Here is a 213,309-nt window from a genome sequence, read left to right as displayed (position 1 = left end):
TGTGGTTGTAAATACACTGTGCAGTCTGCAGCTGTATCGTTAGTCGATTAAAAATCACAAAATAGTGATAGATTGTTTCGTTTGTGCTATGTTAATAATATGAAGGCCTAACCACATCTAAATTAATTATGTAGGCCTATTTGCGAAAATGGAGGGACTGACCAACCAACTGACCGAGTTCCAAGTCAGTGCCACTAGTTTCAGACTTCCCTTTTGAAAGAAGCCCAGGCCTGGCCTTTCCCCGCACCCCGGGAGGAGAATAAGAACAAGAAAAACTTTTATCTACTTCCCCCGGCTTCTCATGCCAATACGTGGAAGGTTTCGACCCATTGAAGTCAAAGTTACCCTATTATTACAATCAAACGCGTGTTTCGATCAAACAACAGACTTTCTCAAGTCTATTAGGCTGGCACTGTTGTTTTCAAGTCTTATACCTAGACTCTAACAGCAAAATGTGTTATCTCGATCTCATGCATGCAGCGGTACGGTTTGAGTTAAGCGCGCGTTATGTCCGCGATGAAGTTGTGTTCATTTCTGACTTGGAAGAGTTTCTCAAGATTACTTCGCTACGCAGGGAGGAAAGTAGGCCTACATGGACAATAGTTGCCGTCTTGATGAATATCAGGAGCATTGTTGAAACTACTTTTTGGAGTGCTAAAAGGATCAAAACTGCAGCACATTAGGCTACTTTGCGACTCCTCTAGGCGCGTACATCGTGTGCGTTTATATGAAGTGGACGCATTATGAGAAATACAAATAGAGGTAAGCCATTCGCTCAGCATTTTAACTTTCAGCTTGTGTCAAAATAATTACTTTTACCTTATTAATGCTTGCTATTTAACCACTGTGAACAATTTCGGTGTCATGAAATTTAATCCGATATTCAAAAACGATGGCATCCGGAAATTGGGCAAAAAATGGCTGAGTGTTCCCTAACGTGGCGCACTTAAATAAATCTCAGAAAATTCCAAATTAACATGTGAGAATTTATGTAAAGTTGATAAATTCTGATAAACCATTACTATCTCTACTTACATACCCAACGAGAAGTTTGTCAAGAATTTTTTCTTATTTTTGGGGGGCATTTTCAAAGGGTTCACTTTGCACTTCAAAATAAAATCGGAAAATCACGCCAAACTAATGTTTTCTTCTAACTTTGTAATGAGCGGATAAACTCGCGATTTATGAACGGGAGTGTTTAGTACTTGATGAAATTTCACTTTCTGTGAAATTTCAGTTTAAACTTTTGCTCTAACTAGGTGCTACAGACGAAAAATCATAGTGCGCCTCGTTAGGGGCCGCGCCACGTTAGGGTACATCAACAATTATGTATACTCGCGCTACATCAAAATGGCGCATTTTAAAAACTTTCGTACTTTGCTTCTCCAATTTTCAGTGTTATTGAATACATTTCGGTTGTTGGGATGTTCGAAAAAATACCTGTTGCATGTATTTTGAAATCAGTGTCTTTGCACATATTTTGCTATCAAGGTCATTTTGTGTAAAGACTGTAAATGCAAACGATAATGCTGAGAAGCTGCAGTATAAGGGATAGAAACCTTTGTGAATATGACTCAAAACATCAAGTTATAATGGAAGATGTTTTGTAGCTGCTTTACATGCATTGCATTGCAAATTCAATACCAACATTCATCATATGTTTTTATGCAACACTTTAGGAGCCAGGGCATAACCAGTAACAATCAGGTATTCTAAACTTTAAAAATGTTATCTTTATGAGTACTTTGTTAATACATCGGAATGTAAACACATTGAAAAAGTATTATGGTTTGAATTATTGTGATATATGATTTTTATTGTATATTACAATATGCATCAAGCTTATACCTTTTTCACAAGATAACTTGAATTTCTTACCCATCGTGAACGAAGTTTCCCAAGGATGTCATGACTTCAAGGCTCAACAACTGTAGTACACAATGTTTTTATTAACAAGCCTGGCTAGGCAAACAATATGATTTATAAAATCTACTTTTTTCAAAGGACGAGCCTTCAAAGGGATTCTGTTAAATATTTTTAACGTTTAAACTGAGATTTTATCGCTGCTTGATGTTTTAAGACAATTGCGATGACGATTCTTGAAATCGCATTTTTTTGGACGAGACAGGTTTTAGGGTCATTGTGTTTAGTGATATTTTCTGTACGGATTGACCAATTTCAGTCATTTTTTATCTATAAGTAGCTTATGAAATTGGCTTTTCATTCATTATTATTTTTGGTGCTACGTATTTGTTTAAATATAAATATAATTTTTGGGGTTTGGGTTCCGCTTTTTTGACTCGCCCTGTAGTATACAATATTTGTTAAAATTCTTGTAATAGATGAAATAGTGAAACAAAATCGTCACGGCAGAGGGCAGCATGTGCACTTCATGTTTGCGCAAGGTTATTCAAACTTAGTATCTAAAGCAGTTGTCATGTACGACCATGCAAGTGCTGTCAGAGCAGACTGAAGAAAATGTTCCCGGTTTCATAAATTCTCTCACTCTCACCCAAGTGCATTTGGGTTCTCACCAAAAACAGTGCTCGAGAAAATTAGCCATCTGTATTCGGGTGATTTAATCTCCTATTTGCAAGCAGATTCTTAATGGCATACAGCAGTTGGGTATTAAAGAAATGTTTATATTACTATACTAACATTCAGATTAGAAAACTAATACAATTGTATGTTTTTAAACAAAACAAAAATACAAATAAAATTCACATATATTTATACAAAGACTATTACATCCGTTAATAACGATGCACAAAATACTCCAGTTGTTTGATGTAAGGATCACAGAAATGATGTCGTTCTGTATTTGTTATTCCTTCGCATTAATGCTTGGATGTTAGAGTTTCCACAGCGTTTAAAAATGAAACTATACTAGTATTATGTACAAAGAGGACGATCACATTTTATGACTTTTGCTTCAACTGAAAGGATTATGAGTCACATAACAGCTTTTTTTGTAAAAAAAAAAACGATATAGGCCTAAATCGTTAATTTCATACTGTCGCAACCTGCCTCGCGAAATAAATGATCGTTTGGAGGACTATATAATTTTATTCCATATGTTTTTTCGAAATGTATTAATTGTACTAATTACTTGCAATAAGCTTTATTGATATATGCTTTGGCTCTGAATAATTTCAGATTGGAACTTCTACTTCCTCGTACTTCTCTTTGGTCTTAAGAGTCTAGGTTCACGGACTCGGACTCGTTAGCTTCTATCCTCACAATATTATCTATACCATTTATTGAACGGTAGGGATTCTCTCCAATTTTATATGTGCCATCGGTCATCTGATAATCCCCCATCTTACTAGACTCGGAGTTAATAGCTCGAGCCCTGTACGCCACACATCCACCCAAGAAAAAGACAGCCAGAATGAGGAGGCCTATACTCACTCCAATCATTGCTTCGATTAGAGTGGTAGCCTCCCTTACGGAGAGATGGAGACCAATATTCTCCCCAACAATGCAGGGTTTCGAGATAGTGGGATTAGAGGAGGTGTGGGCGTTTGGGGCGCTATCAAAGACGGTATCAAGTCGGACCAGAAGCGTAGCGTGTGGTCCCAACCGATCTCAAGACCTGAGCGAGCGTCAGGACAGGAGTCGAGAGTCATGAACTTGAAGTTGTCAGAGTCGAAGATGGGCCACTCAGCTCCAGAGAGGGACTTCCCAGGGTGCCTAGAAAAAAAAATGTGTTTTGAGCTATCACAGTTTCGATTGGTATCAGCAAGATAAGTCCACAGAGGGCGCTATTCTCGTGTGCTGTGTACTTCCCAGGGTACCTAGAAAATAAGAAATTAAGCCCTCGATCGGTATTTAGTAAATCGCTTCAAATGTTTTGCTTACCCTTGTCCGAAAGATTAGAATTTACCGAGGGCGTAATTATTTGGGCGCTGGAGACTTTTATGTAGGCTTTTATGATGTAAATATTATTTAACCAATAAGCAGAGTTGGCACTTTCGTGTACTCAAGTGATATTTCTTACCCATCGTGAACGAAGTTTCCCAAGGATGTCATGACTTCAAGGCTCATCTTTTTGTCTCGAAGCCGGTAGGAAAGCTTGAGTTCATCCACGAGGTGGCTATAAGGATCACCAAACAGGAACTGCAGATCATCGGCGTACGATGGTCCGGCAAGTGGAGGTAAGAAGCTGGTGTAGTGCTTTAGAGGCTCGTGGTCGAAGGAGTAGACATAGACAGCGTTCCCATTGTCAGAGTGAAGTCGTGCTGTTTCCAAGGTGCTCCACACTGTCAGGTAATCCTGCATGAATTGTCTGAAACTCCCCCGCGTCTGACAGCTGTCATCAAGTCCTCCTTTACCCAGATACTCAGTAGCGAGAGCAACAGTTGCCAAGTCGGGATTATGGAACGAAAGCAGGCTGATCTCTCCTATGATTTGCTTGATTTCGTCAGCTGTTACGCAGTAGCTTAAATTGCTGGGGAGGAATTGGAACGACTGTCCGGCATTTTCATCCCAAGTCATACCTACGATGAGGTCAACGTTGTTGATTTTACCTGCTTTCATGAGATTGATTGGCGAATCTGTCAGAATGTCCTGGTCCACTACTACTGGAAACGCACGGCCGAATTTGGGGTTTTGAGTCTGGAGTACCAAATCGGAGGCTGGTTTGTCGCGGAGACATTTGATCATGAGTTCACTATTTATTATGGGACAGTCCATGGCCTTAGCCAGAGCTTGAGCCTTTTCTGAAGCGTTTGGTTGGATCTGGTTGTCAAGTGGAGGGGAGATGGCGGTAGAACTCATCAGCACCGCTCGCTGGAATAGATCCTTTGCCTTGTCAGATAGAACCAGAAAGTGAGTAAGCTCTGCTCCAGCTCCGTAGCCGAAGACTGCAATACGCCCAGCATCCCCACCAAAACTCCCAATGTACTTTTTGACCCAATTGAGAGCGGCCAGAACGTCATGCAGTCCGTAATTACCGGGAGCTTTTTCATCTCCTGTGGTTAGAAATCCAAGAGCTCCTAGACGATAGTTGACGATCACCACAACTGCTTTCAGTTTGGAGGCGAGCAGAACCGCGTCATAGATTGACGACGTGCCTGAAATTCCAAACCCAGGATGAATGTAAACTACGACTGGTAGTGGGCCACCTGATGTTGGCGTGTGGATGTTTAGAGTTAGACAGTCTTCACTAGTTTGATTAAACCCAAGTCGAACCATCCAAGGATCTTGTGTGACATCTTGTGGGCAGGCAGGTGGTAACATCTCTGGGATACCAATTGGTTCATCGCCCCACTGTCCTGTGTCTTGAGGTGGTCTAAATCGCAAATCACCTAGGGGTGGTTTTGCGTAAGGAATTCCCAAGAACTCGGCAATCTCCTCCCCTCCCATCGCCTCGTCAACAACTCTCAAGGAACCAATCACAGACCCTAATTTGTAACCTTCTCCACTTGTGATCTCCACCGTCGTGGTGTCAGGTTTGTCCACAGTACCATTTCTAACCGGGATATCGATAGAGCACTGAGCGTTTGGGTCAGAGGGCACGGCATTTGTGGGGATGTAGTCGTTCCAGAGGGCTATCTTATCTGCTTTGAGGTGCTGTCCCGTGGTGATGTTCGGCTCCAAGATGACATAAGTCTCGTTCTCAGCATCAAACTCTGGCCACTCAGGAAGACCCTCTCCGTTGGGATCACTGAAAAAACAGGAAAAGAGCAATTAAAAAGGCATTAGGATTACTGGGGGAAAAAAAGAGTATATTAAGTTTGAGTAAGAGCATGAGTAAAGATATACATGAAGTTTACTTATTTGTCCTGCTTTTAAAAACTAAGACAAGCTGCTTGTTGTAGGGAATCAATTTGTGGATCAGCATTGAACAAAATATATTTTCTATTACTGTGTAGTTTTTCGCTTCCTTGTTTGTTGCGTTGTAGAGGAGACTTTGTATAATTATGATCCTGACTCACCCAGTCTTGGCAAAGTTTGTCCAGAAGGCTATCATGGATTCACTGAGTGAAGCAGACACACTACCCGGATGGGATATCAAATACTTCCCGAATACATAATTGATCTCCCCAGTATGTCCAGCACCGTCTATAAGGTCAGATGGGTAAGGGCTCTCTTCAGCCTCTGAAAGGTATGTGAAATAATACATGTAGGTGGTGGTGGAGTAGTTGTATTTGTGAGATGAACGGAAGTGATCGCGCGCTGCCACGGCAGCTGGAGCCAAAAAGACCGAGTCACCGGCGACTTCCAGCACAGTAGCCACGTTTCGTCTCTTATCTGCCAGGCCTGTACCGGCGGTGTACATGAACTTGGCAGTCTCTGTCAGTTCCAAATGATTGTCACACTCGCAGATTGGTCCCATGATCTTGCCTATCAGCAATGACACTTCAGCAGAGTCCAGTTGTGTAGGAAAGCCAAACAGGAACAGTGATCCTTCATCACTGTTCGCCCCAACTATGTAGTCATACTGTGCAGAGTTTCCCAGTGCTAAGAGATTATGTATTATATCTGGTAGGAAGTCTCCATCGGTCGTAGGATAAAACGGCGTGAACTCATAAATTTCAAAATCATTAAAGGTAACGGCCAAGATATCGTTTACCGATGCAGCTCTTAGACACTCCATCAAAAGCCAAGACTCTTCCGGATCTGTGCACTGCAGTGCCTCTCCAAGATGTCTCGCCCGTGACATGGCAACATCAAGGGAAAGGGTGAACAAATTGTTGGCTGTCCCACTCTCTAGAATTGCTCTTTGAAATAAATTCCTGTCATTTCGTGGAGTTGCTGCCTGCATTGCCACACTTATGGCACCGGCAGACTCACCGAAGATTGTTATTTTATCTGCATCACCGTGGAAATTACCAATGTGTTCTTTGACCCATTGAATGGCAAGGCGTTGATCCCAGAGACCATAGTTTCCCTTTGCCGAGTCGTCACCTGTGCTTAGAAATCCCAAAACGCCGAGACGGTAGTTTAAAGTCACCACGATAACACGCCCAAAAACGGCCAGGATGGACCCATCATAGAATGACCCAGCCCCGGCAATGAAGCCACCACCGTGAATCCAGACCATAACTGGGAATAAAACGTCCGAGGAGACATTGACCTTGGGAATAAAGAGATTCAGAGTCAGACAGTCTTCACTCTTCGTCAGATTTTGTCCCCTTGTCTGTGGGCAAATGGGCCCGTAATCCGTTGCATTCAGCACATCTTGCCATGGTTCCTTTGGCACCGGCTTTGCAAATCGCAAAGGCCCCACAGGCGGTTCAGCGTACGGTATCCCCTTGTATGTTGTCAATGCTGCAGTGTCATTGGACATACTGCCTACAAGGCTTCCAACTCTTGTGTTCACAATAGGACTAACAGTCTGGCCATCGACTAGTTGGCAAGCCAGTAATAGAGTTACTTGCAGTAGAGTAATTACAACCGCTGCCATCTTTGAGGAACTTTTTATACACACTGAAGCAACTTGCCCCAGTTGTCAGTATTATGGGTTTCCGAGTCTCGTCAATAATTGTCAATAGCGTGCAAAAAAAAAAATCCATTGTCAATCTAATATGGAGGCCAAAAAGATAATAGTCGGTCACGGGTGTCATGATATTTTTGTTGCTGAATCTGAACTATGGCCTTGTTTGTGTGAAGAATGTGTTTATACAAGCGACCTCCACCCGCTCTGTAAATATAGCCAACAGTTGGTTTTCTGCAGTACCACAAAGCATAAACCAACCTAGACTGTGGATTCCTTTCAATGTAGAGGAATTTGGTTTTTTTTTCAAGCAAACGAATGACTCATAGTTGTATGTTTTTACAGTACCGTGAACGAAGATTGTTTGGACAAAGTGAGACTTCAGTACAATTTCATTCCAGATTTCGTTTGTTTTGAGTCACCAACTCAAGTGGCTATCACTTTAGTAAATCGATTACTATCAAATTTGACTGTAAAAATGATTATAAGCAATGTTGGTACTTACCCAGTCTGGGCAAAGTTTGTGCAGAAGGCCATCATGGATTTACTGAGGTTAGCAAAAGCTCTACTCGGATGGGTTATCAAATAATTGCCGAATACAAATTTAACTTCGGTTGCGTGTGCAGCACTGTCCACTACGTCAGGTAGTTGAGGCAAAGCCGGCCCTGGCCTCCATGACGACCGACGGTTCATCAGTCGTTTAGAGCGTTATAACCGGCCTAAACACCCAACACAGATAAACAGTTGAACTTGGACAAATATCGACTCCATTTGAATGTTTTCAAAACGTGAGTTTCATTGAAAAAGATCCTGTTTATAACACCAATGGATTTCAGTGTTTACATACCAAATGTGTGCAATCATATCTAAAATCATTATATTTGTGCCTAACGGCAAGTTAATAATTAGCGCGACTGCGAAGCGAATTTCATAATTTGATAATTTTAATGGTTGAAAAGTTTGAGTAATAGATCCCAAAATGATCAAACTTGATGCTTTACAGTTCTAGCTACCTATGACAAAATTAAATCATTTCCCTTTATCAACAGAAACCTCAGCGGAGTTCTAATTTCGATTGGTTTCGGTGTTCATGAAATCCATTCTCGGTATTTTCCCGACTCTTTTTAATTTGACTAGCCGGCGGCGCCCTGTATGCCAAACGTCCCTCGAGAAACGAAAAAGACAACACCAGACCGCCTATAATTGTACGTAATGCCCATCAAAGTTTCATTAAGAGTATTAGCCTCCTCTTGGGTAATTTTCATGGCTTTTGTTTACCTCTGAATGATTGTAACATCAAAAGAAGGCACTAAAACCAAATCCTTTTTTTGGTATTTCGAAGCCTGCATCATGGTTAATTTTACTTTTTAATATTTATATATGAAACCAACCTTCGCACACATATATGAAGCTATATACTTTGCTTTATTTTCCCTTTTTGTTTTAATTTCGCTCTTGATACCAAAGTTATATTCTTTTTTTAAAGATAATAATACAATAATAATTAACTGAGAACTTGTTTATAATTATAAAAGGAGTACATTTGAGTAGTGTGAGAAGCGATATAGTGCACGCGAATATTCCCTAATTCTTGTCAACCTTTAAAAGTTTACACAATCTCTGTTTATATAGATTACGCTTTAATCGAACATTATTATTTGTACCCCTTTCGGTTTGAACTGATCTGCAATAAGCTCGATAAATGTAAACTGTGACCATTTGAGATGTGTCGACTTATGTAATTAATTACATCAATTGAAAAGAAATCAAAATTTACTTGATTCACTTTTCATTCATTGAAATGACGTACATACGAGGTTTAAACTTAATATGTTTTTGCGCGTGGTAAATATATATTTATCGATGCGATTCCATATTTCATTGGAACAATAAGTTCACTTCCTTTTTCAATCAAAGTTGAGACTTTGCTTCTTCCTGGATCGTTACCTCATAGCTGCCTGGAATATATATGCATTGCATGTAGCTTAACGTCCATTGGCTGAAATGTCACAATCTTTCTTAATTAGGAATAATTACAACATTCAGTTCAGATGTAATAGAACGTGCCCCTCTTGCCCAGGTGACTCACATTGAAATATTTTTTAATAAAGAAACATAATCTATGCTAACTTCTTAGTTTTAAAAGCTTAGTTGTTGGTTCCTATAACTCAACCTTTTCGTTTTCAAATTATAGTCTTAATAGCGAAAAACCAGTTATATATTTGCTCACACTAGCCTATTTATACGCGCTAGTCGACATGCTTACGATAACGATAATCATATTTCACATGACATGTTATTTTCATGGTGAAAAATGAGAAAAACAAGCTATGTACAGAGTATTTGAAAGTGGAGAATTATAAAGCTGGTCATCGCACCATCCGGACCCGCTCAGCAATGCCCTACATGTATGTGTGGGAGATGTCTATAACGCATCGGACTTCATAGCCATCTTAGAACCCATGACAGAAAGTGACTTGGCGTGCATAGAAGCTGTTGCTGCTGCTGCTGCTGCTGCTACTACTAAAGGTATATATAAGAACCACAGTACCGCGAATATATTTTTTCAACAAAGTTTGTTGTGTGGTACCACGCCAACAAGTATTAATGCAATTATTACTATACACTTCAGCAAAAAATACACGTTATAGATTCAACAAGAACACTTGCTGCCCTAAATCAGTTTTAAAGGAAGTTGCAAAACGGATTTATGACAGTCCATATCCGTTTTAGCGACTAACCAATATGTTCGAAATCCTAGGAATTGATTTTTTTATTCTTTTTTTGGGGGGAGGGGGTAATCAATTAATGATTTTCCTTTGAAGTACCCCGATTAATTGTTTCTAAGTTAAACATTCAAAGCTTTGAACTAAAGTCTTCCCTCTCAGCAATATCCAAATAATTCGGCCTGCTCTTTCCCATCTCTCCCTGGCTCCGAGTCTCAATCCGACGTGCTCGAGCCCTGTATGCCAGGCAACCCCCTAAGAAGAAGACAGCCAACACCAATGCGCCTATCACTGCTCCTATCAGAGCTTCAATGAGGGTACTAGCCTCCTGTGGGGTAAGCTTCAAGCCAATACCCTCACCGACGAGACAAGGTTCAGGGTCCGGTGGGCAGGGAGTAACCTCAGCAAGTGGAGTGACAGGTGCAGTGATGGACGGTAGGTAGCTTGCCCAGAACTGATGGAGATGTTGCCAGTTGTTGTCGTTGCCTGAGTAGGCTTGGGGACAGTCGGTGAGTGACATGTACATCAGGTTGATAGAATCGAATGCTGGCCACTCCACTCCAGACAGCGAAGTACCCGGAGCCCTAAATGGGAATAATAAGACAAACAAGAAGGTTCATGATAGCTTTACTTATCATTTACTCTTTCTATAGGCGGATCTGATATTTAAGGTGGTGTTTCATGATTTTGATAAGTGGAGTTTCATGGCCTAGCGGGGAAGAGCACCTCACCGGACTCATGATCTGGGTGTTTCGGAGGCAGCAGAGTGTGGGTTCGAGCCAGGGTCTAGACACTAGCGCCCTTTAGCACGGCACTTAAGCATTATTGCTTCGTCCTTCGGGTGGGACGTAAAAGCCGTATATATAGGTCCAGTGTGTTGTGTAATGCAAGAACCCAGTAACACTTTATCGCTAAGAAAAGGAGTTTGCCCCGGTGTTTCTGGCCTTCTGTTCAAACTCCTCTTGGAGTCATCAGGAGAAGAACCAACCAAGTACAAAGAATCTACGTAGTTTTGCAGGGGTGTAAACGTGCTGGGGCCATATTCATGAAACCTTACTAAGCCTAGTTGGTTACTTAAAAGGCATATGTAGTTGCTTACTAAGCCTAATTGGTATTCATGAAACATTACTAGCGTTACTTATATGCCAAGTTTCTTACTAAAGTTAGTGTTGATCCAGGGCAACTCTAAGTCAGTAGTTAACAACTATATTATTATTTTGTCGTGCCGGACTTGGCTCCTTAGGTGGTTTTCCCCCTCCGGTTGCCTTTTTTGACTTTCTCATAGTTACTTGACAGGCATTCTTTTGACTCGTACTAGTTTAATTTGGATAATCTAATTTTTAAATCATCCAATGATCTTCCCCGTGGAAAATGGATATCTTGCAAGGTGTTGGCTGCTCATGCATCTTTATTTTTCTTGTTAGTGTTTACATCCTTATGCTTAGCATGAATAATATTTTTTTTTAATTCCTCATACTTGTTGTCTTCCATAAAGAGATTCTCTTCTTGAGAATAATTTGCCTTCCTTTCCCTTTTTGTAGCCATGTCTGATAGCTTTATATGCAATTGCTGGAGAATTTGATGTTGATTCACTTACATGCAGTACACTATACCACATATGTACATGTATATATTTTGCTAATCCACGCAAGTGCTGGAAATGGATTAGCCTAAAACACCTGTCACACTATTGTGTCTGTTGTCATCATATTCCATATATGCCTACTCCACCCAGAAGAACCCAATTCCAGTTAGTCACGTGTGCAACTAAATTCCCCTTGTATGTAACTACTTAGCAAGGTTCTTAGTAAGGTTTCATGAATTACAATTTAGTTGTCAACTCCATAGTAGACTACTAGGCATTAGTATCCTACTAAGGCCTAGTTGGCTGCTAAGTTAGTAAGATTTCATGAATATGGCCCCTGGTTTTTATAGTTTCAAGAGTACATCGTGTGCGGGTGTATTTTATCAGCATTTTGGCGACTAACGAAGCATTTCTTTACAACTGAAGTCGCCGAAGCGCCCGACTAGTGACGAAAAACTGAACCCGTTCTTGGATACGATCGCTAAATCTGTTCATGCTGAGAATCTATCAAGATGTCATCAATTCATATGATAATTTCTCCATGATTTGTGTCGTGTCAGAGATATTTGGTTTGGAACAGTACTGCAAACTAAGGTTCATCATCATCTTACCCAGTGTACACGAAGTTCTTCAAGAATGCCATCAGCTCCAAGGTAACCTGCTTGTCTTCTAGCCTGTAGGATAGCTGGAGTTTATCCACGAGAGGACTGTATGGATCTCCAAACAGGAACTGCATTTCATCTGCCAGGGCGGGTCCTGCTTGGGGTGGAAGTGGGCCTATGTAATGAGCAGGTGGTTCGTGATCAAACGAGTAGTAGTAGACAGAGTGGCCGGCATCAGCGTGCAGTCTAGCAGCTTCCAATGTGCTCCAGAATGAGAGATAATCATTCATGAATTGTCTGAAGCTTCCCCGTGTCTCGCAAGTGTCACCTAGTCCACCCTTCCCGATATATTCCGTTATCAGAGCGAGAGCTGCTTTATTAGGATTAGTAAAAGAAAACCCGCTAACAACCTGTATGTACTTCTGAACTTCTTCAACACTTGGACATGTTAGGCCAGTGAACAGAAATGCAGGTGCGGCATTTTCGTCCTGCGCAACCCCCCAAATGACTCCACGTCGTTGATTCTTCCGGCTTTCATCAACTCGAGGGGTTTGTCAGTGATTAAATCACCGTCAACAACGGTCGGAAAAGCAAGGCCAAACGGAGAAGTGACAGTGTTGGACACAAAGTCTGCCACGGGCTTTTCACGGAGACAGTCGATCATGATCTCACTGCTTGTAGTTGGGCATCCTACTTGGATGGCTAAAGCTTCTGCTTTCTCGGATGCACTTGGAAGGACTGGGTTATCGACGGCTGGCGATATGGCAGATGCACTCATCAGAACAGCTCTGTTAAATAGACCATTTGCTTTCTCAGAGAGAATGAGAAAGTGGGTAAGAACTGCGCCTGATCCGTGGCCTTGGACTGTGACTTGTTCTGGGTCACCCCCAAAGCTCCCGATGTACTTATTGACCCATTGAAGAGCAGTTAGGATATCGTGCAGTCCGTAGTTACCAGGAGCTACTTCGTCTTCTGTGGACAGGAATCCAAGAACTCCTATACGATGGCTGATCACCACAACTACAGTTTCAACCTGAGATGCAAGAAGAGTTGCGTCTTGGGTTGAGGAAGTACCTATTACTCCATACTTTGCGGGGTGAATGAAAACCAGTACTGGCAAAGCAGGGTCGTTAGGTTCTTGAGATGGAGAATAGATGTTAAGAGTCAGACAGTCTTCACTAGTTTGATTAAACCCAAGTCGAACCATCCAAGGATCTTGGGTGACATCTTGGGGCAGGCGGGTGGTAGCTTCTCTGGGATACCGAGCGGTTCATCGCCCCACGGTCCTATTTCTTGAGTTGGTTTAAATCGCAAATCACCGAGGGGTGGTTTTGCGTAAGGAATTCCTAAGAACTCAGCAATCTCTCGCCCACCCATTGCCTCGTCAGCGACTCGCACAGCACCAACGACAGATCCTAACACTTCTCCGTCTTGGCTTGAAATCTGTACCGTCTTGGTGTCTGGCTTTTGTTTGGTGCCACTTCTTACAGGAACTTCATAGGAGCAGGTCTTTATATCAGTGAGATCAGTGATGGTTGGGATGAAGTCATTCCAGAAGGTTACTCTATCAGCTTTAAGACGCTGTCCTGTACTAATGTTAGCGTCCAGAATGATGTACGTTTCGTTCTCTGCCTCGAATTCAGGCCACTCAGGTAAACCGGCTCCGTTCGGATTCCTAGACAAAAACAAACAAACAAACAAGCCATTGAGCTAGAGTAATATATATGAGTAAGCCGTTACTTAATGAACCCATTCACCTCCTGGCATACTGTGTACAAACCAATGGGGGTCTTGACCAATATTGAACAAGACTGACAATGCATGTTTCCGTAGGAGGGTTAAGTGTGTTGTTTAGTAACACTGTGATTCGCAGCATTCGAATAGAAAATAGCCAGCTACAAACTAGGAAGGATTAAATCAAACATTAAGTTAAATCAAAAACACTAGTATCACTCATTTTTAATGCCTCTTATAGTTATAGTTAAGAAAAAACTCTTGGAAAGACAGTGTGCAACGAATCAAGACATATACATTTAGAAATTAAAGTAAAAAGTCTCCTGTGCTGAGTATGAAACGCCACTGTATTCTATTACACTGATTTCGAGTTTGAACCGCATATACTGATGTTGAATATGAGATGTATTGAGCCTGACTCGATATGTTAGAATTGGCCATAACTCAATAAATGTTTACCCCATTGGAATTATACGCTATATGTCTCATATTTACCCCATTGGAAATATTTTGTTCGACGATGAAAAGCTATAAATGAACTATATACTTTCCAAACATGTATCGATATTTGCAATATGTATTTTCTTTAACGCTGGAAGCTTAGCGGGTTCGTTTTTTTAGACACCCTGTGGTCCATATCCGTAATTGTATAAAAGACAATAAATATTAATTACCCTTAACCAAAAAAGAAAGTCTCCCCTTCCGATACTTTATTGCCCAACTCAAAAACTACTGAGCACCTCTCGCTCAAATAACGACTAATCAGTACCGAAATTTCTTAGCAATCCAGCCATGCTCTCTGTTTGGCCCAAAACAGTGATAATGTGTACGAATTTATGCAATTTATGACAAAATCATACCGAAAACAGTTGCAATTTTGTATACGTGCAAGTTGTAGTTTACACTCACCTTGCACGCATACAAAAATGCAACTTTTTGGGGGCACCATTTGTCATCAATTGCATAATTGCGTACAGATTATCACTGTTTTGGGCCAAATAAAGAGTATGGCTGGATTTACGATTTAAGGCTTTGCATGGTGGGGTATCGGTATCGTTTCGGTTTGCGGTAACACAATGTGGTAATAACTACTGCTTAGAAGATATTAGTTCTGAAAAGAATTTGTCCTGCTTATTATCAACTTTGCTAAGTAGTTTTTTGTTCTGTTAAGAACAGTCCTGCTGTAAGTTCTAAACGAACTTGTCTTTGATCTCAACGTTTCGACTAGCCTGCTCTAGTCATCGTCAGGAGACTCTGGATTGCTAAGGAATTTCTGTACTGAACAGTGTCGTAGTTTGAGCAAGATGTGCCCAGTAGTTTTTGAATTAGACAAAAAAGTATTGAGGGGGACTTTCTTTTTTGATCGAGTGTATTTATTTACCCATTCTTTGCAAACTGCGACCAGTACTCTATGATGGTGTCGGATAATGACTTCGCTTCCGAGTTTCCTGGAAAGAGGAAGTTAACGAGTCCGAAGACATAGAAGACATCCAAAGCGTGAGGTGCCCCGGGAACACGGTCAGCCAAATCAGGAAGAAGCAAAAACTCCTTACCAGCTTCGTAGTCGAAATAGTAGTAATATGTCTTAGTGTTACCGGCAGATATCATTGCATGTTCATTACGGAAATTGGCGCCAGGAATGTCAAAGTATATGTCGCCGATCACATCGAAGTATTTGAGAAGATTGTTATCGGCGTCATCCAACTTGTCTGCACCAAAATAGAAGGCAATAATTGCATTGGTGATTTCCTGCGGGTTATCACATTGGCATGTGATTGCAATCTGGCTTTGTATGGCATCACGGAGGCCCTGTGCGGTGAAATTATCTGCACTCTGAAAAACAGACCCATCTTGGCTATTAACTCCTAGAAGGAGGTCGTATTGTCCAACACGTGGATGGGATAAGAGGGAGATGATGTCGGTAGGAAGAAACTCTCCATCAACAGTGGCTGCTGTTGTTATAATGCTCGATTGACTCATCAGCTCCTCCCTGGTTAATCCCCGGAGGCAGCTAATCAGATCACGTGTGGTGCTGATACCATAGATAAGGTTGCATCCCAATGATGAGGCAAGATTCCACGCCTGGTACTTGGCTAAATTACCTGGGATTACCAGACCACGGAAAGCCACTCCACTCTGAGAAATCACCTTCTGGAAAAGATTCTTGTCATTTAGTGGTGATGCCATCTGGTAGGTCACGCTCCATGCTCCTGCCGACTCACCAAAGATGGTGATTTGGTCTGGATCACCACCAAAGCTTGCGATGTTGTCTTTAACCCAATTGATGGCCAGGCGTTGGTCCCAAAGTCCATAGTTCCCAGGTGCTGAGTCGTCACCGGTGCTAAGGAAGCCGAAGAGTCCAAGACGATAGTTGATGTTGACTACGATGACTTGTCCTTGAACTGCCATTAGAGTTCCATCATAGAGTGCACCTTCACCGGAAACTAAACCTCCACCATGTATGTAAACCATGACAGGCAAGGGTCCCAATGCTTCAACTACATCGTGAGGGACATACACATTCAAAAACAAACAGTCCTCATCAACATCTGTATTCGGTATAAACACATCAGTGGCAACGTCGGTAATTTGGGGACATTTGGAGCCGAAGGTTGTCGCGTTGAGAACATCGTCCCACGGTGTTTTTGGTGCGGGTTTGGCGAAGCGTCGTTGCCCGATTGGTGGTTCAGCGTACGGTATGCCAGCATAGCGTGTGATGACAGGTGTCGGTACACCTAGTATGCCCAACTTCACGCCCATAACCGGACCCAAGGTGGTGTTGGTTATGACCGTCTGCCCGACTACAAGATGGACAGTCATCAGGCCGATCCAAGTCAAAACAAAACTCGTAAATCGCATCATTGTTGATGATTGGTCTTCATGAGTCGAGAGGGATGGATTTTAGTGCGGCAGTCGCAACGACAGAATGTACGGTTTGAATTCAGTAAACACTCCCTCTGTTTAGCTTGATCGCCTCTCAAATCCAAATATATATTTTTTTCGCAATTGAAGCCTAGTTTGCCCCGTCCTCCTTTTTCATGACTAAATCACACAATAAAGCTTAGCCATAGCGGGTCATGGCCGTTCAATGTGCCAGGCAAATCTACACCATTTTCCCCACTGCATATGATGCATTTGCAATCCATTTCCTTGATGCTTGTGCTGTCAGGGCCACTTTTTGACCTAACCCACTGAGGCATTTCGTGAAGAGTTATTTCTTTGGAAAGTACGTATACCAATGGCGGATTCACAACATAAGAATATAATGCCTAATAATGCATGGGCCTTCACGTGGTACGGTAGGAATTTAGAATGAGATAACATAACTTATATAAGGAAATAGATAGGGGTATGGGTGTGGTTCAGTCACTGCAATGATTTGGGCCCATTCTATTTGAAATCATGACAATTTTTGTATATATAATTTTTTATTCTATCCAAGTCGGATCTACTGCAAACCATTAAAGATACAGACATCAGAAGCCAAATGCTGGATTCCTACGCAGTAATAAACTGATATCGGAGTATAATGTATGAACTTATTTACAATCTTTTGATATTCCTTTGGTCAAACACATTAATCTGTTACCCTTTTATTTAGAATTTCACTAGTGACTAGCAATTTCACTGGAACTCTACCTTTTGCGCATGCTCAATGAAGTATTGTTGTCACCGGCACCTTGTCCAGAAAGTTATTTGGGATTAAGCGACGGCCCATTGAATTTATATGACCTTGCTGGCTTTTTATACAAACACAGTGAAACTGCTGTATTCTTTCCCTGATCTACCCTGCGTCTTTGAATAAGTGGCGATTCTTCTCTCTCAAAACTTTGTTTAGCAAACAGTGAACACATATCATGCTTTTATTTGTTATTTATTTATTTATCGTTTTATTTTACCAGGGTAGTGAGTCCCATCATTTATCAAAGAACTTTTCTCCCTGGGGGCCTGGTATCAATTTGTAATCAATCAATAACATTTAACAGATTCAGATGTTAAACAGCATGTGTCCAATTCCTAAACATCAATGTTCAATAGCTAAACACTATCCATCCTTACTCTAAACATTCTCGAATTCCTATCAATTGAATGCACAATCTGTGGTTATATAATGTACGCTTTAATCGAACATTTTTAAAGCTATAGAAATCGAGATATATTTGATTCAATTTAAATTCATTTAAAATGACATGCAAACGAGGTTTGAAATTTAATGTGTTTATGCGGGTGAAAAATATTTATTAATGCGATTACATATTTAATTTAATGTGACAGTTAAGTTCACTGTTTTTTCATTCAAAGGATCCGTTGCCTGATTGTTGAGATACTTACGATATCAAAGTTAAGACATTAATTATGCCAGATCGTAACCCCTCAGCTGCCTGGAATATGCCATTGCAGGTAGCTCAACGTCCACTGACCGAATTGTCACAAACTATCGTATTTAGGAATAAGTAACATTCGGTTCAGATTAAATACAACATGCCCCTCTTGCTGCAGATGATACACAATTGGAATATTTAATAAAAAACACAGTTTATGCAAGATTTCAATGCTCAGTTCCTACCTCATATCTCTCTAGAATTACGCACTGTGTAGCGAAAAGCTAGTCCTACATTTTGTACACAGTGTATATACGCCTAGTCTATACATGCTTACAATAATCATTATTTCGCATACCGGAAAATAGTATCATAATGATGTAAAATGAGAATAAAAAAACTATACTGAGTAAATGAAAGTGGAGCGTTTCGATGTAAAGGTATAAGAATTGCATACCTGCGAATAAAATACTCCAGATTTTAATAAGGTCAGTTATGTGGTAACAAGCATTGATATCATATAATACTAAACTATACTATAATACTTTTGTTCCAGTTTGGAACAAAATAGGTTCAAAATATATGTAATAAGATTCAACAAGGACGGTTGCTGCCCTAAATCCGTTTTAAAGGAAGTTGTAAAGCGGATTTATGACAGTCCAGATCCGTTTTAGCGGCTAAACGATATGCTCGAAATCCTAGGAATTGGCAATATTATTCCTTTTTTGTGTGTAAATCATTAAGATATCCTCATTTAACGTACCCCGATTGTGTCGATGTCAAACACTCAAAGCTTTGAATTAAACTCTTCTCTCTCAGCAATATCCAAATAATTCGGCCTGCTCTTTCCCATCTCTCCCTGGCTCCGAGTCTCAATCCCACGTGCTCGAGCCCTGTATGCCAAGCAACCCCCTAAGAAGAAGACAGCCAACACCAATGCGCCTATCACTGCTCCTATCAGAGCTTCAATGAGGGTACTAGCCTCCTGTGAGGTAAGCTTCAAGCCAATACCCTCACCGACGAGACAAGGTTCAGGGTCCGGTGGGCAGGGAGTAACCTCAGCAGGTGGAGTGACAGGTGCAGTGATGGACGGTAGGTAGCTTGCCCAGAACTGAAGGAGATGTTGCCAGTTGTTGTCGTTGCCTGAGTAGGCTTGGGGACAGTCGGTGAGTGACATGTACATCAGGTTGATAGAATCGAATGCTGGCCACTCCACTCCAGACAGCGAAGTACCCGGAGTCCTATAGAAATCATAACACAAACAAGAAGGTGCATGATAGCTTTATTCATCATTGATAACTTTTTTTATGTATGCCTGTCTGCATTATTTGCATGGGTGTACACGTGATGGCAGTCAAGAGGCGTAGATGGGGCGCGTTCTGTAACCAAATATTATTTAGGTGTGTGTCATCATTAGTGTTTCTGTGATTCATTAATGGGCCAGTTTTCTAAATTCTCCCCAGTCCCAAGAACCTGTGAAAAAAAACAGTCTTGGTTCTTGATCTTAATGATAGAGGATGATATTTGAACAAAATTGAACAAGTTGTTATGGCTTTAAAAAGGTGTCATCAATTAATGTTGTTCTCTGACTTGTCTAGGTCTTAGAGGTGCTTGGTATGGAACGATTACTACAAACTATAGGGTATATCTTACCCAGTGTGGATGAAATTCTTCAAGAATGCCATCAGCTCCAAGGTAAACTGCTTATCTTGTAGCGTGTAGGATAGCTGGAGTTTATCCACGAGAGGACTGTATGGATCTCCAAACAGGAACTGCAGATCATCTGCCAAGGCGGGTCCTGCTTGGGGTGGAAGTGGGCCTATGTAATGAGCAGGTGGTTTGTGATCAAACGAGTAGAAGAAGACAGAGTGGCCGGCGTCAGCGTGCAGTCTAGCAGCTTCCAATGTGCTCCAGAATGAGAGATAATCGTTCATAAATTGTCTGAAGCTTCCCCGTGTCTCGCAAGTGTCACCTAGTCCACCCTTCCCGATATATTCCGTTATCAGAGCGAGAGCTGCTTTATTAGGATTAGTAAAAGAAAGCCCGCTGACAACCTGTATGTACTGCTGAACTTCTTCAACACTTGGACATGTTAGGCCGGTGAACGAAAATGCAGGTCCGGCATTTTCGTCGTGTGCAAGCCCGAACATAACAGCAACGTCGTTGATTCTTCCGGATTTCATCAACTCGAGGGGTTTGTCAATGATTAAATCACCGTCAACAACGGTCGGAAAAGCAAGGCCAAACGGAGGAGTAACAGTGTTGGACACAATGTCTGCCACGGGCTTTTCACGGAGACAGTTGATCATGATCTCACTGCTTGTAGTAGGGCATTCCAGTTTGATGGCTAAAGCTTCTGCTTTCTCGGATGCACTTGGAATGACTGGGTTATCAACAGGTGGCGATATGGCAGATGCACTCATGAGAACAGCTCTGTTAAATAGACCATTTGTCTTCTCAGAGAGTATGAGAAAGTGGGTAAGAACTGCGCCTGAATCGTGGCCTTGGACTGTGACTTGTTCTGGGTCACCCCCAAAGCTCCCAATGTACTTATTGACCCATTGAAGAGCAGCCAGGATGTCGTACAGTCCGTAGTTGCCCGAAGCTACTTCGTCTTCTGTGGACAGGAATCCAAGAGCTCCCAGACGATAGTTGATCACCACAACTACAGCTTCAACCTGAGATGCAAGAAGAGTTGCGTCTTGGATTGAGGAAGTACCTATTACTCCATACCCAGGATGAATAAAAACCAGTACTGGCAAAGCAGGGTCGTTAGGTTCTTGAGATGGAGCATAGATGTTAAGAGTCAGACAGTCCTCATTGGTTTGATTAAACCCAAGTCGAACCATCCAAGGATCCTTTGTGACATCTTGCGGGCAGGCGGGTGGTAGCATCCCTGGGATTCCGAGTGGTTGGTCGCCCCACGGTCCTGTGTCTTGAGGTGGTCTAAATCGCAAATCGCCGAGGGGTGGTTTTGCGTAAGGAATTCCTAAGAACTCAGCAATCTCTCGCCCACCCATTGCCTCGTCAGCGAGTCGCAAAGCACCAACGACAGATCCTAACACTTCTCCGTCTGGGCTTGAAATCTGTACCGTCTTAATGTCTGGCTTTTGTTCGGTGCCACTTCTTACAGGGACTTCATAGGAGCAGGTCTTTATATCAAAGAGTTCAGTGATGGTTGGGATGTAGTCATTCCAGAAGGTTACTTTGTCAGCTTTAAGACGCTGTCCTGTCCTAATGTTAGCGTCCAGAATGATGTACGTTTCATTCTCTGCTTCAAATTCAGGCCACTCAGGTGAACCGGCTCCATTTGGATTCCTAGACAAAAATAAAATAAAAATTAAACCATTGACCGTATATGTACATAACTCTTGAAAGACATAACATAACAATGCATAACATCAGAAATTATAATATAATGTCACTTGTGCTGTGAATGAAACGCCAATGTTTACCGACACACTAATTTCGAGTACTGACGTTCCAGTGTGATACCTCGTGGAACGAGTAATACGAAAGACGACGAACAGTTACGGTCGATCGCCGTGTTTTTAAAGCAATGCAATACCATATAATTATTTACCCATATTTTGCAAACTGCGACCAGTACTCTATGATGGTGTCGGATAATGACTTCACTTCTGAGTTTCCTGGAAAGAGAAAGTTAACGAGTCCGAATACATAGAAGACATCCAGAGCGTGAGGTGCCCCGGGAACACGGTCAGCCAAATCAGGACGAAGCAAAAACTCCTTACCAGCTTCGTAGTCGAAATAGTAGTAATATGTCTTAGTGTTACCAGCAGATATCATTGCATGTTCATTACGGAAATTGGCGCCAGGAATGTCAAAGTATATATCGCCGATCACATCTAAGTATTTAAGAAGATTGTTATCGGCGTCATCCAACTTGTCTGCACCAAAATAGAAGGCAACAATTGCATTGGTGATTTCCTGCGGGTTATCACATTGGCATGTGATTGCAATCTGGCTTTGTATGGCATCACGGAGGCCCTGTGCGGTGAAACTATCTGCACTCTGAAAAACAGACCCATCTTGGCTATTGACTCCTAGAAGGAGGTCGTATTGTCCAACACGTGGATGGGATAAGAGGGAGATGATGTCGGTAGGAAGAAGCTCTCCATCAACCGTGGCTGCTGTTGTTATAATGCTCGATTGACTCATCAGCTCCTCCCTGGTTAATCCCCGGAGGCAGCTAATCAGATCACGTGTGGTGCTGATGCCATAGATAAGGTTGCATCCCAATGATGAGGCAAGATTCCAAGCCTGATACTTGGCTAAATTACCTGGGATTACCAGGCCACGGAAAGCCACTCCACTCTGAGAAATCACCTTCTGGAAAAGATTCTTGTCATTTAGTGGTGATGCCATCTGGTAGGTCACGCTCCATGCTCCTGCCGACTCACCAAAGATGGTGATTTGGTCTGGATCACCACCAAAGCTTGCGATGTTGTCTTTAACCCATTGGATGGCAAGGCGTTGGTCCCAGAGTCCGTAGTTCCCGGGTGCTGAGTCGTCACCGGTGCTGAGGAAGCCAAAGAGTCCGAGACGATAGTTGATGTTGACGATGATGACTTGACCTTGAACCGCTATGAGAGTTCCATCATAGAGGGCACCTTCACCGGAAACTAAACCTCCACCATGTATATAAACCATGACAGGCAAGGGTCCAAATGCTTCAACTACATCGTGAGGGACATACACATTCAAAAACAAACAGTCCTCATCAACATCTGTATTCGGTAGAAATTGATCAAACTGTGAAGAGATAAACACATCAAAGGAAACGTTGGCTTGGGGACATTTGGAGCCGAACGTTGTCGCGTTGAGAACATCGTCCCACGGTGTTTTTGGTGCGGGTTTGGCGAAGCGTCGTTGCCCAATAGGTGGTTCAGCGTACGGTATGCCAGCATAGCGAGTGATGACAGGTGTCGGTACACCTGGTATGCCCAACTTCACGCCCATAACTGGACCCAAGGTGGTGTTGGTTATGACCGTCTGCCCGACTACATGATGGACAGTCATCAAGCCGATCCAAGTCAACACGAAACTCCTAAATCGCATCATTGTTGAGGAATGATGTTAATTCAAGAAAAGCATGGATTTTCTGCGGCAATCGCAACTTCAGGACTAAATCACACAAAACAATAGCCTTACTGGGCCAAGGACTTTGATGGCAATCCATTTCCTTTATGCGGATGTTATCATGGCCACTTCACTGACGTCATAAAAAACGCGACATTTCTTCGACATTGAGTCAAGTGCACAAAGAATTGGGCTCAAATTGAAAGTACGTACCGGTAGTGGGTCACAACGTAAGAATAATAATAGGCTTTGCATGGTGCGACTTTCACATAATTAGAATAATAAGATATAGGAACGCAAGGGAATAAATAGGGTTAAGGTATGGGACTGTCACTGCATGATTTGGGCTCATCCATTTGAAATCATCTACATATTTATATATGTTTTTTTCATTTGAAATCGTGTATAAATATACGTTTGAACATTCTTACGATTGCAGTGACAAGTAGGATCTACCCTAAAGCAACTAGATACATCAAGAGCAATTTGCTGGATTCAAAATTGTACCGAGGCAACAATAAACTAATTATGCGTATCATGGCATGAACTTATCTACAATTTCATATTCCTTCGACCCGGCCCGCAGGTGATTATGAATGCGTGTTTTATTTAAGTGTTTTAACAAGAGAGCAGAAAAAGATCTGTGATCGTTATATAAAGGTATGCTTCATTTTGTCAAACACAAGACACTGCATGCAAATGCGTATTATATTATATAAGTGCTAGAACAAAACAGAAAATTGTAGACAGATCTGTAGTTGAAATCGTCTCATTTTTGTCAGTCGATTAATTTTTTTTTTTTGTAAATCCGTTTTATACTAGCAAAGTTATTGCATGTTTCCTCAATATGAAAGAAAACGAAGCGAGGCTAAGCGAAGTTTACCAACCCGAACCAGGATGTTTACCGTTGACTCACCTTTTTCCCCGGTTCATAAAGGCTCAAGTTTATTGGCTTGCGGTATTCAAGCTTTGGACAATGACAATCTTTCCCGCGGTGGTTGTATTTCCTGAATAAAAAAAATGGCTTCCAAGGCCTGCAAGGCACTGAAAGTTTACAATGTATAGGTACACATGTAACAACCTTGGGGGGGGGAATTTTTTTTTTTTTTTTGTCATTTTATCCGGGCCATGTGCGAATCATAGTAAAGATACATTTTGTCATCCATTCATATACAGTAGTGGCACCTTGTGACAAACTCCAGCGGGTTGCAATTGGATCCCATGCGAACTGTATTTATAATAAGGCACAAAATGAAGAAATATTTCCAATTATGACTCCTTGGGAAAACAAAGAGAAACTGTAAATGCTAAGTGATCAAATAACCAACCCGAGACCCAGACCGACTATCCAGCAATCATGTCAAATGAATGATTTTCATTTCTATCCGTTACTCTGTTATTGAGAATTTCACTGGACACTAGCTTAGTGAACTCTTGCCTTTGCACCTTTGCCTTTGAGAAGATGGAGTCCAGTGAAATGATTTGACCTTGTTGGCTTTTTGTAAACACTGTGAAACTGCATTATTCTCGTAGCGACATCAGCCTGTCGTAGAGGGCGCTATCATTGCAGTCCGAAGCCAGCTTGCTTTAACCGATGTCCTGAATAGCACTTTAAAGTGAGATGCATATCTTTCTGTAGATACCGTGTATTAAGCTCATTTTGAGCAGTTGGAAATACAGTTTGGAAACAAGTAAATGTTAGAAAGTACAATCAATAAAACAACTTAATTACTAATACTTTAATAATTAAAATCGCTTTTTGTACGCTTCCCTGTATCGATTTCTTATACGTGTTAGAAGACATTAAACGCGCCACGTGTTAATAAGGAAGTCCAAAACCTATGCAGGCGTATATTGTAATGTCAGTTATTGTCCTTTAAAGGGAATGCACATCATTGGGTTTTGCTATAATTTTCAGAAATAAACTATTTGAGGGGTTAGTATAATAGATCAAATATTGTTACACTGACATGTTTGAAGTTTTGTGTTCGAAAATGATGGGGAAAAAAACAAGAAAAACAAAAACGTTCAAGTAGTCTGGTTTCCTGACTCCACTAAAGTTGAAATGGATCAATTTATAGATGCCAGAAACCCGTTCATGTACATGTAACCAATAGCAAACAAAATTGGACTGCAAAAAAAATTGGTAAATTTGGAGCAGTAGTTGAACTTAATTAGTTTTTTCCAGCGGTGGTCGGCCGACCACCGTTGGAAATGTACACACAAATACCACTTTTCTTGAAAATGACTTCACACCAGGTGCCATTATTTTACACTATCATTTACCAACATCCTAGTAAGGTATTTCGATGTTTGCAAATGTTGTATATTCCCTTTAATAGGCCTAATAAACTTTGCAAATATACAAAGGTCAGTAATATACTGCTTCTTTATCAATACCACGAGGATATACTAGCCGTTGAGTTTCTTTTATTACTTTAATCAAACTAGTTTTCAGCCGATAAGCTCAAGGGCTTCGGGAAAGCTCAAAATAGGTTAGGTTTACAGACGCAAAGGTTAATTTGCTAGACTTCGTGCCAAAATCACGAGATAACCAACAAGTTGTTTTGCAGCCCTTTGCCATTTCTAATGAATCATTGACTAATTCGTTATAAAGACTAAAAAAGGCAGATATGCTCGGTGGGCAATTTTAATATTAAGGAATGCAAACACTTCTTCACGCATTCAGTGGAGTCCAAGGATAGACTGCCAAAATGCCGATAGTTTTTCCAACGCAGATTGTTCTAGCTCTGCTTGTCGTTTTCAGTCTCAAAGCTGTTCCTGCTGTCGAGACTGAGTCCAGTGGTCCAATTGCTAACACAACATGTGGCTTGGTGATGGGAACAAGACCAGTGCTACCATTCCTCGATGGCAATATCACCACCTACCTTGGAATCCCCTATGCTGAGCCACCAACTGAAGATCGTAGATTTACAAAACCGGTTCCCAAGAAACCATGGCAGGGCGTTCTTAATGCGGTCGCCTACGGGCCAATGTGTCCACAGGTAACCTCAGACCCAACGGATATCATGGATGAGGCTTGCTTGTATCTGAATATCTTCATTCCGGATGATGCAGTACGAATCCACGGACCGTTACCCGTCATGGTTTGGATTCACGGTGGGAGCTTCACCAGTGGTAAGGGAGATACCTACCTTGGGTTTATGCTGGCAATACAAGGTGGAGTTGTCGTAGTCAATCTCAACTATCGTCTCGGTTTACTGGGGTTCCTCTCCACTGGCGATGATGCAGCTCCTGGTAACTACGGACTCTGGGACCAGAAACTGGCCATAGAGTGGGTGAAAGACAACATCGGGAATTTCGGTGGAGATCCTCAGCAGATCACGATCTTTGGTGAGTCTGCTGGTGGGATTAGCGTCTCGTTTCAGGCCATCTCGCCAGCTAATAATCGTAACTTGTTTCAGCGGGTTATTGCACAGAGCGGTGCGGCTGATGACACGGTGGTCTTACGTAGTGACGCATGCCGAGCTAACGCTGCCAAAGCCGGTTCACTTCTCGGGTGTGATGATATCCAGGCAGGCTATGAGTTTGTGGACTGTCTACGTGAAGTTCCAGCCCAGAGCTTTGTTGATATCCAGGCCGAACTGGGTCTGTTTGGGCCGTGTCTGGACGGTGAATTTCTTCCCGATTATGCTGACAATCTTCTCAATTCCCCACATTTTGGACAATATGATCTTCTCCTTGGGGTTAATAGTGACGATGGGTCATATTTTGCTATCAACCCAGATGGCATCAACAGCGCCACCTTACGGGCTCAAGTTACTAATTTCTTCAGTACCTCCTGTCGCTGTGGCAACATCGAAACACTGTCAGACGCAGCACTGTTTTTCTACACTAAGGGCGCCCTCGATGATACAAAAGCCAATCAGAAATCCTTAATGGTGTTTGGCGGGGACGCGTTATTCTACGTGCCGACCGTGAATTATCTGCATAGCCACTACAAAGCATCCGAGTCATCCCAGTATGGAACCAAGACGTACTTCTACTACTTTCCTATGGCGCATTTCCGGGATGACTTCATCCCACCAGGTTTCGAGGAGTACATCGACGGAGCCCCACACGCTGCTGATCTACCCTACGTCTTCGGTTTAGTGACGATTCTACCCTTCCAACCAGATGCTGCAAAGAACTTGAGCTTACAGATGATGACATATTGGACTAATTTTGCTAAAACTGGGTAAATATCAATTTATCGACTAAGAAGATCAACGATAAACACCCTATATTCTAATGTATCCCATGCGCACTTCCATTCTCAGTAAATCCTTGGTCAATTTTGCCAGGTTTTCGGCATTAAGTTAAAGATGTACATTTAATTTGAAAATGTTTTGCACATGCACTATTTTTGGCAAGAAACCGACTTCCTACAATTGCTCGTAACTATCTTTTTCTCAACAGAGATCCCAACTCAAATGGCCTCCCAGTCTGGCCAAAGTGGGACCCTAATAACGAGGAGTACATTATTCTTGATGCCACCATCTCCACCGACCAGCACCTGGTGCAGGATCGAATGTCCTTCTTTCGTGACTACATCCCAGAATTGACTGAGGTGACTGACCCCAACACCTGTTCCCTGAATGCTCCAAAGAGGAGCATAGTACCGCAGACGGATGGAGCAGTGCAGGTAGATATCAAAGCTGAAGATGGACATATCTTTGGTACAGTGATCGGTTCCTTAAAGAAGGCAGACGGTGCGATGGGAGGACATGACGTGGGCGAGTTCCTCGGGATCCCGTACGCCAAGCCACCTGTGGGAGCCCTTCGATTCCAGCCTTCACAAGAAATGTCAGCACTTCCTGATGATCCCCTGGAGCTTACGGTCAAACCACCAGCTTGCCCTCAGGTCCTTGGCAATGATCCCTGGATGATGGGAACTGGACTGAATGAAACAAATGAAGACTGCTTAACTGTCAATGTCTATGCTCCAAGCACGCCCTCTAGTGATCCGAATATGCCTGTTATGGTTTACATACACCATGGGTATGGTCTTTACGGCACAGCCTCAGCATACGATGCCACCACTCTTTCCTCCATGCTCGAAGCAGTTGTTGTTGTCGTCAACTACAGACTTGGAGCTCTTGGTTTCCTGAGTACAGAGAACAAGGATGCTCCTGGCAATGCTGGGTTGCATGACATTATCACAGCTCTTCAGTGGATCAACAAGTATATCGGAAGTTTCCAAGGTGACCCAAGACGTGTTACCGTCACCGGCTACGGTATAGGGGCGTCCTTTGTTCATCTTCTCTCTGTCTCTGAGAAAACCAAGGGTCTGTTTGATCGAGTTGTTTTGATGAGCGGATCAGCATTCACACCCATGGTGAATAATCCACAGATGGATCCGCTTGCACAGGCAGCTACCGTAGCTGAAAAGGTCAGTTGCCCAACTGATGGTAGAGCTATGTTAGACTGTCTGCAGGAGATACCAGTAGAAAAGGTGGTTGCCAACACTCCTCGGGATGACTTGTCTTTCTCCATGGCATTTCCACCCGTGGTTGATGGGGACATTCTCACAGACACTCCAACCAATTTGATAAAAGCTGGTAAGGTCAATGATGTCGACTTCATCATCGGAATTACTCAGAGTCAAACAGATGGCATAGTCGCTAGTCTTTTAGGAGATGACTGGGAAAGGTGTCCGAATAAAACTGAGGTCCAAGGGTTGATAGAATTCGTTATTGGGAAGCTATTCCAGAACAAACAGGACTTAATCTCGCTTGCCGCTATGAGCGAGTACCTAGAGGGTCATGAACACAATCCAAGCCCGTGTCTGGACCGGCAACGTCTCAACCGATTTATGCTAGACGTACTCGCAGCCGTGCCTTGCACCCAAGCAGCTAGATACCACTCTAACACCAACAACGATGTGTACATGTACACGTTTGATCAAGAGCCAAAGTATCACTACAATCCTCTACCATCCTGGACTGGCCCTGCCTTGGGTGATGATCTGCAGTATCTCTTTGGGTTCCCCTACTGGCCCATGGCGTCATACCCACTGACAGAAAACCCTGCCTACAGAATGAGCGACAGGAAGACGAGTCTAGAGTGGACAACAATGCTTTCAAACTTCATCAACGATGGGTGAGTGTATATCATTTAGGAACCTAACACCATAAATGGCAGAAGTGACATGATGAGGGAACTATTCCTCATATTCCCGAATATATTTTAACTTGTTATATCTTCTCAAATTAGTGTTAAAATCTTCCACCGTATTGGGAACTTAAACCAGTTTTCCCCTCTTATTTTATAGCTACCCCGGAGAGTCTCTTTCCGGTGTCGAGTGGCCTCGCTATAGCGCCCTCAACGCCAACCACCTGGCATTGGACTCGTGTCCAGAGGTTCAATCCAACCTTGTGGAGCACACATATCGCTTTTGGAACGAGGTGATTCCTTCTTTGGACGTCTCTCCAGACGCACCATCGATGAAGCCAACCCAGCACCCTACACCAGAGCCTTATATTGATGGAGGTTTAGGGTTGAAGTTGTCTCCTGATGAGGCTAACATGCTGATCAAAGCACTCTTTGGGACTAGCATTTGTCTAGTGGTCTTGTGTCTAGCCTCAGCTGTAGTGATCATAATGCAACGATTGAAAACAAAGAAAGCACCAGATCATGCTTATCCTGAATCAGGAGATAACGTGTACGATAATCCAAGCAAGATAGAAATTAAATCTCTTTGAAAGAAAAAAATGACATATTTGCAGTTTTAACAGTTTGCATCATAGATGTAAATAATTATCAATAACCAATAATATTACGTCTTAGCTTTTTGTAAAACATTTTTTTTTAAAATAATTATTTAGGAGTTTTAGAAGTTTATTTTAGCTTTTAGAATACAAAATACAATGTAAAAGGATTGATAATCAACATCTACGCTGCAAAGCACATTATAATAATGTTTTAGTGATTTAAGTAAGCATATGGGCGTCGCCAGGATTTTTTTCCCCCCAAACCCCTATATTTTCCAGCATTTTCCCGATTGATAATTTGTTCGAGGGTGGGCAGGGACATTATTCCCCCCACCCCATTAAATTAACAATTATGGCTTCGGGTCTCTCTTTCTCCCCCCCCCCCCCCCCCCCCCCCTTTTGGGGCTGCTCCGGGGGCAGCGCCCCCCCCCCCCCCCCGCGACGCCCATGCAAGTAAGCCTCGATATTACAGTCACGTCTTTATCTGTATGTTATGTTCACCTACATGTATTTAATTTGCATATCATTTTCAATGGTGGCATGTTTGTGTATTCTTTCATAATATTACTGCGATTCTCTTTTTGCACTACAAAGTATATAATGTTACCTTTTTCATACATATTTCATCTTATAATCGGTAGGATTATTCAAATACATCAGAAATACTGTAAAATTCATCAGTATTGAAGAGTCATGAAGAATAACTTGAATGCATTTCATTTATTTTCCAGTGACACATTGTCGGTTGCTATCAAAGTCTGTTGAGAGACATTAACGTTTTAAAGTATCAATTTCGAGCAGATTTTGAAAAAATTATTTCCCAGTCCTAAATTGTCTATCGATCTTTGAGTTTATAACCAATAACATACAATAATCGTTAGTTGAACACTACGGTTGAACATGTTGTGTGTGTGATAGTTCGCGATCTTGTACCTCTAATGGCTCATTCTTCCAGTGGAAACGTCACAATAGACTGCATAACGTGCGAAGGAGTGCACGTGGTACACAGTATGTTCGTCATCGTGACGCGCGCGTTTTGCACGCGTAACCAAAGTATCATGTCATTGAATCGTCTGCAACACAACATAGACTTGAATTCCTGTCCAGTCATCCATCTTACAGTGATAGATAATCCAGGGGGGTTTGCTATGGTAGAAACTGTATGCTGGAATACCCGACAAAGGATTCATGAGTTTCTAACTACTGTCATTTCAATCATGAACTTGTTGCTACAGTTGTTGTCCTAAATTTCCGGACTTTTTAACCGTGCTTTCGCATATGAATGATGTCTTCTACTGGTGATAATCTGAATTTACACGATGACCAAGATTTCATAGAGAGTTTGCAATCAGCCTCAGGCTGGACTGATAACCCGCCAAAACTCACCAAGTCCCAAGCTCCTAGTTTGTCTACTATCATGGAACATGAAGACAAGGCTACAGCGTGGCGGACAAGAAATATGGATTTGGGTGAATGTGATGATGAAGATTCCGGTAAGAATTCCCTTTTTAAAATTAAAATGGAAACTTTATTTTAACGCAAGATTATTAAATGTATGTAACCATACCATTATAATGCCAACACGTCAGCACTCACAGTAATTAGCAAAAGGGGGGAAATCAGCAGCAACGATAAATCACTATCAAAGCTCGGAATAGTACAATAATTAAATTATATTTGCCCCTTGACGTACTCCAATATTTCTAAATTCAAAGGAACTGAAAACCGCCCGGCATTGAAGTTAAATTTTGCATGTGAAAATGTAATTACGATAAACGTCCATTCAAACGTGATGGGCCTGCGTTCTCACCCAAAATTAACAAAGTTGAATACGTTTAATAAATATTAAACAAAATCCATTTCATAAGAGCTTTATTTGCATTATTGTTTCCCTGTTATGAATTATTACAGAGCCGGAGCTTACTCTTGATATTGAGCTTGAGGAGGGATGGGAGAAGGAACCACGTCCTACCGCAGCTGAGTTGGCCAGTGACTTCGAAGGAGGAGCCGGGGATAACATTGAAGATGACATATCAACCTATTGCCGCAACTGGGTGCTACCTCCATCAACCCGTACCGGTAGTTTGTATCGTCGATCACCAACTACACCCATCATGATGATATCTCAGTCAGTTGGTCCAGGCAAACTAACAATCAACACGTACGGAAATGATTTACCTTTGGTTGAAGACCAGCTTGGTGTCACCTCTCCAGAGTTTATGATGTACACCCCAGCGGCTACCCCTCCCAAGAAGCGGTCCGTCTTGCTTCAGACATCAGCGAATCCCATCCTGGCTGCTAGAGGGAGGAAGCTTTCAGCCCGCCCTAGGGACATCAGCTCCGGACGAGGTCAAGACTCGCGCAGCGATGCTGGAGATGCGAGCATCAGAATGATTCCACGACCGGAAGGTTTCATCATCTCAACTTGGATGGAGAGGAAGGTAGTTTCTTGTCGTGCAAAAAGCATCAATGTCGGCAGCTCTAGGTCCAGTGCTTTTCCTTGGCCGTCTTTTTCCATTCTTGACGAGGCACTCTACTTTGATGATAAAGATGAAATCATCAAATATCCCAGAGACATCAATGTCAGGAAGTCCAGGTCTCATCCATGCCTTCCGAACAGGACTTTTTCTGGATATCAGTCTCGCAATGCGTCGTCAGCAACATATCTGGTAGATAAAAGGAACGTTTTTGAGGTTGAGGCTGAAACATCATCCAAACTTGAATGTCAGTCGGATTCAGAAATCAACGGCATATCACCAGAGTCGCAGGAAATTGAAAGGCAGTCCTTGCATTCTCCTGCAGCAGTCATCGCTAAAAGTGGAACCGCTGTGTACAATGAAATAAGCAACCTATCGGCTTTATGTCTGCAACAACAGGACAGCAACTGTCGGGCAGCGGTGGGTCCTATACTCAAGGAAACTTACACTGGAGCCGATTCATATTCTAACTTCAGCAGGTTTGTGGCTTCAGAGCATACTTCAGAAACAAATCACCTTCTAGTGCATAGCGGTCAAACGGACAGAATCTTCCAAACCAAGACAACTGCAAAAAGTAGTTCTATGCCGAGAGGGAGTGACAGTAACGTTGTGCCATCAGGTTCCATCGGTCTCAGAACTCGGGGACCTTCCGATGCCAAGACGGAGAATCAAACTACATACCATGGGAACTTTTCTAATTCATCATCGTCAGCAGCACCTGAGCAGAGCAGACGGGTGAAAGCACCCACGAAGACTAAGACAAGGGAGTCTCAAATCACGTGCATTACTCGGTCGAAGCGGGCCTCAGCACATTTCAACAACTCCTCCGTCTCTGCCTCATCTGAATCTACTGTAGATGAGACCAGAGTCACCACGAGTCAGCAGCAAGCAGACCAGACTCGTATTCTTATTACGGGACCATTTCGTATCCCTCCTCCTCCGCCCCTGCCTCGCCCACCAGCAGCGATACCATGCTCGAAATTACGCAAAGAAAACAGAGACAATTTAACACGCTTAAAGACTGAAAAGGTGAATATTCTTTTATTTATAGGCATAGAATAATATTCTTGTGGTTATTTGACCATTCCATTTTCATTCTACAAATTATGCATATCATTTTTATCTGCGTTGACTGATATAAATATGCATGTATATCGCAAAATTATGTTCAAACTGTTGTGGTACAAAAAGTCTTTGATTTGTCTCATTGTGTATCTCATGTTATTTCATCTACGAACAGAAAGAAGATGACAATACTGCTAGTTCTAGCTGGCCGATTACTCGGACATCATTCATCCAGCTTGTAGACCAGCCCATCAAGAAGCAACCTTCAATCCGTCAGGCCAGCATTCCTTTATCACCCAACGAGGCTGAACAAGAGCTCATGATTAGTGCCATCCGTCCCATTCCCCTGCCGGCTTCTCGCATCAACAACAACCATCGGGTCGTGCCTCCGATTAACATGACAAACACAGATGACTCGGCGAGTAGGAATGCTCCCGTAGCCGAGACAGAGATATATGTGGGATCAGGAACAAGTAAGGTCCACAGAGTGGAGGTACCTCGATCTCAGAAGCCTGCATCGGAAGTGGATGAACTACCTGGTTGGCAAGAGACGCCCGTACCTAAGGGAGAACCAGGACTGCAACAAGCTCAGACACATACTCAATCCACAGAGCCAAAACCTGAAGAAGGTTCAAGTATATTATCACCTGGACCCAAAACCACACTTCATCCTATTCCTAAGTCACAATGGAGGTGTAGATTTATAGCAAGTACATCCAGTCAATATGGTCCAGCCCCTGACAATGCCCCTAGACTGGTGCTGCCGGTTGAGACATCCCAGCATCGATCCCAACTGACTATGCTGTCATCCAGATCAGTGATGACTGAGAGGTTGGAAACCAGACCACCAGTGCAGTTTGATTTCACAGCAAGCCTTCGTGAGCCACCATCAGTAACTAGGCAGCCGGTGGGACATGTTAACAGACGTCTTAATATTCATCTTGTACCATCATATGAACTAGGAGCCCGTTGGAGGCCAGAGCAGACTGGTGCAATTCCTGAAAATCGATGTGTTTCCAACCCCTTATTAGAAGACAAACTAGGCCTCTCATTGACAACATCTCGCGGTCGAGAGGCCAAAAAATCACGAAGCTACATAAAACCACTGGCCAAATCATATCCAACCCAGGCAAATGCTTACACAAAATCAATGACGTATGCCTCTCATATCCGTGGAAAATTGACAGGAGGGTTCACATCTCACCCAGTGACCTGCAAAACTCAGTGTACTTCCCAACGCCAGACGTTCATGACTGAGGCATCGCTAGCTAGTGAAGAACCTCAAAGAACCTCAAAGAATCGTCAATACAAAACTGGTGGCAGTATTCACAGGAACATGTAATGTGATGTTTGTTAAAAAAAAGTGTAACCGAGAACAGATTTGCTCTGGCGGAATGAATACATTCCAATTTTGAAGTAAAATAACAATTTTAATAAGCGAGGCCAACATCGACGTTAAGACTTCAAATGTTATCTAATGTGTAGAAATGAATAGAAAGATATCTATTGGTCTGTCCTTAATTGTATTTAAACAATTTACCTGTTAAAATTTCGTTCAAGGAATGGATGTTACAATCAAAATTTAAATTCAAACTTACAAAAGAAATTTTGAGGGGTATCAGTAATCAGAAATTAATCCTTGGGTGTATTCTTTGAAAACATGCAATAGCCGTTGAACTGATGCATGTTCTGCCTGACTCGAGAATGGGTCCTTAACAATAAACAATGTTCACAATCAACATAAAACAATGTGATTATTAATACATTTTCTGACGTAACCGAAAAAAGGACCAGTGCAGTGCTAGTGGTACAACAGAAAATCACATGATAATGTGGAAAATGAGGAGACTATACACAATTATTTTTAAGGCTAATAATTATTAAAGGATTCTTTACGTCCGGTATCGGTAATGAAAAGAATCAATATATATTAGGATAGAAAAAAATTTTTTTTAAATAAATGCTTTTAATCATAACACGTATTATAACTGGATGTATTTTATTGGCTGAATGTTTGACTAAGTGGGAGGAGTTAAATAAGGCATCGCCGAACAAACATAGAGGGCGCTAAACATAAACAATGGTGTATATCCTGTCTGATCCCCGCCGTTTTGCAATGTGCCATTATGTACATTGTGAGTATATAGTCTGGTACTCAAAACTCGCGCCCTTCTTACCCACGTGCACTGTTGTACTATACTGCATGCCGTAGTGCATATTGCATGTATTGCATAACAAGTGTATGACATGCATGATGAGTGGAAGTTTTCGTGTCGACAATTCAACTAAGATTATAAAGAATATACTCGACTCGTAAGTGTAGGTCCTAATCCCAGGCATTCGAGGCTGCATACTGAGAATAAAGAAATAAAATCGGTGAGAATTTAGCTGTGTAACTTGTTTTCAAGTATTTGATTGTAACGTACTGGCGTGGTATGCCTATCGGGCATGGTTTCTCCGGCACGGTACATGGGTCTGGTTTTGGAGCACTGACTCAGTCTGTACTCACTGTGGCGCTGTCACGCCCCAACTATCGCATCGGTCCCAACTATAGTTGGGCCTGTCCCAACTACAGTTGGGCCTGTCCCAACTGTAGTTCCACAGTTGGGCTGGCCCAACTATAGTTGGGCCTGTCCCAACTATAGTTGGGACGGTCCCAACTGTAAATTCCACTGTTGGGCTGGCCTATCTATAGTTGGGCCACTCCGATCTTTTTATTTTGCGGTGTCCCAACTATAGTTTACATTGATGTACAACTGTAAAACGTTCCCTACAGCTCTGATACGCGTCTGACTTTACTGGGGACCACTGAAATTAGTTATTGATGGGGCGAATCTATAGTTGGGCCACTCCAATCTTTTTATTTTGCGGTCCCAACTATAGTGTACATTGTTGTACGATTATAAAACATTCCCTACAACTCTAATACACATCTGACTTTACTTGGGACCAATGAAATTATCTATGGGTGGGGACCATCTGTAGTTGGGCCACCGCAATATTTTTATTTGGCGGTCCCAACTATAGTTTACATTGATGTACGACGACTATAAAACATTCCCTACAGCTCTGTTACATACTGTCCGACTTTACTTGGGACCTTTGACATTAGCTATGGGTGGGGCCCATCTATAGTTGGCCGGCCATGGCAATCTTTGAATTTGCAAAATGTTGCTGGACAATCAACCCAGCAGCTGGACAACTCATCCAACTAGGCAGTACCACGTGACCGGCCAGCCTTGCGGCATGCATGCACGACGAATACACGGTGCCAGCGCCGCGGAACATTTAATCCAACAAGATCTATCAAGCATGAAGCATCCGGCGCAACTCCAGTCCTAACTATAGTTGGGCCGACCCAACTGCCGCACTATAGTTGGGACAGTCCCAACTATAGTTGGGACCGATGCGATAGTTGGGGCGTGACAGCGCTGTCAGTGTCACTTGTGTCAGTCCCCCCATGGAGCTATACTCCATGGTCCTCTGGCCCGGCCGGCTGGGCCTGGGGCTTGATTTGTTTTTGCATGGGCAATCATGGGGGAATAACTAAACTAAACTAGGCCCAAATTTAGTTGAAGACCGTTGATTTGATTTTCTCATTTTGGAAAGAATGATGGGAAAAGATATTGCAACCTGACGCCACTTTTTTCTTCATATAATCATTCATAGGCATAGGCCTATATACATGTATGATCATCTCAATGAAATGATGATAAGACATGAATCTGGGAATGAAAAACATTTCCAATTTTGTTAGGAAATACTTTAAAAAAATTCTTGACTCTCCATAGACTTTGTACACAATCGTAGAAGTGGCGACAGGTTGCAACATTTTTTCCGAATGATGTAGTCATGGTAGTAATCCAGATGCCATGCACTTCTTAGGCGTTTGCTATTCAGCCCTATGTTGGCGGTTCCCATTTTTTCAATGTCTTTGTTCAAGGAGCGCTAGTCAGGATCCATAAACACGTATAAAAACAGCAACTCTTAACCTGAAATAGATTCATAATGTTATCCGTTGAAAAAAAAAGAGGCATAAGGCCCCCCAAAAAAGTCTCCGGTTTCTGGTATGGAGCTTGCCCCAAAAGTGGTGCGGCGACGCGGCTTTTTTTTTTTTTTTACCTGGTTTTTATTTTTTTTTGGCTTCAAATGTCGGCTGATGACTGCAAATGGTGCCCGACTAAACTTAGTGCAAATATATGGGAGTCCAGAGAGGCCACATAAATCTTATTCTCGATCATAACCCCATCTAAAAACACGTTAAAATTGTGCAGCAGCAGAATTCCAGTCAAACCAGTGAGTTTGGCGGTTTTGAAACATCATCTTGTATTGAAAAAAAAACTTTTTCACTTTGCCGACGCGCATGGCTACGGCGACGCGCGCGCATACCAGAAACCGGAGACTTTTTTTTTTTGGCCTAACATGTATGGCTTCTGTAAAAAAATAGCCACTGTGTTATTTTATATTTGTCAAAGTTTTCTGTGAAAATATAAAAATGTCAAATATTTGTCTTAAAGAGCTGTGATGTACATCAGTACTCGGTAAACTGCACACCGTTTTATGAAATATGTAAGCTGTTGATCAAACTACAAAATTTATATAACTTTAATTTTATTCTAAATCTAGGGCTGTCCCAAATATACCAAATATTTGAATAGTCGATCATCAACTGAACATGCATGCATCTTGTCCTCGGCTCTGCAGATTTCCTCGTTTTTTACTTCTCATGAATGCCATGACAAATATAAAAACACTGTACAAAGCCTTGTGTGATTTGGAATTGGAGTTTTGAATATTCAAATATTCGGTCAAACACAGTTTTGAGTAATCAAATACTTAATTTTCAAAAACAGACAGCCATATCTAAATCATTGTTTTTTCCCAGCCAATTCACTGCCGCTGGAACAAACTTTTTCCAGGGGGTGTTGGAATTTCTAAAGGACGGACAAAATTAATGCCAAATCGAAGCACAAAGCCCTTACACCGTGGCTTAATTTGGAATATGGATGCTCTGTGGTGCAATCTGAGGCGATTCATTTGACTTTTTTTAGCAAAAGTTTTTTGAGATTATAAAGGCAGTTTATTTCATTATTTTGTTTAGAATATACTGTTGCTCTTACAACATTTAACTGTACTGAAAAGTGGAGAACCCTGTATTTTTATCTCCATTTTTGGTTCTATTTAATTCTGGAAAAAGAATTGTATCATTATGCATGACATCGCATGTAAATATTACTGTTGCAAGGCTGCTTTCTTACATTGAGTAACATCCTTCGTGTATGTTTTGTTTTATTTTCCGAGCCCTTGCGGCGTGGGGCCACAGGGTCAGGGGCCCGCTTTAAGGCCTTGGAAAATGTTGGATTCTGGATGCACTGTGATGAAATATACTGAAGTATGCTGAAACTTATAAAACCCGAAAGGATGTTTTTTTGGTTCAAGTTAAAACAAATGGTTCCACTGGAAGCGGATGAATTCTGTTCATAAAAATATTCACATAGTTCTAACTCACCAAATGATGTAGCTCTCGTTATATTTGCAGTGTTATTTGTTTGTTACAGGGAATGGCAAATATGAAAGACTAAAAGACCAAATGCATCTTTATGCTAGGCAATGATTTATCGGTCTACTGAGTTTTTTATGAGGAAAACCTTGCAGAGGGTAAAACATGAATAGCTTTTTTATTAAAACAAAACAACACTGGAATTGGCGAAAAGCATGACTAGTTTAGCCCGTCCCACTCCTATTAGGTTGGGGATGTGTGTTCACCTTGCTATGTGTTAATGTTAGCAACGTCAATGAAACTTCCAAATGAAAAGAAAAACCTCCAGAGGAAAGGTATGAACATTTGCCCCTATTGAAAGATCGAATGAAAAAAATCCTGGCAAGCATAAACAACTTTGCCACCATTGTCATGGCCGAGGTTATTGCTTTCGGGTCAAAGCTTCCATCATGGGCTTTCATGGCGGAAATATCATAGACATATGTCATGATTTTAGATACCTTGAGAGAAATATTGATTCTGCACTGTCTGAAGATTAAGAAAATACCTCCTCTTGATATTTTACAGTGTTTGTGCTAGACTTTCAAAGCGCCGCGCTTAGCCACGACAAAACTAGAAATGAACAAAACGAAGGAGAAAGTTGTAGAGCAAGCATAATGTTTAGCGTAGCGGTGCAGTTTCATTGGCGTAGAACACTGCTGGCTGGAACACATTTTTGCCCGGGAGTAGGGGGTGCTGAAACATATTCCAGCACCCCAATCCAAAAAGTTGGGGGTGCTGCAGCGCCCACAGCACCCCCCGTTCCCGCGGGCTTGACCCAATTTGGGAGCTTAAAAAGCAAAAGAGGTGTTCATATGGTCCATACACTAGGGTTGGCTAGGCCAAAAAAAATGTAGTTCTGCTTCCGGTTACCTACCTACCATATTTATTTTGACAGCCCATACCCTATTTTTTTTTGGATAAAATGAGGAAAAAAACTGAAAATCATCAATTACTACCTCTTACCCGTGAAAACGTGCAGACACCTCCATATGATCATACACAAACAAAATTGTCAGAAAAAAAATTCCTTACCTACCTACCCTATTTTCAAATGCCATGTAATCGGAAGCAGAAGTATTGTTTTTTTTTTGGGGGGGGGCATATTATAGCAGAATTCTGTGAAAAGGGATGTGCACATGAATAGGGCGAAATAAAAAGATCTTCCAATCGACCGACCCTTCTTTCGAAAGGCATGTAATCGGCAGCAGAGTCAATTTGTTTGGCGTTAATATTTTTATCCCATGCCTGCACGCGCAGATAAGAGTACCCTGTTTGCTGGAAATCAAAGGTTGCATAATAAAAATGAGCAGAAAGTAAATACTGAACCGTTGGCTGAACTTTGGAGTTAATACTAGCGGCCTAGCAGGTACTAATTGTGCATTACAACTTGCCTGTATTTGATATACTTTGCCCAATGTTTCTGTAATTGTACCATCACAAATGAGCGAGTAGTATCTTCTCCAAACAGTGCTGCCAATGTTTATAATTTAATAGCAATGTTTATTGATAAAATTGAAAACTTGATCCATCCAGTTACAGCTGGTTCCTTTAGCATGAATGCGAATTGACCACATGTCTTTGTAATCTTGATAAAACTTACTACATGCAGTGTGCCATATGTTTGTATTGCTATTTGTATGTTTTTATCATTAACTAACATGCACATGTATGTATTTGCCATACTGTATTTTAGATTTTTATGCTGTATGCCGTATTGAAACAACTGGTTTTTTATTTTGAAAATTTTAAGGAGGAAATGCTGAATGGAAATGTAGTTGTGCATGCTGAAGGTAGATTGTGTACTTGTACAGTAGTTTGCACTGTGTACTTGACCTACATGTAGTAGTCTTGTGTAACCCTTGTTAATGTAACCTACAATCCATGAATACAAATACAGATTGAACAATTTTGTTCACATTTTTCAAGGTCTCTGAAGTTCTAGCAAGCTTTATGTTTTAGGAGTACTAGAACTGTACAGTCATGGTCCGTTGATCTACCTAGCTGTGTTTTTTAATATCATACTTGTTTCCTTCTTTACAGCTTTTTCCTTGAATGTTATCTTTCCAGGGTTTCTTTGTGCCGGTGTCTTCCGTTCCTCATCCCAAGATGGTTGTTTACATGCAGATTCTCCTAGCAGCGTGTGTGTTATTGCTTGCTCAAGCAGAGAGGACAACCTTAGAGGATTACATCAATACCTGCATGGATGGCAAATATCAAAAGAGCAAACCAGGACCGGAGGCGTCACTTTTTAACCAGGTCAGTAAACGGGAGTATCCCGGACCCTCACCCTCCTAAATCCTACAAAATCTACCAGGAGGTTTTAAAAGATTTGACAGAAAACAGAGAAAAAGAAAGACTGATTACCGTCACTATCCAACCTGTGTTTATCTTTTTTTACATATCGCTATTTCATATCTAGTGTGCTCCTTGGAAGAACAGGTCGTGCTGTACGCCTGAAGTAACTGAAGACATGCATGTATCACCAACATGGCACAGCTTTGATTGGAATCATTGCCCTACTGCACTATCTGAACCATGTCAGAGATACTTGATGCAGGATCTATGCTTCTATGAGTGTTCACCCAATGTGGGTCCGTGGTTGGTACCTGTAAGTACAGTGCTGATTGAAACTAAGATGTTCATTATATAAATTTGGGGTCCACTTTTTTCCTTTCGCTGTTACATCTGACATCTATGATTTTATAATTCTGATGCACTCCTTAATGCAGTCGGTTTGAAGTCATTCTTAGTGATACTTGAATGGAAAATTATGAAGTACCAAGGTAACAGGGACAGAAAAATGTCACATTTTGGACCCTAAATTTAAAGAATGATCCATGCACATGTGATTTACTCATGAATTATCTATGGAACTAAATCATACATTGCATTTCATAGCAGTGCTAACACCAGAGAATCGCATGGTCTTGCACAATAGAACGTGACCGTTGCCCACCTCATGTCAAGCTCATTGTTGACCTGTTTGCATGTATATTTAAGACTTTAAGGCCAGCTTTAGCCTACTTTTCAAAGTTTACAGTAAATAATAACCATGACTCAAGTGACATGTCTTCCTGTGCTGACTTTTTGTTTTCAGCACAACATCAGCATTAGGAATGAGAGATTCCTGGGTGTACCCCTCTGTAAGACAGAATGCCATGCGTGGTTCAACGCTTGCAGAAGTGACTTCACATGCAAAGATAACTGGGCTAAGGGCTGGGATTGGTCAAGTGGTAAGTCTGTACAGTCTACAAAAAGAAACTTGGTCATATCGTTCTCAAGATGTAGACTATTGTACGTGTCCTTGTCAAAGTTCTAGTTCTTATCTAATCAAAATTCAACAAGGTTGTTTGAAAGTTGCAATAAGAATTCAAAGCAGTTGGACTGTCATCCTTCATATCAATGACGTCCCAAGCACCTGCTACTAATTCAAAGCACATCAAAGAGTCCACTATTTTTTTAGATGCAATTTGGCGTAATATTTTAAAAAATCCTTTCAACTTGAATTGATCAAATAATTAATTTGAAATGATATGATGACTTTAGTGATATCCATTAACTGTTAATACTTGTCTGCACTTGTCGTGTATTATTCAGGAGGCAATGAGTGTCCAGCTGATACCACCTGTCGTACCTTCAGTGAAACCTTCAAGACACCAGAGAACATGTGTGAGAATATTTGGGGAGGTTCCTTCAAAGTAGTTCCTGACAACGAGCCTTGTATGCTTCTGTTTTTTAATGGTGATAACAATCCAAATGACAAGGTAGGTTTGCTGAGAATGGTTCCCGTAACACTTGCTGCCCAACTTCTCCAAAATCAAACACCTTTCCCATTTTTGAGAATTCAAATTGTTGATGCCCCAAATTGTGCACTACAAAGTATGTGCCTATAGTGGCCTGCTAAGTGTTCAATTAAAAAGAAGTCGAAGGTTGAAGATGAAAATGTTCAGGATTTTGTTGTTTACCTTGTTCATATTTTTGAAACAATTGTTTGAAAGACAACACTGTGTTTTGAAAACAACAACGACCTTTGGAGTTATGCCTTGCTGCTTATCTTTGGATTCAATATGAATGACACAGCGCTGTTGACAATGATGCCGATTTACATGATCATTTGTCAATTGATGATGAAAGATATCTTTGGAGTCAGTATTGGGAGAGACTGTTTGTTATGCAACGTATAAAATGATTGTCTGACTGTGCAGGAAAAATTGAAGCAGCCAAACACATTTTCTTGGCACTTGTTTTATTCAGGTTCCAAACGACATTCTTTTGTGCATGGAATGTACATATAGGTTTTTCCACAGTAGTGGGGCACTTTGAGAAATAAAATTATCAAAATTTAGTACAAATTTAATAAGAAGTTCATGAATAGATAGCAACAACCAATAGATCAAGAAAAAGAGTGCGGGAAATCAAGGTTGTCAGATCTGCCTGTACAAATCTCCCATAGTGAAAAGTAACAGGGATGGACACAAGTGTGACAAATGTGAGTCCCCATTACGCTTCTCTATGGGAAATATGTGCAGGCAATATTGGATATGATGCTCTCTTAAAATGTACAGCTGGTCATCTCTATTCTTTGCACATTTCTAAGGTCAGGTAAATGAGTTGAAGTGATCCAAAGGACATAGAAAGTGGATCTGGTCATAAAATACATGTCTGTCTTCCATGTCACGCTTGTGTACCGCTAATAACCATGGAAAGGTTTAGATGTGATGTACACTGTATTATACTTATAGAATTTTACACAGCTATATGCCCAGTAAGGCAGTAACACAAAGCTCGGTGGATTGGTTTGCTTGCGCCAGTGATGTAGTGCCTTGATGCTGGGCCTTGGCCTTAAGGCTGCCTTAAGGCTGGATTTTAGGGCCTTGGCCTTGGCCTCGAGGCTTGAGGGCAAAAGCCTTGGCCTTGGCCTTGAGGGTTCAGGGCCTTGCAATTTTGAGTCAAGGCTCTTCAAGGCCCATAGATTTTTGCATTTTCCAGATAAATCTGTTCGAAATTTTGCTGTTACCATTTTAATCGTATTACCATGGAAGAGGGAAGCACCCTATAGATTTGTGTGTTGGGCACACTTCCACTTTTGTAGCATCACATTTTGTTACCATTGTAGTAGATTTGCTGCAAAAATATTCCGTACACTTGTGGGGCTAATGAGATGATCACTTTAATTGCATATAACTATGGAATAGATTTGATTGGTTGTATATGTCTCCCTGATAAGTGCTAAAGATTTGCATGTATCTGCTTTAGATAATGCTGATATTTCTGACCATGTTGGGCCAGCAAATAAAAATTTCCCAAATCAGTTTCTTTGATCCCCCTTTTGTTACACTTGGGAGAATTGTGTGTCAATATAGAAGTAAATCATTATTTTGTTTAGTTAAACCATATTGAAGACCTGAACTTATACTTTAATAGATACAGTGCAGTCATAAAACGGTGTAGGCCTATGCGAGCATGTTGATTGCATTTAAAGAAATGTTGTTCTTCGTAACGAGCAATTCGTGATGATAAGGGCGGATCCAGGGGGGCCAAAAGGGGCCATGCCCCCCCCCCCCCAAATAAAACGAAACCATTTTTTTTATGTGACGTCGTAATAAAGGCAGGCAATGAGTACACCACCATCTTTTCCTCAAAAAACATCGGTTAATATGGTCAGAAATTGCCTCAAATCGCACCACAGAGCATCTCGAATCCAAAAATTTTTCGGGGCCCTTAAGCGGGCCCCGAAGCCCAAGCAGTAATTTTTTGACCCACTTTTTTGGGGGGGACCAAAATTTCTTTGCCCCCCCCACCCCAAATTGTGTTCTGGATCCGCCCTTGCGTGATGATGTGTCACTCATGTGACTATAATTAGTTCTATATCAGTGGTCATTTCATAAAACAGGGCCTTGGCCTTGGCCTTGGCCTTGAGGGTTAAGCCTTGGCCTTGGCCTCGAGGCTTGAGGGTCAAAGCCTTGGCCTTGGCCTTGGCCTTGAGGGTCAAAGCCTTGGCCTTGGCCTTGGCCTTGAGGGTCAAAGCCTTTGCTCCAACACTGGCTTGCGCCGAGAGGAAGTTAGCAGTACATATTATGTAATCACAACACACAGTTTTGTTAACAAAAGGCACATCATCTATGCACATGTGGATATACCAGGACAAAGCTAAGTCATTTCTGTACATTAATTGCTTATAAAAAAAACCCTTCTTTCTGTCTTTAGATTGCGCGTTTGAAAGCAGAGGAGTTGCTGAATGCTGGATCGATGGCCACGCTGCATGTATGGGCCCTGCTGGGTGTTATTCTTGCTACTATTTGCTTGACAACTCCTTAAGTTAAAAAAAAAGTCTTCGGTTTCTGGTATAGAGCTTGCCCCAAAAGTGGTGAGGCGACGCAGACTTTTATTTTTGGTCCCCCTACTGTTTTTTTTCCCTTCAAATGTCGGCTGATGTTGCAGATGACGCTTCGATCCCCTTAAAGTCTCAAAAATATCCTTCAGGGTGAAGCTTGAGGTGACCTCAGTGAGGCCATAAGGCTTGAGAATTCTGCACCCATTTACGATCTCGACGAACACGAGCATTCTTTGGGAAATTGGATAGTCAAGACAGAAATCAGAGAAAATGGTAACAGGAGACCATACAGCGACATCGACATCGTGCATGTGCTGCCAGGCTGGTCGTTAGTCTGCTCCCTTACATATTGCGCTAATTAAAAGATAACACGACCTTCGCTCCCTCAGTCTGGCTTCCAGACGCACAATTACGTAACTACAACAAACTGTCTGCAAATGGTGCTCGATCGTAATACGTTAAAATTGTGCAGCAGCAAGATTCCAGTCAAACCAGTGAGTTTGGCGGTTTTTGCCGACACGCATGGCTACGACGACGCGTGCGCAGACCAGAAACCGGAGACATTTTTTTGGCTTAAAAAACCTGAATGAACAAAACTATTAGCACCGCTGTAGCCTATTTTTTTCATATTGGCTCAACGGATTTCCCAAGCAGGATCGAGGAACTCAAAGTGATATTCTCAAATTTAATTTAATAATTAAAAGGCTAAGAACAGCATTGGAAACTGTTCAAATCCTCAAACAAAGGTTTCTTGGTGAAAACGTGTTCCTTGTTGCAAAATGTATCATTATATCAAACACACACGGAAGGTACTCTTTGAAACATACTGGTTTTTTTTTTAGATAAATGATGAGAATGATGATGAACAATTTGTTTCGTACATTTTGTTTACTATGTCTGTGAAGCTCCATGCTTTATTTGAAGCAGATTTTTGACCATTTTTTCAGACTTTCAAATTGTATGTGCTTGACAAGAAACGGTTTTTATGACAATGTTTCAATCTCAGATGAAACACTGTGTGAAGCTCTTCTTCTGTAAAGTACATCCCTCTCAACAACTAAATAGCTGCCAATGATTATCATACAGGATATGGTTGCATCTGATACGTTTAAGTTGGTTCATTAAAGTGATGGAAAGACAAACTGCATGAAAAGATAAAATATATAGGAAACCCTAGAGTATTAGTCAAGTTTACAAGATAAACCTTATATAAAGCACAGGCTTAATTTTTGTACAATTGTAAGATGTTTTAAACCACTGATTTGGTTTTTAATTTGCACCATGTAGTGGTGCTTTGTTTACTTATCCCTTCTAGATTATATTTGATTTCTTTAATTTCTTATCGAGTGTTTGTGCAACATTATGGGGATTGTTGTATTCAGTTCGTGCATGGAAATTTTGAAAATTCTGTCACTTGAGATTTGTAAAAATGTAGAAATTATATATGAACCAACTTAGTTTATGTATTTGTGATTTATATATAAAAGTGCCTATTAATGTGAATCATTCACTTGCCTTGTAAATTATTTTCAATTGAACAAAAACAAATATAAAATTTTACATGTCTCGCACATTTCTCATGTCTGCAGGACACTTTTTAAAAATTGTTTTTTTTCGTTTTCAATGCTGCAAGATTTCCAGAAAGTATGCTGGAATCGTCAATGAAAATTACAAAAAAGCTGTGATTACATTTGTGTCTATTTACCTTCAAGAAAATGTGTTAATGTATAATTGAAAAGATTTGTGCATGTCTGCACTTATTCCAATCAGTTTTTGTTCTTTTTGTTGTTTTTTGGTGGTCATTTTATGTTTAAATCACAACCCAAGATCATTTTACGCTAAGGATCATGATTTCTTTTCCTGAAATCAATATCTAAGTAGAGAAAAGTTACTGATCATGAAAACTGTATTGTGTTGCAGAATGACTTGTCATGACTTGTAATAAAATTTGGAATAATAATTTTCATTCAGTGTCTTTCTTATTTCCTCATGCCATGGTTAGTCTTTGTTTACAAATTTGTATTCTTAAACATGTTTGTCATAAGCATAGGACCAGTGACCACCAGGTGGTGAATTATTTAAATTGTTCAAACTTGAGAAGAAACAATTTCAGCAATCCATCTGCTTTTTTTTTTCGAGATAAAACTTCAATCATGAGAGGGCGCTAATTATACAGGTTCAAACTTTTTTATTTGGTTAAAGAGGTAAAGAGAGGGCGCTTTTTATGCACGCGCACGATGTTAATGTTAAGATAAATGTGATTTTCCGTCCCGATAATAAGATTTCATGTCATAATTATTACACATACGAAAGTAACAAAATAGGTTTTTCATAGATTATATACAGTAGTTCTCAAATCAGCAGGACCAACAAGTTGGAAATGAGTAAATTAAGGTTTGCAAAATGGGCGCCAGGGAGAGAACGTGGATAATGAGGATTTTTTTGTAATGTAAGTCAGATTTGGAATAACATGTGCAACTCGACTGAGACTGAACCTCAGATATTAATGAATTTTAACAGTGGATTGCCACGCTTAAATACGTGGTAGAAAAACGTTTGGGAGAACATCGCTTTAGACAATTTTGTAGTGGTGCTACTGGAGTATATCCCACAGTAAAAAAACGTAACTTTTACCGTATGAGGAAACTTCATTATGATAGATTTTATAGTGAGACCATACGGGATAATATTATCCCTGTAATGACATTTCGTGCAGTTCACAGACGCAATCGTAACGCCAGGAAACGCAGAAATGAATACATTTTGAAAATCATCCTTAGTCAATTGAACACTGTAAAAACCTGTTGCACTGAAAACGCTTAAACGGAACATATTTTGGAGTGGGAGGTTGGCAAAAAATTATCCGTATAAGGGAATGTTGCGTAGAAACAACGTGCGCAACTCACTAAGCTTGAAACGCAGATATGAGCATATTTGTACATATTATGTGAGCACAAAGCAAGGCGTCGATGCCAGTCTGCTGGTAACAGCTACATGGACGATTTTGTGACTGGAAGAAATTGGGATTGAAGTATCCCGTATTGATACGATTTGTACAGCAATAACGTCGTAACGTGGACACCAAAAAACCGCAGTTATGAGCACATTTCTGCATTTCAATGATGATTGCCCGTGTAATGAAAAATCAGGTGTGGGAAACAGCTATTCACAAGATTTTCAATACTTGGGCGGACTCACTATGATGGGTTTTTTGTACAGCAATAACGTTCGTATCTTAGGACACGAAAAACCGCAGTTATGAGTAGATTTGTGCATTCGGTATGATTCGATTTGTACAGCAATAACGTCGTAACGTGGATACCAAAAAACCGCAGTTATGAGCACATTTCTGCATTTCAATGATGATTGCCCGTGTAATGAAAAATCAGGTGTGGGAAACAGCTATTCACAAGATTTTCAATACTGGGCGGATTGGGATATTTTTACCGCTCACTATGGGTTTTGTACAGCAATAACGTTCGTATCTTAGGACACGAAAAACCGCAGTTATGAGTAGATTTGTGCATTCAACTTAAGATCGAAACATGTAATGTGCAGTTAGTGAGGGAAACAGCTAAATGCAAGATTTCTCATACTGCGCGGACTGCGATACAGCGTTATCGCGATGACTATGATTTTGTTCACTACCTGCGTATTCCTTCTGATGCAAGAAACGCAGATATCAATAGTTTTGTGCCGTAGGTGATGGTATCCGACTGTGCACATACGATGCAGTGAAAAATATACTCATACGCTCGGTACACTGAGCCGCGTACAAAGTATGGAGCGCTGTGAGAAAGTGGAAACGCAGATATGAGTGATTTTGTACTTTGACACTGAGGGCGCTCAAAATATTTTGCTGCAACAATTTTAGTTGTACAGTTCCAAATTCGTGTTATTGTACCTGCAATTTACCGGTGTTATTGGTACAGGCATGGTAAATAAGTGTATTTATTTTAGACCCTTCTAAAAAAAACTGGGCAGATATCAATTAATAACATCACAATACATTTCCACTTTGAGCATTCTTCCATTATTAGTATTAACCCCGTTTTAGTGCAGTTTGCAGGCCCTTTCTAACTATTGCGACCCCATTTTCTTTAGTATGTTTTCCCAACTTTCAACTTATACAATGTCCACATTGAAAAGCTAATTCACAAGACAACAGCAACATCATGAACACGTGACAATTGTTTTATGTAAACAAACAACAGATACCTTTTATTAAACTCTAAATTCAAGAAATAAGTAAAATTGTTGTTGAAACACTGTCTCCTTTTTTATATTAAAATGCCAATCACTGTAGAGGGCTATTTCTTTTTTTTTCTTTTTTGCTAGAAATGTGACATTTGAACACATTTGCCTAGAACTTATCAAACCTTATTAAATCCCTTCAAGATGACCAAAATATGAAATATTTTTAAAAGAAGAAACTTTCCATCAATCCAAAGCCCCATTTTCTAACCTAAATCATTAAATGCCAATTATTTCATATTTAATACATGCACTTTGTTTGCCTTCAGAGGTCATGAAATATTAGATTTGAATTTGTCTTGATTTTATGTGTAGAGCTTTTTGTTATCACTACTTCTGTAACACATCGAATACGTGTATACATCAGATGACTCTATATATTATGCACTCTGAGAGACAATACGTTGTAAATAAACATGTAATTAATATTTGTTGGCTTTCGCAACCATGTGGTGTTCTGAATTACTTCCGATTCCTCTCCAAGACACAACACTCTCGTCCTGCACTCACAGCCTTGTCCAAGAAGTTATTGGCAAAAAGTAAATAAGTCCACTGGTGGTACATGAACATGCAACATTTCTGCTTTATACACACATCTTTAATTAAAACAAAAGTTCATTGCCATTGCTAAAATCTGGTCTGCTACTGTGGTGGAGTATCTGCCATCGTGTTGAGTGTATCCATAACCTGCCCACTGCTGAAGTTGGCAACTGGTGTGCTGACTTCTCTTCCATACTCTGTGGAAACAAATTAAAGTGAAACACTAAATTTAAAATATGAAATAAATTATTTATTTATTTTCGTTTCTAGTTTGATTCGAAAAATATAAAACCAAAGCTCTGTATCACCGTCTTTCTCTTACCATATCTTGCATAGACCTTGGGTTGTATTCCGCTACATTCTCTGATCAGAAACGGGAATTTCGGATTTGCCTTCTTCATATCCACATAGTGTGTCTCAACCCATTCCCTGCAGAAACAAGTTAAAATGTGAAAATTAACACCAACAATGCTACCACCAGTCATTTTTACAAATGCAGCTTGAATCAATCAATTTTATTAAGCATGTCAAAACATACAAAACCAATCATGATAAAAAAAAAAATGAATTTCACAAATTCACAACAAAACATATGCCCTAGCATCTTACTTTTTACGAGAAATAAAATGGAATAGATCATGATACCTGATGATACTTTTTAAGATAGGTTACTTTGAATTTTGAATACTGAATCATGTTCAGATGTTTGGGGCTTCATCATCAGGCTGTGTTTTTCATTCCATCTTCACCTCGAATACCGCGGAAAATAACCAATTTTCACCACAGGAAAGATGACTTTATCTCACCTCACACCTTGGCTTGAGGGAGAACGTTGACATAAATGAATTCTTAATTCTTTTAAATGTTGGGGCAATCTTCTCGCTGCAGCAGACGCCATTTTTCCAGTGTGCCAGTAGCTCTAAAAATAGTTTACCTTCCCATCATGCACTTCACTTAGCCGCTATTTTCAAGATGGCGGACAACCGTCATCGTGAATGAAGTTAGGGGAATAACTTCCGGGATTTTTCTACGTTTAGTCTGTTGAAATCCTGACAGAATTCAATGTAAGTATTTAGATAGATTGAGGAAGAAAATTTCAATAGACTGTTAGAAAATGAGTAATTTATAACATAAGAAATGAGTGTTGTTTTGATCACGACGATTTGTCCTTCGTTCGTCGACTTCGTTGTCAGTTGCGTTATAAATCACCGCTGTCATTGTCAACATAATTTCCTACTCCCCGTTTATAAAATAAATCATCTGACTTGAAATTTGATAAACTATTGAATTCTTCAATTATCCATTTATATAATAGTGTGAAGAAAACGCACGAAAGATTCAGCATTAAATAACTTAAAGTTGTGTAATTTTCAAACCCATTTTAATGATTTTGCATTGCCATGGTTACCAATGTAAATTATTGTGCTTTTTTTCTATTTTACCTAGAGTTCTGTTCTCAAATTGATTCATCCATGTGACATAAGGCATCAGTTTTTAAATATGTGTATGCTGTGTTTGATTTGACATTTTATTTTTAACTCTATTCATTTGTATAATTATTAATATTCTACAAAACAAAGTGTACATTAAAAAACTACAATTACAATACAAATTGATTGTAATTTTTTAATGTACACTTTGGGAAAGATTTCCATATACGAAGTTCACTAATTTTCCTCTGTATTGACTAACAAGCCCCCAGATAGCAATTTCATGTCATCAAAGTCAATTTGAGCAGTGAGAAAATACAAGCATTTTCTCATAGGGTTTGTACACAGGGTGTTGAGTGAACTTTGAATATGGAAATCTTTCCACACTTTGTTTTGTAGAATATTTCCAAACTTTTTGCATTGGAAAGGGATATGAAGGAATGTCAGACAACTCGACCATTGAGACAACTCGACTTGAGACAGCTCGACCGTTGAGACAACTCGACCGTGGAGACAAGTCGACCGTGGAGACAAGTCAACTTGGGACAACTCGACCTTTGAGTCAACGCAATCATTTTCCAGTACCTACCCGATCTCTTTGTTCGCCAATCCCATGTGCCAATGAATGGGATAGCACGATCATTTGCCTAAACTAAAATAAGCCAACCACGTCCAGCAACCCCAGCCCATCAACCCGGGCCGATCCGTTCGAGCCAAGCAGACTTCCCCAACTAGTACCCCACCACCCGCAGCTGGACATGGCAACAAAAAAACCTCGGCAAAAGGGAAAAAAAAGGTCTCAGCATCTCCCCATCCTGACTTGACGCGCCAAATGCTTTTTCTCTCTCAGCTTGGAAAAGCCCAGCATAAATGGGAGTCCCGGCCGAGCCAAACCCAATTGTATCACATCAAGCAACCCCAACCCAATGATCAAACCCGAACACGACGAAAAATCACCGGTAAGGCCTACTATGAATATTTCCCCCCAAAAATTGCGAATGCGAGTATACTTGTCGCAAAGAACGACTTGTCTTTCCATTTAACGCACATACGATCAAGCTGTACCAACGGTCGAGTTGTCTCAACGGTCAAGCTGTCCCGAGTTGAGTTGTCTCAACGGTCAAGTTGTCTGACTATGAAGGACTGAGTGGACTTCAACACTGTTTTGGGGAAACAATTTTGATTTACATTTTTTACTTTTACGAAGTTTATCTTTGTGTGCATTCCAAATGTTTTAGGTGCAGTCATTTTTTTGGATAGTACTCAAGTGAATCTCATAAGTGATCATCATGAATAAGTACTCTAAGAAGAAGAAGATTGGAGAGGGATCGTTTGGGAAGGCCCTGCTGGTTGTGCACAAGGAGACGGGGAAGGAATATGTCATCAAGGAGATAAATGTCTCAAAGGTAGAAACCCCCTTAAAATGGCAGTCAAAGTTGAAAATGCAAGGTCTTACTACAGGTATTAGTGAAATCAGAATGCATGTCATGTTCAACTCATAAACACTTGAAATTCCAACTACAGACTTTGGGAATAAGTTGCTGAAATGAGTCAGAGTGAAAAACAATGGTTCTTTCTATTTCACTTAGATATGTCAGAATTTCTACATACCTAGATGATGCCCATCACCCTGAAAGCATAAAGTTGGACATTGATATATGCTTCAAACTATATGTTTCTTTCTTTTTCTTTTTATGTAGATGAAGAGGAAAGAAAAAGAGGAATCTAAGAAAGAGGTGAGTTTGCAACAATTGAAATTATATTCATTCGAAGAAATATAATTACTTAATTTGTTTTGTGTACTTATCGGAATGCATACAGACTAAATATTTGTTATACTTTTTTCCTGTCAGGTTGCTGTTTTGAGGAAAATGAAGCATCCCAATATTGTCTCGTATCAGGATTCATTTGAAGGTAAGCAGGCCTTGATGTGCTTGTATATTTGTATATGATACTCAGTCAGTAGTTGTGTATGACTTATTCCACAAATCATCCACTCTCCTCAACTTTCTGAGCATACAATGTATAATCTTTGTATTTTGGTTTATTCCACAGAGCTTGGGAACCTATACATTGTGATGGACTTCTGTGATGGAGGTAAAGAGTTATTGCATGATCAACGTTTTCATCCATTCCCTCTACATCCTTCACCATAGTTACCCTGGACTTATTGAGAAGTCAAGCACAAAATAACCCTAGTTAATTCTTCCATAAGTTCTCTTGTTTATAATCTCAAATGGATATATTGCCATTTTACAGTATGACTTGAAAATTTTCTTGGTGTGTAGTGGAACTTAGCAGTAAGACAAATACATGTATGTCCTGGAAACAAAGTAGCAAGATGTCTTTGTACAATGTATATTATGATCTGCCAATTAAGAGACAGTTGTCACATGTAACTGTTACTTCTTACTCTTGTACAGGAGACTTGTACAAAGCCATCAATGGCAGGAGAGGTGTTCTGTTTCCTGAGGATCAAGTCCTTGATTGGTTTGTGCAGATCTGTCTGGCTATCAAACATGTTCATGATAGGAAGATATTACACCGAGATATCAAGTCACAGGTAGGAGCTGGCTGCATTATATTTATAATTCCACGTGTTACAAACGTTTAGATTCTGTTTTTTGTTGTTGATCATTAATAATTATTGAGATCCTCAATTATAGTGTTATATCATAAGCATACATAATGTGGAGTTAGTTATTTTCAGATAGCCCGGAACCATTTTTGGTTTTTGTTTAAATTGTGGGTAATGTCTCAAATTGTAGTAATGTCATTTTCAATACAGCAGTGTTTGTGTCTAAGACAAAAATATTTTTCTTGTTAATTTGCAGAATATATTTCTCACGAAGAAAGGAATTGTCAAGTTGGGAGATTTTGGCATCGCAAGAGTCTTAAACAGGTGAGTGTCCCTTAGATATGGAGCACATGGTGACCGTCAAACGTGTCAAAGTCAATGTGTGCACGCAATGTTTTATATTCCATCTTGAACAACAATTACGTAGCTTCCAACCTCGTCATTTGGAGAGTTGTGCATGAGTTGTCTATTCAGTTCATCTTGACGAAATACGTCAATTTGTGTTTTCACAGCACGGTCGAGTTGGCCAGAACATGCATTGGAACACCGTATTACCTGTCACCAGAGATCTGTGAAAACAAACCTTACAACAACAAGAGGTACGTTGTTTATAAATTATACAGTCAAGCCCGGCTCATGGCAAGTATTCGCCCTACAAATTCGTAAAAGTTGAACATATTTCAACTCGGGCGAATTTAGTATGAACCGGGCTTCACACTGAAATACAAAATACATTGTTCTCAAATTCTAGACGGACTCTTAATTATTACCAGTAGTTTGGATTTGTTGTCTTTCCTAAGCTTAACAAAGTGAAGTATGCCGTTTGCAAAGTTTTCATAGCACATAATTTTATCTATGTGATGATGTTAATGATGTTATTGTTGTATTATCTTTGCAGTGATATATGGGCGCTGGGTTGCGTACTGTATGAGATTTGTACACTAAAACACGCAGTAAGTATTGTGAAGCTTTGTATTAAAGTTAAATTATTATTAAAGTTAAATCCCAACAATCAGTGTAAAGTTTTCACTGTTTGATATTCATCAATCATTAAGTTATTAATGCATATTAATGAGCCTATTTGGTGGTTGTTCGTTTAGTTTGAAGCTGGTAACATGAAGAACCTAGTTCTTAAGATCATCCGTGGTTCCTACCCTCCTGTATCACCAAGATACAGCTATGACCTGAGAAATCTGATTGCTTTACTCTTCAAGAGAAATGCAAGGTAAGCCACTGCTCTCACTGCTTCAACAAACTTCATTTTAGAAATATTCAATCAAATAACTTGAAATACTATCAAATACTTGTTCCCAAAATCTATAAAACTCAAATGTGTTAATTATCTAGCAAGTATTTCTTCAACATATTATAAAAAGCCTACATTTTTCTTATTTCAGAGATCGACCTTCTGTTAACACAGTTCTGAAGAAGCCTTTCGTACAGAGAAGAATAGAGAAGTTTCTTTCAGATACCGTAAGAACTCTTAAAATGTGAAACATATGTATTGTTTGATTTGCTTATCATGTGATCAGCATTGGTAGATCCGTATAAAAATGCCCAGTTCAATATTACAGCATTTGGCACAAGTACAGGTCATTACATGAATTGGTTGCATGTTGTTAAACCGTTGAAATTTTAAAGCTGAATGTCTAACCTTAGTTTGTTTTTTCTTCCAAAACGATTGACTTTGGTCTGGACCTGATGGCTTTCAGCTTACTTGTACACTGTTTTACATTCAAGTGATTTCTGAAACTCAGTTCCATTTTTAAGAGACGTTGTACAGTTCATGTAAACTATTTAACTATGATTTGTGTGTTGATTGTAGGAGATGGTAGATGAGTTTAGTCATACTGTGCTTCATCGTAATCAGGCAGCAGGACCCTATGGAGCTGCAGGTAGACCAGCATTGGCCGCAGGTCAGTCAGTCCTGAAATTCCTGTTAGATTATAGACTGCTGGAGATATAACAATTATCTTTAAAGGTTTGCATATATGTAAGATTTGCACCTCACCAACATGCATTGTATACTTGGTGTCGTTTTAAATCCTGTCTTTCAACTGTTGTGACTTTGGTGAATTGACGTAAGATTTTTGCTATGAATTCTGTGACTTACTGTGTGATGTTTCAGAGCGACGTCCCCAGCAGCCAGTTCGATTGAGTGATCCTGCTGCTAAGTACGGTCCATCTGTCGGTATGCGTAAACCTCCAGCAGCTGGCAGGTCAGTTCTAACATCTGCTTTAGGGTTTTTTTTGGTGTGTTTTAGTGATTTGTGAACTTGTTCCTATTCCTATTGATACTGGGGTTGTCATTCTTGCTATTTAGCAATTCCTATTGTAAGAAGAGGAACAAATTACAGTTTACTGAAATTGTTGAAATTAAAGATGGACTGATTAATGTTTGCTTTCAGAAAACCTGCTGAGAAAAGAAAAGAGCCATCTCAACCACAAAGGGTAAGTAACACAGATTTTCAGTGTTTTTTATCAAATGCATTTGTTTTGTAAGTATTCAAATAAGACAAAACAAACACAGTTGAGTGTAATATTTAGCTTCTGAGGAGTAGGTAGATGTACTTGAAGAGCCTTTAGTCTTGTTTGATGTAATCAAATTATGCTTCTGTTTCTTTCAGCCTGCTGTGGATCTGGAGAAACTGCGAAGGGAACGAATTGAAAAGGAGAGGGCAAGACAGGCAAGGGTGCGTTGAAACACAAACCAACCTAACTTATTGCAGTAACTTTTGTTAAAAGACAAGAATCTTTTGGTATTGGATTTTAGTGTGGCTTTCCAGTGTGGGCTTTAAACCGAATGCCACATTCACTGCTGAATGTTCGTTTCATTGCAGGAAAAGCAGTCACCCATGAATCAACAGAAACTTGTGGACAAACAGAGGGTATGTCAATCTCTTGTTCCAGGAATAAAAATCACTCCCCAAAGTGCTTAGTTGCTGTGATTATAACATTTGTTTATGGTAAGTCTTAGCAATGTTTGTGTTTGTTAACAGATGCATCACATCAATAAAGCCAGAGAGGCTGGTTGGCGTCATACATTAAGCTCAGGATCTGGTGGATCCAATGGTATTGAGGTAAAAAAAATGCTCCTAAATTCAGGATTTGAATACATTTCTGTTCTGTAAATTTTCTGTTATGAGGGTACTAAATGGCATTTTGCTAGTTTTCAGTTTTGTAATTTTTTTTTTTTTTGATTTTTTTTTACCGAATCTTTGTGCCTGTTCTTGCTTCAGTTTTATTTCATTTTAAGTTTCATTTTTTGTCGTTATTTTCTTTAATTTTGTATTTTGTGTGTGTCTGAATATTTGTTTTTGAATTATTCGTTTGTCACTCAACTCCTTCCTTTTCCTAATACTACTAGAAAATAAATTTGGTCAGAAAAATAAAAGGAGCTGAGGTCTTTTTTCAAACTGTATTCCTGGGAATTTGTAGTCCTGGAAACATTTGGCATTGCATAAAAGAATCATACAATTCTCAGTTTCTTGTGACATCAACATCAACCTTACAAATCATAACAACAAAGTGTTAAAGAGGTTGTGGAATGCTCGAAGACATTTCCGTCATTTTTCGGGTATATGTAGCCTAAGGTGTGATGAAATAAAAACGACTATTGTGTCTGTCATGAAATGAGTACAAAAGGTACTTTTGAGAGCTGTTTTTCAGGTCCTGTTTCGACCCGAACGTGCAATTTGTGTAAAAGTCGTCATTGGGGGCAGCAAACAAAACATAGTAAATCGTGACGTAATAAACAGGACTCCCGATGCAGCGTAGAATAAACGAGTCCTGTTTATTACGTCACGATTTACTGTGTTTTGTTTGCTGCCCCCAACGACGACTTTATTATCTGCCACAAAGAGCATGTACTTGACCTTTTGGAAAACAGAATTATATTAATTAACACTCCTAATGTAGTTTCCTTTCATTTAATTGCATAGCCATCATTGACACCATAGATATTGTGCAGGTGTTTTATGTTGAATGCTTTGATTATGTGCATGCTTTCATTTAGAATGACGGCCAATCAAATGATGAGCCGCCAATCAAAGAACCCAGGATTGATCCTGAGAAGGCCAAACCTGAAATCAAGGTTGGTTCTCCAAACTGGTTATCCAGTTCTATCTGGTTCAAACTAGTTTCAAGCAGTGATGTGCAATCCAGTTAGTTATCAACACTATTTATTATTATGTAAAGCATTTTCAATCTCATTCCATCAATCAGTTTTCTAAAAGTGTTTCATTTATTAGAACAACTAACAATAGTTATCAAATATCAAGTGTTGTTAGATTGACAAAACTTAAAATATTAAAATCAATTCTTTTTATCTTATTTTCTAGCCCTTCAAACCTCTTCAGGAGAGAGGTAACTATGACAACTACCACAAGTACCTTGACAACCTACGTGGCAAAGCTCAGGGTGCTGGTGTGGGGCAGGGCGGGGCAGCAATGTTTAGGAGGGATGAGGGACGGAGGGCGTGGCCTGATGAAGCAGCAATCAGACAGAATATCAGGGATCGGCCGGTATCAGCAAGTGCCGCTGAGGCAGCTAGACGAGGAGAAATGGCAAGGTTAGAAGACAAGAAATCACACATTTATTTTGTATCAAGTATTTTTCTTGTTTGATGTCTCATGCAGCACATTTTCTGGACTAACTTGACATATATAAATCATTCAAGTGTGAGGGAAATGGTATTTTAATCTTGCAGATCATTTTTAACCAGTTCGCACTGGATGACGTGTATACACGCAAAGGTTTTGCGGTATTCGGAACAGATCACGGATAAACACGCAGGGAGTGAGGCCTGTTATGTCTTTCAGCGACCCGCTCGCAGCGAGCGAGGCCAGAAATATGAGTGTGCTGCCCGAGGGTGATGGTAATCCAGCATCTCGTTCCGTTCCTGTCAAAACATTCCCGGCGTGAACTGGTTAAGGGCAGAAAGATTCTTCTAAAATTACATCAACGGACCCTCAAACTTTTACCAAATCAAAAAGTGGTAAAATGAAAATGTCTAACTTTTGATGCTTGCAGAAAAACTCTCGTGTCAAAATAACATTTCTCTATAATTTTGTTTCTCTGTTTTTGGCCATTGAATGTTTAGGAATGCTGGAGCTGAAGCGGCAGGTAGAGCTAAGTTAGTGGAGGAATTCTTGTCTAACAAACGAGCAGCAGCAGCTAATAAAGCAAGAGTTTCCCACCCTCTGGGTGCCCCTGGACCGGTGAGTCAACGGCACAGTTGCTTTCCAATCAGTTGCAAGTCAAATAGTTATTAAAGTCATAAGTAGCAGAGAGTAACATTGACAAAGAACTACAATTGTCACAGTTCATTTGTTTATTTTACTTGGGACTGGATAATTATCATGATGAAAGTGGGCAGACGCATGTTTCAGTTGATGGTCTCAATAATGTTGGTGTTTTTTTGGAATATCTCACAAACTGTGAGGAAGACAACTGAAAATGTTAAGTTAGAATTTGAAGAGGATGATTTGTTTGTGTTTCAGAGACCTGCCTACAACCAGCCAGCCCCGTCTGTTGCTCCGTTTGCCGGTAATGTCAATGGAAGAAACCAACAAGAAGGGGTAAAGCTAAATCTCGTTTCACAAAAAAAATACATTTTCTGTCATAAAAGCCTACAGATACTTTACCCACTTATAAGCAGTTCATCAAACATGTTAGACATGGCTGATAGGCTGCATTCCATGAGGCATGTTTAGGTAATTTTAAAGTTCCAACACATTTTAGAAGCAACGAGTGTAACCACTCACTATGGCAGTATGTCTGTGACGTCTGAGTGGCATCATAACAAATCAATCCGAATGGACAGTAATACCCTGCATTCACATTGAGCATGCGGCTGCAGTGAACACATCTTAAACAGACATATTTGACTTTGATGATAGGAGTATTTGGATCGTCTGAAGGCAATACGAATGCAGAACTTTCAGGAGAGACGGAACATTCAGCAGAAAGTTGCAGGTGGCGAGGGAAAGGCAGTCAAGGTATTTCAATCTTTATCAGTTACTCTTCACATAGCACCCTCTGGTGACAAAGTGTGTACAGTCACTGTGTATAGTACTCTCTGGTGAGTGAGTGTGATACAGTTTTGTCAGTGGGGAGGTGTTTTTGTTAAATCAATGTTTTAATGGACTGTTAAGTAACGATTTTTATTTGTCATTTTTGTGGAATATTTGTAGGCTTCTCTGGAGTCTGAGATTCGCAGGAAAAAGATTGAAGCTCTCAAGGTAATGAAATCATAAACGAGAGAAATCTTGATGCAAATTTTTTTTTTTTTACATTTTGATTGAGGAAAGGAGAGCTCTCTTTTCAATCAGCAGCGCTTTTAAAATGAAAAAGTTTACAATTTATTTGTAAAAATATGTTGTAATGTTTCAATTCAAATATATTTTTGGAGAATTTGGTCATCATGGGTATTACAAGTATGAATATATTAGGTTTGCTCTTCATCAGTTTCGAAGTAATTAAACTTGATTTTGTTTATCGGAAATCACATGTGTATTTCCCTGTCATGTTTGTGATAATAGGCCCAAGCTGATGAGAAGGCAGCTAAACTAAAGGAACAGCTGGAAAGACAACGGCGGGAGGCGTATGAGAAGGAGAAGAAATCATGGGAAGAACATGTGAGTCAGACTACGGAACGCCGAGACAAACACTAACCCTGTCAAGGCAGTCTTGGTCATTGGACAGTGAATACTACATCTGAAAAGTTTGGCTTGAAATGACTTGCATTGTATTACACAGATGATTGCATTCAAACTTCAAACTTTTAAACCTAAAAATCTATATATTTATGTTGTTGTTATTTTATGAACAGATAGCCAAGAAGAAAGCTCAGGAGATGAAAAGGTGAGCAGTCAAGACATTTTTTAAACCTACATTTTGGTCGTGCAGCATGTACATAGAAAAGGCATTATCTCTCATCCAAACAATGCATCCCTTCGAATACAATGAGTTTTTTTTATAGAAATGTGAATGAATAATGTTTGGTCTGGTAGAGAAAGAGACAGTTTAATCCACAGTTGATTAAAACGATAAGGATTCATGTAGCAAATCAGTTTTAAAGTTTGAGGTCGTCATCTTTAACTCATCTTGTATGTCTTTGGTTACCAGGCCAGCAGCAGTACCAGTCAAAGGCCCAGCAGCAGCAGGTAAACAGCCAACCATCTCACTAGTCAGACAAATAGCATGCCACCATTTCCTCTCATTTTTCATTTCTTTGTATCTATCTTTTTCCACACCAGTTTCTCCTTTTTGGTCAGTAATTGCTTTTCACAGAAAGTTGAGTCATCATTTTTAGGCCAACTATTTCTTTATTTTCCTAACTGAACTTTGAGAAGTGTTAAACTTCCATGTTCTCTTCTGTCCACAGTGGTTCCCTTGACAGCAGTGCTTAAGGATGTCGGATATGATCTTATGCCAACGGTAAGACCGACAAATTTTAAAAATTTAAGTAGCTGATAATTTCATGACACATTGCTTCTCAGCAAACTCATTCTCAAAAAACTCGTTGAAACTATATTGATTTCAAATTGTAATTTAGTTAACAGTGTTTGTTCTTTGGCAATACAAATCTTGATTTTCATCTTCTTTGGTTTAGGAGTCACCTGAATTGAAGGATGAGGCTGTATCCAAGTAAGTGTAGACTCGATCATTCTTCATGGATATCTTCATAAACACTGTACAGAAGTTTCCTAAGTTGAGTCAGCTATTGAACACGTAGGCATTGACTGATGACAGAAGGAAGTTAAGGAGCATCTTGCATTGATGTGTTTTAGTTTTGTTTTAGTTTAAAAACAAAATGTAGAATTCTGAATCCAATAGTAACAATTGAGAAATTGGTACACAATACAATAAAAGTACAAAGCAAGGATTTGACAGTTCTGAGAGGTATCCTTGTATTGAAATTGATATGTTATGAGAAGAGAAGCTTGACAATTGAAATGGAGATATTTCAGAGTACTTTCTGGACCTGTATTTGTGACAGGCCTGCTGTACCAGAGAAGGAACAAGGAGGAGATCGTAAGAAATGGGGAGATGGAGGAGTTATTAATCTAGGTAATCTACCGCTACAAGAAACGGCATCAGCCATGGAAGGTAAGTACATGTAGTAGATAGCCAACATATAGGCTGACAGAATGTGATATAAGGCATAGCAAGTGTTCATATCATATGAAACAGCACAAGTGATTCTGACCTGTAAGATACAACCTTTTCACTGATTTAGACTTCAGTACAGAATTTTACTGAGCAAATGATTTTTAGTTATTGAGGAAAATATGTATTGTTCCGGTTTGCGCGTAGGAAAATATGGTAAACAAATTGTTAAATTGTCATAAAATGTCTGATTTGTGATAATAATTTCACCCTCTGCAAGCATCAGAACCACACTGCATTCTGTTGAAGTGACATTTGTGAAACTGTTTCATTTGCAGCCACTGGTGCAGGTGATGTTGTCATGGTCAATACCGCAGCCCCACCCCGTGGGGGAGGAGGGGGTGGGGGCTTAGGTGGAGGAGGCAAGGGAGCATTTGGTCCACCCCCACCCCTACCTCAAGGAAGGAAGAAGTGGGGTGGACCAGCACAGACAGCCTTAAATGTCTTACAACAAGCTGAGATTGTGCAAGGAACCACAACGCTATCAGGAGCTGAACAGACAGGTATGGATAGTCTCCAATTATATTCCATTACAGAGTGAGCTTGAAATTGTCAGTGCTTCCAATGAGAGAAATGGAACAGATTGATTGAGCATTGAGTGGTTCTTATATACCTGTGTCAACACACGTAGATGATTTTTTCTTATGCAAACTTTTATCCACCAAATGTGAACAACAGATTTGCCAGGCTGAATATTCCATTGTATTTATTTTTTGTTCACATTTATTTTTTCTGTAGGCGGCGTTCGGATGGGAGTGACAATAGTCAAAGATGAGGTCAGTCCTCGTAAGCTCCCCATCGCTAAGGGAACCATTACTATAGCAGACGGAGGCAAGAAGGGGAATGATGACATAGATGCAGGTCAGCTTACTCGACATGATACGACAGGTTTAGGGAAACAATCCCAGAACACTGATGACTTCATTTTGATGCCTCTATTGTATATTAAGTTGTATATATTTCAATACAACGAATATATATATTTTTGTTGTGATATCTGTATATCCTAATCATGAAAATTATTGAGATGATTGTTTATTTTACATTCATTTTTTGTTGACCTTACATTTTTCTTCTGACATAACATCATGTTAGACATCTTACATTTCCTGTGATTTAAATCTCCTTTGATTTGTGTGGGTTTTTTTAGTAAAGAAAACTAGTAACTTAAATACAAGCTTGACTACAGGTAGCCTTGAGCTCCTACTTCCAAGATAATCAGCCGTTTCTGTTTTCCTGTGATAGGTTCAATTGAGACTATAGAGACGAAGGACACACAATCTAAGCTGGGCCCAGACCAAGCTGTATCTGATGTGCCTAGTAAACCACGTACTGCATGGGATAAATCACCAAGCTCTGTGCCGAAATCACCAGCTACCACACCAACCACGCCTACTACGCCAAAACAAGGTCAGGCATTTCAAATTTCAATCAGCATTATTGTCAATCATGATGTCATTGGCTTGATATAAAACCTCCAGTTTTTTTGCAATAACTAGTTGACCTGTATTCCAACTGCAATTAGAATAAAATGAAGACGTGGCTGTTAATCGTTCCACGTGGAGCTTGAGATCATTAGCCATCACAGCAGCCTGACAATATTCCATTGTTTTTAATTCACAGATTCTGAACAGACCCTCAAGGCGCCTTCTTCCCCTCTGAAGCCAGCAAGCCCAGGCAGTTCCACAAGTCTAGACAAATTGCCAAGTCCAGACAAAACATCCAGTCCAGAGAAAGGCTCAAGCCCAGAGAAAACATCCAGCCCAACCAATAGTGCCAGTCCAGCCAAGACATCTACTCCAGAGAAAGCTGGCCCTGAGAAGACCCCCAGCCCAGTCAAGATGGCCAGTCCAAGCAAGTTGCCTAGTCCAATCAAAGTATCATCCTCCACGGACAAGATGAAAGATGAGACTGACGCCAAGACGGAAAAGATGACTCCCAAACAGGAGAAATGTAAGTGTCAAATTGCAGCGCTCAGTTGTCACACTACTGCTTACAGCAACATGCTTAATACATTTGAGGGGCTTTTTAAAATCTGCTCTTGCATCTGGAACTCAAAAGAATGAGTCTTGTAAAATATTTTTTTGTTTAAAAAACACAAGCATTCTTTACCGTTGATGATAATGTGAGTATGCTGCTTGGAATGCCTTGTATTAACCCTTCCATTCTCAAAACTTGACTATTTCGGAGTGACTCCAAAAAACAAAAGCATCATCTATTTCCAATCGTCATTTTTGTTTGTAAAATCCCAGTTTTGAAATCGTATCACGCACATCAAACAAGACACTTCGGGGCTTATAAGGGAAAATTTACTTATTATTTTCATACTTTTTCCTCCTCCCTTTCACCCAAAAGATGATGACATGTCACAGGTTACACCAAGTAGCCAAGACACCCCTGAAAGCAAAAATACTACCCCTATGGAGGATTCCTTCACCCCTATCAAACAATCCGTACCCCCTAGTACTGAATTCTGTACCCCTACCACCCAGTCTGTAGGCACAGCTATCAGTTCCCAAACCCAAATTCCCAAAATAAAAGAGTCAGATGGCCAACCTGAAACCCAGATACTTAACCCAAACCAGACACAACAAACACAGTATGTGCAGACAGACATATTTGGTGAACAAACCCCCAAACCTAACCAGTCTGAAAGAAACATTTCAGAAACAAAGCATTCCCCGACTAAACTTAACATTCCTGATTCCAAAGACCTAGATATGACCTCCCTTGTTGAGGATATTGATAGCCCAGATGATATCATTACCCTAGATGAACCCACTAGGGACCCATTACAACCCAAAGATATCCCCAGTAAACCAAAGCTTAGCCCAGAGGCACCCAGTTTCCCTGGTTATGATGCATGGGGCACCTCACAGCCTAAGCAAGATCTCTTTCCTGAAGGTACTTGTTTGAGAAGTTTGCAGTTCCTGACTAGCATTATTTTCCTCCAATATTTTTCCATTCACCCATCCATTTACTCATGTTTTTTTTTCCATATTAGCCATTGCCGTGTTCTTTTTTGGCTGAACAAGTTACATTTTAAATTTTATGTAGAGAGATTTCAACAGTCCCTTTTGCAGTGAATGTGACTCTTCATCGCATGTGTTTGAACGATTAACATGTTTTTATTCTGAAAATAAAACCTACGATTGGTTGGTTTTTTTTCTATTTTTCGATGAAAGATTTTTTAATACATTTATTAGTTTACCTTGTTTGTGAATATTTTCTGTCGAAGAGTTTTTTTGAATTCTGTATTTCTTTTGATTTTTTTTTAACAGTTTGTGTGTTCGTAATTCTAACCTAAAGCACAACAAATTAATTCATGTATCAGTTATAAACTTGCCACACTGGTGAAATACAGTGTATCAACGTCAATGTTGAATTTCTTTGTTTGTTTTTCAGCTCTTGTGAGTCGGGTTGAGTTGGAGAGTGATGATGATGATGAAGATGGGGAACAGGACCAATCCTTGTAAGTCAGTTAACGATGACACCATGCTGAATATTATCTTTGCGTTGCAACAATTCTTAACAAATCTCGAGAGACTTCTATTTACAATGTACTTCGTATTTTTATACCATTTAATAACTTCCCTCAATCATCCATGCTGTTAAAGTCAGGGTGGAGGAAATTTGGCTCGATTCTTGATGAGAGGCATTGGTCAATTTTTATGATGATAACATTAGAGAAATTCTGAATAATTTTTCAGGTACCAGACAGCGAACAGATCAGATGTTCTTGAAGGATTGGAAACGGGCAACTTTGACACTGATGCTAAGGTAAAGGAAGTAATACTTGCACTTATTCACAATTAGGACTTCCTGTGTTCTTCTAGTGGCTTCTTGTGTGTGCAACCACTTCCTTTTCTTTTTTTCCTAAGTTAATTTATTCTGGTCATTCTACTTAGAACAATTTTCTTATTGAGAAACGTTTGACAATTTAAGTGACAACGTTTCTGTGTCCTTGTTTATACATAAACAAACAGTTCCCAACCTGTGTGATAATTGTTTTTAACGCTAGAAGTAACAATTTGATGTTTGTGAACAATGATTCATTTGAATCGTACCTTCCACACACCAGATTCTGAGGACATGTTCTATGCCAGACCTTAGCAAGCTATTTCGCACCACGCTGGCCCTGAATCCTTTCTTTGAGATAGAGAAGCAGACGATGGAGATAGCTGCCAGGACGTTAGAGTTGGAGTATCTACAGGTCCGAGATGTAGAAGATGATGAGGATGATGATGAGGACACGACGGAGGATAGTGAGGATGTCAATGCTGATGATGCAGGGTGAGACTTGCAAGAACGTGTCCAGATTTGAACCAAGTGCCTACTCTGGGGATGCCTAGTATTGGGTTTTCATCCATTGTTGATGTAATTTGTATTTCCTGATAGGCTGACACAAAGTTGGATCATACAAGACTTTAGAGATACATAGAATGATTTGTATTCTTGGAAAACATGTCAACCCACCTGTGCTACATTGTATTGGATTGTATTGACTTCCTGGTGAATTATACAACCATACAGTGCTGCGGTGCTGTGGGCAGTACAGGAGTAACTGACAGGACGGTTTGGGGCAGCACAGTGGGCTACATTTGTACATCAGACATTTGTGCTGAGAATAAAATGATCTCATTTTGGATATCATCAGTGTCTGTTCTTCCTTTGCTTCTTGTAGAGATGAGGCTGACGGTGATGATGACGATGACGAGGAATACAGGAGTCTTGTTGAATCCATGAAAAGCATCTTAGAAGCTAAAGGTAAAGAGAACGAAAACAGCATCTAAAATATAAGAACATGCAGATGTAGATCCTGTTTGTCCCTCATGAAATGTTTTCATTTTGTATCTTGCTATAAATCATGTCACCTTCCATGCTTACAGCTCAACTATTTCCCACAGCAGGACAGTTCTTATCAGAACTAGATGATAAGTTCTTATCAAAAACTAAATCGACAATAGATATTAATTATGCAGGTTTTGTAAGTTCAATAACAGAAACAAATGTATTTTTGGTTGCCTTGTTTTAGTCTTGTGCACCTTTTTGTGAAACATTCCACTATTGCACATCATAGATGCTGAGGATTCAGCTAGGACAGTTGATGAGGAAGGTCAAGGGTCACCAGGAGGGTCAGATGAAAGGTCATCGCAGTCTGCATCACCAATAGGAGCTGAGGGTGGTGAGGATGAGGATGATATGGCTGATGGGAATGAATCAGGAGAGAGTAAACCAATCAATGAAGATTGGGACTCAGGTAGGCATGACATGACTGATGATTGGTGCAGAGAATATTATATGCTTTGCTTTACCCATCAAGTAAGCATTGGTCTTTCTCCAACATCCTGCAGGTGATGGGACAGATGGTGAGGAGGATAGAGACGGTGAGAGTCTCTTCAGCCGTCTTGAAGAATCTAGACTACAACTTGAGAAGGAACTAGGATGTGAGACATTCATCAAGGCTTACAAGTCTATTCAGGTATATTGACATCTTTCTATTCATGAAAACAATAATAGGAACTGTTGCTCGAAGATAATGAAGGAAATTTATATTTAAAGGAGGAAAAACTTCAGATGATAATTCAGGAAAACCCAGGGAATCAGAAAGGGACTAAAACCCAACCCACAAGTCAGCCTGATTTTGATTAAATCACGGAAACTTTTCTAGATGCAATGATATTATTTACGCATTTAGAGACCACTCACATAGTGCTGGATGCCTCAGTTGGAGAGTGCTGGCACTGTATTCCAAAGGTCCTAGGTTCAACTCCTGCTAAGTAGCTCCTTGTAATTAACCTCTGATACTTGTTTGTTCTTCTCTGATGTCTTAACTATGTCTTGACTCTATCTTAGGCCATTCATGAAGATGAGGATGAAGACATTGAACAAGGCACTAAGGTGATCGGTAGCATCCTGGGGAAAGAGCAAGAACATCTCTATACTAAGATACTACAACTAGTCATGGCTGATGGGGCATATACTGAAGGTTAGTCATTTATTGTCATCGTCATTGTTGCACTTTCGTTGAGATTGTCCAACGCTTGCATGGAGATTTACATTGGTCAATCATATCTTAAGCAAAATCTGTCCCTTAATTTAAATTGGTTTGATATACAGAATACCTTGCGCCAAGAAGCTGAGAATTCAGTCATAATTCTCATGTTACTGTTTACTTTTAGTTATTTGAGGTGAAGACATTTAGTTGGTGTCTCTTGGTAAATACAAGTTTGACATTTTCACTTCTTTCTCTCTCTAATTATAAAAATCAATCAATTTCATGGTAAGTTAAACAATTACACAACTATTTTTTTGGTTATTTTCATATTTAAGTGGGCACATAGAATATTAGTAAACTTTAGATTGTAGCACTGTTTGGAAGTATTTCATTTTTACATTTCAAAATCACATCTATTGGCTTAATCTGGTTGAAGTTATGTTATTTTTAATGAAATCTTTCATCTTGAGATTTATAGAGAATGAATAGCACTTCAGATGCACATCTTGTCACATCTTGTGTTCTCTGCATACTTTGCATGACATGAATTAAACACACACTCATAAGTCTGCTAGACTACGCAGCACACTGCCCTCAATTGTTGATGCACAGACCGATTAAGTTCGTTGCTCTTTTCATGCAGGAACGTTTTTTGTTCCTTCTATTTACAACTGTATCTGAATGCTTAGCGCTGAGACTTAGTGCTTTCTGATTAGACAAGTTACCTTTCTGCTGTTAGCTTTTGAAGTCTTAGTTTATCAATCCTATGTTCTCTTCTATCAGTATCTCTGATGGTATGTGTCATGAACAGGATTTTTATTATCTCAAAGTATGATTTGTAGTTAACTATGAAAAGAAACAATTCCTGTGGTTATTTTTAGTCGGCCATTGTTGATTAAATCCAAGTATGAATGATTTGGTGCAATCTTTTGAACCAGATCACTTCATCCAATAATGTATTTGTTCTGTTTATCGTTTTTTTTTCAGACAATGATTGATGATTGGACAGAGAAGTAACATTCCACGGATCATGCAGTCCACGCATTGCCATGGTGACGACATAAAGGTCATATCAGTCAGAAATTTTGGAACTTTCCCGCGTAAGTTTATAAACAGTGACCGTATCTGTGTTTCCAAATGTTGCACTTGTCAAAAATCTATGTCTTTGACAAGAAACAACCTCTCCACTTACATAGTATAAAATTGGAAATCATTTCATAAATTGTTACATGTAGAAAAGTATGCTTTCCTTGAAATAAGAAATCTGTTAGCAAGTAGTCAGACGCACCTTATTTGCAATGTTTGGCCTTTGTTTGAAAACACACTGTTGAATTACAGCATCATGTTTAAGAGATTTTCTTTTAGCTGCTGCAGCTTAAATTCTGGCTCTGAAAGTTGGGAAAGTGAGTTTGCAACAGGCACACTCAAACTTTTTGCCAAGACCAGTTACAGCCCAGTTTGGGTAGTGAGTCAGAATGTGTTGTTCATGGTTAAATCATGTGCATTCCAAGCCCAGTAAACATGTCTGGGCTTTTGTACAACTTGGCCTAGTTTTTGAACGGTAGTGCTGTTAATCAGAGTGTTAGCAAATGTTATGTGGTTCCTTGCCTGCACATTAATGTGCAAATGGTTTCACACAGTGCCGGCAAATCCTATTGTTGTTCTACAATTTGAAAAGTGCTTAGTGCATCAATACTGCGCCATATCGCCTGCAAATATTCCAAGGTGCCTATCTCTGATTGATGTTGCCATAGGTATTATATGCGATTGGGTGTTTATACTTGTCTCAAAAATCTATAGCCTGTATGAGATGGTCTGGTTACCAGACCAGATGAATCTCTGCGTATACTCATAATCCAGTGAACTGCCTGCAGAACACTACAATGTGTCCATGATGAGTCACTTAGTTCTTGCTTTGATTTTTATTTCTATTTTGTTCAAAATAAGGTTTATTTCTTGTTTTGTAGACAAACCTCTCGGCCCAATTCAATGCAGCTGTTTTAGTGTTTGTCCATTTCAAATTTGTCCAATCAGCAACCAGTTTTCTATTTCATTCCCTGCACACAGCCCCTTGACAAAGAGCGAGTAGGCAATTTAAATGTCTGGGTATGCCTTAATTTACTGCTTTCAGTTTGGTGAAATTTGAGACACATCTTTCTAAAAAATTACTCAAAGAATAATAATTGGTTTTAAGTAATTTATGATATGTGTAGGCAGATTCACCTGTTTGACTTTGAAAAACGTAACGTGACAGTGGAACAAAAACCTTCATACATTGAAAAACATTGGAAACTCGATGTCCAACTTGTTCTATGCATGCATCTTTATATGCATAACTTACAGGGTGTCCATTTGTAATGACCAAACCTAAGACAAAGTCATCTGGACCAGTTGAACAATTTCATAGAAATGATGAAATTCTACCTAACTTGTCTCGTGCCCAGTGAAGACATATTCCTGTGCGACATAATTCCAAACCGAATAACGAGTTATTCCAAGTCATGTGCAAGCTTTGCCAAATTCGTGGTCACATATACTGTATCTATGTTTAATACCCATTTTTTCTTTTGTCAGAAATCTACAGTTTATCATTCACATGATTTCCTATATTCCGTACAGTCAATTTTAAGCCTTCAGCATATTTGTATCTGTACATATATACCATTATGCCTTTCTATGTGTGTGAGTGTATTTAAAGCAATGTGTAATAAGTCAAATATGCATGCAAGCGAGTGAGCTATGTTCAGTAGATGCACAGTTTGTACATGAGTTTCATGTACTCTAATGCATACTATCCGAGTGATCCTTACAAACTAAGCCAGTCGGATATTAAGATATTCCAGAAATTAACTTAAGTATTCTGCAGTGATTGATTCAGTGATTAATATTCAAGCATTCCCTAATAAGTTTACAACTATTCAAACATTACACCAAATATATTCCAAACTATTGTAGTTTGTTGCACATGTATGTACATGCACATGTACATGTATTTTGCCAAAATGCTTCATCAATATACACAATCAATGTGATTTAGCGCAGCAGGTAATTAATGCAGCTTGTATTGTAGTCTGTGTAAAGTCTTATTAATTTGTGGATATCATTTTCCTGCGTGATTTTAATTTAATTGTTTCAGTCATGTGATGTATGTGCATATTTTGTGAAAATAAATTAATTTGTCAGTCATTAGTTTATTTTCTTTGGGAATTTTATCCTTTATTGATTTTGGCTATCCTTACACTTTGAAAGGGATCTTTTATTTTATAATGAAAGTGCTGAATGATAAGGGGTTGTTGGTGCCCTGGAATAGATGAGAAATCGGAGAATTAAGAAGGGACCAATGAATCCAGTTTACTGTTTGCCAAAAATATTCTAGTATGATTCGACAACTGGCTGTAGTGACGTCATACACACGTTGATCTGACTGTCCAGAGCGCACGCCGTGAAATAATTTACCAGAGCATGCGCAGTCCGGGTCGTACCCAAATACTAAATATTTCAAATTGTCAAGATACATGTCCTTCAAATATAACTGTAGTTGAGTTGTCCTTCGATCATATTGACTCGTAGTTCTTTGAGCTTCGGCAGTGTTTGTAGAAATTGCTGACATGTATCGCATATCTTTGAATGATTTTGATCATGAGGATCATGAGGTATTTCTTGACATAGTACAGGGGTGTGACGTAATCATAATGTGTCCATCAGTGATGTAGCATCTAGCATCTAGCGGTGGCCCATTGGCATCACTTTGTAGACATGTTAGCGACCGATAATGACGATGTAAGAGGGGGTTAGAAAGGCCAGTGTACGTGCGCATGTTTCAAGGATTGTTTGGACGTTTCTGAGCTGAATTGAAGTATATCTATTTTCACAGTGTTTTATGGCCGCTGGAACAATCGACGTTTACTGGTTTTCATCGTTTTACCGAGTAATATCTATGAACCAGGTAACAGTTCGTCAAAAGTGCAGTATATCATTAGTCCTGTTTGTTGACGGCAAAATTAACCAATGGTTAAAGATTAACCATTGAAACGTACGAGTTTGCGTTGCTGTACTATCAGGAAACGAGCAATTTGTTGGGTGTACTTCAGGTGCGCGAAAGCTCTGCTTGTATTTCTCATCACACAAAATGAGAGTAGAACAACTTGCTAAGAAAATTGGCCGAGTACGGCCTGAGGATTGTCATGCGGATGTGATACCGCTTCCCGGTGAGGTTCTAAATCAAACCTCAGGCACTGAGGCACCGCGTGAGGTTTTCAGTGAGGTAACAAACGGCGAGGCCACCAAGACAAGACAACAGACTTGGGAGGTTGGCTACAAGATGAGCACAGATGAGAAGAGACGAGGTTCTCAAGGAGCTAGCTTGAGGTTGAAGACAGCCTTGAAGGATGAAACAAGTGTGGTTGGGATCAAGAATGTGGTGGATGATAAGGTCCAAACAGGAAGAAAGTAAGTTCGCTTTTTGTATCTAATTATTTTGTCAAACATTTTTTTTTTTAATGAATTTGATAACAGGAGCTGAAGGATTGATTTTCGTAGAACAAATTCCAATGCCAAAAGATTAAAAGATTTTATATGGATGCGAGATTATTTGTTCCTATGTGCGAGTGACTTATTCTTTTCTCTCGGAAAAGATCTGATAGTAAAAAGGCACGTTCACAGATCAATCAAAGTGTCAATTCGGAAACCACTCATCGATATTAATTTAGCTTTGCACTGGCCGCCGGATTGCCCAAATTAACACACTCAGAGTCAACGCTTTTCACAAAGCTAAGTACATGTGTATTTGTTTTTATTGCATTGTTTAATCTTAATTCAAGAGGTTTCATGCGCGCACGAATTTATTAGAGGAAAACCGGTATGATTTACTTGCGTTGATATAAGATATCAATCTTATTTGCTGGCAGTCATGTGGCAATACCCTCATAATGGCTTGGAGAATGACGAAAAGTGCAAAACCCTGCAATGTTTCTTTTGTGGAGGTAGTACAGCTGTCCTACCTGGAACAGGACCATCATGCTCTGATTGTACTTTTCTTGCGGTTCGATAGCCTGAAAACTGTCAAATAAAATTTAATGACACCTGTGCTGTAGCTTCAGAAATTTGTGTGTTTGCGCTCTATAAAGTGTAGCGGGTACTGACCCTGGGTAAAGGACAGTGCATGATGTAGAAGATTATTCCTCAGACCTAATTTGCATAAAATCTTAGCTCTTTGAAAAAGTACCATGAACTGCATAACTGCATGGTTGAATAACCAGCTGTATCTGAATAACAGTTCCACAATTTTTAGGATTTTGCAACCCCGATGTCACTTGATCACACTAGCTTCTTTCGTTAAAAATTGCATGAATGAAACAGATAATTAAATTTTATATACCTTTTGTTGTTTTTGTAAGTTTCTTTGTAATCAATCATGGTAATTTGCTTCTTCGAACAATTATAAAGAAATATAGAAGAAAATAAACTCGATCATTAACAGCAGTTGTTCATCGTTCGGTTTAGGAATATTCCACGTCTTACGTGAATCATATTTATTCTGTGTGATCTTTGCAGAATGTATTGACTCGTTGGTCTGTTTGTTTTAGTTTGAAGAGTCAATTCGCTCGGTTCCTATTGATTCTGATGATCGATTACCCTGAGAAACGAGCTTGCCTCAGCAGTCGTCTCGTTGCCAAGGGTCGCATGTTTCTTTTACCCGTGCTGAGCAAAAACCCTTTTATTGGACAACCTGTAGGATCTCATCTACGCATGCGTATGTTATTAGAGGGTAATCTCATCTCAGGGTAGTCCTGTCACACGGAAGTCTGTTTTCCCTTGCAAAAACAAGTAAATGTTTAATAGCATGTCGATACTTAAGGAACTTAACGAAATTATACAAAAGAAAACCTAATGAATAAATCTATGAATTCAAAGAAAAAAGACGGATGCATTGTTCTTAGTTTGATTTGACTTTTTTATCCTAGATTTTAATCGATAAAGCAGGACTGTGGTTGCAAAGTGTTGGTGCAGTATCACCATAAAACAAACGAGGAGAATGCAGCAATTACAATGCCATTCCGTTTTGAGAATTTGGGGATATTTTGTTTCCGGCCAGATTTGTATTATAAATTACAACCCGGTATGGAATGGAAAAGAATTGTTGTTGGACTCCTATAATACGATTCCTTTGAATTCCCCCTTCCCTCCAAACATTCCCAGGGTGATGTGGTTATGCCTTTTGCTAGCTGGCTTGGGTATGGTGACATATCAAATTGCAAAGAGCATCACTTATTTCCAATCCTGGCCCGTCATGGTGAATGTCGAGGTGGTCTACCCAGACGATCTAATCGAATTCCCATCCGTAACCATCTGCAATTTCAATATGTTCAAGTAAGTAGATTTATATTAACAGGTATATCTGGATGTTATAGGTCGCCCATGCGAGCTTTCTTTTTGAAGCGGTATCTGAAATTAATTTATCATAGCCAATATACTTTATACCTGAATACAAATTCCGGTTAGAATTTGTTGTTATTCAGACAAAAAGGTCTTAATAAAACGTTTTTGAAACACTAAATTGGCATGTTGGTCATGTATGGTGTTTGATTTTTGAGGATTTAAATTTCCTTTTTTGTTGGACTGTTCAGGAAGAGTGCGGTAGAGATGTACGGTCCAGAGTTCGTGGAGTTCATCAACTTGGCATATCCAGTAGGAATGATGAACTCTAACCAGACACAGCCTGATTTCATGAAATTCAACGACTTTGATTTGAATCAGTTCTATATGGATACTGGACACCTCAAGGAAGATATGATACTGGAGTAAGTTGTTCTATATGGCAGATTTTGAAATAATTGATTAATAATCTTTTTTGCTCAGCGGGAAGTGATGAGCAGAATCAGTTATGAAATTGAGGATAACATTGAGACAAATATCATGTACCACTTTGTTGATGTTTTTTAAAATTTATTTTGTTTTATTTTGTTATAATGTACTTTATTTCTGTTTTATTTTTGGTGTAAAGATGTAGCTGGCAAGGACAGCCGTGTGGTCACGATGATTTCATTTCAATACTGACTGACTTTGGTATGTGCCACACTTTTAATTCTCGTACCAAAGGTATGGCGGTCAGACGCATTAAACATAGAGGTAAGTCCATAAAGTCCACCAAAATGATCCATTGCAGAACAAAGTAGCATCAAATGCCAACTAAGTTGTTTTGTTTCCTATTTTTTGATCACCAATCATCAGTTAATAATGAATCTTAATCTTATCACATCTACAAAACTAAGCAAGCCTATCACTAAGTACAACTGCACTTGCGTTTGACAGGTTCACGGTTCGGACTCCGCCTGCGACTGAACGTAGAGACGGACCAGTATATGCCGGGACCACGTGATTCAGTTGGAGTGAAGGTATCGCTCCATCATCAGGATGATATACCTAAAGGAATGGCGAAGGATTTGGGATTCGCCCTGTCACCAGGCACATACAACCTCGCTGAAGTATCTATGAGTAAGGTATTGCTCATCATAACCGATTCTATAAGTGTCTGATTGATGCAAGATGCATGATTATGAACGTGACGAAACTGATAACATCGTTTACTGTTGTTATAATAATGACTGTAGCCATCCATCTTTGTAACATTTGTGTTCTCTTCAGATTAAGAACCAGCCGCATCCTTACGGTAAGTGTGGCAGTAAGCAACTCAAACACGTTGAGATGTACTCCGTCATGGCGTGTATATTGGATTGCCAAGCTGATTACGTCATCAAGATGTGTCGCTGCAAAGACGCCTTCATGCCGGGTATGTTACACCTAACCCTAAATCTCGTATAGAGTCGCTGCCATCTCGTGCAATCTCGTGGAATGCGCTGGCATCTCGTGGAATCCGCTGACATCCCGCGCAATTTCGCGGAATCCGCTGGTATCTCGTGCAAATCACACTGCAACACGGTAAAATGCCACTTGTTGCTTCCCTGGTCTCTGACACAATTTAACACACAATAGTTACAGCTTTACCTTTTGGGTTTAAGGAGTTCCTTTTTTCCTTTGTCTTTTTTTTCTAACAAACTAAAACTTATTTTTGATATTACTTACTTGACTAAATTAATTAAACATATTATATTTTGACTTTACATCTTTTAGCATCTGACATATATTGACTTTGATGTTTATACGTTTTCCTCGTTTCTTTAATTACTACTTTGTTTTTTAATTAATTCTTTGTTAAATAACAGGGTTTTTTTCTCTTCAACTAGCTATGAACTTTGTTAACATTATGTGTTGGTCCATGTACTAAATAACATAGTTCAATATTAATGTCCTTATTTTACTTCAATTAAATCCTAATATGTTAACTTGTTTCACTTAGTATTTTCAGCTAGATTGTCTAGTCATTTCCTTCTTCTCTACTTGTTACCTTTGTTTCTCCGTAAGGATATCGCAACCCCAACGGCATGATGCCTTTTTTGACAAGTGTGCATGGAAGGAGGGGTGGAGGCCTCGAGGAGGTGACGCAGTTTTTGTTCTGGCAAAATGGCTGCTCTCTTACTACTACTGTCTAATTTGTTCATGCTGTATCTCTCCACTCCATGCATAACTGTATTTTGAGCGTTAAGTCTGGTCATTAATGGTTTAATTGCTGTGGTCTGTCACGTTGCACAGCAAACCCTTCTTGACAGGCTGCGCTGTGCTAAGTAGTGTGACCCAGTCATGGATCCATTCAATAACTGTTACTTAATTTTTCTATCATTTGCGATGTTAATTACACTTAAGCATCACCACCACATAGAAACAGTTTATTATTCGGCATCGCTGAACTGTGTTTATTTAGCAGTTAGTTGATTTTTCCATCCGATGCTGATAATTGTTTCAGAGAGGATCTGGTATTTTTTTCTCCGCCTCTAATCGTTGGAACTTCCGTCTTCATTCATATAGTTGCTTGGCAACATGTAATGTACTATTTCGGCCAAACTTAAACCATCACTAACACCATGGTCGGCCTTCAGATTAATGAATCATTTGCATTAACACAAACCCTTATATATTTTTTTCACATGCAAATTAATTGTACCCCACAAACTCGACATTACTCAAAACCGATAATAATATCTGCCTTAAATCATTAATGTATTTAATGAAAACAATTAATTTCTGAAAAATACCTATTTCATGACTTTCAGGAGATGTTCTGGTTTGTTCGCCACATCAATTACAAACCTGCCTGAATCCACAGATGGGTAAGTTTCTCACATCATAGAGACAGACAGACTGTACAGTGACATAAATGACAAGGATTTTCTTGCCGAACATTTTAAAGCGCCCTCAAGCACCAAGCTCGGAACTCACAGTGAACTTTTATTATTCTATTTCTTATGCAAGAAATGTTCATCAGCTCGTTTGAGAGTAACTGCGCATGCCCAGTGCCATGCGAGCGAACCATGTACTCCACGATGCTGTCATCCGGGATCTTTCCTGCTAGACACGTTGCCATGGCAATGGATAAAGAGTTTAACATGTCTATGGACTACTCGAGGTTAGGGCTCAAACACCGAAATCCATCCATTAACATCCGTTATGTGCTTAAATTAAGATTGCAAAGATTTTGATTATTTTGGTTAAATAAATTGGTTTCTTTGCATTTGCGTGCAATATATAATGAATTTAAGAAACCCATTTGATTCCAGAAATATCTCAGTATTAAGTTGAAACAGAATAAAACACTAAAAACTTAACATACCGACAAAACTAAATCTATAAACATTAACGATTGCAGTGAAATAATAAGTTCTTACACAGATCTTCTCATTAACGTTTAACAAACATTTCAACTTTTTCGCCTGGAGATGATTAATGTATGAAAAATATAAGTTGATATACATGATTACAGTCACGTTGTTATTTGTTCGTCTTTCAGAAATAACTTACTAGAGTTGATGGTATATTTTGAGGAACTGAAGTACACACAGATTACTCAACAGCCCGCTTACACCTTGGAAGGTCTACTCAGTAAGTAATTATATATCTGTTTATAATTTTTTTTTTTTTGGAAACATAAATTGCTTGGTTTTGGTGTTCTTCTCTTTTGTTTCTTTTTAATCGATGAAACTTAAGTTGGTTGTTCTTTCGTTAGGTGACATCGGGGGTTCCATGGGTTTGTTCATGGGGGTCAGTATCCTCACAATCTTTGAGCTCATGGATGTGTTTCGCAAGGCATTCTACTAGCTACAGAGGGCGCTTTCCGTAATTGCATAATCCTACTCTAGCGGGCGCTTTCCTAGTTACCACATGCGGAGCCGAAAGGAAATTTTTGACCGCCAAGCCGAGTAATTTAGTGATAAGTAAAGCGACTAAGAAATACTTATCAAGCCAAATGGTTACATATCCCATCTCGTAAAAGGATAGCATAAAAAAGGTACGTTTTCCTTTGTAATGTTTTAACTATGAAATAATGCGGAAATTTGGACCTGTTTTGTTAAATTAAACTAATTGGGCTTGCATAACATTGGCTATAGGGGATAGGCCTATACTACAAAGTTCGTCCGGCAACACAACTGCCTTCACACCGCTTAAAATGTTAACATATCATTCACTAACCGTTAGTTCAATCATTAGGCATATCTGATCAAATTACATTTGTTGTTGGAGTCGACACAAAGACGTTCATCGCTGTAGAGCGACTATAGTTTGTTGTGCTGAATCAAATGTCTATGGTTATCCATTGTAAAATAAATGTACCTTTCGTTACAACAGGTGTTGGTTCATAAAAGTAAAAGTTAAATATGTAAGTATTCAAATTTCATTATTTGAGTAACCCAAATGTTATATTTTAATATTGTTTTCATCTAACTGTGATTGTATTCAAGCATTTAGTAAAAATACACGTACTAGTATAACTTTTGTATGATTTAAAAAAAAAAATTTTAGAACTAAGTTTGTACGACCTCCTTGCATAACATAGGGTATATTATTTTATGTCTTGATAGATTAATAACAACAATAGTACCTTTAATTATATAAAATGAAGAAAAATTAACGATACAAATACCTGTTTAACTTATTTTACCAAGAGAAAATGATAATTTATTTGAAAAGCGAAGCTACAATCTCATGCACTCTATAGAAATCAATGGTACATCAGCCTGCATAAACTGACAAGAAGGCATGTTTTTGCCCTTCCTATTATTTTGTTTTTGTTTAGTTTCTTAATTACTTTCTTCATTTCTTTCCTTTTGTCTGATTTCTGGCCTCTTGAATCACTTTGCCAAGTCCCTTGATTGCCTGTGAAAATATTCATAAACCAGGTTACTGTTATTTTCACTGATAACGACAAAGAAAGTACAGGAAACAAACTTCAGTATAATATTATTCTTTTTACCTTTTCCATGGACTCCTCATCTGCCATGGTTATGGAAACACGTAGGGTAGCCACGCCCTCTGACTGGGATTCTCTTGAGTAGAATCCTGATGCAGGGGCCATGGTGACTTTGTGTAACTTGATCAGTCTGTCGTTGAGTTCATATGACGTTAGCCCTGTGTCGTAGACTCTAAACAAGATGTACATGCCACCAGGAGGGACGTTCCACTTAGCCAAGCCTGAGGATATTGACGTAATGGTGGACCGGAGAATTAGAGGGAGATAAGGAATACTAAAATTCATCCCAATTTTGAGCATGCGTTTAACAGTTGTCTCATGGTGACCATGCACTCGAATTCAGTATTTGATACTTCTAAAAACTTGCATTAATTGGTGATTAAAATTCTGCAGGGAGTTGAAAGCCACAAATATAAATCGCAAGAAAAAAAATTGCAAGGCTTTAATCATTATAGAAGTACCTATCAACCACTTGTCGGCCATCGCCAACGCATGCAGTCTTTTCCGGCGGTTAAATTCGACGGTTTTCTGCACGTGGTCTTCAAAACCAGCCGCACCCCAGTGTTTCAGCAGCTTGTATATGATCATCTAGCATGGGGCGATACAATGGAGATGAAAAGACGACTGGCGGTAACGATTAGGAAGTGGAAAACGACAAAGTAATTAGTGGCAATGACGATTTTGGCGGTGACGATGACAATGGTGCATGTGTGACCAATGAGGATGGTGATATCGAAATTTGAAATTGTCATACAGATGACAGGAAATGACAGGAAAAGAGCACCTCACCTGGGACATGACGCAAGTGTGGAAGGTGCCCTGCATGTAAACATACTCAATCTTCTTTACAATAGCATCGGGTCCAGTGATATATCCACATCGCAAACTACAACAGCAAAAAGGGCATGTCAATTCATAGCGAAAACATTAACAGGTTTGTGTCGTAGTAATAATGAGCATTTAATTCAAATGAAGAACAATGCTGACTTCTAAGCAGATTATGTTTGGGTAATGTAACAGTGCCACATTTTTATAACATTTTGTTAGAATTAGAAGTGATCAATTAACAATGAGGTGAACAAGGAATGCTAACCAAATAAATGTCATTTCAGTGATTGGTATTGTCATTCGTTGTCAATAACGTGTGTGGTTGTGTGCAGGTATGTTCTCAGCAACTGGCCTGGCACGGCCGTGGGGAGTGACAGCGTATCGGAGCGGGGCTCGGCCGGATTTGACGGTGAGGATAATGCGAAAATGTATGCACTTCTCGACTTGGGTGGGTGGCTGGTAAAGTGAGTACTAGTTGCTTCCTATATATGTTTTCCAGGAAATTACGTTGTCTTTACCCCGGTGAGACGATTTTAGAGAAGGAATCAAATCGCAGGACTCTTCCGTCTACGTCTAGAGACAGGTAGCTTGGCACCCTGGGCTACAGAAATCGAAATAATAATGGTTACGTAGGTGCTGAATTTGGGGGGGGGGAATGGTAAATTTTGGTAGATAAAAAGAGAAAGAATACCAAAACAAATCCCAAAATTTATATTCGACTTTGAAACCTCAATGTGCATTTCACTAAAGTAGATGAACAGAAAATATTGATAGCGCAATAAATTTCATTTCCGAATGCACACATTGAAGACAAGTCCAATTCTCACCATGACTTCTTGGAGATAATAGTACGGATCATCTTCCACGATAAGAAGATCGTACTCATGGGCAATAGCATAGATTTCTTTGCGTCTCTCTGCTGAGGTGGTGACACCGGCTGGATTGTTACATGTTGGGTTGAGCCATAGGATACGCGGGATACCTGACCTGATAGAATAACATCAAAATCAATGATCGTGAAAAGTTTAACAATTTAATAAAAAATGTAGGCCTACAGTTTACCTTTTAATTTTTTTTTAATTTTTGTAAAGTTCTAGATCCTGACTGTATATACTTACTCAGGATTCTTGGCATCTTGCGGTGTCCATCTTGAAAGATTCTCTCTCAACGATTTAGGATTTGTTCCATCCGCATCGATATCCACGCATAACACCTCGCTGACTGCACTGATCTATGCCAATAAAATACCTTTCCTTAAAATTCCCGATCCTCAAGGATTAACCATAAAACGTTCACAGCGGTTTACTGGCTCGTATTGACAATAATGACAACAATAATAGTTGAAATTATTACTAAGTAGACAATGAAGCCGATTTGCGTACCAGTGGTGCTGAAACAATGGCGAAAGATGGTACGTTGACAAGAATCGGGGCCTTGCCGTTGGAACACATCAGACCAAACTGAAAGGAATAAGACAGTAAACCTGGAGATCAAAGTTGTAAGTCATCCTTTGGCCTCATTTGGGCCATAAGATCACAAAGTCTCTTTTGTCACATTTTGGCAATTTCCCCATAAATACCGTAAGCAGAGCCATCTGTACTCCAGGAGTCATAAGTAAACGCATCTTGCTTGGGCCCTCCCCCAGAGCTGCCGTGGGAGGGCGGTGTTCCTCACACTGCATCTTGCACAGCAGATCAAGAAGTTTGCTGAACCTGCATTCACAATCAAAGAATGACACTTTACTGCAAGCTTACAGCATAATTGAACCGACGGGGTGGGCCATCCTCAGTATTTCTTTCCATAAAGTAGTCGTGCATTTTCTGTACATGTATTTCTTTACATAATAAGCAACAAAAGTACTCAAAATCTAAAGATGGGTGCTTAACAACTAATCTGATGACATTTTAGCTCCGTGAATGCTGTAAATTTTGAGAACACAATATGTTATCTCCATGATGGTTCATGCATAATGAGAGACTCATCATTTCAGTCGTTTTCACCTCTCCCCTGATCACCGTGATATATTTTGACATACCCTTTTGTTTTACCCATTGTTTTACCCATGACATACCCTTTTGTTTTACCATACTGCAATGCTTTAGCCATCTCTTCTTCTGTAATCTGCATCCGAGTTCCATCCCTACAATGCACAATCATCAGACATATTGCAGACATAATTATTATGCCTTTCGTACGTGGAATTAATATTCAACCAAATTAGTTAATTCCCATTGAATGTACATGTAATTGTATACAACGCCTGAAAAACTCAAGCCGTCCTTGAATTATTCGCCTAACAATCCCACGACCCAGCCGCATCGCAAAAACAAAAGTTCCATTCCGCATGCAGTACATGCAAATAGAAGTTTCATGTGGTGACAGATGGCATGCTCAATTCCACGTGTGACTTCATAAATTATACTTATACCAGTGCACTCATAAAAAATGTATTAGGCCTAGTTGTATAATATTCTTTATATAAGCGCATATAATTATTACAATCTTATTAAATTTCACCTCTATCACCGCTATACTATAAAGCCTCGTAATTACAACACCGTGTACTGCATGTGTATTCATGTAAACGAAATGCCTTTAATACAAAATTAATGACTGCAGGTGAATGTAATGCATTATTCCCAACAAATATTTAACCCCCCGCCCGAACAAAATTAGAATAACTAGTCAAACATAAGCTAAGCGAAATCGATAAAACCGTCCTATACTAGTAAAAAAAGACGTTCTATTGTGTCCATTATGCGAAGAGCGCGAGCCATATTATTGTTGATTTGGTTCAGAAACGCTCAGAAACAAATTGAGTCAAAGAATTAAGACTTCTTTAGTCGCACATGAACATGATAGTGATGCTTTAATCCTTTTTGTTTAATTAAAAAATCCTTTATTGAAAATATTTCCACACAGATGACATATTCAATGTAAAAGGACGTTCGTAATCAAACGGAAGTTTTAGCCTTGCAAATTTAAATCCATGATGAGCTAATATTCGGAAACATCGGCCCAGATGGAAAAGCCAGGTCAATTGGTTATCCATGCTGTTCATAAGTACAAGTACTCATGTGGCTTTTTGACATTTTCTACATAGCTCCTTAATTCGACCTGATCTTGTATGTCTACTCACTTGAGAGTGAACGTAGCATTACTAAATGGAAATATGGCAGGGTTGGGCATTCCTAATGAAGAACTTCGGTCCACATCGAGAGGTGTCGAACCGACTGTATGAAAAAGGGATTTACAATATTCTGGGTCATTTTTATTGCCGATATTTTACTATTGTGGAATACGTCCAAACAAAGTGTACCTAAAAGATTTGCCTATACATGTATATATGACGCGGCGGCTATGTTGGAATTAATGCAAATATTAGGCACCCGCCCATGTGGTGTCATCCCGTCTTTTCCATCTGCCAAGTTTAAGATGCTTTGAACCAGCCAGTCACTGAACTTGGATCCAAGCAACCTGCGCGTTACTAGGCATATGGTGCATTTTTATAAAAGGATCCAGGCAGAAAATAAACATTTCAGTTTTTGGACGAAATGGCCCTAATTTTGAAAAGTTTTCAATATTAATTAAAAGAAATCGCACTATATACTCACATATTTGTTGAATGACAGGCGGCTCCATCTCCTGCACTAATGCATTTAAAAAACGCGAGTAATCCATGGTGCATAAATACAAATATTCAATTTAAATTGAAAATATTTCACAACATATGAAGACGCTTGAAGAAGCCTAGGGAATAGGCCAGTAGTCAGTTCTATTATAAGACCTGGAGCAAGCATAAACAGCAACGTACATGCAGTACAATTAACAGTGAACAGGAAAGACGTGACTAGTTCATACTGTATTACATGAACGTGGGCTGTGCAGCCAAAAAAACGTGAACAAAAATTAGGTTATTGATAATAATATGGGTCACCAGCTGCCTTATTTATGCATGATTGCCATCCACGCCTGCATGCATTAATGATGAACGATTTGCAGGGCAGTATTCCCCGGATCAGTGACTATGCTCATAAAACTGGCCCCTTGGATGAAAATTCCGCGGCTGCAAATGCTTCTCCAATACTATTAGCTCATCGATCAATTTGTTTCTATTGTCCAATAATTTCAACTTTTTTTCTCGGGTGATTTTTGACGAATTAGGCGAGCGGCTTACTTCAATTCTGCGCAGTTGACGTCTGTGTAATATTTCTCCCTTGTTGAATATAATTATGTTTGCAAACTAAAATTATAGACGTTTGTCAACATTTGTTGAGAAGTTATAAAAAAAAATCAACTATTAGGGGAGGAACATGGCAACAGGAAAAGTCAACAACAGTTTTGTGAAATTCAACCATTCCACTGTGAAGAGAAATCGGTTTATAAAATACGTAAGCTATACCACCATTTATTGTATCTCAACAAGTGACAGTAATTAACACATTAACAGAGTAATGAAAATGAGAAAATCCACCGACGTTATAGTGATTGAATTACTTCTTCACAAAAATCAAATTATTGGCTGCCAGACAATAATTCGGCTCTCGCGGGGCGGGTTCAAAAACTGTGCGCAAAATGATTTTTTTTTAGAGGGTTTCAGACGCCCAATATCGGAATAATTTGATTTTTTTTTTATTAAAACAAACCATACACAATAAAATTCGTTTTTAAAAATCCATTTTTGAAGAGCACGGGTATAATCTTTAAAGTATGATTTTTTAGTATTTGAACTACAAAAAGTAAACAAAAAATTATCATTTATTGAACCTCAACAAAGGACTCGGCAAATTATCATACCACAGCCAATGAGCAATTTATTCATTAAAAGTATAGAAGCAAAAGTAAATAAATTGTCAAAATCATCAACAAGGCTATGAACTTGTAGACATGATTACCTAATCCAAGTACAAATCACACCAAGTCAAAACAACAAATACAAATTATTTCAATATCTTTTTATCCCAAAGCTCATTCATAATCAAAATAAAACATAAGCAAATGAAGCTTGAATGGTAAACTTGGCAAAGCCATTAATTAGTGTTAATTTATAATTCCCAAACACTACCTAGAACTAAAGATAAAGCTGGAAATTCTAATATCAAATACATTCAGACAGCTGTCGTTCTTGTCAAAGCACAGAGCGATTAAAAAAGACAAAAATAGTTGGGTTTTTTTCATTAGTAAAATATATATCTGCAAACCCTAACGGTTTTATAATCCATTGTTTGAAGAAGTTGTCATAACAACCAAGTCCATGACTTCGTTTATATGGATTATTTTAAAAACAGTTGTCTAAAACAGAAACGTGTTGGTTACAAATTGATAACCATTGGAAAAACAAAGAAAGAAAGGGATCTTTCTGCAATCTAATTAAATGTAATTGAAAATATATGATATATATGACATAAACAGACGAAATTAATGAAATGCTTAAAAAAAATCCTTTTTTATACTTTTTTGGCAGGAATTTAATTGGTTTCATTTTGAGACCACAAATCTGTGGAGACTCTAAATCTATCTATTCATCTATACTTTATAAACATTATTTATATGATAGAATGTATTTGGAGAATGATATATAGAATGTAATAAGTTTGAAAATGACATACTGCGCAGGTCTCTGCTTGGTAAAAACGTTAGACTGTATTCATAACTCATTATATTGCAAACAATGTGATTATTAGGACAATACCCAATATTGGGTTCTGTAATTCATCGTTGTGACCAAAACAAAGATGTAGTACGCTGGTCTCCAAAAAGAAAATACACAAAGCCAACAATAGTAATCAAAATTAAGAAAACAAAGGGACTTGTGTATGTATTGACTTGATGAATTCAAGATTTAATGACGGCTGTCTGTATTTTAACTTGGTCATTCTTCTTGACATATGCAGTCTGTGCTTCTTTAATCACCTGGGCCAGCCCCTTCATTACCTGAAACAAATATATCAGCAAATTAGCAAAATCTTAGTTTCATTCTGCAGTCGCTAAGAGTCTTTAGAAAACAAAATTCAATCTCAAGCCTGACCATGTGAGACATCAAGAATGTTTGATCAAAATAATTTTTCCAAATCTTTTTTTTACCATCGCCATCTCATCAGCCTCTGCCATTACTATGGAGACACGTAAGACAGCCACATCATTCATCTTGGCATCTTTGGGGTAGAATCCGGTGGCAGGAATCACAGTGACTTTGTGTGTCTCCATCAGCTTCTTATTGAGTTCTACTGAAGTGAGTCCAGTATCGTAGACTTTAAGAAAGATGTACATGCCACCTGGGGGTATATTCCACTCGGCAAAGCCTGAAAAACAGGGATGAAATCTACTTCAGTGCTCTGTGATGTCCAAACACAACCATGCAGTCTTAAAACTGAAGGGTTTTATTAGGTCAGAAATCAAGTGTGACGAAAGCGTTCAAAATACGGTAGAAATGAATGCTCAAATATCAATTTCCAATTCCATACGTTATTATTGAGTTCCCAGTACACTCGGCATTTCTAATCACAATCCACACTGGTGAAGTAATCGATGATACATTACAACAAATGATGAATTACCCTTCAACCAGTGATCAGCCATGGCCAAGGCATGAAGTCTTTTCTCGCGATTAAATGCAACGATTCTTTGCACATGATCTTCAAATCCAGCTGGTCCCCACTTCTTCAGGAGTTTATGAATGATCATCTAGGAGCAATAGAAGAAAATTACTCAAAATGTCACTGATGATTTCTTTCACGCAGTTGACGTTGATGAAATTGTTCAGGATGTCTCAGTGACACTTTGCCTCCAACCCTAGAGAGCCAGGTTCACATCCCAACTGGTTTGCAGTTGATCCACTCACCTGTGACAGCACAGAAACATGTTGACTGCTCTGCATGAACACATACTCCATCCCCTTCACAATTTCTGCAGGTCCAGTAACATATGCACATCTTAAACTGTCAACAAAGCAAGAGAATATCAAGTAAAAAAACAAGCCTTCATATAGCTTACAAGAAATTACAAGAAACTTGGTCTTATAGGCATTAACAAACATTTTGTTAATAAAAATATTATTAATCCTTGCCAAACACACTGTCTGAACTAGACTGTAGCCAAGAACAAGATTTGGCACACTTAAAATTCCAAATGCTCAAATATAATTTGGGGACAAAAAAGAAAAGTCGGGCATGACAAATATTCAGTTGTCATTGTTCATCTCTCGTTACTTGTGACTGCATTTAAAACTGATGTTGGATGGGATTGCGATTTGACTTGTGATTTGACTTGTGATTTGACTTGTGATTTGACTTGTGATGGACTTGTGATGGACTTGTGATTTGACTTGTGATTTGACTTGAGATGGACTTGTGATTTGACTTGTGATGGACTTGTGATTTGACTTGTGATTTGACTTGAGATGGACTTGTGATTTGACTTGAGATGGACTTGTGATTTGACTTGTGATGGACTTGTGATTTGACTTGTGATGGACTTGTGATTTGACTTGTGATTTGACTTGACTTGAACTCTGCAACATTCCCAATCTTACCCAGGAGAAATGACCTTTGAAAAGGAGTCAAATCTCAAAACTCTGCCATCCACATCAATGGAGAGGTAACTTGGGATCCGAGGCTGTCAATCAAATCAATCAGTTCAAGTCATCATGTTAATATTCTGTCCTTGATATGATTATCAGATTTCTTAATTTAACTGCAGTCTATATTAAAACAACGCAGGAATTCTAAGTTGAAGCTCTTAGTAATCATGCAGTAAATTTCCTAAATTAGAAGCATACCAGAGATAAAGCACTCAGCAGGATATTTTCCACATGCCCCAGACATCAGAAGAAGAAACAGTTATTACAATAATCACCCGGTTTTCTTGTAGGTAATAGTAAGGATCATCCTCCACAATGAAAAGGTTGTACTCCTGAGCAATAGCATAGATTTCTTTGCGTCTCTCTGCTGAGGTGGTGACACCGGCTGGATTGTTACATGTTGGGTTGAGCCATAGGATACGCGGGATACCTGACCTATATTGGAGAACATATTTGCCAAAACAATATAAAAATTTACAACAGTAATACAGTAAGTTTGATCTAAATAATATATCTGATTCCTCTTCTAATAAACTTTTCTGGAGTGGCATGGATGAAATTTTCTGACAATTCTTATCCAATTTTCCACCTAACATGCTAATTAATTTAAAAGTTGAGTGAGTTTGTTTGTGCTTACTGGGGATTATTGGCATCTTGAGGCGTCCATTTTGAGAGGACACTACGGAGTGATGATGGTACAGTCCCATCAGCATCAACTTCCACACATAATGCATTGTGGATAAAGTCAACCTGTGTACAAAATCAGGGTGAAAGGAGCCTCTGATTAAACTGCATTTCTTCAAAAGCACAATGTGCATTTACTAAAAAATCACATCAAACTGAGCATAATAATTTTGGCTTACATACCAGAGGTGCAGACATGACAGCAAAGCAAGGTGTACTGAAGATAATAGGAATTCCATCACTGACACACACCATGGCAAACTGTAAGACATGTCAGAAAAAGAAAGTAGGGAAAGTTGGACCATTTGGGAATACGGTGGGGAAAGCCTTATTCTCTTAGTATGAAGATGCACTGTTCTTACAGGAAATCATCATGTGTGTTCTGTGGGAACATGTGCCTGCTACTTGAATCTACCTATTCCATCGGGGAACATTTTGGCAATGCTGCATGTTCTCAACTCGAAACGTGCCATGTTTGAAAGTTCAAAGTTTGTAGATACTTATTCAACTACCACAAACAAGTAAATTGACAGGATAATTGCATTTTTTTTTAAATCAGTGGCGAGGTTGACGTCAACAACTGACTACTGAGAGTATTGCATAAGTTAGTGGGCAAGGTACTAGGAATGAATGCTATCATGTGACCTATCGTACTGACTGTAAATAATGCCATCTGTGCTCCTGGAGACATTAAGATGCTCATCTTGCTTGGCCCCGCCTCCACAGAGGCAGTGGGAGGATGGTGTTCTTCACACTGCATCTTGTAGAGTAGATCAAGAAAATCATCTTGCCTGACAATAATAAAAAATGGAGTAAGAATGATTTTCAAGATTTTGTTCCGTTAGAAAATGGTCAATCCATTGAGTAAATTAACTAAAATTCAATCACTGTAAATGAGGACAGTACATAGTGGTTTGCCTTGGAGCTTTGAAATTTAGCATGTTAGCAGTAATACTGCTAAATCTGGAGATTGCTAGATTGAATATAATTAATTGACAAAGATTCTAGGATTGAACCAATCAGGCCATCTAGCTATTTTGATTTGCATATTTCACGTCAATCCAATTCAGTCAGTAAGCAATCTGTAGCAGTTTTAGTCAGTTTCATAAAGCTTTCTGACACAATTAATTATTTGGTAAAGAAATGGGCGAGGGAAGGTTTTTGCTTACTGAGCAGCTCAGTGATATTGAGAAAAAATTAAAACAATGAAGCAAATGACTCACCCTTTGCTTTTTCCATACTGAAGCGCTACATTCATTTCTTCTTCTGTAAACCTAATCTGTGTGCCATCCCTGAAATGTGGAATTTTATTGTTTGAAAATCACTGCGACTCTACTTTAATGAAATTTAGCACAGTACTCAGGCAGCTAAGTACTTGACTCGACATGCCGCAATTGTACTCGATCATCAAGGTACTCGTACTCGAATAGCAATACTCAAAAAAACAAATTAGTAAGTTACAAGTGATTCAAAAATGACCCAATGCTGCTCGCCACCGTAAGTATTTACACTGACACAGTGTGGGGACTTTTCATCAACTAAAGTCAAAGCCATGTATGGGATCTAGCATTTTGCAGAACTAGCCAAAAAAAGCTTTTTGCAGATTACATAAATACAATATAGTCTATGAAGTAGATTCAGAAACTTGGGGTTGATTTTCCTCTGAAGATTTTTTACATACAATGTATAGGGCCTACAAAATACAACGTACATACTCACTTGAGGTCAAAGGTCGCTGACCCAATTGGGAATGCAGTGGGATTGGGAAATCCTGCAGATGCACTTTTGTTTACGCCAGAGGGAGTTGCTGAAACTAATTAAAATATAAACAAAAATACAAAATAACAGGTTTGAAAAAGAAAGGCTTGATCCTTCTTGAACAATGAAGTACATGTATTGAATGAAGCAATAGGATTACAATGGATTAGGAATCATAGGATTAGGAATCATGCAAGATAAAATTAGAGTCTGAACAATAAATTAGTCCTACTAGGCCTAAGGCCGGCTAAGCAGGAAGAAAATCAATCAGTTTCGAAAGGACAGCTCACTTTGATTACATATCACTCCACTCAGAGTGGATGCAACTAACAGTAACATTACAAAAATAATAATACATATATAAACGTTTTGACTAACCTATCTGTCGGATGACAGGAGGTTGCAGATGTAGCCCATAGTAATTCAGGAATCGTTTGTAGTCCATTTTCTGATGATCCTGGAGGTAGCAAGTTTTGAAGGCCTAGGCCCTAGTTCTTTTATCGGACAAGCAAAAAGTAGGCCTAAGTGAGTCTACAATTAATTGCAGGGAAATAGGCTTACAGTTACAAATGTACAAAGCTCACTGACTTCAGTCGCTTGATAAAATACGCAGGTACCGGTCATACACATATGTAACTAACTAGTACAGGTACGGTATTCGAGGTTAGTTTTCATTGTATTCATTGAGTGAAGGTCAACTCCCGGCCCGGCCCGGCCCCTCCAACTTAACATTGTCCAAACAAAGTATTTTGCATTGGCAGCACTCCGTCTAATGAGGGCGCACTCACTAAGTTGGCTCACATGATAAGGGGAACCTTCGCAACATGGACCAGGAAAAAAGAACTCGAACACAGGGAGAAGATGACAAAGAAAGCGAAGAAAAGGCAAAGATGCCGTCTATGAATATATTCCAAGCTGTTAAGGCCAAGTAAGCTATATTTAGAGTCATTCTATCAATGAAAGAATCTGTTAAAATATGCGGTAGCCTAAAATTGTTTAAAATGTTTAATCTATTTCGTGATAAATTTGTTAACCGTGTGGGCGATCGTGTATCTACGGGCCCGGTTCCTTAAAGAGAACAAAATTCACTTTTAAATGATTTGACCTACCTACTGACATGACTGATGCATAATTCATCCCGTGTGGTGTAGTGGTAAAAAAAAGTCTTGTCTCCTACTCAACTTCCTCAAGCAAGTGTCCGCGGTTCGAATCTTGATGAAGTAGCCTAAGACAGTGACTGATTAATAAATAGGAATGAAGGAAAGGAGAGGGATGGAGGGTGAGAGTGGAGGAGGGAAAGTGGAGGGAATAACCATAAAGGATGCAACTTTTGGCGACTGAAAATTAATTGCAAAAAGTGGTGGCAGTACGGAATGTTTTCCACATTGGTTAAAAAGTTTACCTTGAGTGATGGAGATACTACAAAACAATTTTCCAAATTTAAGCTCTTTTTACTTTGACTTTACGACGTCAAAAGTACCAATGCCACTTTTCTTAGTTTCAGATCGGTTCAATCAGTTCTGAATCAATCAACTTCGCGCGAGAAAAAAAAAAATCACGCGAGAAAATAAATTTTTCAGCCAGAACCACCCTGAATCAAGCACATTTTCTGACAAAGTATTATTTAATTTTCCAAAAATAGTTCATTCAAGAGAATTCAAGCAAATTGTACAAAGAGAATTAATGTAAATGATTTTGAAACTTTTGTCTGCAGCGCAACGACACGAACTCACGCACGACCGAAAACCTTTGACCCATCACAGAACACGTCACACAAAATCGATTAACGCGCGTGTACTTGGGTGGCAAGTACACACGCTATCCGGAACTAGGCAAAAGCATACGGTCATTCATTGTAAGTCTACAACTTACTTTGATTCAACAAACATTCGATGGAGGAGTTTATACAACTGTTGTGTATGAACAAACTATTCAAAATCACACAGTACGAGTGATGTACCGAGGAGAAAATTTATCGTCGATTTGCAGCTCCAGTGATTTTCTACAAACAGTCCAAACATGTCAAAGTGTGAGTCAGAAATCTAGCCAAAATTCATTTTCTGAAGATTTTATCCAAAAGATTTTTGTGTATCAAGAACTTACGTTTTTCTTTTCAAAGTGCACTTCGTCAGAAAAAAATTATTGGAGACCAATCCAAAAGAGGTAGGTTTTTATTTGAAGTTATCCGGAATTAGGAAAAATCAGGAACTAGGAAAACGACTGTACTATCAGAAAGTGATAATATGTCCTAAAAAGTCACATTTTGCAGGGAAAATATTAGGGTTTTTTTCTGAGAAAACACTTAGAGAAACTGCTCAAATTACAAAAAAGCTCTTGAGAGAAGTCTGCTTTAGGTTGAAAAGTTCAATTTTTAGTAATAGAAAACAACCTTGACTCTAATTTGATTGAAACTAAACAGGGGCCCTATACTACACGATCGCCACTGTGTCTATATCGCCCATGGTATCGGCAGTCCAAGAAACTTGGACCCTACTTACTTCTAGAATTAGTTAGTAAGTAGAACCAGACTAGGTGGATTGGTTGGCCATGTTCTACACAGCGTACGCAAATGTTCTCGACCATTTGGTATGATGGGGGGATTGTATGCTTTTCATCGCACAAAAACACACATGAAGAAGTGTGATGGAAAAAAGGAGCTCAACACAACAAATGCGAGCAATGTTTGATTTTCTGAAAGGTCACGCACGGAACGCTTGTATTCTGAGTCCTGTATGCGAGAAATGTTAGGATTACACGGGTACCTGGAGTGCTACTACTATTTGAACAGCACATGAGATTTCATGAGTAGAGAAACATGCATAAATTTGTTGTTGTTCATTTTGTTTTCCAGCTACCTGATTCGAGTGCAGGAACTTGTAGAGAGTGAAGGGCCGGGCATTCTGGTGGAGTTTGATGATAAGGGACATTCCCCTGTGCATTGGGCAGCCTTAGGTGGCAGCACTAATATCATACGTCTCATGGTGCAGTGTAAGGTCCCATTAGGTAAGATGAACATTTCAAGCTCTTTCTTCAAATACAGAGCATTTCAAAACTTGTCTCAACAGCTCTGTTCAATTTTGACGTTCCTTTATGACTTTAATTTTTAGTCATACCACATGAATGATATTCATAAGATGAAGTTGCGTCGGGGTGGTATGCCCTTGTTTTCCTTTTCAACCCAATATTGTTGACTTGGCCAATTTTATGTGATTTTTTTTCAGATTGACTCATAAATGTTTAATATGTGTTCATATAGATCAACAGAGCAAGACAGAGCTAGGTCCCAGGCCGATCCATTGGGCGTGTGTGAACGGTCACGTTGCAGTGGTTGATATACTCCTGCAAGCTAGCGTCTCTATTGACACAGTTGACAATAAGGTACAGACAGATTCACTCTGTTGAATGCACCGTAATCAATATTTTCTTCGTGTGACTCAAGGGGGCAGGCATTTTTATCCTACAATGATCTTTTCATGGGATCAAAATGTTTCATTGTTGATTCCAGTCACTTAAGCAAAACCCTTACAGAGTTTTCTTTTTTTATTTCATTTTAATAGAAGTATTTCTGTTATAAAAAGAGGAATAGTGGGTATATTTTATTACTAATTTGAAGTGAAATCTTTTTATACATATATCCATTAAAAAAAATTCTGTACATATTCACACAATTACAATGTAGAGGTTAAACATTGTGTTGTAAAAATTAGAGGGCTAAGATGCTGATCATTCTCAAAGTTAAAATAGGGTATAAAAGCTGAACATGTTTACTTGTTGTTTGAATTGTTTCTAGGGTTGTACACCACTCATCATAGCCTGTCAGTACGGTCAGACAGTGCTAGCTGGATACCTGATGGGTAAGGGTGCCAGGCTACAGCTGACAGACAGAGAAGGAGACAATGCATTACACTGGGCAGCATTCAAAGGTAAATGGCTTGCAGAAAACTCAAGTAGAGTCTTTTGAGATGCTACAGGGTGAGTCAAAAAAAGCGCAACCCAAACCCCCAAAATTATATTTCATATTTAAACAAATATGTAGCACCAAACATAATAATGAATGGAAAACCAAATTCATAAGCTACTTTTAGATGAAAAAATACTGAAATTGCTCAATCCGTTCAAAGAATATTTTGCCATTTAAACACAATTACCCTAAAACCTCTTTTGTCCAAAAATGCGATTTCAAGAATCGTCGTCACAACTGTCTTCAAACATCACCAGCTATAAAACCTCAGTTTAAAGTTAAAAATATTCAACAAAGTCCTTTTGAAGGCCTGTCTTTTAAAAAAACGTGGATTTTATAAATCATGTTGTTTGCCTAAACAGGGTTGATAATAAAGATTATGTGTACTACAGCTGTTGACAGTTGTTGAAACAAGTATTCTGTGTCATTTTCTTTGTTGTTCCAAACAATCAGAATGCACACTAAACTGCTTTTTTTTGACGAAATAGGTTTTAGGGTCATTGCATTCAAATGGTGATATTGTTTGAACGGATTGAACAATTTCAGTAATTTTTTCATCTAAAAGTAGCTTATGAAATTGGCTTTCCAGTCATTATTCTGTTTGTTGCTACACATTTTTTTAAATGTGAAATTTATTATGGGGGGTTTGGGTTCGGCTTTTTTTGACTCGCCCTGTATTGTTAGCGTCATTTTGAGTATGCGCACATAGGCTTAAACATGAAGCAAAATATTCAAAAGAACCAGTGTGTTTGCCACCAATCATCTCAAAAGTCTCCCATTGCAACAATAACAGCAAAAAGTGACAAAGTCACAACATTACAATATTTCTTTATCAGAAAAAAGCAACAAGTACATCTTGTTTTCTGCAGGGAAATGTGACCTGACGAGACTGCTGATCTACTCCGGTTTCAACCCACGACAGAAGGATAACTTTGGACAGGTATGACTAGGACAGACCTGAGAATATTACCCTAGTTGTGGCTGTGTAAACCAACCACACAAGGAAGACAGGTTTACATTTGGTCTGCCTGCAAGAGCATGATCATTTCTGAACAAGAAAACATCCATCCAGTATTTTACTTGATCTTGATCTTAACTAATAATAATTTTGCATGTGACATTTTGGAAAATGCACAATAATCCAGGGTTCTTATGATGCGCTAAAGCACATGATTTTTTTTTTTCGCAAGCAGACTTGTTCTTTACAGAATCCACAACTTGACTAATTCACAAGCATTTCAACTTGATCACATTTGACAATCATTGCATATCAGAAAAAATGCCCAAATGTCCAATGACGTTACAGATACATCAGCAAGGGTATGTTTACACAGACCCCACACTGATATTATTTCTTTGCCCATCTGAATCACTGATTTCTTGTGACTTTGTTCTTATCCCAGACGCCACTTCATCTAGCCTGCATCAATGGTGATCTGAATACAGTCAAGATGCTATGTGAACAAGATGGAGTTGAGATGGAATTAGAGGATAATAACCACAAGACACCTTTGATGCTAGCGACGGGACGTAACCACAGCCCAATCATCACCTACCTGAATAAAAAGCTGAATAAGAGGAGAAGCTTCCTGCCTCAGATTGACTTAAAGTGAGTCATCAGTTCTTGGTTTCTGTGGTGTTCCACACTCTAGATCTTTGTAGTAATAGTACATATTGTAGTATAAATGTGTACACTGGAATATGACATATGCAAAGAAAAACCTTTTCTATTATGGCAGTTTGTTGGGGGGGGGGGAAGTTGTTATTTTCTTTTCCATTTCCATGATGGGCAATCAAACTTACAAAGAACTTGGATGCATGTAACTAACTGTTCTACATTGTTCACAGGGTTCTATTTTAAAGTAATTGGCGATGTTGAAGAATGCTGAGATGTAGTTTCCTTTTTTAAATCCTGACTATAAGCACCACACATAATTTACAACCTTGATAAAAGACGCTACATTGTCCATCATCATACTTCTTGCAGGGTCCTGTTCAAAACCATCTTTTTGCTTTATTTCTGTGCAGTTTCATCGTGTTTGGTCCTCCAGGGAATACTCGCGTCCCATTCATCTTCCTTGTTTGTCAGTTCATCTTCTTTGCATATCCCATGTATGTCTTCAAGGTGAGCATTGAACCTCAGTCAGTTGTTAACGGTAACAATCAATCTGTATACTTCAATGTATAAGCGTCAGAGAGGGAGATGGCTGTACTGACGCAGGAGCATGGTTCTGTCAGTGAGAGGATGTCTGTGACAGTTTAAATAGCGATCATACTTTAATGATTGTTGTGTGTGAAATATGAGACCAAAACAAATGAGTTTGAATTTCCTAACTACTTTTTATAGATAAAGCTTTCTGTAAATATCCTCCAAGTATGATTTCTGTTTATTTTTATTTTGCAGTTGTTGCCTTTGTACAGTTTATTTGATTTACCGGAGATACACACCCCATTTCTTGCATTGAATGCTTTCATGTGGTTCATGCTGTATCGAGCCTATAACACTGATCCTGGGTACATACCTAAGAACTCACCGGACTATGACCGTGCAATCAGACAGGTAAGGAGACACTCAGTGCATTACAGTTGCAATCAAGTAGAAAACTAGAATTATCACATGAGTATTTGAAGGCACAGCTTACACTGATATGCAAGAAATGTTCATATATTTGCCCTCTTTCATTCAACATATCAAATCTCTTGAGTAATTTGAGAAAAGCATCCAAATCATTTTTCAAAATGTAATCAGCTCACATTTCCGTTGTCTTTATATGTTTTGATTGATTATTATTTTAATTGATTTACTTTACCTCATCACTAGTTCATATAGGATTAGTCAGCATAGTGATTTATTAATAAGAACCTGTTTAAGTGCCAATTGTTATTACAAAGAATCGGCATCTAGTCTGAGTCTATTCAATTAATATTGAGTCTGTTCCTGATTGATATTGCTAATTTCTTGCAGGTTGCCCACTTTGATGAATGGAAGCAAGGAAAGAACCCACTCAGCCGACTGTGCCATACTTGCCGTATCGTCAAACCATTTCGCACCAAACACTGTAGAACCTGTAATAAATGTGTGCGACACTTTGACCATCACTGTCCATACATTTACAACTGTGTAGGCTTCAGGAACAGGTGTGTGTTAACAAGAAACTGATTTTGTTTGAAAATTTTAAAATTGAATTATGTAAACATTACATTGTAACTGTTTTCTGGAGAAAGCAGAATTTTGAAACATCTAATAAAATGGTTGTATTCTTTAACATACGAATGCATTTTTTTTTAGACATTTACTTGTAAAGTTGACTGCATTAACCTCCTGCTGACAAATCTGTGGAAATCCACAAGGAATTGGGAAGATTTTGCAGGATTTAGAATGGTGCAGCTAAGACGCTATTGCATGTGGCCCGATACCCCTTTGAAACTTCAGTAGGAATTCTTGCAAAAGTCCTGGGGAGTTTGAGTAAAAGGAACTTCAGTCTTTCATAAAACATTATTTATGGTTTGATGTTTTATTCTGGCCATTGCAGGGTATACTTCACTGGGTTCACTACGTCTTTGATGCTGATGGCACTCTTCACTTTCTATTACTGCTACCTGGTGATTCGGCTTGAGGGTTGGAGAGTCTTGTATATCTTTGGTCTGCTTGATGTCCTGTTTTTCGACTTTGTGGCTACTGGGCTTTCCTTAACAGCGGTGAGTTCCCAACCTCTGATCAAATCAAGTCAGTTGATCTAATCCTTGTGGAACTTTGATGCATTTGAATAACCTTGCCCGCCCTGAATCCTTCAAAATCTTTGCCAAAGTGGAGGAATTTGGAGGATTGAGGTTACATGGCAAAAGTGCATTTCGGATTTCGTAGGATGCACTTTGTCAAGGTTTTGGGCCAGACTTTGTGTTGTTTTTGCTCAGCCATGCATAAATATAGGCCTGGATTATGCTTGAAATCCTCCGTACTGCTCCAGGATGTCACTGGCCAAGCTTCAACATATTGACAGTCAGTGCGTCAGGATTTTGCAGGAATCAGGCAGTGGTCACCCCTCCACAGACCATATTCAAAAAATAATTGAGGAATTTGCAGGATTGAGGCAAAATGCTATTTTTTCCATGAGGCCACTTGGAGGATTTTGCAGGATTGAGGCTACATCCTAGCAAAAGGGTTGATTAAGGTGATAGCAAAATATTCCCAGAGGTTAAATCTTTTAGTTTATTTTCGGCTAAATAGTTCTTGTGTGTTACGCTTTGGGAGTGCTCTACACTGAGGATTGTAGCTTTGTCTGGGTGTAACTGTTTTTAAATCTGTGCCCAAATCTTGAGCACTAGGCGATAGTTTGTGAGCAGTGAAACAGATTGTCACAATTTGTAGCTATTGTTTAATCATTTTGCCTACACACGCATAAAGCTTGTTGGAATAATCTTCAGTACTGTCATGTAAAGTGAATTAACCCAGTATGTCTTCGTAAAGTAAGCCTGTTAATGTCTCGTTCTCAGTACATGTACCTTGGGTTTCCCAGTCTTCATGTGTGTAATTCATGGCGTGGAAATACATGTCTTAATTATCGTATTATGCATAGTTGGTATGCATACACAGGTATTCTAGTATCTAGCATGTTTAAGTTGATGTTCCACTTCTATCAGTATGGACACATGTTGAATGTGTGTCCATGTAAATGTTGGATATGATTTCAATCAATTATTACTGTAACTATTCCACTCATCTACAGTAGTAGTGGGACAAGAGATACAAGATCTGCATAATTGTTTGTTTACCTCATGTAGTACTTCGTAAGGAACTATTTTGAAAACCCTATTGCATCATTTCCAACATTGTAATTTTAATATATGAACATTTTATTCCTCTTAAGACCCATGGTAGCATCATGAAACATACCTTTAATGTCACAAAGTTCCTAGCTAATAGAAAACAGAGACTTACATTGCATTTCATGGCTGTGCTTAAACGCACTATTTCAAGAACTTCAAGAACACAAGTTTGCAAGTGAAAATCACTCAGCCGTAGCGCATGAGGTTTTGTTATCAAAAGCAAACTGAACGTCAGAAACAACAGGTAAATTGGTTATCAAATTTCATGTGTTGAGTTTGCCCCAGATTTGCATATTCAATTTGTTGGTTCGGTTTGAATTGATTTTATTTGTGCTGTTTCAGGCAAGTACAATTGAGCACTAGTTCTTTTGCATGGTTTAATAAAAATGAAAATGTTGTGTGTACATTTCTTCATTGAAGTTGTTTTTTGCACTTGGAAGTTGGTTTTATTGCACTTAATTAGATTGCACTGTTCTTTTGAAGTTTCCAAAATAATTTGGGAGAGTCATGGATATTATAAACATGAATGAATGATAGATTCCTTCTTCTTTCTTTCAGTGGTACATGGCAGTTAAAAATCTCAACACCAATGAACGAGTGAATCACAAACGCTATGAATACTTGAAAGATGCCAATGGCCACTTCTTCAACCCTTACAACCGGGGCATCCTACACAACGTCAAAGAGTTCTTCCATTTAAGAGCGCCCCCTAGTGACGAGGAGATTGAGCAAGCGTCAGTGTATACTGTATAGCAGCTGTAATGACATGTAAGCTAGGAGTGCATATTTGAATCCCACCCCACAGTACATAATGAATTGTTGTCAGTCATTGTGGACTGGATCTACTCAGTTTGATTCGCAAAACTCATCAGTGAGAACTCTGTTTCCACAAACTAACAGGTGTAAGAACCATTGTTGCTACCAATGTGACCAGTGCAAGTATCCAAACTACGCAGCTATTGGAGACTTGGTGTTGTGGTTGGCAGCAAGGATGGTTCAAGTAAATCAAGATCTCAAAGTTAAGTAGCAACAGGGGCGGATCTAGCTTTCAAGAAACTGGGGGGGGGGGGGTTGAGTCTAAGGCTTGCTAAAGGCAGACCCTGCCAGGGGGGAATGCCCCCCAAAATTTTTGAAATCTAAGATGCTTTCTCCATGCGTTGTAGAGTATTAGAGTACAATTAGAGTATAAATTTAGGAACTTTAGCATTCCGTTTATGTTTTGGCCCATTTGGCTAGTGTAATATTAGTCAGCGGGTGGGGTGGGGGGGGGGGGTTGCAACCCATCTAGATCCGCTAAAGAGCAAGATATTGACAGCTGATAGTAAACCAATAGCCTCTTATATATTTCAATAATAAGGCCCAAAAAAAAAAGTCTCCAGTTTCTGGTATGGAGCTTGTCCAAAAAGTGGTGCGGCGAAGCGGCTTTTTTTTTTTTTTTGCCTGACTTTTTTGCTTCAAATGTCGGCTGATGACTGCAAATGGTGCCCGACTAAACTTAGTGCAAATATATGGGAGTCCAGAGAGGCCACATAAAGCTTATTCTCGATCATAACCCCATCTAAAAACACGTTAAAATTGTGCAGCAGCAGGATTCTAGTCAAACCAGTGAGTTTGGTGGTTTTGAGACATCATCTTTCAATGAAAAAAAACTTTTTCATTTTGCCGACGCGCATGGCTACGGCGAAGCGCGCGCATACCAGAAACCGGAGACTTTTTGGGGGGGCCTAAGCTCTGCCCTTCACAAATGTAATGATATAAACACTTCATATGCTCGGTGCTTCCAAAAGCTTGTAAGGAAAAATGCTCACAAAGTTGTTGAAGGACTCAACCATTGAGCTAATGGGAACTCAACCTCACTTCCATTTGAGTCAATTATTGCCATACTTACTGTTTATTTGAATGAAGAAGCTCAGTGATGGACAACTTTCAACGGCCTCTTCATTTGAATGCACAGATGATCAAATCATTACAGCAATCAAGCTGTCTCATCAGTCACATTGGCGTTAGTCAAGTTGGCCAACATTTGAGTTGTCTTAGCTATCAACACATCATCCTCTCAATCAATTTCCCTTTATTTTCATTTCTAGTCATTTTTTTTTCAAATCTTTTGGTGAATTGATCCATGGTGACAGTGATGCACCACATTTGTAAATAGGTCAATCATATTTGCAGAGCACTGGGGGCTGTATTGGTATGTTAAAAAAAATTGTCAATTTTAAGAGTTCTCAATCTAAATGAAAATATCCATTTTTCAGGCTACATCATGTCCTTGCTGTTTCAATTACTTTTCTTTCATCTTATTTATTTCATTTCATTCATTCCTGTTTCTGGTTATTACAGTGATTTCCAAAAGTGCTCTCCTAATAACAAAGTACTGCCCATGTGACTCTATTATTACCCCTGGTCATCGGGCACATAAATCAGAAAAACTGATTTGCTTACTTGATGAAATTGTCATTCAACTCTAGGCTGTCACTGGAAGTTAGTGTATGGGGTTTACCCAGTGATCGGCTTGGTCTCAGGTTTTAGGCTTGAAGACCTGTTTACATCACTGAATTTCTGCTTTTATGAACATGAAATTATATAAGATTAGATCAAAGCTTGGCATGTTTCCTGTGATCATAGCATCAGTTGTCCATTTGAATCAGGAAACACACTGAAGAGGCTTCTCTCTACCCACCCACCACTTACATTAGTCAATTATATTATGTTTATGACCCAATCTGACAAAATGAGGCTCATATATTCAGGTGCTCAAGCAGGTTTTGGGGTTTATTTTGCCACAATGTGTGACTTGTATTACCATAACGTCCTTTGTCATAAGAATGTAAAAGCTAAGTCTTTAGGCAAATTTGTTACTGGTAATTTTTTCTCAGAGATAAATGAATTGGCGAAACATAATAAGTAGTTGAGTATACGTCTTTAAAGGTAGAGTAAACAAAATGTCATTTGTGCATTTTTTCATTTTTGAAGCAACAAAAGTACTCAAGATCTTAAGACTTGTGCTTTACAACAAACCTGATCAAATTTTAGCTCTGTGAATGCTGTGTATTTGGAGAAAACAGACCAAACATAAACACAATATTCTGGATCACGGTTTGAATTCCAAAGTTGCCAAGTCATATTTCGAATTGCGCCCTCTCAAGACACAAATTTGAAATCATCATGTTGGACATTATTCTCAATTTGGCTTGCTTGCACTCATTCACCGATTTTCCCAGTTAGACACCAACTACAAATTAGAACGCAAGGGGCAATATTCATGGAAATTTCCAAAAATGTGTCACTTGACACATCTTTGGAAATGACCTTTATTGTTTTCTTCAAAATTACAGCATGCTACAAGGAATAATTTCACAGGGAGTTTAGTGCCATTAATATCTTTAAACCAAGTCAGGTTTTTTTCACAATATTTTGGTCAGCTACTTTTGTACTGCTGAGAATGGTCTACTCTACCTTTAAAATGGTATTTGGTCATTTGATACTTTTTAAGACCAACTATTGTACGAAGTTATTACAAGCTGCTGGCATATAGATATATCAGTATTTAAGTGGTTTGGATATAGATTTCTATTCCCCTCCATGTCTAAACATTTTCACTCTTTCCTAGAGATGTGCTTTACCAAATGTCAGAATATTCCATCATCCACTGAATATCCAAAAAGAATGTTACCAAATAGAATATTCGAAAACTGTATGTAGGCCTAGACTGTCTCGAGAAGGTGACACAAAATGTCTGTTCTCCAACTTTATATTGAAAGTTGAGTGGTTCTATTCATTGTCAAATGTCACATTTTTGCAAACAACCACTTGACACGCATGATTTGAGAGCTTCCGCAAGAAAACTTTCATCTATTAAATCTGTCAAATATCAGTAAATCATCTACCCTGAACAATTATATCAAAACATACATGATATTCATAATGCTGTTTACCTCAAAGTCCAAGTTTCAGTAATCGAATACTACATTAATTGAAAATGCATAGCACTGTACTTTCCCTTATCTAAGCTCGACATGTGCACATAAGTACGTGTTTTTAATCAGCTCTATGTGGCAGTTAAATTCGCCTTGCCTTTCATCTCTGGTAAACCAGGGGTTCGAATCCCAATAGGTGCAAGAGATTGGTTGTCGGCCTATCTGGGTTTCGTCCCCTCCCCGGCGTTTCTCCAAAAAAATACTTTTCATCCGTCAAAGGTTTTCTTTCAAATTGTAAACTGACATATACCTTGCAGTGCCAATGTCTCATTGCTAATAATAATCTGTTGTTATTGCATAATGTTTATTTATTTAGTTTACAACATGCAAGTCTTTTTTTAGTAAGGCTTAATATATTATACAATTGCCGTTGCTTGTACAGTTAATTTAATTCATAGTTTCCGATGAGTTTGTTTGGGTTATCTATGTTACCCAAATAGTTGATTGATGTGAATTTCGACTATGAATACAGCAGAATTATGGAGGCTGTTTGTATACCATGGATATAATTTGTGAAATAAACCATTGCACATATAATTTGCCCTGAATTCAGGAAGATTTTCATACTGTTGTTTTCTGTTCAACTTCAAATAGATAAGTTTATTATGGAGATATTATTTATTTGTTAGGACAACGAACGTTTGTTTAAAAAACAAAATGTCCATAAAGATCCACACACACAAATCTGAACAGTAATATGTTCATCAAAAAAATTGAAGGCCCCCTTTTTGATCCTGGTATGCCCTCTTTCAAAGGCAAAAATTTATATTTGGCAGTAGCCGTGGTGAAGATTTCGCCTAAGAAATGACTTTCTTGAATTCAAAACCTCATTCAAAGCTAATTGTCGTGACTCATAGCACCAAATAACAAAACAATTAGACTTTCACTTACTGCTTGATTGGCTTACCAAGAAACGCGGGTAATGGATAATCGTGTGTACTTTATATTAAATGGAACGTGTCATGACGCGTTGCCATAGCGCTTGACCTGCATTATAGCCAGTGTGTATTTATTGGTTTCGTCTACTTTTGCTAGTCACTCAGCCGTCGCATGATTGAAAAGGTGTTGTGTATCTTTTGTGATATGAGTGACCTTAGTTTTCAACAAGCAATGTGAACTCGGATTGTTGTTTCATAAAACTGTCCTGAGTAGCAGTAGATATTAGTAGTGCCAATAGTTTGCAACTGAGCGACCATGGGGAAATCCTCGGTCCGTGTTCAGGCGCTTTCGAACGGCGGCGCAGACGACCCAACGCGCTCATTTGGGGAGTCAGTCTTCGCAATAACAGACAATTCATCATCGACGAGTGGACTAAACGATGGGACTGAACGAAGGGAGATTGCTGATGACCCCGTCTGTCAGGAAGTAAAGGAAAAGAGAAAATTGTTGTTTCGAGAGTTTGCTTCAGATACATCTTTGCATGGAATAAAATACGTCACGAATCCCAAACATCACAAATTCAGGAGGTGAGTACTTGACGATGCGTCTTCATCGATTACATGTGGCGCCCTCTAATGTTTGGGTTCATATAGTGGCAGTCGGAAACTGGAAATCAAGCAACTATAATACTTTAATATTATGTGCTCTGTGAAGTGTTAGGCCTAATGGATTTTTGATTGCAACTGTCATACGTTTAACCTTCGTTAGTTTCATATATGTGTTACTGTTTTGGAGCAGGAGATTATGTCAATCATTCTGACGAAAATAAAGCTTAGATTTTCCCCTTTGATGTCGCAGATTGACGTTTTAAGCCTTTTATTGGTCCGGATTACTATGTTCTTGTTGCTGTGTAATACTATGAAGGATTAATATAATATTCACTTACTTATAATTTGCTTGTTTGCCTGCCAGTCCCTGAGAATCGAAAGGTCATTTTCCCCCTTTTCTCAATTTCGTATACTTGAGGATTAAGTCCATCATTTCGCGCGCTTGACATATCACTTCTTACATGTACCTCTGTTTGGTCGTAATATTTTTTGATAAGCTCAAAGTAGACCGCTGAAAAACAGAAATAACACGAAGCATGACCTTCAGCTTTAATTGCAAATAACTCATTACTGAAAATGTCTATTTTCATTGCATTGTATGATAAGTTGGGTATATTTGCAGGCAGCTATAAGTTGTTTTTTAATTATTGCCCCTTTCTTTTGACTCAAATAATTTGATCTGAAATCAAGTGATCAATAAAATGTGGCACAATCAACTTGAAGCTTTGTGGTACGTTAATAGTAATTTGTTAAGAAATATTAAAAAATGATAATTCCGTGTCTTCCTAAAACAAATTCCCAGAGGTTATAGAGGAGTAATTAACAATAATAAAACAGAAAAGAAACAGTAGACTTCAAAATTTTACCATGAGTTCCAGCGGAAGGCTCGTGGAAAATGATTATTTCTAAATTCGATATTTCTTTTCAGCTGAGAAAACCGGTTTTCACTCGTTCTAACTGATTGTCTTGTGGTGAGCATGTAAGAACTACTATTATTATGCCTGTGTCATTATTGCTGGTTTTTGGAGTTGAATCCCCAATAGAGTTTAATATTATGGAATATGGATATTTTTAATTTGCATGCTTTCAAATATTGATCCATCCATAGATTTGTATGGCTGATTCTCGTCCTAGTCGCTTTTATTGGATTCATTGTCACCACCGTTGACCACCTACAGAAATTCCTGAAGTATGACACTTCTACCTCCTTAACCTACATAACTCAGCCCAACCAGACACTACCAGCTATTACGATCTGTAACTACAACGCCTTCAAGAAATCAGCAGTTATCAATTCTGGCTGGGAATCTATTATACCTGTCCTTCTGCCTTACGTCACCAAGGCTTCCATACCCCAGTCACAAGTCGATGTGGACGTCTATGAGAATATAACCTTACCTGATTGGGATGTGAATGAGACTAATGAAAGATGGGGACATCGAATCGAAGATATGCTGCTTGAATGTCAATGGAAGCAAGGATACAACTGTGGTCCTCAAGATTTCAAGGTGACGTGACGATTGAGCAAATATGATTCTATTTTACTGATCGTTTTTTGTAATCACTTTTATAGTTCTGAAATAATTTTGGCCTAACTTGGACCAACTGCGTCGCTGAAATTTCATTTCTAAAGACAACAGGCCACGTAATTAAAAAAAAATATTGATTGTTTGCACGCTTTAAAATTTCCCCGAAGTTAATGTTTGAAGTGGAACAGCTCATCCGTCAATTCTTAGCACGAATCCGCAGTTCCTCGTCCCTTCTCCTAATCTGAACGGATGATGGGGCAAAAAAAAAAAAAAAGTAGCTGCATTTATTCATGAAAAGTGTGCACCACGTTATCGACAAATCTCGTCGGAGGTTAATTTTTCTTGAAATGATATGATAATCGGACCCGAATTTTTGTTTGTCTAAAACAAACTGAAACTGTTTTGATGCTTTCTACCCATTTTGTTGGCCGTTTAGATGGTTTGGACAGACCTGGGGCCGTGCTACACTTTCAACGGTGGAAACGTGAGTCAAGCAGGCGCAGATGCGTCGCCTTATGTGGTCAATGGAACCACCTCCGAGGAAGGACTGCGGATAAGATTGAATCTAGAACAATATGACTATTTGGCAACACCGTACGATACAGCGGGATTCAAGGTAAACATATCACTTGAAACAGTTTGAATTTCAAAACTTGTCATGATGTTACAACATGTATTCACAACGAGCATGACTTGGCCTCTGTACATCATAATACACGGTAGGCCCCCCCCCCCAAAAAAAATTCTTGGTCTCTGGTCAGACCAAAGCTCCGGAATTGATGCGGCTTGGATTGTAGAGACAAGGTGGGGTACTAGTTTGCTTTTTTTGGTCTCCTCATGTACATTGGTGTCCTCCATAATTTGCCAGGGTGCCCTCGATCATTTGCCTTGGTGCAATTTCCCATTCCTTGGTGCTCTTTGGTAAAAAAAGAAAATTGAGGAGGTACGGCAATAGAGGCGCTGTTAATTGGAGCTACCGCGGAACATTTTGGGGGGGAAAAGGTTGACGCGCATGATTAAAATCGACGCGCGCGCTGACCGTACCAGAGACCAACTATTATTTTTTTTTGGCCTTACCTCACTCTGTGTGGTAAGATGTACAACGTTATGCTGTCAGTGAGCAGAGCACTTATGAACCATTACCTTTTTGCGCCCACGCAAATAATACACTGCGTAAATCCTCTTACGCAAAGACACCTTGATGGGTTTATACACATTCAAATTATAAACTCATAATTTGGCGCGTGTATTTAGCGTACATACGCGGGCTGATCTTATCCCGCAGCATAAACGTCAACATTTCTGTCTAAGAATGCCTGGTGTGCAAAGTGAAAACCTTGTGTTTAGATATTTTGGGGATTAAAAAAACCTGAAAACTTTCAAATTGACACATTGTTTCAATTAAAATAACAGCGCAAATTGTATTTGTTTAGGTAATATTTGACAACTTTGCCAATTATCTTTGTAAAATTTGCACAACGCACATAACTGATTCCATACACAAAATGTACATTCCATAATCTGATTTCAATGTTAAAATCAGTTTCCTTTTAAACAGTCTACACTTTTTTCCCCCAGATATTGATCCATAATCGATATGACGTCGCTACATTTGTCAACCCCGGTATTATACAAGCGGCTCCTGGCTTCAATACTTTTATTCCGCTCACTAAAACAATAGTAGGTACTCGTTTTATCCTTCTGATCGTTAATATGCTTTTATGCAGTCATGAGAACCAAAGCAAATCACAATTTCAATACTCGTGGCAGAAAAATCGTCTGTGTTAGGTGTACAATGTATATGTGTGGGTTTGGCAGTGCAGTCACTAGTGTGGACCTGTCATCACAAGATGTCCATATAGTGCATTAGTGAAGACGTTGTGTGGACTTGCCCACGTCCACAAAGGTTTCCCCCACTCTGAAAAGAAGAGTTTTAGAAGCATTTTTGGATTAGGTTTATACGTCGCAAAATGGGGAAAGAGGACCAATCAAGTTAATCATCAAAAATTGTGTTGAAAGAGTGCTCACAGGCTAGTGCGAGTAATACTTATTTGCAACATGTTCAACGTTGATAATATTTTGCTGATGATCGCGGAAATTACTCACAATCTTACATATGAAAGTCAGCTTTGAAGGCACTCAGGAGAGATAGAGTAATCGTATTAGTCAAGATGCTTTCTATTTCAGATTAAAGGCAAGAAATCTCCATACGTGACCAACTGTACAGACGGGGGTCTGAAATACTTCGCTACCTACACGCCTAATACGTGCTTGATCGAATGTCTGACGGACGCTGCCTTTGAGGAATGTGGATGCTTCTTACCTTGGACGTCTGGTAAGTCTTCTGGTTGCGCCCTCAGCGGCGACAGTGCGAAATATCGCTATCTGTGAAGGACACTTCTGTGGTTTGTGCACATATTTGTTGCATTATAACGCACACGACCAGGAAAAGAAGCGTCTTGCCTGGTTCCCCCCAAAACAAAGATTATAATGAGTGACCGGGAACCAGACTCCCATTCTTCCAAACATTTTCAATGTCCCTAACTCTTAAACTGATTTCATGTTGCTTGATCCTGAAGGGCTACAGATCTTGCAGCCGAAGTACGGAGATGATCAAGAAACGCCCCTTGTTTTGTATAATTCATTATGACCTTTGCCCTCTTATAGGTGGTGATGGAGAAGTTTGTGATTTTGAGACGGCTGCATCATGTTCGTTCAATGCTTTAGGTGAGATAAAACATGTTTCAACACCCAAATAATAATTGTCCAAACCGCACCTAAAGAATATACATCACACAAGTCAACTTTGCTTAAATCTCACATCATACATCACTGCTAAGACATTGTAATCGATGATTGGAGCCTTATTTTGATTGGATGATTGGATTGGTTAATTGTTTCTGTTTCAGTGGGTGTGGACTGTCCGTGTAATATGCCTTGCCTTGAGGAACAATATAAAACTCGCGTGAGCATGACGGCTACACCTGCACAGTATGCTATACCAACATTATGTGACAAATACAACATGACACAAGAAGAAATCAGGTCAGTTTGTTGCAGTCCAGTTTCTTTCATTTTAAATCTTTCATTCACTTTCCTCGCCAAACAGAATGTTGAGTTGACTGGAAAAATGGAAATTTGGTAAGCATCTGAGCTGTATCGGTCTTGTCTAGACCGTGCCAAACTAGTAACTGTATAAAACGTTTGAAAAAAATAGAACAAAAGAGTCCGTTAATATTTTTTCTTTAGATTCACTGATAAAAAGAAACATTACAGCGCCCTCTTGCAGTTGAGAAACCAACAATTCCCGTTTCATTTCAGAAACAACATCGTGGATTTGTACATTTACTTTGAGGACATGAGAGTCACTGTCATCGAACATAAAGGAGCCTATGAATTCTACGATTTAACAAGTAAGAATCGAAACTAATGAGTCAATTTTAAAATTCATTTTTATGTCGGGGGCATAGGCCTACATAATTAATTTATCTTCGCCCCACGTGAATAAATAAACCTTTAAAACAGGAATTAACAATTCGATACTAGACAATACTTGCATAATGCTCAATGCTGTGTTCTTTTTCTCTCTAGGTGATGTTGGAGGCGAGATTGGTCTGTTACTTGGAGCAAGTGTCCTAACACTCTTCGAATTCTTGGATTATCTTGCTGTGTACCACATGATGGGCCTAGCTCTCCTCAAAAAGTGTTACCACAGACACTTTGGCAAGCGGAGATAGTGTTCTCATTTGAAGTGGACTTAATGATATTGTATTTGTGGCAATTAAAACCCTGTATTGTTACTGGTAATAGTAGTTCATTTTACTTTTGCGGTCCCTGACCCACATAACTGTAATTTGTCTTGTCATGTATTCGGATTTTCGTCCCAGGTCCCCGCTAGCGTCTTACTGTACTTGTTGTTTGTTGTTTTATGCTCGTTTTACTCAATTTTGTTTTGTTTTTGTGATGGTCGAATAAATAATAATAATAATAATTTGACGTTTTTGTTTTGAAATGAAATCTTTTGATGTCAAACATCGTGACAAATTCGTGACGAAAATTCATTTTAATATAACGTGTATTCAGTGGTGTAGCCAGGAATTTTTCAGTGGGGGGCGCTGTGGGTCCTGGAACATTTCATGGGGGGGGGGGGGCGTCATGTCGATCAATGATAATTTTTTAGAAGCTCAAAATCTCAGTGGGGGGGGGGGGGGGGGGCGACTGGGGGGCGACACTGCGTGTATTTCTTGAGTTGTTGGCCCCAAATCGAGTTTGGTGGTGGAGATCAACCACTATAATAGAGGGCGCGCCACATATAAATAGTGGTCTTAACAACGCATCAACACGGATGCTGCACAAGTGAAGAAAAAGAACAACCTCGTTTCCGATGAACTACTCAAGAAATACAAAATGGATTAAATTGAAATTTCGTGCAATTAGTTTTCACGATGTGTAGCATGAGTCGTTTGAATGGCGTGAGAAACCGTGGAGCTATAAATAATAATATGATCGTAACAATCTAGTGTTTTAAACTTTAAAAATCCATGTTGACTTCCATTAGGATTGTATTTGTTGCAAATAAAATCCTGTATTGTTACAGTCATAATAGCTTGATTAATTGACGTTTTTTATGAAATGAAATCTTTTGATGCCAAACATCATGACAAATGAGTGTACAAAAATTCATTTTAATGTAACGTGTATTTCTTGAGTTGTTGGCCCGAAATCGGGTTTGGTGGTGGAGATCGAGACCACTATAATAGAGGGCGCGCCACATATAAATAGTGGTCTTAACAACGCATCAACACGGATGCTGCACAAGTGAAGAAAAAGAACAACCTCGTTTCCGATGAACTACTCAAGAAATACAAAATGGATTAAATTGAAATTTCGTGCAATTGGTTTTCACGATGTGTAGCATAAGTAGTTTGAATGGCATGAGAAACCGTGGAGCTATAAATACAATATGATCGTAACAATCTAGTGTTTTAAACGTTACAAATCCATGTTGACTTACATTAGGATCGATATGCCATATACTTTGATGTGACACAATAACCTATCAATTTTACTTTTGTGCGAATGCTTTAGATTCCTTTTATTTTCTTCAGGGTTAAGTCTGAGAGTGATATGTTCAGTAAAAAGCCAATGCTTGTTGAAAAATTACATGATTATGCGAGTTGCCCGTTTAATAAAACAAATGCCTTTTATTTTCCCCACAAAAACTCAGAAAACGTTATAATTGCGACCCGTTTTGAAAAGCGTTTTTCTTGAAAGTTGCAATTAATCAAGCATGTATGTGGTTGACTGAATGATGTACTAGAAATTAAACTTTACTTTGGGCGTCGAGAAAATCATGCGCCCGTTAGAGTTTCTGAAACACGGTATTCGTACGAGTTTATCACAAGCTGGATAAAAGAAATTATTAATCCACAAAAAAAGTGTGTAATATGGTTATGAACCAAATTGATCAGGTTATAACTTAAACAGAGATCGGCGTATACAGCTTGCAAATAATATGCGTTTGTCTGTGGATGATCGTGGACCGCACTTGGCAATAAAAGAAAATGCAAATTACAATCAACCATTACTTTACAACTATTGGTACTTTACAAGACGCTTTTTTTGTGGTTCGGGCGGTGGGTGTGATCGACGAGAATTATGTTATTTACAGTGTGACAGTGGTCGATAGTCGATGGGAGTATTTCTACAACGGGTCGTACTATACCCCTCACCTGAAGCTCCCCGCCTTGCTGGGAGGAGCGGCTAGGCCCGGGAGGATCCAGCTTATGGATCAAGGGGATCAAGGGGGGGGGGGATAGCAGGCATGTGCTACTTTTTTCTGTATTATTATTATTATTTTTGGGGTGGGGGGGGTGGGGTGGGGTGGTTCGTTTGTTTAATGTGTCTTAGTTTATTATATTGTATTTATGGTGGGTCACATTTGTTTTAATCCACTGGTAGATTGATCCGCCAATCTAAAGTTTCCGAGTCCGCAGAGAAAGACCAATAAAACCCTGGCACTGGTAACCTGTTTTAATAGCAATTTCGCGCGTGGCACGTGGCACCAGCGAACACAGGCTGCGGCCTGCGCGCGCATATTCAAAATGGCTGTCGATTGGAAAATTCACGTGTTCACAATCACATAATTTTGGTTTCTGTTTTGGGGTAATTTGTGATGCATTTGACGATTCCTGGGCATGGAAATATATGGAACGTACGAGCAAGATCACCCCAACGAGGTAAGTAGACACAGGAGTTTAGTATTATTATGTTGTAATATTTTAAAAACCTAATGCATGGACCGGCATGGTGAAAACCAGCATGTTGCCCAGTTTCCGGACGACATTCCCAAGCGTTTGCCTGGTCATGCTGGCATGGCTGGTGTGGGCCGTGGGCATGGTTCCCTCACCTAGGCTGACGGGCCGTATATAATATGGTATTGGTGTACCGGTCACGAATTTTTTTCTCCCAAATGACATTTGCATATGGGTGTACGCTATGGCGTTTTGGAGTGGACTGTAGGCCCTACTTTTCTTAAACCATGAGGAAGAAAATATAAACGCAGTGGCTATTGTTACGGCAGCCGTAACGCATTTCCCATTTTCTATCGTTACGGTAGACTGCAACCTGGCAACTTTTATAAAAAAACATGACAAGAAAATATAAAATTAGAAGGAAAAAAGTGAATTTGAACTTTATGAAATTCGGACTTTATTTCCCTTTTAAAAAAAATCCTCCAAAGCCTCAGGTTAGAAAAGGAAAAAAATTCGAGTGCAAAACTGAGATTCGAACCCGCAACCTCGCGGTGCAAAATCCTTACCTCTATCAGCTGAGCTGGCGCACTGCTCGATAAAACGTGTGGAAACAAATAATTATATACCTGCGTGCGTATCAAAAAAATATCGTAGAGGGCGCTAAACAACGAGTGCCGTAACGATAGCCACTTCGAAATATAAAATTAGAAATAAACCCATGCATGACATGCATGACATGATAAGGAAATGAATTCGAAATTAATGAAATTCGAATTTTGGTTTTAAAACAAATATTCTGAAGCCTCAGGTAAGAAAAGAACACAATAGCCTACGCACGATTTGCAGAGTAACTGCATGGGTTACTGACTTGACATTCTCTCAGATATGTTGCATATGCATCGGGTCACATCACTTGAAATTTTCTTCCAAAAGTCAATGGATTACCCCAAAAATATTGAACAGAAAATGAAGATGATGAAATCAGCTTTACTTTGATGGGTGTTTTGAACACCGGGGAAAGTTGTGAATGTTTTGTTCCTGATTTTGAAAAGTGGGGGTGTTTTATCACTGAGGTATCAAAACACAAAAGGAGGCCTAGCCCAACTAGTGTGGCCGTCGGTATGCTGCGCTGAACCTAAGGCCACACACCGTGGTCCGCGCACTACTGAGGACGTTTTCATAAAATTTGCAGGGAATTTCTTGCATATGGTTGTATTCTACGATGTCCCATCTATCACTTCTGGGATGCTTAGGTGTAATGATGTTCAATTTTCCGAGATATTCTTGAATCTTTCTGGAGCCCACATGCACTCGTGAAACGTCCGGTGATGGCAGCCATTTTGAATGTGACAAGAGATGACCTCAAGCTGTGACGTCGCGTTTATGCAAATTGCTTGTCGAGCGAGGGCGCGAGTTGCAAATGCGACGGCTGTTTCCTGTACCATGCATTTATCGTCTGGGGGCCACGTGCACTGATCTCTATTCAGGATCTACGGCACAGGAAACAGCTGTCGCATTTGCAACTCGCGCCCTCGCTCGACAAGCAATTTGCATAAACGCGACATCACAGCTTGAGGTCATTTCTTGTCACATTCAAAATGGCTGCCATCACCGGACGTTTCACGAGTGCATATGGGCTCCAGAAAGATTCAAGAATATCTCGGAAAATTGAACATCATTACACCTAAGCATCCCAGAAGTGATAGATGGGACATCGTAGAATACAACTATATGTAAGAAATTCCCTGCAAATTTTATGAAAACGTCCTCAGTAGTGCGCGGACCACGGTGTGTGGCCTTAGATTCAGCGCAGCATACCGACGGCCACACTAGTGGGGCTAAAGGAGGCCTAACTACCAAATTTGTTGCATGTATAAAATATATCTTATAATTGTCAACTTATAATTCAGCCCTATTTTAAAGAGTACAGCGCCCTCTGTTGATATGGATTGCCGCCGGCAAACCTTTAGTAATCGTTAGTTTGCCGTCATTACCTCCGGCAAAATATCCACTATCTAATTTAAATGTGATGCTGTGGTCAGTGGACACAATTTTAAAACTGTGTTCAAAATTCAGTTGCTGAAAAAGAACATGACTGATTGTTTTACTCTTAATTTAAAGAAAGCTCATTAAATTAACTGGGCTTTCAAATCCTAGATCTGGAAAGGGCAGAACAGAACGTCTTTAAAATGATCTGTTTGATCTGTTTCATGCTTTTTGGGTCGGGCTGGGGGGGGGGGGTGTTTGCATATGCCTGTTTTGTATAGACTTTTTAGCACATGTACTTGTAGCCCCATAAATGTGGCCTGTTTACTGGACTGCCTCCGTAAACATAGGCCACACATCCACATGTACAAAAACGTGTCGCACTTTGCCAAATTTTGATTTTCGCATTTAGGCTTAGTTTGTAGGTTTTTTTGCTTTAGAAGCATACTCACCCTCTTTATAGGCTAATCAGAAAGTGCTGCCTTTTTCAGATGTATATTTTTTTTGAAATTTCCAGATTCATTTTTACACGTTTGCATATCAAAATTTCAACATGAAATTTCACAAAAATTAGACATCTGAAAAAGGCAGCACTTTCTGACTAGCCTATAAAGAGGGTGAGTATGCTTCTAAAGCAAAAAAATCCTACAAACTAAGCCTAAATGTGAAAATTAAAATTTGGCAACGTTTTTGTACATGTGGATGTGTGGCCTATGTTTACGGAGGCAGTCCAGTAAATAGGCCACATTTATGGGGCTAATGTACTTGTTGATATTCCCAGAAATATGTACATGTATTAAAACGGAATGTGTAATGGCCAAAGATTAATTCATTTTTTTTATCCTTGGTTACTTTTACTCCACATTAATTTGCTGCTGTTGTTGTTGCTGTAGAGAAATGGCACCTACCTGTATGTCACATTAGGCTGTGCCCTTTGCGCCATTAGCTAGTGCGTGGATATACATCTGCTAGAAAATTAATCGATACTGGTAGGCCTATAGCTTAGGAGTGGTGCTGGGCGGAATCGACGGAATTGGCAAAAAGAATCGATACTAGCAAAGGAAAGCTGCAAATGACCAAAATTGAATCACATAAATTAATATTTAGTATGTGGTGTCGTAGGCTAGTGCAGTGTTCAATTATATTGAACTGCTGAATTTATTACGCATGGCTCATCAATTAAACTATAGGTTTACGACAAAAAACAAAGATCACACTCCCTAAGTTTGAGATTCTTCTAATTCGCAACATAAAAATGCATTATTCAATACTGTACATACAAAAGTTTTATCTAGCCCACATGTCGGGAATGTTTGCGTGAGTTACCTGTACATGTACATGCTGGATGATCATACTACATGTAGCACCTGTAGGCTAAACTCTACCAGATTAGAATTAGGCACCACTAAAGCACAATATTTTTGAATGTGCTACATGTACCTTACATGTACATGTACATGTACATTGTAGTAACACAGTTTACATAAAACATTGTACATCTTCCATTGCAGCATACACTGTAACACTCAGTTCTTGCTTCTCTATGAAACCTTACATTTCTATATCCTTTAAGTTTGGTTTTCACATGTTAAAAATAGCATGACTTTGGTTAATAGATTATCAACAGCTTAGTTTATGATGCAGTGGCAGGTACATACCGTAGTATGCACAACTGTAACCAGACTACATGATTTTATGGTACCGTACTCTATTCATGTATAAGTTTGATATCGGTATTATTTCAAAAATGACACATTTTCTAGTTTGATAGCAACTCTTAATAATTAAAAATAATTATAATAAATTTTTAACAAAATGCGCCTTTTGTATACTAGTGGTCAATAGTCCATAACAGTGACTACGATTAACTACGGTTTAAAAAGACTCAAAGGATTAATATGTCATGTCACCGTGCCAGTACCCAAACCACAGTATAGGAATAGGTCTGTGTCGCCAGCAGGGAGAATATAATACTTAAGCCTAACCCTGCTGACATCGGTGATGTCTCGATCTTTCCCAGAGACAGACGCCTCTAACCCTACCTAATTATTAGTAATTAAGCATCTAACTACCTTACACAGTTAAGAACTAAGAACGCATTAAAAACATTAAAACCCTCCTATGAAAATGTACATTCTGAGCCTTGTTATGACTTGGGTCAATATTGGTGGAGTGACCCATTGGTTTGTTCAGAGTATGCCAGGGGGAGAGGAAGGAAGTTGTGACCATTTGTGACATTTTCAGCAGCAGGAGGGTTAAATTAACAACAAAAATGAATCACATGTTAGTTTACAAATGGTACATTCATTAACACGTAGCAGAAAATTAATGATGAATTTCGACAATTCAAAGATTTTAAGAACATTAATATGTCTCTATACATGTACATGTAATGTATGAAACAACCTGTGACACCAATCCGATAGTAAGGCACGTAATGTCTGACGAAGATCCCTGTTCCTTAAGTAATAAATAATGACATTAAGCCAAGTATTTGACAAGACACAGGTGTTAACAAAGTAGGTTAGTAAATAGATGGTGTAGGTGGAAGAAGTTGCTGCAAGTGAGATGACATACAGGATTACAGATGGAATCCAGGTGATGATTAAAGTCCCTGTTATGATGATGATGGTGGTGGTTGATCTGGTGTTTATTCTCTGTCCACCTTGACCATTGCCTGCTTGGTTTTCAGCAGCAATGCGTCTGGCTTGATTGCGAGCTATGAGGGAAATACGTACATACAGAATACATATTGTAATTAGTGCAAGAAAGATTGAAGTAAGAGCAATGTATGCTCTCCAGTTGTTTAATCTCCATGAGCAAAGATGATGAGACCCATCTTGTTGGATCCTTCTTTGATCATAACTCCCATAAATCAGAATACCGAGTATCACAGTTATTGTCCATGTAGCAGAGACGAGAATCTTTGATCTGAGAACTGTCATAAGTGTAGGGTAGCGTAGAGGACGACAAATTGCAATATAACGATCCACAGTTAGAAGTACAAGTGAAAGAAAACTCATGACTTGAAATGTATATCCAATGACACCTGACGCTGAACAGAGAAATTCCCCCAACAGCCAATTACCAGCAAACAATCCTGGCACTCTAATAAACCAGAGTATTCCTGAACATATGTCAGACACTGTCAGAGAAGCCATGAAAATCTTGGTGGTTGTCTGAATAGTAGTGACTCGATACAAGACGCACAACATCAGTGGATTCAGCAAAAAATTCAGCAGTACTACTATGGTCAAAAAAATACCAACAAAAATCTCCAAAGATTTTTCTGAGTTTGACGTAATATCTCCCTCCATTGCAGTATTTGCAGTGGTGTCTGCACTTACGCTGCTTACCATTGTTGATTTGAGTTGTCAACAAAACTAAAAGTCAGTTTCAAGTCAGTTGTTTTCCTGTTTTTCTTGTGTAGGAGGATTTACACGTATGAAACAGTAAATGTAATCGACAAGAGACAGATGAAGAAACTCAGATGGAATAACTTGTATTCAACTGTAGCAGTAACGGTTTTGAGGACAGTACTGAAGAACTGTAAATAGCACTTCTTTTCAGCTCCTAGTCAATCTTGTAACCCATGGCATGAGATCCAAATTGCATTTTCGAAGTTGATAAAATATGTACAGCCTGAATTAGTCACTCAAACCACTGCAAATCAAAGGTAATGTGAGCTGTGGAAATACGGTGCCTCATTATATTCTTGTTCTACACATTGTATAAGGCCTATATGACAGTGTGGCTGTTGGTATAATTAAAATCTCATCACATACAGGAAGAGGCTGTCAAATTGTCATTCATTCTTCTTTGGTAAACAGCTAACAATTAAGCGAGTACTTGATAAAGCCCAAAAAAAGGTTCTGCTTCTGGTTTTGTTTTTTTGTTTTTTTGAGGACTTACATGTAGCTTTTACTGACATTGTTCCCATCATCTTCAGGAAGTACCTGTCACTCAGTTGTGATTTCACAGACGTTTAGTGAGTCTTTATTACTGTTCAGATAATCTACTGATTTCTTTTGTAGCAGTGTGGCTGATACATTGCACATATGTCAGGATACAATGTCCATAGACTACTTAAACTTTCGATGTGTACCTTCATGTAGCGTTTTTCTAGTTAACACCATCAAACAGGCAATCAGTGTCACTGTCAATTAAGATATTTGTAACGTCTCTCTAGTAGAAGTTAATTGCACCTGCTGGAGAAAACAAAGTCTGAGGATGTGCATATGGGGATGGGAGTGTCCTGGACTCCACATGAGGGATAAATGTGTCCTCCCCAAACGCTGCAACTGACTAATTAATCACCCATGAACATTTCAACTGTTAAAATATTTCTTACATTTTCTAATAATCTTGTCAATTTCCATTTGTGTTGTCATTTGCAGGTTGTATGATTGCCTTCACCGTTCGTCTTCCTACGCTCAAGATGTCCATCATTCCTGCTTTCTTCACCAGCTCAGTGCTCAGTCATCTCATCTCATACCTGTCACTCCAACAAACAAAATGTAAGCAGACTTGTATTATGTCTCTCTACCATACAGGTGGGACATGTCTCATGTTAGAATCAACCTACCGTACAGGCATGACAGCCTTTTGACAGGAAGATTTTGCTTTTTTCCTCCATTGGCAAAAATGTTCTTAGTAAACCCAAGGGACAATTATTTGTCCACACGGCATTACCAGATACATGTACAGACGCGCTGGTAATGTACATTTGTACATGTATGCAGGGATGGTATCATGGTGTGCTCACAGACTCTGAGGCAGTTTTGTCTTAAAGAGTTTTGACCTGATGGTTATTGCTACGCGTACGCAATGTACACTGATCAGGCTTGTCATTTTGACAAATGTTGCAAATTGCTGCGTTTAGCAGAGAATGGTGTCCTTTAATTTAAGGATTAAACATTTTTGACAAGGTGTTTTATAGTGGTAGGCAGTGTTCTAGCTAGGCATCAAATAGTGCAAGCACCCACTACGCTTTCTGAAATAAGCCCTACGCTTAAATCGCACCGCTACGCTACCGCTACGCTACCGCTACGCTACCGCTACGCTATACATTTTTGTTGCGATAAAAAAAATCTGCTCCCAATTTTGTTTGTTGTATACAAGCGCAGCGACTTTGAGCATTGCGCACTGGCCGTACGACACAGCGATACATGTATAAACAAAGATCCAACCGCATGTACCCCGTACGATATCCTACCGTGGTGCTAGCTGCTATGCGCCATTCATTATGAACATAATACGTACACGTATTCGCTATGAAAGCTATAAGCATGTGCTGTTTTGTGCTGCGTAGATACAGCGCTCTGTACGGACGTACCTGTCACCAACATTTTGCGGTATCTGGTGTGCTTTCCTAAGGTCAATATTTACAAGCAGTGCAACTGTTTCAAAATTACAAATAATACTTTTTGTCAAGTCTGAAACATTTCACTATTTGAAAATAAGTTCTTCAACGTCGGAACATAATTTTCGAAAAAGATTTATTCGAGAAACAATGTCCAAAGAAAGGTTAAAGCACCCCTACGATATCGACGGATCCGTCCATGAAGATGGCTGCACGTGAAGAATTTTTCTCGAAGAATGTCGCTGTCCAAAATTTTGGATTTTCAGACCACTACTCGTTGCTGATACATGTAACAGTTTGATAAGTTTTGTAGTAAAAAGGGATCTGTTTGTTCTTTGAACAAAACCAATCAGCAAGTATTGCAAAAAAGCAAGTTTTTTAGCGATCCACGAATGCGTTGCTTTCTCAAATGCTGAGGGGAAATTTGGTCGCGTAGTTAACCGGCGTGGGCCGGCCCCCAAGCCGGGCCGGGGCCGCGGCCGGGATAGGAAGCAATTCCTGGTGATTATTTCTCATCGTCATTATCTACAATTATGTTTTTTAACATAACAAAAATGAGATTTCTCCTTCACATTGTTGAAATTGCAATCGCCGATGACTTTTTCTGTCTGAGACCTCCATGGTTGTACAATTTCTCTTCCTGCAGCTGGTTGTATTTACAAATTTAAAATTGAACTAGGCCTACTGCTACGGCAACGCTACAAGGCTTCTTGAAATTGAAACTGGGCTGTCAGCAGTGTTGTAGGTCTCGAGACCGGTCTCGGTCTCGAGACTGGTCTCGAGACCACTTTTTGCTGGTCTCGGTCTCGGAAGCTGTGGTCTCGGTCTTGGTCTCGGTCTCGGTCCCCTTTGGTCTTGATATTTTGGCTGGTCTCGGGTCGAGACCAGCAATATGTGGCTTTTACAGCTCGATCGATTACTTTGTGTTCACTTCGTTCAGTACCGTTGTTAGTTAAAACATTTGCTAGCCCGTAGATCAAGCTTGTTATATATCGTGGTCGGTTTGCCGGACTCGAATGCACGTTGGAAAGTCCCCAAAGTACATGTAAAGCTGCAGCAGTACCAGTCACTGAACGATTTGGAGCAAGTTCGGCATTTATCTGTTGAGTCGGGCACATAAAGCAAAGTATGAACTTGTAACAATTTATGCAAGGGTCAACCATTGTCGGGGATTGTGTAGTTTAGCCCACCCCTGTGGGCGTAATCACTTGCATTTTGTATTCTGATAATAAATGAGGTGCTTCAAATTAGTTATATTTTCGACCCCACACAATGTTCTCTTTAATTTGGGACAGTATTTTGAAGAAAAAGTAAATTTTTCTACCTGATTTTCCAGCATTGAACTCACACACTCTTACCAGTTACCATTCACTGTTGCCATGAGAGTGTATGATGAGACCCCATTTTCTGGCTGCTCATTTTGAAGTACCCCATTATTCCTCAAAAATTAAAATCCCGTTCAGAAAAAAAAATTAAAAATCCATATCTGGCACATTCTGGCTACCACCTCGCAACTTGTGGTTCTACATGTACAAGTCTACATGTACAAGTCCACATTCTATGACAGAAATTAAAAAATTAATTCCATTTTTTAAAATCAAGTACACAAGTCTTGTTAGAAGTTAAGTCCTATATTTATTTTAGGAAAAAAGAGGCACAATGTAAAATTAAAATTGCATCTTTAAATATCCGTTAGAAGTCATAGCTGAAACCAAGGGGTGACTGTGGAGTTTAGGATCCGAGTTCCTACATTTTGTATAACAGATGAAACATCTACATTTAACTTTTTACTTTTGTCATGATTGGGTGCAGACAACATGTCAAAGCCCATATTTCTTAAGTGTAACTACTTTTTACTCAAGTACATGTAAGGTGTCATGTATCGATCAATTTGTCAACACTGCCACTGGTCAAAATTTTGGTCTGTATTCTTTGTGAATAGAAGGGTTACATTTTCCAACTACGTATAATAACGTGTCTTGTTTTTTTATTTTGACTATTGTTATTTATTATCAGCGGTCTCGGTCTCGATCCGCCTTGAAGGGGCTGGTCTCGGTCTCGGTCTCGGTCTCGAATCTTCAGGTCTCGGTCTTGGTCTCGGTCTCGGACTATCCGGTCTCGACTACAACACTGGCTGTCAGTGTCTCATGAGAATGAGATGATTCTTATTCCTCCATGTAAAACCTTGTAAATGCATGCCTAATTACTCCCTGATTTAGTTTTAGATTGATTAAATTACACTGACTTCAAACTTGAATGCAATGAATCGTTTCATGAATATGAAATGTTCATGCGATTTGTTCTCGCACTTAATAAATCTCATTTTTTTTAATGAAACATTGAGGAACATCTAAAAATGGTTAAACATCAGAAAGCATTGATCTCGGAACAATTTATACATTGTAAACGCTCTAAAATTTGAAAACAGAAAAAACTTTACAGGAGCAAGAGTATCATTGAAACAATTAAAACACATTTTCTTAAAATTTTTAACACTTCTGCTGAAAAAAAAATCAGGGAATCGCCTCAGATTGCACCACAGAGCATCTAGAGTCCAAAATTTTCCGGGGCCCTTAAGCGGGCCCGGGACCCCACGCCGTAAGCGCTTCGCGTTCGCATTAGTTGTCGGACCGAAATTACCCCTACGCTATAATTTCACCCTGGCTAGAACCCTGGTGCTGGGAGAAATCAGAGATTTCAAAATCTGGTTTTCTTCATTTTTTTTCAAACTATGAGAATTTCAGGGATTTCAGGACGCAGTGACCCTTTAAAAAAAGGCCACAGGTGCACAAAGCATGACCTAAAAAAATCCTGCAATCATTTCAAGACAAACTCTCTCCAAATTTCTCCTGAGAATTACAGGATGAGTCATGAGCATGCATTTGAAATTGGTTAAAAACTAATATAGGCCTACGTGTTTTAATATCTTGTTTTGAACTTACTTCATTACAGATCAATTATCCTCAAGACAATCACCAGTCACCAACCCACCTGCAGCTGTTAGATGTATCCACCCAGGCACCCAATCTTCACAACTGTCCATCAACTGTCGAGTATCATGGCAGTCACAGGAACCAAAGACACAGGGTAAGTACATGTACTTGCTTGCTGGTGAATGGTGATAGTTTTTATGTGATGTAAGAATTTGGTAACTTTGTATAAAACTAGTCTGACAACACATCATTTGAGCAAAAATGGGTAGAAAATGTAACAGACTTCTGTTCTAGGATAGACTGTGGTAGATTTCATTAGATGTACACAAACCAATTGCATATATCCTTCTATTGTTTGTTTGTCTGATTTGACACACAGATTCTGTGACTCAGCACCACTCATGCAAATCAGCAGTGGTTAGCTCCCCACCAGCCCATCCATTTACTTTGAGGACGCTCTTATCTCTACATGTATGGTCAAGAGAAATCCTACTTCTTCACACGTTGCCGGACATCACTGCAGCAGGCTGCTCACTGAACAGCAAACTATTCAACAGTTGATCTGATGAGCTACATGGACACAGTCTGCGACGAACAGGAGATATGTCTCGTTTGGATGTCATGGGGTACCATTGATCAATACCACACACATGTTCCCTTCTACTGTACATCCCTATTGCCTGTATGGAATTCAGCAGCTACACCGCAAGACCTGAACTCACTCGAATTGACTTCCTCCAAAACTCAGTTGCCTTTAGACTCTCAATCTCACAGTGCCATGAGTTGCTGCTTCTCATTTTTTGCCAAACAAGTGGAAGGTCTGCAGGAACTGCTTGAAGAGCTGTGTTTTTCTCCAACTGGACAAAGAGTGACTCCAAGGATGCCCAACTCTTGAGCTGCATGCTTTCGCCAGTCACACCAAGGGCTTCCAGGACTGTTGAGAAATGATATGGGAATGATACGTGTCATACACCAGAGGTCTTTTTTTACCAGTCTCTGCCAGACTCAATTGATTGCGATCTGGCAGAAACTTGTAAAGACCTCTTTGGAAATGAAAGCCTCTTTTGAAATGGAACTCTCGTGAAATGGAACTCTCTTGAGCTTAAACTATATTGGCATGGAACTTTTTTGAAATGGAACTCTTTTAACACGAAACTCTGTTGAAATGGAATTTTATTGAATCAGAACTCTTTTGAGATGGAACTCTGTTGAAACAGAACTCTTTTGACACGGAACTCTTTTGACACGGAACTCTTCTGCCATTGAACTCTTTTGCAATGGAACTCTTTTGGAATGGAAGTCTTGACACAGAAATCTTTTGAAATGGAACTTTTTGAAACCGAACTCTTTTGAAACGGAACTCTTTTGAAACAAGACTCTTTTGACACGGAACTCTTCTGCCATTGAACTCTTTTGCAATGGAACTCTTTTGGAATGGAAGTCTTGACACAGAACTCTTTTGAAACGGAACTCTTTTGAAACGGAAGTTCTTATATTTAAGAAGTAGAGGTCTCTCTTTCCTTTAGTTCACTACAGGTCTTCAGAAATCACCTCTGTGGCCTTTATGCTGATTGGGTTGCCTCGGGTAACCACAGTTTGAAAGATGTCAAAAATATTGAAAAGCTGATGCAAAATTTGTCGTTCACAATGTTTGATGATGAATTAGCACAAAAGTCATCATGTAAAAAAAAAAAATGGACATGATCCTCTAAAACATTGTCTGCAAAGAAAATTGTTGCACAATAGCCCTCAAACCATAATATTCTTTTGGTGAATCTATGATTGATGGCACTCATAGCTGAGATCAAATCAAACCACAGTTCATGAAGATGGAGGAGAGGCCTCTACAAATGCCACGTAACCAGCCTCTCACGGCAGTCAGTTGTTCAGGCACGGTTCATAAAAGTGATAAGGCAATGGTTTCATTGACCAAATTCAGTTCTATTCATTAGCTTGAAACGGTCACTTACTGCAAAAAAGAGGGGAAAGCGCTGCATTTCAATTTTGTAAAGTTGCATTCTTTTTCGGTGCTTTCTTGAAAGAATCAAACAATTTCTTGGACAAGATTCGCTAAAACCAAGGACTGCTCAAAATGCAGAAATCCTGTCGTAGACAAATGTTTATGGTACAATGTTTATAACAGAGAGAGCTGGTTACGTTCGATTAATTGATATTTTAATCTGAAACATTTCTTTATGACATTGCCTGATTGGTAATAGCTGGGTGCAAGATTGTTTTCTCTCTAACAACATTCTTTAAAAACAAACTATGTTTACAAATAATTTGAACCCACTTCTTTGAACCAAACTTTTGATATTTGCTTTATTGAACCCAAAATGTCTCATTTAGACTAAAATTTGGTTCAAATTTAAATCAAAAACTGTTTTAGATTTTCAAAAGCCCAAATTTCCTTGCAGTAAAACTATGAGCTGGAAATACTCTGTCAAAAATCCAATGTTGCCCACAAATATACAAAATTAACTTTTTTGTTTCTGTATCTTCAAATTTGTCTTCAGAAATGAGTTTTCGAAATCCTTGATGCATTTTCCAGTACATCATAACTTAGCTACCACTATCAGCAGCCATGCCAATCTTGTACCCAGCTTTTGTTTATCAAGTATAGTCAGCACTGGTCCAATGTATTAAGACAAAGTTTGGCTGCGAATGAAAAATATTGGCGTTAATTGCACATTTTCCAAAAAGTTGCAAACTGCGTATTTTCAATTTCAAAGCACAAACACTCAGAAAATCACAAAAATAACTGTTATTTGAAAGTTTCCTTTTCACGAAGCTGTTTTTCCACCAAGTGCGCATGTTGACAACCTCAAGAAAGCAGTTTTTACTTGTTCATTTGTCAAGCAATACAAAAACAAATGCTAAACCACTGTTCATTACTTACTGAGTGCCAATGATCAAAACAATATCCTCGCTCTAAAAAACAAACAGAAAAAAATGATGCTTCCAGTGCTGGCTGTACATACATGTACATTCCATAGTCTTTTATGATAATTTGTTGAGTAACCAACCAATATACTTGACGTTTAACCAACAGGCAATGTTCTGATATACTCGAGCCCAACGCATGCAAGTCCCCCCGGGGCGTGCACGTGTGGTGTTCCCCGCCCGCAGATGCCGGCTCGTCTGGTGAGTTGCCCCTGTCTGCATTGACGAGTGGTTGGTTGTTCAAGGTGTGTGCTAGCTTCCTGATCTTGTGGTCTGGATAATCGTGGATGACTTGGTCGACTTCAACATGGTAAGGACCCTTTTGAACTTTGACAATTAGTTTGCCTTTCTGCAAAGGAGATGTCTTTTTGGCTGTTTCTTTACCGAGTGTTGCTGTGGAAATTATGTACCATCTATAACTCTGGAGATTGCAAATCTAGAGATCAATCGAGCATCTTCTCTTGATGTCCCGCTTGCATTTCAATAGTTCCATGGCATCATGTTGATCCAAATGATCTGCTAACAAATGGGTACTGTTGCTGGTATATCTGATGTTCTTCAATGCGGTTTGATTTTCGGACAGGTGTTTCAGCCGCTATTTATGTGAATAACTTCCATGGTATAACTCTGAAATCTCATTGCCTTTTATTGTGTCATCATGTACAATCAGTTCTCTCATAGAGTGTGTTCAAATCTTAGACATGCACGGATAAAAATAAGGAAATATCAAAAGTAAATCGTTAAAATTAACTGAATCAAACGTCAAATCTGTTCTAAATTCAGCATCTAATGTATCACTTTAAAAAATGAGTTTGCAAATAATATTTGTGTTTTTGGCAGCATACGAATCTTAACTTGATAAACATAAGCAAGTGATATACAAAATTTCCAAATTTAAAAAATGGCAGCTTCTCTGCCTGAAATATTCAAAAGGCGAAATTTTGGTGTCGTAAAAAAAGAGAAAAAAACGAAGAAGAAAATCATCCTCACTTCAAAGCAACTTTAAAAGAGACTTTTAAAAATTCAACGCTCTTTTAAAAACACAGAGGAAACAAATTCTCATTAAATTAAAAAAGCAAAGAATGGGCTATTGCCATCATATTTATCATCAAAACTGCTGTACGAAAGAAAAACTGAGAGAAAATTTTAAGAAACTTTGAAAAAAAAGGAGAGAAGGCCAAACTCTTCCAATTGTAGGGGAGAAGTCCTGGTGTGCAGAGGGGGAGAACCATGCTGCTTCTTGGCCAGATGGAAGATGTGGTGGACAAAAAGGCCCCCTGCATCCTAACAAATAGAAGCTGTGGTGTCAGACACAGGGAGCCAGTCCTGCCAGATGGATCCATGGTAAGTTTAATTGAAGTTTGTAGAATGAATTCATGCACTGTGTACATCCTCATTGCTTGCTAAACCCAACGGTAACATGTGTATCTCATGGCTAGGAGTAAACGCTATCTGTCTGCATTACAGGAAAACAGTATTGTGCATTATAGTCTTCAGTCTGTGGCAATACCAATTAGCCTCAATCTGGCGCTTGAAAAAATAAGAGAAACGAAATGTCAGCTTTTTGTCATCTGTAGTCAAAGTTGGACGAAGGCATTGACATGACAATTCTAGGAACTGATCAGTCTTCATAAACTTTTGATATTGCCGAAGAGATGTCAATACTCTTCTTATGAGTGCCCATTGAGTCCTACAATCATACAGAGATGCAACCAGTGTACTGGTGCGCAAACATCTCAACCAATCTCAGTAAACTTTCTGGACTCGACACTCACTGCAAGCACTCAAAGTGCTGCTACTCAACTCATGGTCAAATGTTGTGACCTCTGCACTCCAATCCTATGATTGGATAAAACCTTGGGCTTGAGCAATCACTGCAGCCCCCCATAGATTCATCACCTACCTGATAGGTAGTTGCATGGGGAAATCCCCTACCAGGTCTGTTTAAGCGGACCTTTTTGTGATCACGACTTTGTGATCTGAGCTGCTCACTTGTCTGCAGTGATCGAGAGCCATATCAAAGTGTGCTCTTGAGCAATTGGAAATTAACGTGCACTTTCAAAAAAGCCTTGGAAATCTAGGCTTGCAATAAAAGCAGTTCTATCTTTGTTATTGACACAGATTAAGCTGAAAAGCCTTGAAGCAAAAGCTCTTTTCAGATGCACGACTCCTTTCAGCGCAAAACTGAAATTGTTTTATTCTCATTCTCTGTCAGTATGCATTTTTTTAAGTGAGAAATGAGACGTTAAAACAAAGGCCATGCCATTGTGTCCACCTGTTAGTATTCGTTATTCAATTGATTGTAAAAACTAAGAAGAAGACATTTAACTTTGAATGTCTTTGACGAGTCCTGGAAGATCTTCACCTTAGCTTTGACTTTAAATCAAAACTTTGAAATACTCAGTTGTATTTTGTCTTATTAGCCAGTTTGCACCTTTGCACGCTACCTCAGAAAAGAAAATTCAGTGTTGTACACTTCCATTCAGAAGAAAGTTATCCTATGCTCTAAGTGTATCGGTACTAGAACATGAACCTGAAAAACTTTCCCTGTAAGTCGTTTGTGTTCAACATCTCATCAGAGAGCAGTAATTGAATACAAGGCTGATATCTGACAATTGTAAATCTTCCTGCAAAGAAGTCAAACATTGAGTAGATTTTACAGAACCTACCATAAAATTGGTCTGCTCCGAGTTAGACCAAATTGGTGCCACTCGCCAAGAAACAAACACTCAAAATTGTGAATCTTTGAAAAGGTTGCTGAAACCAATCTGACATTGAAATTAATTTATCTTGTCTCACTAGCAGAGGACTAAAATTTATTTCTCACTATCTCATGACTTTGCAAAAATAAAAAGTGCAAAGTGACATCGCACTTTACATCAAACTGACACACTTGAATCTAATTTCAACTTGACCAAAACTGAAATTCTAGAAATATGGTCTTTGGGGCATAACGGTAGTGTGTCATTTGTCAAATAAGGTGAAGATCTTTCAGGACACATGTTGGTATTGCCACAGACTGAAGACTAGCTATGCTCCATGCTTTAACCCTTTAGTGACCATACCTCTCTCGGTGTGCAACGCTACTTCTCCACGTGCATTTTCCAGACTGAAGAAGACTAGGCTGGTATTGTGTATTGGGACTTATTTGAATGCTAAACCAACTAAAATCCTGTTGAAAATGCAGTTCTTATTCAAGGAAAATATGTGAAGTGTAATTTTTTTTCGAATACTAAAATAGCTAATCAGCAATTAAAAAAAAATCAGAAAATGCTGGTCGTCCTTTGTCACTGGCAATTCAGTTCTCCGGTGGCTAAGGTCACTAAAGGGTTAAAAAGAAAAGTCAAAGGTTTTTTGAGTCATTGTTCAGGTCAAGTTTAGATTCCGTTTAGTACTAAGAAAGCTGCACGAACATACAAATGTAGGGCAGGTTTCTAAGCAAATATGCAATCTCTTCAGTTTCTTCAGTCTCTTTAAAATTGATAAAACAACTCTTAGTATTTTCATTTGTTATTATCAACAAGCTAAAAGGTAATATTAACAATTCTGTTCAAGGCATACTTCAACAAACCTCTTTAATTCAATATTGCAGCAAATAAAGACGTCACAGAGTTTGAATGCATTATTTTTTAACATTGAGCAGAGCATGTAGTATCTGAATATTTGTCCCTGTCATATGTAATGATTCATTGCATTTCATGTAAATATCGCTAAAGACCATCTCTGAGAACATTAATGAGTACAATGCAGTGAACAGCGAATAAAACATGATGTGATAAATAAATTATACAAAATTGTACGTAGGGTCAAAATCTGGAAAATAAAATAAATTTAACCAAATTACAAATGTAGGTACATAAACCTAATTACTAAAAAATAAAAACGTTGAACACTTCACATAATGTTCAGTAGACGCCTTTGACATGACTGAATTAAGGAGTAAATAAACACTTAAATAAACAACTCAGGACAGCTCAGTATGATAAAATGAAATTGGAAAACTTGCACATTTTCTTAGCCAGAAAATAATATTAAGGTTCAAGTCAGTTGAATAATTTATAGAAATATAGTCAGCCCACTAGGGAAAAAACAAGCTGTTTTTTTTGTCTTTATAGGGTTTGTTCTATAAACTTAATGTACAAGTGAGTCAAACTAATTTAACTTGATAGCCAACTGGGACAGGAATATTTCCTTTTTTCCATGGAATATTTTTGCAAGCATGCATTTTAACAGTGTTCCTTACTTTATACCCATTAACCTTTACTGGGGTATACTCAGAGAGATCTAAAATAACTAGGACTTATTAATTTTGTTGACGTCAATTGGGTTGAATCTCAGTTCATGTAGGTACACCAGGCTCTGTGTAACTGTAAGAGGATACATTATATAACATTGTCCCAAGAAAGAAACATGTAGGTTTAGCATGTTTAGCCTGTAAAATTAGTTCTTTTTTGTCATTCCTCTTTTAAGTGTTTCAAAAGTGAAAGGTCAGTCTTGTCTTATAGGTTGTAAGGGGCGGGTCCCAGGATAAATCTTAAAATGAATGGCAGTTTTGCTGATTGAATGGTTTCTGACAAAATGCATACTTTGAAAGAGCCTTATTTTGAAATTCTGCTCTTTTATTTGACTAACTTAAACTTGCAATTCACTTAACCAAAAACGACCGTGTCAATCCTTCTGATACGCAGTCATCTTGATTCTAAATTATGGCAGTGTTCCATTTTCGAATCCTGCAGGAGCACTCAATATTGTTTGCGAGACAAAATGGTTGGTCTAGTTCACTTGCTAAACAAAGTGCAGATAAAGTGAGTGTAATTTTCAATCCAATCCGTTTTGGTCAGTCGAGAAACCTAGGAAGTCTTTTGCCCAGTTTTGCGTTCTGCATGCCTAAATATCACTGAAATTCCTTCTGAGTCAGTAGCAAGTGTCTTGTTGCAGAATCAATCTCAGAAACTGCCATTAATTTGTCCTGGGACCTGCCTAGGTTTGCATGTGAGCATAAATGTGCAATATCTGTTGTAATGTAGACATGTAGCAATACAGGGCGAGTCAAAAAGAAAGTGACCAAATAAGAAAAAAGGCTTTTAAAACACGTTGCTTGCTCCATTTCATAAAAATGACATAGGAATAGAGCACATGTCATTGACTAGTAAGTGTGAAAATTTCTCGCAATTTTGCGTACTCTATTCCAAAGTTACGTCTATTTTAATAAAAAGATCACACAATTCAGCTGTCCACCACTGATCATTTACCGTTCTACGAACTGATGAATACTCATGAAATACATGGACGTTTTCCCACCTTGATGAATGAACGAAAATTTGAAAAAAAAACCTGACGAAACTCGTTATCACTATTTCAGGAAAATAAAAGAGTTGACTTTACTTGTTCCTCAGATTCAAAACACAACATCTGACAGAAAAAAAAGATAATGTTTCAGTCTTCACCCAAATGATCAAAATCTCATTTGTATTTCAATGCCTGTGTGTAATCTGTAATTATCACTCCACTCAATAGCTTCCAATGGCATTCCATAAACCGCTATAAATTAATATAAATAGGTTCCTCAGGAAGCCTGAATCAATTTCAGTGATTAAGACATTTTTCATTGATGTTTAAAATTTGACCGCTTTTTAAGAAAAAAAAATCATTAATCCAGGTCACTTTCTTTTTGACTCGCCCTGTATGTTTACTCCAAATGCCATGATACACATGTGGGTTTAGCAAGCAAAACAGATGAGGATGTATGTTGTCATTGTACAGTGCATGAATTAATGAAAGCTTCAATTAAACTTGACCATGGATGGCCATGGCGGGACAAGGCTGTCCCTGTGTCATGATGATGCCACAGCTTCTGAGGATGCTGAGGGGCAGATTGCCACCACATCAACAGTGGCGTAGCTAGAATGAAGGAGGGGCCACAAGAAAACGGGAGGGGGCAAATTGAAGCCTTTGATACGTCCATGTGGGCCCTACATCAAATTTAAATTGATGGTTTAACTTTACCATTTGCCGCACAGGTTGGCGGCTACTTTTGATACATGTACATATATGGGCCCATCTGGGTTGGCCAAAATATGGGCCGAGCATGGGATTTTGATAGATCCCATTTCGTCCAATTGGACAGACAGCCCCCTCCACATGTTAGAAGGCCCCGCCCATCCCCATGAGCTACGCCACTGCACATTAACCAGGAAATAGCATGGTTCTTCAGAAGGGCACATCAGGTTGAAAATGGGGAGTAAAACAAAAACAGAAATACTCCTCGAAGAAAGAAAAACCCCAAAATGTTCTTTGACAAAAGTCTAATGTGTGACATTATAGGCTAGCATTCATTCAGTGCACAAAATGTGTGTTGATTTGGTTTGCCTAATGTCAGTTTGAAAAAAAAATGATTCGTGAAGAGTTTGGCCAGATGTTCGTAGAAAAGAAAAGAGATCACTCAGTATTGAAATACTGTGTGTAATCAAGCGATATCCAAAAGAAAAACTGCGAATGTGTTTCAGTCCAACCAATTTCTCTCTCATAAAACTCCCAATCAAAATGTGTGGGTTGTTTTAGATTGTAACATGTACATCATGTACATCGAGTGCACAAATTGAATAATGTACATGTACATGTACATGTACATTGAGTGCAAAATGCAACAGCTGTTTTGAAGATATTTATGATGGCACGAAGAAAATATTGCGATCACTTTCCTCCACTGAACGAACTGTTTCGGTGTATTTGCCCATATATATCAAGACTATTTGAGACATGTCACATGTTGACTCTTTACTGTACAAAATGTACGTAAGTAAACTTTGTCCAAAAAAAGGAGACAAAAATAAGCGCAACATTTACTAAAAGAATAACAACAATTCTATCTTTCTGAGTACAAGGTAGAAATACGAAAACAGTTGCTTTGAAATTGGACTTGTCCAACCAAAATGTTGGTTGAAGTTTTGGCAGAAAATCTCACTTCATAAAACCTGTAAATCCTACCAAGAAAACTTTGGTAAATTCGAATGTGCAAATTGAATTATTGCATTAAATTTAAGTCCAAATAATAGCCTAAATTTACTCGGCACAAGTGTATTTTGTCTGCAAAATCTGACGTTCTTATAACTAGTAACGGTGCTGCCAGAAAACATAAACAAATTGACGCTTTTATGTGGTCGTATATATCTGATGGAATATGCAATGTACATGTACAGCATGTACATGTACATAGCATGTACATGTACATAGCATGTACATGTACATAGCATGTACATGTACATAGCATGTACATGTACATAGCATGTACATGTACAGCATGTACATGTACATGGCATGTACATGTACATGGCATGTACATGTACATGGCATGTACATGTACATGGCATGTACATGTACATGGCATGTACATGTACATGGCATGTACATGTACATGGCATGTACATGTACATAGCATGTACATGTACAGCGTGTACATGTACTACCCAAGTACAAAGAAGCTCTCCAAAATTGGCAAGGCTTTTGAGCTTGAAGATCAAATTTGACGATAATACTGTTACCTTCTCTTACAAGGTTACGTCTGCCTCCTGTAAAACATTTGCTGAATTGGTTATTTGGTCCTTGCCAATTCAAGTTAAACGTGCATGTCCGTCAAAACCAAAACTGTACTTACAATTACTTGTGAAAATCTTACGAATAATACGTATTTTGAAATGACACACTCATGAGATGAACTGATCACTGTACATGTTGATGTGATTAAATGGCAGGGAGATTTCAGAGTTATATTGTGGAAGTTATTTACGTAAATGGTAGCGGAGATAAATGTCCTAAAATCTTATTGCATTGGAAATACGGAGAAAGCTGGCAAATTGTAGCCTGTTTGTATTGCATTTCATTTAAACGGATCAGAAACATGATGCAACAGCGAACGATGGAAATGTTGAGTGAGACAATCATGGGTAGATGTGAGAGAGATCTCTACTTGGGCAATTTTCGGAGTGATAGTTGGTATATTATTTCCGTGGCAATACTTAGTAATTGAAACAGTTAATAAGGCATCGACTTTGTCAGAAAAGTAAATTGATTGTTGAAGTTCATAAGGATCCTTATCATGTTGGAGTTAACCAAGTCATTTGCGATTATTTGGACTTGCAAGTTTGGGGAGTTAGTGCGCACTAAGATCAACTGATCATGAGTTGATGTAGATAGAGGGCGACTCGCTGGACTTGTCGGTGTCTGTGGGTGGGGAACACCATGCGTGCACGCCTCGGGGGGACTTGTATGCGTTGGGCTTTTTTTTTGGCCGGCCCAAGTTCAAGTTCAAAGCCAAGTTCAATTTCAAGGTCAAGTTCAAGGTCAAGTTCAAGGTCAAGTTCAAGTCGAAATGCCAAATAAATAGAGTAAAAATAAATAGAGTAAAAATACAAATTTGCATGTCTCTCTTGTATTTTATTGCAATAGTACCAAGTTTTTAATTCGAAAGTAATACACAAGAGGGCGCCCTTTATATTTCAACAATATTTTTTAAAATATTTTTTAAAGTTTTTTTTAAACAGCATAAAGGGCGCCCTCTTGAGACAGTGCAATTTGAACAAAAAACATTTAGTTATACTGAATGGCGCCCTCTTGTGCCTTGCTTAATTTCAATTAAAAATTTGATTATATCAAGTTGAACTCCAAAATCTTAGTGTGTCCCATGGGGGCGCCCTTAATAGGCTTTAAAAAAGTAAGTAAAATGCGTAACCTTAAAAAAATAAACCTCATGCAAGAGGGCGCCATTCGTTAGTTCAAAGTTAAGTCGACCCCCTCACCAAAGTACAAAGGACATATCTGCTGTCTACTTAGATAAATTTGCAGCAAGTCTTAGATGATTTTTTTTTGTCTTCTCACAAACATTAAAAAAAATTATCTTGAGAAAAAGATTTTAAAGTGCATCTTCAATTATTTAAATTTTTAAAATAGACACACCGTTGGTTATTTTTCTTTTCACTTACAAAAATATTGAAATCCCAACAGCATAAAACTGGTCAAATTGAACTATCCTGAAGTAAATTATGTCAAGTTAACTTTTCTGGTACACAGTATAACAAACTTGTTTTGAATCACAGAATAAAAAATGTGAATTTATCCAACAGGATATGATAGCAATGTTCTGTGCTGCAAACTTGTAAAAACAGACAGCAGATATGTCCAAAAGAAACACACCATCACACCAAAGAAACTTCACTTTAATGTAAGGAACAAATGAATCTACAATGGCACATTATAATAAATTGTCTTACGTAAATAACCATGCAAAATACATTAAAGTTTTGACTAAAGGTATCTATATAATAAATAAAAATGGTACATTCTTCACCTCAAAAAAATTGGTCGTTTTTTCCTCTCATCGTCAGAGACAGATTCGTTAACATTCTATGTAATCGATACAATATTTGATTATTTCAAAGTAACCAATATTCAAACTAACGTATCTCTGCCATCCAAAATTGTCAAAACGTCAGCAGTATGAAGGATTCAATGGCAGACATCAAACAGAACATCATTTCAGAATTCAAATATTAAAGTTTTATAATTATATGTCTATTTACAATTTAACAGTTATAAATACTGGTATATTGATCAATGTATACTGATCAATCATTATAATGTGCCATTGTAGATCCATACAATTATAATCTTGCTTGCATCATCATCTTAACTCTTTTTTTTTTACAGTTCTAGACAACAGTCCAGGCACATGTCAACAAACTTTCTTGGAAAAAAAACAGAATTTGTTTTGGCAAAGTTAACTGTATGCAACTTTTTGGTTACTTGCTTAATTTTGTGAAAATCAGAAGTGTCTCTTTTTAAGGATTTTAGTTTTAATACATTTTAGGCCTTCATTTTTAGTTAGAAACACTCAGAATTCAAATGAAAAGTCTAGACAGTATCAGAGTTAATGCATGTCATATTCACATCAAGACAACAAACTCTGAAATAAGGTTTTCTTTTTCACAAGTTCAAACTTCAGGTCTAAAAAAAAAGTTTAAACTAAGGAGTTGTTGATTGTGGTGGTTGCAATTTGCCTATTCTTGTTCATTTTGAAACATTTCAGACTTTTGTGACATGTGCCTGAACAACTAATTCAAACTCATCAATCATACTGGCAAATCCTTGGCAATGAAAGTACTGCCTCACAAAATATGAGATAATAGAAGGATTGCATGGTGAAGAACCTCCAAAACTCATTAGATTTCTTATACATGGTTCTATTACAAACTTTTATTTATTTTTGTCTGGTATTTCTCTTTGAGGCTTAACTTTTTAGACTCGGAATATTATAACGCACGATTGGATTAGGACCTCTCATTGCCAAGGATTTGCTCAAAGTTTGCTCCAACAGCAGCCACTTGATCCAGTCCAGCCAATTCCTGTCAGCAGTCTTCCAAATGAGACGCAAGGAAACCTCCACCAGGACTCAGTATCTCAGTCATGTGATCAGTCACCTGATGAGGGAAAACAAATTATGAGCCATCAGAGTGTCCTGAACATTGAAATTTGGTTAGATCAAGTTACAATATTTGCACGTCAAACGGCTGGTTTCAACACTGTCTAATCGTGCCAAAGGTTTTTAATAACTTCATTGCACGAAAAATATTACAAAAAATAAGCAAGTCTGCAGAAAATTGTTTAAGGAACTGGTATGCAGTAGTCATGATAATATTAGGCTTAAGATTTTGAGTTTACGGGTGATGTCGAGGGAATAGTGACATTCCTTTTTTGTTTAGTAAAGAGCCACAATTATTCTGAATTGAAATGCAGTTTTGAAAGTTCATTCTAATTAGCTGACGAGAGAAATGTGACTTTCAATCAAAAAGTTACAAAGTTAAGGATCAAAACCAGCCGTTTGAAGACGCCTTCTCTAATGTCACTTGCAATTGGACTTAAGACATTATAGACACAAAAAGTACACACACATATAGCTCATTTTGGTTGCAATCTACCACAGTACAGACTGTTATTTTCGAACAGGGAAACTGAATGCAGGATTTACAACTTGGAATGAAAAAAAAATCGCTTGTTGGTAAAAAAATACTAATCAATTAACTGACAGAGTGATACAAAATACATTGAAAAGCCAACATTCAATGTCTAAAATACTTTTTTCTCAATTAGTTCAGGAAACCTTGCTGATTTAGCCGTAGTGTGCCAGGCTTGGATCTCAGGAATAACTTGAACAAGGGGAAAGGGGAGGGCAAAGGACAGGACATGATGGGTCTTTGATGATGGTAGTTACAATCAAGCAAGTCTTTAGAAAGACACAGTTGGGACAGGACATGATGGTTCTTTGATGATGATAGTTAAGATCAAGCAAGTCTTTAGAAAGACACAGTTGGGACAGGACATGATGGTTCTTTGATGATGATAGTTAAGATCAAGCAAGTCTTTAGACAGACACAGTTGGGACAGGACATGATGGTTCTTTGATGATAGTAGTTACAATCAAGCAAGTCTTTAGACAGACACAGTTGGGACAGGACATGATGGGTCTTTGATGATGGTAGTTACAATCAAGCAAGTCTTTAGACAGACACAGTTGGGACAGGACACGATGAGTCTTTGATGATGGTAGTTACAATCAAGCAAGTCTTTAGACAGACACAGTTGGGACAGGACATGATGGTTCTTTGATGATAGTAGTTACAATCAAGCAAGTCTTTAGACAGACACAGTTGGGACAGGACACGATGAGTCTTTGATGATGGTAGTTACAATCAAGCAAGTCTTTAGACAGACACAGTTGGGACAGGACATGATGGGTCTTTGATGATGGTAGTTAAGATCAAGCAAGTCTTTAGACAGACACAGTTGGGACAAGACATGATGGGTCTTTGATGATGATAGTTACAATCAAGCAAGTCTTTAGACAGACATAGTTGGGACAAGACATGATGGGTCTTTGATGATGGTAGTTACAATCAAGCAAGTCTTTAGACAGACACAGTTGGGACAGGACACGATGAGTCTTTGATGATGGTAGTTACAGTCAAGCAAGTCTTTAGACAGACACAGTTGGAGGTATTTTGTCATCAACCATATGCAAAGATATTCCTGATTTGGCAAAGAAGCCATGTGGATTTACCAGTACCATTGAAGACTGATACTAGATGTGCATCATTAAGTTGACGGATTTAAGGACTGCATCAAAATTATATTCTAAGTGATGACTATCCATAATTTTTTTTACCGAAACCACCCCCCCCCCAAAAAAAAACCAATAAGTTTTTTTGTCACAAAATCTTAAACTTAACGCTAATGCTTTATATTCTTTCAACAAATACTTTCAAAATCCAGACATCAATGTTTATCACGCAAACACATAAAAAAATTTAAAAACCTGAAGCCCCTGTCACACCTTTGCGTATAATTCCTTATGAGTTCCTTATCCCAAATTTTCAATACGCAGCCGTACGCTCAAATAACATCGAAATGTTTTGATCACTTTGACTTATGTGCGACGCACATCTAGCGTACAAGTAACGAATTCAGCGCATCCAATCCATTGCGTATGAGATGCGTATGAGTTGCGTACATGCAGTGCACAACATTATTTTTCGGGCTGCGAATAGGTCAGTATGCAGTGGGCATGCCGAGCGTACTCAGGACGCACCCAACTTATGCCGACCGCATGCTTGACACACTTCTGAGCGTATTCCCGCCGCATTTCCGCCACTCGCCATTCAGCGTGCGTTGCATCTGCGCTTCAACTACGCTATGTATACATCCAATACAGGCGGCTCATATGCTGACGGGGTGCGTCACGAACACATAGCGTACTCGTAACGCACTCACCCGATGCACTGCGTATTTATAACTTATGACCTGCGTAACAGCGTACGCAGCGTACTTTTGTGCATGCCCAAAACTATCCTGCGTACTGGGCCGTACCATGCGTATATCTGTGTACATAAAACCTACACAAAACAATAGACATGCATGTGAGGTGCGTATTGTGTGTACCACTGCGTATGAAAAAACCAGCAATGTGCAACTCATAAGGAATTAGGATATGCAGAAGTGTGACAGGGCCCTGAAGTACAGTCCATTAATGTTTTTCAAATTCAGAAATTCCACAAGTAGTAATTCAAGCAGAAGTTCAGCCTAAGTTCCCCCACTGAACCTCAGGATGCTAAGAATATGGAAAGAATTAATAAAAAGTTTATTTCCAAAACACGATAAATGTCCATTTCAAAAAGTGACAAATCTGCAAGCTTACGAAACTTCAATTTAACATTATTTTTTTCAAATGAGTGTGTTCTAAATTGTGGTTGACCATATAACAGCCATCCAACCTGACTTTGGGCAGCCAGGAGAGGGCAGCATTCCAAAAAGGAACGAAATATCGAATATCGCATTTTGGAAACAAACACATGACAAATGTTCTTGTTAATGTAAAGTGTTTTAGCTGATGGCATGATGCTTTTGTAAGACCCTGACCATGCTGTCCCATCAATTCCAAACATGTACATAAAAACAACACCTCCAGCTTGCCTAATTTTTGAAGTATAAAGCAAGCTGAATTAGCTTCTGACTCTGTATTTACAATAAAATACTTGATTGGCAGTCAATAATGTTTAACAACAACCTGAGAGCAACCGGTATCTAGGTACATGTAGTCTGTTTTATCATTGAGTGGAAATACTCGAGTGTTACACAATTTCATTTTGTATAATACTTATAATAACACTCTAAAAACATCAACTTTTAATGTTTTCGTTCACCCACCGTAGGGGATAGAACATACAGGTACATGAACCCTAGCATAAAAAAATAGTATTTATATTCAATCAAAGACCAGCGCATCTTTAAGAGGACCAAATAGCCCCATAAAAATGGTCAACGTTCAACTTTCTGACCACCCAAACACAAACCCCAAATTGTAATGTTGCAATTATAGCAGCATTTTAATTTCAATACTGGCCCTATCACTATGCCAACTGGGCTCCCAAACCGCAGTATGGGGTTACGCCATCTCCAGTTACCAAGGTAATAATTACCTAGGCAACACCCTGATGTGAGGTTTTTCCAAGGATCAGGCGCCTCCTATAATGAAATACTCCAAACTACCAAGAACCATCATTCACCACTGTTAAAACACTAGAAACACAACAAGTACCATGAACCAGCTTCAGAATATCCTTCTGGAATATATTTGCAGATTTTTCCTTTATGTTCCAAAATGCCTGCATGATCAATGACACTGATTGGCAGTCTCTCCTCAATGGTCGACACAGAGTACACATTGTACTTATCTGCTGCTAATGACCCCTATGTTTTTAACAACTTCTGGAATCCAGAAAGTCAAATTCTCCAGAGATGAACCTTTCTTGTAACTGATCAGCTTTGACAATTCTGCAGCACCAGAAATCAATTGTATCTTCAATGACAAACTCTTCTGGTAATCATCAAGACCAGTAACAATGATTACAAACAGCAATCCTTCTTCTCCACAATCAATACATTTTATCTGCTATTGGTCAGTCCACTGTTGACTTCTACGGTAGCTGTTGTGACATTCTGCTACTTTTCATCATTAGTAATGATTCAGTACGAATGATTATTATTTCATATTGTCGATGGTACAAATATTTTCATCATCAATGTCTATGAGCTGTGATACATTGTGTATTTCAAAATGATGACGTAATTTGTCCATTAATTAACTCGAGGAACTAAACCCTCGTTTTGTTGATCAGTCACAATCACATTTCAATCCTGTTCCTCTGCATGGCATTTATACAGGCTAGTCACAAACAATCAGTTCACTATCTCAGTACAGGCACTGTGACAGTCATATTCCATCAACAGACAAAATCAGGTAAATGAATAGGCACAGCTGGCTGATCAATCTCCTGCAGTCAAAGCATAGCTGTATCAGGTTTCATAACAATCACAACCTGTCAATCCTGCTTTGTAGCAGGGAGCACTCAACTGCTAAAACCAGTCACTTGATTTATTTTGACTGCTGGACTGGCTTTGTTGAGATTGCCAGCCACAGAGGGAAGGTCAACAACTCATCAGATTCCTCCAGCAATTACACATCTGCCGCTACAAACATCAACCATCAACGTCTCATCAATGCTGATGTAGCAAACAGTGTTCCACTGCCATGAACTATATTAGCTTCTTTCTTATGGCACTGGTTTCCATGATCAGTGAATATTCAAAAGTGTGATTCCAAAGCAATGCTCTCCACAAACCATCACCCTCGTCACTGGTCAATTTATGATCAGTTCATTTCAAATTCAATTATCATCCTCTTTATCAGTTACCATGGAGCACTGCTTTTCTACAACTGATCAATTTTCTAATCATTGCTCAACAATGATCTTAATCTGTAATTATTCAATAATTAATTTTTTTGCAACGGTGACTGCTCACTAAAAGCCATGACTCCCTAGCATAATTTACTAGGAAATATACACATCCTGGAAAATTCCAAATCCATGTTGGAAACTGCATACACATATTTCTGACTTTGATTTTAGAGGTGTGCCGACCAATGTAAAAGACTGTCAGTTTAGGGGTACTGTACCCATCCTGACAGATTCCAACTAAACATGTTGTTGGGGTTTAATGGGTTGAGTCTTGTTAAGGTTAACTCACCAATCACATATTAAATTAGGGCAAAAATGTTGTCAGTGAAACATTCTCAGTGACAACTCTTTACTCTCTTCTTTAATTAAAATGGCAAATGTTGAGTTAAAATGAACTGTCTGTGCTCTCAATAAAATTCTTCTTTTTTCCTGACAAATTGTGATCTTTTAGGGTTTTAAATGGAAAACAGTTTCCCTCACTTTGGTCTCTGCAACCCAATGAAAAGAAAATTGTTATATAGGATTTCAGGTTGCTTTCGCACACAAATTAAGACATGTATGTAATTGCCCTGCAATTACATTATGTACATCATCAATGATAGTAAGGAGGAGGTGGGGCAAGATCCAGTTTGTGTGTGTAATGTGAGCACTAAATTATTTTGGAATGCAAATGAGTAAACAAATTGTGAATTAATTATTCCATACCTAAACACGTGCCTATATTTTGATCAATATCTCATCCAGAACTAAATAACCTTAATATTGCTAGAAAACAGTAGCAATTTCCAATAAAATCTATTTTGGGCTGACTGTGTAGAGCCCGGTTCATACTTCACGCAAAAGCATACTGCGACGCGAAATTCATGTCGTCAACAATGGTGAACGCGCTTTGAATGTATTGTTGACGACACGAATTTCGCTTCGCTTTTGCTTTTGCTTTCGCGAGAAGTATGAACCACGCTTAGCACAGACAGTTCATCTTCAATTAAAAAAATTCCAACATAAGAACACTCTAGATTAAAACAGTATTTGATGATGGACCAAATTGAGTGAATAAAGTCTTCTGCAAAACCAACTGAAAAACAAAATCCCAAAATGAAACCTTCAGAGACATATTGAGGGGAATGACAATAAGTTCAAACAATCTGAAGGTTTGAAACAAACCTTTGAATTGAAAAAAACAAAATCAAGTTCTTTCCAAAATGGAAAATACACATCCTGCACAGATATTCTTCAGAGTGCATGTTAACAAACACTTGAATGCAATTGTTTTCACTCTTGCTGGAATAAGCCAATTCGACATCTCGTATGAGCAATGAATGAACACTGCAATGTTTGGATAAACAAATCCATGTGATGCTGTAAGCTTGCTATCTATTGGTCAAGGACCCCATGATGTGTTTGTTCATCCAAAAATTGTATTGTTCATAAGAGTTTGTACATGCCCCAGCGAAATATCGAATTGGATTATTGTTTGTGGCAATGCCACCATATTTAGGAATGATTTTTGGCCATTGCTATTTGTAATACTCCTGGCATTGTTAGGTTTAGAGACAATAGAGAGCTTATTTGAACTAATTGTCTAATTACGCTTCATGATGATTGATGTCTGGAGATTGAGAACTTTTTTGCACAAAAAAAAATTAAGTTGCATTCCCCATGCTCTTCAATAAATTTTATTTATTTTCCTATTTTTTTTTAATTTTTAAACTTTATTCCAACGAGAACAGAATTACATGTATTGACCGGCCACAAGGTAATTCAAAATTTGTACTTGTTAAACAAATCTACAAAAAGGAATCTACCGGTATTTGGAAGATAAAATTCAAAATAGCAAGGGGGATGCAACTGCAATGTTGGATCAAAATTTAAAATGAGAAAAATAGAAAGCATTCTCTCAATTTAACACAGCAAAGAAAAAAAAATAGAAGTTCCACTTAATTCCATGAATGATAACAATTGATGGAACCAATAGGGGCTAGTATGTGTATGAAGCTGTGCCAACTGACAAGGAAACACTTCTTCAAGCTGAGTTATCACAAAGTATCACCAAACTAAACTAAATATTGATGCAAGTCCAATCAGTAACTAACTACAAGTCACGACAGCAGCAGTCTTCAAAGCTTTGATTAATCCACATGTTTGTGTGATTTATGCGTATGTCAATAAAGCTTGCTTAATTTAATCAGTACGACAACATGTACATGTAGATTCATTTACTTTTGCCTCAAATTTCACAAACGTTGCAGGACACAACTTTTAAATGAGAACTTCTGACATGGTTGATCAATCTGTATCTCCCTAAATTGACCTACATGTATAATTAGACAACCCTATTGAATAGTGTGCGTTAAGTTTCGTTTGTCTCAGATTTTGCTCGTTCCGCATCCATTTGTTTGAAAATATTTCACAAGCTGCGTTGCCGACACGATTCTACCACAATAGGTTAATTGCCTGTCAATTTTCAAAAACAATTTTTCTTTATCATATAAAGAGTTAGGATCGCAAAAGAAGACTTTTGTTGAAAATGGCATGTTGAATTGAAATATTATTTTCCGGGGGGGGGGGGGGGGGGGGGGGCAAAGTCTAGGAATATAAGGTGTGCCCCTATTAACTTTAGATTTTAAAACAATGCCTCCATCTTTATATAGAAACTTATGGTTCTTTTACTCTGCTTTAGATGGACATACAAGTTACTGAAATGAATTGAAACAAGATCAGACAAGAATGGAGGCAAAAAGAGATGAATAAAGAATAGATACTGAGGGCAGAGTACCAAAGAAATGGTTGCCCAAAAGGAAGGGAGGGGTTGACTCTCAGAGATGGCTAGCAAGCAGCTTACATGACCAGGTCTGCCACAATATGAACGACCACTGACATTCAGTAATAAAAATTGTGTGCACAAGACCGACAAACTACGCGAACGCCCCTAGCATCTTTAAAATTTAAGTAGTCTTCAAAAAATTATGACCTATTAATGATTGCATTTAAATGGCTTCCAATACCTTCTGAGAGCACCCCAAAGACATCCTTTGGTTTGAAAAATAAATAAGTGCAAAGTTTTGCACAGAACACAGGTGTTTGTAGTTGTGTGATAAAAGTTGAGCTTTTGGTTGTGTTGCAATTAGATGTAAGATGAAAAAGAACTACATGTTGGCAGAGGAGATACAGGCAGAGGAATTGCACTGTAAGACACTAAGATTCAGCTTCACATAGCTTGATTTTGGTTTCAGTTTTGATGTTTCTTTTGGCTTAAATGCAGAGCTGTGGTTGTTGCATTGCAATAGCAAACTGATGGTTAAGTTGGCAAGAAAAACAGGTGTAAACATAGAGAATGAGGAATTTAGGAAATTTGGGGGTATTTAGAAAGGAAGCCAAAATTTAGCCATAGATTGAAAGGAAAAGCAACTGAACACATATTGAACTTATTGTCAGCTACATGTTATCCTGATCCAGACTGGCACCTACAATTCACTAACATAACAGCATGGCTTTCTCAAATTTATCATCAATCTCAATCATTTGCAGAAACAAGAAACATTTTCACTTCATTATCTGTCAGCAAATTATTATCAATATTAAAGTTAATAGTTAAGACAGTTTTGTTTCCTTGACTAAAATCTTCAACCTTCAGGTAGCTCAGAGATTTAAAGTGTCTTAACTTTTCCATCAATGATTTAGAATGTTTAGACAGAATGTTGCAACGTGATGCCACTTTTTCCTCATATCACTAATGGTCATTCATTGCAAACATGTTGAAAAGACATGAATCTGGGACTGCGAAACATTTCCAATTTTGTTAGGAAATACTTGGTCTGGCTAACTACATTCCTCCTGAATGTTGAAATGTTGTTCTCAACATCAAAGGCCGAACCGTTGGGATAAAACGGCATTATGCAGCAACAGAAACTACATTTTTGCATGCTCAGAAAAAAAATCTATTCACATATTTCAGTTCTCAGAACCAGATTTTATCAGGTTCATAAAGTCATAATTTTTTTAAGACAAAATAAAATCAATATGAAAATGAAACAAATGAAAATTAATCTTTTCTAGCAACCAAAGATATAGAGTATGTGTGTACAATTTGCTATGGAAAATTTTAAAACTATTAAAGCAACAGTTAAAAAAGGCATAAAGGATCATTTGCTATTCATGCATTTTCTTTGTTTCCAACAATAACATCAACACAATCAAAAGAAGAGTGTTCAAAAACCTAATCAGTTGAACTTTCAGCTCTGTGATTATTTCACATTTCAAGAAAACAGTGAAGCAGGACCTTTTGATCACTACACACTATTTTGTCAATAGCAATCTTTATTCCCCAAAAAACAGTCAAATGGCTGATTGTTGGAAAGCACCTTCATTTCTGGATTTCATTTGAAATGACAGCATGCCAGATAGAATTTACGGGTCGTTTACATGTAGTACCAGTACTATCCTTAATCCAAGTAAGCAATTTAAACATAATGTGTTAGGTTGATTGAGGGTCAAATGCAAAATGATCCTGTATGTCTTTAAATAAAAAAAGTTTCAATTCATAACTGTATGTTTCACTTCAATCTCTCCTATGAAAACCTGCTCCATCATATTAAGAACATGTGCACCGGACTGCAAGAGCTTTGCGACAATTCCATCTGCTTGCAAACCACTATGAAAGTCACTGGACACTTACATGTACTGCAAATAATTAGGTTTCTCTTTGACAGTTCACACAAATGAAATTTCTTGATTTGATGTATATCAAATCACACAGCAATCTTTCAAGAAGAGAAACTTTCAATTCCTGTCTTTCAGAAATGACTGTCATGACCATTGCTTAGAAATTATTCTCATTTCTCTTTTTTCTTCAAATTACAATGTATTGTCCGTGATGCTGTCAGGTAAAAATATCAAATTTCTTTCAATCACAACGTTGAGGACAAAACTCCAATTCACAAGAATCAAGTGAGAGAATTATGGTCATTTACAAAGGAGGTTGTTTGGTGCACATTGTGATGAGTTTTGATGGAGCAGGTTGTATTCTTGGTTTGACTCACCCTTAAGATCATCCCAGTCGCCATGGTGATGGTCATCCAGCCTGTCCTGCCTAGTCTAGGCACTGGTCTGGTCCAATCCAGCCTCAGCATGGTTTGCAAAGATCAGTCTCTTCTGAGGACAGATTTCAAAACCAACAGTCAAACCTCAATTCTCTAATTTCACTTTCGATTCCATTTCCCAGTCAGCAATAAAAAGAAAAGTCAGAAATTTAAATAGAAATTGTGATTATTTTGTCCTTAATTAGATCAACAGGAAAAGTTCAACAGGGATTGGAGACTCCAATTTAACAGAATTTCATATCAAAATTCCATTTGTGGACAATATAGTAACACATTTTATAATAAAAAGGAAGACAATGCTTCTTTGTTCCAATTGGTTTTTTTATTTTTTGTTTTATTGATAAAAGTTTACTCCAAAGAATTCATGAGACACTTACCAATTTGGAGCACTCGATCATCCTGAGAGAAGCCAGAAAAGATGTGATGATGACCTCAGGATGGTGCCTCATCCCTCACAGACAGGTGCGGTCATGGCGGATGATTTTTAAAAGAGCCGTCTCATTCTCACCAGGTTCGATCATCAACTTCAAGCACTACGCTGGTCCTGGTCCGCAATGAATCCTTGATGAGTCATTGTTCGTGATGAGGCCTCTGTTCTTGGAGTCAAAATCCTTAGGAAAGATGATTGTTTTGCAGCTTTTTGCAGTGCAACACAATGCCACTCGCCAGGCTGGTGGAAAACTCAATAACACTCACGTGGCACGTGTACCGTACTGGATCAGCGCGTGTAAGGGGGTATTTGTTCACTATTGTGTGATTCATACAGGGCGAGTCAGAAAGAAAGTTTCTTTTGACTAGGAAATTGCATAACGCAACATGACATTATCATCATGATCTCAATTATAAAACGTAATGAAGATTAATGAATGATCCAGTGTACTAGTGTCCCCTATTTGACAGCTTTAGTTCAGGAAATTTCCCTTTAACAGGAAAGCTTCCCTTAACAGGATCACCACCGGGAAGGTAGCTGTCATGATCCCATGTTAGTGAGAGAGGAAGAGCAGAAATTAGACGGTGCGTGCGAGAGATGGAGAGGGAGGAAAAGAGAGGAAGGAGAAACGGGGAAGAGGAAAGGTAGATAGAAATGAAACGGTGCGTGCGAGTGACAGAAGAAAAGAGTAGGTGAGAGGATGGAGGAAGGATAGAAATGAACTAGTGCGTGCAAATGATGTTAGACAAGGGATGGAGGATGGGGAAGAGGGGATGGAGGATGGGGAAGAGGGTATGGAAGGTGGGGAAGAGGGTATGGAGGGTGGGGAAGAGGGGATGGAGGGTGGAGGTATGGGGAGGGAATGTACGGTGATGAGCCAGTCACGAATCACCAAGGGGAGTAAGGGAAAGTCTTGTCTCAACTGTGGCTGCAGTGCAATGACTAGCTCCAGCGTTTCACAGGTGAGAGGCAATTCAGCAAACTGCAGGTCCATATACTCAAGCAATTGGGTACTACCTAAAAGTCACTGTAAGCTTATCAGATAGTCAGTTGGCTTGTGGTATAAATCAAGAGTACACAGTTGAATAGCCATTTTCCCCTACCTTTTTGTGGGTGGGGTTTTCTACTGGAAATGGCAAAATAAACACAAAAGTAAGTTTATCAAGACTTCTTGGGGTAAGCTAAAAAAAAAAGAGTTCAAATTACATGAAAACCACAGCATTTGGGCAAACTCCCTCTTTTAGGGGCGGGACACTAGTCATAATTAGAGGGTGGGGAAATTAAATCATTTTTTTGTTACTAAATATTTGTTTCTGATTTTGGCCTTAGTAGTAAGCAGTAAATAAAAAAGCATGTATTTCAAATCGCATTTCAATTTGATGTAAGAGTAAGTGCAGTTTTTTCAGTTAAAAAATGGTACAATGGTTTATAAAAAATTTAGTTTGGATAACAAGCACTTTTGTCCTTGTAATCCACTTTGCATCAATTACAGTAGATGCCAAAGTTTGACTGTCTATTTTTTGTAAATCAAATCCAGCACAAAAATGGGACACTTGAGGATGGATTGAAGAAAACGTTTGGAGGATTTAAAGGAAGGAATAAAGAATTTGAATTGGTAAATTTCACGTCATTGAAATTCTAAGTGACTTTCAGTTGTCAAATAGAGGTGTAGCAAATTGAGATACGCCTACAGGTATACAGTTCTCGTATATACTTCTATTTTTGTCATCAATTACGCCTATAGTGTTTAATCATGACTGGTAAAACAAACAAGACAAACAAATGTTGTCATCACCGTACAGAAGAATTGAGAAAAAAAGCCACGCATTCAAAACTGTGCATTTCCAATAACAGGAGCAAAGCAATTGCCCAAATAAATGATAGTACATTTTCCCAAATTAATCTACTGAATTTACCTGAATTATAGCTTGACTGCACAATTCGAACTATTTTTCAGTCCAGTTATTGTTGATTTTGAGTGCACACTAAGTCTTAAACTTTCAAGTATTCACAGTAAGTATTCACATGGTAAATTCACACAAGTTGAACTCCTAACACTAGTAACAGCTCAGGAATATTGCAACCAAATGGTCTTTTGACATCAACTTTGTTCCACATTTCATTCATGGCAACGCAACGCAGCCAAACCCAGCCAAACCCAATATCATTCAGTCCAACATTTGGAACTCCTGAAAAGAAAGAGGAAAGATTGCCATATCTGGCCATCTATGAGACTGGTCTGAAAACTTCCAAGTGTTTTCTCAGTAAAGACTTTTTAGGACATATCACTTTCTGATGGCTGATAGGTCATTGAAATTAGTGATGGTCAGTTATGGGAATCTTTCCAAAAGATTTCAGTGAGAAAAAGTACATACTGTTTTGTGGTTGAAATGCACAAGATCCGCCAACTGTTTCCAGGACTCCTTGGGCAGATGAAGAGCAGACATCGGCACCTCCCGGCTGGGCCCGGGATGATCTGAACCCAGGGATGAATGTGCGGACAGACAGCTGCACTCAGACACCCAACCTGATATCAAGATCAGAAAAATCAAACATTTAAATACCTGTAAGTACTGAATGGTATAGGCTGTTATATACTTTTACATTTTTTTTGGCTAAAGAAGGATTTTTTGGGGTCACATTGGTTAGATTTTACATTCCTAAGCCAGAAATCCATTGGTAAACTATGTTTCCATCTACCGGTGTGACGGCCATTTTTTCTTTAAAAATGCCCATCATTTTGGACCTAATTGTATCAGAGTCGTAGTTACTCGGACTAACTCCACTGCGTGCACATAGACTAGGTGCACGGCGCCTAGCCCCATTAATGTGGCTTTAACTCGTACTGGACTACCTCCGTATTGACAGCCACAAACTGCCCACATGACATGGACGTGGATCGTCCCGTTGCTAGGGAAGCTGAAAATCAACATGAAAGGGTAGTTTTGTTCACGGTCACGTTATACTCACACAATGCCATCCACAACTGCTTAATAGCAACAATACGTTACATTCTGTACCTTCAGAGGTCTAGTGTAGTTACAATGTAATTTCTGGTTGAGTTTGGACAACTTTCGGCTGCCATTGTTCACTGGATTTACTGGACTACCTCCACAAATGAACCCGAAAATGTAGAATTTTTTTATTTTCACATTTAGACTTTGTAATTTATAAACGCTTTAGAGAAGCACACTCACCCTCTTTAATTTATAGCGATAGAAAAATAGTTCCCCTTTTTCATACGTTTACATGTATTTTTCATGTAATTTCGTGTTCTAATTTAGATATGCTACGTCTGAAAAAGGGTGAAATACTTTTCTATCACTTTAAAGAGGGTGAGTGTGCTTCTAAAGCGTAAACAAACTACAATACAAACGAGGGAAAGAATGTTGCAACCAGCTGACACTATTTCTACCGTTGTGTACAAAGTCTATGGAGAGTCCAGAAAAGTATTTCGTAACAAAATTGGAAATGTTTCTCAGTCCCAGATTCATGTCTTATCGTCATTTTTGCAATGAATGACCTTCAATGAGATGATATATGAAGAAAAAAGCAGTGTCAGGTTGCAAAAATTTTTCCCAAACGAATTAAGTCTAATAAATGTGAAAATAAAAACTTGACAAATTAATTAGATCATATTTTGGACGGTATGTTCCAACTTAAGTGTGGTCCAGTAAATTGGCCACATTTACGGGGCTGGAAAGTGTCATGCTGCAAATGGCGGCCTCATTAGCTTGCATCATATTTGGAAAATTGCATCTGGGAAAAATCCCCATATCTGGCCATCAGTGTCATTCTGTGCACAAAACCCAGGAGACTGGTCTGAAAATGTAAGTGTTTCTCAGTAAATACAATATTTTCCCTGCTAAATGTGACTTTTTAGGATAAATTATCACTTTCTGTTGGCTGATAGGTCGCTGAAGGGAAAAATGAGTGATTGCCAGATGGGAATCTTTCCTGCATCGGTACGGCTGTTGCCTGTCATTCAGATTGTTCTGAAGTTAATACATGCATGCCGGCTAGGTGGCGCGGAAACAGGTCAACTCGTACGCGAACCAACTCGTACGCGAGTCAACTCGTACGCGAGACAACTCGTACGCGAACCAACTCGTACGCGAGCCAACTCGTACGCGTGCCAACTCGTACGCGAGCCAACTCGTACGCGAGCCAACTCGTACGCGAACCAACTCGTACGCGGGCCGTTTTACGAGGATTGGGTTGGCATGGTTGGGAAGAATTTGGGAATAGTGTGACGGGTAGTCCGTAGTTCAATGTGTGACCGTTGTGTGTGATTGGGAGTGAACCCGTGAATGATGATAATAAAGTAACTGATTTTTGTAGTTAGACGAGTGTTGTATCGTTTTGTGCATACCTGTAGCCTTGTCACGTCAAGTTTAATTCCATATATTAATGCAACGATGTACCAGTTGCATTTTTCGTGTTTTTTTAATCAATGTACCTGTCAGTCAATTAATTGTCACCATTGTCAAACTGACCCAATTGCAACGCTCTGGACTACCATGGATCCGTTCTCGCGGTTCGGTGTCCTAAAAGAACCGGCGGGTTTAGAAGATCAAAAGAGATCGATCAGACTTGTCAACTGCCTGTCACTCAACTTTCATTGTGGTTCACAACCATTGATCAATTAAAAAGCAGACACGCGGGGACATCCGTAGGCCTAGCAATTTCTATTTACAACTGAAATGCTTGGTATAACCATGGAGGTATAACACATAACACATCAGGGTTCGAAATTAGCGGTATATATAGCCCGCTAACCAAATGCTTGTCAAAACAGCGGCGGCCGGGGCTAGACAAACTATTCCTTAACCAGGCCGCTGGCGAGTGAAAAATTATTGGGATACGGCAAAGATCAATGAACAGAAAGAAAAAAAATTCATAAAATTCAAAAAGGAAACCTTTTAATTTGTGTCTAATTATCAACTGTTTTAAAGGATTAAATTATCTGATCTGTTAATCAAAAACACCAACAAAATTCCCTCAGAATTGGGCTTGAAAATACGCCAACTTCCCAATCAATCAAGCGAACTTGTAAAAAAACAAACAAACGCAGAATTCTTCTCTAAAAATTCGCGAATGTAAGTAGCACTGGCGGATTCAAAAATCAACTACATTTAATTTGAAAATCTCAACCTTTCAGAAAAGGTAAAATTATGCCGACTAGTACCGAACCTAATTTCATCTGTCCATGTGAGCTAAACCAATCGTCTAAACTCACGCGTACGAGCTAGTTGGTCCGCGTACGAGTTGGTCCGCGTACGAGTTGGTCCGCGTACGAGTTGGTCCGCGTACGAGTTGGTCCGCGTACGAGTCGGTTCGTGTACGAATTGACCCGCGTACGAGTTGGTCGCGTACGAGTTGGTTCGCGTACGAGTTGACCTGTATTCGGTGGCGCCCTAGCCCCATAAATGTGGCCTATTTACTGGACTGCCTCCGTAAACATAGGCCACACATCCACATGTACAAAAATCGTGTCGACTTTGCCAAATTTTGATTTTCACATTTAGGCTTAGTTTGTAGGGCTTTTTCTGCTTTAGAAGCATACTCACCCTCTTTATAGGCTAATCAGAAAGTGCTGCCTTTTTCAGATGTATATTTTTCGTGAAATTTCCAGATTCATTTTTACACGTTTGCGTATCAAAATTTCAACATGAAATTTCACAAAAATTAGACAGTATCTGAAAAAGGCAGCACTTTCTGATTAGCCTATAAAGAGGGCGAGTATGCTTCTAAAGCAAAAAAACCCTACAAACTAAGCCTAAATGTGAAAATCAAAATTTGGCAAAGTCGACACGATTTTTGTACATGTGGATGTGTGGCCTATGTTTACGGAGGCAGTCCAGTAAATAGGCCACATTTATGGGGCTAGATGGCGCCCTAGCCCAGGTTGGACGAAGTCTTCATTGCAATACGACTAACGTCCAGGACAAGACTTTTTTACATGAAACCATCCCAACATTTTTACCAGAGTTTTGTTATGTTTTACCTCGTTATAGAAGCTTATTTCACGCCTACATACTCTATGTATCCTTATCTATTGACAACTGGGTTCAGGAATTCCATATGCGATGCTGACTGACGTTAATCAGGAAAATAAACTCAAAAGCAACGTTAAACTTGTACGTGTTTGTAGTCTCTTTTCATCAGTTTATTCCCAGAGTCGTACGTCATGCATAATGCAATGTACATGTACATGTACAAAATGTACGTGCGTACGATCCGAAAGCGCGCACGCACGCTAGCGCCCTCATTTGTTTAGTTTTGGTTGGAACCGTGACGTCACTCCAGCCAACCGATGTCACGAAAACGCTCAACCAATGACCAAAGCCGAAACGTATTTCTGGTAACTGGCGCGAAAACACGCTCGGTCATTGGATTAGCGACCGCGCCTTCAAGTAAGTGCGCGTGCGTATGAGGATGGTTACTAAGCAAATCGCGCGTGCGCACTGCATATTCATGCAGCATAGTCTGTCCCTCGGACCAGATGTGATATGAGCGTCGAGAATAATTGTCCGGTCTTGGGAACCAGACTACACGCTGCACAGACGTTCATGGTATGATATGTACGACTAGAATAGACTCGGCGGTGAGAAACTGATGAAAAGAGACTAAACACGTACAAGTTTAACGATGCTTTCGAGTTTATTTTCCTGATTGACGTCAGTCAGCATCGCATATGGAATTCCTGAACCCAGCGTACTAACAGATAAGGACACATAGAATACTACGACGTAAATTTAGCTTCTCCAACAAGGTAAAAATATGGAAATTATTGGTAAGAAATTCGTTCGGTTCGTTTTCGTTCGGTTGTGAGCACATGTGTACTCAGGACTCCCTCCGTAACGTAGGGAGGAAAGGGAGTCCACCAGGGCTAGGTGGCGCCCTAGCTGCATTGTGAATCGCCCGAATTTGCGCATCATATAATTATTGGCAAAATTAGTCAAACGGTTTCAAAATAAGGTTTACTTCTACACTCACCTTGTTGGCGGACCATTTATTCATCAAATTATTGTTATTTCAAGACTCATAAAAGTCATTTACGGCGTAAAAATCTTCTCCCAAATTCGAAGACCAAACGTGTCAAACATACCGCTGGCAAAAAAATTCAACATGGCCGGCCGAATGAAAAGTCGGCCGGTACCCGTGCCTGGCGGATGCACATAATAGCGAGAACTTGATGTGTACCAGGGAAACACGTGAAATTGAGAAATTCAAATCTTTCGGCGCGGCGCGCGCAGCGGTGATAGCCTCGATTAAAGCCTTGAAAGGGCTCGCTGCTTTGCCATGCTAATTGCGCTTACGTAGTAAGTCCACATTGATCGTTCCAAAACGACTGGAATAAAGAAAACATATGCCAAACTATGCAGATTTACTTCAAATATCTTTTACCATTTAAATTTTCCGAGCGAGCGCACGGTGGCCATGAGGTATTTTTCAAACCTTGGTTCTGTTTCCGGTTTCGGTTTCAGTTGCTTTTAATAATTGTTTCATGATTTTAACTCCATGGTAAAATTGTGAAGCAAATAAATATCCTTTTTTAATTCAAACAGAAAGACCTGACATGATCCGAAAGCAGGCGATAAGCCGAAGCTTATCCACTATGTTAATCCGACAAGGTAGTAAGGATAGAAATAATCATAGTACAGTTATTTATCTGTAAACTAATATTCGACTGTTTTGTTTCCTCATTTTTGTTTGTTTAATATTTTGTGAATGTTCTTGTTTGTATGTGTTTTTTTTACTGCCGAATAAATAATAATAATGATAATAATAATTTAGTTTTAGTGCGCTTTGATATCTTTCTCCCCCCCCCCCCCCCCCCCCCCCGCCGGTCACGCCTCTCCCGCCTTAGCATGTGGTATTTTATTTGATAAGGGAATAAATGTACGAGCTCATTTTTACTAAGTATCAAAAAAAGTCACATTCAAAAAACAAATAATAAGAAACCTTTCCAAACTAAACAAACATTCACCGTAAGTAAGCCTCGGCGCCGATAATAGCTTACAATGAAAATTCCTTATAAACGAAAGAGGGCGCCTTTGTATTTTTTTTGGACAATCCAAAATCCATGGGGCCAAAGGATGTAAATATTGTCTTTTACCCAACCGTCTTTTCGTGCCCATCAAACAAACTAGCCTGTGGTCACTGACTACAGTCACGTAGGCTATACTTTATCAGTGTTTAAATGCCGATCGCAGTGCCAATCGTTTGGACAAGTCGCAGAATTTCTATAATTTGTTGGATTAGATCGCTTTTAACAGTTCATCATGGCTTTGAACAAACTTAGTATTGATGGAATTGATTTTGGAGGAAAACGGGTCATAATGAGGTGAGTTAGTTTGGCCATTGCGCGACATCGACGTCTCGATTAGCCCCACTAGTGTGGCCGTCGGTATGCTGCGCTGAACCTCTGGCCACACACCGTGGTACCGCGCGCTACTGAGGACGAAGTTTTTCATAAAATTCAGGGCAGTTTCTTACATTTTCAGTTTCTTACTTTCTTATGGTTGTATTCTATGATGTCTCCTATCACTTCTGGGATGCTTAGCATGTGCTTAGGTCTAATGATGTTCCATTTTCCGAGATATTCTTCAATCTTTCTGGAGTCCATATGCACACGTGAAACGTCTGGTGATGGCAGCCATTTTGAATGGGACAAGAGATGACCTCAAGCTGTGACGTCGCGTGTATGCAAATTGCTTGTCGAGCGCGCGCGCGAGGGCGCGAGTTGCAAATGCGACGGCTGTTTCCTGTACCATGCATTTATCGTCAGGGGGCCACGTGCACCGATCTCTATTCAGGATCTACGGCACAGGAAACAGCCGTCGCATTTGCAACTCGCGCCCTCGCGCGCTCGACAAGCAATTTGCATACACGCGACGTCACAGCTTGAGGTCATCTCTTGTCCCATTCAGAATGGCTGCCATCACCAGACGTTTCACGAGTGCATATGGACTCCAGAAAGATTGAAGAATATCTCGGAAAATGGAACATCATTAGACCTAAGCACATGCTAAGCATCCCAGAAGTGATAGGAGACATCATAGAATACAACCATAAGAAAGTAAGAAACTGAAAATGTAAGAAACTGCCCTGAATTTTATGAAAAACTTCGTCCTCAGTAGCGCGCGGTACCACGGTGTGTGGCCAGAGGTTCAGCGCAGCATACCGACGGCCACACTAGTGGGGCTACGTCTCGATTAGCAGCCGCGCCGTTTGTAAATTCAGAAACACTATTTTTTTTAAGGAGTGCAAAAACTCTTTTAATACTTTCACTTTTTCTGTCATGGCCCATAGACTTCATGCAGAAGGTCCGTGTGGTGGCCCAGTATGGATTTCTTTCCCCTACACAACCGAAGAAGTGACACTAGGACACAACACTTCATTCTTTCCTTTTTGTTTATTTTCAAAATGCAATCTTCGTCCTGTTGCGTTTTGTCATCTTCATCATCGCTTTACCCCAACAATTTCTCTCAAAATAAAAAAAAAACCTGCCCTCTATCTACCGCATACCTGTTGGTTTTTCACATCGCTAGCTAGTTTGGTACATATGTGAGTACCTTAACCTGGATTAGTCATGTTTATTGCATACCTTTCAATGATTTTATTTCAAACTTGTATGTTTCAGGGTGGACTTCAATGTTCCTCTTAAAGATGGTCAAATAACAAACAATCAGAGGTAAGAAATATTGAAGAAATCTCGACTTGTAAGTCTGGACTTGTTGTAAGTCTGGACTTGTAAGTCTCGACTTGTAAGTCTCAACTTGTCAGTGAATTAGAATGCAGTTGGACTCAGAGGGACTATATAAATCATAGTTTTCCCTCCACGTTTCCACATGTACCAGAATTGTCCAACACTTGTAAACAAACACAGAAAACATAAAAGTTGTCATAAATCCGTTATTTTGTTTTATTTTCAATCAGGATAGTTGCAGCCTTACCTAGCATCAAGCATGTGCTGGATAACGGGGCCAAATCTCTGGTTTTGATGAGCCATCTTGGTCGGCCTGATGGAAGTAGAAAAGAGGCATTCACCCTCAAACCAGTAGCTGAAGAACTGAAGAAGCTTCTGAGCAAGTGAGTGTTGGTAGATATCAAGAGCAAGCTCTGTTGATTTCAATTAAAAGAATGGCAATGAAATGTACCATACCCAAAACAAAACCCTTGTTTTACTTTCTTTGTATGAAGGGATATTCAGTTCCTGTCTGACTGTGTTGGTTCTGAAGTGGAAGCAGCTTGTGCTGATCCTGCCGTGGGATCTGTTATCCTCCTGGAAAATCTGCGATTTCATGCGGAAGAGGAAGGAAGTGGCAAGGATGCAACAGGGAAAAAGGTTGGTTAGCACTTCCTGGGTGATGTTAATCCTAGTGCATTCCATTATCATGACTGTTGCATCTTTTCATTTTGAGAAGAGAATACAGAGCTTTTGCATATAAATATTTTAAATTTCACGATTGTGCTACGTGCTAACAGAAAGTTAACAAAATGTGTGATGTTTTAAGCAGTATTCAGAAAGATCTAACAGATTTGTCTTTTTATTTTTTTTCTGTTGATTTAAGGTGAAGGCGAAAGAAGAGGATGTTGCAGCATTTCGTGCTTCTCTGTCCAAACTTGGTGATGTTTACATCAATGATGCATTTGGGACTGCTCACAGGGCACACAGGTGAGTACAAGATGTAATTTGTCCATGCAAACAGGACTTATCTGAATCACTTACATAGAGGTGCTATGTACAGGAAGGTATTGGACAATTACAGCTGTATGGAGCATGCTGGCAAAAGACGACAGCTCTGGATGTGTGTTCCCGACATGGCAATGATGACAATCTTATCCCTTGTCTCATTGTTTCTTGACAGCTCTATGGTAGGTGTTGCTCTTCCTCAAAAGGCTGCTGGGTTTCTCATGAAGAAGGAACTTGCATACTTTGCTAAGGCTTTGGATAATCCAGAGAGGCCCTTCCTAGCCATTCTTGGAGGGTAAGTAAGGGGGTGTCTGGCAACAAGAATGTCTGTATTTTCAGTGTGTTCATATTAAATCAAACAGGTTCACTTTTTTTCTACAAACTAAGCATCAGTCAAATTTTTGCCAATTGTGACCAATTGATACCAAATTCTAAAGTATTTTATGAAGATATAGTACTAACGATGAAATATCAGCTTGAACAAGAACATTGCTGCTTAATTTGAACCTTCAGCCTCTGTACCACTGTGCTAATACACTGTTTGTCAATTGAGCTATCCTGAAATATGTACATGTACAAGATTAAATGGTATGGATTTCTTCTTGTTTGTAGAGCCAAGGTGAAAGACAAGATCAAGTTAATCTCTAACATGTTGGATAAAGTGAATGAGATGATCATTGTTGGTGGGATGGCTTTCACTTTCCTCAAAGTACTCAATGGCATGGAGGTAAGTTCCACGAATCTGCAAGTTAAAAAAAAAAGTTTTCCAGTTTCTGCCATCAATCCAACATGTTTTTGTTTATGACCTATTGAAGTTTGTGCTCAGCTACCAACAGTGATGGAGAGAATGCAAGGACAGATACTTTAGTAGGAGTACAATTGTCACTGTGCATCCACGTGCACACATTCAGCTAGCACAACGCTTCGTGCACTGATAAGTTTGTTCATAAATTGTTGGTACCTGTTGACTTTTGATATTGAAGATTGGTGGTTCCTTGTTTGATGAGGATGGGTCTAAGATTGTGGGGGAGCTGATGCAGAAGGCAGAGAAGAATGGAGTAACAATGCACCTGCCTACTGACTTCATCACAGCGGACAAGTTTGCAGAAGATGCCCAGGTTGGATCAGCTACTGTGCAATCTGGAATCCCAAATGGATGGATGGTACTTTATACTTTCATTTACTTTATCTCAATCACAACTGAATATCTGCTTACACAAATATCCTGCCACATAGTGAAAATGTGTGTATACATAGGCAACCCCTCGATCTGTTGTGGTCCTATATGTTAATGAGTAATTATAAAACCTACAGGCCAGCCCCCTACAAGACTAGTTTCTGCCGCTTGATTTCAGGACGTGGGAACCAGTCTGTCTTTTATTAGTTAGGGTGCATAATCACTCATTTGGATTCTTGTCCAGTTTTGCGAAAAATTATCAAACAACTCGTCCCGTCAAGCAAGCCTTATGTTCACTCCTTCGCTATTGTGATTAATTTAATGTTTGAACTCAGTGATAGTAAATGGATGTTTGCTCGTAATTTACTCTGAGCTCTGTGCACAGGTACCCCCTCAACAGTTACAAAAGGGAGAGTTGGAGGAGACCACTGGTAGGACATTAGAACGTAATGCTCATACTTCAAGCCATGAGTGTGAGACCAAGCGGTGTGTTCATCCCACTGGAGCTCCATGAGTGTTCATACCGTGTGAGACTTGGTTGAAGTGTGCAAGGCAGAATGAACAACCAATATTCTCATTGTGATTGTCATTTTAATATTTTTCTCAGGGACTTGACTGTGGCGCTACCAGTGTAGCCAGCTTCCAAGCTGTAGTCAATAAAGCTAAAGTCATTGTGTGGAACGGGTAAGTTCTGAACAAAAGGATTAATACTAATAATACTCTTTTTAGCTATACTCATAGTTCACCTTCTGTCGACAAATTGCGACAGTATTTCTTTTTATTAGTTTTCCAAAGAAACTTCTTTGAAGATGAATTAATAGGTCATTATTTTAACTTGAACTAGTGTCACACAACTACAAGCACGTTTTATTAAGACAGCAATTTCAAAGCATTGGGTAATCAAAACATTTTTTTTTTTCTGTGAAACTTAACTGTTTCATAAAAATGGTGATAATTGAAAGAATTAGGCAAAGGACACACGTAATATACGAGTGATAATTATTGGCTGTATTTCCTCCACAGACCTGTAGGAGTTTTTGAATTTGACAACTTTGCCTCTGGTACTAAAGCTGTGATGGACTCAGTAGTGCTGGCCACAGAAAAGGGAGCTACAACTATCATAGGTACAAATCCATTCTCAAATGTTTATAAATTTCTTCAAGGTATACTCAATTAAGAAGATTAAGAGGGTTTTCAAATGAGCTCACTGATAAAAATCCATTGTACTTTACCTACAGCATGCATCCACGGTTCCCCACATATATGCATGCGTCAAAGAGAGAATAATGCAAGTTTCTATGTGCCTTCATCACCTTGTAATGTGTCTTCACCCTGATAAGCCATTATTTTGTGTTTGTGTAGGCGGTGGTGATACAGCAACTTGTGCAGCTAAATGGGGCACAGAGGACAAAGTTAGCCATGTCAGTACTGGGGGTGGAGCTAGTCTGGAACTATTGGAGGGTGAGTGAGTAGGATAGACCCCTAGAATGCACCTCAAACATGGCTGCTATGCAAAGAGTCTATAGTGATGGAGTTTTTGTTAAGTAATATACCACTGTTTATAGTGTCTGGCTGAAGTAGGATGTTAAAAGTAGGGTAGATCATTTGTCATATGCGCATTTTGTTTGTTTGAAGCAGCAAGAGTGCTCAAAATCTAAAGACAGGTGCTTAACAACTAACCTGATGAAGTCTTAGCGCAGAGAATGCTGTATACTCCAGAAAAAAACTTTATATTCTAGGATCCCAATTTCAATTCAAAAGTTGCAGAGTCATGTTTTGAATTGCGCCTAAAATCAGCATCCGGGACATGTTCTCATTCAGCCGATTGCAGCTACGTGATGCCACGCACAGAACAGGTGAATAATAGCAATCGCGCCGCGTGTGCATCGTGTCAACGCTTGCACGCACCCGTTCACAGATTCTCCGAATTACAAACCAACTACTAACAGAAATTTCCAAAAATGTGTCACTTGACGCATCTTTGGAAATTACCTTCTTTTATCGTTTCATCAAAATGACAGCATGCCAGAAGGAATAATTTCACAGGGAGTATAAGTGTCATTACTCTCTGTGAACCAAGTATGCTTTTCAACAATAATTTTGTCAAGTTACTTTTTGGATAGCTGCAAATGATCTACTCTACCTTTAAGTGTGGTTAAGGATTGGTTATTGGCAAGGAGTAATGGCGGCGTAAGGAAAGCGGATTGTTGCTGCATTCTGACTTCAAAGTCAGTGTAATATGCTGAAGGATTTTTATCTCCACAGTACCCTGTAGGCTAGTCTCAAATGTGAATTCTGTTAAGTTCAACTATTTTTGGCCTATAACTGAAAATATCATTGACCCTACATATGAATGTTTTACTGAGTTCATTTATGATAAATTGTTTTGTTGACCTATTTTGCAGGTAAGACACTCCCAGGAGTTGCAGCTTTGAGTGATGCATGACTGGAAGGACCGATGTCTAATCTCTGATAACGAGGACATTGAGATCTTAGTGTGGATGTATCCCTGCATGAACTGCATGTAGTTGACTGTGATTAGATAGGATAAGGTTTCCCTGGCCAAATATGGTACTGATGTCAACCTTTAAAAAAAATCCAAATTCTGGATCGTTTAACAGAGTGTAGTCTAGAGCTGAGCACATGACTGATATTGTATGCTTTTTGTCCAGTAAAAAGAGAAAAGAGGTTTGCAGGATTGGAAAATAGGACTCATCACAAAATTAAAACTGCCAAGATGGATATAAAATGTACATCATAAAAAAATATCCTGGAGAGCCTACTTCATCCATGCGTGTTAATAATTGTCACGTACAGTACATCTTTATCTGGGCCTTGCATTACAGGAACAGGATTTGTTATTTCCTTGTTAGTCTTTCTACCTATTTGAACTTTAAACCCAAATGTACGGTCTTGAAGTGGAATAACAGTGTTAAATGTATTGGCATGACATGATATCAACTGATCAATTTCATCATCAGAGTTTAGCAGTTGAAAACCTTAGCATGTATCGACCCATTTATTGCATGGAATTAACAATTGTGAAATGCATAGGAAAGGTTTTGAAAGAATGTTCATCATCTCAACAATTTGTATTGCCATCTTGTTATAAATTAATTATGCAAACTTTTGAACACCAACACAAATATTTGCTTTTTTAATATATTGAGTGGGCTGTAATCACTCTTTAGAATTAACCTTGCAAAAAGGTTAAAAAATGCAATCAAGCAAAACTCATACCAAAAATCGTAAATGGTAAAAGGAAATGATACAAAATCACTGAAAACAGTACTAGGCTTTAGCACATGACAAAATAACTAAAAGAAATGAACAGAAAACAATATAAACAAAGCACATGTAATGTTTCATAGTTTTTTATTTTATTTATATCCAAAGGTAAACTCATGCATATGCATACAAAACAAAAATAATTAAACGATATTAAATAAAAAACTATGACGAATAATTGATTTATAAGTACTAGGATTTTGTCGATGATGATTGCTTTTTAAGTAATTGTTTTTGATTTAAGTGTATCTCAAAGATACAGATTGTTCAATAAAACCTGCACAACTTTGAAATATTGTTTGTTGTTTCTACACTCAATTGTAAAAAGATGTGTCTTTAATAACGAAGAACCTTTTTTGTCCCAGTTACAGTAGCCTTGGTCAAGGCGCTAGTTGTTATTCACCCCGGCCGTAACGCGGTATTATATCCTCGCTAGCGCTATGCATGCGGTGCATTAAAAATACAGCGCGAACAGCGACCTCACGCGGCCACCATTTCTATGCAAATCAGTTGGACCCAATCTAGCGCCTTGGTTCAATCGTCGGCAAAAGCTTATGTTTTTCTTGATTTGCGCTGGATTTCTAGCGCACGACCTCGTATGCGAATACAGATAAGTGTAGGCGGGGCTAATATGTGGAGTGTCCAATCACACCTTTGTAAATCCGGACGTCATCAAATTATTTGCAGCTATTCGCCTTTTGCAGACGTGACAGGAACCACAGTTTTTGTGCATTGGTGCCGTGTGCAGAGACGCACAACGTGTACGTGTATGAATTATGTACGGTGCCACGTTCACTATGCAAGTTTCCACGCAACGATCGACCAATAAGAAAACGACATTTAAGGTCAGCTAAGGCTATTAACATAATGAGCACCACCCCCAAAACCTCACATGGACGATTGAACCAAGGCGCTAGATTGGGTCCAACTGATTTGCATAAAAATAGTGGCCGCGTGAGGTCGCTGTTCGCGCTGTATTTTTAATGCACTGCATGCATAGACATATGACTGCATGCATAGCGCTAGTGAAGATATCGCTTACCGGCGCGCTACAGCTGGATGAATAACAACTAGCGCCTTGACCAAGGCTACAGTTACAGTCACAAAAATTATTCACAAAATCAGTAAAGCGACAAAAATCCAACTTAACAAACGGCACATCATGGCACAAAGTCCACATGTATCCATTTGTACATTGTCGACATTCCCAAATGTTATTCATTTTGCAGTAGACGACATGCAGAATTTTAGTTGGACATTTTATGTTATCAATAAAGGTTTTTATAGATTAGGCTTTCTAATGCATAACTAGTGTGAATATTTCATGGTACAAAAGGGGGGGGGGGTGGGTTGGTGATTAATTGCTGGCAATATTTTCAGGAAGTCATCCATGACGCCATGCAAGTATTAAGTCATAGAAGGTGACACTTGTGTATTGTTGCGCTGGAGTCAACAAGATATGGATATTTGCAGACATCACGCAGAGTATGGCTATGTTTGGTTCCATGGTCTTGGGAGCTGGAAGGGGCTCAGATGGGGTCAGGTGATCATATACAACATCTTACAACCATTAGGTTTGTAGCATGTTACTGTCTCCAGAAAATAAAACTTGATGCGGCGTTTGTGTTTTATTTGAAGGTGAATGTAGCACACAAAGATTTCATCTACACAAGTTGAATGCATCACTTGTTGATTTGTTATCCATTGAAAATGGTGAAGTCAGAGCCAATTATATGACAATTACGTCATTAGTTCCAGCTTATACTGTAGTTTGTTCATCTTTACTGGCCGGCATGACACCATGAAGCAAAACATGTTCAGCTTGATACACTATCAGCGATTGTAATAATCTGAGAAGATTTTGAAGCATGTCCAGGAGATCAACTACCTGCCACAGATTTGAAGTTGCAAGTCCGAGTTTTGCGAAGTTCACAGTCCGTTCAAAGAACATTTCAAAGCATTTGTAACATTCCCACCTCAACAATTACACATTTTGAAGCACATCCAGAAGACAACCTACTTGCCACAGATTTGAAGTTCCAACTTCGAGTGCAACTTTGTGAAGTTAACAGTCAGTTCGATGAACAGTTCAAAGCATTTATAACATCACATCTCAGCTCAAGAAATTAATTATATCCAACTCAACTTGTAATAGTTCTGAGTGTAACAAGAGTGACTGTTACCTTGTCATTTTGTCAGTGAGTATGTCCCTTGTAATGACAGGATCTGCTCTGCCCTGTGTCATCTTCTGTACTTCTCCCATTAGACGGTTAATCACCCTGGTATTTCCAGATTTATAGGAATCCACCTGCAACAGTGACGTGTATAGCAAATGAGTAAGTGTTAAATTTTCTAGCTCTGTTACTGCAGAATTGCAAGAGAAGTTCTTGATAGAATTAATCTTTATATTTACATAACAAAATATTCACCAAATGCATCAGTTATCTGTAAAACAGTATTACCCTCAAGAAGGAATAAATCACAGAACAAATATCTCATATCATCACAGAACGATTTTAAAAGAATTCTTTATACTAATCTTGCTATGGACATAACTTAGTCCCCAGGGGCCGATTTCAAAAAACTCGTCTTATCTTGCGACTCATCTTAGGACTTAAGATGAGTCCCCGCTTTAAGATCGATCCTAGCTAAGATGCATCCTAAGACCTATTTCACTACACGCATCTTAAGCAAGACGCTTCATAGTAACCAATTTGATGGCTGTTTTATGTTTGTTTTTATCGCTTGGATAAAACAGCCATTGAAAAGAAATGCGCAAAACCAATTTCCCGCGCGCATGCATAGAACACAAACTTTCGCCTGATTTGTTTTTTCAACTCAGTGAATTTCACATTCAAAGTCACGATACGAAAAGAGAGTCATTAATACCCATATGACTACACGACTAGCTACCCAGTTCACTGTATTCAAGAAAGAACCTAAACTATTTTTATTAAAAAAAGTTGACAATATAAAGGCATTAGCGTAAAGGCCTCATTAAATTTTGTAACTAAGTTTTTTTTTAACCTACCCACGTGATGGAAATTTTTTCAAATCTGTTTTTACAACGTAGTTTTCTTCCTCGGAACTATAGCTCTAGGTTAACGCTCATCTTTAACAAGAAGACATTGCAATGATGATATACAATATAAAACATGTTTTCATGATATAAGACGACCCTCAGACCGATCGTAACTCAAGACGAGTTCAGCCGTGTTTCAAAGGAAGTAAGGACGTGTTGAATGTGTCTTAAGTTTGGTGAAATCGATCCTAGGACGAGTCACAAGTAAGGACAAGTCACTCTTCCTAAGACGCATCTTAGCGTTTTGTGAGATCCGCACCTGTGCTACTTTCAGCAAACACTTTATAACAAAGATGACTGCCCATTATTACTCACCAAAGCCTGGTCCTTTTTCAAGACTTGCTCACACAGTTGGTTCAATTCCTGTCGATCAGTAATCTGGGCCCAGCCTTTCTCATTTATGATCTATCAGAGAAAATATGGTACATCATCCAACATTATACTTTCAAGTTCTAAGCCACACTGGCTGATCACTGAAGACAAAAGCACCAGCTATGTCACGGGATATATTTCAAACCTCCCACTCAACTTAACAGCACTTTGTAAATTCTGAAGTTGAAGCAATGTACTATTTTCCAGAATAGCCAATCGTGTTGAAATTACTGTTGATAGTACAAACAGTGAAATACATATTGAAGAGTTTGCACGTAGAATAAACTTGTGTGTAACACCTGCTATTGTTAAAGCCATGTGGCTGCTACGTTTTAAGGTACCCACTTATTACACTGGAAAAATGATGGACTTTCCTACAGGTGCACTGAATGGAATAATCAGATTCTATATGAGAAGATTAAAAGAAAAACGGTAAAATCTTCACACCTACCTGGGTGATTGGTCTGGAGTCACCCTGAAATATTTCAGCCATGAGTTTCTTGCCGATGTTAGCTGAGATGGCCCCCTTAGTCATGAGATCATGAAGCTCACCCAGCTTAGTGGGATCCATAGGGCTGAAAACATGAAAAAAAAATAGTAATCGATGAAGCATTTAGAATCATAAAAAAAATGTATGTTTAGTCTTTTTGTTGTTGGGAAAAATTACTCTCCTTTCTTCTATACACGAACTCCTAGTTCATCTTCAAGCCAATGAAATATTGAAGCTTTACAGTACAGCCTCAAGTGTAGTCACAATTGATCAACGCTACACATTTCAACCATACATAAAGGGTAAGAAGTTATCTTTTTATTTCTTGTTTTTAACAGTTTTAGAATGGAAGCGTTAAATATATAGTCCATCATTTGTAATTTGTGCATTTTGTTCAATTGGAAGCAACAGAAGTGCTCAAAATCTAATGAAGGTTACTGAACAACTAACCTGATGAAGTTTCAGCTCAGCTTCAGCTGTATATTCCGAGAAAAACAGCATTCTAGGATCTCAATTTCAAATCAAAAGTTGCAGAATCATGTTTTGAATTGTTTTGAATTGCAGCTATACGCGATGTCGCACACTGATCCGATGAATTATAGCAACCGCGCGTGCCTGTGCGTCGTGCCAATGCTTGCGCGCGCTGCGCCGAATAACAAAACGAACTACTAATTTAAATTTTCCAACGGTGCGTCTTAAGATGCACCGTTGGAAAGGCCTTCTTTCGTTGATTACTTCAAAATGATAGCTTGCCAGAAGGATTAATTTTACAGGGAGTTTAGTCCCCGTACTATCTTTCAACCAAGTATGTTTTTCAACAATAATACGCCAGTTACTTTTTCAGATGGCTGCAAATGATGGACTATAGCTTTAAAGAGACTTCTACTCTGACCTCAGAGTTGAAAAATTCAAATTTGGTTTTGGATGCCCAAACTAACATCCCTGTTCTCCCTCTGATGACTTTGGACAGATAAACAAATGTGGGAATTTTGAGGAGGCCTCCTTGTGCAATGACCATATGTCAAACCCCTGCTACATGTGTCTCTGGCTTCAGGCATGTAGTTTAGCAATGGAGATAAAGACTGAGATGGAGTAAATATGCTTTGCAAAACAGCCCTTGTTGTGTATTTACTTTTATGTAACACTCAAGTAAATCCTTGTCATTTGATTGGAGGATTGTAGGTCACGCGGCATTCATTAATCGAACCATTGCACGGCCTATGTCATAACCGTGCATTTTTGGTTCCATGCACCGTGCATTTTTGGTTCCACTATTCAGTGTATTTTCGTCCCATCCCTTTTGATCCATTGCACAATGCACGCACGCTAAAGACGCGCAGCAGTCTGGCACTATACGATCTTTGCACTATTTAGACCATAGCATGCATTATAGCAGTACAAAACTTGCCTTTGAAGTGGATGCAGTTGCCTTGATGATTTTTGGCATTGTTTTAAGAACTTACAATGTTAATTTTCATTATTGTCAATGAGATGACTTTTAAACCTTTGTTAGCCTGGAGCAAGCTGAAAAAGTACTGGATATGATACAATTTTGTGAGTTTTGTTCTTAAAGCTTTATCCTCCAATCGAATGACAAAGATCTACTTGGATGTTATATAAAACAAATAATGAATGTTTTGCATTCGTGCAATGGTGAGAATATTTTCTTTCGTTAACAGATTGAGTGTTCCATTCAACTTTGCTTCGCCTCGTTGAATGAACATTCCATCTTTCAAATCATGAAAATATTCTCACCATTGCACTCATAAACATTCATTATCTGTAAACCACACCTCTTAAACACAGGAAGATCATGGTCATTCAAACTCTTCAGGAGCTCCGTCTCAAGCCAGTTGACTACCTTCTTGGGATCTCTCTCACGATCCTCACTGATCACAGCCTCAAAGAAATTAACCAAACCATCCTCATTCTGAAAGAAAATATCATTTACATTACAATGCTAAATGTTGATGTTATACAATTACGGCGCAGATATCCAATATCATTCACTCGTAAAAACAGTGCATATTTAGTTGGTGGCCATTCATATTATTCACCAATCACTAACACTGTGCACATGTCATCCTTGACCTGAGTTTTGTATGTGTTAACTCAGTGGTTTTATTGGCTTGCACAGTGCAATTGACTCAATGCCTATAGTGTACTGATACATGAGCTGTGAATGGCACTCAGGAAAGTTGTGATATTTTCATGGTTCTCCCAAAAAGTGTCTGTCTAAATATTTTTGAAATAACAACAAAACAACAAAGTAAACTCTGAAATTTTCATTGTCAATACTCCTAAACCTTGGCCTCAACCCCTATGAGTGTTATTTCATTTCCTTCATACCTCACTGCACAATGGTCAATTGATCACAATCACCATTTTGGACACTGTGACCAAGTAGGGATGGTATATTTTCCCTGTCTTTGCCTCTGTTTTAATGCCAACATCATGTGTAACCCGTTTCTTTCAATGCAGACTTCAGCCTGCATTCCATGTCACGTACTGCCTAAATGATGTGTTGCAAAGGTCTTCAACTAAAAGTCGCATGAGCTGACATCATGGGATCTCGGTGACCGATTTCTGGGGTGTAATGATTATTACGATTGTGGAAAAGCTCTGTGAGACAATCCCTGACAATGACACTGCAGTGTAATAATAATATTGAAATAATAATAACTGGATTCATAGAGCACCAAATTGCCAAAGGATACAAGATGCTAAACAAAGAATGAAAGTGGGAAAGAAGACAAGAAAAGAGGACAGCCACCTCTATGATTTGGGGAAAAGATGGATCTTGAGAGCTTGTTTCAAGGACAAAACACTGCCAGAATTTCTGATGGGGATGAGTAGGCTATTCCATAAGCAGGGGGCAGCAATGGAGAACGCCCTGTCATCAGCCTGTTTATGTGACTTGTGGATGACAATTAGGGACTCTCTCGCAGAAGAACGAAGGAAGTAAGGACGGGTCTGGATTGTGAGAAGAGAGGAGAGATTATCTGGTGCAGAGTGTGAACCAGTGTGCGGAACTGAGTGCGTTGGGCGACAGGGAGCCAGTGTAATTGTTTGAGCATAGGAGAGGTATGGGTGTATTTGGGTGTCTGAAAGATAAGCCTTGCACATCTGTTTTGAAGTCTCTTATAAACGACTACACATGTAAAGATATTAAAGGAGGGAGATAAGTATGGGGCTGTTCATATAAACAGCCTCACACAGACACAGACAATATAGGACAGTATACAAAAAGAATAGGAGTATACACAAAAACAAACGGACAAAGAAAACAGGACAATTAAAAAAAAAAATAAGAGACAGGACACTGAAGACTGAGACAGTTAAAATGAAGATAAGTTGAATAATGGAGATGAGGCATTATATAAAAACCATGTGACTAAAGAAAGAGTGTGGCTATCGAGAAAGGCTACGGAAGGAAAGCTGTGTTACACATTATGATAAGAGGGTTTTGTACGAGGATTTAAAACGACCCACAGACGTCATTGTTCTAATTTCAATGTCAATGGTGTTCTACAACCAGGGACCATAGAAACGGACAGTAGAACTAGAGTAGAGGGTGTGGGTAAATGGGACAAATAAATTGTGGTGGGACCTAGTTGAATATTCCTGTGTTTTGGACTGATGAGAAGGAAGAAGGGAAACTGTTGGACAGAAGATTGTGTGTGAATTTGTACATGAAGATCTCAGCGTGACATTGATTTTACATCAAGAGTGAGGGTATGTTGTGAGAGTATGTAGGTCCTTTTGAGGGATGTGTAAAAAGTGCAGCTTGTTATTGGATGTGTGCGACCAGACAATATTACAATAGTTTTTGTAAGGGAGAATAAGTGAGGTATAAAGCAGAACCAGGTATTTAGGAGGAAGAAAGAAAGTTAATAGACAGAACACCGGCATTGTGTGAAACTACTTTTGTGATAGAGGAGATATGCTCAACCCAGGAAAGTTTATGGTCGATGATGACACCTAGGAATTTGGTCAATTCAACCCTTGTAATGCATGTATCATCAATTTGAACTGGAGGCAGATCAATATGTTGATGATAAAAAACTTTGCTAAAGAAAATCAAGTAAATTTGTAAGTTTTAATCAGGTTCAGAAAAAGTTAATTGGCCTTAAACCAAGAGGAAAACTTGACAAGTTCTAAGTTTAGAGTGTCAACCAAAGAACTGAGAGTTGTCAGTATATGAGAAGAGAAACAAAGGTCATTTATGTATTATTGCTGAACATTTATTTCAACGTTGTTAGGCCTATGTCACTAGAAATATTAAATCGTTATGTTAACATTTAAGCATGCAAAATATAATACGAAGTAATTTTACACAACACCGTTATTTACATAATGAAAATATATACATAATCCACATAACAACACGGGGATAGGGTGAAGCGATCGCTTTTGTTCCCTGACCCGTTGGACACTTACAGACTGACGGACAATTAAGTACGAACTAAGGACAATGACAGACAAACAGACAAACAGGAGTATCATTAAGCTATTGTTGTATGTTTACAAAGTATCAACAGACTAGGAATAAAATGTAAGAAGTTGTGTTTTTAATTTTTTGGTAAATGTAGCTAGAGTTAAAGACGTTTTAAGAGGGATACTTAGACTAGATACTCCAGATACTCGTGCCACGTTGAACTATTCCATTTTTGAACACTGTCGTTCTACTGAAGCCAACATGAAGATTTTTCTTCGCGATGAACATTTGAAGTTAAAGTAAAACATGAGCTAAAACACAAAGGGAGCAAATTATTCATATATTTGTACATGAATTTACATGTAGATCAAGAAAAGAAGAGGATGGACCTTGGGGGAACCCATGCTGGATACTAAGGTGAGTAGATTCAACATTCTTAATGGAAGAATACTGATGTCTATTGGAGAGATAGTCATGAGAATTGAATGATTGATATTTTCAAAAGCTTTTGACACATGGATACAAACACTAATGGCAGAGATTTTGTTGTGGAAAGCACTCTTAATTCTGTCGATGAATCGAATGAGAGCCATGTCTGTTGAGCGTTTGTTTGGGTCGGAAGCCAAAGAAGAGTTTTTAGGGCTTGAGTAGAAAATTGTACAAAGTGTCACTAGCGAAAAGAGTGAAGTTCAGAATATGAGAAGAGAAACAAAAGTCATTTATGTAGATCAAGAAAAGAAGAGGATGGACCCCTGGGGGACCTATGCTGGATACTAAGGTGAGTAGATTCAACATTCTTAATGGAAGTATACTGATGTCTACTGGCGAGATAGTCAGAAAACTACTGAGAAGAATTGAATGATTGATATTTTCAAAGGCTTTTGATATATGAATACAAACACTAATGGCAGAGATTTTGTTGTGGAAAGCACTCTTAATTCTGTTGAATGAGAGCCATGTCTGTTGAGTGTTTGTTTGGGTCAGAAGCCACAGGAAAGTTGTTAGGGCTTGAGTAGAAAATTGTACTAAGTGTCATTAGCAAAAAGGGTGAAGTTCAGTATGAGAAGAGAAACAAAAGTCATTTATGTAGATAAAGAAGAGGATGGACCTTGGGGGAACCCATGCAGGATACTAAGGTGAGTAGATTCAACATTCTTAATGGAAGTACACTGATGTCTATTAGTCAGAAAACCAGTTAGGAGGAGCTCCCCTAATACCATAGTGGTCTAGTGTAGTGAGAAGAATGGAATGATTGATACTATCGAAAGCTTTCTATATATCAATATAAACACTAATGGCAGAGATTTTGTTGTTGAAAGCACTGTTAATTCTGTTGAGGAATTGAATGAGAGCCATGTCTGTTGAGTGCTTTGGTCGGAAACCATATTGTTGATGAAACATAATCTGAAATTGAGAAACAAATTTGATAAAGACGCTTATAGACAAGCCTCTCAAGAGTTTAAGAATAGCAAGGTGAAATAGAAAATACAATAGGTCTGTAGTTATTAAACCTTCTCTTATCACTGCTTTTGAAAAATAGGGAAGAATTTGGATAATTTCTTATATGTTGGTTGAAATGAGGAAGAAAGAGGAGCCGGAGCTGATGAGCACAGTAATCTTTCTTTGCAGATTAGATATCAGCTGTTAGGCGATTATGATAAACCTTATAAGAGCGCTTGTTTCCTTCAGTGAGATTGCGCAAGAACCTCCTACAGTGTAGGTGATCTGTTTTTGAAGATGCAAGAATCGATTATGGACTGATTGATCCAAGGTTGGTTTTTCTTGGATTTTCAAACAGTTTGGTGATTAGAGGAAAGTGATTGATAGTTATAAAACGAAGAGAAAGCTGATAGAAAAACGTTGTAGGCAAAGTCAGCGTCTTCTTTTCCATAAACTTCACTCCAATCAATGCCGACAAGATCTGAGCTAAAAAAATGAAGAGAATTGTTATTGATGTCCCTGGTATAGAAGGTCGGATGAAAATGAACTGGGTTCTGGAATTACGAAGCGGTATATTAGAAAAGTGGATAGTGGTCAGTAATGTCAGAATACAAAATTTCTGCTGAGGTATCAAGATTGGAATTAGTTAAGATGTTGTCGCTTAGTGTGGCGTTTTATTGGGTGATGCAGGTTGGGTTGTTGATTAACCCTAACCCCTTGAGCACTTTTACTAGAAAGTATCCCGAATCCGCCCAAATCCACCTATTGTGTCAACCAACGAACAGTTGTTAGGGCTTGAGAAGAAAATTGTACAAAGTGTCATTAGCGAAAAGAGTGAAGTTCAGAATATGAGAAGAGAAACAAAAGTCATTTATGTAGATCAAGAAAAGAAGAGGATGGACCCCTGGGGAACCCATGCAGGATACTAAGGTGAGTAGATTCAACATTCTTAATGGAAGTATACTGATGTCTACTGGAGAGATAGTCAGAAAAATACTGAGAAGAATTGAATGATTGATATCTTCAAAAGCTTTTGATATATGAATACAAACACTAATGGCAGAGATTTTGTTGTGGAAAGCACTCTTAATTCTGTCGACGAATTGAATGAGAGCCATGTCTGTTGAGTGTTTGTTTGGGTCAGAAGCCACAGAAGAGTTGTTAGGGCTCGAGTAGAAAACTGTACTAAGTGTCATTAGGAAAAATGAGTGAATTAAGTTCAGTATGAGAAGAGAAACAAAGGTCATTTATGTAGATCAAGGGACCTACTGTTGTTGAATAGTCATGTGTGTTTTGGACTGATGAGAAGAAAGAAGAGAAAATATGATGGGGAGAAGATTGTGTGTGATTTGTAGATAAAGATCCCAGTGTGAAATTTAAGTACATTTCTAAGTTTTAATCAGGTTCAGAAAAAGTTTATTGGCCTTAAACCGAGACAAAACCTTGACAAGTTCTGAGTTTAGCGTGTCGACCAAAGAAGAGTTGTTCGGGCTTGAAGAGAAAATTGTACTAAGTGTCATTAGCGAAAAGAGTGAAGTTCAGAATATGAGAAGAGAAACAAAAGTCATTTATGTAGATCAAGAAAAGAAGAGGATGGACCCCTGGGGGACCCATGCAGGATACTAAGGTGAGTAGATTCAACATTCTTAATAGAAGTATACTGATGTCTATTGGAGAGATAGTCAGAAAACCAGTTAAGAGGAGTTCTCCTAATACCATAGTGGTCTAGTGAAGTGAGAAGAATGGAATGATTGATACTATCGAAAGCTTTCTATATATCAATAAATACACTAATGGCAGAGATTTTGTTGTTGAAAACACTGTTAATTCTGTCGAGGAATTGAATGAGAGCCATGTCTGTTGAGTGCTTTGGTCGGAAACCATATTGTTGATGAAACATAATCTGAAATTGAGAAACAAATTTGATAAAGACGCTTATAGACAAGCCTCTCAAGAGTTTAAGAATAGCAAGGTGAAATAGAAAATACAATAGGTCTGTAGTTATTAAATGCCGACAAGATCTGAGCTAAAACAAAAAGGAAGAGAATTGTTATTGATGTCCCTGGTTGTTATTGATGTCCCAACCCCTTGAGCACTTTTACTAGAAAGTATCCTGAATCCTCCAAAATCCACCTATTGTGTCAACCAAAGAACAGTTGTTAGGGCTTGAGTAGAAAATTGTACAAAGTGTCACTAGCGAAAAGAGTGAAGTTCAGAATATGAGAAGAGAAACAAAAGTCATTTATGTAGATCAAGAAAAGAAGAGGATGGACCCCTGGGGAACCCATGCTGGATACTAAGGTGAGTAGATTCAACATTCTTAATGGAAGTATACTGATGTCTATTGGAGAGATAGTCAGAAAACTAGTGAGAAGCATTGAATGATTGATTGTATCGAAAGCTTACAATATATCAATAAATACACTAATGGCAGAGATTTTGTTGTTGAAAGCACTGTTAATTCTGTCGAGGAATTGAATGAGAGCCATGTCTGTTGAGTGCTTGGGTCGGAAACTATATTGTTGAACGAACAGAATCTAAAATTGAGAAATGAATTTGAGAAAGACGATAATAGACGCACCTCTTAAGAATTTTAGAAAAGTACGGTAAAGTAGAAAATACAATAGGTGTTTTCTCCGTCAGTGAAATCATCTGGTAAAGACCTGTTTCTCTTCTTGCTGAGAATGGCATTTTTTTCTTGCCAAAGTCCTTGCAGTTTATTTCTTTGTCGCAGTAGCTGACGAGCATAGTAATCTTTCTTGAGATCAGATTTCAGCTGTTAATGGATTATGATAAACCTTATAATTCCGATTGTTTCCATCAGTGGAGTTGCACAAGAATCTTCTAGTAATCTGTTTTTGAAGATGCAAGAATCGATTATGGACTGATTGATCCAAGGTTGGTTTTTCTTGGATTTTCCAACAGTTTTGGTGATTAGAGGAGAGTGATAGTTATAAAGGGAAATTAAATGACACTCATAAGGGGTTTCGGCTAAGCATTAGGAATACCTGCACAATTTTAAAAAAAAATCAAAATTTACTTTGTGGATTTGTTGTTATTTCAAAAATGTTTAGATGGACACTTTTATTGGGACATACTGTAGAAAATACAAGCCAATAATTACCCAGACATCGACTTACCAAGCAAATGCTTTGGAACTGAAGAAAAATTGCAGGGTCAGTCCCCTTAAGCCTATAACAAGCAACCTTCATAAAGGGGCTACATTCAATGATTGACAAATGACAATACATACAACAAGCTTGACTGCACTGTCCAGCCGTATCCCATAATCCTTGACTAGTCTCTGTCTCTTGGCCTCAGGCAACTCAGGCAAACGCCCTCTGACCTCATCAATATTCACGACACTTCTAGCATCGGACGCAGTGTGAATGGTTGCGTTGTCATAGAGGATGAGTGGTGGAAGGTTTGGTTCTGGCATGAAGCGATAATCTTGCTTGCCTTCCTTGTCACGCATGGGGACCGTCTCTCTGAAAAAAAGACAGAATAGTGCCGTGCAGTTTCAAATAATCTAGTACTCGATTAGTAGAATTTACATTTGATCAAATATTCAAATATCAAGTACGCTTCATGTATATTTTCCAGGTAAATGTAGCTGACTATTTGATACTTGACAGATTTTAAACGTTTCAAATTAGGCCTTACAGGAGCTCTCAAATAATGAGTGTGAAGTTGCTGTTCACAAATATCTGGCATTTGACAGAGATATACAACCACTCATCTTAATATGAGTAAAGTTACGTCACGGATGTTTTTTGTTACATCACATATGTTTTTCTTGAGCCTGCTCACATTTTTCAAATATGCAATTTAATAAAATGCTTATCAGATATTCGGTGGATGATCAAATATTTGGATGTTTGGAATGATCTGCAGAGCCCTGAGAAGCAAAAGAGTGGTGTCTGTATTAACAGAATGTACAATTATTGAAACTTAGGGTCACTCATGGGCTACAACAGCAAGTTTAATGAAGGATGGATGCATGCATTAAGGATGCAAAGAATTCTGCAATACTGAATTGTAGGCAATAGACACTTGTCTTGCACTCATGGCGTGATTAGAGTTTGCTGGGATATCTCTGCTTTGACTTTTATGACAAACTTTTCTTCTATCCTAGAAACAACAATGTTGCCATACAAAAGAAATCTTGTCAACAGACTGATTATTTGCAGCAGTGGTGAGCACACGGACTTACCCAAGTTTTAGATCATAAGAGCGTGTTTCGGCACTGACTTCCATTCCATTCTCAAGAAGCTCGGTCTGTCTGGCAATTTCAAAATCTAAAACAAAGAATATATTTCTGTATCAGTTCAGTCCTGTTGAATGTTAAAGCATTCCACTTTCGCATGGTTGGTTATAACAAATCAAGTTCAAGTGTGAGTACATTCCTTGCTTTCCACCTCAGGTCACCCTGGTTCCAATCCCACCTGGTGATCACGTGGGTTGCCATGGCTTTTCCTTTCAATTAATTCTCCAGGGATTTTCTCCCATACCTCAAACCGACAATTACTTCATGATTGTTTTCTCAAAGGATGCATGTCGTGGACCAATGCAAAGTACTTGGCCGGGTCCTTGGCTGACAGCAATACCAGCAATACAGAAAGTAAAAGAAACTACACACTCATTCCTAAAATGGGTCACACTTTAAACATTGAGTTAAATAGGGTACATGCACATGTAAGTCTTCCAAAGTTCTACTTTATTAACCCTATGCTTACCACCTCTATCAAAATCCATCCCCCATTTTAGGGGATTGTGGCAGATAAGCCATGGTGTAGCAAGTCCATCACAATCCACCAGCACCAGTGGTGGATTTCAACGGATTTGGTCCTGAAGCATTATGTGAAGCAGTGTGAGTGATGGATTTTGACGGACATAGTCTTCTATTTAGTAAAACGAAGTAGGGAGTAGGGTTAAAATATACTTCATTATGTAAGTTTTAGTACGACTCTGCTAGGATAAAAACATTAAACATTCTTAATGATTCATTACTTGTTTATTTAAATATTATTTGAGGGGTGTGTTGAAGGGAAACAGTAAATTAGTAAAAGAAAAGAATAAATTAACATTGTAGTTTGCCAAACTTTACATAAATTATTCGATCAGTCTGCCTTGATAATAATCATATTGATTGAGTACATACCGATGGCATTTTTAACAAAGCGAATGCTGTTAATGTTCTTGATTTCTGCCCGGACGCCTGGTGGGTCACCTGGCCGATTCACTGAGACGTTAGCATCAACACGAAGGGAACCCTCTGGTGAGATTAAAAGAAACAAAAGTATTCAGATTGGGAAATTCTTATCATTAACTTGATAAAAGTCACTAAACTGAGGGCATTTACTGACACAAATACAGCTCTTTTCATTACCATCATGTTTATTATCACCACCACTGCCATTGCTATCACCATTATGAACTAAATCACCATGATAGCGTCCTGTTAGAAATGACAGATGGGCCTAATGGGTAGGGACAATAGTGAATAATTGTAAAACCAACGTACGATCCATGCGTCCATCACAGGTTCCAATGCACTGCAGAATGAGTTGCAATTCCCTGACCATTGCTGCAGCCTCGAGGGCGCTAGATAGGTCTGGTTCAGTCACTATCTCCATTAAACCAACACCTAAAGGAAAACAAGAAAATAACAAAAAGACTCACCACATGGAAATGTACTTATGGAAGCAAGGGATCTACTCAAAGGCTTGGTTTGATGTTGGACATGCAAGAGTGTCTTCATCTGGAGATATTAATAACCAAATTGAAAACTCTTGGTGATATTAAAAAGGAATCGCTGATTTTGATTTTTTTTTGTCCTTTACAATTGAGAAAATTCTCTATCCATAATGAGAAATGATTACAAGCTTCGGGTATTCTGTGATGGGCAAGGGGTAGAAAGATGTGTTGGGCATATGATGGGCGGGGTTTGAGGCATGGGAGGAGGAGGATGTAGTACCTGCTCGATTGAGATCCACCAGTGTCTCATGATTGACATCGTCATGGAGACTCTTCCCAGAATCCTGCTCCAGTTGGATCTGCTTGATTCTGACTCGGTGCCTCGTTGGATCATGCCTCCGCTTCTCATCAAATAATGTAAAGGTCAGCTGACCATCTGTTGCTATGGGAACCCGCTGCTGGGTGATCTGATATCCAGACTAATAGCGAAAAACACAAAATGTCAGAAAGAAATGTATCATCAAGAATAAGAAAGTTCTTGAAAGAGGAAAATGTTTTTACAATGCACTCCATAATGGAATTAATTACCACAAAAATGAAGCTTAATTTCTATGCACCAGTTTTCATAAATTGAAGCTAAAACAGTTTTCCAAAATACCAAAAGACTGTGTAGGATAGAGGAAGCCAAGCCACTTTACGGGGTTTTGATACCACTTGAAATTCTAATTACAAGGGAAGATGCCATTGCTTCTTTGCACAATTGAGGATTTGAAAAGTTAGAAGTTGCCTATGCAAAAACTCATGATGTGAAGGTTTCAAAGTAAGTACTCGGAATATATCTAAGTCTTCACTACTTCTCCAGATTGACAGCGCTTTGGCCAGTTCAGGAGTTCACACAGGCCAGCAACTGCTCTTACATTAGACCTATGTTCGCATATGTTTCTGTGCAAAAGACTATTCAAGCAAGCTCTGTGGTCGAGTGGTAAGACGTCTTCGCTAGTGAGCAGGAGGTCGTTGGTTCGAGTCCCACCCAAGTCCCACCCAAGTAGTTTTCTCACAATTACTCTGGACAACACTTAGTATGTGTTTATAAAAGTACGTCAGTGAAGGGTAAAACCCAATATTGAATTCACATCACCATCGACTCAAAATTCCATCCAATGAATAATATTCTATTGGGAAAAATGCACAAAGTTGAATTTTGGCATATGAAGGAAGGATAGTTCTAAGCAAACAAACAAAGAGAATTATTTATTGATTTTCTGTGGTGATTTAATTGTGTTAACTGAAACTATGGTACAAGTAATCTTCACAACTTTGCAAACCTACCGGTAAGTCTGCATAGAAGTAGTGTTTGCGGTCAAACAGCGAGCGTTTATTGATGTGACATGACAGAGCTATTGCTGTTATCACTCCAGCCTCCACACAACGTTTATTCAGAACCTTGAAGTTCAAAGAAAAGAAAAATGTCAAAAAAATCTTCAGAAATAGTTTCTGAAGATCCATGACACATACATGTATACACAATGTCGGGTTCTCATTTGGCAGTTAATAGATTAGTATAATTTGTGACAATTTCATATAACCTTTGTTGCAAGAATACATAGTTTAGAGATTTCACTCATTGTGCCACAATTGAACAACCTGTGTGTGTAAACTGGAACAATTTCAAGTCTAGGACACATCAAGTCCTGGATTACTCCATGATCTTGTGTGTGTTTCAGTTGGAAATTGATGATAGGATTTGAAATGCAGCAATACAAGTACAAGCCAAACATGAAATGCCTCTTTTGGGTGAAACGTACTCCCCTGCATCAGGCTCCTGATGGTATTTCAAGTTATCAAATTTACAACTCACTGGAAGTGTGCCTGGCAGAGCAGCATCAAAGTGTGACACCAGAGAGTTAGGCGGAGCCATGAATTGTACTTTAGATGCAGAGAAGAGTTTGGATTTGGACGCAATCTGTGCATGAAGCTCCAGACCTATCACACTCTCCCATGCACTGGAATCCTTAGACAACCTGAAGGTAAAATAATAAATACATTATAGGAAATAGTACTTGGACAATATGGTTCTCAAGTATTAAATACAGAAGAGGATGGGGAAGTTCACAAAATATCTTTATAAGCACTTTCACGGTATTCAGGTGCCATCTTGTTCACGGCCAAAAAGAACATGCATTGCTAGATGTGAATGTTGGGCGCGATCAGTCGATCTTCGCCATCGGTCGCTCACATTGCGCTATCGTTGGATCATGATGCTATTAGTCGATCCTGCTGCCAACAGTCGAACTCCTTTTCTTTCTAATTCACAACTCTGGAGGATTTTTTTTTAAAAGGTAAGTAAAGTTCAAGATATCCTACAGAATCGACCGTCCAGTATCGCAGCTATGATGCGAGTGGTAAACCTCAACAGTCTTCAGGTAATCCGCTTCCGCGTGACGTCATGCGCCATCAGCCGAATTTTTTGGGGGGACCTGCCAACTCTGCTGGTTCATGTGAAAAATGTCCTCCAGCCCTAAATGACAACCCAATGATAAAATTTAGGGCTGGGTAACTCCAGCTAGGCCTACTCCAATTCAAATTTTCAACTTTTGTCTAAGTTCTAACGACGTAAGTCACGTAATAATATTAGGAGTATGAATAAAATTCACAATCTAAAATTGACAGTTTTATTTTTTCTGTTTGTTTTCCTCTATTTTTTATTTTGTTTAGGGCTTGCTGGGAGTGGGGAGGGGGGGAGGGTGGGGTTAGCCCCGCCCCTCCAAAATAACATGAACAACTCAACAAGTTCGTTTTGCATGTTTTGGATTAAATTTAAATCCTGGCCTAAATGTGTTATTTCAACCTTACCTTGGCCTTAACATTGTGCTTGTCGTTTTACATCTGGAAGCTCTGGTGAATAGAATGCGCAACGACCTATTTGTCAGCCGATTAGAGGCTCCTTTCGATGACAGTCGGAGACCGAGACCGAGCGTTTTTATTTCCAACGTGGGCGCCGCCATTTTTTAAATAGTCTGGTGGCAATGGCTTGTACAGTGTAATATGGCGTAGAGTTCTGGAATGCGATCAAGTTTTTGTTAGTTGCAAAGCGCCCTCTGTTGAAAACAATTTGTACATGTATACCAAAGATCCTATAGCGCCGCTTGCGGCGCTATATGATGTATACTCTTGAGACGCGACTGTCGGCTATCAGGCGCGGATCCAGGGGCTGAAACACCACCTGCTCTGGCACAAAAAATATATCATAACAAAGATGACATTCTGCCTGTCCGCAACAATCAGATATAAAACAATCTAACGGGCCCGACCCCCCTGCAAAAATTCCTGGATCCGCCCCCCTGCGTATCTTCAGAATTCAATTCAAAACCGACCGTGCAAAAACGATCGCATGACCAGTGTCTCCCCAAAAAATAACTGATGGACTAATTAAATCTAACAACTTATTTCTTTGCACTACCATTATTTCAATTAACGTCTTAGATATCGTAGGGTTCGGATTTGAACCTTTTTTTTCAGACGCAATGATTTAGTTTGAATAAGGGCATTAGATAATCGAAAATGCGCATTCTTGAATTAATTTAAACATAAACAAAATTACGACTTCAATTATCTCCCTTGAAAAAGAACATGATGGTGAAGGCAGACGATATTTAAGTAAATTTTGCAAAACTCCAAAATTGCAGACTTTTGGATTGAGAAAAGTATAATTCTTCATTGGTCTATAACCAAAAGAGTATCCCCATTTAAATCACACACTGAACTCCATCAAAGTGAACAGACCAATACAGCTAAGTTGGGCGATTTAATTTTATATTTCATAGTCTACTCCAACTGACTTCTACATTTTTTATGACATATAATGACATTCATGACTGTTTATGACATTTTATTTGTTTTTAATTTACAAACTCGAAGGCAACGATCACTGATCGTGAAGACAATGTCCATCTAGTATGAGTTGTAACTTAACCGTCGAATTGGCTACTATTTTCTAAGATATACATGTTGTTTTGCCAAAATAAAAGTGTAATAACAATTCGTATATACTGAATATTATATTAATTCACTCATTCAACAAGGCAATCATTTTTCTTGAGCACTTATCATAACTGTTCATGATTCACTGCATGTTCAAGACTGCATATACAACTTACTGACGTCCCCAACAAACCAGGAGTAATTAAATTCCGCGTTTCAATTCAATGTCACATCTGTATCAGACATGCACTGCTAATTACAGCATGCCGGTTAGGCGTGCATTAAACAAACAAAAACAATACAAAACAAACACACGTCGATTAATCAAAGACAATTGCAAATTAAATTTCATTAAAATAACTTCTTTGTCTTGTACACAAAATTATCACGTTTCTTAATTTAAAATGAAACGTTTGTACTTTGAATGCTCCTAACCATTTGTCAACTTTCGCTACGGGTACGAAACCTCAAACACCGGTATGTATTGGGTTTTAAGCTGAGAAGATAAAAATCAACAAAGAAAATCATAGAACCTCCGGCACAGAAACTATCATGCAGGAAATGCTGAAACCTTGTCAAATTCCTGAAAAGCCGAACAATCTAGTAGTTTTTTTCTCAGCAGTGAAAAAATACTTGTACAGATTCAGACGATTAATGCCAGGTAACTGATGTTGGAGCTTGTTCTTATACATTGCTTAATCTGCAGGCTGTTAGCCTATACTACTCTGCATGTCTTGATTATACGCCATACAGTATATTCAACCTGACATCTTGTTCCTAAGTGACTTAGTGCCCTGTTTGAAGAGACAAACACGACGATCTTGGGATAAAGTCTGTCATTCAATCAAATAGGATCACTCGCTAGTGAGTATCTCTTCGTGTTAATGTTTTACACTGAAACATCTAGATATAGATGCTTTAAGTTTGGTAGTTTTTGCACGGCCTTATAGAGTGCTTCAATTCCATCCTTTCCTAAAGTTGCATCGTTCCCCTCTAACATCAATTCCTGCAACTGTGGACAACTTGGAAGGACCTCCGCAAGATAGATTGCATCAGAATCAGTCAAATCCATGGCGTTCATGTTTAAGATCTTCAAAGCAGGCATATGCTTCAAGAGTCTTATGAACTGTGGAGTGAGCTTGCCGAGATAGTTTCTATGAACATCTAAGGTCTTTAGCGAGCACTCTCCAGGAGGCCGACTGTAGGTTGGTGTGGGAAGATCTTCACCTGATTCATCTCCTGATTGTGGTTTGTTTCTGTGGGGAATGGTTGCAACACATCCCTTCATATCAAGCTCTTCAAGAGACGATGAATTACACGACCACCACACAACTGACAGTAGAGCATCTGGAGTTATAGAAGTAGCATAGTGATGGTATGAACGTGAAAGTGAAAGGACTCGTAGATTTGGCAAGGTTGACAGGACATCCCTCGCTAGAAGGACTACTTGGTCTGACAGCAAGTCCGTATCGTTCAGGTTCAACACCTCTAGGTGATTGAGTATTGGTAGCTGCTCAACGAGGCTAGGAAAGACGTCTCTAATTCTGTTTCCTGATAAATCCAGCTCTTGGAGTCGAGGAGCTTTTGGGATAACGCAAACGACCTGTTGGAGATCTTCTTGCTGAAGACCGTCTTCACTAAGCTTCAATACCTCCAGATTCGGGTATTTCCGATCAAGGTGTATTGTTTGAGAACCTGTGTGTTTCGAGTAACTGACCTCCAATACCCGTAAAGACTGTGTCTCAAGGCCTGCGAAGACTGCGCTCCAAAAGTGATCATTGTTCTCGAGGTGAACAAGACTTCGAGTGCTCAGACCGAGTTGACAAAGTCTGTCTTGCTGTTCAAGGAACTGTTTCAAACAACTCGGATCAACCTTAAACCCCTGTAATGCAAAACACTCCAGTTTCATGACAGCGGTTTGTGCAAGGCATCTGAACATGACAGACAAATCCATATTGACTGGGAAAGGACGGCAATACAAAGAAAGAGTTTTCAGAGACTGCATCGAACCAAGGGCATCGCCAAGGGAAACCTGCCAACTAGAATCAACACCTTTGTTTTTCTTAAAAGAGGCTGCATCAAACTCTAAATCGACATCTGTCGCAATCACTGCATGCTTCAAAATCCTAGTGACTACAGCTGAGCCATCTTTGTCGATGCTCTCCACATTAATCTTTGTCAACCCTGTAAGAAACGACGGGTTTGAAACGGAGGCACACTCGATCAAAAACCCAAACGCCAACCCGACGTCTTTGGAGCATTTCAAGTCGAATGATAAACCTCTCTTGAAGACTGGCATCATGAGGCTGTGTAATTCTTTGCCATGCGCCTCCAAGTGCATCAAAAAGCAGAGGTTAATTTGTGGACAAAATTTAATATCGTCATGCAGCCTCATCGCAATATCGAAATCCAAAATGCCGACCTTCTTGAAATCATGAAATCTCCAACTTTTTGAGTTGTCCCAGTTGAAAGAAGAAACAACGTGGCTGAGTAGAAGTCTTGCTGCTTCTGTATTTGCGCCACAACAAAACCGAAATACGTACTCCAGGGTGGAAGCTAACCAGTCGTCTGGAATCAGACTGAGGTAATGGTTAAACAAATCCACATTAGACTCGGCAAGCGTGGCCCAATAAAACCCAGCAATCGCCTCTTGGAAGGTTTTGTGGATGAAAGTAACACACTGCACCGAACGCAACTTACTTCTCACTCGCTCCTGTGACAGTATCCCTATCTTACATGCTTGATCAACCACCGCAGGATTTCCAAAATCCGAGACATCAAACACCAATTTCTGTCCAGGGAGCATCAGACCATCTAGAGCTGCTTTGCCTAATTCTTTTACAGTATCTTTCAACTCATTCCAAAACAAGTCTTCATCGCCAGAAATGCCGAGATTATCAGTTGTCTGGAAGTGACGTTTCAGGATGAAGAACATAGCATCTGTAAACAGTTCTGTTAATGTCTCGTGAAGCTTATGTCCCTCTGACCAGACAAGACACATCAACAGCAGCATCATCGGTATTTTTGCCAAATTACGGAGGCTCTCAGATACGACCAAATACCGATACAAATCGGTGGCAATCTGAGGGTCCTCTCCTTGGAAAAACTTCTCAATGTATTCCTTCACTCCTTCCTCTGAGAAACCACAGGCCTCGATGCGAGTGAAGCAAGGATTGAGCTTGCACAACTTGTCCACCATGTGGGGACGTGTTGTGACAATGACGGTACATCCACGAAGAACCTTGTTGCTGATGATGTCAATGATGTCACCTTCAGTTGGTAGCTGAGACCCCTCTTTATCAAACTCATCAGCGCCATCCAAAACGACAAGAACCTCTTCAGCATGTGACCTCAAGTGATCTTTCAGGGCTACGGGATTCACGTTCGTATCTTTTGCAAGAATCTGATCAAATACTGCTTCAGTCAGATCTGGGGCCCTCTTCAATTCACGCATGCTCAGGGCGACCAAAAGACTGAATTTGGACAAAGTTGATCCTGGAGTTTGAAGAGCCCAGTCGGTTGCAATCTTTGACACGATGGTGGTCTTGCCGCTACCAGCAATGCCAGAAAGCAGGATAAATCGGACTGGCTGGCCATCATGGAATTCCAATCTCAGCATGTCTTCGTAAGAGCCAATGTAACGTTTTACCACTCTACCAGCCTTGCTGTCTTTCTCGTTGTATTTGAGTTTTACGTACATGTCGTTAATCTTGCTGACCTCTGATGCAAGCCAAGGGAGCAATGGAACCACACCCATTGCATCTTTGTAGTATCTGATGAACTCGTTTCGGTAAACTTCAAAGTTCCAATCCGACGGAGGTCCCATGGAATCTAGAATAATTAAAAGGTTAGGACTTGTTAAGAAGAACTGCGGTGTCGACTTTTGAACAAATTTTGTCAATAGTTCGCAGTTATGCATTTTTGAACGTTTTCTATACGTACCAGATATAGATTGTGCTAGATCTGATCTTCCAATCTTGACGAAGCTTTCCTGTAGGAAAGAAAGAGCACCGCCATCTCCACTGCGATTTGAATGATCCCACCGCTGCCACCAAATCATCAGCATCTGGAATATCTGCTCCTCTGAGCCCAGGTAGTCAGCTTTAATCCGGTCGACCTCATCACTTCTGACTCCCAAATAGGTGGCTAAAGCTGTCCATTCCTTGCCAAGATTTGAGGCCAAATGCCTCAATTTGACCTCACTCAATGTTGACTGCATTGTGAGAATCACGGTAACGGAAAGCCGAATTTCACGCTTATGGTGAGGATCGGAACCGGTGTGTAGGCGTTGTAATGACAAACACTTTGTACTTCGTCTTGGCCTTCCTGTTGGGAACAACCCAAGTTTTAAATTTTCAAATTCGATGATTTATTAAATTTATCGTCTTGGTGGAGATTAATTTCCTTTGAAGAGAGTACAATTACATTCATCAAAAACACGTGTTAACTTTAAACTACATCTTGCTATATTGAAACAATTCATATATCGATGATCACGCTTACGATACATGTATTGTAATCTAGCATGATGACACCTACAGGAAAACGTCTTCAATCTGATTTCAATATGCACGAGCACAACAGCCTAATTCCTCCAGCATTCCTACCCGATTTGAAAATCCGTCCGGAAATATTTTGGCATCCGTCTGAGGGGGATCAGATACACTCATGTACATGGTTATGGGTTAATTACGATCCATTCTAGTCTACAATTTGTAGTTTGGCTGGAAAAACAGCGGAAGATGCCCGGGACTCGCATGATAAAATTATCTTACCTTTTATACCTGGACTTTGTAAACACAAACCAAACATTTTATGAGAGATTAGGCCTACCCATGTGATCAAGTTTATCCGATTAGACCGATATCGTTCCCGATTGAATCGTGCAAATGCAGACACGTCACAAACGATAATCAATGCAATGGTTCGAATGCCCAAGAATGGGATATCAACTTCATTTTGTCCACCAGGGATATGGTAGATGGGGCAAATAGCGGCATATATACATGGACGGGAAAACGTGCAGAAAACTGTATCTTTTAAAATTCAAAATCATATGATTTTGTTTGGTTGATTGTCATTAACAGCTGTGCCGGCCATGGGCCCTCTCAAGTTTCAAGAAGTTGAAGTTAATAACACTTTTAAGCCAATTTTGAAAAGCTTACCCCGCTGTTGAGGAAGTTTTGTCCATGCAGGAAGAAGTAGGCTAGGGGCCTACGAGTCAACGTCCCCTTTCAAGACTGTCGGCCGTCTACGTATCCTACCGACACTGCTTAAACCGTGGTGTAGAACTGCAGCTCATAATGCACAGCCGTTTGAGGAAGTAGATGTAAAATAAAAAATTGCCACCGGACGTATGCATGCAAAGGTTCATGCAATTTGTCACACTGACCCTTGGCTTTATCTTGCACAAACATACATGTAGTACTATCGTAGGCCTACGTGTACATACATTGTAAATGCAGAGACAATGGAGGGGCGGGACTGTCATCGACTCTACCAAACGATCGATTGAGTGGAAGTAGAATTTTTTTAGGGGGGGGGGGTGGTCATTTTTGTATGATAAACACATTGAATGTTTTTGAAAATGTTGTGACTTGTAAAAAAAAATTAATTCAGCCTTTGACCGAGTAAGCCCGTCAGGAAACAAAATCTATTCAGAAACACTGAGGACATCGCACTCGTTGTATAGTTCCACTCCATGTGCCCGGAAGTCACGCCATATTGACACACGCCTACAATCGACCTTCATGTCATCCCGTTCAAAAATATGCAAAAAAATACAATAAAAAAATAACTGAAACACCTTAACCACTAAGGTACTTATAATCTATCGTAAAAGTAAAATTCAAAATAAATACTGCAAAGGAAAGAAAATATAGATGCAGATGCAACTGAACAATATTTATTTTGATCGCAGTATGCTTTACAATGGTCGTACTATTTAAATCTTGTTTTTTATAACCCATTAATTTAACAACAGTTTGCAAAAGCTGCATTAATGCAAACACTCAGTCACAGCTTAATTAATTGGTAAATATTTACCCCGGCCTTAGCCATTTAAGGAGTTTTGGTAAGTGAGGATCCGGAAGGGAGGGGCGGGGGTGCGCAAACAGAGCGTTTCCCTAATCTTGCTTTGCAATTAAAGGCTAGTAGGCTACTTAATTTGCAGACAGAAGTTACAAAAACTAAAAAATTACTCCCCAAGAACAATATCAAAATACCAGACAAATACCGGGTTAGTTATTTAAAAAAAAGAACCACTTATAGCCAAGATTATTGGTTGTGAATGTGAGGAGAAGCCACATTTTTTTGATGATCTTCAACTCCCCGTATACACATTAAAGCTAATACTCTGCTCATCAGTAAGGTCCCGCATATAAGGACACACGCATCATGATCAAGGCAAAAACATTACAAAAGAACTGAACTGAAAGTTCTCTAAAAGGTCATTAACATAACCACGCCATGTAATCAATTTTGAACTTTTATACTGTCAAGATGTTGATAATTGTCGAAACAATTGAGATAAACAAGCCGATGCCTTTGCCAGATCCAGAGGAACTTAATTAAACGGGGCTGTTCTCCGGTGTAAAATACTAGCAAAATGGATGACTGATATGAGTACAAAACATGGCAGACGTCCATTCACTGAATATTGGCCTACACCGGACAACTAACAACTCGATAAGGTTTTCGTTAATTGTCATTTTACAAGATCGACTTTAGTGACAGTAATTTAGTTCATGAAAACATCTGGTGATGAAACTGATATTAAACATCAACATTACTGTTGAAATGTTGTAGAAAGTGGAGAATATGTACACATGTATACAGAATAAATTTGAATTGCTGACAATATGCATTTGCAATGATCTTTTGCAGAGTTCCTCTCGTATTTTCCTTTATTTTGTCTTTGCACTGTATTCTTGAACGGTTTGTTTAACTTTCTTAATGTGTGGCAGCTCAAAGATGCACACCGAGCCGTAGGGGAATCGATGTTTGAGACATTCTTGCATGAAATCAGTACCGTCGCTGTATGTGTATGATGGCAATTCAAGATGTTCCAGGTGTGGTAGATCAGGAAGTATTTTCAGAAGGGCTTCCATTCCAACGTCTCCAAACGTCTCAGCTCTGTACAGGTATAACTCTCGGAGCTGTTGACAGCAACGAAGAGCATCAGCAAGGCAGACCATTTCAGAATCAGACAGCGGCATATGCATCATATCCAATGACTTCAAAGAAGGCAATTGTTTGATAAGCCTTGTGATCTTGGAGGTGCATTTGCCGAGACTGTTGCTTCGAAGGGTGAGAATCTCAACGGAGCCTTCATGCGTCGTATCTGTGGGATCTACAGGAGGATCTTCCAAGTCACCTGCTGTCGTGTGTAGTAGGTCTGCCTCTGATTCCTTGGTCACGCAGCTGTGAATGCTAAGCTCTTTCAGAGATGACGACTCACATGACCGTTGCATGACAGAAAGTAAAGCCGGTGCATTCAGAGAATCATTCTTGGAGATGGACAGAATGCGCAGACTTACCAAATGTGGTAGGATAACTCTGGCAAAATACCCAACATCGTCTGGTAGCAATCCTACGTCCTTCAGTATCAAAACCTCCAAATTCAGCAATGATATGAATTGCTCTGCAAGCCGTGGGAAAGCAACTCCGATTTGGTTTTCCGATAAATCAACCACTTTAAGTTGAGGGGCTTGGGAAATAATGACACCGACCCTGTGAAAATCTTCTTCTTGAAGATCAACTCCAAAAAGCTCCAAGACTTCGAGATTTGGACATGACCAACGAAAGCAGCTTACAAGGAATCGAGTTTTGTAGTATTTCACACTCAGTTGTTTTAACAACTTCATCTGCTGTTCTCCTGACGCAATATCATCATTCTCGTCATCGCCCTCACTTGAATCTTCGACATCGTGACAACTGTCACGGACGATAAGGTTTTCATTGCTAAGAGAAATGTGACAAAGCTTGTCTTGCCTCTCAATGAATCTCCTCAAATGCCTGGAATCAACGACAATACCCCGTAAGACAAAGCGCTGGATGTAACTCACCGGAGGTAATAGAGCCATGTGATTAAACGTGGCGGATAAGTTGGCCTTGCCAATCAGTGACATGTTCCTAAGTGATGGCAACTGACAAAGCGCATCACCCAAGGCGGTTTGTAAGCCTGCATCTACGACTGTGCCATCTATGGTTTGACTGAAATCTAACGTGATATCTGTCACATTCTGTGCGTGCCTTAGTATGTCAACAACCAATGGGATGTTCTTCTGAACCCTTAGGATAGTGACGTCTTTCAACTCACTCATCAGAGACGACTGACTTGCAGAGGGCTGACAGGCACACTTTATCAGAAACTCGAAAGCCAACCTGATGTCCCCTCCCCAATTTAAGTCGAAATAGAGGCCGTTCTTGAACACAGGGGTCATGATATTGTGTAACTCATTACACTGTGCCTCGAGGTGCATTCGAAGACATAAACTGCCCAAATCTTCCATATTACCACATCCGACAAGATGGGTAAGAAGTGGTCTAGCAGCATTGACATCCGACCCACAACAGAATCGCAACAAGTACCCCAGAGCGAGAGCGTTTTTTTTATTCACTTGATTCAGATACCAGTTGAAAGCGTCTGGATCAGACTCGGCTAGACTAGCCCAATAAAACCCAGCGATCGCCTCTTGGAATGTCTTATGAAAGAAAGTCACATGTTGCATTACACGGAGCTTACTTCGGACCCTCTCTTGAAGCAAAACTCCTATTTTGCAAGCCCTTACAACCTTTTTGGAATCTCCAAACTCAGAGGCCTCAAAAACCAGTTTCAGCCCTGGAAGCATCAGCCCGTCAAGTGCCACTTTTCCCAGATCTTGCACCAGCTCATGTAGCTCTTGTGAATGCAATTCGTCATCATCTTGGTAAAGCTGACCGAACTTCTGTAGGTATCGTCTCAGCATGAAGTAAACGGCCTCTTTGAACAGCTCTGTCAACGTATCTGGTAGCACATGCTCGCCTGACCAGATTAGACATATTAACAGCAGCATAATCGGTGTTCTTGCCAAATTCGTGAGGCTCTTAGAGTTCATCAAGTACCTACAGAGCATGGCAGAGACCTCCGGGTCCTCGCCCTTGAAAAACTTCTGAATGTATTCCTGTACCCCTCCGTCTGAGAAGCCACTGGTCTCGATGCGAGTGAAGCAAGGATTGAGCTTGTACAACTTGTCCACCATGTGGGGACGTGTTGTGACAATGACGGTACATCCACGAAGAACCTTGTTGCTGATGATGTCAATGATGTCACCTTCAGTTGGTAGCTGAGACCCCTCTTTATCAAACTCATCAGCGCCATCCAAAACGACAAGAACCTCTTCAGCATGTGACCTCAAGTGATCTTTCAGGGCTACGGGATTCACTTTCGTATCTTTTGCAAGAATCTGATCAAATACTGCTTCAGTCAGATCTGGGGCCCTCTTCAATTCACGCATGCTCAGGGCGACCAGAAAACTGAATTTGGAGAGTTGCGATCCCGGCGTTTGAAGAGCCCAGTCGGTTGCAATCTTTGACACGATGGTGGTCTTGCCGCTACCAGCAATGCCAGAAAGCAGGATAAATCGGACTGGCTGGCCATCATGGAATTCCAATCTCAGCATGTCTTCGTAAGAGCCAATGTGACGTTTTACCACTCTTCCAGCCTTGTTGTCTTTCTCGTTGTATTTGAGTTTTACGTACATGTCGTTAATCTTGCTGACCTCTGATGCGAGCCAAGGGAGCAATGGAACCACACCCATTGCATCTTTGTAGTATCTGATGAACTCGTCACGGCAAACTTCAAAGTTGAAATCGTCCACATTAGTTTCAGGGCCTGGATGTTTTACGAAAACGAAAAAAAAATACAATCATTTTGGTTTTTACTCCATTTTCACAAGTGTACCTCATAATCGCAAGTTTCCACAATAATTGCTTATGGAATCTAATTTAACTTAATTGCTATTAATTATTTCTCCTTTTTTATGTCATATAATTCTGAATTTCAAATCGAAAAGTCATGTAACCTCTTAATGACTGCGCTACATCAGTTCTTCCACTTTTCACAAGAGATTCGCAAAGAGCATCTACAGCGCCAGTCTCCCCACCCTCATTCCGATGATCCCACCGCTGCCACCAAATCATCAGCATGTGGAATATCTGCTCCTCTGAGCCCAGATAGTCATCTTTAATCCGGTCGACCTCATCACTTCTGACTCCCAAATAGGTGGCTAAAGCTGTCCATTCCTTGCCAAGATTTGAGGCCAAATGCCTCAATTTGACCTCACTCAATGTTGACTGCATGGTGAGAATCTTTGGAGTAACGGAAAACCAAATTTCTCGCTGGTTATGCTATGGTGAGGACCGGTGTGTAGGCGTTGTAATGACAAACAATTTGTACTTCGTCTTGGCCTTCCTGTTGGGAACAACCCAAGTTTACAAATATTCAAAATGAGATGCTTTAATTCATAGTGCTGTGGAGGGGGAACATTTGTTTCCTTTGAAGAGATTATACATTTACATACATCAAAAACACGTGTTAGCCTTAAATTACACCTAGCTGTTTTGAAATAATTCATTTATTGGTGATCACGCTTACGATGCTTGCATTGTAATCTAGCAGGACATGGTGAGTACCCATAGGAAAGCGTTTCCAATCTGATTTCAATATGCACGATCACAATACAGAAATGTTGAGAAATGTTGGCTTCTGTGTGGATGGCAGCTAAATCTCTCATCAGTTTTGTTTCGGTTTGATTTTTTCAACTGTTGGAAACAAAACACGTTAACCTTTATGACACGAAGTAATCACTTTTCCAACAAGTCATGAGATTTCTTTGCATTCGCAGTTAAAAAAAACCCACAAAAAAGCCATGCCAAGAACGTCCAAGAAAAGTGACCAGCATAAAGTAACATGGTAAGTTTACCCACTCACTATATCAGGGAGGCTCCTATGTGTGTTAAAAAAAAACATGATCGCCACTGAATAAGGGATGGGTTTGCAGTGTCTCAAAAATATTCATAATTCATAAACAAAAAGGTCATGAAAGAAAAAAAAGTCACTTAAAATTTTGAAGGGTTCTCAAGCCTGAAAGCTGGCCCGTGTGTCACATTTAATAGTCGACATGTGATTTGTTTTCATAACGGATATGAACATAGAACAGGCAATAACTAGCTTTCATCAGCTCTTACCGTACTGCAAGGCAATGATAATCCATGATCTGGAACATCAACTGCATGCTGAGCCAGGCAAGCTGACATCAATATGCGGGTATGGTGAATTTACAGGCCTATCAGCTATTTTGTCACACGGTACAAAGTTCACGCTTTCATAATTATGCCCAAAGCAACTGAATACCAAACCGACCAACTTTTTTTTTTCGGTTGAAGAATGGCGCATTGAGCCTGAGTTCAGTACAACAGTACAAAAGGTTCGGGTCAGTGCTCTCATTTTCGTCGTTAGTAATGCTTGTACCATGGAGCTATAGCTCCATGCTTGTACCAAGTCACCCGGATGTGTAGGCTTATTATGTGCGATGCGGCATGTACATGTGGCAAAGGGGCCTAAAGCAGGGAAATATATGACAGTGCACGGTCTAATAATTACGGAAGCGTTAAAGGGACATAATAAAAACAAATAAAAAGTCATAATTATGACTTATTATTAAGTCATAATCATGACTTATTATTAAGTCATAATTATTACTTATATCTCATAATTATGATTTATTATTAAATCATTATTATGACTTATATCTCATAATTACGACTTAGTATTAAGTCGTAATTACGACTTAATAATAAGTCATAATTATGACTTAATAATAAGTCATAATTATGAGATATAAGTCATAATTATGATTCAACATTTACTAAGTCGTAATTATGAGATATAAATCATAATTATGACTTGATACTAAGACATTATTATTACATATAAGTCATAACAATGACTTAATAATAAGTCATAATTATGAGATATAAGTCATAACTATGACTTAGTTCTTTTTTTTAATTTGTATTATGTCCCTTTAACGCTTCCATAAATAATCCACAACACGAGGAAATGAAACAGAATTCCAATATTTCAAACCCTGCGCACGTGTTAAACGAAACTAAAACCCAATATCTTGAGGCTTCCGCATGAAATGAAACTAAACCGACTACACACAAAACAGGACATGTGCCTATATCCATAACATATGTAAGTACCCAAAATCATCATCGACAAGAGACTGAAACTAGTTTGAAGTCAATGACTTTAATTGTACAAATTTACCAACATCCATTTAAGATAATGAGGCCCAGTAAGGGGACTGAGATGGTGGTGGTGGGAGGGGGGGGGAGGAGCCAGTTAATGGGTACATGTACCTATTTGGGCGGATAATTGGGGGAGTGATCCTGTACTTTATGGTATGTATACCCTTCACACTTTAGCTTGGGGAAGACAAATCCCCGACACAGGAATAACCCCACAGAAAGAAAAGAAAAATCATGAACAAATTCGAGATTAAATAACAATGATCTGATTGTTCATTAAGAAGTCTAAGTTGGAAGTGATAACCATATAAAAGCAATTTTTTTGTGACTTTTACGAGAAGATCCGGTGAAAAGCGTCACGATTGACGAACGCCCTCATCAAACGATTATTTTTCAAGGGTTGGGGTTACAATGAAATTTCATCAAAGGTTTTGTTTACACGGCTCTGACGCACTACCGTTGTTGTCATGGCATTTCGAATTGTACCAGTTTTGGAAAATCCGACATTGGTATTCTGAAAACAAGGAAACAGAACGAATGGCACAAAATTCTACTAACTTCACCTATACATCATATACATGTATGTGTTAACAGATATTCGCTAATTATAAGTTAAGTTATAAACTTAATGAGTACAGTGTACCAGTTTTGGAAAATCCGACATTGGTATTCTGAAGACAAGGAAACAATACGAATGACACAAAATTCTACTTACAAAACTTTACCTATACATCATATACATGTATGTGTTAACAGATATTCGCTAATTGTAAGTTATGTTATAAACTTAATGAGTACAGTGTACCAGTTTTGGAAAATCCGACATTGGTATTCTGAAAACAAGGAAACAGAACGAATGGTACAAAATTCTACTTACAAAACTTTACCTATACATCATATACATGTATGTTAACAGATATTCGCTAGTTGTTTATGTCATGCGTATACTTGAGTGGAATATTAAAGCAGCACCGGTGTTAATTTTTGAACAGAACCGGGTAACCCTATTTCAATATTACGCAATACATCACCAGCAGTGGTCAAAATTAAGTCACAAAGTAAGTCTTAATTCTTTAATAACCTCTTAAGATATTCGTCCAATTTGACAAGTTATTAAAAGGGAAGATACATTTGCAAACATCAGAAAACGAAATGATAATATTATCACGAAATACCTTACTGGATTGTTAGGGAATGCAGTCTACAGCATCCTGTAAAATCGTGGCTCCTGGTGTGCTGACATTTTCAAGAAAAGTGTATTTTTCCAACACTGGTCGGCCGACCAGCGTTGGAGAAAACTTTTTTTTCGCAAAAACTGTTCCTAATTTGTCCTATTTAGATATTCCGCATTTTCTTTGCAATTGATTACACACCTGCATGTGAAGGGGTACAAGCCTGCGAGAATGATTCTCTGACCTTACAATTCCCCAAAGTCTCTAAATTGCTCCGTTTCATCTTAAGTGGCGTCAGGGAACCAGGCAACTAGAACATGATTGAATTTTTTGGTTTTTCCAGCATCTACAAGCCCAAAACGAGAAACAAGTCAGTTTAACAATATTTTCTACAACATACTAATCATCCAAATCCATTTATTCCTAAAAATTGCAACAAAAGCAAATGTTGTACATTCCCTTTGAGAAGTTATAAACTTAATGAGTACAGTGACCCAGACTAAGGCCTATTACTTGATGTTGATGAATGAAGATAACCGGTTGGAAACGATTTAAGTAATTAATTCTTTATCAAAGAGAGTGAAACTTCCGCATTGTTAATGATTACACCCGTCATTAATTGTTGCTAGAAAGCTCAAACTACATCTCTATTTTGACTCTTTTCTCTCGAATCGCCTGACGACTTCAACTACAGCCTCAATTTGTGGCCGATTGAATTCGTGAAAGTATCTGATGATTCTATATCGATGGCCATGTTGAAGGCATTTGCGAACCATCTCAGGAGGATTTCCATCATTATCTGGCAGAGACAGAAACTCAAGACACGGCAGCTTCGGGATCACCCTCAGAAGGACTCCAATCCCAATGTTTCCTATCTTGTTGTTATCTCCGAGATGTAACCTTTGTAGAACACGACATTCTTGGAGAACCTCACTTAGAAGTACTGCATCTGAGTAGACGAGGCCCATGCTACTCATTTCTAAATTCCTCAAGAAGGGCATCTGCTTAAGAAGCTCAATTAAACCCGAAGTGCTCTTACCAAGACAGTTACTGCTCAAATCCAGGTTTTCGATGGAGCTTTGATGTGTTTCTCGGATTCGATCTTCAACAGTCTCAAGAACGTCTGCTGAACCATCTGGTGATTCTGACTCCTCCTCCTGTGATGGGGGCGTGTCATGGGACGTCCAATCTACGTCGGGGATTTCCCACACGCATTGCTTCATGTCAAGCTCTCTTAGGGACGGACATCTACAAGACCACTGTACAACTGTAATTAAGGCATCCGAGGTGATTTTCTTCTTGGAGTATTCATAACAACTCAGGTTCAAAACCCGAAGATTAATCATGCGGGGAAGGTGTCTAGCAAGATGGACAGACTGCTCTGAAAACATGCCAGTGTCTGTAAGTTTCAACACCTGAAGATGTTCTAGGTGAGGAAGTTTCTCTACAAGGCTTGGGAAACCGTGTCCGATCTTGTTTCTGGATAAATCAAGCTCCTGTATCTTTGGAGCTTTCGTAAGAAGACTACACACAGAGTGGATCTCCTCTGCATGAAGATCATCATCAATCAGCCTCAAAATTTCGAGGTTTGGGTATGACCGATCCAGGCAATATTCATGAGAATCTGACAATATGCACTGCTTCACACCCATCTCTTGAAGTGACGCAGTTTGAATGCCTTCCAAAGCTTCACCCCAAACCTGTCTGCTATCTTTCTCGTACTGAGAACGGAGAGAAATTCGTCGAAGCTCTCCTTGCATTTCCAGGAATTTCTTCAGGTACCGTGAGTAAACGGCAACCGAGGTTAGGGTCAAGTTCTGTACAGTAGACATTTTAGACTCGGACAGTCTTTCAAAGATGGCAGATACGTCATAATCCTCGATTAGAGAAGGGCCAGAAATGGAGAGGTTTTCAAGTTGCATCTTACCAAGCGTCTTGCCAAGGCTCAACTGCCATCGATTGTCTGCTTGTTTATTCCAACATTCACCAAACTCTAGAGTGAGATCTCGGACATTCATCACGCCATGCTTCAAAATCGTCGTCACTATCTGTGCACATTTTTGACTGACTGTGCTCAAGGATACTTGCTGCAATTCCTTCAGGAACGACACACTGACTGAAGATGCACAGTCAACCAGAAATCCAAAGGCCGTTCTCTCGTCTCCTGGACAGTCAAAGTCAAATACAAGTCTGTGTCTATCCATAGGTTTGCGGATGTTGTGAAGTTCCCGAGACTGCGCTTCTACATGCATCAACAGCCAGAGTCGCTGAATCATCCTGTCTTTATTCTCCTGAAGTGAGACCGGTTTCCAAACGATGCTTTTCGGTAAGTTCTTGCTTTCCCTCGTAATCGATGACTCTAGATTTCTCTTGCTGAAAACATCGACAATGTGAATCAGAAGAGTCTTGGCTGCTCCAACGTTCGCTCCGCAACAAAATCTCAAAACATACTCTAGACTGAAGGCGTTCTCCTCATCTATTTGACGACGATACTGGTTGAAGGAGTAGTTGTCGGATTCGAACAGACTAGCCCAGTAAAACCCAGCAATTGCCTCTTGGAAGGTTTTATGAAGGAAAGTAACACGTTGAACCGAATGCAACTTACTCCGCACCCTTTCCTTTGAGAGAATTCCAAGACTGCACGCTTTGTCAACCATCTTGGAATTTCCGAAATCCGAAGCCTTCAACACCAACTTCTGACCAGGAAGCAATAGACCATCCAGCGCTGCCTTGCCTAATGCCTGCACAAATCCCATCAACTCATTCTCAATTGCCTCTTCTTCTTGGCAAAACTTGCTGGATTTCACAAAGTGATGCCGTTTCAACATGAATAGCATTGCTTCCTTAAAAACTTCTAGTAGTGTATCGGGAAGCTTATGTGCATCTGACCAGACAAGGCAAATGAGCAGTAACATCATTGGTATTCTCGCCAGATCTTTAAGGCTATTTGATTCCATCAAATTATGACAGAGCTCATTCGAAACGGACGCTACTTCGCCCGTGAAAAACTTCTGAACATATTCATGAACTCCACTATCCGAGAAACCCGTGGTCTCGATACAAGTGAAAGATGGATTGAGCTTGCACAACTTGTCCACCATGTGGGGACGTGTGGTGACAATGACGGTACATCCACGAAGAACCTTGTTGCTGATGATGTCAATGATGTCACCTTCAGATGGTAGCTGAGACCCCTCTTTATCAAATTCATCAGCGCCATCCAAAACCACAAGGACCTCTTCAGCATGTGACCTCAAGTGATCTTTCAGGGCTACGGGATTTACTTTCGTATCTTTTGCAAGAATCTGATCAAATACTGCATCAGTCAGATCTGGGGCCCTCTTCAATTCACGCATGCTCAGGGCTACCAGAAAACTGAATTTGGAGAGTGCCGATCCTGGAGTTTGAAGAGCCCAGTCGGTTGCAATCTTTGACACGATGGTGGTCTTGCCGCTACCAGCAATGCCAGAAAGCAGGATAAATCGGACTGGCTGGCCGTCTTGGAACTCCAATCTCAGCATATCCTCATATGAGCCAATGTCACGCTGTGCCACCCTTCCAGCCTTGTTCTCTTTTTCAGTGATTTTGAGTTTTACGTAGATGTCATTAATCTTGCTGACCTCTGATGCAAGCCATGGGAGCAATGGAACCACACCCATTGCATCTTTGTAGTATCTGATGAACTCGTCACGGCAAACGTCAAAGTTCCAATCTGTCAGAGGTTCCACGATATCTACAATTAAGAAAGGAATTGTTTTCAGTGTACAAACTAACAAGTACAATGTATTTATATTATTAATATACTCAAATATTACCCGCTTGCAATTTTTTTTACTTGGAATACAATAAAATTTACAAAGTTTTGTTCATGCCGTTTTCAATGCCTTCTTACCCGATACAGATTCTGCTAGGTCCAATCTTCCACTCTTGCGAAGGCTTTCTTGTAGAAAACAAAGAGCACTGCTATCTCCACTGTCATTGGAATGATCCCGCCGCTGCCACCAAGTCATAAGCATCTGAAATATCTGCTCCTCAGTGCCCCGGTGGTCAGCTTCAATACGATCAAGCTCATCGCTCCTGACTCCCAAATAGGTTGCCAAAGCCTTCCATTCCTTACCAATATTGGAAGCCAAGTTCCTCAGAGTCTTCTCACTTATTGTTGACTGCATTATGGGAACTCTAGAGTTCTTGATTCAAGTAGCTATATCTCTGATCTTTGATGCTGTACTGATTGGTTTTACTGTTTGGATCAAAGCAGACATTATGACGGTAATGAGTTTTCATTTTTAGGCAGTTTTATTGGAAAGGTTAAAAAGAAAAAAATAAAGCTTCATAAACAATTCTTTTTAAAGTTAAAACTTTTCAATCTTCAATACCAAACTATGTGATATCTTTGATTATGTCAACGTCATTACACATAAGTGAAATATTTGCAAATCAAAACAATTTACATAATATTACAGAATCAACCGATATTTTTCGACCCTCTTTTATGGATTTCCTGGTCATTAACAGCAAATAAGCACTTTGGAGTTACAGCATGGCTTTGGGGGTAAAGGAGTCCTTTTAATTGTTTTATAATTATTAAACATAACTTTTTTATTTTATATAAGTGAATTAAACTTATTACATATTTGATTCAGCTTTATAATCCATAGAATAGTTACTTCATTTAATTTAATACAATGTTATGTATACTTTGTATGTATGCTTGTATGCTTGGTCAAGTCTCTTTTGTTTACCCTCATAGTGAGAAAATATTAGGTGACACAAAACGGTTTAAATCAAGTAATTATTATCTTTAATTTTTGTTTAGTATTTTAGTTCACCTTGATCTATAATTCACTTTAATCTCATACTTAATCCATCTAACTTGAATAAATCAATTCAATCTTTCTGATCTTTCACCTCTATACTTTGCTTATTGTTATAAATCGACGTCATTTATTATTATTTTTTTTTTTAAATCTTATCACAATTAAGGACTCCTAGACCTCGGGCGATGCTGACTGTAACAACTGTTGTGAGTGGACGGGTAGGACGGAGGCGAAAATTTTGTTTCTGTCACAAAATGGCTGCTGTCCTGTCATGCAGGCACTACGTTTTAATGATCCATTGCGCTACTCCATGCATCTATTGGGTGTACACGTACATTTATGTACGCGCTTTTGTGCTTTATCTATTGTACTTTTGATTTGCATTTTCATGGTATAACCTTGTACCGTGGGATTCGATCGACTCTTTGCTTTGTCCAACTGTAATTCTTTTATATGGGGAACAGTTCTCCTGTTGAGTTGTGCTGCACTACTGAATGACCAGTCATCCATATCATTAAGATTTACATACTTTTTTCTGTATAGCTTCATGATTCTTCATGGTTTGGTTCATTACAAATTATTGCTGTGTAAGGAAACTTGCCTAAATGTGTTCCGTTTATGTCACCGATTCTGTTTTAGTTTAGTTTAGGTTACTTCCGAATAACCTGATTGTTCGATCATGTGATTCTTTTCCATCTGAATTTCATTCCAGATATTTTCGCATCATAAAAATCGTCAGCGATTGAAACAACACTTGAAAATGGTATCACTATCCTAGGATCTTACCATGTCTTCAGTTGACTTCCTCAATAATCTTCGTTGGGGGAATGGGAGGACACACACTGCATACTCCAAGGTTCTGGTGTCTACGGGCTCATACATAGTGCCCGGAATACCGAAGCGTGCGGAGCACCACTAGAAGTAACGCAAAGAAGACTTGGGGCTATACTTCCCGTTTCACAGAAATTCAACAATGGCACCCCGATCAATTTCCTGTGCGAAATATTGCCAAATGTCACCGTGCCTATGTGTGTACGTGCGGCCGCGGCGCGCGCCACATAACGCCACATTCAGGTTGAACATGTTCAAAGGCTGAAGCTATAATTTGGTTAAGGCTAATCCGGTTCGTAAGTGTGACGTCATCTCAACTTACTGTACATGGTGTAGCATGGCACCAATGGAACCGGAAGTTAACGCAACTTGAGTGTTTATCCAATGGGCGCTCGTAATCAGTGGTGCGTGCGCGTGTATGACGAAGTCACTTACGAACCGGATACACACTTGTAAACGAAGTCAAGAACATCATTTGCTTTTTCTCAATGGGGACGGGGAATACCATGCAATAATTGCGACGTGCTATAAAGCCACAGTTCAGATTACGGGTAAATATATTGGGACTTGGCCAAGCGGATGTACAATGTCAAAAAAACACCACTGATTACAAAGAATACTGTTTAGTTAATATTATTGCAGCGATCCTCTGGAGTATACCAATTCATCATTGCGTAATATAAGTGGCTATTTTGGAGATCTGTCTTTAAAAGAATTTTCCCTCAAATCGCACTGTAAAACCACCCACTCGGTTCTATACACAACACGGAAAAACATTCACTTAATCATTAGTTTCACCTAGTTTCATTCGTCTGCGTCATGGGGCTTGCCAGCTGTGGGTCAATGGTGAAAATGAGAGGGATACTAATTACGGGAACGACAGTAAGAGTCCGGCTGGGAGAGGGAAACAGTGTTTTCAAGACAGAATGAAAGGACAAACTTACTCGAAACTTATGCCACCTTACTTTATTCGCACAGTGAAATCATTGTTTTCTTTATCACTCAAATCATTAATTATAACCTTCAAATTTGTGTTTCTGCCATAATTCAGGTCACCACCCATCATCCACTGAAAAAGAAAGAATTGCCCAAATCCCAGCAACAGATTTATATTTCAGAATAAATTTTTCCATTGTTTTTTTGGTTTCATTTCCATTGTTTTATTCTGAAGGAGGGGAATCGAGGAAATTATAGGTTATTCAAAAATTCAGCTGCACTCCTGTTTCACTGGGATGAAAAAAATCTGAGCATATTACTCCAGTGCTGAAAAGTTGATATCGGCTTCCAGTAAATAAGCGTTTGGAATATAAAATGTTGTGTCTTGTTATCAAGATTCTAAAGGGAATAGCTCCAGGTTATCTATTGGAACTACTAAGTGTTAAATCAAGTGCACACACTCTGTACTGCGCTCGACAATCTCTGGTGTGGTGTTTACAGCAGCCACTTGGCAAAAAACTGCATACTATGGCGATCGGTCATTCACAATATATGCCCCCGTCTGTGGAATAGGCTACCGGCAGTAATTCGATCTGCTGATACCTTTGAAAATGTTAAAACCATATATTTTTAAGCACTATTTCTTTATAACTTAATTGCTAGTTTTTAATTACTTGTTTTTGTTGTATAACTGTTTTTATCCGTATTTCTTAACAACCTGTGGATTTTTAAGGTAAAACATGCAGTGGAAATTCAGCTCATCTTGTTTTCATGCACATTACTATGTGTTGCAACAATACATACAAGATCTTAATACATGTACTTGTTTTCATTGGAAGTGACAAGAAAGTGGTAATTTTTCAATTACATGTATTAGCAAATCCTTTCATCAATACATGTAAGAGGGCGCTATTTTGCTTTTGTCACACAAGGTACTCCTTGTCAAAATTTCATATAAACAGTACAAACTTTAGTCCTTCAAAATTACCCACAAAAACAGTTTTGAAGAAATATTGGCCATTACTATTGTCCTAACAAGCTGTTTAACATGATAAACACGTAAAAAGTGGACTTTGCTCTAAGAAAAATGAAGAAAAATTTGATTATATTTGTACACAAAGCTATACAGACACTACTGTTCTGCCTTGAATGACAACAAGCTGTGGCTCATAAATAATGGATTTTTTTTATTAGCATAAAACTAAACTGTTGAAATTTCTCCCTTTTACTGCTACAAAGGAGGTGGAAAGTCACAGTAGCATGGCAAGAAAGCTGCTTTAAATGTATTTAAGTCATACAAATCATACTGCATGTTTCCTTTTATTGTGCAGCGCTTTGTGATGTCTTTGAGACATGGAAAGCGTTTTTTTTTTCAATAATTAATATTATTATTATTGAAGCCCGCCGCACACGATAAGAAAGCTATCTGCTATATCAAACAGTCATCCGTGGCCATTTGCTCAGCACGTAGCGCACCGTGTGCGGTCAATTTTTGCTGCGTTTTCTGCCTAGCTCGCGAGGCCGTGAGGCAATGTCTGAAAACGCAGCAAAAATTGACCGCACAGGGTGAGATACGTGCTGAGCAAAATCGCCACGCCCCAGCAGATAATAATTTATCACAAATACCACTTTGTATCGTGCTCTTGTACAAAATCAGACGTAGACCAGCACTTATTTCTGCCAATGTGGCTGCTTCAATCTTTTCCATATAATCTTCTTTCCAGTTTGCAGTTTTAATTCATAGAGATTTTTTGTTCCAGTCACCCTGTGCTGTTTGGTTTGTTCAAAGCACTCATAGGTCAATCTATTCAATAGTGTTCGGTTTTAAGTTTTAGGTCTGGCTCGGTCGGATGTTGTTGTTGTTTCTGTAGTGTTCACTTGGAGATGCTTCTGTTCATTACTGTATGTGCATGGAATACATAGTCGAGGGCAGTCGGATAATGTGCTACTCCATGCATGCATATGGCCTCTCTCGGCCAAACCTTTTCACGACTTCAACTACAGCTTCAATTTGTGGCCGATTAAAATGGTGAAAATATCTGATGATGCTATACCGATGACCATGTTTGAGGCATGCTTGAACCATCTTGGAAGGCTGCCCGTCATTATCTGGCAATGACAGATACATCAGGTTCGGTAGCTCCGGGACCACGCTCAGAAGAGCTTCCAGCCCACTATTCCCAATCGTGTTGTTGTCTCCTAGATGCAAGTTTTGAAGCTGTCGACAGCTTCGGAGAACCTCACTTAGAAGTACTGCATCTGCATAGGCGAGACTCATGCTACTCATATCCAAGTTCTGCAAGCATGGCATCTGCTTAAAAAGCCCAATGAAATGTGGTGTGAAACTGCCAAGGCAGTTGCTGCTCAAATCTAAGTTCTCGATGGAGCTTTGATGGGTTTCTTGGGTTGGATCTTTAACTGTCTGAAGACCTTCGTGTAAACTCTCCGATATTTCAGATTCTGTCAGAAAACAGTCATCCAAATACTCCGAAAACTCTGATTCGTCTGAGTCATAGTTTTTCAGTACGCATTGCTTGATGTCCAGTTCTCTTAGAGATGGGCATCTGCAAGACAACTGTAACACTGTCAGTAAGGCCTCTGGAGTTATTTTCTTCGGTGAATATTCGTAACGGCTCAGGGACAAGACTCGCAGCTTAACCAAGCTGGGAAGGTGTCTAGCGAGATATACGGCTTGCTCTGAAATCAAACCAGTGTCAGTGAGTTTCAACACCTGGAGACGATCAAGTTGTGGAAACGTGGCAACAAGACTTGAGAAACAGTGTCCGATGTTGTTCCTTGAAAGATCGAGCTCTTGTAGCTTTGGAGCTTTCGGGAAAAGACTGCTCACGTGATGGACATCTTCGGAATGAAGATCATCATCAATCAGCCTCAAAATTTCCAGGTTTGGGTACGACCGATCAAGACAATATTCATGAGAATCTGACAATGAGCACTGCCTGATATCTAACTCTTCCAGTGACTGTGTTTGGAGACCTTCCAAAGCTTCACCCAAAACCTGTCTGCTATCTTTATCATGTTGAGAACGGATAGAAACTCGTCGAAGCCCGCTCTGGTTGTTGAGAGATTTCTTCAGATATCTTGGATTGACAGCAACCGATGCTAGATTTAAGGTCTGAAGAGAAGTAGACATTTCGCACTCGGACAGCCTCTCAAAGATGGCAGATACGTCATAATCATCGATTAGAGAAGGGCCAGAAATGGAGAGGTTTTCAAGCTGCATCTTACCAAGCGCCTTGCCAAGGCTCAACTGCCATCGATTGTCTGCTTGTTTATTCCAACATTCACCAAACTCTAGAGTGAGATCTCGGACTTTCATCACGCCATGCTTCAAAATCGTCGTCACTATCTGTGCACATTTTTGACTGACTGTGCTCAAGGATACTTGCTGTAATTCCTTCAGGAACGACACACTGACTGAAGATGCACAGTCAACCAGAAATCCAAAGGCCGTTCTCTCGTCTCCTGGACAGTCAAAGTCAAATACAAGTCTGTGTCTATCCATAGGTTTGTGGATGCTGTGAAGTTCCCGAGACTGCGCTTCCACATGCATCAACAGCCAGAGTCGCTGAATCATCCTGTCTTCATTCTCCTGAAGTGAGACCGGTTTCCAAACGATGCTTTTCGGTAAGTTCTTGCTTTCCCTCGTAATCGATGACTCTAGATTTCTCTTGCTGAAAACATCGACAATGTGAATCAGAAGAGTCTTGGCTGCTCCAACGTTCGCTCCGCAACAAAATCTCAAAACATACTCTAGACTGAAGGCGTTCTCCTCATCTATTTGACGGCGATACTGGTTGAAGGAGCAGTTGTCGGATTCGAACAGACTAGCCCAGTAAAACCCAGCAATTGCCTCTTGGAAGGTTTTATGAAAGAAAGTAACACATTGAACCGAATGCAACTTACTCCGCACCCTTTCCTTTGAGAGAATTCCAAGACTGCACGCTTTGTCAACCATCTTGGAATTTCCGAAATCCGAAGCCTCGAACACCAACTTCTGACCAGGAAGCAATAGACCATCCAGCGCTGCCTTGCCTAATGCCTGCACAAATCCCATCAACTCATTCTCAATTGCCTCTTCTTCTTGGCAAAGCTTGCTGGATTTCTCAAAGTGATGCCGTTTCAACATGAATAGCATTGCTTCCTTAAAAAGTTCTGTTAATGTATCAGGAAGCTTATGTGCATCTGACCAGACAAGGCAAATGAGCAGTAACATCATTGGTATTCTCGCCAGATCTTTAAGGCTCTTTGATTCCATCAAATTATGACAGAGCATAATCGAAACGGACGCTTCTTCGCCCGTGAAAAACTTCTGAACATATTCATGAACTCCACTTTCTGAGAAACCCGTAGTCTCGATGCGAGTGAAAGACGGATTGAGCTTGCACAACTTTTCTACCATGTGGGGACGTGTGGTGACAATGACGGTACATCCACGAAGAACCTTGTTGCTGATGATGTCAATGATGTCACCTTCAGATGGCAGCTGGGACCCTTCTCTATCAAACTCATCAGCGCCATCCAAAACGACAAGGACCTCTTTAGCATGTGACTTCAGATGATTTGCCAGAGAGTTACGACTCACCATTGTATCTTTGGCCAGGATTTGATCAAATACTGCATCAGTCAGATCTGGGGCTCTCTTCAATTCACGCATGCTCAGGGCGACCAAAAGACTGAATTTGGAGAGTAACGATCCTGGAGTTTGTAGTGCCCAGTCGGTGGCAATTTTTGACACGATGGTGGTCTTGCCGCTACCAGCAATGCCATAAAGCAGGATAAATCGGACTGGCTGGCCGTCAACAAACTCTAGTCTCAGCATGTCCTCGTAAGAGCCAATGTGACACTGTACAATCCGTCCCGCCTTGTTCTCTTTTTCAATGAGTGACAGTTTGACATAAATACCGTTGATCTTTCTAACCTCTGATAAGAGGCAAGGTAGCAAGGGAACCACACCCAGCGTGTCTTTATAGTATCCGATGATCTCGGCACGACAAACTTCAAAGCCTACATCTTCCTTCACGAGACCTAACAATTTCAATAAAATGTAAAAAAAAAAAAAATAAACAAAAAAATAAACAAATAACCAAACAAATAATTTCTTCTGAAAACTTTTCCATCCTTAATATCAAAGGAATATTCATGTAAGGTTTCGTTTTATATGCTGGCAAAACATATATTTTCACTTCATGCAGACAGCTCACTTACCTTCAAATGTGTTACAAAGATCCTGTCTTCCACTCTTCTTCAAGGCGATAGACAGAGCAGATGCGGCGTCATCCTTATCGCCGTTCTTATCCCACCGCTGCCACCAAATCATCAGCATCTGGAATATCTGCTCCTCCGTGCCCATGTGGTCAGCTTGAATCCGGTTGACCTCATCACTTCTGACTCCCAAGTAGGTGGCCAAAGCCTTCCACTCCTCTCCGAGACATGATGCCATGCATCTTAGCTTTATCTCGGTAATAGTACCTTCCATTGTGAATCATCGCCAGGGATCCTAAATGAAGACAACTCGATGTGTCACCAACAGATAACCAGAGGATGACTGCTCTTTTCCTGTACAATAAAACATACATATCGCGTGTTCTTTAATTGACGTTACTTTGTTCCTGTCTCAATTGAGGATCGAACTTGTCCTCTACAAGAAAAAACTATATTCACTCATTCTTTCAGCAAAACCTGTTTTGACGAAGAATCGTCATGTTAATTGCCAAGGAATAAATGTGCGCAATTGTTTCACTTCCACTGTGTTTATCAAAAAAAAAAGGAGAAATCTAAATTTTACACAAACCTTTACACAAAATCTCGTGAAAACCTAATTCGAATACTCCTAAGTAGGCGGCCAGTGGAAAATTAGAATTTAAAACATTGAAATCATCCATGTTAACATTTTTTTTAATGCTAATAATATAGCTTTCAAGCTTTCTCCTGAATTTTTAGTTTCAGTTTGGTGCTTCTCAACATAGTTATGACTAAATTAATATTTGTAAAAAAAAATCTTGATGGAAAAAAAGCCAGAACTATGTGAGCATACTGCGTCTCTTGAATGTCTGAACATTAATAATTCACTGCTTTGTAATACATAAGAACAAGCCTCACACAACACGGTCTTATACGAAACTGCTGTGAAAAAAACGAAAACAAAGAAATCTTACCTGTTCAGTATTGTCAGATGAAGCACTTTCATTTCCGGAATTCTGGCTTTGATTCAGTATCAGGATTGTTGTACATGGTCGAACAGACGACGATAAGGAAATAATATAGAACGTTAAGTTCAATGCCACTACATTACATAGTCGCACATAGCTCGAGCACATGATGGAGTGTCGCTGTAATGTTGACATTAAGACAAACATTTCAAACCAACTCCTGCCTTCTTATTTTATAGTAGGTCATCAACGCGTGCCCGCACGTACACAGAAATGAGGTAGACCTTATAAGGACATGGCTGACGAGCATAACAGCTAGCTTACTCTTGGGAATCTCAAGGGGAATTCACGACTACTTGGAATTGGCCAACACATAAATAAGTGAAAGTAAGCCGGGGAAATCCAAACCTGAATGAACCTCAGATGACATATATCACAGTACATCCGTAAACCAGGGATCAGCTCAAAATACCTAAATAGCAAGACAATTGTTGGGCTTGGTGGTTGCGCCGACATAAAAAAGTATCCAACTGTTCCGAAAAGATGGGGGGGGGGGGTTCAAAGTGAACACCAATTCTACACCTTCCTATCTCCACTCCAATGAAAGGAACGATATCAAAAGAATAAACTTCTAGGATCTATATTACGTCGATCGAAAATACTTTTTTAGGAGCAGTTGAAGGTTTTTTTCAATTAATTTTTTTTTAAATATCTTCCGTGGAGTATACCATGCATAATACATGTCACCAAAAACTTTCTCCAATACCTATACACGCAACCCCCCCCCCCCCCTTAGTCTTCCTTCCATTTAAAAAAATACTCCTTTAAAAAAAAAACCTAGTTAAAAAAAAACACTTATACATAATATTTTATCCCCCCACATACACACACACAATCCAGCACATGCAGCTGCAGCGTAATCATTCCGGAACCTGTCTCGGATTTCTGGAATTACCAAAATTAAAATGTAGCTCTATGGGAATTCCCAATGCCACATACTCAATGATGAGTGAATGCCGCATGAGGTCGCTGTTCGAGGCTCAATGACAATGAGTGAAAGAGCCAGAGGTGGTTGGACGGCTATGAACTGTACTCGAGAGAAACGATAGTGAAAAAAACCCGATATAATGGTGCACAAAGCAAAAGCGAGTAGGCCTATATCAGAAATTGAGAAGATGTCATTCACAATGACGACCATTATGATGTGAACAACACGAAATGGGAATCCCATTAGACACTGGTAACTTTATATCTAAGCTCAGCAGTGATTTTAATAATTTTCGGGGTAAAATTTCAACGCGCTCATCATTGACGGTCTCTTCAACGGTGTTGGGTTATCGTTTCACCTGGATTAATCCATTATCCAAACATTCCCAAGCCAAACAAGACTGTTTCTACGGGCGAGTCAGATAAAGTACACACACCCTATAAAACAGGTCATTGTGCTCAGTCAAAATGTGTAGCTAGTGACACACAAGTGTTTTTACCACGAGTTCACATGATGATAAGATTCATTCTGTCACTTTTTGGTACATTTTTGTGTCCTCTTTGTGTTCAACACTCAAAAACTATCGGATACGTCGCTCAGTACCGAACTGAATCAATGTGATAAACAACAACCGATGTAAAAGCGATGGTTCGGCCTATATGATCATCTTGACCATAATTATCATGATAAGTCGACCGTGCTTTGTCGCAATATTGCACCAAAAGAAGTGAAATTGACACTCGCTTAAAAGAAAAACCATGAAAGAGAGGAATTATACGATGAAGTCCGAAGATGTTGTCTCACACTACGAATTGAAGTAAGGTATTCAACCGCCAAGCTGCAGAGATTTCGTTTCCCGTGTTTTTTAAACGGTTGGAACTTTGGATCTTTGCGACAGAGACCCCCGTCGATTGAATTTTGTGTGGAACTAAGATAGATTGCAATGGAATTTATAGCCAGAACAGAAGCGATTAAGTCATCCAAATAAGTGAGAATTTCGCCAGTATCGGTAAGTGTTTTGTCTCCCTTCTAATATCAGTTTAAAGTGAATTAAAATTCTATTAATGATTATATAGCAATGACAAGTATGCCGAGAACTTAGCTTACATGTACACATTTTAATCACTGCGTTCCATATTTATATTTTAACATTATGACTAAAATCATATATAGAGAAAGAACTAAATCATCGTTGTGCTAACATAAAGTATAGCAATTAGCTTGCTCAAAAGAAAACAATAAGAGAACAAAATAAGAGACCCTTAATCCTCCAAGTTCGCACAAATTTCATCACATAAAATCTTAGTACAGTGTACATGCATAATTATACCCAACAGACTTAGGCCTATCTGGGGTTCTACTCATCACTGCGTGGCAAAACAGTCGGACGTGTATTTAAAATGGTTTTCTGAACTGGAAGAAAAACAGATCTGCAGACTTAAAATTATCAAGAAATGAAACAAAGAGTAAAGGAAACAGACATGAAACATACAGTAAACTTACAATAATTTATCGGACTAACTACATAGCATTTGGGTTCGGTTTATTTTTTCAGCCTTCATTGTATTGCTAATCCGTGATCTAAAGATCAAATATGACGGCCTTTGTGATAACTTGCTTAGCAACAAGCCGCGGTAGCTCAAATATGCTGGCGGTACATTGATTGACAAATACGGCCATTTAGATAGGAGAATGACTAACGACACAGGCATAAACAGACAATGTGGGATCTTGCGATAATGTAGTTAGGATGATAAAACATTGTGATAGGGCCTGAAGGAAAAAAAGGCAAGTTTCTCTGATATTTAATGAAGCGAATCTGAAAAGGGTTAACAATTATTTCGACGCATTTTGATTACAATCCCATCTAACATTTCCTCCAGAACACGCAAGTCAGAAAGCCTGCAGTCACCATGCAGATGCCACAGATGCTCGCCTATCCACAGCGGTCAAGCCCCCGCAAGAAATCCACCAAATGGCACGGTGCGCTTCCCGTGAGTGCCATTGAGAAGGTCCTAGCTCAGGAGAACAGGTTCGCGGACAGCCTCCTAACGGAGAGACTCAAGCGTATCCACACCGATCGGTACCGGGCTCAGAGACTCCTTGACTGGCAGGAGCAGAGTTTTGTCTTACGGCAAGCGATCAAGGAGACGGAGTTGAGAGAGATGGGGATTGCACACACGTCCTTCTTGCCTGAGATTGTCATGAAAATGACGGAGCCTGACGTCAGGGCGCGCCGGCCGTTTGGGAGAGCGCACCGTAGCGTCACTGAGGTAGACCTGAAAGCAAACAAGATTGGCAAACCTCAAGCTTCCTTGAATGAACTCCAGACACGAGAGAGTAGATGGACTGCCACAACTGCAAGGTCAGATCCCTTTTTGGAGGAGACTTTCAACAAAAATATCTTCACTAGACTTCATGGGATCGATCTGCCACTGTACGGACCACAAGCCGACGCTAAACGAGAAAGTCGTGAGCAGGAATTTGTTCACCATCTCCAACGGCAACAAACCAAAACTAAAGTGACTCTCGATCCTAGGTTTAGAAAGCTGGAACAGTCGTTGATTCGTGACGAGACAAATCTGTTAGTAAGGCATCCGAAGGAACAAAATGAACATGTAGTCACTGATGAGGACAAAATTGAAGACAAATTGATCCAGAATGATCGCCGAGTAGCGACCAAATCTGCCACGGTCATTCACAAAGTGCAAACTGAACTCTCTCAAAAACCCAAATCAGTATTTGCAAGGTCCGTATGGATTGACTTTTAACAAGCATTATCTGGTGACAATTTAGGTTTTTGATTGCGTTCAATCGTTGGCTAAAACTTCAGGGAATATTGAAATGCAGATGGGTAAGCCTGAACTTTAATTCGATGTGAGGACGCACATCAGACACCATAACTCCCAAGTCACTCTGACTTAAACAAAATGCATGCCATCCCACCATGCTGTACAGTTAGTATCTGCTTCACAAAAACAGTTAAACGCGGCCTCGTAAGCAGATTGTCCTGCTGTAGCTATGCATGGGCGGATCCAGAACACAATATTTTTGGGGGGTAAACATAATTTTAGTCCCCCAAAAAGTGAGTCCAAAAATTATGGCGAGTGGTTCGGGGCCCGCTTAAGGGCACCGAATTTTTTTGGCATTCTACATGCTCTGTGGTGCGATCTATTCTGACCACTTTAACCATTTTTTTCTGAGGAAAAGATGGTGGTGTACTCAGTGCCTGCCTTTATTGCGACTTCCCTAAAAAATAAAAAAATGGGATCGGTTTTTTTTTTGGGGGGGGGGCATGGCCCCCGTGGTCCCCCCCCCCCCGATCCGCCCTAGGGCGGTCAACATTCAGGAAAACAAGCTAAAAATTGCTTCCGAATTCATTTTAATTTTTCAAAATCTGTCCACTGATTAAATCTAGAGCTAGAATACACATTATCGACTAATCACAAAAATGTAAATTACGTTTATTTGACAATTTACAACGAGATTTACAACATGAACATCAGAAAAGCTGTTTAAAAACAAGCTCTTTATAGATCACAAAAGTTTTATAAATGACAGTGAGTTTTACACATTACTGACATTTATAACGGTACTTATAATAATACAAATTGTCAAACGATACCGAAAAGCACGTAACACCAAAATAAACTAAACCGATCTACGCAATGATGTCTTATAATATTGTAAGTTAAGTGATAGAGTAACTTGAAACGTCATTATTGTGTCAATATTATACTATAACCTTTTATGCGCGGCTACTGGCTAAAATAATTATTACTTCCAAAAAAAATGAGCCATTAACCGTCCGACGATAACGCTAAAAGTACTTTACATGTGTATTATTTAGTATATATTTGCCAGAAAGCGACCCGTGACTTCACGAGCCATGAAATATTGCTAGAAACTGCATATACAATGTGAGTGCGGTTAGTTTGTATTCACAAACGATAAACAAGTTTATACATGTAGGTATATTGCTGAGTTATTAAGATACGGTATTGACCTCCAGCAATAACAGTAATTAAATGTTCTCAATGAATCGTGAAGTGGCCATTCAGTAAAGCTAAATTTAGTTCATGTTGTTGTTTATGGTTTCAGAACAAACAAGCTTCCTTGCCACTAAACCAAGCCGTAGCCAAGCAACGCTGATGCAAAACCATCATTTTATTAACGCTTGGCGTGATAAATAAAAGAGGGGACAGTTTCCATGGGAACTGGTGTTGTCGTACAATTAATATGCATTGTATTCTACCTAATTTGTTTCAAGGCAGTTTTCCATTAAATTGTTTTTCATATAAATTTCACAGTAGACCTTATGCATGGAGTCAAATTAAGAGCCTATATATAGACCAATTAGTTTCACTTAGACATGCATCAGTGAACCTTTGTGTGCACTCTTTGTTACTCGAATAAAACAAGACAGAATTTCTATGTTGGCCTACGCCTGCAAAAATATCTTACGAAATTAGGAG

The 213,309-nt window shown here is 39.2% G+C and overlaps 19 protein-coding genes, 2 long non-coding RNA genes and 2 pseudogenes across 28 annotated transcripts; 10 read left to right on the top strand and 13 right to left on the bottom strand.

The window, feature by feature from the left end:
* Positions 1-2,271: 2,271 nt before the first annotated feature.
* LOC119729373 lies at positions 2,272-7,532 on the bottom strand (annotated as a pseudogene).
* Positions 7,533-10,228: 2,696 nt separating this feature from the next.
* Positions 10,229-17,236, bottom strand: LOC119728638 (annotated as a pseudogene).
* A 291-nt stretch (positions 17,237-17,527) lies between these two features.
* On the bottom strand, positions 17,528-23,884 carry LOC119728715. Its single transcript, XM_038201053.1, has 3 exons — positions 21,994-23,884; positions 20,064-21,728; positions 17,528-19,651 (listed from the first exon to the last, which is right to left on the bottom strand). The coding sequence occupies exons 1-3, from the start codon at positions 23,493-23,495 to the stop codon at positions 19,198-19,200; spliced, it is 3,621 nt and encodes a 1,206-aa protein (XP_038056981.1). The 5' UTR covers positions 23,496-23,884; the 3' UTR covers positions 17,528-19,197.
* A 2,094-nt stretch (positions 23,885-25,978) lies between these two features.
* LOC119729267 lies at positions 25,979-30,509 on the top strand. Its single transcript, XM_038201870.1, has 3 exons — positions 25,979-27,711; positions 27,933-29,615; positions 29,788-30,509. Exons 1-3 carry the CDS (start codon positions 26,228-26,230, stop codon positions 30,215-30,217), a joined length of 3,597 nt encoding a protein of 1,198 aa, XP_038057798.1. The 5' UTR covers positions 25,979-26,227; the 3' UTR covers positions 30,218-30,509.
* A 739-nt stretch (positions 30,510-31,248) lies between these two features.
* Positions 31,249-35,746, top strand: LOC119728801. The gene is made up of 3 exons (XM_038201199.1): positions 31,249-31,719; positions 32,138-33,732; positions 33,944-35,746. The coding sequence occupies exons 1-3, from the start codon at positions 31,509-31,511 to the stop codon at positions 35,108-35,110; spliced, it is 2,973 nt and encodes a 990-aa protein (XP_038057127.1). The 5' UTR covers positions 31,249-31,508; the 3' UTR covers positions 35,111-35,746.
* Positions 35,747-35,965: 219 nt separating this feature from the next.
* LOC119728799 (folate receptor beta-like) lies at positions 35,966-47,610 on the top strand. 4 transcript variants are annotated; one of them, XM_038201195.1, is made up of 6 exons: positions 35,966-36,144; positions 41,351-41,566; positions 41,730-41,918; positions 42,408-42,543; positions 42,908-43,074; positions 45,518-47,610. In XM_038201195.1, exons 2-6 carry the CDS (start codon positions 41,363-41,365, stop codon positions 45,626-45,628), a joined length of 807 nt encoding a protein of 268 aa, XP_038057123.1. In that variant the 5' UTR covers positions 35,966-36,144; positions 41,351-41,362; the 3' UTR covers positions 45,629-47,610. The 4 variants fall into 4 exon arrangements, with proteins under 4 accessions (XP_038057123.1, XP_038057125.1, XP_038057126.1 ...); XM_038201197.1 differs by having other exon boundaries at positions 35,967-36,144; positions 41,378-41,566; XM_038201198.1 differs by lacking the exon at positions 35,966-36,144 and adding an exon at positions 40,658-40,676 and having other exon boundaries at positions 41,378-41,566.
* Positions 47,611-49,837: 2,227 nt separating this feature from the next.
* Positions 49,838-51,412, bottom strand: LOC119728798 (NADH dehydrogenase [ubiquinone] 1 alpha subcomplex subunit 2-like). Its single transcript, XM_038201194.1, has 3 exons — positions 51,245-51,412; positions 50,761-50,867; positions 49,838-50,635 (listed from the first exon to the last, which is right to left on the bottom strand). The coding sequence occupies exons 1-3, from the start codon at positions 51,334-51,336 to the stop codon at positions 50,541-50,543; spliced, it is 294 nt and encodes a 97-aa protein (XP_038057122.1). The 5' UTR covers positions 51,337-51,412; the 3' UTR covers positions 49,838-50,540.
* On the top strand, positions 51,387-71,810 carry LOC119728797 (serine/threonine-protein kinase Nek1-like). 3 transcript variants are annotated; one of them, XM_038201192.1, is made up of 42 exons: positions 51,387-51,502; positions 53,107-53,274; positions 53,569-53,604; positions 53,722-53,782; positions 53,924-53,965; positions 54,292-54,431; positions 54,703-54,770; positions 54,959-55,045; positions 55,345-55,399; positions 55,547-55,671; positions 55,844-55,919; positions 56,272-56,362; positions 56,575-56,665; positions 56,855-56,897; positions 57,074-57,139; positions 57,287-57,334; positions 57,446-57,526; positions 58,462-58,539; positions 58,787-59,016; positions 59,548-59,665; positions 59,948-60,025; positions 60,347-60,445; positions 60,641-60,688; positions 60,989-61,084; positions 61,279-61,310; positions 61,575-61,612; positions 61,834-61,886; positions 62,062-62,096; positions 62,449-62,558; positions 62,897-63,121; positions 63,357-63,479; positions 63,864-64,028; positions 64,242-64,571; positions 64,974-65,522; positions 66,024-66,090; positions 66,329-66,398; positions 66,700-66,911; positions 67,303-67,385; positions 67,699-67,878; positions 67,973-68,100; positions 68,475-68,607; positions 69,604-71,810. In XM_038201192.1, exons 2-42 carry the CDS (start codon positions 53,158-53,160, stop codon positions 69,612-69,614), a joined length of 4,518 nt encoding a protein of 1,505 aa, XP_038057120.1. In that variant the 5' UTR covers positions 51,387-51,502; positions 53,107-53,157; the 3' UTR covers positions 69,615-71,810. The 3 variants fall into 3 exon arrangements, with proteins under 3 accessions (XP_038057120.1, XP_038057119.1, XP_038057121.1); XM_038201191.1 differs by having other exon boundaries at positions 60,989-61,088; positions 61,283-61,310; XM_038201193.1 differs by lacking the exon at positions 64,974-65,522 and having other exon boundaries at positions 60,989-61,088; positions 61,283-61,310.
* A 456-nt stretch (positions 71,811-72,266) lies between these two features.
* LOC119727370 (acid-sensing ion channel 2-like) lies at positions 72,267-79,981 on the top strand. Its single transcript, XM_038199238.1, has 10 exons — positions 72,267-73,065; positions 74,815-74,985; positions 75,243-75,416; positions 75,620-75,744; positions 75,928-76,115; positions 76,261-76,405; positions 77,784-77,840; positions 77,983-78,136; positions 78,518-78,609; positions 78,734-79,981. The coding sequence occupies exons 1-10, from the start codon at positions 72,746-72,748 to the stop codon at positions 78,823-78,825; spliced, it is 1,518 nt and encodes a 505-aa protein (XP_038055166.1). The 5' UTR covers positions 72,267-72,745; the 3' UTR covers positions 78,826-79,981.
* Positions 79,791-84,673, bottom strand: LOC119727372 (kynurenine/alpha-aminoadipate aminotransferase, mitochondrial-like). Its single transcript, XM_038199240.1, has 12 exons — positions 84,418-84,673; positions 83,943-84,036; positions 82,875-82,943; positions 82,383-82,515; positions 82,186-82,263; positions 81,922-82,034; positions 81,631-81,790; positions 81,322-81,404; positions 80,765-80,861; positions 80,437-80,563; positions 79,979-80,196; positions 79,791-79,881 (listed from the first exon to the last, which is right to left on the bottom strand). The coding sequence occupies exons 1-12, from the start codon at positions 84,482-84,484 to the stop codon at positions 79,819-79,821; spliced, it is 1,302 nt and encodes a 433-aa protein (XP_038055168.1). The 5' UTR covers positions 84,485-84,673; the 3' UTR covers positions 79,791-79,818.
* A 1,064-nt stretch (positions 84,674-85,737) lies between these two features.
* LOC119727371 (kynurenine/alpha-aminoadipate aminotransferase, mitochondrial-like) lies at positions 85,738-91,540 on the bottom strand. The gene is made up of 12 exons (XM_038199239.1): positions 91,203-91,540; positions 90,786-90,879; positions 90,290-90,358; positions 89,725-89,857; positions 89,250-89,327; positions 89,020-89,132; positions 88,658-88,817; positions 88,335-88,417; positions 87,645-87,741; positions 87,361-87,487; positions 86,888-87,105; positions 85,738-86,737 (listed from the first exon to the last, which is right to left on the bottom strand). The coding sequence occupies exons 1-12, from the start codon at positions 91,267-91,269 to the stop codon at positions 86,639-86,641; spliced, it is 1,338 nt and encodes a 445-aa protein (XP_038055167.1). The 5' UTR covers positions 91,270-91,540; the 3' UTR covers positions 85,738-86,638.
* Positions 91,541-91,601: 61 nt separating this feature from the next.
* LOC119727368 (probable protein S-acyltransferase 23) lies at positions 91,602-100,967 on the top strand. Its single transcript, XM_038199234.1, has 11 exons — positions 91,602-91,752; positions 93,676-93,827; positions 94,081-94,202; positions 94,615-94,747; positions 95,655-95,725; positions 96,189-96,394; positions 96,814-96,910; positions 97,190-97,345; positions 97,751-97,923; positions 98,319-98,484; positions 100,171-100,967. Exons 1-11 carry the CDS (start codon positions 91,649-91,651, stop codon positions 100,363-100,365), a joined length of 1,575 nt encoding a protein of 524 aa, XP_038055162.1. The 5' UTR covers positions 91,602-91,648; the 3' UTR covers positions 100,366-100,967.
* Positions 100,968-104,537: 3,570 nt separating this feature from the next.
* On the top strand, positions 104,538-110,571 carry LOC119727369 (acid-sensing ion channel 1-like). Of its 2 annotated transcripts, XM_038199235.1 has the most exons (9): positions 104,539-105,055; positions 106,185-106,584; positions 107,042-107,221; positions 108,184-108,285; positions 108,793-108,940; positions 109,273-109,332; positions 109,515-109,650; positions 109,927-110,018; positions 110,197-110,571. In XM_038199235.1, the coding sequence occupies exons 1-9, from the start codon at positions 104,784-104,786 to the stop codon at positions 110,340-110,342; spliced, it is 1,536 nt and encodes a 511-aa protein (XP_038055163.1). In that variant the 5' UTR covers positions 104,539-104,783; the 3' UTR covers positions 110,343-110,571. The 2 variants fall into 2 exon arrangements, with proteins under 2 accessions (XP_038055164.1, XP_038055163.1); XM_038199236.1 differs by lacking the exon at positions 108,184-108,285 and having other exon boundaries at positions 104,538-105,055.
* A 2,109-nt stretch (positions 110,572-112,680) lies between these two features.
* LOC119727411 lies at positions 112,681-132,007 on the top strand. The gene is made up of 4 exons (XR_005270943.1): positions 112,681-112,844; positions 119,243-119,362; positions 123,160-123,294; positions 123,520-132,007. It is a non-coding gene; the product is annotated as an uncharacterized LOC119727411 (long non-coding RNA).
* Positions 117,101-119,019, bottom strand: LOC119727410 (histamine H2 receptor-like). The gene has a single exon (XM_038199277.1). The coding sequence runs from the start codon at positions 118,202-118,204 to the stop codon at positions 117,221-117,223; it is 984 nt and encodes a 327-aa protein (XP_038055205.1). The 5' UTR covers positions 118,205-119,019; the 3' UTR covers positions 117,101-117,220.
* A 2,488-nt stretch (positions 132,008-134,495) lies between the features above and the next one.
* Positions 134,496-154,125, bottom strand: LOC119727171. 2 transcript variants are annotated; one of them, XR_005270914.1, is made up of 4 exons: positions 153,956-154,125; positions 146,904-149,483; positions 146,467-146,578; positions 134,496-136,555 (listed from the first exon to the last, which is right to left on the bottom strand). It is a non-coding gene; the product is annotated as an uncharacterized LOC119727171 (long non-coding RNA). The 2 variants fall into 2 exon arrangements; XR_005270913.1 differs by lacking the exon at positions 134,496-136,555 and having other exon boundaries at positions 140,739-146,578.
* Positions 154,126-155,092: 967 nt separating this feature from the next.
* LOC119727446 (phosphoglycerate kinase-like) lies at positions 155,093-162,418 on the top strand. The gene is made up of 12 exons (XM_038199324.1): positions 155,093-155,306; positions 156,606-156,656; positions 156,902-157,054; positions 157,166-157,310; positions 157,537-157,640; positions 157,834-157,953; positions 158,271-158,385; positions 158,642-158,821; positions 159,443-159,519; positions 159,859-159,959; positions 160,198-160,296; positions 161,241-162,418. Exons 1-12 carry the CDS (start codon positions 155,245-155,247, stop codon positions 161,279-161,281), a joined length of 1,248 nt encoding a protein of 415 aa, XP_038055252.1. The 5' UTR covers positions 155,093-155,244; the 3' UTR covers positions 161,282-162,418.
* Positions 162,419-163,875: 1,457 nt separating this feature from the next.
* LOC119727445 (glutamyl-tRNA(Gln) amidotransferase subunit B, mitochondrial-like) lies at positions 163,876-180,714 on the bottom strand. Its single transcript, XM_038199323.1, has 12 exons — positions 180,496-180,714; positions 179,501-179,663; positions 178,972-179,085; positions 177,923-178,121; positions 177,470-177,592; positions 177,107-177,220; positions 176,159-176,243; positions 175,199-175,433; positions 167,861-167,997; positions 166,029-166,152; positions 165,521-165,610; positions 163,876-164,431 (listed from the first exon to the last, which is right to left on the bottom strand). The coding sequence occupies exons 1-12, from the start codon at positions 180,645-180,647 to the stop codon at positions 164,303-164,305; spliced, it is 1,665 nt and encodes a 554-aa protein (XP_038055251.1). The 5' UTR covers positions 180,648-180,714; the 3' UTR covers positions 163,876-164,302.
* A 733-nt stretch (positions 180,715-181,447) lies between these two features.
* On the bottom strand, positions 181,448-187,039 carry LOC119729288. The gene is made up of 3 exons (XM_038201901.1): positions 186,789-187,039; positions 185,566-185,949; positions 181,448-185,454 (listed from the first exon to the last, which is right to left on the bottom strand). The coding sequence occupies exons 2-3, from the start codon at positions 185,840-185,842 to the stop codon at positions 182,513-182,515; spliced, it is 3,219 nt and encodes a 1,072-aa protein (XP_038057829.1). The 5' UTR covers positions 185,843-185,949; positions 186,789-187,039; the 3' UTR covers positions 181,448-182,512.
* A 463-nt stretch (positions 187,040-187,502) lies between these two features.
* LOC119729330 lies at positions 187,503-193,254 on the bottom strand. The gene is made up of 3 exons (XM_038201954.1): positions 192,853-193,254; positions 191,688-192,076; positions 187,503-191,497 (listed from the first exon to the last, which is right to left on the bottom strand). Exons 2-3 carry the CDS (start codon positions 191,962-191,964, stop codon positions 188,529-188,531), a joined length of 3,246 nt encoding a protein of 1,081 aa, XP_038057882.1. The 5' UTR covers positions 191,965-192,076; positions 192,853-193,254; the 3' UTR covers positions 187,503-188,528.
* Positions 193,255-195,482: 2,228 nt separating this feature from the next.
* Positions 195,483-201,173, bottom strand: LOC119728433. Its single transcript, XM_038200665.1, has 3 exons — positions 200,696-201,173; positions 198,985-199,332; positions 195,483-198,825 (listed from the first exon to the last, which is right to left on the bottom strand). Exons 2-3 carry the CDS (start codon positions 199,259-199,261, stop codon positions 195,740-195,742), a joined length of 3,363 nt encoding a protein of 1,120 aa, XP_038056593.1. The 5' UTR covers positions 199,262-199,332; positions 200,696-201,173; the 3' UTR covers positions 195,483-195,739.
* Positions 201,174-202,943: 1,770 nt separating this feature from the next.
* LOC119729328 (NACHT, LRR and PYD domains-containing protein 12-like) lies at positions 202,944-208,086 on the bottom strand. The gene is made up of 3 exons (XM_038201952.1): positions 207,853-208,086; positions 206,903-207,253; positions 202,944-206,722 (listed from the first exon to the last, which is right to left on the bottom strand). Exons 2-3 carry the CDS (start codon positions 207,171-207,173, stop codon positions 203,622-203,624), a joined length of 3,372 nt encoding a protein of 1,123 aa, XP_038057880.1. The 5' UTR covers positions 207,174-207,253; positions 207,853-208,086; the 3' UTR covers positions 202,944-203,621.
* Positions 208,087-209,107: 1,021 nt separating this feature from the next.
* On the top strand, positions 209,108-211,987 carry LOC119727154. The gene is made up of 2 exons (XM_038199017.1): positions 209,108-209,843; positions 210,718-211,987. The coding sequence occupies exon 2, from the start codon at positions 210,748-210,750 to the stop codon at positions 211,603-211,605; it is 858 nt and encodes a 285-aa protein (XP_038054945.1). The 5' UTR covers positions 209,108-209,843; positions 210,718-210,747; the 3' UTR covers positions 211,606-211,987.
* Positions 211,988-213,309: the final 1,322 nt, after the last annotated feature.

The sequence above is a fragment of the Patiria miniata genome, unplaced genomic scaffold, assembly GCF_015706575.1.
Source record: "Patiria miniata isolate m_02_andy unplaced genomic scaffold, ASM1570657v1 HiC_scaffold_20, whole genome shotgun sequence".
NCBI classification, from domain to species: Eukaryota; Metazoa; Echinodermata; class Asteroidea; order Valvatida; family Asterinidae; genus Patiria; species Patiria miniata.
Note: the sequence above shows the minus strand (reverse complement) of the source record. Positions and strands in the feature narration are given on the sequence as shown.

What these genes read in the sequence shown, in the direction of transcription:
- LOC119728715 (XM_038201053.1), bottom strand. Translation starts at nt 23,495, where the DNA reads ATGATGCGATTTAGGAGTTTCGTGTTGACTTGGATCGGCTTGATGACT. An exon ending in TCGCAGTTTGCAAAATATGG is followed by an intron (nt 21,729 to 21,993) that starts GTAAATAATTAT and finishes ATTTTTGTCTAG; the next exon opens with GAATCCAAATGGAGCCGGTT. An exon ending in AAGAATTTCATCCACACTGG is followed by an intron (nt 19,652 to 20,063) that starts GTAAGATATACC and finishes TGATTTCTATAG; the next exon opens with GACTCCGGGTACTTCGCTGT.
- LOC119729267 (XM_038201870.1), top strand. Translation starts at nt 26,228, where the DNA reads ATGCCGATAGTTTTTCCAACGCAGATTGTTCTAGCTCTGCTTGTCGTT. An exon ending in ACTAATTTTGCTAAAACTGG is followed by an intron (nt 27,712 to 27,932) that starts GTAAATATCAAT and finishes TTTTCTCAACAG; the next exon opens with AGATCCCAACTCAAATGGCC. An exon ending in TCAAACTTCATCAACGATGG is followed by an intron (nt 29,616 to 29,787) that starts GTGAGTGTATAT and finishes CTTATTTTATAG; the next exon opens with CTACCCCGGAGAGTCTCTTT.
- LOC119728801 (XM_038201199.1), top strand. Translation starts at nt 31,509, where the DNA reads ATGATGTCTTCTACTGGTGATAATCTGAATTTACACGATGACCAAGAT. An exon ending in ATGTGATGATGAAGATTCCG is followed by an intron (nt 31,720 to 32,137) that starts GTAAGAATTCCC and finishes GAATTATTACAG; the next exon opens with AGCCGGAGCTTACTCTTGAT. An exon ending in CACGCTTAAAGACTGAAAAG is followed by an intron (nt 33,733 to 33,943) that starts GTGAATATTCTT and finishes ATCTACGAACAG; the next exon opens with AAAGAAGATGACAATACTGC.
- LOC119728799 (XM_038201195.1), top strand. Translation starts at nt 41,363, where the DNA reads ATGTTATCTTTCCAGGGTTTCTTTGTGCCGGTGTCTTCCGTTCCTCAT. An exon ending in AGGCGTCACTTTTTAACCAG is followed by an intron (nt 41,567 to 41,729) that starts GTCAGTAAACGG and finishes TTTCATATCTAG; the next exon opens with TGTGCTCCTTGGAAGAACAG. An exon ending in TGGGTCCGTGGTTGGTACCT is followed by an intron (nt 41,919 to 42,407) that starts GTAAGTACAGTG and finishes TTTTGTTTTCAG; the next exon opens with CACAACATCAGCATTAGGAA.
- LOC119728798 (XM_038201194.1), bottom strand. Translation starts at nt 51,336, where the DNA reads ATGGCGTCTGCTGCAGCGAGAAGATTGCCCCAACATTTAAAAGAATTA. An exon ending in CCCTCAAGCCAAGGTGTGAG is followed by an intron (nt 50,868 to 51,244) that starts GTGAGATAAAGT and finishes TTGTTTCTGCAG; the next exon opens with GGAATGGGTTGAGACACACT. An exon ending in CAAGGTCTATGCAAGATATG is followed by an intron (nt 50,636 to 50,760) that starts GTAAGAGAAAGA and finishes TTGTTTCCACAG; the next exon opens with AGTATGGAAGAGAAGTCAGC.
- LOC119728797 (XM_038201192.1), top strand. Translation starts at nt 53,158, where the DNA reads ATGAATAAGTACTCTAAGAAGAAGAAGATTGGAGAGGGATCGTTTGGG. An exon ending in AAACCTCCAGCAGCTGGCAG is followed by an intron (nt 56,666 to 56,854) that starts GTCAGTTCTAAC and finishes GTTTGCTTTCAG; the next exon opens with AAAACCTGCTGAGAAAAGAA. An exon ending in GAATGATGACATAGATGCAG is followed by an intron (nt 63,480 to 63,863) that starts GTCAGCTTACTC and finishes TTCCTGTGATAG; the next exon opens with GTTCAATTGAGACTATAGAG.
- LOC119727370 (XM_038199238.1), top strand. Translation starts at nt 72,746, where the DNA reads ATGAGAGTAGAACAACTTGCTAAGAAAATTGGCCGAGTACGGCCTGAG. An exon ending in AAGGTCCAAACAGGAAGAAA is followed by an intron (nt 73,066 to 74,814) that starts GTAAGTTCGCTT and finishes AAACATTCCCAG; the next exon opens with GGTGATGTGGTTATGCCTTT. An exon ending in ATGTCTATGGACTACTCGAG is followed by an intron (nt 78,137 to 78,517) that starts GTTAGGGCTCAA and finishes TTCGTCTTTCAG; the next exon opens with AAATAACTTACTAGAGTTGA.
- LOC119727372 (XM_038199240.1), bottom strand. Translation starts at nt 84,484, where the DNA reads ATGGATTACTCGCGTTTTTTAAATGCATTAGTGCAGGAGATGGAGCCG. An exon ending in AATGCTACGTTCACTCTCAA is followed by an intron (nt 82,944 to 83,942) that starts GTGAGTAGACAT and finishes TGTGCATTGTAG; the next exon opens with GGATGGAACTCGGATGCAGA. An exon ending in TCTAAAATCGTCTCACCGGG is followed by an intron (nt 80,862 to 81,321) that starts GTAAAGACAACG and finishes TTGCTGTTGTAG; the next exon opens with TTTGCGATGTGGATATATCA.
- LOC119727371 (XM_038199239.1), bottom strand. Translation starts at nt 91,269, where the DNA reads ATGGACTACAAACGATTCCTGAATTACTATGGGCTACATCTGCAACCT. An exon ending in CAGTATGGAAAAAGCAAAGG is followed by an intron (nt 89,858 to 90,289) that starts GTGAGTCATTTG and finishes TATTATTGTCAG; the next exon opens with GCAAGATGATTTTCTTGATC. An exon ending in ATGTTTCTGTGCTGTCACAG is followed by an intron (nt 87,488 to 87,644) that starts GTGAGTGGATCA and finishes TATTGCTCCTAG; the next exon opens with ATGATCATTCATAAACTCCT.
- LOC119727368 (XM_038199234.1), top strand. Translation starts at nt 91,649, where the DNA reads ATGGACCAGGAAAAAAGAACTCGAACACAGGGAGAAGATGACAAAGAA. An exon ending in TTGACACAGTTGACAATAAG is followed by an intron (nt 94,203 to 94,614) that starts GTACAGACAGAT and finishes AATTGTTTCTAG; the next exon opens with GGTTGTACACCACTCATCAT. An exon ending in CTGGGCTTTCCTTAACAGCG is followed by an intron (nt 98,485 to 100,170) that starts GTGAGTTCCCAA and finishes TCTTTCTTTCAG; the next exon opens with TGGTACATGGCAGTTAAAAA.
- LOC119727369 (XM_038199235.1), top strand. Translation starts at nt 104,784, where the DNA reads ATGGGGAAATCCTCGGTCCGTGTTCAGGCGCTTTCGAACGGCGGCGCA. An exon ending in GTGGTCCTCAAGATTTCAAG is followed by an intron (nt 106,585 to 107,041) that starts GTGACGTGACGA and finishes TTGGCCGTTTAG; the next exon opens with ATGGTTTGGACAGACCTGGG. An exon ending in CTTCTTACCTTGGACGTCTG is followed by an intron (nt 108,941 to 109,272) that starts GTAAGTCTTCTG and finishes GCCCTCTTATAG; the next exon opens with GTGGTGATGGAGAAGTTTGT.
- LOC119727410 (XM_038199277.1), bottom strand. Translation starts at nt 118,204, where the DNA reads ATGGTAAGCAGCGTAAGTGCAGACACCACTGCAAATACTGCAATGGAG.
- LOC119727446 (XM_038199324.1), top strand. Translation starts at nt 155,245, where the DNA reads ATGGCTTTGAACAAACTTAGTATTGATGGAATTGATTTTGGAGGAAAA. An exon ending in AGGATGCAACAGGGAAAAAG is followed by an intron (nt 157,311 to 157,536) that starts GTTGGTTAGCAC and finishes TGTTGATTTAAG; the next exon opens with GTGAAGGCGAAAGAAGAGGA. An exon ending in GAATCCCAAATGGATGGATG is followed by an intron (nt 158,822 to 159,442) that starts GTACTTTATACT and finishes TATTTTTCTCAG; the next exon opens with GGACTTGACTGTGGCGCTAC.
- LOC119727445 (XM_038199323.1), bottom strand. Translation starts at nt 180,647, where the DNA reads ATGGCGGCGCCCACGTTGGAAATAAAAACGCTCGGTCTCGGTCTCCGA. An exon ending in CTTTGTTAAAAATGCCATCG is followed by an intron (nt 176,244 to 177,106) that starts GTATGTACTCAA and finishes TCTTTGTTTTAG; the next exon opens with ATTTTGAAATTGCCAGACAG. An exon ending in GATCTTCCTGTGTTTAAGAG is followed by an intron (nt 166,153 to 167,860) that starts GTGTGGTTTACA and finishes TCATGTTTTCAG; the next exon opens with CCCTATGGATCCCACTAAGC.
- LOC119729288 (XM_038201901.1), bottom strand. Translation starts at nt 185,842, where the DNA reads ATGCAGTCAACATTGAGTGAGGTCAAATTGAGGCATTTGGCCTCAAAT. An exon ending in TCTAGCACAATCTATATCTG is followed by an intron (nt 185,455 to 185,565) that starts GTACGTATAGAA and finishes TAATTATTCTAG; the next exon opens with ATTCCATGGGACCTCCGTCG.
- LOC119729330 (XM_038201954.1), bottom strand. Translation starts at nt 191,964, where the DNA reads ATGCAGTCAACATTGAGTGAGGTCAAATTGAGGCATTTGGCCTCAAAT. An exon ending in TGTAGCGCAGTCATTAAGAG is followed by an intron (nt 191,498 to 191,687) that starts GTTACATGACTT and finishes TAAAACATCCAG; the next exon opens with GCCCTGAAACTAATGTGGAC.
- LOC119728433 (XM_038200665.1), bottom strand. Translation starts at nt 199,261, where the DNA reads ATGCAGTCAACAATAAGTGAGAAGACTCTGAGGAACTTGGCTTCCAAT. An exon ending in CCTAGCAGAATCTGTATCGG is followed by an intron (nt 198,826 to 198,984) that starts GTAAGAAGGCAT and finishes TCTTAATTGTAG; the next exon opens with ATATCGTGGAACCTCTGACA.
- LOC119729328 (XM_038201952.1), bottom strand. Translation starts at nt 207,173, where the DNA reads ATGGAAGGTACTATTACCGAGATAAAGCTAAGATGCATGGCATCATGT. An exon ending in TCTTTGTAACACATTTGAAG is followed by an intron (nt 206,723 to 206,902) that starts GTAAGTGAGCTG and finishes TGAAATTGTTAG; the next exon opens with GTCTCGTGAAGGAAGATGTA.
- LOC119727154 (XM_038199017.1), top strand. Translation starts at nt 210,748, where the DNA reads ATGCAGATGCCACAGATGCTCGCCTATCCACAGCGGTCAAGCCCCCGC.